The following is a 288,358-nucleotide window of genomic DNA, read 5'->3' as shown; positions in this document are numbered from 1 at the left end:
TCATTGCACCCGTATCCACTAGAAATTTCTGTTGAGACCCCATTAAGTCAGCTTCGACATAAGGTCCCCTCTGATCAACTTCCATAAGTACTGGTCCCATGCTCTGTCCTATGCTGTCCTAGTTGTGGGAGAACCCTGTCAAGTCGTCCACCGAGTAATCATCGTTGTAATACTGGCCCCCACTCCTCTGCGACTGTTGTCTATCTGCCCCGTTGTGGAAGTAATTGCCTCCCGGTCTCCCGCCTCCTTCTGATCGCGCAGCCTGTCTCCCAAAATCACCACTACCTCGTCCTCGTCCTCTTCCTGGACCGGTACCTGACTGGAGCAGTGGGCAATCTCGCCACCAATGCCCTTCCTGCTTACACTTGGCGCACTGGTTCGGTCCCAGCCTTTCCCTACTCTCACCTCTCCCAAAACCACCTCCACGACTCAGCGCCGCACCTCTCCCCCTGCCTCTTGCCACTTGCTGCAACAAAACCCTCGTCTTTAAATCCTTAGCCTTCTTTTCCTGCTTGTCCTTGTTCTCGTTTTCCCTGTGTTCGTAATATTGCGCCATACTTAGTATTCCCGAAGGAGAGGTCGTCGTCCACGTGCTCTCCGACGCTTGCAGTCTAGCTGATATTTCAGGTAATAAATTTGTGACAAACCTGTTAACAAAGAGCCGTAACCCTCCATCCTGTGACACATCCTGCCCACTAAAATCCATGAACGTTTCCTCAAACCTCGTAAAGAAATCTGAGACCGCTTCATCCTTTTTCTGCTTACAAGCCGTCAACTTGTCCCAATCTACCTTTTTCGGGGGGATAAGGGAGTGCATATACTTTATTATGCGCCCCGGTAAAGCTAATATTTCAGCCTTCGGCTTCTCCCCTGGCTTACGCTCCTTATCCCAGTCCTGTAACTCCTGCCATGTACCTCCCAGTTCCTCCCTATGATCCGTACCTTTCACCTGCCGCCACACATCAACCGGGACCAAAAGCCCGAAAAACAATTCAACATCGGCTAACGTCATCACCGTAGAAGACGCCGTTTCCGTAAGCTCTTTGTAATAGGCGGTCGGATTCTTTCTGGAATCCGGCAGCTGAGCCTTCAATGACAACACCTCACTTCTCTTCCATGGCGTATACACCCATTGCTCCTGAAAATGTGCATCAATTCTGTTCCTTGTAACAGCCCTCGTGACCGGGTCTAACAACTCGGGGACCTCGGGATGAAAAATAGGGTGCACCTCGCGCATTGGGTGGAGACCTGGGAAGTGGGGTGTACCAACAGAAGGTAATTCATTCCTGTATTGCAATAGCGCGCGCAGACTACTCATCACTTCCTTCACCCCCGTGTTCGTTCTGTACGCTCCAGCCTGTATATCTTGTAAAACCGCCGGAGCCACACCTCCATATCCCTGCTCCCATAGCGGTATCAATACATTAGACATGTGCCACAAAGCGTGCTGCTGCATCAAGGGCTCAAAATCTTTCATGGTGGACCAAATATCTTCGAACGAATAAATATTATTCCTGGCCCATTGACATGCCTGATTAGCCACCATACTTTTTTCATCTAAACCAACTGTAGAGCGTGTAAGCAGCTTCCGTACCTGTGAAAACAATCCGCTACCTGCGCCGCGACTCGGTGTTAGCATCTCCTGACTGGGGGTAGTACTAGCTGAAACAGTAGGGAGTGCTAAAGAAAATGGTGAGGGTGCAGGTGAAGTGGTCTGGAGTAGAGAAACGAGGGGTGTCGAGGGCAGGGATAGTTGGGGGGCACTCGCTGAAGGACCCGGAACGGCACTACTAGGGGCCGAAAGTGGCAAGGAGGGGTACAAGGGCTGTGGGGCATAAGGGGGAGGGGGTCGGGCATTCAAAATGTCCTCCATCTCATCTGGGTCGTCCTCTCGCACTACATAACTTTTATTTTCTTTCAACCTACAAAGTCTATCTGCGCGCTCCATACGTAGTGCATTCTCATTCCCCACCTGTTCCTTCGCTTTCTGCGCCATAGTCTGGGTGGACTTTTTATACTCCTCTTTCTCCTCTCGCATCTTGCGTTTCCTGGCCTCTTTCTGCCACACTCGCAAAGAGTCGAACATACTCTGACGGCTACGCCTAGCAAACAGTTTGTCTTGCAAATAATCCAACTTAGCTTCATCAAAAGAACCCGTCAAAGGCCATCGTAAATCCACATTATCAGCAGTGTACCGATGCCACAAAGTACCAAACAAAATCGGGACCAGTCCATGTTTAACATACATATCAAAACTCGGTGTCCCTTCAGGGGGTGCAGGTTGGCTCTCGGCTAGTCTAGTATCTGAGGGTCGACAACAGCATCCAAAACATCGTAACTTGCTAAAACACGGCATCTTTACTTTAATGTAAAAGTAGCACTTCTCCACTGACTACTTTTACCTTGAATCACAACTCGAGTTCATTCACACACAAACATATAGACGGACATCAGAGAACCACGTACACATATACAATATCTCCAAACACGTGTTACCAAATGGGACAAGGCCCGTCGACCAAGTCCTGGGGAACCTGGACTCTACCGCAGACCGAACAGTACGCTAACTGTTCTGAGGACGGGGAACAGATCCGCCACCCGTGCGGCACTATGGATCGCTGCGCACTTTACCGCGGGAAACCCGGATCACACCTCCACTGAATCACCACACTAGGAGTTCAGGGTAAGCGCACCAGAGTCTGCCCACAATGAGCCACGCCGTCACCACAGTACCATCCGGTCGGATCGCTACCAACAATTACACCTAAGTACGTCCCCCCACCTCGTCAAGTCTGTCAGAGCACCAACTCGTACTCTGAGTTCCCCGGAGCACAATAGTCCCAGGAGCACACCGGCTCCTCAAACCACTGAAGACACCCTAGTCTCCCGGAACACTCCTGTTCCTCAAACAATCACAGGTGGACCACTCACCTTCCGTAGGCGGCACCGACCTCTACCGTTCTCCACCTCCGGCTGCCAGGACCAACACGGTCATCTTCAAGTTCCGCCTTCTGGACCCCGGCGTAAGATCCGAACCGGGACCTCTCCCGATCAGCAGGGTGGGGCAGCGCTGCGAGAACCAAGCTCGGCATTAGATGGGATCCCGGGCCCACCGTGCCGACCAGCGGGTCCCCGGTCTTCTGCTACCCACTCACGGGTGAGAAAGATCCTTATCGCGGGGTCCCTATTCGGGCGCCATCTGATAAGCGTGGCTCAAATCCACCCGAGTGACTTACCGCACTCACCTATAGTTACCATATAGGAAGTCAGCCGGACAGTGGAGAAGAATAAACAAAAGTCTTTATTAGGCCAAACAACACTCATATGAGAGGGCCCTGTCCGACCTCACTCCTAGGAGTGCGAACGAGAGGACTGACTCTCTGCATCACAGCAATACATTATAATGCAATACAGTAACGAGGGGTACGCCCCTTGTGGAAAGTTACCGAGCCTCAGACCAGTGAACAATGCTCTCATACAGCAGGCATCTGCACCTGCAAGGGATACATTATTATCTCTGCTCAGGGCCATGGAGCTAGGCTTCGGCGTCTCTGGGCATGAGAACATTACTGATAACGAGACTTGTTAGTTTCGGCCACAGTAAGCCGAGAAACGAAAACTGCTGCCTTAGTATATTTCTGTATTCCTGCGGGAGGGACATGAGCGAGCAGAGCCCGCAGGCACAGAGAGTTACACAAAATGGTGGCACACAGGCTAAGCTAAGAAACTAATATGGTCACACATACATTTGAATATAAGCAATGAGTGAGAATATAAATTCAGCATAAGTGCATATACGAACTGCATTAGTTAGTCATATGATGCTAACTCGCACATCATCATAGGGTAATTAGGGCATCGAAAAGTGAATTCTATCACCCTTCTGTGCTGAAAGGCTCTCAGTGCCGTGTCTTGGACCTCAGCCCTGGAGCCCACATTCAGAGCACATGATCTTCCAATGAGATAGATGCATCCGGAGATGGCTTCTGCAAAGACATCAAATCAGAACAAGAGGAAATGAAGACCACACACTTCCTGATGCCAATCACACACGAACCTCCTGCAGCCTCAGCACATTCCGCCCAGTACCATCTGCACATCTCTGGCTGTGGTCACAGGGTGTAGGGAGGAGAACAGCAGCCCCTGAGGCTGGCACCAGGAGAGCCTTGAGTGAAGCCTCCCCTCGTGATCTATCACTCACTCCCTCTTTCATCCCTCCCTCCCTCCCTCCATCAGCACATTCCACCCAGTGCCATCTGCCCCCTCTGGCTGTGGGCACAGGGTGGAGGGAGGAGGACAGCAGCCCCTGAGGCTGGCACCAGGGGAGGTTTGAGTGAAGCCTCCCCTCGTGATCTATCACTCACTCCCTCCTTCATCCCTCACTCTCTCCCTCCATCAGCACATTCCGCCCAGTACCATCTGCCCATCTCTGACTGTGGTCACAGGGTGGAGGGAGGAGAACATCAGACCCTGAGGCTGGCACCAGGAGAGGCTTGAGTGAAGCCTCCCCTGGTGATCTGTCACTCATTCCCTCCCTCCTTCATCCCTCACTCCCTCCCTCCCTCTATCAGCACATCCCACCCAGTGCCATCTGCCCATCTCTGGCTGTGGCACAGGGTGGAGGGGGGAGAACATCAGACCCTGAGGCTGGCACCAGGAGAGGCTTGAGTGAAGCCTCCCCTGGTGATCTGTCACTCATTCCCTCCCTCCTTCACCCCTCACTCCCTCCCTCCCTCTATCAGCACATTCCGCCCAGTACCATCTGCACATCTCTGGCTGTGGCACAGGGTGGAGGGAGGAGAACAGCAGACCCTGAGGCTGGCAGCAGGAGAGGCTTGAGTGAAGCCTCCCCTGGTGATCTGTCACTCATTCCTTCCCTCCTTCATCCCTCACTCCCCCCCTCCCTCTATCAGCACATTCCGCCCAGTACCATCTGCACATCTCTGGCTGTGGCACAGGGTGGAGGGAGGAGAACAGCAGACCCTGAGGCTGGCACCAGGAGAGGTTTGAGTGAAGCCTGCCTTCTTGATCTGTCAGTCACACTTGAAGGTGAAGTCTTTACCTCTATTAAGGACCACCTCCCCCTCTAGAGGAAGGTCTGTAACTGTGCCAGTTCCCAGACCACGACAAGCACAGTCTGGGGTGCAGGTTGTACCTGCCTTTCTGACAAGCACCAGAGCCCCAGCTCTGCAAGATCCTTCCAAAGGCCTGTGTTGTGCTTCAGGGGCTCAAACTGGTGCCTGGCTCTCCTTCTCTCTCTTGACAGGGCCCTATAGTGCAAGGGATATGTGGGTGCACCAGAACACACACTGTGTCATGTGTATCCCAATGCTCACCTGTTATGGTGCACGGTTTCATCCGCAGGAACAAACCTCAGGGCTCGTCTGTACCATCTCTGGCAGAGCACAAGAGAAGTACAGACAATGAACAATGATGAACCAACCACCTGCTTTTCCATTTATAAAACTTAAAAAAAACAATAGGGCAACGATCAACTTCTAACCAAATATCACCAACAGTGAACAGGTAACATGCCACCTGCCTCTCCGTGTCAAAAATGAACAGGAACCGACCACCTTCCTCTCACCCGGTGTGAACAATAAACAGTGCAAAGGCCGCCTTCTTCTCACCCAGTGTGAACAATGAACAGTGCACAGGCCGCCTTCTTCTGACCCAGTGTGAACAATGAACAGCTCACAGCCGCCTTCTTCTCACCCAGTGTGAACAATGAACAGTGCACAGGCCGCCTTCTTCTGACCCAGTGTGAACAATGAACAGTGCACAGGCCGCCTTCTTCTCACCCAGTGTGAACAATGAACAGTGCAAAGGCCGCCTTCTTCTCACCCAGTGTGAACAATGAACAGTGCACAGGCCGCCTTCTTCTCACCCAGTGTGAACAATGAACAGTGCACAGGCCGCCTTCCTCTCACCCAGTGTGAACAATGAACAGTGCAAAGGCCGCCTTCTTCTCACCCAGTGTGAACAATGAACAGAGCACAGGCCGCCTTCTTCTCACCCAGTGTAAACAATGAACAGTGCACAGGCCGCCTTCTTCTCACCCAGTGTGAACAATGAACAGTGCACAGGCCGCCTTCTTCTGACCCAGTGTGAACAATGAACAGCTCACAGCCGCCTTCTTCTCACTCAGTGTGAACAATGAACAGAGCACAGGCCGCCTTCTTCTCACCCAGTGTGAACAATGAACAGTGCACAGGCCGCCTTCTTCTCACCCAGTGTGAACAATGAACAGTGCACAGGCCGCCTTCTCCTCACTCAGTGTGAACAATGAACAGAGCACAGGCCGCCTTCTTCTCACCCAGTGTGAACAATGAACGGTGCAAAGGCCGCCTTCTTCTCACTCAGTGTGAACAATGAACAGAGCACAGGCCGCCTTCTTCTCACCCAGTGTGAACAATGAACAGAGCACAGGCCGCCTTCTTCTCACCCAGTGTGAACAATGAACAGTGCACAGACCACCTTTTTCTCACCCAATGTGAACAATAAACAGTGCACGGGCCGCCTTCTTCTCACCCAGTGTGAACAATGAACAGTGCACAGACCGCCTTCTTCTCACCCAGTGTGAACAATGAACAGTGCACAGACCGCCTTCTTCTCATCCAGTGTGAACAATGAACAGTGCACAGGCCGCCTTCTTCTCACCCAGTGTGAACAATGAACAGTGCACAGGCCGCCTTCTCAGTCAGTGTGAGCAATGAACAGTGCACAGACCGCCTTCTTCTCATCCAGTGTGAACAATGAACAGTGCACAGGCCGCCTTCTTCTCACCCAGTGTGAACAATGAACGGTGCAAAGGCCGCCTTCTTCTCACTCAGTGTGAACAATGAACAGTGCACAAACCGCCTTCTTCTCATCCAGTGTGAACAATGAACAGTGCACAGGCCGCCTTCTTCTCACCCAGTGTGAACAATGAACGGTGCAAAGGCCGCCTTCTTCTCACCCAGTGTGAGCAATGAACAGTGCACAGGCCGCCTTCCTCTCACCCAGTGTGAACAATGAACAGTGCACAGGCCGCCTTCCTCTCACCCAGTGTGAACAATGAACAGTGCACAGGCCGCCTTCCTCTCACCCAGTGTGAACAATGAACAGTGCACACACCGCCTTCTTCTCACCCAGTGTGAACAATGAACAGCTCACAGCCGCCTTCTTCTCACCCAGTGTTAACAATGAACAGTGCACAGGCCGCCTTCTTCTCACCCTGTGTGAACAATGAACAGTGCACAGGCCGCCTTCTTCTTACCCAGTGTGAACAATGAACAGAGCACAGGCCGCCTTCTTCTCACTCAGTGTGAACAATGAACAGTGCACAGGCCGCCTTCTTCTGACCCAGTGTGAACAATGAACAGCTCACAGCCGCCTTCTTCTCACTCAGTGTGAACAATAAACAGTGCACAGGCCGCCTTCTTCTGACCCAGTGTGAACAATGAACAGTGCACAGGCCGCCTTCTTCTCACCCAGTGTGAACAATGAACAGAGCACAAGCCGCCTTCTTCTCACCCAGTGTGAACAATGAACAGTGCACAGGCCGCCTTCTTCTCACCCAGTGTTAACAATGAACAGTGCACAGGCCGCCTTCTTCTCATCCAGTGTGAACAATGAACAGTGCACAGGCCGCCTTCTTCTCACCCAGTGTGAACAATGAACAGTGCACAGACCGCCTTCTTCTCATCCAGTGTGAACAATGAACAGTGCACAGGCCGCCTTCTTCTCACCCAGTGTGAACAATGAACGGTGCAAAGGCCGCCTTCTTCTTACTCAGTGTGAACAATGAACAGTGCACAAACCGCCTTCTTCTCATCCAGTGTGAACAATGAACAGTGCACAGGCCGCCTTCTTCTCACCCAGTGTGAACAATGAACGGTGCAAAGGCCGCCTTCTTCTCACTCAGTGTGAACAATGAACAGTGCACAGGCAGCCTTCTCTCACCCAGTGTGAACAATGAACAGTGCACAGGCCGCCTTCTTCTCACCCATTGTGAACAATGAACAGTGCACAGGCCGCCTTCCTCTCACCCAGTGTGAACAAAGAACAGTGCACAGGCCGCCTTCCTCTCACCCAGTGTGAACAATGAACAGTGCACAGACCGCCTTTTTCTCATCCAGTCTGAACAATGAACAGTGCACAGGCCGCCTTCTTCTCACCCAGTGTGAACAATGAACGGTGCAAAGGCCGCCTTCTTCTCACTCAGTGTGAACAATGAACAGTGCACAAACCGCCTTCTTCTCATCCAGTGTGAACAATGAACAGTGCACAGGCCACCTTCTTCTCACCCATTGTGAACAATGAACAGTGCACAGGCGGCCTTCCTCTCACCCAGTGTGAACAAAGAACAGTGCACAGGCCGCCTTCCTCTCACCCAGTGTGAACAATGAACAGTGCACAGACCGCCTTTTTCTCATCCAGTGTGAACAATGAACAGTGCACAGGCCGCCTTCTTCTCACCCAGTGTGAACAATGAACGGTGCAAAGGCCGCCTTCTTCTCACTCAGTGTGAACAATGAACAGTGCACAAACCGCCTTCTTCTCATCCAGTGTGAACAATGAACAGTGCACAGGCCACCTTCTTCTCACCCAGTGTGAACAATGAAGGGTGCAAAGGCCGCCTTCTTCTCACTCAGTGTGAACAATGAACAGTGCACAGGCCGCCTTCTTCTCACTCAGTGTGAACAATGAACGGTGCACAGGCCGCCTTCTTCTCACTCAGTGTGAACAATGAACAGTGCACAGGCCGCCTTCTTCTCACCCAGTGTGAACAATGAACAATGCACAGGCCGCCTTCTTCTCACTCAGTGTGAACAATGAACAGTGCACAGGCCGCCTTCTTCTCACCCAGTGTGAACAATGAACAGTGCACAGGCCGCCTTCTTCTCACCCAGTGTGAACAATGAACAGAGCACAGGCCGCCTTCTTCTCACTCAGTGTGAACAATGAACAGTGCACAGGCCGCCTTCCTCTCACCCAGTGTGAACAATGAACAGTGCACAGGCCGCCTTCCTCCCACCCAGTGTGAACAATGAACAGTGCACAGGCCGCCTTCCTCTCACCCAGTGTGAACAATGAACAGTGCACACACCGCCTTCTTCTCACCCAGTGTGAACAATGAACAGCTCACAGCCGCCTTCTTCTCACCCAGTGTTAACAATGAACAGTGCACAGGCCGCCTTCTTCTCACCCAGTGTTAACAATGAACAGTGCACAGGCCGCCTTCTTCTCACCCTGTGTGAACAATGAACAGTGCACAGGCCGCCTTCTTCCTACCCAGTGTGAACAATGAACAGTGCACACACCGCCTTCTTCTCACCCAGTGTGAACAATGAACAGCTCACAGCCGCCTTCTTCTCACCCAGTGTTAACAATGAACAGTGCACAGGCCGCCTTCTTCTCACCCAGTGTTAACAATGAACAGTGCACAGGCCGCCTTCTTCTCACCCTGTGTGAACAATGAACAGTGCACAGGCCGCCTTCTTCCTACCCAGTGTGAACAATGAACAGCTCACAGTCGCCTTCTTCTCACCCTGTGTGTGGGTGTTTAATCATGTGTGTCATCGAGGCAGTGGCCAGCAACTCCAAAAGTGAACTTGTATATGTATCGTTAACATTTTCAAGATGGTAATTGAAGTCGCCTAAGATGGAAAACTCCTGATGGTCAACACTAGCCTCAATGATATCACTGATTATCTCTAGAAATTTGCTCTTGGTTCAGGTGGCCTGTAGAGTAGTACGCCATTAAATATATAGTTGTCACTAATAGTAATTGCAAATGAAAGAAGTTCGCACTCTGGAACTCTTCCTAAGGTCGAACTTTTTATTGTTAAATCATCCTTAACAATAATAGCTACGCCCCCTCCCTGTTTTTCCTCTCTCTCATTCCTAATTCATAAATATCCTTATGGATAGCTAATGAGAGGTCTATGTCAGATGTGTCATCTGCCCAAGTCTCTGTGACAAAAGCCATGTCTAAATCATGAGCCTCCAGCAGTCCCGCAAAAGCAGTGTTATGCTTGATCGAAGAGCGTGCGTTAAGAAGTAGTCCCGCAAACATTATTGTGCCACTATATGTGAATTAAAAATCTGTTGTACCCCAGGACTACATCTGTCTTCAGTAAAAAGGAGCTTTTTATTGCACAGCGGACAGGCCTCAGGCTCTTTCAAAAGATCCAATTGCGGACAAGGCTATTTTGGCTGAGCATTAAGATTTAAAAGAGTATCCCGTGAGTAAGTTATAATTGTTCCAGGACTGTATGATGAACGGGCAGGTGGGTGGCCCTGGGCTTGGTCCAGGCGCGGACGGGGGCAGACGGGCTTGCCTTTGGTGCGCCTTCGGTGCTCCCGCTGTGCGTCCGCCCCGACAAGCTGCTTAAATAACAGTGGGTCAGGCGTCCCGCGCTTCCCTCGGCTGATGCCCAACCCAGAAGTGGTAGAAAGTGTCTCCGGACCCTTAGCCCTCCGCAACAAATGGCACAAGCCGCGGGGAATGAGGCGGGGGGGAGTTCACAACACTAGAATGCAACAGTAAGTTTTTATTTTAGGAAAAAGGCAAAACAGTATAAAAACATCTCTAATGCTATCCAAGTGCAATAAATCAGGATATTTTTTAAAATAAAGCCAGATCACAGGGAGTTAAAGCCAAACTCCGGGTTGTGCAAAATACGGCAGCAAGGCTGGTTTTAAATGCCCCTTCAAGAACACCATCCAAACCACTCTTGGATAATTTACACTGGCTCCCTGTCCAGAAAAGGGTGATATTTAAGATCTGCTGCCTTATCCATAAGAGCTTATATGGATTAGGGCCAAGGGGCGTGGCTTGGATGCCGAGGAGGTAGGTAGCGTGAGCTCGGAGCTCCGTGCCCGATCCCGGAAAATATCCTGAATATCTGATCGGACCCCGATGTAACCAGTATCATCCGGTACTGGAAGGCACTGCGGAGGGCCCGGGGCCCACGGAAGACGACACCGAGCCATTCCACAGTGGTATTTCGGCTTTGAAAGTTGGACCCAGGCGAGGAGTCGCGGACCCCAAAATGGCGGCGAGGGCATGAGACTCTGAAGCGACGGAGACATCTGCCTGGAGACCTGCTAAGGACTGCTCCCTGGCGACACAGGGGTGTTGACGGCTGCATCGCGCCTCTCCCCCCAGGTGCCGAGTGGACCTTGGGCGCGCCCTCGGGCGGAGACTGGGGACCCCCCCCCTGGTAGGGGCGACGACAGTGCGATAGTGACCCAGCGACGAGAACCCCGGGCCCCTGGCACGACTGGCGCCGGCCGGGCTGCGGCCATTCAGTGTTTCCTGCTTTTTGGAGATAACTTCGGACCCGGGAGCCCTGCCGGAGGGCGGACCCCAACGGCAAACGGAGGACGACCAGGAAAGTACCCGGAGGCCACCGAACGAGCCGCCCCAGATGGGGAAGACGAAAGGGAAGGGAGATGGCGCGACCGATACTGAGGCCGCGGAGGGAGCGGAGCGAGACCAAGCGACATTGCAGCGGATGCAGGATCGTATCCTGGAGGCCATCGCCACCACAAAGGACGCCCTGCAGCAGGATATAGCTCAGGTGGCGACGGGTTTGGGCCTCCTGAAGGCCGACCATGACAAACTTAAGGACAGGGTGAAGTCCGTGGAGACCACGGTTAAAGAATTAGCCCCGGGCCAAGCCACAATGAAGGCCCAGATGGCGGACGTGATGGACCGTCTGAAGGTGCTAGAAAGGAGGGCCGAAGATGCGGAAAACCGAAACAGGCGCAACAACGTTCGCCTAGTGGGCCTGCCGGAAAAAATCGAAGGCAACGACATGGTGGGCTACCTTGATAATTGGTTGCGGACGGAGGTGGCACCGGAAGGATTGTGCCCCTTCTTCTCCCTGGAGCGGGCACATAGAGTTCCAGCGCGCCCGCCAGCCTTGGGCCTTCCTCCTCGCCCAGTGGTGTTTAAGTTGCTCCACTACCGGGACAGAGACTGGCTCCTACAGAGGGCGAGAGAAGCGGGGCCATTTCAAGTGGATAACAACAGAGTCACCATGTTCCCGGACTATACATTTGAGACGCAGCGACTCCGGGCAAACTTTCTGTCCCTCAAACGGGAGCTCCGCCAGGAAGGCATCAAGTACTCCCTGTTGTCCCCTGCCAAGCTAAGAGTGGTGGTGGATGAGAAAACATTATTCTTCACGACCTCCGCGGACGCTTGGGACTGGTGGGACACTTATAAAGCGGGTACGGATGGTGCTAAGGCCAGGGAGGAGGAGGCTAAGGTGGCGCAACCGGTCAGGCAATCCCAACGGATCAGGAGGAACCGCAAGAGGACCGAAAAACCATCTGTGTCGCAGACGGAGGCGGAGAGGCAGGCGGCACTGCAGGCGGTAGTGGACTTATCTAGGACCGCCAGGAGTCGGTCCGGGAAGGGCACGGAATCGGAAGACCCGGGCACGGGCTCAGAGACGGGACAGTCGGAATTTGGTGGAGCCCGGGGCCCTATTGTGACGCCGCAGACTTCGGGGGAGATACTGGAGGCGTGTTGAACTGAACTGGTGGAGTGAACTCGTTGGTTGGACACCGGGGCATTGGGCCCGCGGCAATGGAACGTTATTGATTGAGTTTTTGGGGAGCTGTAAGGTGGGGATTGTGGGATGGAGTGCACGGGGCTGATTTGTTTTGAGGTTACATTGCATTGAGCCACGCCTTACTGGCCCCTAAGGTCACCGCAGTGGGGACTGCGACTATTACCGCCTTTCCTTGAGGGGTGGTCGGGAGTGTTGGTTTGGATGGGGGTACTTCCAGTTGCGGGGGGGCCTGTCCTGGGGGGGCGGGAGAAGCGAGCAGTTGGGGTTGCTCAGGGGGTAGTTGTTGTTGGAGGGGTTCGGCTTCCTGTTTGGAGAGGGTGGGTGGGTGGACCCGTGGTCGCGGGACTTATGTGGACATTGTTCTTTGCTCTTTGGTCCGGTTGTGTAGGGGGGGATGGCTAGTACCGGGGCGCTGAAATGTGTGACCTGGAATGTGCGGGGTATGCAGTCCATGACGCGCAGACATAAAGTCCAGGCGTACCTCAAGCGTAGGGGGGTTCATATAGCGTTCCTGCAGGAGACGCATCTTAACAAGCGGGAGGGGGCTGCTCTGCAGAGGCGCTGGAGGGGGCAGTTATTTTACACGACATTTTCGGCTTTTGCAAGGGGGGCACTGATTTGGATACGAGCGGGGGTCCCCTTCCAGGTCTCGAAGTCAGTGGTGGACCCGGAGGGCAGATATGTGGCGGTGGAGGGAAGGCTGAGAGGCAGGGTGATATCTCTCTGTAATGTGTATGCTCCTAATGTAGACCTACCCGCCTTCCTGTCTACCATCTCGGGTAAATTGGCGGGTTATTTGGCAGGGCCGGTCCTCTTGGGGGGGGACTTCAACTCGGTTGAGGATGTGCTACTAGATAGATCCCATCCCCCGCTGCGCGCGTCCCCAGTGCATAGGGTCGCTAAGCGTAGGTTGGAATGGCAGGAAAGCTGGGCCCTCACGGATGCATGGAGGGCGTTGCACCCCACCACTAGGGACTATTCCTTTCACTCGCACCTACATGGCCTGCATGTGAGGCTGGATGCGTTTCTTTGTTCGGCGTGTGTGCTCCCCGCGGTGGGAGGGGCGGAATACTTGGCCAGGACGCTATCGGACCACAACCCTTTGTTGATGTCTCTGGAATGGATGGTGACTGTTAATTGCGTGCCAACATGGCGCCTGCAACCTGACACCCTGGATGACTTGTTGTTCAGGGAGGCCCTGGGTGAGCGCATTGAGAGATATTTTGAGGAGAACAGTGGCTCGGCCTCCACTAGGGCGGTCGAATGGGATGCGTTTAAGGTGGTGGTGCGGGGACACTGTATTGGACACACAGCAGGGGCTCGGAAAACACTGCTGGATGACTTAGATAAGGCCGAGACGCGGCTGAGGGACTTAGAGAAGAGGCGCCCGAATCACCCTGAGCTGCAGGAGGGGCTTAGCGGGGCACGGGAGGTGCTGGCGGTAGAGCTAGAGCGGCTGCGCAGTTTTGATCATAAGGCGTACATGGCAAGGGCGCATGCGGAAGGTGATAAGGCGGGGTCGATGCTGGCTTGGCTTGCTAACCCCGTCCGGAGGGGTGTGCCGATCATGGGTATCCAGGTGCCAGGGGAGGAGCCCTGCCACACTCAACCCGGGATCCTGAATAAGTTTCGTGCTTATTATGAGGGGCTCTATGAGAGTGGTGGAACGGGAGGGGCGGACGAGCTTGAAGAGTTCTTGGACGGGTTACAGTTGCCGCGAGTGGAGGACTCGGAGGCGGAAGAGCTAGGTCGGCCCATCTCTCTTGGGGAAATAGGTTGTGCTGTAAAGCAGATGGCTAGAAATAAGACCCCTGGACTCGACGGACTGCCAATCGAATTTTATGGTAAATACCTAAAGCACCTTGCCCCACGGCTGCGCGAGGTGTACAACGAGGCACAGGCGAAGGGCCGACTCCCGGGCTCCATGTGCGAGGCCCTCATGATCCCGCTCCTGAAACCGGGCAGAGAGGGTGCGGCTCTGTCCTCGTATCGTCCGTTGTCTATGTTGACGACGGACTACAAGATCCTCAGTAAAATTCTGGCCAACAGACTGCTGGTACACATGACGAGCCTGGTTCATGGTGACCAGTGTGGTTTCATACCGACACGCAACACCACTCATAACATTCGTAGGCTCACGAGACTGATGGGTGCGGACTGGCCTGACGCCGTCTCCCCATTTGTCCTCTCCATTGATATTGAGAAGGCATTTGACAGCCTTGAATGGGGATACTTGTATGAGGTGATGCGTCGCTTCGGGCTGGGGGATGGATATATAAAATGGACCAAGGTCCTGTACACCGAGGCGGTAGCGAGGGTTCGGGTGGGCGCACTGATCTCGGGACAATACCCGATTAAACGTGGCACTAGACAGGGTTGTTCCCTATCCCCGCTCCTATTCGCGTTGGCGATGGAACCCTTCGCGGCGGAAGCCAGACTGGGCCGCCACTACGCAGGCTTATCATTTAGGGGGAGACCGCAATTCATCTCCCTGTACGCAGATGACCTGCTGATGTTTTTGGCCGATGCGGGCCCCGAACTTCAGGGGGCGCGGCAGCTACTGGGGCAGTTCGGCCGGTTGTCGGGCCTGAGGGTCAACTGGCCTAAATCCTGTCTGTTCCCCCTGAGGCCGGGTGAACCGTGCCCACTCACTGCTCAGGAACTCCGGTGGGAGCCGCGCTGCCTGCATTATTTGGGGGTCTATGTTTACCACACCCCGTCCGACCTACTGGATGGCAATATTACTCGCTGCATCAACGCTTTGCGGGGGTCCATGGACTTCTGGGCAACTCTGCCGTTGTCCCTGGCGGGTAGAATCTCCCTGCTTAAGATGATAGCCCTGCCCAGGCTTTTGTACTATTTTAGGACGCTCCCGGTATGGGTCCCGAGCTCTGTTTTCAAACGCCTAAGGTCATTGGTCATAGCCTTTTTGTGGGGCACGGGAAGGAGGCGCATAGCGCTCGACACCCTATTGCGCCCCAAAGATGATGGAGGGATGGCGGTGCCGGATTTTGAAGGATATTACTTAGCCGCGCAGCTGCAGACCTTTACTCAGGAGGTGGCGAGGGTGTATAGAGGCCCCGAGGACGCGAGAGTGGAAGGTACCCCGCGACATGTTCTGGCGTATATTACGCTGCACCAGAAGCTCCGGGTGGGAGATCTGACGGTAGAGGAGCAGACGTTCCGGCTTTGCTGGGACCGGGCCCGTAAGCGGGCGGGTGTCCGCTTTATGTATGCCCCCGAAATTCCGCTGGGGATGGTCACCGCCCTCCCACATGGAGGCGACTGGTCGCGCTTACTAGGATGGGAGGAGGCGGGAATACAAATGCTGGGTGACCTTTACGAAGATGGGGTGTTGCTGCCTTTCCAGGGCCTGCAGGAGCGATTTGACCTTCCGAGGGGCGACTACTTGCTGCACGCAGCAGTCACAGGCGCCATGCAAGCTCACTGGGGGGAAGGGCTGCAGGAACCGGGCACCTCGATGGCATGCCAATACACCATGATGGCGGCGGGAACCTTTAAGGCTGTCACGTGCCTGTACGCCAGGATGCAGCGGGAGGCCTTGCAGCCTTTGGCAGCCCTGAAGGCCAAGTGGGAGCTGGACCTTCAGGTGGAGATACCAGACACTACCTGGGGCCAGCTGCTAAGGCGGGCATGGAAGAGCTCGAGAAATGCCAGGTTTCAATTGATTCATTTCTATATCATCCACAGGGCATACCTCACCCCCGGGAAAATCCAACAGTATTTTGGGGCGGCCGACGCTGCTTGCCCCAGATGTAATACAATTGGTGCGGATTTGTGCCATATGCTGTGGGATTGCCCCTCTCTGGGAGACTATTGGCAGGAAGTTGGGCGGGCCCTTAACGTCGCGACGGATAGGGATATCCAGTTTACCAAAGCGGTTGGTGTCCTTCATTGGTTCCCGCACACGCCTAGAAACAAGATGACTAGTAAATTTATAGACTTGGGGCTTATTCTGGCCAAGCGGGAGATCACAAGGAACTGGAAGTCCAAAGTGGGGCCCACGTATAAAAGATGGTATGGGGAATGCCTGAGATGGGCCGCGTGTGAAAGTACCTTACGGTACCAGATGGCCTGGAGGTTGAATGACGAGAAAGCTCTGGAAAGGGCGACTGCATGGGAAGTGATGGTGCAGGCGCTCCGGGATGTGGACGATGAGGGGCAGGATGGCGAGAGCGAACTGGACGGGGCGGACCCCATCACTATACAGGAGAACACACCTTAGTGAAAGATTACTTCCTCCTGCATCACACCGGACACTTTTACACTGTTAGTCCAGCGCAGAGCGACCACGGGGGAGGGTAGGTAGGAAGCTGTTTTGGAGGAATGTTGGGGTACCGAAATTTGGGGAGGGGGAGGGGTGAAAATCGCAAAAGTAACCCAGGGTTATTTGCCTAAGGAAGCGATCAGACTTTGTAAGGAGCTACAAGAAATGGGCAGGGATGAGGTCACCCGCGCCAAGGCTGAGGTGACCCCCCGGATGGAGATCGACTGGGTCGTACTGAGCCTGTACATGTTGTATTATAACTGATAATTGTATTGTCTGTACATTTATATTGGTGATGCAATAAAAATGATGTTAAAAAAAAAAAAAATGGATTAGGGCCAACATACTGGACAGACAAATTTTTACCTTACACTCCGATGCAATCTCTTAGGTCCAGTAACCAGCTGCTACTAACAGTGCCAGTTGCCAAGAAAGTAAGGGCTTTGTCCGTAGCCGGTCCTACCTTATGGAATGGATTACCCCTGCTACTCAGGAAATGCACAGAACATCTGAGTTTTAGGAAACAACTAAAGACCTTTCTGTTTCAGTCATAAATCATTTCCTATGGACTTGTTGAAAGCGCTCTCTAAGTCACGGGCGCAGAGATACTCCTCTGGGAGTTTATTCTAGCGCGATACAAAGCGACAAATAAATAAATAAATAAATAAATAAATAAATAAATAAATAATGCTATCCAAGTGCAGAAAATCAGGATATTTTTAAAAATATAGCCAGATCACAGGTTCAATGCAAATATTATTCGACCAACACGATATCAGCGCGTCCTCCCCAACATGCTGCTTAAATAGCAGTGGGTCGGGCATCCCACGCTTCCCTCAGCTACTGCCCAACCTGGAAGGAATAGAAAGTGTCTCCGGACCCTTAGCCCTCCGCAACAAACAGCACAAGCCGTGAAGGAATGAGGCGGGCGGAGTTCACAACACTAGAATGCAACAGTACGTTTTTATTTTAAGAAAAAGGCAAAACACTTAAAAGAAATATCAGATAAAAAGGTAGAACCCTACCGCTTTGGGCTCCTTACCTGAAAAATCAAAGAAGTCCCTTTACCCGAACTTGAATCCAGGATTCATGCGAATCTTCAACTCCAACCCTCATCATGGACGGCCGATGACCTCACTACTCATTTTAACTAAAAAATGAGAGAGGTTTTAGACCTAGTAGCTCCACTCAAACTCAAACAACTGAGGTGAACCAAATCTAAACCCTGGTTTAACATGGATCTGAATGATGATAGACGTCAACTGAGACAAACGGAAAGGTCTTGGAGACTAAACCCCTCGACCTTACACCCAGTGCAACTCAGATCTGCTCGGCGGGCAAACAAAAAACACATTTTCAGTGAAAAGGCGTCTTTTTTTCCGCAGCCACCTTGATCTGGTGAAAAACAGACCGAGAGAACTCTTCAACATTGTCAAAAGCCAAGTAAACTGCAGGCCCTCTCAAGAAATCAAAGCCATCAATGAGCGATGTGAAGAAATTGTCACCTTCTTCACCAATAAAGTCTCAAAAAATGATCAATCCTTCATACAAACCGCTTACCCTCCTTCCCTCTTAACCTGCCCCAGTCAACCACCCTTGACCATTCAGAAAGAGGTTTTACCAAGGACAATCAGGGGTGCCATGAGCTAAAAAACAATGCGCATTGGTCCGACTTTGAGCTAATGTCGGAAAACGAGGTCTTCAGTATAATTTCCAACCTAAAACCTTCCTCCCACACTATGGACCCCCTCCCTTCCACAATTATAAAAGAACTCAACCACACCATTTCCCCTTTCTGGACAAAAATCATCAACGCCGCTCTCACCAGACTCCCTTCAACTAGGACAAATCACACCCATCCTCAAGAAACCAGGGGCTGATCCTAATGATATTAACAACCTCAGACCTCTAACCTCCCATTCCTTAGAAAAACTATGGGTGAAATGTGTTCTCCACCAACTCAAGCAACATAATGATGAGTTCAACCTCCTCAACACCTTTCAATCAGGATACAGGAAAGGATGTAGCACGGAAACAGCTATGCTCAATGTCTCTGATGATATTCACAAGGTTTTAGATGAAGGTGATGCCTGCCAACTCATCATTATTGACCAATCTGTGGCATTCCACACAGTAAATCATCAAGCTCTTCTGGAGACCTTGTCGAAGCGCTCGGGCATCAATGGCACAGTACTAAAATGGTTCACCTCCTCCCTTCAATACCACTTGCAACAAATCAAAATCAACTCCTGTATCTCGAAAAAATGTAAACCTTTTCTTCCCCATGATGACCTCAAGACAGTAGTCCAAGCCCTAGTTCTCTCTAAAATTGACTACGAGAACGCCATCCTAACAGGGACTCCAAAAGCTCACCTAGACCCTCTAAGGGCAATGTTGAGCATGGCCGCTCGACTCGTATCTAGAGTAAAAAGATTAGAACACATCGCTCCCTCTATTGACTTCCCATGGAAGTGACGTGTATTTACAAGCATGACTTGACTTGACTTGATTTCATGGCGGGTGAGAACCCTGACATCACAGTGCTTACATCACATCTGAATTTAAAGGTAGGAAGAAACGTCACACTTGGCAAATGTGAAGTAACATAACAGAAAGCGGATGCTTAATGCTCTACTATAAGCAGATAATTGAGGCACAATCTAAAAATTGCACTGAAAACAGATACTCAAAATGTCTTTCCAATTTGGAAAAATGACTAAACATCTCCAAGAACCATGATCAGAAGTTTTTTTTATAACAATCATGCTATTGTTCTTAAAGCACGCATTATTATAAACCACACTAAACACACAAAGTACCAAGACAAATGAATGCCCACGAGACAAGAATGCCCAGGAGAGTTCTTTTATTGAAAGTGTGCAGTCTAAAAATAACACAGAACTTTAATATTTGTCAATCTGGACAGTGTGGTATCAAAATGCAACCAATTTCATAGCGCTTATGCTGCTCAAGCCCACTGTGCTATAATCAGGGGTGTTTCTTCTGCAAACATCACTAACGTGCAAATGCTGTCACACATTTCTGTGCAAACTGCAAACCAAGACTTTCAAAACACTAAGTTGGAAATGCAGTTGTGGACAGATATTTTTAATGCTAAGGGCATGTTTTCAACAGGTAAAATATGTTGCATTTTTCATACCCTGTGTTAAATTTATATTCTTTGGTTGTTGGGTATCCAGCAGTTTGATTCCTTTTATTTTTAGGTCGAGCCTAGAGTCAGCGCGCATGCGCTGCTCTGCGTCGCATGCTGTATTCCGTCTGTGAGGCATGGCCACACCCACCACTTTTAATTGGTTCCTTCCGGTGCTTTTCCAACTGCGTTTCTTTTGTGTGGTGAATTGGTACCATTTTCTCTCCTTTAGGTGTGTTTCGCCCTGTTTCATGGGACATTTTGCTTCAGGGCATTTCGTACTTGTGGCACACTTTTTTAACTTTCGGAAGAGCACTGTGGATGTAATGGATAAAGGCGGAGCCTGCAGGAAAGAAAACACCTACCAGCAGAACTACGAGCTCTTCGGTGGTTTCAGCACAAGTAATGTTTTTTTTGTATCTGGTGACAGTTTTTTACCCTTATTCATAGTCGTCGTAGGACAGTGTTAGTTTCAGAAATGTGTTATGCGTTTTCTGATGTGAACAGGTGGCACAAGTCGATGTCAAGCTCCTCCTCTCTTCCTGTACTCACCCTCTCTTTTAGCCCATACATTGCTGCTCCAAGGCCTCTAAACCCCCCTTTTCATCTCCCCCGAGTGCTGTGTCCCCCACCACTGCCGGCAGCTGCTTGCATTTAGCAATACTGTAAATGCTTAATGCCCCCCCAGGGCACTTTCAATCCGCACAACCCACCCCCTAGCTCCTTCTGATGGTAGCAACCCGTTTATGTTAAGTTTTTTTTGTGCCCGGGCCTATTTTTGATCTAAATCCAATCCTGCTCTGTGGGATCTAGACTGTCCATCCTGGTCTTTTACAAGGGCTTTAATTTATTCTAATAGTTTATGTGAGCTCCACATTAGTGGCGGTTTCATAACCTTTTAATTTTGTTCACTTTAATGACCCATTAGAATCTCTGCTTTTGTTTTAGTTTTTTAACTGAAGCTGATTTGTGTGAAGTGGCCAAGAAAGGTGAAATGCGTTAGTTATTTAGAGAACAACGGCCTCCCTCTAAACGTTGCAGAACACGTCTCTATGCTTAACGGCCCGCTTCATTTAAAAGTTCTTTGGATTTTTGGAAATTGAACAAGATTCTACAGCCTACCTTCCTAGATGGTCGACTGACCTGGGAAAGCTTTATCGAGGAATAAATGTCCTTTACGGTCCCCCCTTATTAGGGGTTTTTGTTCTCCACGCTCAAAATGTATATTTTGATATAAAACAGTCCCAGTTATCTGGTTTGTACACAAACCAGTGAATACTCTGGTTCCTAACAAACTCAGCAATAGCCATGGTTTTTAATGTGAAGATGGGCGTGGCAACACTGTCAAAATTACTTGGGATGCCAGAGAATGGATTTCCTTTTTCCCTGGGAAAAAGTAAAAAAAGAGTTTGCAAGTGTATATACTAATTTTATAGCTATTTAGACAAGTGTAGCTGTTCCCCACTTACTTTTCCATGTTTGTAAATACCTGCAAACGTGAATCCACTTGCAAAGCTATAATTGTCAGAAAACTTTAGCTCTCTTTGAGTGCACCCAGACTCAGCACAGCACCACCTCAGCATAGCACCATCTCAACATCAGCAAATCACACCCTCAACATCAGCACAGCACCACCTCAACATCAGCACAAACCCACCTCAACATCAACACATAACTGCCTCTGCATCGGTGTACCACCACCAGCGCAGCCCCACCTAAGCACCAGTGCAGCTCCACCTCACCAGCATCTCAGCAAAATACAGCACCACTTCAGCATCACCATAGCACCACCTCAAACAATCACCTCCTGAGCACCAGCTTAGCACCACCTAAGCACCAGGTCCGCATCAGCACAGCACCACCTCTACATCAGTGCACCACGACTAGCGCAGCCCACTTCGACACTAGGGCAACTCCACCTCTTCAGCAACTCAGTACAATGTAGCACCATTTCAGCATCAGTGCAGCACCACCAGAGCACCACCTCACCAGCACCACCTAAGGATCACTCTGCACCACCTCTACATCACCCTGTACCACCAGAGCACCACCTCAGCAACACCATCTCAGGATCACTCTGCACCACCTCTGTATCACTCGGTACCACCTGAGCACCACCTCACCAGCACCACCTAAGGATCACTCTGCACCACCTCACCATCACTAGGTAGAACCTGAGCACCAGCTCACCACCACCACCTTAGGAGAACTCTGCAACACCTCTGCATCACTCAATACCACCTGAGCACCACCTTACCAGCACCACCTCAGGGTCACTCTGCCCCATCTCTGCATCACTCAGTACCACCTGAGCACCACCTCACCAGCACAACCTCAGGGTCACTCTGCACCACATCTGCATCACTCGGTACCACCTGAGCACCACCTCACCAGCACCACCTCAGGATCACTCTGTATTACTCGGTACCACCTGAGCATCACCTCAGAATCACTATGCATCAGTTGGAACCCCCCGAGCACCACCTCACCAGCACCACCTCAGAGTCAATCTGCGCCACCTCTGCATCACTCTGTACCACCTGAGCACTACCTCACTTGCACCACCTCAGTATCACTCTACACCACCTCTGCATTGCTCGGCACCACCTGAGCACCACCTCACCAGTGCCACCTCAGGATAACTCTGCACCACCTCTGCATCACTCAGTACCACCTGAGCACCACCTCACCAGCACCACATCAGGATCACTTTGCACCACCTCTGCATCACTCAGTACCATCTGAGCACCAGCTCACCATCACCACCTCAGGATCACTCTGCAACACCTCTGCATCACTCGATGCCACCTGAGCACAACCGCACCAGCACCACCTCAGGATCACTCTGCACCACCTTTGCATCACTCGGTACCACATGAGCACCACCTCACCAGCACCACCTCAAGATCACTCTGCACCACTTCTACATCACTCGGTACCACATCACCAGCACCACCTCAGAGTCACTTTGCATCATCTCTGCATCACTCAGTACCACCTGAGCACCACCCCACCAGCACCACCTCAGTGTAACTCTGCACCATCTCTGCATCACTCGGTACCACCTGAGACCGACCTCAGGATCACTCTGCATCAGTCGGAACCACCTGAGCACCACCTCACCAGCACCACCTCAGGATCAATCTGCACCACCTCTGCATCACTCAGTACCACCTAAGCACTACCTCACCTGCTCCACCTCAATATCACTCTGCACCACCTCTGCATTGCTCGGCACCACCTGAGCACCACCTCACCAGCGCCACCTCAGGATCACTCTGCACCACCTCTCATCGCTCGGTATGACCTGAGCACCACCTCACCAGCACCACCTCAGGATCACTCTGCACCACCTCTACATCACTCGGTACCACCTGAGCACCACCTCACCAGCACCACCTCCGCATCACTCTGTATGACCTGAGCACCACCTCACCAGCTCCAGCTCAGTATGACTCTGCACCACCTCTGCATCACTCGGTACCACCTGAGCACCACCTCACCAGGACCACCTCTGCATCACTCTGTACGACCTGAGCACCACCTCACCAGCACCACCTCAGGATCACTCTGCACCACCTCTGCAACACTCGGTACCACTTGAGCACCAGCTCACCAGTACAACCTCTGCATCACTTTGCACCACCTCACCAGCACCACCTCAGGATCACTCTGCACCACCTCTGCATCACTCGGTACCACCTGAGCACCACCTCACGAGCACCACATCTGCATCACTCTGCACCACCCCATCAGCTCCACCTCAGGATCACTCTGCACCACCTCTGCATCACTCGGTACAACCTGAGCACGAACTCAGGATCACTCTATTTCACTCGGTACCACCTGAGCACCACCTCAGGATCACTCTGCATCACCTCACCAGCACCACCTCTGCATTACTCTACATCACCTCACAAGCACCACCTCTGCATCACTCTGCACCACCTTTGCCTCACTCGGTGCCATCTGAGCACCACCTCACCAGTGCCACCTCAGGATAACTCTGCACCACCTCTGCATCACTCAGTACCATCTGAGCACCAGCTCACCATCACCACCTCAGGATCACTCTGCAACACCTCTGCATCACTCGATACCACCTGAGCGCAACCTCACCAGCACCACCTCAGGATCACTCTGCACCACCTCTGCATCACTCGGTACCACATGAGCACCACCTCACCAGCACCACCTCAAGATCAATCTGCACCACTTCTACATCACTCGGTACCACATCACCAGCACCACCTCAGGGTCACTTTGCATCATCTCTGCATCACTCAGTACCACCTGAGCACCACCCCACCAGCACTACCTCAGTGTAACTCTGCACCATCTCTGCATCACTCGGTACCACCTGAGACCGACCGCAGGATCACTCTGCATCAGTTGGAACCACCTGAGCACCACCTCACCAGCACCACCTCAGGATCAATCTGCAACACCTCTGCATCACTCAGTACCACCTAAGCACTACCTCACCTGCTCCACCTCAATATCACTCTGCACCACCTCTGCATTGCTCGGCACCACCTCACCAGCGCCACCTCAGGATCACTCTGCACCACCTCTCATCGCTCGGTATGACCTGAGCACCACCTCACCAGCACCACCTCAGGATCACTCTGCACCATCTCTACATCACTCAGTACCACCTGAGCACCACCTCACCAGCACCACCTCTGCATCACTCTGTACGACCTGAGCACCACCTCACCAGCACCACCTCAGGATGACTCTGCACCACCTATGCATCACTCAGCACCACCTGAGCACCACCTCACCAGGACCACCTCTGCATCACTCTGTACGACCTGAGCACCACCTCACCAGCACCACCTCAGGATCACTCTGCACCACCTCTGCAACACTCGGTACCACTTGAGCACCAGCTCACCAGTACAACCTCTGCATCACTCTGCACCACCTCACCAGCACCACCTTAGGATCACTCTGCACCACCTCTGCATCACTCGGTACCACCTGAGCACCACCTCACGAGCACCACATCTGCATCACTCTGCACCACCCCATCAGCTCCACCTCAGGATCACTCTGCACCACCTCTGCATCACTCGGTACAACCTGAGCACAAACTCAGGATCACTCTATGTCACTCAGTACCACCTGAGCACCACCTCAGGATCACTCTGCATCACCTCACCAGCACCACCTCTGCATTACTCTACATCACCTCACAAGCACCACCTCTGCATCACTCTGCACCACCTTTGCCTCACTCGGTGCCATCTGAGCACCACCTCACCAGCACCACCTCAGGATCACTCTGCACCACTTCTACATCACTCGGTACCACCAGAGCACCATATCACCAACACCAACTCAGGATCACTCTGCACCACCTCTGCATGCCTCGGTACCACCTGAGCACCACCTGATCAGCTCCACCTCAGGATCACTCTGCACCACCTCTACATCACTCAGTACCACCTGAGCACCACCTCACCAGCACCACCTCAGGATCACTCTGCACCACCTTAGCATCACTCTGCATCTCTCTGCACCACCTCACCAATACCACCTCAGGATCACTCGGCACAACCTCGGCATCACTAGGTACAACCTGAGCACTACCTCACCAGCACCACCTTAGGAGAACTCTGCAACACCTCTACATCACTCAATACCACCTGAGCACCACTTCACCAGCACCACCTCAGGGTAACTCAGCCCCATCTCTGCATTACTCGGTACCACCTAACACCACCTCACCAGCACCACCTCAGGGTCACTCTGCACCATATCTGCATCACTCTGTACCACCTGAGCACCACCTCACCAGCACCACCTCAGGATCACTCTGTATTACTCGGTACCACCTGAGCATCACCTCAGGAACATTCTGCATCAGTCGGAACCACCTGAGCACCACCTCACCAGCAACACCTCAGGATCAATCTGCACCACCTCTGCATCACTCTACACTACCTCTGCATTGCTGGGCACCATCTGAGCACCACCTCACCAGCGCCACCTCAGGAACACTCTGCACTACCTCTGCATCACTCAGTACCACCTGAGCACCACCTCACCAGCACCACCTCAGGATCACTCTGCACCACCTCTTAACCACTCGGTACCACATGAGCACCACCTCACCAGCACCACCTCAAGATCACTCTGCACCACTGTCGTAATTGGCCCGTTCGGATTAGCGATTAGCTGAACCTACACGTTGTCCTCCTTAACTTGGCTATATACGATAACGCCATTTTGAATGTTGCAGCGGCCATCTTGGACCATGAGCGGCCTCGTGGCCGACGTGCCCTTTAGTCCTTTGTCCGTTCCACTGACCACTCTCATCTGCCCAGCAACAGGCTATTTTTAGTACTGGTCAAGCCACACATGCGCAGTTCTCACTGACCCGTAAACCTTCAGGAATGTGCCGCTAACTGACCAGTGGGTTTAAAACTCTCCAATGAGCTGCAGTATTCCAAAACATGACCATATATGTCCTTAAAACTGTGTCTTAACTTGTGCCGCCTATCTTTTATTGCCCCAAAATTGTATATAAACGGGGTCACACCGGTGTTCAGTGTGATACCTCTTGCATTACCGAAGGGTGCTGTTTGAGTGTACCACCACCCCATGGGGTTTTAATAAACTTGTTCTTTGCCTTTTACAGTTTCCGTGCCAACAGTTCTTGTGTGTAAGTGGGTAATCTCTGGAGCGTGTAGGCCTTGGGAACCCCGAAATACTTCAATTGGCGACCACGAAGGGACTCATCGGCGACTCGGATGCCCGAAGGAGAGGTCGTGACGAAGGCTTGGAAATCCGCCATGGGCGCGCGCTGCCACGAGTGACCCGAGTCTTGGCTGCCACTGTGTTTTTTCCTTTCCTTCCGATCTGACCTTCCAGGTGGCGCCGGTCTCCGACTGAGTCTTTGAAGTGTCTGCATCGCTGCGAAAGTGCCGTTTGGCTGATTTGGCTTACAAGACCTTGGCAGTTGGAACCTGGACATTTGAGTATTTGGTAAGCTTTGTGTTCGGTAAGGTAGTCTTCGGACGCTTACTGAAGTTCTACGATTTGTGTTCGGTAAGGTAGTCTTCGGACGCTTACTGAAGTTCTGCGATTTGTGTTCGGTAAGGTAGTCTTCGGACGCTTACTGAAAATCTGTGTTTTGTGATCGGTGAGGTAGTCTTCGGACGCTTGCCGAGTTCTGGGAACTTTGATTTGAGTTAGCTAACATTGTGAATTTGTGATCTTTGAACTTATATGTGTAGTGCACTTCACATAGGCAGGCATGTAGAGATGTTTCTCTAACTTTGTTTTTTTCCTTTGAGCGGCACAATCGTGAGAAGAACTGTAAGTGCCATTTTGTCCGGTGTCACGCTTTCGTGATACTTTTGAACATGCCTGTTTTCAGCACACTCCGAGGAATGTGTTGTTTTAAAGAAGGTACCTCAATTAGGTTAGCGGAATCACAGCCGGCTCCCCCAGAGGGAACACCAAATAGGGACATGTATATCAAATTCGGCCTTCCACCTATTATGTACAGTAAATTATGGCATAAGTACACCAAGGCCGATCCTGAATTGCAATGGCCCCTACACGGGTCGTACGATTTGAGTAAAATCCAATTTGTAGAGCAATGTATGTTTCAACGCAGGTCTAGACAAAACATGTTTGATTGCGTGCGAATGTGGGAGAAAGCGGCGCGTGAGCGAATGAAGCGTGAGGTTGCCTTGGCGGACAAAGAGCAGCGCAAGGCTGCTCGGGATAAGGCTTTACAGCTTGAGGAAAAGGAGGCTCAGGAGAAGAAAGAAAGGGAGGAAAGGGAACGTAATTTGCAAACGACTGGTCAGTTTCCTATTCGCCGACCACTTTATCCTGTCCTTAATAATGAAATCGATGATTTTTCTTTGTTAGATCGGTCACCGCCCCCGTACGTTTCGCCGACGGCTCCGGCTGCGGACCTCGAGGATGATGGACAGGATCAGTCGAGCCAGAAGGGGGTATCGGCTCTCAGGTTTACTGCGGATAGGTCCGCTCATTTACGCAGTTGGGCTCGTAAAGTGAATAAGCATTGTGTTACTCAGGAGCAGTTGTTAACGGAAAAGAAAGGGTGGTCGGATCTTGAATTAATGTATTTTCTGTCCAGTCTGGCGGATGAAGTTGTAAACGCATATCGTGAACTTTCTGATACGCTTGAGCCTAAAGTGTTGTCGGTGTATCGTGAGAATTTAGCTAAAGGTGATTTTGATCTTTCAGATGTTGATGACCTGTTCAAGCAATTGATCAAGCTGCGGGATGAGACAACCCAGTTGCGACAGGAACGGAAAAGGAGGCAAAAGGAGTCCGAATTGGAGAATAATGGGCAGGCTAAAGAGTGTTCTCTCCGTGGTTCAGATAAGAGTTCTGCGTTGCATGTTATGCCTATGCGTGAAGCTGCGCCTTTGTATGTTCCGCCGAGGGGGGAAGGTACGGATGATGATAAGTTGTCGAAGGATGCGAAAGGGTATTTTGTGTATAATTGGGTATATACGCCATGGAATAGAGCAGATGTCATGGCATTGAAAAATTCTTTACCTGATCTTCGGAAGAATCCAGCGGCATTTTATGAAGGGGTGGAGGGGGCTATATCGTCTTGTGTGATGACTCTTGTAGATATAGATTTGTTTTTTGGGCTAATTTTACCACCCGATATGTGGAGGCAAATTCGTAAAACTAATGACGAAACGATTTTGGGGGGGACATGGAAAGAAATAAATGCTGCAGATTTAGATAGGGAACCAGCATGTAAGCCTTGTCAGCTAATCCTAGATCTCCCGGCAGCTATCTTGCATAAATTAAAAACGCTTGTTCCCTCCAAAAAGATTGATTGGACCATGTTAACGTCGTGCAAGCAGAAACCCGATGAAACGGTCTCAGATTTCTTTACACGCTTCGAGGAGGCATTTCATGATTACAGTGGTCAATCTTTAACTGACGATACGGGTCGGCATTTGTTTGTAGATAAGTATGTGGCTAATCTCCTACCAGAGATTGCAAAGCGATTGAAGACGAGTGAGAGTTCCTGGGCCACGGCGACCCCTGCGTCCTTGTTAACTATGGCTCAGTATTATGAGCGGCAGGAAGTGGAGGCTAAAGAAAGTGTAGAGAAAAAGACGAAGGAATTGAAAACGAAGGTGATGTTGGCGCAGGTTCGGGGAACACAGGGTAGAGGGAATGATAGAGGTAGACGAGGTGGCGGAAACGCATCGTATGGTCGTACAGATATTGCGGAGGATCAGTGTGCCTATTGTAAGGAGTTTGGGCATTGGGCCGAAGATTGTCCGGTACTTCGTGAACAGCGTAGTCAGCGTGGTCGAGGCAGTGGAAGATCAAGAGGAGGTTATACTGGAATGAGAGGTGGCGGAGGTGATCGTAGACAGGTTGAGGAGAGGGGCCGTGGCCAGGACGAACGGAATACGTTTGATAGACGGAATCAATATCAGATTTTGGAAGGAGAGAATGTGGAGCATCAGGATTATGTGCATGCATAGGATTGCGTAGGATGGGGTAAGGAATCAGTTGAAGTGCCAGTAGATCAGCAAGGTCCATATGTAACAGCGGGTATTTTGGGTTCTACTGATCAATTTCTAGTCGACACAGGAGCTACTCGTAGCGCGCTGTCGAAAAACTTGGTTCCGAGGGCTCCCCTGTCTGGCGAAATGATTACGTGTGTAGGGTTTGATGGCACACCCTCCCCCAGCCCATTGTCCAAGCCCCTTGCACTATGCATTGACAAATACTTTAGTTTTGGCCAATTTTTGTTATCACCCCATACCCCAGACAATATTCTGGGCATTGATCTGCTTAAATATTTTCGAGCAACAATACGCTGCGCTCCAGAGGGAGTGCGGGTTATTCTGAACGACAACTACCCTGACCCTGATGATTGCCCTGACCCTGACAGATTTTATGCCATTCTAGACATCCCTGCTTTGGCCTCTTTGCCGCACACGTTGTGGGCGACCTCAGATACGGATGTGGGAGAGATGCGCATTCCACCAATACACATTACTGTAAAGGAGGGGGCCCCTCTACCACGAGTGCCACAGTATAAGATCTCGAAGGAAGGTGAAATTGCATTGACACATATTGTTCAGGATTTGATTTCTGCAGGGGTGGTGGAGGAGGTCCCTTATAATGTCTGTAACAGCCCTATTCTACCGATTCTTAAGAGAGACTCAGATGGCAAGATCTATCGGTTTATTATTGATTTGCGTGAAATAAATAAAATTGTCATTCCCCAATACCCAGTGGTGTCCGATATCACGACTTTGCTTACTTTGGTTCCACCGACGGCCACCACTTTTAGCGTTATTGACTTAAAGAATGCGTTCTTTTCCATCCCTGTTCACCCAGATAGTAGATATCTGTTTGGTTTTACGCTCAATAATAAATCGTATAGATTTTGTCGTGTTCCCCAAGGATATACTGAAAGCCCTAGCATCTACAGCCAGGCTTTGAAACGACAACTAGATTCCTTTAAATTGCAGTCTGGCGTTACGCTCATCCAGTACGTGGATGACCTTCTGCTTGCCGCCGACTCCTATGCACAATGTGAACAGAGTACGCTTGCGTTGCTTTCCTTTTTGGCACAAAACAATCACAAGGTTTCCAAGAAAAAGCTTCAATACTGTAGACCCCAGGTGACCTACCTCGGTCATCTGTTGTCTAAGGAGGGGCGGGCATTAACATCTGACCGAATTCAAGCAATTTTAGACACACCAGTCCCCCGCACGCAGAGAGATGTGCGTGCCTTCATAGGGTTGACGTCCTTTTGTAGGCAATGGATCATGGGTTTTTCACATATCATAAAACCTTTGCTAGCATTACTGTCCAAAGCCACACCGATGCCTCTTGAGTGGACAGATGAATGTCAGAGAGCTTTTGAACAGTTGAGGCAGGCCCTTTGTTCCGCACCCGTGTTAGGGACACCAGACTACACGAAACTTTTCACATTGTACGTACACGAGAATGATGGGTGTGCGTTGTCAGTGTTAGTGCAGTTACACGGGGATAAGCAGAGACCATGTGCATACTTCTCTGCCATTTTGGATCCTGTAGCACGAGGACTGCCTGGGTTTTTTCGAGCGGTAGCGGCAACAGCAGTAGCCATACGACAAAGTGAGGGCATAGTGTTATCACACAAATTGTTGGTGCTAGTCCCCCACGCGGTAGATGCCCTGTTAAACCAAACAAAGACCCAATACCTCACGAGTGCACGACTTACAGGATACGAGCTGACACTCTTAGCGCCACACATAACATTGAAAAGATGCGCTACTTTGAACCCTGCGACTTTATTGCCCTATCCGGCCGAGGAGGGTCAGGAAGAAAAACATCATGATTGTGTTTTCCTGACTGAGGAACAGACAAAGGGTCGTGTTGACTTACAGGATGTGCCACTTCCTGATGTGGATGGGGAATTGTGGGTTGATGGATCGTGTTTGAGGCTGCCAGATGGTACGACTTCTGCAGCATATGCGATCACGACTCTTAAGACGGTGGCAGAAACAGCTAGAATACCACAAAAATCGGCTCAAGCAGCAGAGCTGATAGCTTTAACAAGAGCCTGCGAATTGAGTGCCGGATTATGTGTGAACATATACACGGATAGCCGGTATGCCTTCGGAGTGGCCCATGACTTCGGGCTCCTCTGGAGGGAACGTGGGTTTCTGACATCACACGGGGAGCACATTATGCACGGAGAACTAGTGCGTGATCTCCTGAATGCGTTGCTCAGTCCTAAAAAAGTAGCGATAGTGAAGTGCAGTGCCCATAAGAAGATTACGGATAAAGTGGGTCAAGGAAATGCCTTTGCAGACAGTATAGCAAGGCAGACGGCTATGTCCCGAACTAGCTCCCCTATGTACGTGGTACAATCACAGGCTGAGAGATGGAGTGACGCTAGAGCAGAGATACGGGATATTCAAAAATCAGCTACAGAATCTGAACTTGCGGCTTGGGCAGCAGATGGGGTACTAGATGACGAAGGTTGTTGGAGAAGCAAAGACATGGAGAAGTGGAAATTGCCTGCGGCTTACTTACAGGCGATGGTCCAGATGACTCATGGACTGGCCCATGTTGGAGCTCTTGCAATCACTCGTCTTTTAACACGAGTTTGGGAACATCCTGAGATTGCAAATACTGCAAAGAGAGTAGTGCAGACCTGCCTGGTGTGTTTGCAACACAATCCTGGGAAGGGGACCCATACTCCGAAAGGAGGATTCGTTCCACCTTCTACACCGTTTGAAGTGCTTCAAATGGATTACATCCAACTCGAGCGCTGCAATAACCTGAAGTACGTCCTAGTGGTGGTGTGCGCTTTTAGCAAATGGGTTGAGGCCTACCCCACGAAAGACAATACGGCTTTGACAACAGCTAAGGTGTTGCTTAAGGAATTCTTTCCTCGCTTTGGAGTTTGCAAGTTTTTGTGGAGCGATAATGGGCCCCATTTTGTTGGAAAGATTGTGGAATATGTACTGAAGGGGTTAGGGATTCAGCAAAAGTTCCACGCTGTATTCCACCCTCAGTCAGCAGGTTTGGTCGAGCGGTACAATGCCACGTTGAAGCTTAAGCTGGCCAAAATTGTGGCGTCTACATTGTTGAAGTGGCCAGATGCGCTGCCGCTAGCACTACTATCTCTCAGATCAGTACCTCACTCACGAACCAGCCTTACGCCCTATGAGGTGGTGTTTGGCCGCCCTATGAATATCTGGGGGGTGCCCAAGCCGCGATTAATACATGATGTGCCTTGTGTTATGATGAATGATTATTTGGCACGATTAACAAATGATTTGCTCTCTATTCATCAACAGGTTCGAGAAGCGCTCCCTGATAACTCCACTGGAGAAGGCCACGATCTTCGTCCTGGGGACCATGTGATGGTCCGTTCGTTTGAAAGAGCAAGCAGTTTGGAGCCCAGGTGGAAAGGCCCCGAGCAGGTCCTCCTGGCAACCCGCACCGCAGTACGAGTGACGAACAGGAAGCCATGGGTGCATTCGACACATTGTCGCCGTGTCTCTCCGGATCTGGTGACTCCTGCTGTGTTGACTGATTATAAGGAGATCTTGGAGAAAGAAAAGAGCCCAGCTGTGACGTCGGCCGAAGTGGAGGGAGCCTTCCCGGACCAATCTGCTACCGGAAGAGAGCGCTACGATCTACGTCCACGATAAGAAGATTTTTGTTCCTTTTTTATGACTGGTTGGTTACCGCTCCAGGTTTGTGAAACGGAAACCGGGAATTCCAAGGGTGGGGGATCAGTTCTGCCAGAGTAGCGACACCCGTCTTGGCCCGGAGAAGAAAACAACGGCTACCTCGGAGTTCAGCACCGCATTTTTCTTTTTTATTTAGGTATACACGCACGTGTATCTGGGACAATTTGTGAACAATTTGTGCCACTTGAGACTTTGCACAAACTTTCTTGAACTATGGCATCAACGGCATCTCGTGATAAGAAAATATTGGGTGCCTTTTTCTTTGTTCTAACTATTGTGGTGATAGCTGTTATGGCCTGGGTAGTCGAACTTGTGGTGCCTGTACGTGAACATTTGTTGCCGACTACCCCGGCACCGGCTGAACATTTTCATTTTACATTGCCATTCCATGAAGAGCGCCATCGCCAAACGTATTTAAATAACAGCTTCATTCAGATTCTTCACCACACGCATAATATGACCAATACCTCTAACTGCTGGGTGTGTGGAATGTTGCCTGGGTACCAGAAGAGAGGGGGCACCCCACTTATTCCACTCCCGTTTTCGCACAATGGGTCATGCAATGCCTGGTACACCCTCCTCTTTACTCTGAGATGGCCAACAAAAGGGGGGGTGCTTTTCCGTTTGAATAAAGTATGTTCCCATGACAAGGATGGGTTTCCCCGGGCTGAGGGTACACGTTTCGAATGGGAAGAATACAGGCCTGATAATGTATCTGCTCCACGTATATATAGCAATCAGCGAAATGTGAATGTATCCAGTGCTCATGTCATAAATGTCATTGCCACAAAAGCCGATTTATGCATTAGAAACAAGGGCACGATTGCAGTGGGGAAAAGCGAATGTAATATTACTCTCACGTTTGATAGCCCGAATGGCATTTCATTTGTTGCATCTCGAAACACCTACTTTATCTGTGGAACGAAGGGGTACCATCAGCTTCCAGTGGGGTGGTTAGGCACGTGCTACGTATCGTTTGTGTTACCTCCGGTATTCATTGCCCCTCCAATGTACCACAACGATTATACATTGTACCACGACTTCGTTTTGAACAGAGCTAAACGAACTGTTGCCCTAGAGGACATTGATCAAACGGACACTACATTACAACAGTATGTGGATTTTAATCTGGGACTATTCTCCTTTGTGGGGGCTGCATTGAACAGCCGGAAAATAAGACGGCTGACACGCGTTGTTGAGGCTGTTGCGAATGACACTGCCGTTGCCCTGGGGAATATTACTGAGGAACTACAGATTTCTAGAATTGTTACCCTCCAAAATCGGATGGTTTTGGACGTTGTTTTGGCTGATCGTGGGGGGGCATGTAGAATTATCGGAAGCAGCTGTTGTGTTTACGTTCCTGACAATTCTCCATCTGTGTATGATGCTATTTCCAAGCTGCATAAAATAGCTGCCGAAATACACCCGGACAATGGAACTTGGACACTGTCAGGATGGTTCTGGTCCATGATTGCAACTTGGGGCTGGAAACTGTTGACAATTCTCTGTATACTTGTGGGGGTAATGTTCTTTATATGCTTGTGTATCCAATGTGGCCCTGCCTTATGTTCAATGTGTCTATCAGCTTGCTTTCCATCGAGGCGAGCTCTTGCCCATGACAAAATAATGCTACACAAAGAGGTGACACAAATTATGTTAATAGACATCGAGGACGAACATCCAGACTATGTTCATTATGAGGTAGATTCAGCTAAATGCTAAAAGGGTCGTCTGTCGTAATTGGCCCGTTCGGATTAGCGATTAGCTGAACCTACACGTTGTCCTCCTTAACTTGGCTATATACGATAACGCCATTTTGAATGTTGCAGCGGCCATCTTGGACCATGAGCGGCCTCGTGGCCGACGTGCCCTTTAGTCCTTTGTCCGTTCCACTGACCACTCTCATCTGCCCAGCAACAGGCTATTTTTAGTACTGGTCAAGCCACACATGCGCAGTTCTCACTGACCCGTAAACCTTCAGGAATGTGCCGCTAACTGACCAGTGGGTTTGAAACTCTCCAATGAGCTGGCAGTATTCCAAAACATGACCATATATGTCCTTAAAACTGTGTCTTAAATTGTGCCGCCTATCTTTTATTGCCCCAAAATTGTATATAAACGGGGTCACACCGGTGTTCAGTGTGATACCTCTTGCATTACCGAAGGGTGCTGTTTGAGTGTACCACCACCCCATGGGGTTTTAATAAACTTGTTCTTTGCCTTTTACAGTTTCCGTGCCAACAGTTCTTGTGTGTAAGTGGGTAATCTCTGGAGCGTGTAGGCCTTGGGAACCCCGAAATACTTCACCACCTCTACATTTCTTGGTACCACCTGAGCACCACCTCAACAGCACCTCCTCAGGATCACTCTGCGACACCTCTGCATCACTCGGTACCACCTGAGCACCACCTCGTCAGCTCCACCTCAGGATCACTCAGCACCACCTCTGCATCACTCGGTTCCCCCTGAGCACAAACTCAGGATCACTCTGTGTCACTTGGTACCATCTGAGTACCACCTCAGGTTCAATCTGCACCACCTCTACATCACTCGGTACCACCTGAGCACTACCTCACCTGCACCCCCTCAGTATCACTCTACACAACCTCTGCATTGCTCGGCACCACATGAGCACCACCTCACCAGCGCCACCTCAGGATCACTCTGCACCACCTCTGCATCACTCAGTACCACCTGAGCACCACCTCACCAGCACCACCTCAGGATCACTCTGCACCACCTCTGCATCACTCAGTACCATCTGAGCACCAGCTCACCATCACCACCTCAGGATCACTCTGCAACACCTCTGCATCACTCGATACCACCTGAGCACAACCTCACCAGCACCACCTCAGGATCACTCTGCACCACCTCTGCATCACTCGGTACCACATGAGCACCACCTCAACAGCACCACCTCAAGATCACTCTGCACCACTTCTATATCACTCGGTACCACATCACCAGCACCACCTCAGGGTCACTCTGCACCATCTCTGCATCACTCGGTACCACCTGAGCACGACCGCAGGATCACTCTTCATCAGTCGGAACCACCTGAGCACCACCTCACCAGCACCACCTCAGGATCAATCTGCACCACCTCTGCATCACTCAGTACCACCTAAGCACTACCTCACCTGCACCACCTCAATATCACTCTGCACCACCTCTGCATTGCTCGGCACCACCTGAGCACCACCTCACCAGCGCCACCTCAGGATCACTCTGCACCACCTCTGCATCACTCGGTATGACCTGAGCACCACCTCAACAGCACCACCTCAGGATCACTCTGCACCACCCCTACATCACTCGGTACCACCTGAGCACCACCTCACCAGCACCACCTCTGCATCACTCTGTACGACCTGAGCACCACCTCACCAGCTCCAGCTCAGGATGACTCTGCACCACCTCTGCATCACTCGGTACCACCTGAGCACCACCTCACCAGGACCATCTCAGGATCACTTTGCACCACCTCTGCAACACTCGGTACCACTTGAGCACCAGCTCACCAGTGCAATCTCTGCATCACTCTGCACCACCTCACCAGCACCACCTCAGGATCACTCTGCACCACCTCTGCAACACTCGGTTCCACCTGAGCATCACCTCACGAGCACCACATCTGCATCACTCTGCACCACCTCATCAGCTCCACCTCAGGATCACTCTGCACCACCTCTGCATCACTCGGTACCACCTGAGTACAAACTCAGGATCACTCTATGTTACTCGGTACCACCTTAGCACCACCTCAGGATCACTCTGCATCACCTCACCAGCACCACCTCTGCATCACTCTGCATCACCTCACAAGCACCACCTCTGCATCACTCTGCCACTCGGTGCCATCTGAGCACCACCTCACCAGCACCACCTCAGGATCACTCTGCACCACCTATGCATCCCTCGGTACCACCTGAGCACCACCTCACCAGCTCCTCCTGAGGATCGCTCTGTACCACCTCTGCATCACTCTGCACCACCTGAACACCACCTCAGGATCACTCTGCACCACCTCAGGTTCACTCTGCACCACCTCTGCTTTACTTGTTGTCACATGAGCATCACCTCAGGATCATTCTGCACCACTTGTACATCACTCGGTACCACCTGAGCACCACATCACCAACACCACCTCAGGATCACTCAGCACCACCTCTGCATGCCTCGGTATCACCTGAGCACCACCTCATCAGCTCTACCTCAGGATCACTCTGCACCACCTCTGCATCACTCAGTTCTAAGCATGGGCGAATTTTGCGAATCTCGCGTTCGCGAATTTTGCGGATTTGCGAACTCGCAATCCGCAAAATCCGCGAATTCTCGCGAATTTGCGGATTTTTTTTTTTTGTGTTTGCGCGGGTTTCTGCCAGTTCGCGAGGGTTTTTTACAATGTCGCAAATTGCGAACTTACCTGTCGGGTCGCAAGTTTCGCGAACTTGTTGTTTCTACGTGTCCAGCCTGTTTGGGACACTCTTCTTCATCACTGCCACTCTCTGCCACCACTGCCATTCTCTGACTACTCATGCCACCCTCTGGCCCACCCATGCCACCCTCTGTTTCATCACAGCACCCTCTGGTTGTCCAGTCAGTGTACATTATTGTGGCAACGCAAGCACACCTTCCCTGCCTCAAGTGACCTGAATTAATTTGGGGCTGATTAATGTGTCACAGAATTTTTTTTTAGCTGGCACCTGCTTCCTTAGTGCTTCCTGATTAGTGATCTTTTGCACTTGCTAAGTGCTTTCATTGTTGCAAAATTAGTTACAACACCTGCCCTGCCCCAACTGACAATAATGAATTAGGGGCTGATTAATGGATTTGAACTTCCAGCCTGGCTCCTGCTTGTCTCCCCTAGCTGTAATTCAGGACCTTTGTGGCATATGTGTAACTATTCTGAGGTTCAGAGCAGGGTCACATAATAGTTTCAACTGGCAACTGAACTCTGGAGGGGCCCCTCAGGAAGCACTACAGGAAATGGCTACTAATGATGAGCCTGAACTTTTGAACCTGGTAAGTAGTTACTTTCAGTTTTGCTAAGATCGTATTTCTGCAATTTTGCACTTATTCGCGGGGCGCGAACTCACGCGAACAGTGCGAACAGTGCGAGCAAAATCCGCTGCTCGCGGATTTGCGGATTTTGCGGGAGATTCGCAAATCTCGCGGATTGCGAATTTACTGAAAATCCGCAAAATCCGCGAGCGAAACGGATTTTCCGCCCATGCTTACTCAGTACCACCTGAGCACCACCTCACCAGCACCACCTCAGGATCACTCTGCACCACCTCAGCATCACTCTTCATCTCTCTGCACCACCTCACCAATACCACCTCAGGATCACTTGGCACCACCTCTGCATCACTAGGTACAACCTGAGCACTACCTCACCAGCACCACCTTAGGAGAATTCTGCAACACCTCTGCATCACTCAATACCACCTGAGCACCACCTCATCAGCACCACCTCAGGGTCACTCAGCCCCATCTCTGCATCACTTGGTACCACCTAACACCACCTCACCAGCACCACCTCAAGGTCACTCTGCACCATATCTGCATCACTCGGTACCACCTGAGCACCACCTCACCAGCACCACCTCAGGATCACTCTGTATTACTCATTACCAACTGAACATCACCTCAAGATCATTCTGCATCAGTCAGAACCACCTGAGCACCACCTCACCAGCACCACCTCAGGATCAATCTGCACCACCTCTGCATCACTCTACACTACCTCTGCATTGCTGGGCACCATCTGAGCACCTCCTCACCAGCGCCACCTCAGGATCACTCTGCACTACCTCTGCATCACTCATCACTCAGTACCACCTGAGCACCACCTCACCAGCACCACCTCAGGATCACTCTGCACCACCTCTGCATCATTTGGTACCACATGAGCACCACCTCACCAGCACCACCTCAAGATCACTCTGCACCACCTCTACATCAATTGGTACCACCTGAGCACCACCTCACCAGCACCACCTCAGGGTCACTCTGCACAATCTCTGCATCACTCAGTACCACCTGAGCATCACCTCACCAGCACCACCTCAGTGTAACTCTGCACCATCTCTGCATCACTCGGTACCACCTGAGCACGACCTCAGGATCACTGTGCATCAGTCTGAACCACCTGAGCACCACCCCACCAGCACTCCCTCAGGATCAATCTGCACCACCTCTGCATCACTCGGTACCACCTAAGCGCTACCTCACCTGCACCACCTCAATATCACTCTGCACCATCTCTGCATTGCTCGGCACCACCTGAGCACCACCTCACCAGCACCACCACTGGATCACTTTGCACCACTTCTGCATCACTCGGTACCACTTGAGCACCACCTCACTAGCACCACCTCTGCATCACTCTGCACCACATATGCATCACTCGGTACCACCTGAGCAACACCTCACCATCCAGCACCACCTCAGGATCACTCTGCATCAGTCGGTACCACCTGAGCAACACTTCCCCAGCCAGCACCACCTCAGGATCACTCTGCACCACCTCTGCCTTACTCAGTGCCACCTGAGCACCACCTCACCAGAACCACCTCGTGATCACTCTGCACTACCTCTGCACCACCTCTGCATCACTCAGAACCACCTGAACACCACCTCGGTATCACTATGCCCCACCTCTGCATCCCTCGGCACCACCTCACCAGCACCACCTCAGGATCACTCTGCACCGCCTCTGCATCCCGCGGTACCACCTGAGCACCACCTCATCAGCACCACCTCAGGATCACTGCAGCACCTCTGCATCACTCTGTAGCACCTGAACACCACATCAGGATCACTCTGCACCACTTGAGGATCACTCTGCACCACCTCTGCATCACTCTGCACCACCTGAGCACCACCTCACCAGCACCACCTCAGGATCACTCTGCACCACCTCTGCATCACTCTGCACCACCTGAGCACCATCTCACCAGCACCGGCTCGGGATCACTCTGCACCACCTCTGCATCACTCGGTACCACCTGAGCACCACCTCACCAGCACCACCTCAGGATCACTCTGCACCACCTCTGCATCACTCTGCACCACCTGAGCACCACCTCACCAGCACCGGCTCGGGATCACTCTGCACCGCCTCTGCATCACTCTGCACCACCTGAGCACCAACTGAGCACCACCTCAGGATCACTCTACACCACCTCTGCATCACTCAATACCACCTGAGCATCACCTCTCCTGCACCACCTTATGGTCCCTCCGCACCACCTCTGCAACACTCTGTACCACCTGAGCACCACCTCACCAGCACCAGGTCGGGATCACTCATTTCCGAAACTCCACACTCCCGTGTGTCTCCCCCCCACCCATAGAAAAAAAGTTATTACAAACCAGCATTACAACAGGCATCAAAATGTTGCGAGCATTTCAAGGACAAAAAAAGTAGATAATAGTTTTTATGTTAATTATTTTTTTTAAAGGGTCGGTCACTTGTCCATAATGTCTTCTTAGTTATATATAAGGTAACAAAATTGCTTTTAACACTTTTTTTATTATAACTTTTCAACATGCTGCTCAACAGTCACACAGCATAACAACATTGGCAAAGCCAGTAGCCCTGGCTAGACACTTATAAGGTGCCAAAGGTGAGACCAATTGGCTATGCCATTGCTTGTTACAAAATTCACAATTTGCTACGGTTTCAGCTCCAGCTTTGGAAGCCTGGCTAAGTGCCTAGAAGCCTCAATGAATGAGTTTGGCAGACGGGTGCATTTTACACTTTAAGAGTACGTGTGGTTTCTGCAGTCTTTTTTAGGTCTCACCTACACAGCGGACATGCGCTGCATAGGAGCCTTTAGCCATTGTTCTGCTCTTTTCCGAAGCACATACTCGTGCTTGTGGCGGCATCCACATTGCGGGAGCGAGCAGCAGCGCGCCACAAGCACAAGTATGTGCTTCACAAATAGAGCAGACTGCTCTCCCAAGCACGCGTGCTGCACAGCTTTTTTTTTCTTTTAGAGAGAGGCGCTCGCATGCTTGTTTGATTAGCTATCTGTCCCTCCCTGGTTTCACAGCACATGAGATTTACCCCATTCCGCTACAGTTGAGGCATGCCAATTGTTGGAATTAACCTGCTGAGACGGTTGTCTATTTACAGAAAGTAAAGGAACTGTTTTTTAAAATTAAATAAAATAAGGACTCGGAGTGCCCCACAGATTCCCCCATCTTGAACTTGGATTGAGGACATGGAGTGAGACTGCAGCCCTCAAATGTAGCCCTGTTCTGGTTGCCAAACAAACTTCCTTCACCCACCCTTGCTACAGCTCCAGCCCCTCCCTCCTTCTGAAACTCACGCTGCTCCTTAGGATTTACATCAGCCTCCCAAACCTACCCTTTAACTCAAACCCTGCTCTCCACTCAATTGCTCCTGTCCTTGGGGATCATTAGAAGTTCACCTTCCAACTGTAGCCTTCCTTTTTAAATTTTTTTTTTATTGCAACTCAGAAAGAAACAAGTACAAAAAGGCCATAAAATAAACAAAGATAGAACAGCGATACCAGAATGAAGGTTACAAAGATAACAATATCGAATTAATTCCAACACAATATACACAGTGAATATATATGGCGCGTGAAATTGCAGGTAAACAAAAGCAAAAAAAAAAAAAGCTCATTCCGGAAAACAGACAACCTTCAAAAGCTTAAAGATCCCCAGATCTTATCAAACCTCATTAATGATTTTGTACCCCTAAATCTAGCTAGCGAGGATTCTATACCGTGTATTTCGTTAAGCAAAGACCTCCATTCCATGATTAGCGGCGGATTTTGAGAAATCCAGGCGCGGGCAATTGTAAGTTTAGCGCAGGATAGCATAATAGTAATTATAGCCTTTTGGGAGGTGTTAATGGTGTTAATATCAAGTAGAACTGAAGAAGCTGTGAGCGGTAGAGTGCAAGTCAGTTTTTGTTTAATTATCTTGTCCACGGCTCTCCAGAATTCTGCTAACATAGGGCATGAGAACAGCATGTGTACCAAGTCTGCCGCTACTAGCGCACAATTGGGGCATTTAGTCCGGTCATTATATGAGGGGTTCACAGCCCACTTAGATACTCTTTCGGGAGTTTCATAAAGCATACATGTCGTTCTAAATTGTTTAAGTCTTAAACTAGGCGAAAAAACAGCATTATGGATGTTGCGCAGCGATGTGTTAATCATTGCCGGAGTAATATTACTATCCAACATTTTACTCCATTTTTCTGCAAGTTTATTGCAATCGCTAATTTTATAGGTACTGAAGCACTTATAGCCAGCACTAATTAACCCCTTGTTTTTATGTAAGTACACACAGTCCCAGATGTCCGAATCTGAAATAATAGAAAGTTTCATCTTTCGGATGAGGAAATCGTGTATCTGTATATATTTATATCTCATGGAGTCGGTTACTTTATATAGTGTTTTTAATGTGTCAAAACTCAAAAATCCTTGTGCCCCATAAAGGTCCCCTAGTGTCCTTATGCCGTGTACCAACCAAGTGTTTGTTGCGCCATTACTGAAAATTTCCAGGAGTCCCGGATTGCCCCACAATGATGATTTAGGGTGAAAGAAAGGGGTATGACAAAAATCCAAGATATTTCGCCATATTTTAACTAAATCCCAGGCGGTCTTAAACCTAACCCTTTTGAAATAATTGGGGTCGTTAACCCTCCACAGAAACATGTTAGAATCCGTATCTAACATAAAGGTAAAGAAATAAAATTGGTTGTCTGCAGTGATCGTATTAATTAGGCGTCATAGAGGTCCTATAAAAGTTGCCCAGAAATATAGCTTAAAGTCCGGAAAGTTTAGCCCCCCCACGTCCGGGGACCCTTTTAACAAGGCCATCGAGCTTTACGATACCCCCATATGAAGCTGCTAAATATGCCATCCAGTTTTCAAAAAAAGCAATTGTTAAGAGCCAGAGGCATAGAACTAAATAAATATAAAAATTTAGGCAGTATAATCATTTGGATCAAATTGATTCTGCCAATAATATTTAAGGGGATTTTGTGCCACTTTTTTAATAGTAAACCCATAGTTTTGACTAGGGCATCATAGTTTATTTTAATTATGTACTTCATTTTGGCAGAAATTTGGATCCCTAGGTAGGTGGTAGTCTGGAATAACCCTATGGTTGACAATGAGGGTTTATAATTCGTGATGATTTGAGTTTTATTTAAATTCAATTTATAACCGGCGATATCTCCAAATCGATTAGCCTCCTCTGTAATACCCTTCAGGGCTTTTGTAATGTCGGTCGCATACATAGCTATGTCGTCGGCATAAGGCGTGATTTTTAATGAATGGGGGCATAACTTAAAAGGAAGAATACAGGGTTGGGACTGCAAAGCATGAAGAAATGGTTCCATTGATAAGGCAAACAATAAGGGTGAAAGGGGGCATCCCTGACGGGTGCCCCGAGCTATGGAAAACGGTATTGGTGCCATGTCTGCGTAACTGATTTTAGCTGTAGGATTGTCATATAGCGATTGGGCCCATTTCAAAAATTTACCGCTAAAGCTAAAACTAGTCATCACCTGCCAAAGGTACTCCCACCCCACTCGTTTAAAGGCCTTTTCTGCATCAAGCAGGATCATACCGAGTGGGGTGGATTCCTTGTCTGCGAACTCGAAGGCAGTTATTGCCATATTGATATGTACCGTAGTATCCCTGCCCATTAGTTACAAAACCATGTTGATGCGGGCTGACTATTTTTGGTATATACGGGGCCAGACGAGTGGCCAACACTTTGGCGAATATTTTGGCATCGGCGTTAACCAACGAAATAGGGCGGTAAGAGCCACAGTTGTCCGGTGGTTTCCCTTTTTACAGAAAAAACACAAGTTTTACCCTATTCCATGAGCAAGGGGGTCTCCCATGGTCACCGATATAATTATTACCTTGTTGGAAAAGCAAAATCAATTCTTCCAGGCATATTTCATAGATCTCAACAGGTATTACGTCTTCCCCAGAAGCTTTTCCAGATGGTAAGGAAGAAATCACCTGTCTGATCTCCTGCTGACTGATATAATTAGACAGTTGTTCCAACTCAGGAAAATCGGGTGTTCTTATAAGTTGGTCCAAATACTTTTGAATGGCAGCCGAAGTGGGGTATGTTTCGGGAGTGTACAGTTTTTCATAAAACATTGTGTGTGAAATGCTCCAAAATTTTAGATGGTTAATCTTAAATCATGTTGTTAGGACCGCTTATAAATTTAATCAAGGTATTAGCTTTTTCATCCGCTATTTTGTAGGCTAACAGTTTCCCGACCTTGTCCCCACTCTCATACTGAGAGAGGTGTGATTTATGTAGATTTATACAGCTCTTTTCCCAGAAAATAGTTTTTAATCCAGCCATCAGGCACCCTAGTTGTAACCCCAGTGCCATCACATTTTTGGGGCGCAAGTAAAGAGCATCAGCTAATTGCAGTTCTACAGCCAAGATATCATTAACCAGTATTTTGTTTCTACTGCAGCTCTCAGCATTTTGATTGTAAAGAAATTGCTGCCTGAATACCCGAATGCTTGCCTTGCACGCTTCCCAAACCATAAGGCAGGTTGTGGAGTTAAGATTAAGTTCAATAAAATCTACAATGTGCAGTTTAAGCTGAGAGATAAATAGGGTGTTTGTGAGCAGGTGCCTAGGAAAAGAAAAGGCTCGGGTGTAGTGCATTTCTGTTTGGTGTCAAAATAAAATAAAATGGGATTGTGGTCGAATTTAATTCTTGGGCGAAGTTCTAAGGTACTGTCGCTCACCAGATTGTCAGGTGCCCAGACCATATCAATCCGTGAACAGAGCTTATGAGGAGTAGGCACATAGGGGAAGGCACTACGCCAACAGCCTTAATATTATGGATGCGGCCTAGCTCTAGTATGGCAGAACGGGTTCTACTCATGCGTTGAAAGGCATTGCGCCTGGTGGTGTCAATCTGGTAATTCATTACACAGTTGAAGTCACCCATAATAACTATTTCCCCTTCCCACTGTAACAGTTCCATATTTAATTGATCAAAAATAAATGTTTGACCCATAGACCACACACATTTTTTTTTTACATTTTTCAATTAATAATTGCACTATGGCCCATTTACCATTCTTGTCGCAAACAGTTCTTCAAATCTCTATCTTGAAGCGTTTGTGCTTAAGAATGGCGACCCCTCTTATTGAGGCGTTAAAAGTGGAGCAAACATTCACATCATAGCCCAATTGACCAAGTATCTTCCTGTCTTTATAAGCTATATGCGTCTCAGACAAAAAAAACAAAATTTGGATCATAGAGGGCTAATTCTTCCCGAACCAGCCTTCTCTTTCTTTTACTATTTAAACCTGCAACATTCCATGCTAAACATTTTAAACGCACCATTTAGAAAGAGAAATCAGACAAGTCTTATCATTCTGTAAGGCTGAAACGAAAAGTAAAATACTCTTGAAATAATACCGGAGCTCCACTTCCTGAGTTGCTTTTCCCACATGGTACCTCCCCCCGCCACCCCCCTCCCACCCCCCTCCCCTCCAACCCCCTCCCCCCTCTCGGGAAGGAGCCCCCCCCCGGAACACTTGCTGCCGCTGAGATGGCAGCTATCCTGAGGAGCAGCCAGTGGTTCCCCCCTGATCCCCACCCAAACTAAGAAAATCTAAGTGTATCTAATTAAAAAATACAAGATACGATGAGAAAGAAAAGAAAAAAAAAAAAAAGAGGAGAGCTAAGAAAAGAGAGAAGGGGGCGTTAAATGAGTAAATAATTAAATATAGGGTATGATATTAGGAATCAATTTCAGTTCTCTATAAGTTTAAGAGAATGGAGCTAGTAGGCTCTCGGCTTCCCTTACATCTGTAAGGAAGTGAGTATGCCCTCCCTTAATAAACTTTAGGGGAGCAGTTTCCTGTAGGAAAACTTGCCCACCAAGAGATTTAAACAGATCTATGATTTTACGTAATTGCCACCGTCTCTCCATGGTAGCCTTACTGAGATCCGATTTAATGAAAAAAGACAGATTTCCTACTGTAACTGGTAAGTTAGGCCTGGCTTTTAATGATACTGCCTGCCTTAACAGATAGTTTCCAAAATGGATAAGAAATGGACGTGGGAATTTATTTTGTTTGTTACTCTGAACAAGTGGTAGCCTGTGGACTCTCTGAAGTTGGGAATCCCAGTCCCAATCAGAGAGATCTGTAAAAGCTTTCTGAAGTAGGCCTACCGTGAATGCCCTCGGATCATCCCCTTCAACTCCCTCTGGGATACCAAAGAGCGTGAGATTGGATCGCCGTTGGCGATTCTCCAAATCTTCAACTTTCAGTTGTAGAGCTAGAAGTTGGGAATCATGTTGGCTAACCAGGGCATCAGTTCTAGCTGAACCCTCCTCTACCTGAACCACTCGCTGTTGCAAGTCCTCCATTTCCTGGGTCATTCCCCCCATCTTAGATGTAATCTCTTGTAGAGCACTCTGAAGCTTAGTATTTTCATCTCGCAACTGCAGGAAATGTTCTTGCGCTTCTTTCCTGTGACCAGTTGGAGTCTGCAAGATAATATCCAGTGACAAATCAAAAGATCCCAACTCTATAGTTCAGGTGCGGTTATTTGCACGTTGAGGAGCCACAGAAGCTGGTGGAGGGAGAATCGCTAGTGATTTTACCCTGATAGGAGAGCTATTAACATCGGTGATATTAACCATGGATGTGCCGTTAGGAGAAACTTCGTCAGTTAGGGTGACCCTTGTGGAGCCTCTATCTCCTGGAACCGAATCCTGGAGTCCCACCGTATTAGATCCAGCAGTTGATCCAGCAAGGGGAGGATGTGCTATGCCTACCGTGCTTACAGGATCCTCTGGGTACATTGCAGGGGGATCGGTGCCATCATGATCGGACGGGCTTGTACCGGAGAGCCTGAGTGTCATACTCTTCACCAACCCCTCGGCCTGGATCCATTTCCTGAGGGGGCTTTTCTCGATCAGAAGGTTTTTCCTTACCGGAGGGTTTGAGCTTACTACTAGTCCCAGTGCTTTCCCCTTCTTGCACTTAGCTCTAGATTTGATCTTAGCCTTATCCCTCCTATTCGACAAATATTTAGCGTTATCTGAAGGGGAATCCACCTCTGTTAAATCCTCAATTTCGGCGTTAGAGATTTCACCCTCAGCTGTGCCCTCTACCGCCGCCTCCCCTGTGTATAATCTTCCATTCGGAGAGCCAGTTACCTCTGTGCCTACGACAGCTAACTCTCCCGCCGGGGAGAGATCCTCACTAGAACAGTCAAGAGAGCGAATTGACGAGGTAGCTTCTGCTTCTGCTTCTTCTATAGAATCCCCACGCAGTGAGAACTCCGGAGTATCGTCAGTGAAGGCAGCTATGTTGGTTAAATTCGCCTCCAGCTCCGCCTCGCTCTTTCCTCCTTTCATGGATTTAGCATTGTTTGTGTCAGTTTTAGTAATACTGTTGTTCACAGAAACAGGAGCTGATGAGGGCAAAGGTACGAGCAGAACCGGAGGTCTCAGAACTTGCTTTCCAGATACAATGGAAGCTGTAGGAGGGGCAGTTGTGATAGTTCCCCCCCAGAAGATGAAACGGGTTCACCTGCCATAGTAGTTCTCGATGCGAGAGCCCCCTCTTTGCATTTTCCGAGGCTCACGGAACCTACTACTACATTTGTTGCAGTTGTGGCTGTAACCGCCAGTGCAACCTCAGTGTTGGGTTTGTTTGCCCTCGTAGCTCTGGGCAAGTTCTTTGGACCCAACTGAAATCCACCGTCCCGTGCAGGGTCTGCACTCAGCTGTAATCCAGGTCATATCCAAAGACCCGACCAGCCGAAAACCGGCCCTCCGATCAGCCGCGGGATAAGGTGACGGGCAAGCAGTAAGTACGAGCGTAGCAGCCTCTGCATCCGTCTACCGTTTAAAAATATGGTTTATGCTCCCTGCTATTTTTGAAAAATAAAATTTCCGCAAGTCTCTGGGTCCACCAGCGGGTTCACCGGCGGGTTCACCGGCCCGGATACGGCCTCAGTACATCTCACATGTCCCCCTCACAGCCGAGGTCTCTGCTCACTGCGGTCGCTTTCAAAGACCTCCTCGACTTCCTCCGCCTTTCGCTTGTCGTCTTCCTTTGCTAGCTCTCCGGCTGCAGTCGCTTTACAAAGATACAAAAGTAACTGCTAACTCCACCATCTACATGTAAAAAAAAATTCTTAATGGTCTCAAATGCTCTCGGAGACCCGGACTGGCTAGAGCACCATAGCGTATCTTGAAAGCCGAATCACGCCATTTCGGAAAGGATCGGGGAGCTCCCACTAGCCGCTACTACTCAGCGGCGTCCTCAGTCTGCCATCTTGCCAGGGGCTGAGTCACAATCATCATCTAAAGTGAGTCTGTCGTGGGTTGAGCTGTTCAAAGGTGATGAATCACACTGTAACATTCCGATCTTCATTTAAGTAAATGCCAGATCTTTTCCAAAGTTGAATGGCACCTTCCTTCCAGCCTTACATTCATCCTTCCAGTTCACTCTTTAGCACAACCTCTTGCAAACAAGCGGTGGTAAACGGTGGAACAGCATACGTTATTCAAGTAATGTATGAAAATCATCAACATCTTACTACTCATCTCACTGGCTTTCCTAGAATCATCCACATGCATTCCATTTACAACATCATTCTCCAATTACATATTACACATCAGCAAAGCCACTAGATGCATACCATAGTAGACTCACACCCTTTCAGACACTGAACACCCCCACCCCAAGAAGACATTTTCTCAAAACATATCCACATTATATCACAAAATGATCCAATGTCGCCCTTCCTCCAGCTGTAATACACTTCACTGCACTTATGGCAGCTGTTCACAAGCAGAAAAGGACCCTTCACGACATCGAGTACGCCAGACATTTAACTTAAAGCAGAACTTGTCTACAACTCGGACCTCTCCTCTCGTTTCCTTGTGCAAAGCACAACAACCCCCTCCCCCCCTAAACGTTTGAGGCCACTCCCGTGGTACTCACTCATGAGATTACAATACTTCCCACAATTAGTCTGCAAACAGTTTTCCTCAGTCCTCCTTTAAAGGGGCATTAAACTTCAGCTCTCCTTTCATTCTGTGTCCCAGCAAACATGCACTGAGGAAATCATCTACTACACACTCTTTCCGTGAAGACTTTGATTATTCCTCAGCCTCGCTTTGAGTCTGGATCCCCATCATGTGGCCCTCCACCCCCTGAATACTGGCACTCCCCTCTTCCTCAGCCCCACCGTTATTAATGATTAAGAAAAAAAGGCTTGTAGCCACCTTCAGTGTCCTCATCAAGTTGAATGAACTTGCACTTCTTACAGAATGGGAGGTACTGAGCTACAGTCGCACCTACGACCACTTCAAGTAGCAATGCCTGAACACCAGCGCCGGGTGTGTATTCTCCTTCTGTTAACGTTAAGTGCCCCTTTGTGCACTGTACAGAGTGGTAGACCGATGCCTGACAGAGAACCTCTCCAAGTATTTCCTGCTCTCTAAAAATAACACTTGAGATCTATTGTCGGGGACGATTGTTTCAGGGAAAAGACACTTCTGAGAAACATGGGGTTTAGAGTTCTCTTACTCTACCAGTACTGCCAGAATTATAAAATAGATACACATAGCTACTTTGAACGATAATCAGCGCTAACATTGCGCTTCGCTGGCTCATCCACCACACAGCATGTACTCCTAGAGCTTTGCACTCAATCACGTAACCGGAGCCACTGCCTTCACCAGGAGCTTGGGACCTGCCTGTATGTTGAGATCTGTACCACACACGTGATGCGGAAAATGCTTCACCTCAATGGGGCCGATCCACAGAACTAACATACGACAAACTTAAGACAAAATACTAACTTAAGTCTGTCTTAAATCTGTCTTAAATCTGTCTTAAGTCTGTCTTAAGTCTGTCTTAAGTCTGTCTAAAGTCAGTCTTAGTCAGTCTTAAGTCTGTCTTAAGTCTGTCTTAAGTCAGTCTTAAGTCAGTCTTAAGTCAGTCTTAAGTCTGTCTTAAGTCTGTCTTAAGTCTGTCTTAAGTCAAAGTCAATCAATCAATCAATAAATCATAACACTTTTATAGCGCGCTACTCACCCGGAAGGGTCTCAAGGCGTTTGGAGGAAGGGGGCCGCTACTGCTCGAACAGCCAGTTCTTGAGTTGTCTCCTGAAGGCGAGGTGGTCCTGGGTCAGCCGGAAGTGGATGGGGAGAGAGTTCCAAGTCTTGGCCGCCAGGTAGGAGAAGGATCTGCCTCTGGCGGTGGCTCTTCGGATGCGTGGTACGGCGGCGAGGGCGAGGCTAGCGGACCGTAGCTGGCGGGTGGGCGTGTGGAAGGTCAGGCGGTCATTGAGGTACTTGGTGCCAAGGTTGTGGAGAGACTTGTGTGCGTGGGTGAGGAGCCTGAACGTGATCCTCTTGTTGACGGGGAGCCAGTGCAGGTTCCTCAGGTGGCCGGAGATGTGGTTGCGTCGAGGGATGTCCAGGATGAGTCGGGCGGAGGCGTTCTGGATGCGTTGGAGTCTTTTCTGTAGCTTGGCTGTGGTTCCGGCGTAGAGGGTGTTTCCGTAGTCCAGACGGCTTGTGATGAGGGCCTGGGTGACCGTCTTCCTGGTTTCGATCGGGATCCATCTGAAGATCTTGCGGAGCATGCGGAGGGTGTGAAAGCATGAAGAGGAGACGGCGTTGACTTGTCTGGTCATCAAGAGGGAGGAGTCCAGGATGAAGCCCAGGTTGCATGAGTGGTCTGTTGGTTTGGGGGCGGTGCCCAGGGCTGGGGGCCACCAGGAGTCGTCCCAGGCGGAGGGTGATGGTCCTAGGATGAGGACTTCCGTCTTGTCTGAGTTCAGTTTCAGACGGCTGTTCATCATCCACTCGGCGACGTCTTTCATCCCTTCGTGGAGGCTGGTTCTGGCGGTGTCGGGGTCTCTGGTGAGGGAGAGGATCAGCTGTGTGTCGTCGGCGTAGGAGATGATGTTGAGGTTATGTTGGCGTGCGATGGCTGCGAGAGGTCTCATGTAGACGTTGAAGAGGGTGGGGCTGAGTAATGATCCTTGCGGGACGCCGCAGATGACTTCGGTAGCCTCGGAACGAAACGGATCCACTTCAATGCCTTCTCTTGGATGCCGGTGTTGCTGAGGCGTTGGACTAGGGTGCGGTGGCAGACAGTGTCGAACGTGGCGGAGAGGTCCAGGATGATGAGTGCCGCTGTTTCCCCGTTGTCGAGAAGGACTCGGATGTCATCGGTGGCTGCGATGAGGGTGGTCTCGGTGCTGTGGTTGGCTCTGAAACCAGACTGCAAGGGGTCGAGGGATCCATTCGTCTCGAGAAAGGCGGCAAGCTGTCTGTTGGCGATCTTCTCAATGACTTTGGCAGGAAAAGGGAGGAGCAAGATGGGGCGGAAGTTTTTGAGGTTGGTGGGGTCCGCTGTTGGTTTCTTCAGTAGGGCGCTGAGCTCGGCATGCTTCCAGCTCTCCGGGAAAGTGGCGGTGTCGAAGGAGGTGTTGATGACGTCTCGGAGTTGGGGTGCGATGGTGGAGTCGGCCTTGTTGAAGACGTGGTGGGGGCAGGGGTCAGTCGGAGATCCGGAGTGAATGGTGTTCATCGTGCGGGCTGTGTCTTCGGTGGTCACTGCGGTCCAGGTGCGGAGGGTGGCAGTGGGGTGCGTTGGTTCGACGGTTGGGTGTGAGGATGGTGCGCCAAAGCTGTTGTGGATGACGGCAATTTTGCGGTGGAAGAACGAGGCGAGGGAGTCGCAGAGATCTTGTGATGGGGTGATGTCGTTGTTGCCGGTGCTGGGGTTGGAGAACTCCTTGACGATGCTGAAGAGTTCCTTGCTGTCGCGGGCGTTGTTGTCCAGTCAATCCTTCAGTGATTTCTTCTTGGTGGCGCAGATGAGCTGGTGGTGCTTGCGGGTGGCGTGTTTGAGGGCGGTCATGTTGTCAGTGGTCTGGTCGAGGAGCCAGACTTTCTCGAGGGTGCTGCAGGTCTTCTTGGAGTCCTTGAGTTCGTCGGTGAACCAGGGGGCCTTCTTACTTCTGGGTTTGCTGGGAGGGTTCTTCAGTGGTGTGAGGTCATTGGCGCAGGCGGTCAGCCACTGCGTGAAGTTGCGAGCTGCTACTTTGGGGTCCGGTGTGCTGGCAGGTGGGTTCTGGCTGAGGGAGGTGGTGAGTTGGTCGGCGGTGATCTTGCTCCAGTTTCTGTGAGGAACCTGCTGCGGGTGGTGGTGGGTAGTGGTTTTTCTGAAGCTGAAGTGGACACAGCTGTGGTCGGTCCAGTGAAGTCCGGTGGAGTGGCTGAAGGCGATGTGCTTGCTGGAAGAGAAGACGGGATCCAGCGTGTGGCCAGCGTAGTGGATGGGGGTGTTAACCAGTTGCTTGAGTCCGTGGTTGGCGAGGTTGTCCAGCAGGGTGACGGTGTTGCGGTCCTTGTTGTTCTCCAGGTGGAAGTTGAGGTCCCCTAGTAGGACGTAGTCGGCGGAGGGGAGGGCGTGTGGGCTGATGAAGTCCGTGATGTCTTCGCTGAATTGTGTGCGTGGTCCCGGGGGTCTGTAGATGAGGGTGCCTCTGAGGGTCGTCTTTGGGTCGGTGTGAATCTGGAAGTGGAGGTGTTCGGCGGCGGTGTAGGTGTCGTCGGCGTCGGTCATGATGCGGATGGTGTTCCTGTGGACGATGGCGATGCCTCCCCCAGTCTGGTTGACGCGGTCCCTTCTGATGATCTTGTATCCATCCGGGATGGCGATGGCGATGTCGGGGGCTGAGGAGGCATTCATCCATGTTTCATTGAGGAACGCGACGTCTGGTGATGTTGTGTCGAGCAGGTTCCAGAGTTCGACGGCGTGTCTGTGGACGGAGCGGGTGTTGAGCAGGATGCACTTGAGGTCGCTGCTGGGGTTTGGCTTGGCGGGCACGGTGCATGTTCGGAGGCAGGTGAACTTGCAGGTTGTGCAGGTGAAGGGTCCGTGGAAGCGTTTTGGGGCGGCCCGGCAGCAGGTGGGGGTCTGGCCGGTATTGAGTGAGTTGAGGGCCACGGCGTCGTAGGTTTGTCGGGTCATCTTGCGTCGGTGGGGGTAAGTCAGTCTTAAGTCTGTCTTAAGTCTGTCTTAAGTCTGTCTTAAGTCTGTCTTAAGTCAGTCTTAGTCAGTCTTAAGTCTGTCTTAAGTCTGTCTTAAGTTTGTCTTAAGTAATACTTAAGACAAAATCCTAACTTTACTACTACTAAATGCCTTCTGTGAATACCACAAGTAGTAAGTTTAGGATTTTGTCTTGAGTTAGTTCTGTGAATCGGGCCCCTAGATCACATCAAGTCAAGTCAAGTCAAGTCAATAAATTTATATAGCGCGCTACATACCCAGAGGGTCTCAAGGCGCTTGAAGAAGGGTGGGGAATTACTTGTCAAATATCCACGTTTTAAGTTGCTTTCTGAATGCTAGGTGGTTCTGAGTAAGGCGAAGGTGAGTGGGAAGAGAGTTCCAGGTTTTAGCTGCCAGGTAGGAGAAGGATCTACCTCCCATGGTGGTTTTGTTGATGCGAGGTACAGTGGCAAGGGCTTGGTTGGAGGATCGTAGCTGGCGGGAGGGGGTGTAGAAGGACAGTCGTGTGTTGAGGCATTCGGGTCCCATTTCGTAGAGTGCTTTGTGTGCGTGGGTCAGGAGCCGGAAAGTAATCCTCTTATTGACGGGGAGCCAGTGGAGGTGTTTCAGGTGCCCAGAGATGTGTTCTTTACGCGGGATGTCTAATATGAGCCTGGCTGAGGCGTTCTGGATGCGTTGGAGTTTTTTCTGGAGTTTTGCGGTGGTACCGGCGTAGAGGGTGTTTCCGTAGTCCAGTCGGCTTGTGACCAGAGCGTGGGTGACCGTTTTTCTAGTTTCGGTGGGGATCCAACGAAATGTTTTTTTGAGCATGCGAAGGTTGTTGAAGCAAGATGAAGAAACGGCGTTGACTTGTCTGTTCATCGAGAGTGAGGAATCCAGGATGACGCCCAGGTTCCGTGCGTGGTCCGTCGGGATGGGTGCTTTTCCAAGGGCCTCTGGCCACCAAGAGTCATCCCAGGCGGAGGGGGAGGTGCCTAGGATAAGGACTTCTGTTTTGTCTGAGTTCAGTTTCAGACGGCTGTGCTTCATCCAGTCGGCTACTTCTTTCATTCCTTCATGCAGGTTGGTTTTGGCAGTGTTAGGGCCTCTGGTGAGAGATAGGATCAGTTGAGTGTCATCGGCGTAGGAGATGATGTTGAGGTTGTGTTGGCGTGCGATGACCGCGAGGGGGCTCATGTATACGTTGAAGAGGGTGGGGCTGAGTGAAGATCCTTGTGGTACGCCGCAGATGACTTCAGTGGCCTCTGACTTGAATGGTGGAAGGCGGACTCTCTGGGTTCTTCCGGTGAGGAACAAGGTGATCCATTCCAGTGCTTTTCCTTGGATTCCGACGTTTCTGAGGCATTGTAAAAGGGTGCTATGACAGACCGTGTCGAAGGCTGCGGAGAGGTCGAGGAGGATGAGGGCGACTGTGTCTCCATTGTCCAGTAGAGTTCGAATGTCGTCTGTTGCTGCGATGAGGGCGGTTTCAGTGCTGTGCTTGGCTCGGAAGCCGGATTGTGAGGAGTCGAGGGATTTGTTGGTTTCGAGGAATGCGGCGAGCTGGTTGTTGACCGCTTTCTCGATGACTTTGGCCAGGAATGGAAGGAGTGAGATAGGGCGGTAGTTTTTGAGTTTGGTGGGGTCAGCTGTGGGTTTCTTCAGGAGGGCGCTGAGTTCGGCATGTTTCCAGCTTTCCAGGAAGGTTGCGGAGTTGAGGGAGCAGTTGATGACGTCTCGGAGGTGCGGTGCTATAATGGAGTCTGCTTTGTTAAAGATGTGGTGAGGGCATGGGTCTGTGGGGGATCCTGAGTGGATAGAGTTCATCAGACGGATTGTGTCCTCAGTGGAGATTGGCTTCCAGTCATTGAGGATGTTCAAGGGGGGTGGGGGTCCTGCAGGGGGTTGGGTGGGTTGGTCTTCGGGTCGGTTGTCGAAGCTGTTGTGGATGTCTGCAATTTTGTTGTGGAAGAATGAGGCTAGGGAGTCGCAGAGGGCTTGAGAGGGGGTGATGTCGTTGGAGTTGGCTGAGGGGTTGGTAAATTCCTTGACGATGTTGAATAATTCCTTGCTGTTGTGGACGTTCTTATCTAGTCGGTCCTTGAAAGCGGCTTTCTTGGCATTCCGGATCAGTTGGTGGTGTATGCGGGTGGTGTTTTTGAAGGCGTCCTTGGTGCTGGTGGTTGGGTCTTTTTTCCAGGCCTTCTCAAGGGAGCGACAGAGTTTCTTGGATTTCTTAAGATCATCATTGAACCAGGAGGCCTTCTTGCTGCCTAGTTTGATTTGCCGTTTTTTCAGTGGTGCTAGGATGTCGGCGCTGTTGGATAACCATTGGGTGAGGTTGGTGGCTGCTTGGTCGGGGTTTGAGGAGTGGGCTGGGGGTTTAGAAGAAGCGATGAGGAGATCTGGTCGATGGTGATTTTGTTCCAGTTTCTTTGCAGAGTGGGTTGGGGGTGGTTGTTGGATGTGGGCTTGTTGTAGGTAAAGTGAACGCAGCTGTGGTTAGTCCAAAGGAGAGCTGTGGTGTGGCTGAAGGAGACATGTTTGCTGGAGGTGAAGATAGGGTCGAGTGTGTGACCTGCGATGTGGGTGGGGGTAGTGACAAGTTGTTTGAGTCCGAGGTTGGCGAGGTTGTCCAGAAGGGTGGTGGTGTTATGGTCGTTGTTCTTTTCAAGGTGAAAGTTGAGGTCTCCCAAAAGGATGTAATCCTCGGAGGGGAGCGCGTGTGGAGTGATGAAGTCCGTGATGTCTTCACTAAATTGTGCGCGGGGTCCTGGTGGCCTGTAAAGGAGGGTGCCTCTGAGTGTGGTCTTGGGGTCGATGTGGATCTGGAAGTGAAGGTGTTCAGTGTTGGCGAGATTGACGTCTGAGCTGGTTGAGATGCGGATGGATTTCTTATGGACGATAGCGATGCCTCCTCCTGTGTGGCCGGTACGGTCCTTACGAATGATCTTATAGCCTTCGGGGATGGCAATGGTGATGTCTGGGGCAGAAGAGGCGGTCATCCATGTTTCTGTTAGGAAGGCGACGTCCGGAGAGATGGTGTCTAGTAGATTCCAGAGGTCGATGGCGTGCCTGTGGACTGAGCGGGTGTTGATCAGGATGCATTGTAGGTGGTTGGGGTCGGATATCTGTTGTGTGTTCGTAGATGAGGAGTTGTTCTTGGTGCCGTCGAACTTGCAGGAGTTGCAGGAGAAGGGTCCATGGGTGTGTCCAGGAGCGGCTTGGACGCAGTTGGGGGAACGGCCGGGGTTAAGGGCTAGGAGGGTGGTGGCATCGTAAGTAATGCGAGAGGGGTGGGCATTACGAGGACCAGGGGGTCTGGCGCTGGGCGCGGTCCAGTTGCGGACGGGCGTAGACGGGCTTACCTTTGGCGCACCTTCGGCGCGGCCGCAGCGCGTGGACGCTGCGCGTTGGGACATCTGTCTAACATGGAAAGTGGGGGGGCGGAGCGTGGGAGGGGCAGCAGCTGGGAGGCGGTAGCGGGGAGGAGGGGCGTGCCAGGGAACAGCAACACAAACAAAATGGAGGGTCAAAGGGAAAGTGAGGTAGGGGCAGCAAATGGACCGAGCGCCTAGAAAACAGTCAAAGTGCTAGCAAGCAGGGAGCCGCAGCAAATGTCACGTTATAAAGCAGAGCGGAGCGAGCTGCGCTAGAGGTAAATGCAGGTCAGCTGAGAGCTCTTTAAAATCGAGCTGCGAGGCCAGTTAAATAATGTGCAAACACACAAGATACACAGCGATGAAAACGATAACCAAAGCGAACTGTAGCACTAACAGGGAGTGGGATTAATGCAGAGCGGAGCGAGCGGCGCTAGAGGTAAATGCAGGTCAGCTGAGAGCTCTTTAAAATCGAGCTGCGAGGCCAGTTAAATAATGTGCAAACACACAAGATACACAGCGATGAAAACGATAACCAAAGCGAATTGCAGCACTAACAGGGTGTGGGATTAATGCAGAGCGGAGCGAGCGGCGCTAGAGGTAAATGCAGGTCAGCTGAGAGCTCTTTAAAATCGAGCTGCGAGGCCAGTTAAATAATGTGCAAGCATACAAGATATACAGCGCTGATAACGATACCCGAAGCGAAGTGCAGCATCAACAGGGTGTGGGATCAGGGAGTGAGGGAGGGTGCGACCGTTCTGGAGCTTAAAAAGAATAGTTTCCCTTTGTGAAGCCAGCACCTTTGGTTATGTTCTTTTTATTTGTTGAGAGTCCATGTGCAAAAGCTAATTTGCATTGTGCATAACAGAGCAACTGGTAGTATGCAGAGAATAAACAAATAGCTGTGTATACCTGTTTTCTGAATGTGGGTAAACAGGTGTTGGACTGCTGAGCTGGAGGAGGGAACTCCATCAAGAAATTAAAAAAGATACATATAGCTACTTTGAACGATAGTCAGCGCTACCATTGCACTTCTCTGACTCATCCACCACACAGCATGTAGCATGTACTCCTAGAGCTTTGCACTCAATCACGTAACGGGAGCCATTACCTTCACCAGGAGCTTGGGACCTGTCTGTATGTTGAATTCTGTGGAGAAGTGTGGCTCAATGGTTAGAGTGGGCAGACCTCGATGCAGAGCTCTGGCCAGGGACCAGGGTTTGTTTCCTGCCCCGGCGGGTCTCGGGCTCATTAATTCCCCTGAGCGGATATTCGCGCCTCAGTGCCTATTCTGATCATGGGTCCCACGCTGCAACTCTGGGCAATAGCATGCTTAGTCTCCACAACGGCCCCCACAACACGAGGGATGCCTGGTCTGCACCATGGGTGTGCCCAGGAGTGGACACTTCACAGGGAAAGCCAGGAAGGGTTCCCTTGTGGTATTCGTACAAGCGCCGAGAAACCCACAGCGGGTAGCTGTGCGCTATACGAGTACAAAAACATTTACATTTACAATTCTGTACCACACACGGGATGCCGAAAATACTTTTCCTCAATGGGGCCGATTCACAGAACTACCTTAAGATAAACTTAAGACAAAATACTAACTTAAGTCTGTCTTAAGTCTGTCTTAAGTCTGTCTTAGGTCTGTCTTAAGTTTGTCTTAAGCCTGTCTTAAGTCTGTCTTAAGTTTGTCTTAAGTCTGTCTTAAGTCTGTCTTAAGTTTGTCTTCAGTCTGTCTTAAGTCTGTCTTAAGTCTGTCTTAAGTTTGTCTTAAGTAAAACTTAAGACAAAATCCTAACTTTAGTGAATACCTTCTGTAAATACCACAAGTAGGTTGTTTAGGATTTTGTCTTGAGTTAGTTCTGTGAATCGGGCCCCTAGATCACATCCAGCAGTTCACATTCTTAAAAAGAGTAGTTTCCCTTTGTGAAGCCAACACCTTTGGTTATGTTCTTTTTATTTGTTGAGAGTCCATGTGCAAAAGCTAATTTGCACGTTCATAACAGAGCCACTGATAGTATGCAGGGAATAAGCAAATAGCTGTTTATACCTGTTTTCTGAATGTGGGTTGTGGTACTGAACATTCTGGACCCATGTTATAAACATCGTCGTACCATGACGATTTTGGTATCAGCGGACCGGTAATGATTTGAGCATCTTACACAAGCATTTCCGTCACGATCGAGTGACGGAATCACCCTGAAATCAGCATTTCCGTTCCGAACCCTCGGGTTCCATTTTGTGAACGGCATCCATTTTGTGATTGCCCTTACATAGCCAAATGACTGAAAGCCAAAACCTGGCCCGAAGGACACGTACACCTTAACTGACTCCTCTGTGACCTGGGTAAGCTGACTCCACTGCCAGAAGCCAAACCTTTTCGGCCAGGTCCTTTTCCAGTGGCCAAGCGAGATTAGTATCAAGGCACAACATATCATAAAGCTTTCATCACACACAAACCATGCCTAATCTTACACACACCTGTCTCTGTTTCCTGCTTTATGACTCGCTTTACGAGGAGGAGGTGCCCGATTTTATTGGAGGTCTGTCGATATCTGATGAAAATACTGGGCCTTGCCGGGTAATCAATTACGGGCTGGATGACCTAAAATATGTGCTTGTCATCATGACTCTGCTTTTTCTTTGTAGTAAAAATATGTGTATGGTCAACTGTAAAATAAGGAATGTTTGCCTGAAGCTGATTTCTTCGCATAAAAGAAGAAGACTGGCTTTGTAACTTTGAGCAGTCTCCTGAGAACATACATGCTGTTGTACTTCTAGGATACCTGTTACTGGCTGCAGCCAATAAATTCGATCTTTGACTTCACCAAGAAGACTCTGTGTTTCTGTGGTCTGAAACAGGAAGGACTCAGAGTTTTCAGGTGTGTTCCCTGGCACCGCCGGGTCCATAAAAACCCGGTACTCCAGTTGGCGCCCAACGCGGTGGCGATTTCAGCGGTACCGGTCCAAGCCAGAGGTTCGTGAGGAGCTTCGTGTGAAAATTCTGGAGGACGGCCAGCCACTTCATCGACCCCTGTATGTCGCTGTGGTTCCGAAAGTCTTTGCTGCGAGGTTCCCCGCGTCCCGACAGCTATGAAGGACTGCTGCCCTGACTATCGCCCTGTTTTGGACCCTTGATGTTTGGTAGAGCGAAACGTTAGACGAGTCTTCTGGTGACGTTATCGATCATCGATACCTCAGTTAAGTATAAGTGGAGCGTCTCCCAGTCCTTAGTTTTTGTTTGGTGTCCCTTCGAGGATACACTTTGTTTGGAACTTGCAAGCACCAAAACCGAAGGACTCGTGTATTCACGAGACTATCGTATTCGATAATCCTTCGAAGTTTGAAGCTAGACTAGAGAGCGAAGATGCCTGGTCTTAGCAGACATTTGTTTTGTCTTGGTTGTAGTAAGGATTCCCGATTGGAGGACTCGTGTCCGGTTCCTCCGATTGGAACTCCGACTTATGAATTGTATGTAAAACATGGCGTAGGCCCCATCGCATATAACGAAGTATGGATCCGATACACCAGAAATGATGGTGTTCTAAAATGGCCTCAGTACAATAGTTTTGACACAGAGATTTTAGATAATCTAGAGGTAAAACTCTTTAAGAAGAAAGCCCGGCTGGCAATGTTTGACTCTTTTTGCCTATGGCGCAAAGAAGCCAAACAAAAAGAAATGAAATTAGCAAAGAAAAATAAAAGAAGTATGTCAATGGTACAAGCTGCTGTTGCATTTAGGGATAATGAGGAAGAGAAAGAGAGTGAACAAATGCTTAGAAGTAAGAAGTTAGCGGTAGATAAGTGCTACCCAGTTTTGCCGCATAAAGGACAGGATACAAAGAAAGACCTTGAAAAGGATCCTTTAATGTCCCACTTATTGAGTTCACCACCCCCTTATGCACAAAGTGCTACTTCACCTCTGCAACCTTTGGTCGGGCAACCCCCAATTGTTGGACCGCAGGTTCTACCACAACAACCAGCTCCTCTTCAGCTGGTTCCTACTCCTCCGGCGCAGCCCCCTCAAGGGCCGCCGCTTTTGCTACCTACTCCAGATGTGTTCCCTACGACCTCCCCTACTGCTCCGACTGTTTATCCTAATACTCCCTCTGCTACTGCCCCCGCCTCTGCTTTACATCACCCTATCTTTCCTCCTGTCTTTCCGTCAGCTTCTCCGTCTGTTCGACAGAGAATGGCGAACACTGTTACTGGTCTTTTGTCACCTTTCTTTGGGTCGCCTAATACGACCCCTACTACAGAACGAAGACAGTTGCGGAGTTAACTGCCCGACTATCGAGAGAGAGAATTACTGAATCGGTTAGCTCATAAATGGGTTGTCGATACTGTGAAATATGATGTACAGTCTATCATGGAAGTCTTCCATCAATGGGAAGCATCGAAGCAGAGATATGTTTTTGAGCAAATGTGTGTATTTCTTTGTGAAGATTTGGAGGGGAATGATCCGGAACACGACATGCATGAATTGTGGCGTATGCGGTTTGAGTTCGCAGAGGGCATGATCGTAGGTCCTGATGTTGAAAGAGCGATTGAGACCTTGTTGTCGTATCGGAGTAAAGGGGCAACTTCTCGATCACTATCTGAGCACGATGCTACAGGTAGGAAAAAGGCGCGATAGTATCCGATGCGCGAGGTCCCTCCAGTGTGGAAGGAAGCGGTTAAGGCTGATGTTAACTCTGGAATTTTACCTGTGCCAGCACACTTTCAGCGTGTCTGGGTACATGTCCCCTGGAAACGTGCTGAAGTTTTAGCCATCAAACAGTCTTTGCCTGATCCGCGCAAAGATCCAGCAGGGTACTATAAAGAGTTGACTCAGACTGTGGGTTCATGTATTATGAATTTGGAGGATATCGACATGTTGTTTGGCAATGTTATTCCCCAACCAATTTGGAGTAAGATTCGTCACGCAGATCATGTGGTCGAATTGGGTGATACATGGGTTAATCTTAGAAACGCTGATAATGGACAAATAGGCGGTGCCAAGCCCGATGATTTGATTACCGAGCTTCCTGGTAAGATTATTGCGTATATGAAGACTTTAATGCCCGAATTACGTGTTAATTGGGACAAGTTGTCTGCGTGTAAGCAGAAGAAAGATGAAATGGTGTCCGACTTTTTCACGTGGTTTGAGGAGACTTTTGTAGATCATAGTGGTCAGGATATGGCTACTGAGGGTGGACAGAGATTGTTTGTCGACAAATTCGTACATAATTTGCTTCCGGAATTGTGTGCTAAATTGAAGGATTCTGAGAGTGCTTGGGCTGTTTCGACGTCAGCACAGATTTTAGCTACTGCCCAGTACTATGAGAATAGGCGCAAAGACGAGTTAGAGAAAGTAGATAAAAAGGCTAAAGACTTAAAAACTAAAGTTCTTCTGCAGCAAGCCTATCCACCCCGTCCTAATGGTCAGCGGGATTATCAACAGCCTCAGCAGTATTCGGGGAACTCGCAAAGAAACGAGTTTTCTCAACAAGGTCTACCGTATGGTCCTAATCAGTGTGCTTATCGCAAAGAAGAGGGTCATTTTAAGAGTAGTTGTCCGGTTTTGTTACAGCGCACAAATGGGTTTGGTGCGAGAGGCCGTGGTACTCAACAAAGGTCTATAGGTAGGAGACGCGGTGCGTTCCCGCAAAACGCACGATCTTTTCCGCCACAGAATTCAATGAACAGTTTTGATCAACAGAATAACGCGTCTGGTAGGACGACTCAGTACTATGCTGACGAGTCCTATGCAGAACATGAGAATATGGAAGGTAATGATTGCTAGGACAGCCATGGACAAAGAGAGGGAGTTGTTTCAGTTCCAGTAGATGTAAATGTAAATGTATGTAAATGTAAATGTAAATGTATAGGCATTTATATAGCGCGCTACTTACCCGGAGGGTCCCAAGGCGCTTCGAACGCTGCGAAACCCTTCCTGGCTTCCCTGAGAGATGGTCCCTTAATGGGTATCTCCAGGGTGAGACCAGGCATCCCCGGTGGTCTGGTGGGGCCGTTAGTGAAGATGAGGCAAGCTAATGCCCAGAGTTGCCGAGTGTGATCGCTGATCAGAGTGGGCACCGAGGCGAGAGAATTATCGAGTCCGCTGACCCTGGTCCAGAAACCTGCCGCGCTGGGAATCGAACCCTGGTCCCGGGCCGTCCTCTGCTCTCGGGTCTGCCGCCTCTAACCAGTGAGCCACACTACTTCACTAGATCAGAATGGACCTTATGTCGAGGTGATTACATCAGGTGTGTCAGAGCCTTTTCTGTTGGATACTGGTGCTACAAAGAGTTCTATTATGCACTCAAAACTCCCTGGCGCACCTTTGTCTGGCGAAATGAATGTTTCAGTAGGTTTTTCTGGCGCCCCGGTTAGGAACCCGATTTGTAGTCCTATGTCTCTTTCCTGTTGGACCTTGTGAATTGGAAGCACCCCTTATTCTTACAACAGGTTGCGGTGAGAACTTGTTGGGATTGGATCTGTTGAAAAGATTGTATGCGACTTTGTACTGTTCTCCCTCGGGAGTACAACTTACACTGGGTAAGAAAGTGGTCTCCCCAATGTATTTGTCGAAGGATGCGCTTCCGACAGAATTGTCTTCCCTTCCAAGTATTCTTTTGGCTACTGGTCCTAACGACGTGGGTCTTTTGGAGATTCCGCCATATGTTGTGACATTGAAAACCAATGTTAGAATGCCGCGCATTCCCCAATACAAGATCTCTAGCGAAGGTGAAAAGGCGTTGTTAGCGATCATTTATGATCTGATCGAAAAAGATGTGATTGAAGAGACAAGAGGCAATATTTGTAACAGTCCTGTGCTGCCTGTTTTGAAGCGTACTGAACCTTCCAAGCCACCTGTTTACAGGTTTGTGATCGATCTTAGAGAAGTGAATAAAATTGTTGTGCCACAATTTCCGGTTGTCCCTGATATAACTGCCTTATTGACTATGATTCCAGCTTCCGCCACTTGGTTTTCGGTGATTGACTTGAAGAATGCTTTCTTCAGCATCCCGATTGCCGAGGAGAGCAGAGATATTTTCGGCTTCAGTTTAGGAGGGCGAAGCTTCCGCTTCAAGTGCGCTCCTCAAGGCTACTGTGAAAGTCCATCCATATACAGTCAAGCTTTAAAAACACAGCTTGACACGATCGTTTTACCCAATGGCACTATCCTTATCCAGTATGTCGACGATTTGCTAGTCGCTGCAGATACTGAGGAGATTTGTAAAGAAGCCACCTTGTCATTATTGCGTCATTTGTCTAAATTGCATCACAAAGTGTCTCTATCGAAACTACAATATTGTCGACAAGAAGTGACCTACTTAGGTCACCTCTTATCGAAGGAGGGAAGGAAACTGACCCCAGAGAGAATTCAGGCAATTGCAGAATTGAGTGTGCCTAGGACACAGAGAGAAGTGCGTGCTTTCTTGGGCATTACATCATACTGTAGGCAATGGATACCGAATTTTTCCCTGTTGGCCAAACCTTTGGTGGCATTAACCTGTAAGGATACACCGAATCCCATTCCGTGGTCTGAAGAGTGTCACAGAAGTTTTTCCGAGTTGCGTGATGCGTTGTGTTCGGCTCCTGTGTCGGGTACCCCCGACTACAGTAAGCCCTTTACACTATATGTCCATGAGAAGGAAGGTTGTGCATTATCAGTGTTGACGCAGTCTTTTGGGGACAAGCAACGTCCATGCGCGTATTTCTCGTCGACTTTAGATCCGGTAGCTAGGGCGTTGCCGAGTTGTCTGAGAGCCACAGCCGCAGCAGCTGTTTCAATTCGACAGTCTGCTGGGTTAGTGATGAATAATATGTTGATTGTAATGGTTCCACATGCGGTGGACACTTTGTTAAATAGAACCAATACACAGCACTTAACTAGTGCTCGATTGTCAGGTTATGAGCTCACCTTGTTAGCGAGTCATGTCCATATTAAAAGATGCAACGCATTAAACCCAGCCACATTGTTGCCGACTCCAGTTGAGACAGAGAACGCTGAAAAGCAGCACAACTGTTTCTTTAGGACAGAAGAAGAAACAAAAAGGGAGAGTAGACTTGAGCGACACTCCTCTTACTGAATGTGATGGTACTTTGTGGGTTGATGGTTCATGTTTCAAGTTGCCGAATGGTGATATGACTGCGGCATATGCTGTTACGACTTTGCACACTATTGTTGAAACTGCACGAATCCCACATAACTCAGCGCAAGCTGCAGAGTTGATTGCACTCACGAGAGCATGTGTGTTGGCGAAAGGAAAATGAGTGAATGTGTACACTGACAGTCAGTATGCGTTTAGTGTGGCTCATAGTTTTGGACGTTTGTGGCGTGAGCGTGGTTTCCTGACTACACATGGTACTAAGATCCAGCATGAACAGTTGGTGAATGAGCTCCTTGAGTCACTGACCTTGCCGTTACAAGTTGTGATTGTGAAATGCAGTGCACACAAAAAGATCACAGATGATGTCGGCCGCGGAAATGCGTTTGCGTATGAAGTCGCGAAAGAAACTGCAAGGAATGTAATGAGTTGAATGTATGTTGCGGGTCAAGCGAGATAGAGGAATGTGTGAAGATACGATTGAAAGTGTGAAATCCATTCAAGCCGAGCTACAGAGAAAGAGTTGAATGAATGGAGAGAAAGTAAGGGGAAATTGGATGCGAATGGTTGTTGGGTCGAATTGTCAGAACATCAGCGATGGTTGTTACCCGATGCGTATGTGCTTGCAGTGGTGACAATGGCCCATGGTATGGCCCATATCAGTGTGAAAGGGATCTGTAAGTTGTTGGCTTTGGTATGGCAAAATGCTGGAATTCCCAAGTGTGCAGAGAATGTGGTCAAGAATTGTATGGTGTGTCTGAAACACAATCCTGGTAGGGGAACCCCAACTCCAGCTGGTCATTTTGCACCTCCAACGTATCCGTTCGAGGTTTTGCAGCTAGATTTCATCCACATGGAAAGGTGCAACAATTTGAAATACGTACTCGTTGTTGTTTGTGCCTTTTCAAGATGGGTAGAGACATACCCCTTAAAGGACAATACTGCCTTGTCCACAGCTAAAGCCCTTGTCAAAGAATTCTTCCCTAGATTTGGAATGCCGAGAGTGGTCTTTAGTTATAACGGAAGTGAATTTGTGGGTCGAGTAATGAAGAGAGTATGTGAAGGGCTAGGCATACATCAGAAGTTTCACGCTGCAAATCACCCCCAATCAGCTGGATTAGTAGAGTGCTATAATGGCACATTAAAAATGAAATTGGCCAAGATTCAAGCAAGCTCTGGTCTTAAATGGCCTGACGCACTGCCTCTAGCACTTCTATAAACAAAAATGACTGCGCACTCGCAACTGGGACTTAGTCCGTACGAGATAGTGTTCGGCCGTCCGGCCAACATTAGGGGAGTGCCAAGGCCCACCAGGTTTAGCGAGGTAGAACACCCTGTACTGCTTGATTACCTGTACGAATTGACGGCTAAATTGCGTGTCTTACACCAACAGGTCCACAGCTCCTTACCGCCAGCTTCTGACGATCCAGGCCACGCAATTGAACCTGGCACCTGGGTCCTGGTGCGCAACTTTCTTTTTTTTCCCATTTTTTTTTTATGTTTTTATTAAAAAAAAAACATTCTACAACTTTTTTTCCCTTAACTCCTCCCCCCCCCCCCCCCCCGCACAGGACATGAAAAATAGCAAAAGAATACAATCAAGTTTCGTTTTTTTCCATGACATTACTATATCTCAAGTTACAATTTACAATAATTCAGACTGGCAAATTATACTGGGTAAGCTAGAGCATAAAAACAACTGGTAGAAACCCCTTAAAGGGCGAATAACCAAACATAACCCCATGTATACAGCTAGAATAATATTCCTGATTGCATTATACACCCGCCCTGAGGCCCTATGGAAGTTCTAAGTTTCCTGCCACCCTATTCTTCCAATCTGTTATTGGTTTCCAGATCTGCAGACCTAGGGATCTAGCTTTCTTCCCTTTTCTGGCGTATAGCGCTTTTTCCATGTTGTATATATGCAAAAGCCTAGCCAACCATTGCTGCATAGTGGGGGGGAGCTTGTCTCGCCATGCTGAAGCTATGCATAGACGAAATACTGCCATAGCTACGAACAGAAAGTTCTCCAACTGTAGTTGTTCTCCAGTCCCGTCCAATCCCATTAATATTACTTGGGGTGTCATTGTTAACTTACAATTCAGTGATCTATCTAAAAACCCTTCGATTTCTTTTATCAGAGGAACTAGGTTGGGGCATTCGCCAAACATGTGAGCTATGTCTGCCTCCTGGCTGTCGCATCTTGGGCATGTTATGCCTTGTGTGCCCCCCCACTGTGCAATTCTGGCTGGAGTGTAGTATAGCTTGTACAAGGTCTTATAGTGCTGGGTTTGCAATGAAGAAGAGCGGAGAACCTCCTGTCCCATCCGCAATGACTTCTCAAAGATCCCCTCCCGAATCCCTAGCGCATGCATCCATTTTGCTCCAAATTTACCCAAGTCATCTCCCCTGTGTGCTATAAGTTCGGCATAGAACCTTTTTATCATGCAGCTGTGTCCCGCTTCTATTATTTGTAATATTGTATTGTCCCCAAATCCTAGAGGTCCTCCTCTCTTTCCAGCCAATAAGCTTCTTGTCTGCAAATACTTAAAAAACGTCCTTGTACTGACCCCAAATTTTCTCTGTATCTCTGAGAATTGGCGCACTCCTAGCGGGCCTATCAAATCCCCCATTCTTTTCACTCCTAACCGTCCCCATTCCTTGAAAACAGTATCAGCAAAGATCTCTGGGGGTAATGTGGGATCATTCCCTAACCTAGTGTATGCATGGTATCTACCCAGTCCAAAGCTCTTTTTAAATGCCTTCCACACCTTATAGGCTGCCTCCAGGGTCTTGAATCTTGTTCTCTTGAAGTAACTCGGTTCAGTATATCTCAGGAACACATTCTGTGCCTCCTCGCCTAAAATCAAACCGAAGATCTCTAATGAGCCGGTATAGAATTCTTCTTCCATCTCGGCCCCGCCAATAAGGCCCGTTATTTGCTGCAACACTGCTGCCCAGTAATAGAGTCTCAGATCAGGTAGTGCCCACCCCCCCCTCTCTCTTGGTAATGCCATATATTTTAGTGCCCTTCTTGTTTTGCCCTGTGACCAAATAAACCGGTTTATTATGAGCTCTATTCTACCAAACAAAAGTGGGCTAAAAAATAGAGGTATAGTTCTAAATATATATAAAAATTTCGGGAGGAGATTCATTTTAATATAATTTACCCTGCCAACTAGAGACATGTGCAGATTATGTACCCTGTCCAAATCCTTCTTCGCTTTCGCGATGATAGGAGAAGTGTTTAAGTCCACTAGATTGCCCAGGTCAGCCGTGATTGTTATTCCTAGATAAACCCCCTCAGCCACCACCCGTGAATCCGTGCATGTTGCATATATGTTCTTTATGATTTGTGTCTTAGTTTTATTTAGTGCGTACCCCGCGACCCGCCCAAATTGCTCCGCCTCCTGTTCTATTTTACTGATGGCCTCTGATGGTGAGGGTGTGATAATCGCAATATCATCTGCGTATGCTAGTACCTTAATCAGCCCCATCTTAGTGTCTAGCGGCCTAATTCCATCATTTAGCTCCAATTTCTTAATTAATGGGTCTATGTAAAGTGCAAAAAGCAGGGGTGAGCACGGGCACCCCTGTCGTGTGCCCCGTGTAATTCTAAATGGGGTAGTGCGGCTTGCATTCACCCTTACACACGCCGTTGGTCCTACATATAATGATTGTATTGATTTTATGAATCCTTCTCCGATTCTCCCTTTCCTTAACACTGCCCACAGGAATTCCCACGCCACACGATCGAAGGCCTTTTCGGCATCTAGTAACATAGCTTCCATAGGTTTCTCCTCCGCCCCTTTTACATCAAATAGCGTGATCATTTTTCTAACATGGAGTGTAGTTCCTCTGTGTGGAATAAAGCCATGCTGATTAATACTTACTAGTTGCTCTATTACCCTAGCAAGTCTGTTCGCTAATGTTTTCGAGAAGATTTTTAGGTCAGCATTAATCAGTGTAATCGGGCGGTATGATCCGGGCTCTGCGGGGGGTTTCCCTTTTTTAAGGATTATAACAATATCTGCCCCTGCCCAGCTGGCTGGTATAGAATGCCCCACCTGTGCTTCCCTAAGTGTCCTGACTAGCTCTGAGATAATTGATGCAGAAAACACTTTGTAAAATTCCCCGGGTATCAAATCCGGCCCAGCAGCCTTACCGGAGGGTAGGCTGAGCATAGCCTCCTTAATCTCTTCTGCCTCTAAGCAGATCTCGAGAGAGTCCCTATCTATCTCCTGTAGGGTTTTAATTGGTACGTCTTGCAGGTACCTCTGAATATCGGCAGGATCCCTGTCCTGCTCCTCCTCATAAAGCTTGCTATAGAACTCCCTAAAGACCCCAAGGATGCCTTCCCTATCTGAAACCATATTGCCCCCGCTGTCTCTTATCTCTTTAATTTCACCTTTTGCCGTCCTCTGTCTCGTGCGTGTTGCAAGTGTTCGCCCTACCCTTTCACTGTATTCATAGCATTGCTCTCTCTTAGCATTGTAAATCTTAGCTGATTTTATTGCTATAGTCTCTTCTGCTTCCGCTTTAGCCATCATGGTCTCAATTAAATATTGTTCCAGCTCCCACCCCTCAGTAATAGCCTGTTCCAGTCTCTGCTCTGCTTTCAACAGATCACGGTTTACTTGATCTACCTTGGCTTTCTCCTTTTTCTGTTTGGCTAGGCTGAAACTCAGTGTTTCACCTCGCACCCCTGCTTTAAAGGTATCCCAGTCATTTCCTGGATTAGTACTCCCTCTGTTGATATCCCAGAAGCCCTTTATCCAAGCGTGCATGTGTGTAATATAATCTATATCCGTCAGGAGTTCCCTTTCAAATGTCCATGATTTAGCCTGTCTTTTAAGCCCGCTACCCGTTATTGTCAATATTAGGGGGTTATGATCAGACAGAATACGGGGTAGCCTCGCTATCGTGAGGATGTTTGAAGGTAATCCGGAGGTGAAGAAGTAATCCAGACGGACGCACTTCCTATGGGGGGCCGAGTAGTAAGTAAAGCCGTCCTCGCCCACTTTAAGCTCTTCCCATACATCCATAAAGGCATTGTTACTGGCCATACTTCGAATTGCTCTGCACACCCTCTTTTTCCTTCCTTGGTATAGGCCCCTATTATTCAGTCCCAAACCTGACGATCCGTCAATGTTGAAATCTCCTGCTAGGATCATTCTTGGTGCCCAGGTAGCCAGTTCTATATCTAGGAACTCGAATACTTCAGGGTCATCCTCCGTTGACCCATAGACGGACCCCAAAGTGATCCAGGCTTCTCCGATCAGACACTCAATCAGGGCCCACCTGCCCCACGGATCTTCTAGTTTCTTCCTAGTGTTAACATTAGGTAATTTAGTTAAAATGGCCACTCCCCTGACCTTTGCCCCATGTTTTGAATATGCCAGCACGTGCAGCCCCAATTGTTCCAACAAGAAAGACTTGTTACCTTCTATGTGTGTCTCTTGTAAACATATAAATTCTGCCTGGGTGTTTTTGATTAATAAAGCTACCTTTTGTCTTTTCAGCCTATCGTTCAGCCCACATACATTCATTGTTAACACCTTAACTTTTGAGCTCATCTTTACTCTTTATTATTCCTGAGCCTTTTAGACTGAAGAGATAACATTTCTTTTCTACCCTCATTACCACCCTTGCTACTAGTACCATTATCGTTGCCTTTAAGTTTTTGTCTAGTTTTTGCCAGATCCAGCTGTTTAGTATAACCAAGATTAATTCTTTAAACGTGAATACAGCTCTTGTTTCCCTTCCATGTAACTTGAGTTCCTTTTGTGTAATTTCCTTCTTTTGATATCTCCCAGTCCTTTTCCCTGTATTCTGTTCTGTGCCCCTTTCCCCTCCCCCCCCCCTTTGAGGCATCCTGGGTCCAGCCGGATCCAGGTGTGGGCGTCCGTTGAGCAGTACGCCTCAGTGCACTCCCCCCCTTAGCCCCACGTGATTATTATAATTAAATTGGGAGAAAGTCTATGACCAAACAAAAGTTCCACACCTAATATTGATATAAAGAATTGAAACTTATTATCCAATCCACATCTTAAGAGAAAATATAATTCTTAATCATTTTCTGGTATTGTCTTTTGCAGTCTCTGAAATCTCCTTAAGGTAATTTTCAGCCTGTATTTCGCTGATGAAACTGCGAGTTGCTCCCCTAAAAATTACTTTCAGTCGAGCAGGGTTCTGTAAAAACACTTTAGCGCCAATTTGCTCAAAAGGAGAAAATAGCTGTCTCAGCCTCCACCTCCTTTCAACGGTGGCGTGGGCAAAATCTGGTCTCACAAAAAATGTGGAGCCGTTGTATTCTCTCTTGCTTGTGGGGCGCGCTAAGTCGTAGATAGTATCACGAAGTAGAAAGTTTCCAAAAAACACCAGTATTGCCCTTGGAAATTTAGGTTGAATCTGTGGTTTCTTAGACTGAGTGAGGGGGAACCGATGGGCTCGTTGAACTTCTTTCTCTAAATCCCAGTTTTGAAGTTCAGGAAGGGCTGATTTCAGAAGTCTAATTACGTACCCCCTAGGGTCGTTTTCCTCGACGCCTGGTGCGCAACTTTCAGCGAACCAAGAACGAGCAGCCCCGCTGGACCGGACCCTTCCAAGTGTTGCTGGCTACCCGCTCCGCCGTACGCGTCCACGGCAAAAAGAATTGGGTACACGGGAATCATTGCAAACGAGTTCCGTTGCCCTTGCCATACGACCGGTGGGTCCAGGAGGGGAGTGCTGACTCTGAAACGGAGACTGTACCACGTTTTCTACCCTTCAGCAACGCACGTATAAAAGGAACGACTTCTGAACTGGAGAGTGATAATGTGTTGCAAGAAGCTGTGCCACCGTCAATTCGCTTGAACACTACAGAACCAGAGCTATTATTCAAAAATCAAGAACTTCCTGAAAGAAACTGTTATAATTTGAGACCGAGAGTCATGGACAAATAAAAATAAATAGAGTTTTTTGTGATTTTTGCAGGTAAACTCTTCACCGAGGATCTACTCATTTTTTTCTTTTCGAACCGCCATCCAGGTTCAGCTGCTAAGGCCGCGGTTGCTTAAAGTCTTCTTAGTGCAGCCTGAGACATAAAGTTGACGGTTCTGGTTGGTCTAAGGGAGTTGCCCTGGACTGACAGAAGCATTCTTTAGCAGAATCAATCTACCACCGCGGGCAGCAAATCAGAGAGGATGGATTGCCTTGAGTTGGAGAGACCTGCACGGACAATGACTTTCAGACAGAAACTATGTAAATCGATTACAACGAAACGCTTTTTATTATTATGCTTGTTTTTGCTATTGAGCTTAATGATGTTCTTAATTGGGTATGTGACATTCTCTTTTCAAGTGACATTTGCACCCACTACACAGCCCACACCTCCTTCTCCTATTTCCTCGCATTCTTTCCACCCTTTGCCTGAAAACGAGTCTGCTAGAAGGTTGGAGTTTGTTAATAACTAATTCGTTCAGCTTTTACACCAGCACCAGTTAGTAATGAACACAACTAATTGTTGGGTGTGTGGTCTTATTCCACATACGACCGATAAGGGTATCCCATATTTTGTCTTGCCATTCAGCTACTATGGTTCTTTGTGGGCGTTTCAGACGATGTTCCTATTTGCCATCGAACCATATCCCCCACGTTCCACGAGAAGTAACTCGAGCAACAAGGCGTTAGTGATGGGAGTAACAAATATGAGTAGAGATATTGACTCGTATAGAACTATTCCCCGAGATGAGTTGCAGGTTCACAGCAAATGGAACGCAATAGAGTACAGAGTTACCTTGAGTGAAAACAAGCGAGCGAAGAGTTCCTCCCCAATATGGATTGTACCCCATCAAGGTCACCTGTGCCTGCAAGGTAATGGTAAAAATCCGAGAGCTCAGTTAGGGAGAAGTGTCTGCACTGAGACATACGTTTTTGCATCTCAGACTTCCCCTTCATTCCTGGCAACTAAGGGCACCTATTTCATCTGCCATGATAGAGCCTATACATGGTTGCCCCCTGATTTCTCGGGCACATGTTTTGTTTCGTTCCTGTTGCCTCCCACCTACACGGAAGCAGCAGATTATCATAAGACTAGGATAGTTAGAGGTGTCATGAGTAAAGATGACACAGCCGGACAAGAATTTGGAGACTTTGTAAGAGGTTTTCTGCCGTTTTGGGGGCCTATGGTGAACAGCAGGAACATTCGCCAGTTGACAAGGGTGGTCGAGTCTATCATAACTGAGACTGCTGGTGCCCTTAGTAACTTGACTGCTGAGCTCCTGTTGTGTTCTAATCTAGGACCCCCGATCAATACTGTGACCTTATGCCCCTATTCGGCTATAACCCATTCCTACCCCTATAATGGCATAAAAGACCAGAGCCATATTTCAGCCATATTCTGAAACTCGCCTCTGCAGCTCATTACAGTGGATGGCACAGCAGAAGCCACTATCTTAGATTCCTAGATTACACTCCGAGTTCTTCAACAAGATAAAACTCAGCAACCTGGGAAAGCCCCTCTTGCTATGTTTTGATTAGTAATAGAACTCTAATGAGCACTGAAAGGACGATCACTTCCTAGTGACATCTTTATTGACGTCTTATGTCCAAAAACGTACGTCAAACAAGGCACCATTCAGGTATAAATATTACCAGCGTTGCCTTAAGCAAAGCGCGAACGATGGTGTGGTGAGCAGAACAGCTGTCCCTTGCAGAGCCCAGCAGATGCAAGCAGCCCACGGACGCTGCCCCTCCTCCTCCTCTTTGACGCGCTGAGAAAGACTCTGTCTTTTCTCCTGCCGAGAAAATCCAGCTCCGGCGTTTCCAGCCTACTCTTGCGAGTGACTGGGATATCGAGTCCTGAGAGGAGATACAAGACCTCCAACATTCTATTCCAGAGGTATGGTGCTGACTAAACCCTTAGAGAGAATTCTTGAAGCAAAACCTTGGCAAAACCAACTTAACTTAAACTACTTACTTACTCCCATCCACGTGTTAGCCTTAGGTCAGGTACACTGGGGTAGGCGTAGTTAGAAGCACCAGTTGAGTATGTTAGCCTAATATATATATGAATGTATATATTTTATTCATTTTAACCATTATATGGCTAAGAAACCATATCAATGCTTTTACAGTATTATTTTGCAATACTCATTTTACTGTACGCACTTTATATAATAACTAGTATTGCAATTGTGGCAATCCATTTCTCTTGCATGAGAAGAAAGACTGTTCAATAAATAATACCTTTTATTGAAAACGCCCGTCTCTCTATTCTCTGCATCTTGGTGAAAGTAATCTGCACAACTGACTGAGTAAAATAACTGTCTATTGTTTCACACGACTCTAGAGATTGACTCTTATTCTAAGGAGCAAAGTTGTCATGTTTATGCGGTTGTTGGAAAACTGAATCCCTTCTTGTCTGTACCAGGGAAGCTGATCACTTCCTATTCAGTCAAGAAAGTTTCCAGTGACCTCTGAGCTAGTTGGTACAAACCCAATTAAGTTTAGCATAGTCAGTAGAGACCTGGAAGACCGCACTTCTACGTCTACACTGCTGTTTATGTTATTCCAATGCGCAAGGCCTATAGGGAAAATAGGAACTACACTACATGGCACCCAACGTTTAGTAAGGCGATAAAACTAACGCAAGACGTTAGAGTAACTCAGTCGTGCATTTTTCACACAGACCCCTTTCTCCCATAAATACTCCAATAGACGTCTGGAGTGGGTGAAAGGCTAAAATCCGTCCGAACTTAGTAGGAAGAGATTCCTATGTAAAGCTCTGCTTTATTCAACGTTGAAGGATACAGTGTTCCAAAATATTGTGCACCTAATCTTTGTCTCCTTGGAGACCTGCTCTGCAAAATTTTCATTTATACAATGTCAGTAGAAAACAACTGAACCGTTGATGCCGCAGTAAATGCGACTCAGCAGAATCCCGATGGTATAGGGATCACTGAACCGGGTGCGATAATCATCCCGGTCAATATAAGAAAAACTATAACGTTAAAACTTATAGAAAATGGACTGACCACACAAGGTGGTATAGCCGTCTTCGTGATAGAGGCACACGAATATCGGCAGACAGAGGGATTCTATTCATGGATAAAATTTCCAGCGGCAAACGCTGCAACACACGAGTTCCACTACTACATAGTAGGGGATCCACCGGATGAGTACGCTCCTTTCGAGGAGATTGAAATCCCATTAAAATACCAAGAGCATCTGCTCTGGTTTAAAGGCGCCCTAAAACACAATGATCATATTGCTAGGCACGGTCCACTAGGTAGACCAGGAGCGACGTGTCCGGTTCTAGCCAGCTAAACACCACATCCGGACATTGCAAAAATGTCGAAAGATGAGCTGTTAGTACAGCTAAAAACACTTATTAAAATACATAGACAATTAGTCCAATATGTAATGCGGACTGCAACAGTCCAAACAACTGTTAATGTTCCACAGCTGATCCCTCATCAGGGGAACACAAATAAAATTACACCACAGAACATACAATCATGTCTTGGTAAAACACCCATAAAACGGGAACAAATTCCTTTCTGGTTAGCGCAGAAAATTACTCAAATAGAGGCAGTATTTCCGAATGCTACCCCTATAGAGAAACACAGAATTCTGACCATCTGCCTTCCAATGGGGGTCGCGCCACAGGTGGAGGACTGTGACACTTGGGGTACAGTCTTTGCTTCCATTTACACGAAAACACATGTTGTTCCGTCAATGGCGGTAATACCAGATGTGCTAAAACAGATTCAGAATGATTACGGTCCAGAACCTGCTTTAACTCTTGGTATGAAATTACTGAAAGACTTCAAGCAGGTCTCGGCTATATTACTAGCCAATATAAAAGGAGAAGCAGCATCTGTGGCGATCCGCCAGAAGTTGAAGGAAACAGATATAACAGATCAACCAATTGAGCTTGCCAGAATCATAGAAAAATGCTATGAAGAATTAGGTAGAGACAGCTTGGGTGGGAAACCAGTAAAACCCAAACTACTCGAAAATCCTGAAAAATTATTTATTAAAAATAATTCAAACACTCCTAAAAAGATATGGGATGGAAATAAACAATCCACTCCCAAGGAAAAAGTTTTCCAGTCCAGAGGAAGTTCTCCTCGACGGAGGGAAAGAACTCCGACTCGAGAACACCAGTCTCCCCAGAGGGAGCCCTCTGAGAAAAGATATAACCTTAGAAATAGGGATAACTTCAAGAAGCCTGATAGATATCAAAGTATTGATACACGTCCCTCTCGATCTTTTTCGCAGAAATCGGAAAGAAGAGGACGGTCAGACCCAGGAGAGCACATCAAGTCCAAAGACAAGGAACCTGCTCAAAGTAAAAAATTACAATTTCCAAGAAAGAAGGTAGCCAGTATTAGAGTAATCGAACATGCCGAGAATACTGAGGACACAGTTGAAAAACGGGGAGTGGGCACAGACAATGCTAGACAGTGCATCAGAAATCAGCACAGCTCGCAAGATCCTGATGAGTCATCTGGAGACAGTGGACACGAATGAATACATTCAGGTGGAAACTGCCGATACCAAAGTTAGCAAACCTCATAAGATATACGAAATAACACTGCGTATAGAGGGAGATAAGACTAGAAAAATAAGGGGTCTCTTTTGGGAAAACTTCTCAAAAGGCTATGACATCCTGTTAGCTGAAAAAGATTGGCCCCCAGAGTTTGTCAGGGAGTGCCCTCGTGGCGAAGAAATGATTATGCCTGCCTTCTCGAATCACATTCCGATTCACACTAAGTATATATATGCAAGGAAATGGGCAGTAGCCCAGGCACCAGCATTATATAAAAATCATGTAGGATGGGATGAGGACTCTCCTCCTCTCAAAATCCAGTTAAAAAATCAACCGACTGCATAAAGGCAGTATCCGATTAAGCAAGAAGCTAAAAAACAAGTCAGGGAGATTTTTAATCAACTTGAATACCAGGGGGTGATTGAAACATGCACCTCTAAAATGAACAATCCTTTGTTTCCTGTCTCCAAACCAGACAATTCATATCGTCTAGTCTTGGACTACAGACACCTTAACTCATGTTGCAAAACATTTGCAGTACAACATTCGCATAGTGCTGCACTAATGAATAATATAGTTCGCAAAAAATATAAAACGACATTAGACATATCTAATGGTTTCTTTTGTCAAAATATTGCACCAGAAAGCAGATACTTGACCGCTTTCTCAGTAATGGGGTCACAGAAAATTTCTGTAGGCTCCCACAGGGATTCAAGAACAGCCCAGGACTATTCTCAGCCAGAGTAACAGAGTTACTACAAATATATGATGATGAGGCATTATCTTATGTCGATGACATCTATCTCACAGACGACGACTTGGATACTCACTTGAAAAGAGTGAACACCATAATACTTGGGTTCGTTGCAGAGGGTTACAAACTTTAAAAAGTCTCGAATAGCCCATCTGACAGTATTATTTTTAGGATACGAATTATCAAGTGAAGGAAAAAGCGTAGCGGACAACTTCTTAGAGAAGTGCGCTGTACTCCAAGCACCGAAAACGCTGAAGAACTTACAATCGATTCTAGGCTTCCTGAATTTTGGAAGAACTTACATTCTAAATTATGCGGAGAGGGTTAAACCTCTCTACGAATTAATTAAACCTGATTTTAAACCAATCAACTGGACTCAAAAACACACAGAAATTTTGAGATCACTGCAAACAGACATGTTAGCAAAATCAAAATTAGAAACATGTGACAACACACGCAACCTTGTAATCCGAGTCATCCCAGGGAGATCCGGATTCACGTACCTGACCTCTAATTAGGTAGAAACGGTACCAATAGCTTACAAATCACATTTGTACACAAAAGCTGAAATAAAATTCAGTTCGACTGAAAAAATTCTAACTGCAGTTCAGACTGCTGTAGCAAAAGAAAGGGCCCTTGCACAAGGTAAACGAATGATAATCGTTACACCCATACCGGCTTTAGAAGCGGTAACTAAAGCAAGCATCCCAAATGCTAAAGCTTTGCATCTGAGATGGATCCAATGTATAAATTCTCTTGCTGCAACAGACGTAGTATACGAATTTGATCCTAACCTAAAGACACAGGAATTTTTACAATATGAATATGAATGTCCTCTGCCAATTGAAATCCTGCCTCTGGAAGAATACGGAAGTATCATATATACAGACGGATCAGCACAACCCGCAGTTGGGGGTAAACAAGCTTACAGTGCTGCATGCGCGATTATTAACACCTTGGCTGCTAGGTGTTTTCCCCTCCTATGCTGACTTATTGTCATTATCATTGTTTTATGACGAGCTCAGCTCGTCATCAGCACAGCTCAACCGTGCATCATGACGAGCTGAGCTCGTCATAAGCATCGAAAGGGTTAAAGGTCGCTGGCTGTGCGGTAAATTCAGACCGAAAATAACAAAAACTGAATCAGTAAGAAACTGTTCGGCTCAGAGAGCTGAAATCAGATCCTTAAAGATGGCGCTTGAAAATGCGGAACGTCATTCCCGACACTAATCATGTGCGATTCGTATTTTTGCGTCAACTCTTACAATAATGAGTTGCAGAGCTGGATTCAAAATGATTACAAAGATGACACAGGTACCACAATCAAGCATAAAATGCTTTGGAAGCAAATAGTTCTTTTACAGAAAGAACTACAAAAGACTCACGTGATACACTCTCTGAGGGATGTATGACGGTACAACGCGTACCGTCACAACGCATCCCTTTACCACGCATCCCTTACAACGCAAGTAGTTACCACGACTTGCGTTGGGGGTGCGGATTTCGAATAGTATAATTTACTATTCTAACACCAGTCCCCGTGGACCCTAGGGAAGGTGTTGGGATAGTAAATTTACTATTTGTAATCCTTTAGCGCCCTCCAGCGCAAGTTGTGGTAACGACTTGCGTTGTAAGGGATGCGTGCTAAAGGTACTGTGTTGTGAAAACTTCGTGGTAAACGATGTTTACCCACTCTGAGTCATCAACATGATGGCGTTCACGTTGCAGGGAATTCATTGGCTATTACAGCAACAGCGGAAGCAACTAAACTGGCTTCCATAGCCACAAAAAAGCGTTCAGATAAATACATTGACGGGGAAACCATGCTGGCAGTAAAAACGTCCGTAAAAGGCGACTGTGCAGCACTACCCGTGAACTATCCACTCAATTATGCATACGTAATTGATGCAAACTCCGTTCCTTTTGCTCGAATCCCTGGAGTGGGGGATAGGGTAATTCCAAACATGAACAGGAGGAGATTCCTATTACAGGAAGCACATATGGGGTTGGGTCTGAGACACCAAACAATCAGGGACTCGCTGAGAGAATTGCAATCAGAGTACTGGTGACATTGTGAAGACTGCAACAGAGATCGCAGTGGAGAACCGGCCAGCGTAGTGTCAGGAACCCTTATAGAAAGCATAAAGTGCTCTATACACATAATCAAAAAAGAGAAATGCGTCCCATTGTATATCATTTAAGACTATACTCACTTAAAAGATGTGGCCCCAGCGCTCGGCTGACGCCAGAACGGTTATAAAAGATCTGCGAGTCTTTATCGGCACATACGCAATTGCCATGTTCCATTCTGACCAGGGTCCTGCTTTCAGCTCTTGAGCTTATAGGGAGGCCATGGCCAGCATGGGCGTTGGGTTGCAGTATTCTTGTCCGTCACACCCCAAAGGGTTATAGTGTGGTAGAAAGAAAAAACCGGGACATAAAGCAATCTATAACAGCGAAGGTATTAGGTTCGGGAGATGGGTGGGTAAAACATTTAATAAGTGTCCAGCTTAGTCTAAAGAATTTGCCAAGAAATTCTCTAAAAGGTTTCAGCCCGTACGAACTATTGTTCGGAACTAGAATGCACGTTCAGGACTTAGATAGTCAGGTATCAGTGGTAAAAGATAAGAATAAAGACATTGACATCAAAGATCGTTTGGCTGTTTTACAGGACTTGAATGAAACAAGAAAATCCTTAAGCAACATAAAGTTAAAGCAACAGCCAACTACCACTGAAGAGGCACCACCAGCCCCAGCAAGGCCTGTCTGGATTCCAAAGATTGGGGATCTAGTCAGAGAAAAAATAGCGGTGAAGAAGGAATTTGGGCCTTCTTACAGAAAAGCAGTACCTGTCTTAGCAATCAACGGAAAAAGATCAGTAGTACTACCGCCCCTTGCTGGTAAAAAGGAGAACAGAGTTGTATCAATCGACCTGGTAAAACCACAATCATATGGTCTATAATCAACAGTAGGCCAAGTGGACTCCCAAGAAATAACCGAATAACCACATTTGCAACAATTCAAGAGGTTCAAACTGAAAGACTAATCACATTCGATAAGCCTGCAGTGCACGGAGAGGGACTATGCAATAAGGCCATGGAACTCGTGCCCCTTGAAACACAGATTGAAACAGTTCGTCAAGAAACACCAGTCTACAATGATGTGGCATCAGAATGTGCTACAGAAAGACAAATTGAGAAAACAATTCCAACAATTGACAGAACTGCATCTGGCTACTTCATCAACTTCGATAACTTTTCGGAAGATCAAAGCAACCCTGAAGTAACGCTAGAAACAAAGACTTTTAAAGAAAAAGCAAGAGAACTCTTTCATCAACTCAAAGAAATGTATCTTGTTTCACCATGGTTAGAGTTCTGGTTCGGACTAGGTGTATTCTTCTTCTTGCTCTGGCTCATCATGGTACTTTGTTTGGGAAAATTCATTGAGGGTAAATACAGTTCAATGGACACAGCAAGTCAGAATATCAACTTAGTACTGAAACCACACAAATCATCCCACGTGAAGAAAAGAGAACTGTCAACAGTAAATGTCACAGCCATTCCAATACCCAGCGGGGTAGTATAGGACAAAACTGACTATGAAGTATATGGCCCGGTTGAAATCTTGAAATATCCTCACCAGTTCAAGGTTTCCCTAAGTGACTTTGTAAAACCAAGTTCATTTTCTGATGATTGGGATTTTGAAAGTATAAATAATATGATGTCTGATTTAGTAATGTCAGCTAGATTCACAGAACATGATTATTTACAGGGTTCGTCTAATTATGAAGAGATGCACTGCTTCTCACACTACGGAGACCATTACTTGCATAAATCTGCACAACCTAGAAATGTTTTAAAATATAACCAATGGGAACATTGTGCTACTCCATCTAAAAGTAGTTCTAAAACATTCTATGAGAAATTCCAATACTTCTCAGGATTTAACACCAGTGATGCAGAAACGTTTTATTATAAACTGTTAGATAAAACAGGGTTGAAAACAATGCTGACAAATACTAAATTTATATATTCAGAAGCATTTTATGAAAAAATTATGACATTTGTTTTTGATTTTTGGAAAAACAACATTGAAACAAAAACCATCTGGGGTACAAAAGAGTGGCAGGTACAAGGCCTAGAAGCATTATTCAGAGCCTGCATGATCCCAGAACAAATGGTGTTTTTAAATGACACAATTCACCAAACAACCTGTCTTGGCCTAGCTAAGTTTAAAGAACTTAACAAACCGTCTATTCCAAAGCCAATACCTGATAATGCAACTACAGATATTGAAATAGACGTATCCAAAATTTTACATCTAAACAGAACACATCCTGATTGGAAAAAGTGGTTAATCTGGCCTACTGACACGAATAACTGTCAAGATAGATTCCTGAACAAAACACAGGGGTTAAAAATGACCAGACCAGACCCTAGATACTCCCAGAGACAACATCCAGGGATAGTAACAACATACAGTGTAGGGAAACTCTGCCTCGAATGGCTAGAATCATCCACACTGGCAGAAATTAAGCAACACTTATCTTTACTTAAAGATGGTGCTGATTTGCGCGATTTCATTCTGGGAACACGCAAGCAGCATCAAAAACGTTTCATAGCGACCAGTATATATGCGGCTTACAACAAGGCATGGAAAATTATGCAAATTAAAACAGCAGAAAAAATACGAGAAATGGATCTTATTAATTTGGAAAAATCACTTTCTGTAGTGGACAATGGGTTAATGACTCTGTCTTCCAGAATATATTCACTGGACAGTATTGTATCATCTGCCATAGATATAATAGACAAAGACTTGCTAATGTTACAGCATGGCCAGTCACAATTACGTTCTATTGTACAGTTAGGCTGGACAATGCAAAATCTTCGTTCAGGCTATGTGCCTAGGTGTTTAATCAACACAACGTCATTGTTTTCCATCTTTAACCTTACTGATAATCAAATGATCTGGGTACAGAAAGGAGTAGACTATACAATCCTGAGCATCGAAAAACTTGAGAGATTACCATTGACAATGTCAGAAAGTCCTGTCATTGAATAGATAATACACGGGATTATCACAATTCCGATAACAACTTTCCGATTTAAGAATTGCCTTGAATACATACCGACTGGCCAGTATGAACGTTTGGGTGAAGGATACATTAAGTCAGCATGGAAATTACCATATACACACACATGCAACAGTGACAGCAACAAAAATGTATTTCTTAGTGGTGAGAATTGCAAACATTCACTAAGCGGTATACTTTTGTGCCAGGGTATTAATTTACACGGAGCCTGTGAAGGAACTTCAAACAACCTTTCATGCCACCAACATGTCACACCAGCAACGCAGATAGAGCCTTTCTTTAGACAACTCGCAAATGGGAGTTACATTCTAATAACGGATCACAGCTGTTGTGGCCTTTTGCCAGGGAAAGCCTATCTCGTAAGCGTAACATCCATGGTCACTTGCTGTATGCAAGCATTGTTTCCAAACGGCCCTGGAGACTCAGAGACTCCCATATGGCCTCGTTTGAATGTCTCTTCTATACGAATTGATACTTTAAGCAGAATGAAGTCTGTGCTTTTGCAGACAACAGTGCCCATCACGTCATCAAAAGAGACGTATGATCTCCAAGTTGCAAGGACAGGTTCGGAGATACATGACCTTTTATCAACAAATTGCCCCGTGCATTTCACAGAAATGCTTATCGATATTCTAAACATGTCAGATGCCGTAGGTATCCCAGGCATATTTAAGACCATTTTTACGGGACTGTTAACACCATTCAAAGCAGTCTTGGGCTTAAATTCCAAATTTTGTCCATTCAGTCTTTGGCGGCATTCCCCTAATTCTGGGACTTGTAGCAGGAATTTTATTTTTGACCCTCCAGCTCCAATATGGCAAGCCAAAACACAGACATGACTCCGGCAGGGATGGAAGAAACGATCCTAGCACTACGCTACCGGGACCGAATAACTAGAGTCCTTGGATTGGCCAGGCTGAGAGATCTGAACATGACCTGGTTTCTTTCATTCAGACCTATATGGCAGACCTGCATCTTACTTGTGCTTCGATTTATGCTATGCGGAGAGGAATTTGGGTTAGACACCTGTCTTGCACTTCCATCAGCAGTACCAATGGATATCGATACTTTGCTAAGTCCTGTAACGGCTCACGCATCGTGTTGTCCCCAGCGGCTACCAATCCTGATGACGGCATTCGTTGAGACTCCTGTACTACGACTAGGTGGTGACAGTGGAGCGAGAAATAAAAGCAACATCACCCAGGTACGACCTTCTGTGAGCATTGCTGATCCACACTTTGATGATAGCAATCATTCTCACACCTGCCAAGTATCAGCGTTATCAAACTTGGTCGAACTGTCACATGATTTTGTAGACCAATTTTTTGAGAGCCTGTCTGATATGATGTTCTCCCCTGAACAGAAACAATAATTTTTGAAAAGCATTCCGACACACAGCGTTCGCATGAACTCTGAATTCGGCCTTCAGTTTTTATCAACAAAAACTAATGAAAAGCATTGGAACTCTATTCCCCCGTTCACAAGAATTTTTTTTTTAATTGAACTATTTTTCAAAATATTTAACTTTTTTCTGGCACGAATTCTTTGCTTAAAGTAGACCTATTCATAAAGAACAGAACTTCTATTTTTTAAGTAGATCTAGAGACAATATAACTTTCGATCAGCCTCTAGCACATTCTACAGCAATGCATTTATATGTGATGAAATTATCTCGCCCTTCTTTTCTGTATAAAGAGATATTTCATGTGTAAATTTTTTCGCAAAATCGTTCAACTGATTACATATGCTATAATTTTTGAATGATTTCTATGCTTAAAGACGTACAGTACCTTTATTTTCATGTATTTCAAATACACCATTTCAAATGCAGATATGTATTTTGGGGTGGGTAATGTTACACATGCATCTTATTGCTTTAGTTTTTAGTAATTTGATGGACATAAAATCGTGGAGTGGGTGTCGTGTTCTAATCTAGGACCCCCGATCAATACTGTGACCTTATGCCCCTATTCAGCTATAATCCATTCATACCCCTATAATGGCATAAACGACCAGAACCATATTTCAGCCATATTCTGAAACTTGCCTCTGCAGCTCATTACAGTGGATGGCACAGCAGAAGCCACTATCTTAGATTCCTAGATTACACTCCGAGTTCTTTAACAAGATAAAACTCAGCAACCTGGGAAAGCCCCGCTTGCTATGTTTTGATTAGTAATAGAACTCTAATGAGCACTTCCTAGTGACATCTTTATTGACGTCTTATGTCCAAAAACTTAGGTCAAACAAGGCACCTTTCAGGTATAAATATTACCAGCGTTGCCTTAAGCAAAGCGCGAACGATGGTGTGGTGAACACAGGAGCCGAACAGCTGTCCCTTGCAGAGCCCAGCAGATGCAAGCAGCCCACGGACGCTGCCCCTCCTCCTCCTCTTTGACACGCTGAGAAAGACGCTGTCTTTTCTCCTGCCGAGAAAATCCAGCTCCGGCGTTTCCAGCCTACTTTTGCGAGTGACTGGGATATCGAGTCCTGAGAGGAGATACAAGACCTCCAACATTCTATTCCAGAGTTATGGTGTTGACTAAACCCTTAGAGAGAATTCTTGAAGCAAAACCTTGGCAAAACCAACTTAACTTAAACTACTTACTTACTCCCATCCACGTGTTAGGCTTAGGTCAGGTACACTGGGGTAGGCGTAGTTAGAAGCACCAGTTGACTACGTTAGCCTAATGTATATATGAATGTATATATTTTATTCATTTTAACCATTATATGGCTAAGAAACCATATCAATGCTTTTACAGTATTATTTCGCAATACTCATTTTACTGTACGCACTTTATATAATAACTAGTATTGCAATTGTGGCAATCCATTTCTCTTGCATGAGAAGAAAGACTGTTCAATAAATCATACCTTTTATTGAAAATGCCCGTCTCTCTATTCTCTGCATCTTGGTGAAAGTAATCTGCACAACTGACCGAGTAAAATAACTGTCTATTGTTTCACACGACTCTAGAGATTGACTCTTTCAGTCATGTTTATGCGGTTGTTGGAAAACTGAATCCCTTCTTGTCTGTACCAGGGAAGCTGATCACATCCTATTCAGTCAAGAAAGTTTCCAGTGACCTCTGAGCTAGTTGGTACAAACCCAATTAAGTTTAGCATAGTCAGTAGAGACCTGGAAGACCGCACTTCTACGTCTACACTGCTGTTTATGTTATTCCAATGCGCAGGGCCTATAGGGAAAATAGGAACTACACTACACTCCAGTCGGATCGCCTTATGACTCTTCAAAACAGGGTTGCGTTAGACGTCATACTTGCAGACCGTGGTGGGGTATGTAAAGTGATCCAATCAAGTTGCTGCATTTTTATCCCAGATAACGCCCCAACAGTATACCAGGCCATTTCCAAACTGCACAAGATTTCTGATTCTATTCACGTGGATAAAGGAGATTGGTCACTGGTGGGGTGGTTCTGGGACCTGATATCCACCCGGGGATGGAAGATTCTGATAGTCATTAGAATGATCTTAGCCATTCTTTTCCTGTTCTGTCTGTGTGTACAGTGTGCTCCTGCAGTATGTAGCCTTTGTGCTACGTCGTGTGTAAGGAAACCTGTATCAAGGAACGAACTAAGTAATAGGATGATGCTACAGCAACATCTCAATGACTTCATGACTATAGACCTGGACTCAAATTAGCATGAGTATAGGTTAATTGCTTATGTAAGGGCAAAAGGAGGGCCTGTGGTACTGAACATTCTGGACCCATGTTATAAACATCGCCGTACCATGACGATTTTGGTATCAGCGGACCGGTAATGATTTGAGCATCTTACACAAGCATTTCCGTCACGATCAAGTGACGGAATCACGCTGAAATCAGCATTTCCGTTCCGAACCCTCGGGTTCCATTTTGTGAACGGCATCCATTTTGTGATTGCCCTCACATAGTCAAATGACTGAAAGCCAAAACCTGGTCCGAAGGACACGTACACCTTAACTGACTCCTCTGTGACCTGGGCAAGCTGACTCCACTGCCCGAAGCCAAAAGTGTTCGGCCAGGTCCTTTTCCAGTGGCCAAGCGAGATTAGTATCAAGGCACAACATATCATAAACCTTTCATCATACACAAACCATGCCTAATCATACACATACCTGTCTCTGTTTCCTGCTTTATGACTCGCTTTACGAGGAGGAGGTGCCCAATTTTATTGGGGGTCCGTCGATATCTGATGAAAATACTGGGCCTTGCCGGGTAATCAATTGCGGGCTGGATGAACTAAAATTTGTGCTTGTCATCATGACTCTGCTTTTTCTTTGTAGTAAAAATATGTGTATGGTCAACTGTAAAATAAGGAATGTTTGCCTGAAGCTTATTTCTTCGCATAAAAGAAGAAGACTGGCTTTGTAACTTTGAGCAGTCTCCTGAGAACATACATGCTGTTGTACTTCTAGAATACCTGTTACTGGCTGCAGCCAATAAATTCGATCTTTGACTTCACCAAGAAGACTCTGTGTTTCTGTGGTCTGAAACAGGAAGGACTCGGAGTTTTCAGGTGTGTTCCCTGGCACCGCCGGGTCCATAAAAACCCGGTACTCCAGGGTGACCAGGTTTTGGACGGCTGAGCTGGAGGAGGGAACTTCATCACTTGATAGCTATGACTTGTGCTTTCGCCTTAGGTTATGGTTTTAGATCGAGGCCCACAAAGCAGCACTCAGTGAGGTGAATGAATATCAGGTCCTGGATTATGCCACCTGAATTTGGGAGTGTGTTGGTAAGTTGTCCAGTGGGTGTTGAGCATAGCCTATACAATGAAAGCAGGCAGGCAAGGGGTGAAAAGGGTATGCCTGAAGGTCCAGTGATCAGACACTCCGCTGTCCCGCGCATCCGAAAATCCACCATGGGTGGCAGATCCTTCTCCTTCCTGGCTGCCAAGACCTGGAACTCACTCCCCATTCACCTCCGCCTTACTCAAAACAACATCTCCTACAGAAAAGAACTTAAAACCTGGCTATTCGACAAATAATGAACCCCTTCCCCAAGTGCCTTGAGACCCTCTGGGTAAGTAGTGCGCTATATAAATGCCCAAACTTGAAGTTGAACTTGCTGCGTTCCGCATCAATTGCATTAATTGTAAAACTTTGCCAGGAGCCACCATGTAGCTGTAATCCTCCTGAGCAGGGACATGCTTTGCAGTAAAGGCCGCCCCTCTCCTGTGGGCTTTAGGTGTAGAAGGCATAGACTATCTACCTTGCCTGAGAAGCCCATTGGAATCAACGTGGGTTTCCAGATTGGCACCTACCTCAACAGATGTGAGTGGTGCCCTGACCTGGTGCCAGGCGGTATCCACATGTAGTTTTAGAAAATTGTTTGATATCATTCGCACATGAAGGAAAGACACAGCAACACAGCGCTAAGAAGGTGAGGTGCAGCAACACAGCACTAGGAAGGTGAGGCACAGCAACACAGTACTATGAAAGGGAGGCGCTGCAACACAGTGCTATGAAGGTGAGGCACAGCAACACAGCGGTAAGAAGGTGAGGCGCAGCTACACAGCACTATGAAGGTGAGGTGCAGGAACACAGCACTATGAATGGGAGGCACAGCAACACAACGCTATGAAAGTGAGGAGCAGCAACACAGCGCTAAGAAGGTGAGGCGCAGCAACACAGCGCTATGAAGGGGAGGCGCAGCAACACAGCACTAAGAAGGTGAGGCACAGCAACACAGCGCTATGAAGGTGAGGCGCAGCAACACAGCGCTATTAAGGTGAGGTGCAGGAACACAGCACTATGAATGGGAGGCACAGCAACACGACGCTATGAAAGTGAGGAGCAGCAACACAGCGCTAAGAAGGTGAAGCGCAGCAACACAGCGCTAAGAAGGTGAGCCACAGCAACACAGCACTATGAAGGTGAGGCACAGCAACACAACGCTATGAAGGTGAGGCACAGCAACACAGCACTATGAAGGTGAGGCGCAGCAACACAGCGCTATGAAGGTGAGGCACAGCAACACAGCGCTATGAAGGTGAGGTGCAGGAACACAGCACTATGAATGATAGGCACAGCAACACAGCACTATGAAGGTGAGGTGCAGTAACACAGCACTATGAAGGTGAGGCACAGCAACACAGCACTATGAAGGTGAGGCGCAGGAACACAGCACTATGAATGAGAGGCACAGCAACACAGTGCTTAGAAGGTGAGGCGCTGCAATGCAGTGCTATGAAGGTGAGGCGCAGAAACACAGCGCTATGAAGGTGAGGCGCAGCAACACAGCACTAAGAAGATGAAGCACAGCAACACAGTGCTATGAAGGTGAGGCGCAGCAACACAGCAACATGAAGGTGAGGCACAGCAACACAGTGCTATGAAGGTGAGGCGCAGCAACACAGCGCTATGAAGGTGAGGCACAGAAACACAGCGCTATGAAGGTGAGGTGCAGGAACACAGCACTATGAAGGTGAGGTGCAGTAACACAACAATATGAAGGTGAGGAGCAGCAACACAGCGCTATGAAGGTGAGGCGCAGCAACACAGTGTTATGAAGGTGAGGCGCAGGAACACAGCACTATGAATGGGAGGCACAGCAACACAGCGCTTAGCAGGTGAGGTGCTGCAATGCAGTGCTATGAAGGTGAGGCGCAGGAACACAGCGCAATGAAGGTGAGGAGCAGCAACACAGTGCTAAGAAGGTGATGCGCGGCAAAACAGCGCTGTGAAGGTGAGGCACAGCAACACAGTGCTAAGAAGGTGAGGCACAGCCACACAGCACTAAGAAGGTGAGGTACAGCAACACAGTGGTAAGAAGGTGAGGTGCAGCAACACAGCACTATGAAGGTGAGTCGCAGAAACACAGCGCTATGATGGTGAGGTGCAGGGACACAGCACTATGACTGGGAGGCACAGCAACACAGTGTTATGAAGGTGAATTGCAGCAACACAGCGCTATGAAGGTGAGGCACAACAACACCGCGCTAAGAAGGTGAGCCACAGCAACACAGAGCTATGAAGGTGAGGCGCCACAACACAGTGCTAAGAAGGTGAGGCGCAGCAACACAGCGCTATGAAGGTGAGGCGCAGCAACACAGCCCTAAGAAGGTGAGGTGCAGCAAAACATCGCTATGAAGGTGAGGCGCTGCAACACAGTTCTATGAAGGTGAAGCACAGCAACACAGAGCTAGGATGGGGAGGCTCAGCAACACAGCGCTATAAAGGTGAGGCACAGCAACACAGAGCTAGGAAGGTGAGGCGCTGCAACACAGTAACAAGAAGGGGAGGTGCAGCGCTATGAAGGTAATGCGCAGCAACACAGCACTAAGAAGATGAGGCACAGCAACACAACGCTAAGAAAGTGAGGCACAGCAACACAGCACTATGAAGGTGAGGCACAACAACACAGCGCTCTGAAGGTGAGGCGCAGCAACACAGCGCTATGAAGGTGAGGTGCAGGAACACAGCACTATGAATGGGAGGCACAGCAACGCAGCGCTATGAAGGTGAGGTGCAGTAACACAGCACTATGAAGGTGAGGTGCAGCAACACAGCGCTATGAAGGTGAGGAGCAGCAACACAGCGCTATGAAGGTGAGGCGCAGCAACACAGCGCTATGAAGGTGAGGTGCAGGAACACAGCACTATGAATGGGAGGCACACCAACACAGCGCTATGAAGGTGAGGAGCAGCAACACAGTGCTAAGAAGGTGAGGCACGGCAACACATCGCTGTGAAGGTGAGGCACAGCAACACAGCGCTAAGAAGGTAAGGCGCAGCAACACAGCGCTATGAAGGTGAGGCACAACAACACAGCGCTATGAAGGTGAGGCACAGCAACACAGCGCTAAGAAGGTGGGGTGCTGCAACGCATTGCTATGAAGGTGAGGCACAGCAACACAGCGCTAAGAAGGTGAGGTACAGCAACACAGTGGTAAGAAAGTAGGGCGCAGCCACACAGAGCTATGAAGGTGAGGCGCAGCAACACAGCACTATGAAGGTGAAGTGCAGGAACACAGCACTATGAATGGGAGGCACAGCAACACAGCGCTATGAAGGTGAGGTGCAGCAACACAGCGCTATGAAGGTGAGGCACAACAACACAGCGCTAAGAAGGTGGGGCACAGCAACACAGAGCTGAGAAGGTGAGGCGCAGCAACACAGCGCTATGAAGGTGAGGCGCAGCAACACAGTGCTATGAAGGTGAGGCACAGCAACACAGCGCTTAGAAGGTGAGGCGCTGCAATGCAGTGCTATGAAGGTGAGGCGCAGCAACACAGCCCTAAGAAGGTGAGGTACAGCAACACAGTGGTAAGAAGGTGAGGCGCAGCAACATAGCGGTAAGAAGGTGAGGTACAGCAACACAGCGCTAAGAAGGTAAGGCACAGCAACACAGCGGTAAGAAGGTGAGGTACAGCAACACAGCGCTAAGAAGGTTAGGCACAGCAACACAGCGCTAAGAAGATGAGGCGCAGCAACACAGCGCTAAGGAGGTAAGGCACAGCAACACAGCGCTAAGAAGGTGAGGCACAGCAACACAGCGCTAAGACGGTGAGATATCTCAAGCTCCCCCTCCCTTGAGGAGATCTCCCGCTTGCCCTCCCTCAGAGACATCTCCCATTCCAACCCCCTCGGGGAGATCTCCTGCTTCCCCCTCCCTGGTGGGGGCCGGGGGAGGGGCTCTATTACACCAGGCGGAGGTCTGCTTCTGGCCATACCACGAAGAAGGGGTGCACCCCCCCGGTGAAGGGGCCATAGTTGGTGCAGAGATGCTTCCAGGTGTCTGCATTGTACAAGGACAGCCGCCCCCTCTCATAGTCCAGGTACACCCCCAGCTTCAGGGGCGAACGGGTAGCGTTGGGGGAGGGAAAGAAGGCAAGAGCCTGGTACCAAGCACCATCCATCCGCATCACAACCAGGACCACGCCCTCAATACACCCCATGGTCTCCCTTCCCAGACTCTCCCCTGCGACCCCCACATAACCCCACCCCCGCTCATACTGCATCTCCCAGTAATGTCTCCCTGTGGTGATCCCCTCCCGCCCCAGCACACAGGGACAGTTAGTGATTCTCTTGGGACTGTCCGGCAGGGGCTGAGGTCCGTCTGTCCATGTCGCACGTCTCCCGTCCTCTGACAGGATCAGCTCTTCACCAGCCGTGTCTGGATCCAGAGTCACCAGCGCTGCAGAGAGAGGAGAGAGTTATTGACACACTGTGTGACCTCAGACAAGTCACTGTCCCACCCGGAGACCCCAGCACTGCAGAGAGAGGAGAGAGAGTTAATGACATACTGTGTGACCTGAGACAAGTCACTGTCCCACCCAGAGACCCCAGCACTGCAGAGAGAGGAGAGAGAGTTAATGACACACTGTGTGACCTCAGAAAAGTCACTGTCCAACCCAGATACACCAGCACTACAGAGAGAGGAGGGAAAGTTAATGACACACTGTGTGACCTAAGACAAGTCACTGTCCCACCCAGAAACCCCAGCACTTTATTGAGAGGAGAGAAAGTTAATGACACACTGTGGGACCTCAGACAAGTCACTGTCTCACCCAGAGACCCCAGCACTGCAGAGAGAGAGTTAATGACACACTGTGTGACCTAAGACAAGTCACTGTCCCACTCAGAGACCCCAGCGCTGCAGAGAGAGAGTTAATGACACACTCTGTGACCTCAGACAAGTCACTGTCCCACCCAGAGACCCCAGCACTGCAGAGAGAGGAGAGAGTTAATGACACACTGTGAATGAAATGAAATGAAAATAGATTTCTTAAGCGCATGGCTGCCCAAGAGCGTCCCAGCGCTAGTACACACCACAAGCTTCCATGATCCTCAAACAGCGGACTCATACTCCTCGTGGAAAAAGGAATGTCTTTAGAGATTTCCGAAACTTCTGGAGGCAGGGTTCCAGGAGGAGGGCAGCAGGAAGATCATTCCAGGTCTTGGCAACATTCACAGAGAACCTCCGACCTCCTGAACGTGCTCTCCTCACTCTGGGGATGGTCAATAAATTGCTCCCGTCAGAGCGGAGGGCACGGGTGGATTTGTAGGGGCATATAAGGTCCCTGAGGATAGGGGGGCCCATTCCCTGGAGAGACTTAAAGGCGATGGAAAGGGCCTTGAAATTAATTCTCTCCCGGATGGGGAGCCAATGGAGTGCTCTGAGAGCGGGTTTGGCCGAAGTTCTTTTCGCCGTGCCGGTCAGTACTCTGGCCGCCGCATTTTGTACTCGCTTAAGGGAGTTAATGGCTGATTCAGGGGCACCGAGCAGCAAGGCGTTGCTATAGTCCAACCTAGACAGTATAAGCCCCTGGATCAAAAGTTTCCTAGAGCTAAAGGGAAGAAGAGGCAACACCTTCCGGACAGAGCGTAACAGACCATAGCAGATCCCTGCCACTTTCTTAGTTTGTACTCTGAACGTCAGGTCGGGCTCCAGCCATACCCCCAGGCTCTTAATCTCATTCTTGGGTTGGGGCGCCTCCACCAGACAGGGGGGCCACATGGTTTTGGGAAGGGAGGTGGAGAGGTTACCCAACATCATAAGTTCCGTTTTGGACCCATTGAGTTTCAACCGTGATGATTCTGTCATCCACGCCATGATACCTGTCAGACAGCACCCGAATCTTTCTGCCGCTTTTTCATGGTGGGATAGCGAGACAACAAGCTGGGTGTCGTCCGCATAGGTCACTATTTTCACCCCGAAAGGTGAAACCACATCCTCCAGTGGGGCCATATAGATTTTAAAAAGAGTCGAGCTCAACGAGGAGCCCTGCGGGACTCCACACTGGAGGGAGATCGACTTGGAGAGGTCCATGCCATCGCAGACCTGGTAGGACCGACCATTCAGAAAGGAAGTCATCCAGCTTAGAGCCTGGCCGGATATTCCCATCCTAGTAAGGCGCTGAATGAGGATACCATGGTTGACAGTATCAAATGTCACGCTGAGGTCAAGGAGGACCACAGCTGCAGAGCCTCCTGCATCCAGAATGCGTCTGGCTTCCTCTACTACTGCAATCAGGGCAGAGTCAGTGCCCTGCCCAGGGCGAAAGCCTGTTTGCGAGTTCTTGAGCAGGTTATGACCTTCTAGGAATGAGGACAACTGGCGATTGACAACCTTTTCTGCAATTTTGCTCAGGCCTGGCAGCAAAGAAATTGGGCGAAAATTCGCCAGATCGTCAAGGTCAAGTCCCGACTTTTTAGGTAGAGCCTTAACCATCGCCTTCCTCCAGCTGGGGGGAACTTCCCCACCGCCGAAGGAGGCGTTCAGAAGGTCCGTGGCCCGCGGGGAGATGGTATGTGCAATCCGCTTAAGAATATGGATGGGCATAGGGTCAGATGGGGAGCCACTTTTGAGATTAGCTAATTCTTTGCGGAAGTGTTCCTCAGTTATGGGAGTGATAACTTCCCACAGAGGGCTCACACCACTCACGACCTGCGTTAAGGACTCAGAGGGAGGAGCACTGAGAGGGATACTTTGTAGGATTTTTCTGACCTTATTGCCAAAGAAATGTGCAAGTTCATTGCACCGTGCTCTGCTCGAAGATTGTGGCAATGAAGGAGAGGGGGTGTTCAAGAGTTCCTTGACTATAGTAAATGTTTCTCTTGAAGAATTGGAGGCAGTCCTGATTCTCTCTTCATAAAAGGTCGCTTTCGTATGGTTACAGGCTAGCTTGTATGCCCTCATGGCTTCCTGATAAGGGACTTTTATTATTAGTAGACCAGTCTTTACGCCAGGCGCGTTCCAGACGTTTACAGACTTTTCTAAGGTCGCGAAGTTCAGTTGTGTACCGAGGGTTTTTAAACCCATTACTTTTCTTGGCACTACACTTCTTGGGAAGCACCAGATCCAGTGCTCCTAGTAGCCAGTTGTGGAAACTACGATCTGCTTCAAGGGGGTTCCAGAGGGGGGCAGGAATAGATTGCTCAAGGGCAGTGGTAAGACCATCAAGGGACAGTTTAGGCCAGGGTCTATGTGAGGATCGAATAGAGCCCTTACAGTCAGACCTAGATTCCGTCATGATTGTCAAATTAAAAGGAATAAGAAAGTGGTCTGACCAGGGGAGGGGGCATGGCGGTGAAGCCTTCAGAAGTGGAATGTTTGAAAATAGAGGTTCCAATAAATGGCCCTTCAGATGCGTGGGTTCATTATTGTGTAAGATCAAATTACATGCTTCAAGATCAGCCAGCAGATCAGTAGCCACCTTGTCTCCCAAGTCCTCCAAATGGAGATTAAGATCTCCTAGAAGAAGGAAATTGGGGACTGAGGCTGCCAGTGTCAGTGCTGTCTCCAGCAGGGAACTAATGAACTGCTTGACCCCACCCGGAGGTCGATAAATCAGCAGCCCTGACAGCGAGTAATTAGGAGAGAGTTGGATGGAGAACCTTATGCTCTCTGCGTCAGAGATCATGCCATTTTCTATACTGTGTGACCTCAGACAAGTCACTGTCCCACCCAGAGACCACAGCACTGCAGGAAGAAAGTTAATGACACACTGTGTGACCTCAGAAAAGTCACTCTCCCACCAAGAGACCCCAGCACTGCAGAGAGAGAGAGAGTTAATGACACACTGTGTGACCTCAGACAAGTCACTGTCCCACCCAGAGACCACAGCACTGTAGGGAGAGAGTTAATGACACACTGTGTGACCTCAGACAAGTCACTATCTCACCCAAAGACCACAGCACTGCAGGGAGAAAGTTAATGACACACTGTGTGACCTCAGACAAGTCACTGTCCCACCCAGAGACCCCCGCTCTGCAGAGAGAGGAGAGAGAAATATGACACACTGTGTGACCTCCGACAAGTACTGTCCCACCCAGAGACCCAGCACTGCAGAGAGAGGAGAGAGGTAATGAAGCACTGTGTTACCTCAGACAAGTCACTGTCCCACCCAGAGACCACAACACTGCATAGAGAGGAAAGAGAGAGTTAATGACACACTGTTTGACCTCAGACAAGTCACTGTCCCACCCAGGGACCCCTGAGCTGCAGAAAGAGAGAGAGAGAGAGAGAGAGAGTTAATGACACACTGTGCGACCTCAGACAAGTCACTATCCCACCCAGAGACCCCAGCACTGGAGAGAGAGGAGAGAGAGTTAATGACGCACTGTGTGACCTCAGACAAGTCACTGTCCCACCAGAGACCCCAACATTGCAGAGAGAGGAGAGAGAGTTAATGACACACTGTGTGACCTCTGACAATTCACTGTCCCGCCCAGCGCTGCAGAGAGAGGAGAGAGAGTTAATGATACACTGTGTGACCTCAGACAAGTCACTGTCCCACCCAGAGACCCCAGCACTGCAGAGAGAAGTGAGAGAGTTAATGACACACAGTGTGACCTCAGACAAGTCACTGTCACACCCAGAGACCCCCACACTGCAGAGAGAGGAGAGAGAGTTAATGACATACTGTGTGACCTCAGATAAGTCACTGTCACACCCAGAGACCCCCGCACTGCAGAGAGAAGAGAGAGAGTTAATGACATACTGTGTGACCTCAGACAAGTCACTGTCCCACCCAGAGACCCCAGCGCTGCAGAGAGAGGAGAGAGAGTTAATGACACACTGTGTGACCTCAGGCATGTCACTGTCCCACCCAGAGACCCCAGCACTGCAGAGAGAGGAGAGAGAGTTAATGACACACTGTGTGACCTCAAACAAGTCACTGTCCTACCCAGAGACCCCAGCACTGCAGAGAGAAGAGACAGAGTTAATGACACACTGTGTGACCTCAGACAAGTCACTGTCCTGTCCAGAGACACCAGTACTGCAGAGAGAGGAGAGAGTTAATGACACACTATATGACCTCAGACAAGTCACTGTCCCACCCAGAGACCTTAGCACTGCAGAGAGAGGAGAGAGAGTTACTGACACACTGTGTGACCTCAGACAAGTCACTGTCCCACCCAGAGACCCCAGCACTGCAAAGAGAGGAGAGAAAGTTAATGACACACTGTGTGACCTCAGACAGTCACTGTCCTGCACACATCACAGGTGCAAATGCTCTCTCCACCCCACGTGTTGGTGCTCACTCCACCCAAGGTGTTGATGCTCCCTCCACCCCAGATGCTGATGCTTCCTCCACCTAAAGCTCGGATGCTCCCTCCACCTAAGGTGCTGATACTCCCTCCACCCCTGGTGCTGATGCTCCCTCCACCTAAGGTGCTGATACTCCCTCCACCCCAGGTGCTGATGCTCCTTCCACCCCTGCTGCTGATGTTCCCTCCAACTAAGGTGCTGATGCTCCTTCCACCCCAGGTGCAGATGCTCCCTCCACCCCAGGTGCTGATGCTCCATTCACCCCAGTTGCTGATGCTCCCTCCACCACTGCTGCTGATGCTCACTCCACCTAAGGTGCTGATGCTCCCTTCACCCCAGATTCTGATGCTTCATCCACCCCAGGTGCTGATGCTCCATCCACCCCAGGTGATGATGCTCCCTCCACCCCAGGTGCTGATGCTCCCTCCACCCAAGGAGCTGATGCTCCCTCCATCCCAGATGCTGATGCTCCCTCCACCCCAGGTGCAGATGCTTCCTCCACCCCAGGAGCTGATGCTCCATCCACCCCAGGTGCTGATGCTCCATCTACCCCAGGTGCTGATGCTCCCTCCACCCCAGATGATGATGCTCCCTCCTCCCCAGGTAATGATGCTCCCTCCACACCAGGTGCTGATGCTCCCTCCATCCCAGATGCTGATTGTAGGAGAGTAGGGTCTGCTATCCTATGGTCACCCCAAATTTTTGCTTTTTGCTTTACTGGTTTATGACTTAATGTGGCTGTGGGCCTGCTAATCAGACCCACAATCTGCTGTTCTCTCTCTAAATTGATGCCAAGGCACACTAGGTGCATTACGAATTGGATACTGGTTCACCTTATAGGCCCCTGTAACAGTGTACCATAGGTACCCAGGGCATAGGTGCATCCAAGGCCTACCAGGGGCTGCAGCATGTATTGTGCCACCCCTGGCATGGCCTCCATATTTGACACAACTGGCTGATCACTCAGCTGGGGTAAGTTGGTGTAATCACCTCTTGCTTAGATATAGTATCCCTACATCTAACCTTAACTGGACACATGTTAACCTATAAGCCATTCCTATGGAAGGCCCCTGCAATCCTGGGGGCAGAGTGCGTGGTTTCATGTGAGATGGTGCTCTAGCAGGAGCTGAGCCTGTCTGCAGCTGTCGGGAACAACTCCCTTAGCTGTTCCGGTATATTGCCATACCATATACTCTTAAGTGCATTATAATCCTCGCGGTTATATGCTAACTTTGGTTTGGCTTTATCAAAACATGTCGAGTAAGGTGTCATACGATTTGGAATACTATCCCCTCGACAGTTCTGTCGACGGGGATAGCATTTCACCCTACTAGAGGGGCACGACATGTACATAGCCTTAACCCCGGTTAAAATTAACCAGAGCCTCAGCATCACAAAATGGATGCTGCCACCACAGACACAAGTCTGACCTCCTGCTGCTGGGAGTCCTTCCAGCGAGGGAGGCTTGGACAAAGGGTTTCCTGCCTTGGGAGGTGCGAGCTACACCCCAGACAGGATTTTGTGTATTGGGTAGGACAGGGCTAAATAGAATCAGACATGCCCGGGGCACACAAGGTGTCCCCGTGCATAAGCCAGTCCAAACCGGTCCTGGGACTCTCTAGACCCAAGCCTGGCGAGGAGCTGGACAAAGGAAAGGGGGTGTAACCGCCCCCCTTCCTGGTCCCACCCAGAGGAGGGACCTAGCAGGTGATCCACCCCTCAGATTGGGAATAAGAGTGGGAGCAGTGCAGTAGCACCTCAGATCATCCTGAAATCAACTTTAAACTAAGAAGACGCCGGACTTCGACATTCTGCTGCACAGAAGACTGAAGAGCATCTCCCTTGTGGCCAAGGAGTGGCCACCCTGTGAACACAGGCACCATCCAGCAACTCGACATCTGCTTTGCCGCCGCCTCCCGCCGGAGCCCGAGCCCAGAGCCTGGCGAGACCCAGACTCCCAGACTTCTCACCGCCTTATCCACAGTCCTTGCAAACAAGGGACCCGTGGAAGCATCGAGAGACGTGGGACCGGACATCTCAGAAGACCCCCGAAAAGCTGACTGCGCAGCATCCGAGGCACCCTCGACGCTGTGCTTTGGGGATTGAGAAGCCCCACCACCGAGCAGCCTTTACACCGAAGATCAGCCCCCCAGCATCTCCACGATCTGCGTGGGGCCCTTTTGCATCATGCCACTTGACGCGCCATCCCGGCCACTTGCCACGTGGTCAGCGGCCATCTTGGCAATGAAACCTACAATCTACACTGCGGATCTGGTTGCTCCAGACTTGCCCTCGCTCCTGTAAAAGGGAGCACCCGCTCTGACCTTGCTGGTCCGAGTGATAAGCCTTTTTCGGTTCCTGCGTGGCTTGCATTAGCCAAGGCCTGTTTGCTCCAATCAAGTTTCCGACAATGCCAACAGCGAGAAGCCTGCGTGGGACAGCTCGTGATTAACTCCTGGACGTCCTCGACCTCTTCGTGTCCACGTGGCTGCAGAGAGAAGCTACACCTCATCACCTGTTTGCACCTGACATCGCCTGGTTCCAATCTGGTTCCACGGTAGTAACTGGCTAGTGACTTTGAACATTGTCCCCTCTGCTTTCAGGTCTTCACCACTTCAGATCCACCCTTGGATCCACCGGAACTCTTCACATCGAGCCGCCTGCAGCATCTTCAGCTCCAAGCACCATCGACCTGCGTGACGAAACCCGACACTACTTCGCACCTGTGCACCCGCTTCCTGTGGGTGAGGTAACTCATCAACGCCGGTGTAGCCACACTGGTACACACCTCTAGGGCCTGTGTCTTAAGTTTCATCCTTATAGGTCACTCGGAAGGTTCCTAAAACACTAACTTTGTAACTTTTACGCGCCATAGACAATACATTGGTGAATGCGTGCACTTTAAACACTGCACCTGAGTCCCGCGGGCCTTTCCCGACTTAGTCACTGCTAGTCCCAATCAGCTCCAGCAATTCCCAAGTCCCTAGGCCTACTTCCTTTTCGATTGGTATCTCTTATACCACTTTCTTAGTATATGGTTTAGGTGGCCCCTAGGGCTCATCCATATTGTGCAACTTTTGTGTATTTTGAACTGTGTTTTGTTTTAACGCTTGTGCTTCTGTGCTCATAAGGAGTATAGGGGATATTTGTAGTTAATAAATATATATATATATTTTCAATATATATCTGTGTGGTGTCCTTTCATTTGGTATTCAAGGGGGTTGTATATGGTAAAACAGCTTGCTTCACATGCCTTTCAGAGTTTAGCCTAGGATAGCTGGTCTATAAGGTTGACTTACAACCAAATCATCATAAGGTGTGGTACTGAAAATTCTGGACCCGTGTCATAAAACATCGTCGCACCATGACGATTTTGGTACCAGCGAACCGGTAATGATTTAAGCAAAAGACATGAGCATTTCCATCACGATCGAGTGACGGGATCACCCTGAAACCAGCATTTCCGTTCCGAACCCTCGGGTTCCGTTTTGTGAACGGCATCCATTTTGTGATTGCCCTCACATAGTCAAAATGACTAGAAGCCAAAACCTGGTCCAAAGGACACGTACTGTCATATAGATACTTCATTACATATATTGTGTTAAGTTAGCATGAGCTTATTACATGTTTAAAAGCCATTTTTCCTTCGGCTTCAGTTTTGCACACAACACATACTTGTTGTTGTAGCTTTCAACCTAGAAGCGCGATGTGATTTATTTGAGAATAATATGTTATTACTCTGATATCAGTTTTGCTTGGTACACTGTCTGAACAGTGAGTGCTAAAACCTCTAAGAATAACTCGATACAAGGTTGCTGGGAGGTCTGATCTTCGCACCACATTAGACATAACATAAATACAGTTGCTGCCAATATTGGGCTCTACGCGGGTTTAAGATAGAGTTACAGGAAATGCAGAACACACTTGAAGATGCTTCGCATGCAGAGAGCTGTTAGCTGATGATGTGATCCTCTCATCCTGACATTTAGAGGTATGGGCCCGCCCTGCTAAAACCCAAAAGAGACCTTCATAATATAATATAATATGCTAAATAGGGAGATGAGAAATAGGTGTTGTTAATTCCTATTAGTTTCAGCATTATAACATGCTATCACCGTTCGCGTAGTATGGACTAGTAACTATGCTAATAACTTTGATACTTATAATCTGTTTGTTAGTATTGTATAAGATACTGCGTTTGAGAACATTGCATTGATTAATAAATATTTCAAATATGCACGTGTCCTCTTTACTCCACGTTCTGGTTTGAAATGATTATAGAGCGAAAGAGTGTTCATGTGTTCCACGATTCCTGAGGTAACATAAGTTCATGTTCTGGTTTGTCTAATTCATTGGGAATTCGTTATGACCAATGAGACACTGTAGCTAGCTCGGTAAGGGGATTTCTGATACTAAGGTGAGTTTTGGGTCATCCTAATTCACTACGGTTCTAGATCTCTATGCACAGTTCTGTGGGAGAACGGAAACCCTGCAACATGGCGCCCATACGTTGGTGGACTTATATCATGACACTCGAGTAGTATATCATTCAAACCTTAACCTCTTCATTGCCGTTTCCGGTAAACGGTGGTGTCGGAAAAACCTACCTATTTTTGAAATAGGTCTTTTCAAGCTTAAATCTATCTAAAACGGTTTCCTTGAATTACTACCCAGTTGTGCTCCAAAGGTTGCTTTGTTTTTTCAATTTCCTCGGCTGTCATGGCACAAGCAGTGGACATCCCGCAACATAGTCGCATTGCGGTGCGTGACCGTTTGCGGACTTTTGATGTTCCGTTGGCAGGCTTGGCTGTGGCTATGGTGGTGAGTGCGGAGCATGCTTACCCATACGAACTCTTTTATTCGTGGGTGACTTTTCCGGCAGTGGACGCTAAATCTGGAGTGTTCCACTCTTACACTCCCTCTGCTGTACCTGTTGCGTATGCTCCGTACAGGGGACTGGAGATTCCTATTGATGTTTGGCAGCATGGAGTTTGGTTTGGTGGCGCCCTACCCCATTCTTTAACCGCTCCGAGGTTGGGTCCTTTGTCCATTCCGGGCACAAATTGGCCCGCTTTGGCTGGATTTACTCCTCACCCTAATTGCGCAACTTGTAACATAGCTGACCTGCGGCGTCTTCATGAAGTCGCGGTTCAAGTGATTAGGGCGCTTGTTCATTACACAAGTCTTAATGTTCAAGGTGCGGCCCCTAGAGGTGCGCAGCTTCAAGCAGGGCAGGCTGGTTTGAAAATCAGTCCTGTCATGGTGAATTCCGTAATGGGCAAGAAGCCCCAGGATAAGGATGATTTTCCTTTCTGGCTTGCCGAGAAATTCGACCAGCTGGAGGCTGTGTTTCCAAATACGACTCCTGGTGAAAAACACCGGATTCTTACGCTAAGTTTGCCGAAAGATTTAGCCCCTGAAGTTGTTGACTGTGAGACCTGGGGTAAGAATTTGCAGCGGTCTATTCGAGATGCTTTGGCACCCCATCTATGTCCAACCTGTCTACGGTCCTTAAACGTGTTCAAGATGATCACGGACCGGAGTCTGCGGTTGAGTTGGGGATGCGCCTGTGTGGCACCTTTGATGTAGTTTGCGATCTGATCCTTGCGAATGTCAAGGGGGATGCAGTGAACTTTCAGGTGGCTAACGCTTTGGCAGTAATTCCCAATGCCGAGAAACCCCGACAGCTAGCAAGAATAATTGTGGCGGCTTATAAAATGGTTGGCCGAAATGCCAAGGGTAATAAGCCTTTTTCTGATAAAGAGAAAAAGCAGCCCCAGGGACAGTCTTCGGAAACGGGTGTTCAACCCAAGTCCAAGAAACAAAATTGGCCTAAAAAGCAGAATCAGGGTAAACAACAGCAACAACAACAACAAACACAGGTTTCTCGTCCTGCATCTCCGTTGCCTGCACAGTCGGATCGAGTATATGATTTGCGCGATCGCGCGATGATTAAATCACCTGAACGTTTTCAGGCTTCTGACCAACGCTCTCCTTGTTCCTTTCAGGACTCATCGGCTCCGAGAACCGGTGGAGGAGGGGGCGGCAGGGGCCGGGGTGAACAACAAGGTCGTGGTCTGCCCCGCCCGCAAAACGGTGGAGAGCAGCAGGAAGGCACTTCGCCCAAGAGACCACAGTTTGCCAAGAAGAAAGTCGCCGCCTTGACAGCGCATCGATATGCCCCAGATAGTGAGAACGCGGTTTCGGAATCTGACATGGGCTCTGACCTTGCTGGACAGCGCGGCGGAGATTACTAAAGTGAGAGAGGCCCTGCGTCCACTGTTGAAGGTGACAGCGACTGACACTTATGTTGTGATTGAAACGGCTGATACGCATGTTGCTCCCTCTGAAAGACTTTTTGAAATTGTCCTGTTAATTGAAGGTGACATGCAGCGAGTTGTAAAAGGGGTATTTTGGGAAAATCTTTCGTCTACGTATGACATTCTGCTTTCGGAGGCTGACTGGCCCCCACCTTTTGCAGCTCCGCGAGGGGAGGAGGTGATCCTCCCCAGTTTCGCGCACACTGTCTCGAGAGTGGAAGCGCTGCATTTTGCAGAAGAGTGGGCTCTGGCGCTTGCGCCGGCTGTGTACCGCAATCAATGTGGCTGGGATAAATGGTCTCCAAGCCACGAGATTCCTTTACGGTCTCAGCCGCAGCCTCAACCTCAATATCCCATAAGACGTGAAGCAAAAGCTTCGGTCGCGGCTATCCTTGAACAATTGGAATATCAAGGTGTAATTGAAACATGTGTGTCACCGATGAATAACCCCCTTTTTACTGTAAATAAGCCGGACGGCTCATATCGTTTGGTTTTGGATTATCGGCATTTAAACTCGCATTGCCGTAACTGCGCAGTACAGAATACTCACGGCTCTGCTTTGGTGAATAGTCTTGAGCGTAAACGGTTCAAAACCACGCTTGACATTTCCAATGGTTTTTATGCCCATAGATTAGATGGTCTGAGTTCTCAATGGACCAGCTTTACTTGCGGCGGTGTGCAAAAAATGTTTCGGCGTCTCCCGATGGGCTATAAGAACAGTCCTGGAGTTTTTTCCGCCCGCATAGTCTCTCTTTTGGAGAGAATCGACCCAGTTGCTTGTTCTTATGTGGATGACTCTTATCTCACAGACGACGAACTTTGGGAGCATCTGTGTCGAGTTAACAGCATAATTTGTGGTTTTGCAGACATGGGTTACAAATTTAACTTTGCAAAATCACACATTGCTGAGTACACAGTGTTGTTTCTGGGTTACGAGCTTAACAATGAAGGAAAGGGGTTAGCTCCTCATTTCCTGGAGAAATGCGCACAGTTGCGCTCTCCGACAACACTGAAAAAATTACAGTCTTTACTGGGCTTTTTGAATTTCGGAAGAACTTACATTCCGGAATATGCCCAGCGTATCAAGCCTTTGTATGCTTTGATACAACCATCTTTTTCCAAATCATGCTGGCTGCCAGAGCATTCAGCTATACTGCAGTCTTTGCAAGCTGATTTGCTCGCTTCTGAATACTTACAGACTGGTGATAACCAGACCAACCTAGTGTTGAGAATTATCCCTGGGACGGTGGGTTTCACGTACCTAACTTTTAATGAAGGAGATACTGTACCTATTGCTTACAAGTCACACTTGTACACTTCAGCTGAAATGCGATTTTCCACTGTGGAGAAAGTTTTAACGGCTGTGCAGATGGCAATTCTTAAAGAATGTGCCCTGTCACAGGGAAAACGCATGTTGGTTGTTACCCCGTGCCCTGCCTTGTAGGCAGTTACGAAAGCCAGTGTACCAAATGCCAAAGCTTTGCACCCTCGGTGGATTCAATGGGCTACATCCTTGACATCCCAGGATGTCACGTTTATATTTGACGCCACTTTACGATCGCAAGAGTATTTACAGTATGAATTTGTTCATCCTGCTCCTTTAGCAATACGGCCGTTGGAGGATTTCCATTGCATCATTTACCCTGATGGTTCGGCTCAGGTTGCCCATGGCTCTAAACACGAGTACGTTTCCGCTTGCGCCATTGTGGTCGGTGCAATGGTGAACGATGAGTTCAAATCCAGTGTTGTGCACACGCAAACACTTGGAGACTGCACTGCACAACTGGCAGAGCTTCGTGCTTTGCTGCTTGCGTTGGAGTACGCAGACCCTTCTGTGACGACTTTAATCGTAAGCGATTCTTACTACTGTGTCCAGTCTTACAATGAAAACTTGTTCTTTTGGATTCAGAATGATTTTCATGATTCCAAAGGTAGCACAATAAAACATAAAATGATCTGGGTCCGAGTGGCGGAACTTAAAGACAAGCTGCCACTCGTGTTTGTAATTCATACTCTCGGCCACCAGCGCGTGGGAGTTCACGCTGTCGGTAATTCGCTTGCTGATAAGGCGGCGAAGTCAGCAGTATCTAAATACTTAGTTGCAGCTGTTAGACGGTCCAAAAGTAAAATAGATGATGACATCTTGGCGGCTGTGGCTGCCACTGAGAAGGGAGGTAAATATCCTATGGGGTTCCCTTCGAAGTACACATACCACTTAAGTCCCGACAAGGTTCCTTATGTGAAAATTCCGATGTTGGTGAACGGTTAGTTCCCAACTCGGATCGCAGAGCTTCTCTGATTACAGCGGCTCATGAAGGTGTGGCGTCTGCGCATGCGGGCGTCTCAGCCACTGTAACTCAGTTACAACAGAGGTTCTGGTGGCGGGGACTGTACAAACAGACGCGTGATTATGTCCTTCAATGTGACATTTGCCAGCAGATCAAGCCTTCGACTGCTGCGCGTCCGCCACAGACACAGTTGTACATTTCTAATAAACCACTAGGATGTGTTTATTTAGATCACTGTGGTCCTTTTTCATCTGATACTGCGTATAATTATATCTTAGTAGCAGTTGATTCATGCACACGCTTTGTGTGGGTATGGCCCCATCGCAGCGCTGATTCGCGGACTGTCATAAGAGATTTGCGTGTCTTTGTAGGGATTTTTGCCTGTGGTACCTTCCATTTGGATCAGGGTCCGGCTTTCGCTTCTAAAGCGTATAAGGATGCTATGGTTTCGTTGGGGGTCCAAGTCAAGTTTTCGAGTCCGTACAGGCCTGAGGGCAACAGTGTAGTGGAACGAATGAACCGTGACTTAAAGCAATCTTTGACAGCTCGAGTTATAGGCACTGGCAGAAACTGGCTGGCCCACCTTAATGGCGTGCAGCGTGCTCTTAATAATCTCCCTAGAAGGTCTCTGGGTGGGCGGACCCCATACGAAATGCTCTTTGGTATCAAGATGTATGTTCCTGACCTTGACGGCCAAGACTGCAAAGCCCAGGCCGCGGCCTTTGACGTAGATGAACATTGCAATGTTTTACAGAATCTACAAAAGACCAGAGACAGTCTTGGTAAGGAACATTTGCCCTCCACATCGGATGATGCATTGCAGATCCCAGTAGTTGGCTGGCTACCCCGAGTTGGAGAACTGGTTCGAGAGAAGATCGATAACAAGAAAGAATTTGGTCCTTCATATCGTGCACCGGTACGTGTTCTTGGAGTGAAGGGCACAAGAACAGTCATATTACCACCACTTCCAGGTCGTAAGGAGAACAGATTTATCTCTATTGACAATGTCAAGATACACAGGGTGGCCGATTCTTCATAGCATGACACCAGCAGTATCCTGTCCTTCCATTGTGAGGCATTCTGTGTTGGCCATTACTTCGGGTGCTGAGCCAGCGGTGCAAATCGAGATGCCTGTTGTTTCCTCTCCTTTATTAACTACATTTGCTATTAATGACAATGATGACCTGAACTATACCTACCCTGCAGATTTGTCAATGCCCGATTTACAGACGCGTTTGGCCACAGAATCCAGATTTTCATTTGACTCTATATCAACACATTCGAAAAAACCATCACGTTTGGCCAAATATGTCACTTTATTTAAAAAACATTTTTTGATTCCCCCTTGGACATACATTTGGATGATTCTTTTTTCTGTTTATCTTTTTATGTCAATTGGATTTGTGTTTTATTTTTTCCGTCTGATTGATGGACACTATGTCAAAGAGAGAACAGGAATACGGCACCTTAATGTAACTTTGGCCCCACTTTCCTCTTCACATTCAGCACTCAGACAGAAAAGAGAACTGAATACAGTTAACATCACTGCTTGGCCGGTCCTTGATGGGATTGTGTCGGATGCGGTTAGGTTTCAAATTCATGGCCCCACTGAAGTGATTAATGTTCCTAATGTGCTTAGGGTGAATATGGGGGATGTAGTGAAACAAAACGTCCGTTCTGATGATTGGGATATTCAAGCAGTAGAAGCATTATTCTCAGATTTAAAATATTATGCTGCCTTTGATGCTGAGGATTTATACTTAGATTCTGTTAATTATGGTGATTTGTTTTGCTTTCAACATTATGGAAATCATTTCCTGCATAAAACAAGTTCCAGAAGGGTTACTGTAAATTACACGCAGTGGGAACATTGCCCAGCTCCAGTACCAGGAAGCTCCAGTCCATTTCTGGAAAAATACACTTATTTTACAGACTTTAATCAATCAAATCCTGAGTCGTTTTATTTTAAAATGACACAACAGTCCATGTCCAAGGTTAGACTTACCGATACTAAAATGCTGTATTCGAAGTCCTTTCTAGACAAATTAGCTATTGATGGCTACGAGCTATGGAAGGAGGTTATTGATCTTAAATCGGTTTGGAGTACCAAAAATTGGCAGGTACAAGGCACTGAGGCTTTGCTTCGTGCATGTCTCATCCCGAATCACAAATTGTTTCTAAATTCAACCATTTCTCAAACAACATGCTTTGGATTGGCTACTTCTAAAAAATTAAATACACCAACTATCCCAGAATTGGAAGAATATTCAGGTTGGGGTAATTACACAAAATTGTCCATTCGTGATTTACAAACACTATTGCACAATTCATCCTTTAATGTATCCAGTCTGGATCCAAAGGGTTGGCTGATGTGGCAGAGAAGCTCTCATTCATGCCAACGTCGTTTTCTGGGTTTGTCTGAAGGTTTTACACAAGTCAGGTCTGATCCCCGTTTTGAAACTGATCATACTGTCACAACTTACTCAGTAGGCAAATTGTGTCAAAATTGGCTACAACATTCCACATTAGCTGCAGTTAAACTACATCTGTCCCAATTGAGTGATAATGTGGATTTAAATGATTTTATAAAAGGCCCAGCTAAGGGGAGAACTAAACGCTGGCTTTATGCGGTTTACAATGAAATTTGGAAATTTTCACAAATTGAGGCTGCTAAACGCCTAAGAGCTATTGACCAAGCTAATTTGGAAAAAGTGGTTGCAGTGGTTGATAACAGTATTAACATGCTTTCTTCCAGGTTTTACACGTTGAATAATACTGTTTCTTCTGTTGTAAATATTGTCCATGATGAGGTGTCTGTATTATACCATGGTCAAAATCAATTGCGTTCCGTCATGCAGTTTGCATGGACCCTACAGACACTTAAGGCAGGTCGCATGCCCTGGTCCTACATGAACGTGTGATCCCTTTTTGCCCCATTTAATTTGACTGATAAACAGCGCGTGCTTTCAATGCGTGATGCGTCCCTTTCTATGCTACATATTGAAACTGCTGCAACGTGGCTTATTCATGGACTGATTACATTACCATTTGCTTTGTATAAATTCACAAATTGTACGCGATATATTGCAATTGGCAGATATGAACCACTAGGCAGCGCGTTCCTCCATGAGGCATGGTCTTTACCATATACATACTGATGTCTCAAGGATGGAAAGGAAGTGAATCTTAATGGTGAAGAGTGCACGCAGTCGCCTGACCGCTCATTAATATGCAGACACATCCAATTACACGGTTCTTGTAATCAGGACCGGCCTAATTTAGCTTGTGTTTTAAAAGGTACACCAGTTCCAGCGATTATTCCCACGTTTACATTATTGACAAATGGTAGTTATTTGCTCTTAAATAACGAGGAATGTTGTGGGTTAATAATCGGTATCGCTTATGTGGTAAATGTATCTGAACGGGTGGTGTGTTGCAAAAATGTTCTGTACCCACCCACGCATGGGAACTCAGATGTTTCCATCTGGCCGCGCATCCCAACCTTGAAAGCGGAGTTCAATGGATTTAGTAGAATAAGAGCCCTTTTGTCTCAAAAAGAAGTGACCTTGAGCTCAGCCCGTGAAAATTATGTCCTTCACATAGCTAACACACGCACTGAGGTGCAGGCACTTTTAAATACTGACTTGCCGTTTCATTTCTGTGAACTGGTACACCAAATCTTTAATGCCTCCTCCACATCTGGGCTTGCACATTTTTTTAAATTAATTAGCAGTGGCCTCGTGACTACCTTTGAAAAGATTTTTGGTGTCATCCCCGCTTTCATCCATTCTATATTTTCAAGTTTGTTTGGCGGATTCCCTGTTTTACTGGCTTTGGCTGCAGGCATTTTGATATTGTTTTGCTTTATAAAACATGGATGCCCATCCTGCGCAAGAAGCCGTTCAATGCCTCCTGACACTGTGCCGTAATCGGATGCTTGATTGCTATGGAACATTGCCGCTTGCAGCGTTAAGCACGGCTTATGGATTATCATTTCGATTCACCGCTTTCACATGTGTCCAACCTGTGTTTCATTGCCTGAGCTGCGATTTCGACTGGGCCATTGATTTGTGTCTCCTGACGTCAATTTTGATCACCTCATGAGCCCCGTAGTTGCTCACGAGTTGGTTTGTTCTGACGAAAGGGTTATGGCCTTGGCAGCGATACATGGACTACTGGGTCAGTGGGACATATCAGCAGCGGCGCATGACTTTCTGGCACACAGCGTTCTGGAGTACCCACCGAGTTGTCTTCTAATGTTACAAGAGGATCCGGTGCTGGAGTTGCACGTGTGTTCTTTCCCTTTACTGATTTGGATTGCTGAAATGTTTTCGGATGATGACAGTGATTTCATACTGGAGGCTGTTGCTGCTTATTTTGCATATACTGTCCAATCATGAGAAGCCTTGGAGATTTTCATTGCTATGGCACGTGACTTTCCCATTGCGGTATTGGATTGCTGAACTGTGTTCGAATAATGACAATCATGAGATGACTTGGAGATTTTCTTTGCTATGGTACGTGACTTTGTGTTTTTGGATAAGTGCCTCTTTTCTTACAGACATTTGGATTTATACGGCTTGGTCCTATATCTTTATACTTTTGAGGCCTTGCAAAAAAGAAAATAAATAAACAAATAAATAAAAAATAAAAAATGTTATCTCGACTTTTTGGCCACTATAGGCGTTCATACATATGCATTCATACATATTTTTTTTCAAATAATTTAGCTTACCTCAATATTATTGAACTCTGCTTTCATGTTATGCCTATATTTTAGTATTACCTTTCTTTTTTGACCGGGCTCGGATCATTGGGGGGGGTGTCATATAGATACTTCATTACATATATTGTGTTAAGTTAGCATGAGCTTATTACATGTTTAAAATCCATTTTTCCTTCGGCTTCAGTTTTGCACACGACACATACTTGTTGTTGTAGCTTTCAACCTAGAAGCGCGATGTAATTTATTTGAGAATAATATGTTATTACTCTGATATCAGTTTTGCTTGGTACACTGTCTGAACATTGAGTGCTAAAACCTCTAAGAATAACTTGATACAAGGTTGCTGGGAGGTCTGATCTTCGCACCACATTAGACATAACATAAATACAGTTGCTGCCAATATTGGGCTCTACGCAGGTTTAAGATAGAGTTACAGGAAATGCAGAACACACTTGAAGATGCTTCGCATGCAGAGAGCTGTTAGCTGATGATGTGATCCTCTCATCCTGACATTTAGAGGTATGGGCCCGCCCTGCTAAAACCCAAAAGAGACCTTCCTAATATAATATAATATGCTAAATAGGGAGGTGAGAAATAGGTGTTGTTAATTCCTATTAGTTTCAGCATTATAACATGCTATCACCGTTCGCGTAGTATGGACTAGTAACTATGCTAATAACTTTGATACTTATAATCTGTTTGTTAGTATTGTATAAGATACTGCGTTTGAGAACATTGCATTGATTAATAAATATTTCAAATATACACGTGTCCTCTTTACTCCACGTTCTGGTTTGAAATGATTATAGAGCGAAAGAGTGTTCATGTGTTCCACGATTCCTGAGGTAACATAAGTTCATGTTCTGGTTTGTCTAAGTCATTGGGAATTCGTTATGACCAATGAGACACTGTAGGTAGCTCGGTAAGGGGATTTCTGATACTAAGGTGAGTTTTGGGTCATCCTAATTCACTAAGGTTCTAGATCTCTATGCACAGTTCTGTGGGAGAACGGAAACCCTGCTACAGTACACTTTAGCTGACTCCTCTGTGACCTGGGCAAACGGACTCCTCTGCCCGAAGCCAAACCTGTTCGGCCAGGTCCTTCCCCAGTGGCCGAGCAAGATGAGTATCAAGGTACAACATATCATAAACCTTTCATCGCACACAAACCATGCCTAATCTTACACACACCTGTCCCTGTTTCTTGCTTTATGACCCGCTTTACGAGGAGGAGGTGCCCGATTTTATTGGGGTCCGTCGATATCTGATGAAGATACTTGGTCTTGCCGGGTAATCAATTACGGGCTGGACAAACTTAAATATGTGCTTGTCATCATGACTCTGCTTTTTCTTTGTAGTAAAAATATTTGTATGGTCCTACTGTAAAATAAGGAATTTATGCCCGAAGCTCATTATCTTGTATGAAATACGGAGGCTGGCTTTGTATTTCGAGCAGTCTCCTGAGAACATACATGCCGATGTACTTCTAGGATATCTGTTACTGGTTGCAGCCAATAAATACGATCTTTGACTTCACCTAGACGGCTACGAAGGACTGCTGCCCTGACTATCGCCCTGTTTTGGACCCTTGATGATTGGTAGAGTGAAACGATAGACGAGTCTTCTGGTGACGTCATCGATACCTCAGTTAAGTATAAGCGGAGCGTCTCCCAGTCCTTAGTTTGATTCTTAGTTCTCGGTATCCTTCGGGATTATTTTGTATTGGAACTTGCAAATGCCAAAACCGAAGGACTCGTGTATTCACAAGGCTATCGTATTCGATCATCCTTCGAAGTTTGAAGCTAGACTAGAGAGCGAAGATGCCTAGTTTTAGCTGACTTGGAAATTTGTTTTGTCTTGGTTGTAATAAGGATTCCCGATTGGAGGACTCGTGTCCGGTTCCTCCGATTGGAACTCCAACATATGAACTCTATGTGAAGCACGGCATAGGCCCCATCACATATAATGAAGTATGGATCCGATACACCAGAAAGGATGGTGTTCTAAAATGGCCTCAATATGGTAGTTTTGACACAGAGATTTTGGATAATCTAGAGGTTAAACTTTTTAAGAAGAAAGCCCGGCCGGCAATGTTTGACTCTTTTCGCATATGGCGCAAAGAAGCCAAACAGAAAGAAATAAAATTAGCAAAGAAAAATAAACGAGGTATGTCAATGTACAAGCTGCTGTTGCGTTTAGAGGTAATGAGGAAGAGCAGGAGAGTGAACAAACGCTAAGAAGTAGGAAGTTAGCGGTAGACAAGTGCTTCCCAGTTTTGCCACGTAAAGGACAAGAATTAAAAGAAAAAGTTGATCAAGACCCTTTAATGTCTCATCTACTAAGTTCACCACCTCCTAATGTGCAGAGTGCTACTGCACCTCAGCAACCTTTGGTTGTGCAACACCCCATTGTATGACCACAGGTTCTACCACAACCGCCAGCTCCTCTTCAGCTGGTCCCGACTAACCCGGTGCAGCCCCCTCAAGGGCCGCCGCTTTTGCTACCTACTCCATCTGTGTTCCCTACAACTTTGCCTACTGCTCCAACTGTTTATCCTGATACTCCTTCCGTGTCTGTCTCCACTTATCCTGATACTCCTTCCGTGTCTGTCTCCAATTCTGCATTGCCTCAATCTGTCCTTCCTCCTGTCTTTCCGCCAGCTTCTCCTTCTATTCGACAGAGAATGTCCAACACTGTTACTGGCCTCTTCTCACCTTTCTTTGGGTCGCCTAACACGACCCCTAGCACAGAACGAAGGTAGTTGCGGAGTCAGCTGCCATACTATCGGGAGAGAGAATTACTAGATAGGTTAGCGCGTAAATGAGTTGTTGACACTGCAAGATATGATGAAGAGTCTATCATAGAAGTCTTCCGTCAATGGGAAGCATCAAAGCAGAGATATGTTTTTGAACAGATGTGTGTACTTCTCCGGGAAGATCTGGTAGGAAATGATCCAGAACATGATCTGTCTGAATTTTGCCGTGTACGGTTCAAGTTCGCGGAGGGTATGATTGTAGGCGCCGATGTTGAGAGAGCGGTTTTGACCTTGTTGTCGTATCAGGGTAGAGGGGGCACTTCTCGATCACTGTCTGGATGTGACGCACCTGGTAAGAAAAAGGTGCAACAGTACCCCATGAGAGAGGTTCCTCCGGTTTGGAGGGAAGGGGACGCAAATGCTAATCCAGCCATTCCACCGCATTTTCAGCGCGTTTGGGTACATGTTCCTTGGAAGAGATCTGAAGTCTTGGCTCTCAAACAGACATTACCTGATCCTCGTAAGAATCCGGCAGGGTATTATAAGGAATTGTCACAAACTGCAAGCTCGTGCATTATGAACTTAGCCGATATAAAGATGCTGTTTGGGAACGTGGTTCCACAGCCTTTATGGGGAAAGATTCGCCACACTGATCACGATCAGGAGTTAGGTGATACATGGGCTAATATTGCTGCTGTAGATAACAGACAAGTCGGTGGCGCTAAACCCGAGCCTTTAATTGCCGAACTCCCTAGTAGAATAATTACTTATATGAAGACCCTAATGCCTGAATTACGTGTCAATTGGGATAACTTGTCTGCATGTAAGCAGAAGAAAGACGAAGCGGTGTCTGATTTCGTCACGCGGTTTGAAGAAACTTTTGTAGATCATAGCGGTCAGGATATGGCTACTGAAGGTGGCCAGAGATTGTTTGTCGACAAATTTGTGCATAATCTACTGCCGGAGTTGTGTGCTAAGTTGAAGGATTCCGAGAGTGCTTGGGCCGTCTCAACGTCAGCGCAGATTTTAGCTACAGCCCAGTACTATGAAAATAGACGGATGGATGAGTTAGAGAAAGCGGATAAAAAGACTAAAGAATTAAAAACTAAAGTTCTGCTGCAGCAAGCGTATCCACCCCGCACCAATAAGCAGTGCAATTATCAGCAGCCTCAACAATATTCGAGAAACTCGTAAAGGAACGAGTCTTCTCAACAGCGTTTACCGTATGGTCCCAATCAGTGTGCGTATTGTAAAGAGGAAGGTCATTTTAAGAATAGTTGCCCGGTTTTGTTACAACGTACGAATGGCGCCACAGGTGTGCGAGGTCGCGGTGTTCAACAGGTGCCTAGAGGTAGGGGACGCGGTGCGTTCCCACAAAGCTCACGTCCGTTCCCACGGCAGAATTCAATAAACAGTTTTGATCAACAGAATAACGCGCCTGGCAGGACGGATCAGTATTATGCTGATGATTACTATGCGGAAAATGAAAATATGGTAGGCAATGATTGCTAGGACAGCCATGGACAAAGAGAGGGAGTTGTTTCAGTTCCAGTAGATCAGAACGGACCTTATGTGGAGGTGATTACATCAGGTGTGTCAGAACCTTTCCTGTTGGATACTGGTGCTACAAAGAGTTCTATTATGCACTCAAAACTAAGCATGGGCGAATTTTGCGAATTCGCGATCCGCGAATTTGCGGATTTGCGAATTCGCGATCCACAAAATTCGTGAATTTGTGCGAATTTGCGGATTTTTGTCTTTTTGCGCGTTCGCGGGGTTTTTTGCGTGTTCGGTGGGTTTTTTGCGTGTTCGCAGGGATTTTTGCGTCTTCGCGAGCCGCTTGCATAGTGAAGTTACCCATGCAGTCGTTTATGGGAGAGGGAGAGAGAGATAGATAGATAGATAGATAGATAGATAGATAGATAGATAGATAGAAAGAGAGAGAGAGAAAGAGAGGGAAAGAGAGAGGGAGAGAGAGAACGAGAGAAAGAAAGAGTGGCCGGATCTCTGAAGGGCCAGATTCCTGAGTTGCCGCTATAGAACATACAGCTTTTTATTTTTAGCAAAATGCATATGAAAATTGTGCTGTAAAGGTCTCTTTTAGTTTAACCCCTCCTGACAACTCAAAATGGGTGTATTTGCCATCCTCTCCCTTCTTCCTGTTTTTTATATCTGTAAGTGCTTCCTGATGAGGTTTAATTCCTTGGACAGGTGCCTCGTTGCCTACTTGTAACTATTCTCTGACCCTGCTTTAAGGGTCAGAGCAGGGTCAGAGAATGTTGCAAGTAGGCAACGAGGCGCCAGGAAGCAATTAGCAGCAGGTGTCCAAGTTGAAGTTAATTTGTTTGTAACCCTTTTGTAAAAGGTTACAAAGAAATTAGGTTCAACTTTTGCACCTGCTGCTGTAACCCTTGCTTGGCTTAAAATTCATCCCCGCTGATTTGCGGATAATACCGCGATTTCGCGAGATTCGCGGATCGCGAAATCACGGAAAATCCGCAAATTCGCCCGCAAAACGGATTTTACGCCCACCCTTACTCAAAACTCCCTGGAGCACCTTTGTCTGGCGAAATGAATATTTCAGTAGGTTTTTCTGGCGCCCCGGTTAGGAACCCAATTTCTAGTTCTATGTCTCTTTCTGTTGGACCTTGTGAATTCGAAGCACCCCTTATTCTTAAAACAGGTTGCGGCGAGAATTTGTTGGGATTGGATCTGTTGAAAAGATTATATGTGACTCTGTATTGTTCTCCTTCAGGAGTACAACTAACACTAGGTAAACGATCTATCTATGTAAGGATAAACTCCAAACAGAATTGTCTTCCCTTCCGGATACTCTTTGGGCTACTGGTCCTAATGATGTAGGTCTTTTGAAAATATCACCATACGGCGTGACATTGAAAGCCAACGTTAGAATGCCGCGCATTCCCCAGTACAAAATATCTAGCGAAGGTGAAGAAGCGTTGTTGGCGATCATCTATGACCTGATAGATAAGGATGTGATCGAAGAGATGATAGGCAACATTAGTAATAGTCCGGTTCTGCCTGTTTTGAAGCGTACTGATCCTTCCCAACCACCTGTTTATAGGTTCGTGATTGACCTTAGGAAGGTGAATAAAATAGTTGTGCCACAGTTTCCAGTTGTCCCTGACATCACTACCCTATTGACAATGATTCCAGCTTTAGCCACTTGGTTCTCGGTGATTGACTTGAAGAATGCTTTCTTCAGGATCCCGACTGCCGAGGAGAGCAGAGATATTTTTGGTTTCAGTTTAGGAGGCCGAAGTTTCCGCTTCAAACGCGCTCCTCAAGGCTATTGCGAAAGTCCATCAATATATAGCCAGGCTCTGAAAACACAGCTTGACACGATTGTTTTACCTGATGGCGCTATGCTTTTTCAGTACGTCGACGATTTGCTTTTAGCTGCAGATACGGAGGAGATTTGTAAAGAGGCTACGGTGTCATTGTTGCGTCATTTGTCTGATTTTCATCACAAAGTGTCCCTCTCAAAGTTACAATATTGTCAACAAGAAGTAACCTACTTAGGCCACCTCTTATCGAAGGAGGGAAGGAAACTGACCCCAGAAAGAATTCAGGCAATTGCGAATCTGAGTGTACCAAGGACACAGATAGAAGTGCGTGCTTTCTTGGGCATTACATCATATTTTAGGCAATGGATACTGAATTTCTCATTGTTGGCCAAACCTTTGGTGGCATTAACTTGTAAAGATACACCAAATCCCATTCCGTGGTCTGAAGAGTGTCAGAAAAGTTTTTCCGAACTGTGCAATGCATTGTGTTTGGCTCCTGTGTTGGGTAACCCCGACTACAGTAAGCCCTTTACATTATATGTCCATGAGAATGAAGATAGTGCATTATCAGTAAGCATGGGCGAATTTTGCGAATCTGGCGTTCGCGAATTTTGCGAATTTGCGAACTCGCAATCCGCAAAATCCGCGAATTCTCGCAAATGTGCGGATTTTTTTTGTGTTCGCAAGGATTTCTGCCAGTTTGCAAGGATTTCTGACAGTTCGCGAGGGTTTTGTAACAGTTCGTAATTGCGAACTTACATGTCGGCTCGCAACGGTCACGATTATGTTGTTTCTATGTCTGGTTCATCATCATAGGTTCCCAGCACCCTCTGTTTCACCCCTGCCACCCTCTGTTTTACCCATGCCACCCTCTGGTACATCAATGCCTTATGCCACCCTCTGGTTCATCATCACTGTAGATTATGGGGGGAAAAAGTAAGCACACCTGCCTGCTTCAACTGACATGAATTAATTTGGGGTTGATTTATTAATGTGTCACTGTTTTAAAATTCCAGTCTGGCACCTGCTTCCTTATCTGTAATTTGCTTTCTGTTGCAGTGCAATTTTTTTTTCCAGGACCTTTGTGGCCTACTTGTATCTATTCTATGAGCCTGCTGTGAGGGTCAGAGCAGGGTCATACAATTGTTGCAACTAGCAACTGAACTGGGAATTTGCAGATTTTTTTTTTTGGTGTTCGCAAGGATTTCTGCCAGTTCGCAAGGATTTCTGACAATTCACGAGGGTTTTGTAACAGTTCGCAATTGCGAACTTACATGTCGGCTCGCAACGGTCATGATTATGTTGTTTCTACGTCTGGTTCATCATCACAGGTTCCCAGCACCCTCTGTTTCACCCCTGCCTCCTCTGTTTCACCCATGCCACCCTCTGGTACATCAATGCCTTATGCCACCCTCTGGTTCATCATCACTGTAGATTTTGGGGGGGGAAAGCAAGCACACCTGCCTGCTTCAACTGACATGAATTAATTTGGGGTTGATTTATTAATGTGTCACTGTTTTAAAATTCCAGTCTGGCACCTACTTCCTTATCTGTAATTTGCTTTCTGTTGCAGTGCAATTTTTTTTCCAGGACCTTTGTGGCCTACTTGTAGCTATTCTATGAGCCTGCTGTGAGGGTCAGAGCAGGGTCATTCAATTGTTGCAACTAGCAACTGAACTCTGGAGGGGCCCTTGTCAGGAAGCACTACAGGGAACGGTTACTAATGATGAGTTTGAACTTTTGAACCTGCTTTCACTTTTGCAAAACTCGTTTTTCTGCAGAGCAGCATTACAGCAACTTTAATGCCCCACCAAGCTTATATGAGAAAGTTGATTTCTAATCCAAAAGTTATCCAAAGAAAATCAAAAGGCCTTAAATCTAAAAAAGTGCAGGCAAATGTCAACCTGAGGAGTTATTCTGATAAAAATAATCATTTTCAGAAGGTCTATGCTGCTTGCTAGTAGATTTCTTGTGCAGAATTGCAATTTTTGTAATTTCGCGAGTGCGAGATTGTTGCTGCCCGCCGCACCTACATGTTCGCAATTGCGAACTTACACCGCAAAGAAAAAAAATCCGCTGCGTGCGAATTTGCGGATTTTGCAGGAAATTCGCGAATCTCGCGGATTGCGAATTTACCGAAAATCCGCAAAATCCGCGAGCGTAACGGATTTTCCGCCCATGCTTAATTATCAGTATTGACACAGTCTTTTGGGGACAAGCAGCGTCCATGCGCGTATTTCTCGTCGATTTTGGATCCGGTAGCTAGGGCGTTGCCAAGTTGTTTAAGAGCCGCAGCAGCTGTTTCTATTCGACAGTCTACTGGGTTGGTGATGGACAACATGCTTATCGTGATGGTTCCGCATACGGTAGACACTTTGTTAAATAGAACCAAGACACAGCACTTAACTAGTGCTCGATTGTCAGGTTATGAGCTCACCTTGTTAGCAAGTCATGTCCATATTAAAAGATGTAATACATTGAACCCAGCCACGCTGTTGCCAGTTCCAGTTGATACGGAAGATGCTGAAAAGCAGCACGACTGTCTCTTTAGGACAGAAGAAGAAACGAAAGGGAGAATAGACCTTAGGGACACTCCTCTTACTGAGTGCGATGGTACTTTGTAGGTTGATGGTTCATGTTTCAAGTTGCCGAAGGGTGATACGCCTGCGGCATGTGCTGTTACGACTTTGCACACTATTGTTGAAACCGCACGTATCCCACATAATTCAGCGCAAGCTGCAGAGTTGATTGCGCTTACAAGAGCATGTGTGTTGCCAAAAGGGAAACGAGTAAATGTGTACACTGACAGTCAGTATGCCTTTGGTGTTGCCCATAGTTTTGGACGTTTGTGGTGTGAACATGGTTTTCTGACTTCACATGGTGCTAAGATCCAGCATGGTCAGTTGGTGAATGAGCTTCTTGAATCACTGACCTTGCCGTTACAAGTTGCGATCATGAAATGCAGTGCACACAAAAAGGTGACAGACGATGCTGGTCGCGGAAATGCGTTTGCGGATGAAGTCGCGAAAGAAACTGCAAGGAATGTGATGAGTCGAATGTATGTTGCGGGTCCGGCGAGGTGGGTACCGGATAAAGGCATGTGTGAAGACACGATTGGAAGTGTGAAATCCATCCAAGCTGAAGCGACAGAGAAAGAACTGAAGGTGTGGAGAGAAAGGACGGGTAAACTGGATGCGAATGGTTGTTGGGTTGAATTGTCAGAACATCAGCGATGGTTGTTACCCGATGCGTACGTGCCTGCAGTGGTTACAATGGCACATGGAATGGCGCACATCAGTGTGAAAGGGATTTGCAAGTTGTTGGCTCCAGTATGGCAGAACACTAGAATTCCTAAGCATGCAGAGAACATAGTCAAGAACTGTATGGTGTGTCTGAAGTACAATCCTGGTAGGGGAACCCCAACTCCAGCTGGTCATTTTGCTCCTCCTACGTACACGTTCGAGGTTTTTCAGCTAGATTTCGTCCACATGGAGAGGTGAAACAATCTGAAATACGTACTCGTTGTTGTGTGCGCCTTTTCAAGATGGATAGAAGTATACCCATTGAAAGACAATACTGCCATGTCCACAGCTAAAGCCCTTGTCAAAGAATTCTTCCCTAGGTTTGGAATGCCGAGAAGGGTCTGGAGTGATAATGGGAGTGAATTTGTGGGACGAGTGATGAAGAGAGTATGTGAAGGGCTAGGCATTGATCAAAAATTCCACGCTGCAAATCACCCCCAATCAGATGGATTAGTAGAATGCTATAACGGCACCCTAAAATTAAAACTGGCCAAAATCCAAGCGAGCACTGGTCTTAAATGGCCCGACGCTCTACCCTTGGCACTCCTATCAACAAGAATGACTGTACACTCGAGAGTGGGACTTAGCCCCTACGAGATAGTGTTCGGCCGTCCGGCCAACATTTGGGGAGTGCCGAGGCCCACAAAATTCAGTGAATTAGAGCACCCTGTACTGCTTGATTATCTGTACGAATTGACGGCTAAATTGCGTGTTTTACACCAACAGGTACATGATACGCTACCTCAAGCTACTGAAGCTCCAGGACACCCTATCGATCCTGGATCGTATGTACTCGTGAAAAACTTCCAGCGGACAAAGAATGATGAGCCCCGCTGGACTGGTCCTCACCTAGTGCTTCTGTCCACGAAATCAGCAGTTCGAGTGGAAGGAAAGAAACATTGGATCCACAGGACCCATTGCAAGAGGGTCCCGTTACCTCTGCCTTACGACCAGTGGGTCTAGGAGGGGATTGCTGACTCTGAGACTGAAACTTTGCCTCGTTTCTTACTCTTTAGTGATGCACAGGTGAAAGGAACAAACTCTGTACACGAAAGTGACAACATTCTGCAAGGATCTGTGTCACCGTCAATGCGATTAAACACCACGGAGCCTAAACTTTTGTTCAAGGACCAAACAACACCTGGAAGAACAAATTGCAATTTGAGGTTGAGAACTAGGACTATGGACAAATAAAATTGTTTTCATTTTTGAAAGTGCAGCTCTCTCTCCTCTCAGAGAAACTTGCTTATTTTTGTTTTTTCGAGCCGCCATCCGGGTTCAGCTGCTAGGGTCGCGGCTGCCCAAAGTCTTTGGAGCGCAGCCGAAGACGTTAGGTCGACGGTTCTGGTTGGTCTAAGGGAGTTGCCCTGGACTGACAGAAGCACTCCTTAGCAGAATCACCCTACCGCCGCGGGCAGCAATTCAAGAGGATGGAGTCTTTCAAGACGGAGAGACCTGCCAAACCAATGAACTTTGAAACCAGAATATGCACAATGATGGCAAAAACACGATTTTTAATAATATGCATTTTTATGTTGTGTAGCATAATGATGTTTTTAATAGGTTATGCTTTATTCACTTTTCGAGTGACATTTGCACACACTGCACAGCCCACACCTCCTTCTCTTGCTTCCCCGCATTCTTTTCACCCTCTACCTGAACACGAATCTGCCAGAAGATTGGAGTTTGTAAATAATTCCTTTGTTCAACTCTTACACCAGCACCAGTCGATAATGAACACGACAAATTGTTGGGTGTGTGGACTCATGCCACACACAACAGATAAAGGTATCCCATATTTTGTCTTGCCATTTAGTTACTATGGTTCTTTATGGGCATTTCAAACGAGGTTCCTGTTTGCCATCGAACCATATTCTCCACGTTCCACGAAAAGTAACTCAAGCAACAAGGCATTAGTGGTGAGAATCACAAATATGAGCAGAGATATTGACATATATAGAACGATTCCCAGAGATGAGCTGAAGGCTTACAGTAGATGGAACACAACAGGGGATGGAAACTTCTGATAGTCATTGGGATGGCCTTAGCCATTCTTTTCCTGTTCTGCCTAAGCGTACAGTGTGCTCCTGCAATATGTGGCCTCTGCGCTACATCATGTGTAAGGAAACCTGTATCAAGGGACGAGCTAAGTAATAGGATGATGCTACAGCAACATCTCAATGACTTCATGGACATAGACCTAGACTCAGATTAGCATGGGTATTGGTTGCGTTGCCTATGTAAGGGCAAAAGGAGGGACTGTGGTACTGAAAATTCTGGACCCGTGTCTTAAAACATCGTCGCACCATGACGATTTGGGTATCAGCGAACCGGTAATGATTTAAGCAACAGACATGAGCATTTCCGTCACGAACGAGTGACGGGATCACCCTGAAACCAGCATTTCCGTTCCTAACCCTCGGGTTCCATTTTGTGAACGGCATCCATTTTGTGATTGCCCTCACATAGTCAAAATGACTAGAAGCCAAAACCTGGTCCAAAGGACACGTACACCTTAGCTGACTCCTCTGTGACCTGGGCAAGCTGACTCCACTGCCCGAAGCCAAACCTGTTCGGCCAGGTCCTTCCCCAGTGGCCGAGCAAGATGAGTATCAAGGTACAACATATCATAAACCTTTCATCGCACACAAACCATGCCTAATCTTACACACACCTGTCCCTGTTTCTTGCTTTATGACCCGCTTTACGAAGAGGAGGTGCCCGATTTTATTGGGGTCTGTCGATATCTGATGAAAATACTTGGTCTTTCCGGGTAATCAATTACGGGCTCGACAAACTAAAATATGTGCTTGTCATCATGACTCTGCTTTTTCTTTGTAGTAAAAATATTTGTATGGTCCTACTGTAAAATAAGGAATTTATGCCTGAAGCTTATTATCTTGTATAAAATACGAAGGCTGGCTTTGTATTTCGAGCAGTCTCCTGAGAACATACATGCCGATGTACTTCTAGGATATCTGTTACTGGTTACAGCCAATAAATACGATCTTTGACTTCACCTAGAAGACTCTGTGTTTCTGTGGTCTGAAACAGGAAGGACTCGGAGTTTTCAGGTGTTCTCCCTGGCACCGCCGGGTCCATAAAAACCCGGTACTCCAAAGGGTTGCTTGGCATGGTACAAGGTGATCACTAGAACTAGTGAGCATCATATACCAGGCCAACTTCTCACATTGGTGAGCAGCGGATTGGGATCTGAGCTTGCTGTTTGTTTTACCATTACAATCTTTGAGAGTATCATTTGAAAGATCATACAGGTACCTGCTAGGTACATATAAAACAAGACTAGTATACTTAAGTTCTACTGAACTTAGTTTTTGTAGAGGATAGGGAGTAGCACACCCTGACTACTACTACTACTAGATAGGTTTAGTAGGTAAACACCAGTGTAGGTAGATTGCAACATATCCACCCACACTAGAGCAATGTCTGGAGCGGAGGGTTCCACTGGGAATGTCTCTGTTGAGAGTGACCCTCCAAAGGCTCCATCCAAATTTGCTATATTCTCCTTTAAAGAACTAAGGCAGCTTTGTGCCTTAAGAGGTTTTAGGACAGGGACAAGCCCTACTACAGACCACCTTAGAGAGCTCTTAGACCAGTCTGAGGCTCTAAAGACCTCTAAAGCAGACCACACAGGGAATGCTGATGGAGGCTCTCCCACTGAAGATAACAATACTGACACCCCTGTCCCTGTAGTCCAGTTAGATGAGGATACCCCAGACACTAGAGTTACTCAGCCTGATGAGGAGGAGGAAGAAGAGGAGACAGAAGGGGGAGCAGTGATTCTGATGATGGCAGGAATAGTCAGGTGCCAGTCAGCAGGCTTAACCAGGCTAACTTAAGTGTATTTGGGACTGAAGCAAGGATGACCTTGCCCAGACACCCAGGTGGACTTAACCAGGATTGTAGGAGGAGGAGGAATCACTCAGGTGAATCCAATACCTCCCAGGTTTCTAAAGGTTCTCATGGTCACTCCAGAAGGGAGATGACTAGCCCTCAGAGAAGGGAGCATGAGGCCAAAATGAGAGAGGCTGAGCTTAGAATCCAGAGACAAGAATTAGAAGTTGCCCTGGCCCAAGAGAAACTTGCTAGAGCAAGACAGCCTAGAGAGAGCGGGGTAATAGAACCCACTGGTGGCAGCATTATCCACAAGGATAAAGACAGGTCTTTTGATAACAGAAACCTGAGTAAGATTGTGCCCCCCTACAAAGCTGGGGATGATATCCACAAATGGATGACTGCACTTGAGAGAGCCTGCAAAGTACAGCAGATCCCTCAGGAGCAGTGGGCAGCAATCTTGTGGCTCTCCTTTGAAGGTAGAGGCCGAGACAGACTCCTCACAGTTAGTGATGGGGATTCTAGAAACTAACTGGTCCTGAAGAGTGCTCTGATTGATGGGTTAGGCTTAACCACTGAACAGTACAGGTTAATGTTCAGAGACACCCAGAAGACACAGACTCAGGACTGGTCTGAATTTGTTGAGTGTGCCACTAAGGCTCTGGAGGGATGGTTGCTGAGAAGCAAGGTTACAGACTATGAAGGAATGTACAATTTGCTTATGAGAGAACAAATTTTAAATAATTGTCAGAACCAGCAGTTGCATCAACATTTGGTTGACTCAGATTTGACCTCTCCCCAAGAATTGGGAAAGAGGGCAGATAAATGGGTTAGAACCAGAGTTAAACAAAAGAACCAGAACCAGAACCAGGGTGGCGACCAAAAGAAAACAGACCAGAAGGGTGAGGAGCAGAAAGCTAAAGACCAGAAGTCTTCAACAGGGCCCCAAACTAATACAGAGGGTGGGTCCCAAACTTCCAAGAAGAAGAAGAAAGAAGGTCAAAGAAAACCCTGGTGTAGTACATGTAAAAACACCTCTCACTGGACAAGTGAGTGTAAAAAGGGTGGAGCCCCCAACACTGCAGCCCCTAAGGCACCTGCACCCACTAGTACAGCTAGCGGTGTTGGACCACAAACTAAGGGGGTAGTGGGTATCACCTTGGGAACTGAAGTAGATTCTGACCTAGTCAGAACCCTTACACAGGCTGTTCTGATTTGCGAGGGGGACATAGATTTGGTCCCTGCCATAAGTCCCAGTAATCTGGGCAAATACAGACAGACACCTTTAATTAATGACAAAGTGGCTCAAGCATATAGGGACACATGTGCCAGTGTCACTATGGTGACACCTAGCTTTGTGGACCCTGGACAATACATGCCAGGTGATAATTACCTGGTGACCAATGCCAGCAAGGTTACCACTACCCATAATGTGGCAATTGTTAACTTTTCCTGGGGAGGGGTAACTGGCCTAAAAAGAGTTGTAGTTAGTGCTGATCTCCCAGTTGAATGTTTGTTGGGCAATGACCTGGAGAGCTCTCTATGGTCAGAAGTTGAGTACAGGACTCATGCAGAGATGTTAGGGATATCATCACATGTCCTTGCTGTGACCAGGTCACAGGCCAAAAAGTGCGTCTCTGAACCTCAGGTCTTGGATCCTGGAACAATGGACCAAGCACCTTCCAAGAAGAAGAACAGGAGGGTAAAGGCTGTGCCTTCCCAACTGCCTACAAGTGAGGATCAGCCTTCACAGGAAGCTGGTCTTGAGACCCCTGAAGTAACTGTCTCTGAAGAACTTGAACCTGATCCGGTTGAGTTTCGGGGAACAGGGGGACCATCTAGGGCAGACTTGGGGCAGGCTCAGTTAACCTGTCCTTCTCTTGAACCCCTCAGACAGCAGGCTGCTGCTGAGGCTGCTGGGAATGCTCAAGGTGGCCATAAAGTATATTGGGATGATGGACTCCTTTATTCAGAGGGTAGAGACCCCAAGCCTGGTGCAACCACGAGGTTGGTTATACCTCTGCAATTTAGGGGCTTCCTTTTTGCCTTGGCTCATGATATTCCTTTAGCAGGACAACTAGGCCAGAATAAGACTTGGGACAGGCTTGCCACTCACTTTCACTGGCCTCACATGTCTGAAGACACCAAGGAGTTTTGTCGCTCCTGTGTAACCTGCCAAGCCAGTGGTAAAGCAGGTGGCACCACAAAGGCCCCCCTGATACCACTACCTGTGGTGGGGGTTCCCTTTGAAAGAGTGGGGATTGATATTGTAGGTCCAATGGATCCCCCTACAGCATCTGGGCACAGATTCATACTGGTGGTGGTGGACCATGCCACCAGGTACCCAGAGGAAATTCCACTTAGGACCACAACAGCTCCTGTTGTGGCCAGGGCCTTACTTGGAGTTTTCTCCAGAGTGGGGTTTCCTAAGGAGGTAGTATCTGACAGAGATGCCAACTTCATGTCAGGATACTTGGCAGCTATGTGGAAGGAATGTGGTGTCAACTACAAGTTCACCACTCTTTATCATCCACAATGTAATGGGCTTGTTGAAAGGTTTAACAAGACCCTCAAGGGTATGATCAAAGGATTACCAGAAAAGCTCAGGCGGAGATGGGACATCCTTCTACCCTGCCTTTTGTTTACTTACAGAGAGGTCCCTCAAAAGGAGGTTGGCTTCAGCCCCTTTGAATTGTTGTTTGGCCACCCTGTAAGAGGACCCCTATGTCTGGTGAAGGAAGGATGGGAGGTACCTCTCAAAAAGCCTAAACAGGACATAGTGGACTATGTACTTGGTCTCCGCTCCAGGATGGCTGAGTATATGGAAAAGGCAGCCAAAAACCTTGAGGCTAGCCAAGAATTACAGAAAGCTTGGCATGACCAAAAGGCTGTCTTGATTGAGTATCATCCAGGACAGAAAGTATGGGTGTTGGAGCCAGTGGCCCCAGCAGCACTCCAAGACAAATAGTCTGGACCCCATATAATTGTTGAGAAGAAGGGAGAGGTTACCTACTTGGTGGACCTAGGAACTCCCAGGAGCCCCCTCAGGGTTTTCCATGTCAACAGACTTAAGGCATATGTTAACAGGGCAGACATGGGCTTGTTCATGGCTACAGATGAGGGACAGGAGGAAGGGAGTGACCCTCTTCCAGGCCTGCTCACTCAAAACCCTGAGGATGGCTCAGTTGATGGTGTGGCCTTAGATGGCAGCCTCACTGAACATCAGCAACATGACTGTAGACACGTTCTGCAGGCATACAGGCATATGTTCTCCTTGACACCCAGTCAGACTAACTGGTGTACCCATGTGGTGGACACTGATGACAGTCTTCCTGTAAAAAGCAAGATTACAGGCAACCTGACCACGTCAGGGACTGTATAAAGACTGAGGTGCAAAAGATGCTGGAATTAGGTGTTATTGAGCTTTCAGAGAGCCCCTGGGCTAGCCCAGTGGTTCTGGTCCCGAAACCTCACACCAAAGATGGCAAGAGAGAGATGAGGTTCTGTGTGGATTACAGAGGACTCAATGCTGTCACCAGGACAGATGCACACCCTATTCCGAGGGCAGATGAGCTCATTGACAAGTTGGCTTCTGCCAAATATTTGAGCACATTTGACTTGACAGCTGGCTACTGGCAAATCAGGTTAGCTGAGGAGTCTAAAGCCAAAACTGCATTTTCTACCCCAGGTGGGCATTATCAATTTGTGGTGATGCCATTTGGTTTGAAAAATGCACCTGCCACCTTCCAAAGGTTGGTGAATCAAGTCCTTACTGGGTTGGATGACTTTTGCGCAGCATATCTGGATGATATTGCTGTCTTCAGCTCCACCTGGGAGGATCACCTGGTCCACCGGAAGGAAGTGCTGGAGGCTCTGCAAAAGGATGGCCTCACTATCAAGGCAACAAAGTGCCAGATAGGGCAGAGTAAAGTTGTATACTTGGGCCACCTTGTAGGTGGAGGCCAAGTTCAACCACTGGAGAGGAAGATCCAGACCATCAAGGACTGGTCCCCTCCAACTACCCAGACTCACGTCAGACTAACTGGTGTACCCATGTGGTGGAGACTGGTGACAGTCTTCCTGTAAAAAGCAAGATTTACAGGCAACCTGACCACGTCAGGGACTGTATAAAGACTGAGGTGCAAAAGATGCTGGAATGAGGTGTTATTGAGCTTTCAGAGAGCCCCTGGGCTAGCCCAGTGGTTCTGGTCCCGAAACCTCACACCAAAGATGGCAAGAGAGAGATGAGGTTCTGTGTGGATCACAGAGGACTCAATGCTGTCACCAGGACAGATGCACACCCTATTCCGAGGGCAGATGAGCTCATTGACAAGTTGGCTTCTGCCAAATATTTGAGCACATTTGACTTGACAGCTGGCTACTGGCAAATCAGGTTAGCTGAGGAGTCTAAAGTCAAAACTGCATTTTCTACCCCAGGTGGGCATTATCAATTTGTGGTGATGCCCTTTGGTTTGAAAAATGCACCTGCCACCTTCCAAAGGTTGGCGAATCAAGTCCTTACTGGGTTGGATGACTTTTGCGCAGCATATCTGGATGATATTGCTGTCTTCAGCTCCACCTGGGAGGATAACCTGGTCCACCTGAAGGAAGTGCTGGAGGCTCTGCAAAAGGATGGCCTGACTATCAAGGCAACAAAGTGCCAGATAGGGCAGAGTAAAGTTGTATACTTGGGCCACCTTGTAGGTGGAGGCCAAGTTCAACCACTGGCGAGTAAGATCCAGACCATCAAGGACTGGTCCCCTCCAACTACCCAGACTCAGGTCAGAGCTTTCTTGGGCCTGACTGGGTACTACAGGAAGTTTGTTAAGAACTATGGGTCCATTGTGACTCCTCTTAATGATCTGACATCCAAGAAGATGCAAAAAAGGTTCAGTGGACAGTAAACTTTCAAAAGGCATTTGATGACCTGAAGAAGGCCATGTGCTCTGCACCTATCCTGAAGAGTCCTGACTACTCAGGAGAGTTCATTGTCCAAACAGATGCTTCTGAGTTGGGAGTGGGAGCAGTGCTTTCACAGCTTAATATAGATGGTCAAGACCAGCCCATTGCTTTTATTAGCAGAAGGCTGACCCCTAGAGAGAAACGTTGGTCAGCCATTGAGAGGGAGGCCTTTGCTGTGGTGTGGGCCCTGAAGAAGTTGAGACCATAATTGTTTGGCACTCACTTCAAGATTCAGACCGACCATAAGCCCTTCTGATGGCTTAATCAGATGAAGGGTGAAAACCCCAAACTACTCAGGTGGTCCATTTCCCTACAGGGGATGGACTTTACAGTGGAGCACCGCCCAGGGACTGACCATGGCAACGAAGATGGTCTCTCCAGGTACTTCCACTTAGAACATGAAGACACAACTGGTCAAGGTTAGTCTAATGTCCCTGCGTTTTGGGGGGGGGTTGTGTAGGAGAGTAGGGTCTGCTATCCTATGGTCACCCCAAAATGTTGCTTTTTGCTTCACTGGTTTATGACTTAATGTGGCTGTGGGCCTGCTAATCAGACCCACAGCCTGCTGTTCTCTCTCTAAATTGATGCCAATGCACTCTAGGTGCATTACGAATTGGATACTGGTTCACCTTATAGGCCCCTGTAACAGTGTACCATAGGTACCCAGGGCATAGGTGCATCCAAGGCCTACCAGGGGCTGCAGCATGTATTGTGCCACCCCTGGCCTGGCCTCCATATTTGACACAACTGGCTGATCACTCAGCTGGGGTAAGTTGGTGTAATTACCTCTTGCTTAGATATAGTATCCCTATATCTAACCTTAACTGGACACATGTTAACCTATAAGCCATTCCTATGGAAGGCCCCTGCAATCCTGGGGGCAGAGTGCGTGGTTTCATGTGAGGTGGTGCTCTAGCAGGAGCTGAGCCTGTCTGCAGCTGTCGGGAACAACTCCCTTAGCTGTTCCGGGATATTGCCATACCATATACTCTTAAGTGCATTATAATCCTCGCGGTTATATGCTAACTTTGGTTTGGCTTTATCAAAACATGTCGAGTAAGGTGTCATACGATTTGGAATACTATCCCCTCGACAGTTCTGTCGACGTGGATAGCATTCCACCCTTCTAGAGGGACACGATATGTACATAGCCTTAACCCCGGTTAAAATTAACCAGATCCTCAGCATCACAAAATGGATGCTGCCACCACAGACACAAGTCTGACCTCCTGCTGCTGGGGGTCCTTCCAGCGAGGGAGGCTTGGACAAAGGGTTTCCTGCCTTGGGAGGTGCGAGCACCACCCCAGCCAGGATTTTGTGTATTGGGTAGGACAGGGCTGAATAGAATCAGACATGCCTGGGGCACACAAGGTGTCCCCGTGCATAAGCCAGTCCAAACCAGTCCTGGGACTCTCCAGACCCAAGCCTGGCGAGGAGCTGGACAAAGGAAAGGGGGTGTAACCGCCCCCCTTCCTGGTCCCATCCAGAGGAGGGACCTAGCAGGTGATCCACCCCTCAGATTGGGAATAAGAGTGGGAGCAGTGCAGTAGCACCTCAGATCATCCTGAAATCAACTTTAAACTAAGAAGACGCCGGACTTCGACATTCTGCTGCACAGAAGACTGAAGAGCATCTCCCTTGTGGCCAAGGAGTGGCCACCCTGTGAACACAGGCACCATCCAGCAACTCAACATCTGCTTTGCCGCCACCTACCGCCGGAGCCCGAGCCCAGAGCGTGACAAGACCCAGGCTTTGCACCGCCCGATCCACAGTCCTTGCAAAGAAGGGACCCGTGGAGGCATCGAGAGACGTGGGACCGGACATCTTGAAAGACCCCCGAAAAGCTGACTGCGCAGCATCTGAGGCACCCTCGACGCTGTGCTTTGGGGATTGAGAAGCCCCACAATAGAGCAGACTTTGCACCGAAGATCAGCCTCCCAGCATCTCCACGATCTGCGTGGGGCCCTTTTGCATCGTGCCACTTGACGCACCATCCCGGCCACTTGCCACGTGGTCAGCGGCCATCTTGGTGACAAAACTTACAATCTGTACTGCGGGTCTGGTTGCTCCAGACTTGCCCTCGCTCCTGTAAAAGGGAGCATCCGCTCTGACCTTGCTGGTCTGAGTGATAAGCCTTTTTTGATTCCTGCGTGGCTTGCCTTAGCCAAGGCCTGTTTGCTTCAATCAAGTTACCGACACCGCCAACAGCGAGAAGCCTTTGTGGGACAGCTCCTGATTGACTCCTGGACATCCTCGACCTCTTTGTGTCCACGTGGCTGCAGAGAGAAGCTACACCTCATCACCTGTTTGCACCCGACATCGCCTGGTTCCAATCTGGTTCCACGGTAGTCACTGGCTAGTGACTTTGAACATTGTCCCCTCTGCTTTCAGGTCTTCACCACTTCAGATCCACCCTTGGATCCACCGGAACTCTTCACATCGAGCCGCCTGCAGCATCTTCAGCTCCAAGCACCATCGACCTGCGTGACGAAACCCGACACTACTTCGCACCTGTGCACCCGCTTCCTGTGGGTGAGGTAACTCATCAACGCCGGTGTTCTCACACTGGTACACACCTCTAGTGCCTGTGTCTTAAGTTTCATCCTTATAGGTCACTCGGAAGGTTCCTAAAACACTAACTTTGTAACTTTTACGCACCATAGACAATGCATTGGTGAATGCGTGCACTTTAAACACTGCACCTGAGTCCCGCGGGCCTTTCCCGACTTAGTCACTGCTAGTCCCGATCAGCTCCAGCGATTCCCAAGGCCCTAGGCCTACTTCCTTTTTTCGATTGGTATCTCTTATACCACTTTCTTAGTATATGGTTTAGGTGGCCCCTAGGGCTCATCCATATTGTGCAACTTTTGTGTATTTTAAACTGTGTTTTGTTTTAACGCTTGTGCTTCTGTGCTCATAAAGAGTATAGGGGATATTTCCAGTTAATAAATATATATATATTTTCAATATATATCTGTGTGGTGTCCTTTCATTTGGTATTCAAGGGGGTTGTATATAGTAAAACAGCTTGCTTCACATGCATTTCAGAGTTTAGCCTAAGACTGCTTTGTCCACGCTACCACTAGGATAGCTGGTCTATAAGGTTGACTTACAACCAATCATCTTAAGGGTTGCTTGGCATGGTACAAGGTGATCACTAGAACTAGTGAGCCTCATATACCAGGCCAACTTCTCACACTGATGCTCCCTCCACCCCTGGTGCTGATGCTCCCTCTACCCCAGAGGCAGATCCTCCCTCCACCTAGGGTGCTGATGCTCCCTCCACCTAAGGTGCTGATGCTCCCTCCACCGCAGGTGCCGATGCTCCCTCCACCTACGGTGGTGACACTCCCTCCACCAAGGTGCTGATGCTCCCTCTACCTAAGGTGCTGATGCACCCTCCACCTAAGGTGCTGATGCTCTCTCCACCCCAGGTGCTGATACTCCCTCCACCCCTGGTGCAGATGCTCCCTCCACCCCAGATGCTGATACTCCCTCCACCAAAGGTGCTGATGATCCCTCCACCTCAGATTCTGATGCTTCCTCCACCCCAGGTGCTGATGCTCCATCCACCCCAGGTGCTGATGCTCCATCCACCCCAGGTGCTGATGCTCCCTCTACCCCAGCTGATGATGCTCCCTCCTCCCCAGGTGCTGATGCTCCCTCCTCCCCAGGTGCTGATGCTCCCTCCACACCAGGTGCTGATGCTCCATCCATCCCAGATGCTGATGCTCCCTCCACCCCTGGTGCTGATGCTTCCTCCATCCCAGAGGCTGATCCTCCCTCCACCTAGGGTGCTGATGCTCCCTCCACCTAAGGTGCTGATGCTCCCTCGACCTATGGTGGTGATACTCCCTCCACCAAGGTGCTGATGCTCCCTCCACCTGAGGTGCTGATGCTCCCTCCACCTAAGGGGCTGATGTTCTCTCCACCCAGGTGCTGATACTCCCTCCACCCCTGGTGCTGATGTTCCCTCCACCCCAGATGCTGATGCTCCCTCCACCTCAGGTGCTGATGCTCCCTCAACCCAAGGTGCTGATGCTCCCTCCACCCCAGGTGCTGATGCTCCCTCCACCTAAGGTGCAGATGCTCCCTCCACCCCAGATGCTGATGCTCCTTCCACCCCAGGTGCTGATGCTCCTTACACCTAAGGTGCTGATGCTCCCTCCACATGAGGTGCTGATGCTCTCTCCACCTCAGGTGCTGATGCTCCCTCCACCTGGGGTGCTGATGCTCTCTCCACCCCAGGTGCTGATGCTCCCTCCACCCCAGGTGCTGATGCTCCCTCCACCCCAGGTGCTGATGCTCCTTTCACCCCAGGTGCTGATGCTCCCTACACCTAAGGTGCTGATGCTCCCTCCACCCCAGGTGCTGATGTTCCCTCCACCCCAGGTGCTGATGCTCCCTCCAACCCCAGGTGCTGATGCTCCCTCCACCGCAGGTGCTTATGCTCCGTCCACCCCAGGTGTGATTCTCCCTCCATCGAAGGTGCTGATAATCCCTCCACCTGAGGTGCTGATGCTCCCTCCACCTGAGGTGCTGATGCTCCCTCCACCCCAGGTGCTGATGCTCTCTCCACCCCAGGTGCTGATGCTCCCTCCACCCCAGGTGCTGATGCTCCCTCCACCCCAGGTGCTGATTCTCCCTCCACCAAAGGTGCTGATGCTCCCTCCACCTGAGGTGCTGATGCACCCTCCACCTGAGGTGCTGATGCTCCCTCCACCTAAGGTGCTGATGCTCTCTCCACCCCTGATGCTGATGCTCCCTCCACCCCTGGTGCTGATGCTCCCTCCATCCCAGATGCTGATGCTCCCTCCAACCCAGGTGCTGATGCTCCCTCAACCCAAGGTGCTGATGCTCCCTCCATCCCAGATGCTGATGCTCCCTCCACCCCAGGCGCTGATGCTCCCTTCACCTAAGGTGCAGATGCTCCCTCCACCCCAGATGCTGATGCTCCTTCCACCCCAGCTGCTGATGCTCCTTCCACCCCAGGTGCTGATGCTCCCTCGACCTATGGTGGTGATACTCCCTCCACTTGAGGTGCTGATGCTCCCTCCACCCCAGGTGCTGATGCTCTCTCCACCCCAGGTGCTGATTCTCCCTCCACCAAAGGTGCTGATGCTCCCTCCACCTGAGGTGCTGATGCACCCTCCACCTGAGGTGCTGATTCTGCCTCCACCTAAGGTGCTGATGCTCCCTCCACCTGAGGTACTGTTGCTCCCTCCACCCCAGGTGCAGATGCTCCCTCCACCTAAGGTGCTGATGCTCTCTCCACCCCTGATGCTGATTCTCCCTCTACCCCTGGTGCTGATGCTCCATCCACCTGAGGTGCTGATGCTCCCTCCACCCCCGGTGCTGATGCTCCCTCCACCTAAGGTGCTGATGTTCCTTCCATCACAGGTGTCAATGCTCTCTTCATCACAGGTGCTGATGCTCTCTCCACCTAAGGTGGCAAGCTATTAGAAGATGGCCGCCAGGTTAAGTCTATTTTCAGGCAACATTATTGGATTCCACTTGCTGCCTGCGGATAGACAATTACTGGAACAGTTTACTGTCCGTGGTCCGACGTACTTGGAGAACAGTACTTGCCTATCCATGTCAGGAAATGGGTGAGATATAGGTAGGGAGGAAGGGGTGGTCCTGTTTGAATTGCTTTTTCATACAAACGTTGTGGATATAATTTTCATGACTAACAAATTGGTTTTGGCCACATGTTACACATGGGGAGTGCGCATCCTTTATTGGTTTACACATCACACATTAGATGCAGACTACTGTCGTAATTTGACAATGGTCGGGTTAGCACTTAGCTTTGCTACACGTTATTTCCCTTAAATTGGCCTTACTCGAAAACGCCATTTTGTATGTTACGGCGGCCATTTTGGGGAATGAGCGGCCTCGTGGTCAGCATGCCCTTTAGTCTTTTGTCCGTGCCACTGACTACTCGAGTTTGCCCAGCAACAGGCTATTTTTAGTAACGGTCAAGCCTGTGCATGCGCAGTCCCAACTGACCAGTCACCCCTCAGGAATGTTCCGCCAAACTGACCAGTGGAATTGTAACCCCTCCCATGAGTTGGCTGTGCTCCAAAAATGACCATATATGTACATAAACTCTGTAACCTTGTACCTCCTATCTTTTTATTACCTGTAAAAATGTATAAAAGAAGGATTCGCACCAGTGTTCGGTGTGATACTTCTTGCATTGCCGAAGGGTGCTGTAGGAATGTACCACCACCCCATGGGGTCTTAATAAACTTGTCTTTTGTACTTTTCAGTTTCCGTGCCAACAGTTCTTTGGTGTAAGTGGGTATTTCTGCGGAGCATGTAGGCCTTGGGAACCCAATACCACAAATTGGCGACCACTACAGTTGGTTCAAAACCAAGCTGCCCGGCTGGTTTTTGGTCTCCCACACTTTCACCACTCCACACCCCTCCTCAGGGAGCTTCACTGGCTACCTGTTAAGGAACGTTCTCTGTTCAAAACCGCCTGTATGGTTTTCCAGGCCCGTCAAGGCACCGCCCCTGCCTTCATTTCTTCACTCATAAAAGAATACGTTCCCCCAAGAGAACTTCGATCCTCCACCAAGTCCCTTCTTCAAATCCCACGCTTCAGGCGTAAAAAGTGGGGTGGGTCCAATTTTTCCACCTTGGCCCCCACTTTCTGGAACTCCCTCCCTGACCACCTTCGTGCTTCCACCCATTATGTATCCTTCCGCAAGGAATTGAAAACGTTTCTTTTTAAACAGGCTTTCCCTGCGTAACCCTCTCTCTTTCCGGCTCTATTACCGGTTCTCACTTTTGTCTCTGTAGTCAATACCCTCCACTAGCGCCAAGAAACCGACAGGTGTACGCCGCGCTTTACAAATGTTTTAAATTAGAAATTAGAAATTAGAAATTAGAAGGGACTCATCGGCGACTCGGATGCCCGAAGAAGAGGTCGTGACGAAGGATTGGAAACTCGCCATGGACGCGTACGCTGCCACTGAGTGACCCGAGTCTTGGCACCCCCGGTGTTTTCTTCCTTCCTTTCCTTCTGATCTGACCTTCCAGGTGGCGCCGGTCTCCGACTGAGAACCTGATCGTCTGCGTTGCTGTACAGTGCCCGTTTGGCTGATTCGATTAAAGACCTTGGCAGTTGAAATCTGGATATTTGAGATTCGGGTAAGATTTGTGATCGGTAAGGTAGTCTACGGACGCTTACTGAAGTTCTATGATTGTGACTATGATTTGAGTTAGCTAACATTTTGACTTTGTGAACTTTGAATATATATGTGTAGTGCACTTCACATAGGCAGGCATGTAGAGATGTTTCTCTAATTTCGTTTGTATTCTGAGCGGCACATTTGTGTGAAGTACTGTAAGTGCCATTTTTTACGGTATCACGCTTTCGTGGTACTTTTTGAACATGCCTGTTTTAAGCACACTCCGAGGGATGTGCTGTTTTGGAAATGGTACCACAATTAGGTTAGCGGAATCACAGCCGGCTCCCCCAGAGGGAACTCCAAACCGTGAGATGTATGTCAAATTCGTCCTTCCCCCTATACTATACAGTAAATTATGGCATAAATACACTAGAACTGATCCCGAGTTGCAATGGCCACTACATGGGTCGTTTGATTTGCGAAAGGTTCAGTTTGTGGAGCAATGTTTGTTTCAGCGCAGGTCTAGACAGGATATGTTTGATTGTGTGCGAATGTGGGAGAAAGCGGTGCGTGAACGTATGAAGCGTGAAGTTGCCTTGGCGGACAAAGAGCAGCGCAAGGCTGCTCGAGATAAAGCTTTACAGCTTGAGGAAAAGGAGGTGCAGGAAAAGAAAGAGAGGGAGGCACGGGAACGTAATTTGCAAACGACCGGTCAATTTCCTATTCGACGACCGCTTTATCCTGTCCTTAATAATGAAATTGATGACTTTTCGTTATTAGATCGATCCCCGCCTCCGTACGTTCCTCCTACGGCTCCGACTGAAGATTCTGGTGATGAAGAACAGGATAAGTTGGAAAAAGGGGATAAGTCAAGTGTCAGGTTATCTGCGGAGAGATCCGCAGAACTGCGTAGTTGTGCTCGGAAATTGAATTTAAATCATATAACTGTGTCAGACGTTGTTGCCGAAAGGGGTAAATGGACAGAACGAGAATTGATGTGTTTTTTTAATACTTTTGCAGATGAAGTTGTTACTCGATTTCGTAAACATTCAGAGACTTTAGAACCTAAGGCTGTGTCGGTTCATCGTGAGAATTTGGATAAAGGTGTATTTGTTCTTGCAGATGTCGATACCTTTTTCAAACAACTGATCCAGCTACGGGATGAGACGTCCAGGTTGCTGGAAGAAAAGAAAAAGAATAAGGAGTCCGTGCCGGGGTCAACAGAGCAGTCTAAGGAGTGTTCTCTCCGGGGTTCAGATAAGAATTCTAAAGTGCATGTTATGCCTATGCGTGAAGCTGCACCTTTGTATGTTCCCTTCTAAGGGGGATGGTACAGATGACGATAAAACATCGAAGGATGCAAAGGGGTACTTTGTATATAATTGGGTGTATACGCCTTGGAATAGAGCAGATGTTATGGCGTTAAAAAATGCTTTACCCGATCTTCGTAAAAATCCAGCCGCATTCTATGAAGGGGTGGAGGGGGCCATTTCTTCTTGTGTCATGACTCTTGTTGATATAGATCTATTTTTTGGGTTAATTCTTCCGCCCAATATGTGGAGATCGATTCGTAAAACTAATGATCAAGCAGCGTTTGGGGCAACTTGGAAAGAACTAAACCAGGCTGACTTAGACAGGGAACCTGCATGTAAACCATGTGATATGATTTTAGAACTCCCAGCGGCTATTTTAACTAAATTAAAAACACTTGTCCCTCCTAAAAAGATAGATTGGACTATGTTAGCTTCATGCAAACAAAAGTTAGATGAATCGGTATCAGATTTCTTTACACGTTTCGAAGAGGCGTTTCACGATTACAATGGTCAATCGTTAACAGACGATACGGGTAGGCATCTGTTTGTAGATAAGTATGTGGCTAATCTCCTACCGGAGATTGCAAAACGATTAAAGACGAGTGAAAGTTCCTGGGCCACGGCAAGCCCTGCGTCTTTGTTAACTATGGCTCAGTATTATGAGCGGCAGGAATTAGAGGCTAAAGAAAGTGCAGATAAGAAAACGAAGGAATTGAAAACGAAGGTGATGTTGGCACAGGTTCGCGGAACGCAATCTAGAGGGAATGATAGAGGTAGGCGAGGAGGGAGTAATGCGTCGTACGGTCGTACTGACATAGCGGAGGACCAATGTGCCTATTGTAAGGAGTTTGGGCATTGGGCTGAAGATTGTCCGGTACTTCGTGAACAGCGTAGTCAGCGTGGTCGAGGAGGTGGAAGGTCGAGAAATAATTATTCAGGAGCGAGAGGTGACGGAAGTGATCGTGATAGGTTTGAAGCAAGGGGCCGTGGTCAGGATGAACGAAATACTTTTGATAGACGGAATCAATATCAGATCTCGGAGGGTGAGAATGTGGAGCATCAGGATTATGTGCATGCATAGGATTCCGTAGGATGGGGTACGGAATCAGTTGAAGTGCCAGTAGATCAAAGAGGTCCATATGTATCAGCGGGCATTTTTGGTTCTACTGATCAGTTTTTAGTTGACACAGGAGCTACTCGTAGTGCTTTGTCCAAAAACTTGGTTCCAAGGGCTCCCCTGTCTGGCGAAACGATAACATGTATAGGGTTTGATGGCACACCCTCTCCTAGCCCATTATCACAACCTCTTGCACTTTGCATTGACAAATTTTTCAGTTTTGGTCCATTTTTGTTGTCACCTCACACCCCAGATAACATTATGGGCATTGATTTGCTCAAATACTTTCAAGCAACGATACGCTGCGCTCCCGAGGGAGTGCGAGTTATTTTGAATGACAATTACCCAGATTCAGACAGATTCTGTACCATACAGGAAATTGAAGCATAAGCCTCTCTCCCTCATACGTTGTGGGCGACTTCAGATACGAATGTGGGACAGATGCTTATTCCACCTATTCGGATTACTGTCAAGGAGGGAGTACTTTTGCCACGTGTACCACAGTATAAGATTTCTAGGGAAGGTGAAATTGCCCTGACGCACATAGTTCAGGATTTGATTGTTGCAAGAGTAGTGGAGGAAGTTCCTTACAATGTCTGTAATAGCCCTATTCTCCCGATTCTTAAGAAAGACACCGACGACAAAGTCTATCGATTTATTATTGATTTGAGAGAAATAAACAAAATTGTCATCCCCTAATATCCCGTGGTGTCTGATATCACGACCTTGCTTACTTACATTGGTCCCTCCAACAGCGACCATATTTACTGTCATTGATCTCAAAAATGCATTCTTTTCCATCCCCATCCATCCCGATAGCAGATATTTATTTGGCTTTACGTTAAATAATAAATCGTATAGATTTTGTCGTGTTCCTCAAGGTTACACAGAGAGTCCTAGCATCTACAGCCAGGCTTTAAAAAGACAGCTTGATTCTTTTGAATTGCAATCTGGAGTAGCCCTTATACAGTATGTTGACGACCTCCTGTTGGCTGCAGACACTTATGCACAATGTGAGGAGAGTACACTTGCTTTGCTTTCCTTTTTGGCTCAGAACAACCATAAAGTTTCTAAGAAAAAGCTTCAATACTGTAGACCCAAGGTGACCTACCTCGGTCATCTTTTGTCTAAGGAGGGGCGTGCATTAACATCAGATCAAATCCAGGCGATTTTAGATACACCAGTCCCCCGTACTCAGAGAGATGTACGCGCCTTCATAGGATTAACGTCCTTTTGTAGACAGTGGATAATGGGGTTTTCGCACATTATAAAACCTTTGTTAGCGTTACTGTCCAAAACTACACCAATGCCCCTTGAATGGACAGATGAATGTCAGAATGCGTTTGAACAATTGAGACAGGCCCTTTGCTCTGCACCCGTGTTAGGTACACCAGATTACACAAAGATTTTCACATTGTACGTGCACGAGAAAGATGGGTGCGCGTTATCAGTGCTAGTGCGAGCGCACGGGGATAAGCAGAGGCCATGCGCGTACTTTTCAGCCATTCTTGATCCTGTAGCACGAGGGTTACCTGGGGGTTTTCGAGCAGTTGCAGCAACAGCAGTAGCTATACGGCAGAGTGAGGGAATAGTTTTATCGCACAAATTGTTGGTGTTAGTTCCCCACGCAGTAGATGCCCTGTTGAATCAAACGAAAACACAGTATCTCACGAGCGCACGTTTGACAGGATATGAGCTCACACTTCTGGCGCCACATATCACATTGAAAAGATACGCTACCCTGAATCCTGCCACTTTATTGCCTTTTCCGGTCGAAGAGGGTCAGGAGGAAAAACATCATGATTGTGTTTTCCTGGCCGAGGAACAAACAAAGGGTCGTGTCGACTTACAGGATATGCCACTTCCAGATGTGGACGGGGAACTGTGGGTTGATGGATCGTGTTTGAGGCTGCCAGATGGCACGACTTCTGCAGCATATGCGATCACGACAGTTAAGACAGTGGTAGAAACAGCACGAATACCACAGAAATCGGCTCAAGCAGCAGAGCTGATAGCCTTGACAAGAGCCTGCGAGCTAAGTGCTGGCCTATGTGTGAACATCTACACAGACAGTCGGTACGCCTTCAGAGTAGCGCATGACTTTGGCTTACTCTGGAGAGAGCGTGGGTTTCTGACCTCTCATGGAGTACACATTATGCACTGAGAACTAGTGCGTGATCTCCTAAACGCGTTGCTTTGCCCAAAGAAAGTAGAGATAATTAAATGCAGTGCACATAAAAAGGTCACTGACAAAGTGGGACAGGGCAATGCCTTTGCAGACAATATAGCACGACAAACAGCTATGTCTCATAATGACTCCCCCATGTATGTAGCGAAGTCACAGGCCGAGCGATGGCATGATGCTAGAGCCGAGATACTAGACATCCAAAAATCAGCGACTGAAGCAGAACTTGTCACATGGGCAGCGGAAGGGGTACTGGATGATGAGGGTTGTTGGAGGAGTAAGGACATGGAGAGATGGAAATTGCCTGCAGCTTACTTGCAGGCGATGGTCCAGATGACACACGGGTTAGCACATATGGGAGCTCTTGCAATTACTCGATTGTTAACACGAGTTTGGGAGCATCCTGAGATTGCCAATACTGCTAAGAGAGTAGTGCAGACCTGTTTGATATGTTTACAGCACAATCCTGCAAAAGGGACACATACTCCGAAAGGAGGGTTCGTTCCACCTTCTGCACCATTCAAGGTACTTCAAATGGATTACATCCAGCTTGAGCGCTGCAATAACCTTAAGTATGTCTTAGTGGTGGTGTGTGCTTTTAGCAAATGGGTCGAGGCTTTCCCCACAAAAGATAATACAGCTTTGACAACAGCTAAGGTTTTGCTCAAGGAGTACTTCCCTCGATTCGGAGTTTGCAAATTTTTGTGGAGCGATAATGGTCCTCATTTTGTTGGGAAAATTGTGGCGTATGTGCTAAAGGGACTGGGGATCCAGCAGAAGTTCCATGCTGTGTTCTGTTGCGTGCTTATCTAGGTTCCTGATCGATACTGTGACCTTATGCCCCTATTCGGCTATAAATCCATTTATTCCCTATATTGGCATAACCGTTCAAGTGCGATTTTCTGAAAAGTCATCTCTGGCCTCACACGAACAGAGCCACATTCCAGCATGACTCTCTGCTACTTCCTTTGCGACCAATTAGTGCAATGACAGAGCAGCAGTCACTATCTGATATTCCTAGATAACACTCCGAGTTCTTCAACAAGATAAAAACTTAGCAAACCTGGAAATCCCCGCTTGCTATGTTTTGATTAGTAATGGAACTCTAATGAGCAACTGATAACTGTCACTTCCTAGTGACATCTTTAATTGACGTCTTATGTCCAGCAAACTTGCGTCAAACCCGGCACCTGTCAGGTATAAATATTACCAACGTTGCCTTAAGCAATGAGCGAACCTGTTGCTGATGCCAGCTGCCTGCATGACCCTGTGTTGGTAAAAACTAGCACTCTGTCGCTGCAGCCTGCTATCCTGTGGTGGTGAAGCTGCTGATTACCATTATCGCTGCTACAGCGCGAACTATGGTGCAGTACGCTTAAGGAGCTGAAACAGCCGTCCTCTGCGAAGACATCCAGCCCAGCTGCCCGCGGACGCTGTCACCCCTCCTTCCTCGACGCGCTGAAGAGAGAAGCCGCTGCATTTCTCGTGCAGAGAAATCCAGTCCCGGCGCTTCCGGTTTACCCTCGCGGGTGACTGGGATATCGAGAGAGACCCCTGAAGGAGATACCAATCCTCCATCATTCTATTCAGAGGTATGGTGTTGACTAAACCCTTAGACGAGAATTCTTGAAACAAACCTTGGCAAAACCAACTTAACTTAAGCTACTTACTTGCTCCCCTTCTCACGTGTTAGGCTTAGGTCAGGCACACTGGGGTAGGCTTAGTTAGAAGCACCAGTTGAGTATGTTAGCCTAATGTATATATGACTGTATATATGTTTTATTACTTTTAAACCATTGTATGGCTAAGAAACCATATCAATGCTTTTACAGTTCTATTTCGCAATACTTATCTTACTGTACGTACTTTTTATAATAACAGTTATTGCAATTGTGACAATACATTTCTCTTGTACGAGAAGAAAGACTGTTCAATAAATGTTAACCTTTATTGATACACGCCCGTCTCTCTATTCTCTACATCTTGTGAAAGTAAACTGCACTAGACTGACTGAGTGAAATCTATGTCTATTGTTTCACACGACCCTAGAGATCGACTCTTGATCTGAGGAGCAAAGTTGTCATGTTGCACGGTTGTTGGAAAACTGAATCCCTTCTTGTCTGTGCCAAGGAAGCTGATCACTTCCTATGCAGAGAAGAAAGTTTCCAGTGACCTCTGAGCTAGTTGGTAACACAACCCAATTAAGTTTAGCATAGTCAGTGGAGGACTGGAATATAAGCAGTTCCACGTCGATACTACTGTTTATGTTATTCCAATGCGCAGGGCCTAGTGGGAAACTAGGAACTACACTACAGTTCCACCCTCAGTCAGCAGGTCTTGTCGAGCGGTACAATGCCACGTTGAAGTTGAAACTGGCTAAGATTGTGGCGTCCACCTCATTGAAGTGGCCGGATGCCTTGCCGCTAGCATTGCTCTCTCTTAGATCAGTGCCCCACTCTCGAACTGGCCTCACACCGTATGAAGTGGTGTTTGGAATGCCTATGAATATATGGGGAGTTCCTAAGCCGCGTTTGTTACACGATGTGCCTTGCATAATGATGAACGATTATTTGGCACGATTAACAAATGATTTGCTTTCTATTCATCAACAGGTTCGAGAAGCGCTCCCTTATAATTCCATTGGAGAAGCCCATAGTCTCCGTCCCGGGGACTATGTGATGGTGAAATCTTTTGAGAGGGCGAACAGCTTGGAACCGAGGTGGCGTGGCCCCGAGCAGGTCCTCTTGGCGACTCGAACGGCTGTGCGAGTGACCAACAGAAGGCGGTGGGTGCATTCAACTCACTGCTGTCGCGTCTCTCCGGACCTGGTGCATCCTACTGTGCTGTCCGACTACAAAGAGATCTTGGACAAAGAAAAGAGCCCAGCTGTGACGTCGGCCGAATCTGAGGGAGCCTTCCCGGACCATACTGTTTCTGGACGACAACGCTACGATCTGCGGCCAAGATAGGAAGAACATTTTTTTTTTTGAACGAGACTGGTTGGTTACCGCTCTGGGGTTTGTGAAACGGAAGCCGGGAATCTCAAGGGGGGGATCAGTTCTGCCAAGAGTAACGACACCCGTCTTGACCCCGGAGAAGAAAACAACAGCTACCTCGGAGCTCAGCACCACTGTTTTTTTTAAATTTTTGTAGTTCTATATTTGAGACATTGCGAACTTTTGAACTATGGCGTCTTCAGCATCACGAGACAAGAGAATTCTTGGTGCCATTTTGTTTGTGTTGACAATTGTGGTGATAGCAGTAATAGCCTGGGTAGTAGAACTTGTGGTGCCTGTACGAGAACATTTGCTGCCGACTACCCCGGCTCCATCTGAACATTTTCACTTCACCTTACCCTACCATGAAGAACGGCACCGACAGACTTACCTGAACAATAGCTTCATTCAGATTTTGCATCATACTCATAATATGACGAACACTTCTAACTGTTGGGTGTGTGGGATGTTGCCTGGTCATCAGAAGAAAGGGGGCACCCCGCTCATCCCACTCCTGTTTTCCCACAATGGATCCTGTAACGCCTGGTATACTCTCCTATTCACCTTACGATGGCCAACGAAAGGGGAGTGCTTTTCCGTTTGAACAAGATATGTTATCATGACCGGGATGGTTATCCACGAGCTGAGGGTACTCGATTTGAATGGGAAGAGTACCGCCCCGATAATGTGTCTGCACCCCGAATTTACAGCAATCAAAGGAACATTAATATGTCTAGCTCACATGTCATTAATGTTATAAATACCAAGGCTGATCTCTGTATACTTAATAAAGGTACAATCCCGGTTGGAAAAAGTGAATGTAACACCACACTTACATTTGACAGTCCGAATGGCATATCATTTGTGGCATCCCGAAATACATACTTTATCTGCGGTAATAAAGGCTATCATCAGCTCCCTTTAGGATGGTTAGGCACATGTTATGTATCTTTTGTATTGCCCTCTGTATTCATTGCCCCACCAATGTATCACAATGACTACGTGCTCTATCACGACTTTGTGTTAAATTGAGTTAAACGTACTGTGGTCTTGGATGATATTGACCAGACCGATACTGCCTTACAACAATATGTAGACTTTAATTTGGGATTGTTTTCCTTTGTGGGGGCTGCTTTGAACAGTCGGAAAATACGACGACTGACTCGTGTTGTTGAGGCTGTAGCTAATGATACTGCTATTGCACTAACGAATATAACGGAGGAGCTTCATATTTCTAGAATTGTTACGCTCCAGAATGGCATGGTTCTTGATGTGGTTCTAGCTGATCGAGGGGGGGCATGTAGAATCATCGGAAGTAGCTGCTGTGTTTACGTGCCAGATAATTCGCCATCTGTTTATGATGCGATTTCCAAACTTCACAAAATCGCTGCTGAAATACACCCGGACAATGGTACATGGACTCTTTCGGGGTGGTTCTGGTCAATGCTTAGCACTTGGGGCTGGAAGCTGCTGACGATTTTATGTATCATAGTTGGGATACTATTCTTTGTATGTTTATGTATACAATGTGGCCCTGCCTTATGTTCTGTGTGTTTATCAGCATGTATTCCATCTAGACGAGCTCTTGCTCAAAAAGAATTGATGCTTCATAAAGAAGTAGCTCAGATAATGTCAATAGATATCGAAGACGAGTATCCCGACTACGTCCACTATGAGGTAGCTTCAGCTAAACGCTAAAAGGGTCGTCTGTCGTAATTTGACAATGGCCGGGTTAGCGCTTAGCTTTGCTACACGTTATTTCCCTTAAATTGGCCTTACTCGAAAAAGCCATTTTGTATGTTACGGCGGCCATTTTGGGGAATGAGCGGCCTCGTGGTCAGCATGCCCTTTAGTCCTTTGTCCGTGCCGCTGACCACTCGAGTTTGCCCAGCAACAGGCTATTTTTAGTAACGGTCAAGCCTGTGCATGCGCAGTCCCAACTGACCAGTCACCCCTCAGGAATGTTCCGCCAAACTGACCAGTGGAATTGTAACCCCTCCCATGAGTTGGCTGTGCTCCAAAAATGACCATATATGTACATAAACTCTGTAACCTTGTACCTCCTATCTTTTTATTACCTGTAAAAATGTATAAAAGAAGGATTCGCACCAGTGTTCGGTGTGATACTTCTTGCATTGCCGAAGGGTGCTGTAGGAATGTACCACCACCCCATGGGGTTCTAATAAACTTGTCTTTTGTACTTTTCAGTTTCCGTGCCAACAGTTCTTTGGTGTAAGTGGGTATTTCTGCGGAGCATGTAGGCCTTGGGAATCCAATACCACACTACCTCCTTAGACACTTTAAGATGGCCGCGCTTTCTCTAACTGAAGTCATGTGATCTATTTGGCTGAAACTCTCTCATAGTTTCTTTCAGCTTTTTGGATATTCAGCGTAACTTTGTTGCTGCATTTACTTTACCGTGATGGTCCATCATGACCGCATTCCTTTTTTTCAATTTCTGACATTAGTCTTTTACGTATTTCTTGAACGGCCTCAGTCTACACTGATACTCCAAGATGGCCGCCACTTTTTCTGACGGAGTCCCGTGACCTACGGATTCCACTCTCTTTCCCCCGCGCGCTATTTAAGCTCTGGTCCTCTCACTGCTTATCTCTGCTGCTGGACGGACCCCAGTACCTTTGGCGTCCGTGGTGCCCGCGTTCTTGGCCGTGACCATTATATTACGGTAAGCGATGCCAATGGTAGTTATTCCCTTCATAGACTGGGAGCTTTGGGCGTCGTAGCCATTCCCCTTGCATCTATCGACGACTTTATAATTATTATGATTGTGGGAAAATATTTTGTGTACTAGGGTTGGAAGGATTGGGCTAGTCAAAATGCGAAGGGAGGTGGACTTACTTGTTTTAATTGCATCTTGGCATTACATCTTTTCTTCCTCCCATGATGGCTGTATTTTGGTTAGAAATCTGATATGCGTACCTGGGATAACTTCCCCACCCAGTCCTGTATACTGATGTCAGGCTTCTTTTACCTCCTTATGCCTAACAGAGCCTGGTGGTTATGCCTGATGGGGCATTTCCTTCTGCAAATTAGGTGATTCAAGGACATTATTTTTAGGTAAGATGCAGCTTGCTAAGTAGTGTACAGATCTCTTTACAACTATAACTGTTCCTCTGGGTGTAATTGATTATAGGCCCTGTGACTAGAGAATGAACCAGGTGTCTCACTCTCATGTCGTACTTAATAGACTTATGATTAGGGTAATATCATGAGTTCAGTGTAGATGACGTGATGTTCTTCTTACATTAGAATTATTATTGTTTTTTCCTTTGAATTAGAGACATTATATGTGGTCCCCACCTCCCCACACTCTTGGGGTTCTGGTGATACAATCACTGGATCGACCTACTAGTTCATTTTCACTTGCCCATTGATTCTTCGTTTGGCATTGTAAGTAAAGATCGTGGGGTGACCTTTTGCCTTTATAGCTTACGTTCAAAATTGGCATATATTATCATACACACGCATGGTTGTAATATTTCTTATAGATTGGGACCTATTTACCTACAAATCCCATGTGAAGCAACACTGGAACAATTATCTTTAAAGGACTTATCTATCGACGAGTTCCATTCATCACTTTTCCTCATTTTGAGAACACTGGACCTTTTCTTCATATGTAAGGATATATCATTGGGAGCATGGACTATAGCACTATTAGCCTTCTTTGACTTATCACACATAGCTCTGACTTGGGTATCTGTCCTTCCGTCTCCATAGATCCACATGGAGGACTCCAGATCGGGGTATAGCGTGCTTCGATTACAGTCTCTGCCATCTATAGAGACATGATGTACTACTTCTAAATCGGTAGGTATATTTCAGATGGTCCATGGTGGTTGTCCAAATAGGTGCTGTGACTGGCTGTCCTCCATATTTCATCTTTAATGTTTATTGGGCTAATGAGAATTAGTTTAGCATCTTTTGAGGAATCCATCCCCAAACTACTACTACATCTGACTAACGTCACGTTTTTTGTCTACAGTTTTCCTTTGGGGAAATATAGATCAGCCTCAGATCCTTTGGCTATTGCTTATATATAAACCATTTTCCCCTTTTTCTTCCCTATTGTTTCCTTCTCAATCTATTGCCTATCCTTTTCAGTGCATATACTTTGCTCTTAATTAACTTAAAAAACTTAACTGTGAGATAAAAATGTCATCTTAACAGTCTCATCTTGATGAATTCATAGAATGTTATATAAATTAGATCATTTGGCCCTTGACTTTTACAGTATATAGCTCCTGAATGTGCTTTTGGATGAACTATATCAATTGGGTATGAATATTACCTAAGGAAATCCTAAAGCAAATTTTATAGAAGTATAAATAGATTTGTCACTTGTGTTTTTATCTGTATGTTTGTCAAAATGCTTTGTACTATGGTGGACATTCTTTTAAATGTATGTATATATGTTTGTATTCAAACAGCCCTGAAGAAGTCCCAAGTTGGGACGAAACGCGTCGACTGTACTGTTTTTTTCCTACTACACAATGGAATAAAGAAATCAAAACTGTGAAGCCTTTTTCATGTTATCATTTGGATTTGACCTTATTTTATTGTTTGTATTCTGTGGTGCACCTGTGCTTTTGTTTATAACTTCTGATATTTGTTCAGAACGCTCAGGAGGTTGTGCGTCCAAACAAAATCTGACTGTGGTGGGAACCTGAATCGCCGTTCTCCACAACCGCTCTAGTTGGGTTTGTGAAAAATCTGCTAGTACAAGGCCCAGAAAATCAATTTTTACTTCCCCACCGACTGAAAATGAAATAGAAGTATTGCACTTAAAAATCAAAATGAATGCACTGAGTGGAATACAGCTCCTAACTTACCCAAGCAAATGATACTGCAGCTTCCACTGTGACTTCACTTAAGCAACTAATGTGATGTAACCAACTCTTGTGGTGTAAACAAAGTGTGTTGCGGTGACATCACAGCATATACTGATGCCATCAGCTCACATTGTAAGCTTTTCAGCTGCTCACAGTTTGATGTCATTGTAGCAAGATTTTTTGTCACCAAAGCCTACTGTATAGCACTTATCTGTGGCTATTCTGGCCTTATACGATGTAAACAAAACCTATTGTGATGCAAATAAGGTCATCTGTGGTATCATATCACGTGTGAATGTCTAAAAACCCTATTGAGATGTCAAGGAAGTGCATTGCGATACACTGGGCACATTACATATCCGCCAAGTCAATCACATTTGGCGCATGTTACCCTCTTTTTAGTACCATCCACTCACCGAACAAACAAAAAGCCTCCATAGACTTTAATAGGGTCACCTCCATTAGAAACCTTCAACACACTTCCCAACAAGTTTTTGCTCTATTGACCTTTACAGTGTCACCCTCCTCAAGACTTCAGATGACCCTCACATTTAAATGAAGAGGTTAACAGAAATGCATTTGCCAATGATAAGACACCTTCTGCCAGGCCCTATGGACAGCCCTCCATTATTTGTAAAATACACTGCACACATTCCTGAGATGAGAACAGTGGCAAAGAACCTCAGAGCCATGTTTATAACCCTGGTGTGAGTTAAACCACCTCTAAGTGGGTCATCCCTACATTCTACATTATTCAACAATCTGCAATGCCTGAAAATTCTTCAGTAAAGTTCTGGAAATCAGTAGTCACACCCTATATACATCCTCATTACATAGAATTTGTCTATAGCACTGTATTACAACTATTTAAGACAGGCACAAGCCCAGACATCCACTGGTGGCTCATCTAGTGTCCACTGAAGCTTTGGCTTTTCTCAATTGTGATTTAAAGCTGCAAAGTATAATGCATTAATGCAAACAGAGGAAGCGGCATGGTATCCCCCTTGGAAGCTGGAGAGGTCTTTAGAAATGCTAAGCCCAAGGTATAACTGATGTTTTTGCGACACTAATGTGAACTCTTGCCCTCTTAGGCCTGCACTGAGCCTCTCGTGTGATAATAAAGGGTGGCATGTTTGCAGTGAATGATTTATTTATCTCTGAGCATTTAATAGCACCGTGTGCGGTCACGAGGCCACCTAAGCATTTTTTGCAGACTTTGCATATCAGGCGACTTGCAGCTCCCATTGTGCCCATTGGGTTATATGTAGGAAGCCTAATTGCGCTCGCAAATGCTGAAATTCGTAGAATTTCAGCATTTGCAATCGCAATCAGGGCAGAGTGCTATGTAGCACATAAAAAACCACATGCAAAATAAGGAATCGCAAAATGTGTGAATCCTTATTTTGCTATTGCATTTAAAGAATCATAAATTGCGATTCCTTAAATGCAAAGTAGGAAGCACCCAAGTTCTGCAAATTTTGGCTTAAGGAATCGCAAAATACCACCAACTTCAGGTTGGTGGTATTTTGCGATTTCTTTGAAAATTGCACTTTTTGGCATTTTTCAAAGTGCCATGTGGGTCACATACATGCCCTAAGGGCATGTATGTAGGCCACATGTGCACACATGTTACTTTCAGGGGTGCAAAAGGGTGTCCTATTGACACCCTGACAACCCTGAAATTGCATTCTCAATTTGCGATTCTCTAATTGAGAATCACAAATTGAGAATGTCTTCCCATTCATTCCTATGGGTCTTCTAGTCCATAGGACTGAATGAGAAGGTATTCTTTATTTGCGAATCTCAATTTGCAATTCACAAATAAGGAATAAGAGTGATTTGTAAAAACAATTTCTAATCCTACCTACATTGCATTTTGCGATCCTCTAATTGCGATTCCCAAAGAATCGCAATTTGAGAATCGCAAAACACAAACTACCTACATATGGCCCATTATCCCTTCCAGGATAACGAGTGAAGAAATGATGGGGCACACTCCCTTTCTATGGAGGATGCTACGAAGAGTTTGTGGTCCCTTCCCTAATAAGATCATTGGTGCATTTAAAATACATGTGTCAATTGTTGCTGCACATCGGCGTCACCACCTTCAACGCTGTGGTTCCCCCGGCGTCGCGTGGTTGGTAATCCCCACGTGGGGTTCACCACATTCAGTGTATTTTTATTAGTATTTTTTTAAGAGAGAGAAAAGAGAAGTTTTGTTCATCCAACTGACTGGCACTCATTTTACAAATAACTGTGCGAAGAACTGAGTGAGGCCTGCAGTTACACACAGACCTGTGCTGTGGACACTCTTGTGTTGCGGGGTCGAGGGGCAGTGGGAGAGATTCCATGGTGTTTCATTGGCCACACATGCATGTCAGAGTATCTTTACAGGAATACCCCGCGGTGGCGCTTTCAAACAACAATTGGCATAGCCTATGGGTCTCCCCTTTGATACCTTATAAGTGTTTAGCCATGCAACACTTGATGTTGTTGCATCAAGGATATTGTGCTGGATAACTAAACACTTAAAAGGTCCCAAAGGCCAGACTTAATGGCTAAGCCAATGCTTGTTTTTTTCACTAATGAGAACACTGTTCTTATTAGTGCATACCTTTCTTACTAGATAGAAGCCCTCTGCCCCTTCTCTGGTGGCGGGCCCAGGATGGAACAACCTTGGAATAAGTTAGTTTGTTTAAGATACGAGAGTTGAAATCTTTTTTTTGTATTTCACTGTTCAACTGTAGCTACCTGGAAAATTCCACTGTGGACGTGTGTTTGCCCGGTTATGAAGTGTACATAATGTATCTGTTGGACTTGGCCCTTTTTGCAGGGTCATCCCTGAACGTTTTGCCTTCCTCCTATGTTTTTTCTGACCTGTTGGCTATTTTATGACTCTGGGCACTTTTACCACTACTGACCAGTGCTGAAGTGCATATGCTCTCCCTATTGTAAATAAATATATTAATTGTTGATTCCATGATTGACTATTTGGTTTACTTGTCAGACTGTAGTACAGTGCACTGAGTGTGCCCAGGGCGTGTAATTCCAAATGCTGCTAGTGGGCTTGCAGCACTGGTTTTGCCACCCATAAAAGCAGCCTTGTAAAACGTGTCTAATGTCATGTCATTGCAGAGCCTGCGTGCAGTCTGGAACCGTCATGCTGACTGGGCAAGTGCACCCACTTCCCAGTCCCTAAACCTTCCCTTTTCTTCATATTAGTCACCCCTATGGTAGGCCCATGGGCAGGGTGCATTGTAAGTATAAGGTAGGATAAGCCCTGATGTGTTTGGCATGTCTTAATAGTGAATTACAGCTATTTTCGTTTTTTAACAATTGCAATGCTACCTGTTCTCCATAGGCCAGAATGGGCTGCCAGATTGTTACATGTTTATAATCCTAGCAGACTCAGAGCACATGGTAGAAAATCGAGTTTATTATGCCTGGACTCAGAATAATAAAATACATCTTTTAGTGAAGTTTATTTTATTATTCTGTGTTTGCAAATACCACTTTTAGAAAGTAGGTATTTGCTTGCCTAACCATTTGAGCCTGCCTCTGCGAGGTTGTGTATTCCTTTGTCTGGTTTTGTGAGTGACAGGGCTGGGGGATTCCAAGAGACAGGCTGGGGCAGCCCGGTGGTGAATAGGGAGATCTGCATCTAGATGGGAGGGAGGAGTTGCACCTGGGACCTGAATAGGTCTGGGCCTTCCTTCTACAATGCTGGTTCCACCCCCTATGGTGCGTTTGATGTCTCTGCCCAGCACACTGAAAGAAGGAGTCCTGTAAACAAAGTGCTCCAGGACTGTCCTTGCCTTCCACAATGCTTGCTCCACCTCCTGTGGGGCGTCTGATGCGCCTGCCCTGCGCTGTGAAAGGAAAGGAGAAGTCTGGTAAACAGAGTGCTTCCGAACTGGCTTGAACTGGGAACAGGCCCTCTCCCCTCAGAGAACAAAGGATTTTGGGGTATAAATATTGGGACCCTGATCCCATGAAATTAGATCACTTCTTGACTTACAAGACAAAACCTCTGCTGAGGAGAAGAAACCTGAAGAAACTTAGTCAAGACTATTCCCAAGCTGAAGTGCTGCTTGGGGGATTGGCCTGCAGTGGTTACCTGACTGCCAAAGAGAGGAGAAAGAACTTTGTGGACTTTTCTTTCAACTTGTGCAAAGATCTCCAAGGGCTTGGAAGAGAGCTTGTCCCCTGACCGAAGTCCCAGGACCAGTGGACTTCACCAGCCTTTGTGAATTGATGCTGGAAACAAGTGGCTACAGAGGCAGGGAGCTGTGATTGACTCACAACTGGCCCGGTGCCCTCTAGGCACCGCATCAAGCAACGTCCGCCTCGAACAACGCAAGCTCTGCGCTCATCAACTCCGTCCTGATGCTGTCACCGAGCCGTAGCCTGCACCGCGACTGGTGGACACCGCGACGTGCAACGCCTCGCTACAACAAATCGTACTGGTCTGACCAACGTGGTCACTGCTGCTTACTTCGAGTTCTGTGACCGCATCAAAGTCGGGCACTTCCTCGCACGCTTTGTGACGCACCGGCTGACTCGCACTGCTGTTTGGACTTATCGACACCAGCTCTCGAACTCCGGCTCTGTCACCGCACAGTAAGCTGCAAGCACCCCATCGAAGCCCCGTCTCGCCCTGCAACGCAAGCCTTGGATACACCGACTCTGTCAACGGCCGCTGCCTGCACCGCATCGAGGGACAATGTGTCCTGCAACGCTTCCTTTCTGCACGGCGACGGTCACTGAAACCGGCGCGCACATCTGTGACGGCCACCTCAAGTAAAAGGAACTGTGACTGAGTCTGTTGACATTTGAGTGGGCCCGTACCGACGCAGTCCGCTGGATTTGCTAGACTCTGTGTTATTTTCAACAACGCTGTAGCTGCCCGGGCTACTGACTCGCACAGAACCTTGATTTATGCCTTTTAACCAGAACTCTTGAAATCTGGGAGGGGAACATGGCAGCGGGCTGACGCAGGTCGCGGGAGCTCCGAGGATCAGCGAGGCTTAAGATAGAGATATACGGCTTTTCAGCTAGCTGAAAACATAATGGCCGGTAAGAACATGGCTTTCTCTTTAGTGATTATGGGGAAATACTGACTAAGTTAATCCCGGGCCCCTTTGTTTCTTTCTGCTGGGAAAATCGGAGGAAGGAGTCTCCATTTATTTTGTCTCTTCTCCACAGCACTGGAGGACCGTATGGGGCTGGAGGCGGAGGCGGAGTTACCAGCGCACCACTGCTACGCAGTATGTCGCTCCAGGCTCTGGTTTCGGGCTGATACAGAGAGGGTTTGTTATCGAGGCACTGAGGCAGCTTGTGTTGGGACACCGCGACGTGCAGCAGTGGTGGGGCACGACACAGCACAGCATTGCTCCGTCCCACACCGCAATTTGGTAAGATGGGTGCTGGGGGGCAGTGAGTGTTGGCGTATGGATCCAGACCTCGCCCTGCCCCAGATTTGTTAAACAATCCTGGTATAAGTGGATGTGGGGCAGTAGCTCTGCAGTTTGTAAAGAGTAAGGCTGATCCTCTGGGAAACCTGCAAGCAGGGGGGGCACCCGTATTAAAACTATCTCATGGTAAAAATCGTTACCAATTGCGCTCCAAATCTGAACTTAAGTCTAAAGGGGGTCAGGACCTTGCAGAGAATAGTGTGGCCCCTTTAACACCACGTAAAAAGAAAGTTGAAAAATCAGGGGAAGTTAAGAAGTTAAGGGGGTCCAAAACAATACGCCCTCCATTAAAGACAACACCCTCTCTAAAATGTTATTTCAGGATAATGGAGCAGGCAGTGATATCAAGGGAGCCAACTTCCTCCCTGCAGAGCTCAATTCCAATTCGTGTTGAAAACCGCTTCTCTCCTTTTGCGGGTATTTCGGGAGATGGTGGCGTTAAACAACTCGCCCTTGTATCTGGTGATACTCCTCCGGTAGTAGCTGTTATTTTCTCTTCCACGGATGCTGCTGCTTTAGCTGTCTACTCTTCTCCGGTTGTATCTCCTCCATCAGCTTTATCAGCTTCCTTGCTTCCGGTACCTGCATCTACCGTAGCTACTGTGGCTAGAGATGATAATTTAGTAGCAGTACCTAAGGAAACAGACGAGGTGTTTATCCCTCAGGCCCCAGGGGGGGAGAGATCAGATATATCAGATTGCGGTCAGTCACAGTTGGAGTCTTTGTTTCAGTCCCTTAGGGGCGATTTGCTCTCCAAGTTTGAGATATCGGATGCTAACCAGATAGGTATTCGTGAGAAATGTGAAGCGATGGAGACAAAACTTGATGATATCTGTGCACGGACTGGGTCTCTCGAACTTGAAGTTAAATCCCTCGCCGAAACGGTGCAAGGCAATACGAAAGATATAGAATCCTTTTCAATTCAGAACAGATCCCTACAGGCAGATATGGAGAGGCTGGAAATGCAAGCACGGAAAAATAATCTAAGAATTCTTAAAATACCAGAAGGATCTGATAAAGAAGACAAGGGATTTGTGTGTAAATTATTAAGAGATAGAATTTTTAAGGACATAGAGGATATTGATTTGGAATTTGAGACCCAGAAGGTGCACAGAGATCCTTTTAAGTTGCACTCGGACAGGAAAACGCCAAGGAAAATATTAGTTAATTTTCAGATGTATACGGTCAAGGAATTGATTCTGGGGAGAGCCTTGTCCCAGAAGGCTCTATATTTTGATTCTGGGCTGTACCAAATACGTCCTGACATCGGGAAGAGAACTGTGCAAAGGCAGTGGGAGCTTGGCTCCAGAATGCCAGACTTAAGGAGCCTGGGGGCTCAAGTACAAATGAAATTCCCTGCATTCCTTAAAGTAATGTGAAAGAACAAAATGCACAATTTTAGTTCCCCTGAAGATGTAGATTCTTTTTTGGCCAAGATGAAGGATTAGTCATGATTATATAGGATTTTGAGAAGCTTCCATTGGAACCTGGGTAGAATTGGATGGAAAATAACTAAAAGTATATACAGAGAGAAAAATTTGTAATGTAACTACTTGCAGAAAAAAAGGGAAAAGAGGAGAAGAAAAAGAAAAAAGTGTAAGAGATGACAAAAAAAGAGAGAAAAAGGAGAAAGTAAACAAGAATATAAAGAGAAGAGGGGAAAGGAAGGGAAAAAAGGGTAGAGGGGAAAGGTGAAGAAAAAGAAAAACAAAAAAAGAGAGAAAGGGAGAAAGAAAAAAGAGGAAAATGAAGGAAGAAGAAAAAGAGAGTTTGAAAGTACAGAGTTTTTGGGGCCTAGGGTTTATATGGTTACTACTGGGTGTTATTGGCCTTTTTTTGTTTTCTTTTTTTTAACTTATGTAATAGCCCTTGCTGATCCGAAGGGAGGTTCGTATCGCCAAGGGATTTCAGGGGGTTCCTCATGGGGGGGCAAGAGGGGGGAGCACTGGGTGTGGGAGGTTCGGGTGAAAAAATGGTAAAAATGTCCTCATACAAGTCATGATGGAATGTTTTAGTTTAAGTTGGGAAGTTCTCCGCTTTAAAAATGAGTAAGCTGAATAAAATCAAATTCCTTACCTGGAATGTGAATTGTTTGAGCAATGGGTTTGCGAGTTTTCAAAGGATAGTGAAGCTCATATTTGCCTGTTAGAGGAAACCCACTTAGAGGCTCCGGAATGTAAATCGGGGTTTAGTAAATTAAGCTGGGTGCAGGACGTATTATCTTCTAAACAAACAGGTTGCACGAGGGGGGTGGCACTAATTGTAGGAGGAAACGCAGGGATTAAGGTGGAAAAACCAGATACAGATCAGTCAAGGAGATGGTTGGTGGCCAGCTTGACCATTTGTAGTTCCCCATTAGTCTGCGCAGTTTATTATGGGCCGAATGAAGACAACTCAGGGGCTCTTGTGAATTTAGAGGGTAGTTTGTTAAATACCTCGGGCCCGGTTATAATGGGAGGTGACTTCAACGTCCTATTTGATAAACTGTTGGACCGGACATCGAGAGTTAGATATGTTAGTCCACCCAGAACATTTTCTGTCCTTAAAAATATTATTAGGGCTTTAATTTGTTAGATATCTGGAGGGTAAAAAACGGCAATTGAAGGGAGTTTTCATTTTATAGTAAGAAATATAAGAATCACTCCGGAATCGATTATTTTTTGGTGGATCGGATACTATTCTCAGAGCTTGAGTACATAGCTTACAATCCAGCTATTCTATCTGATCACTCTGCTGTTGAATTGGTTTTGAACTTCAGGCATAAAGAGCGTCAGAGGAGGTGGACTCTAAATAGGGCATTGCTATTAAATGAGGAGGTGAGGCTTGAGCTAGAAGGGAAAACAGAAGAATTCTTTAGGTTCGACATAGACACAGCCAAAGATCAAATAGTTTGGGAGGCCTTTAAAGCTTATTTAAGGGGGCTGTTAAGCTCTATTATGATCAATAAAAGAAGATCCTTGAGAGAGGTGGATGCTGACAAGATAAAGAGAATTAAGGAAAATGAGATTGAGTTACAACAGTTGCCCGGAATCTTGTGCCACAGCTGGAGAGAGAGTTGGTAGTTCTGCAGGCTGACTTTCAAGCGAATCTTGCTAAGACCTTGAAAGATCGATGGGATGCCAGCAAACGGCAGCATTTCGCATATGGCGAAAAATGCGGCTCCCTTCTGGCTTGGAAGTCTAGGGTGTATAGGGTCAGGAATCATATAAAGTGCCTGGTTCAAAGTGGGTTAGGGGCCATATTGCATGATGATGACTAAATTAGAGAGGAGGTAAGGTCATTCATGCATGGCCTGGATAGGGAAGATATTGATTCTAGTCCAGAGGAAGTCAGGGAATGGCTAAATTCAACTGGCCTCCCCAGCTGTCTGAAGATGATAGGCGGCTTTTGCTTACTAGCATAACTGAGGGAGAAATCAGAGCACAATTAAAGAAAATGAGCCGGGGCAAGGCAGCTGATCCGGATGGACTTCCGGTAGAGGTTTATCATGGGCTACTTGATAGGGTGGTGCCGGTTTTAAAAACTCTCTTTAATAGAATCTATATACAGGGAGAGTGCACCCCCTATCATAGTCAGAAGCAACAGTATCCTTAATTCTTAAGCCGAATAAGGACCGACAAAAAGTTGACGCGTATGGACCTATCTCGCTTTTAATTGCTGACCATAAAATCTTTGCTGGGATACTGGCCACGAGGGTAGCGAAAGTCATCAAGTCTGTTGTACATCCAGACCAGAGAGGGTTTATACCTGGCAGGCAGCTCAAAGAGTTAACTTTTCAAGTAATATGGGCAATAGATGTTGCAATGGACAAAACGCTGCCACTCAAAATAGGTGCTATAGATGCCGCTAAGGCATTTGACCAGGTCAACTGGTTCTATCTTTGGGAGACCTTGCTTAAATTTGGTTTCCCGGCAAAAATTGTACAGGCTGTTAAATCACTTTCTTTCAACCCTCAAGCAAAAGGTTTAGTTAATGGCGCTCTTACGGAGTGGTTTAGTATTTCTAGAGGCACCAGGCAGGGCTGTCCTCTGTCACCATTATTATTTAATCTTTATATTGAACCCTTCATGTGTGCTCTTAGGGCAGACCCCCTTATTAGGTATTTTAAAATCATGGATCTAGAGTTTAAGTTTGCCTTATATGCAGATGACCTTCTCATGTATACCTCGAATCCTACAGAATCTATCTCCAGGTTGTTTGATCTGGCTGAGATATTTGGCAAGGTATTGGGGTATAAAATCAATAAGGAGAAGACGGATATAATGCAATGGAACTGTTTGAATATACTACAGGGGCGAGGTGTCAAATGAGATATCTAGGGATTCATCTATCTCAGACTTTGACAGACACAGTAAAGACCAGTTGGAATAAGGTGTCTACAGAGGTTGGCAGTTTACTGTTACGTTGGGTAAATCTTCCATTGAATATTTACGGGAGAGTCAGACTTGTTAAAATGGTAATTTTGCCCAAATTAACTTTTTTCTTTAATTCCATTCCATTACCTTTCAGTGCTAAGGATATTGCTACACTTCAGGGTAACATTGTGTCTTTTATATGGGTCACAAAAACTCTGAGAATTGCTTGGAAGAAGCTCAGGAGAGGGTTAAGATTGGGTGGTCTTACTTTACCTGATTTACTCCTGTATTGCCATGCATTCCGTTTTAAGAATTTTAGAATCCTGGCTACTGAAGTGGATTCTTCATCTCTAGGCTTATCATTTCAGGCTTTGTTAAACGATGTACTGCAGGGACAGTAGTTCTTTTTATACAAATTTGGTGATCCCAAATGTTTTAAGAAAGTTCGACTAAAGATCTTGCGAGCAGCACTTAATAACTGGTTTATGTCAGAAGGGCCCTGAAAATTCCATACTGTGCTGTACAGGCCCCAATCTGGGGTTCCCCTGGCACTCCGGAATGCCTTCAGGACCAACTATGCCAGCCACTTAGATTAGCAGGTCTCAGAGTCTGGGGAGATCTTCAGAAGGACTCGCAGTTGATTAGGGAGGCACTCTCCGGCTTGACAGGTGGAACTCTGACAAGGTTTAAGTTCTACCAGCTATACTCATGGTGGGAAACACAGTCATGGGGGGTGATTAATGTAAGTTCTAATTCCGATTCAGTGTCCAGAACAGACATGTGGAAACGTGAACTTTCATTCTGGTATGGGGCCTTACTGGAAGCTGGGGAGTGTCCGGAATTGGAAGTTTGGAAACTCTGGGACAGTGTTTTTGGGGGAGAAGTGGAGACAATATGGAAACTCTGGTGAGACTCCTTTATTATGTTACAGGCAGTGATAAAACCAGCTACACTCAAGAGGAACCACCTTTACACTACATACAGAGTTTATTGGACCCCTAAGAAACTATCAAAAGTAACTGGGGGGATCTACTGCTGCCCCAGATGTAAGTTCTCTGAAGCAGACGATTTCCATATGTTTTTGGATTGTCCAAGAATTCAGCTCTTCTGGACTGAGGTATGTGGGTTCCTGGAGGATGTGCTGCTCCAGCCGATTGAGGTTAGCCCAAGTTTAATTTTTTGGGGTCTAATAATCATTGCCAGAAGGGAAATATGTAGGGCTTGGAAATCTGAAACCCCTCCTGCCTGTGCGAACTGTTTGAAGTACATCATTTGGATTAGTCAATCGGACATGGCCTGTGATGAAAAGAGTACACGTACGATCTGGGCAGCTCTAGTGGCCTGAGGGGAGAAATAAGTGCGTCCAATGATTATGTCAGGGTGCTGTTCGCCCGGTTCTCCCTAGCAACACACGGTTTCCCGTGTGCTCTGATCGGGAGTGGGACTGGGAAACAGCTTTACCTTGAGGGATAATTTCGCTCCTATCCCACTGGCATTACACAAGGGTGGCACCGACCGTGTCTGTTGGGAAGGTGTGGAGAAATGCCATTCAGTGTGTACCCGCAGGCATGTATGAGGACTTAAAAAAATATATATATTTTTTAAAAGAACTCTGGAAATCTAATAGTACTGTGGATTCTTTTTGTCGTTTATTGGTCTTGGGGTTACCCTATACTTATTTTTTATATAAAACCTTGTGTGGTTTCCATTTGTAGTGTTGTCACTGGGTTACTGTATGTGGTTACGAATGCTTAACTTACAACGCCTCTGAAATGAAGCCTTGCTGCTCATGCCAAGCTACCAAGGGGGTGATCAGGTGTTATTTTAGGAGCCTCAAGAGGCTTGAGGCCATGAGTGTTTCGGCCCAGCAACAAGGAATGTGTGTAGCTCAGAGATTGAGCTTTGCTGAGTTGGAGGTGGAGTCCAGCTCAGATGGTGGCAGCAACATTGAATTTTCTAGTGCTGAGGGATTAGGACACACACCCAGAGATGAGGCACCTGACTTGGAGGGGGTTAGCATACACCAGGAGGTTCAAGCACACGAGGTAGCTCCAGTAGTGCACAGTGTCTGAGGGGAATAGGGTAAAAGGCGTAGGGGTTCATGGTCCTAGTATTGGGAGAGACACTCTACCGACTCCAGATGAGAGGTACAGGGAGCGGGGTTCCCCCAAAGTTGAAGTCCCGGTCTGTGAGTATGGAGACCACCCAGAAGAGTGGGGGTTGCATAACAGAGACAGTCAATCAATCAATCAATCAATCAGTAAATTTGTATAGCGCGCTACTCACCCGGAGGGTCTCAAGGCGCTTGGGGGAGAGGGGACCGCTACTGCTCGAACAGCCAGGTCTTGAGTTGCTTCCTGAAGGAGAGGTGGTCTTGGGTCAGACGGAGGTGGATGGGGAGGGAGTTCCAAGTCTTGGCTGCCAGGTAGGAGAAGGATCTTCCTCCCGTGGTGGTTCTTCGGATGCGTGGGATGGCGGCGAGGGAGTGGCTGGTCGAGTGCAGCTGTTGGGTGGGAGTGCAGAAGGTTAGACGGTTGTTGAGCTACTTTGGGTCCAGGTCGTGGAGGGCCTTGTGTGCGTGGGTGAGGAGACGGAACGTGATTCTCTTGCTGACGGGGAGCCAGTGCAGGTCTCTCAGGTGTCCGGAGATGTGGTTGTGACGGGGGATGTCCAGGATGAGTCATGCGGAGGCGTTCTGTATGCGCTGGAGTCTTTTCTGTAGTTTGGCGGTGGTTCCCGCGTAGAGGGTGTTCCCGTAGTCCAGTCGGCTGTTGACGAGTGCCTGGGTGACCGTTTTCCTGGTATCGGTGGGGATCCATCGGAAGATCTTACGGAGCATGCGTAGGATGTTGAAACACGATGATGAGACGGCGTTGACTTGTCTGGTCATTGAGAGGGAGGAGTCCAGGATGAAACCCAGGTTGCGTGCGTGGTCCATTGGTTTGGGTGCGCTGCCCAGGGCAGGGGGCCACCAGGAGTCGTCCCAGGCAGAGGGTGAAGATCCGAGGATGAGGACTTCCGTCTTGTCTGAGTTCAGTTTCAGGCGGCTGTTCTTCATCCATTCGGCTACTTCTTTCATCCCTTCGTGTAGGTTGGTTCTGGCGGGATCGTTCGTAAGGGAGAGGATCAGCTGGTTATCGTCGGCGTAGGAGATGATGTTGAGGTTGTGTTGGTGTGTGATGGTTGCGAGGTGGCTCATGTAGACGTGGGAGAGGGTGGGGCTGAGTAATGATCCTTGTGGTTGCCGCAGAAGACTTCAGTGGCCTCGGATCTGAACGGGGGGAGGCGGACTCTCTGGGTTCTTCCGGTGAGGAACGAGATGATCCACTCCAGTGCCTTCTCTTGGATTCCGACGTTGCTGGTGGCAGACAGTATCGAACGCTGAGGAGAAGTCCAGGAGGATGAGGGCCGCTGTTTCCCCGTTGTCGAGCAGGGTTCGGATGTCGTCAGTGGCTTCGCTGAGGGCGGTCTCGGAGCTGTGGTTGGCTCGGAAGCCGGACTGTGAGTCTCGAGGGATCCGTTCGCCTCAAGGAAGGCGGCAAGCTGTCTGTTGACGGTCTTCTCGATGACTTTGGCCGGAAATGGGAGGAGTGAAATGGGTCGGTAGTTCTTGAGTTCGGTGGGGTCTGCTGAAGGTTTCTTCAAGAGGGCGCTGAGTTTGGCATGCTTCCAGCTCTCTGGGTAGGTGGCGGTGTTGAAGGAGCAGTTGATGATGTCCTGGAGTTGGGGTGCGATGACGGAGTCAGCCTTGTTGAAGATGTGATGAGGGCATGGGTCGGTTGGCGATCCGGAGTGGATGGTGTTCATCGTGTGGATGGTGTCCTCTGTGCTGACTGTGGACCAGGAGCGAAGGGTGGTGGTGGGGGGCATTGGTTCTGTGGTAGGGTGCGTGGTCTGTTTGCCGAAGCTGTTGTGTATGTCTGCGATCTTGCTGTGGAAGAATGAGGCGAGTGAGTCGCAGAGGTCCTGTGAGGGGGTGATGTCATTGTTTCCGGCGCTGGGGTTGGATAGCTCTTTGACGATGCTGAAGAGTTCCTTGCTGTTGTGTGCGTTGTCGTCTAGTCGATCCTTGAATGCTGACTTCTTGGGGGTGTGGATCAGCTGGTGGTGTTTGCGGGTGGCGTCCTTGAGAGCGGTCATGTTGTCTGTGGTTCGGTTTTTTCGCCAGGCTTTCTCGAGGGTACTGCAGTTTTTCTTGGAGTTCATGAGGTCGTCGTTGAACCAGGAGGCTTTCTTGCTTCCGGGCCTGCTGGGATGGTTTTTCAGGGGTGCGAGGTCGTTAGCGCAGTTGGTGATCCACTGTGTGAGGTTGTTGGCTTCTTGGTTGGGGTTCATTGATCTGGCGGGAGGGTTCTGGTTCAGAGATGTGGTGAGCTGGTCGGTGGTGATCTTGTTCCAGCTCCTCCGGGGGGTCTGTTGCGGGAGGTGGTGAGTCGTGGTCTTTCTGAAGCTGAAGTGGACGCAGCTGTGGTCTGTCCAGTGGAATCCTGTGGAGTGGCTGAAGGAGATGTACTTGCTGGAAGAGATGATTGGATCAAGCGTGTGTCCGGCGTAGTGGGTGGGGGTGTTCACCAGTTGCTTGAGTCCGAGGTTGGCGAGGTTGTCCAGCAGGGTGGTGGTGTTGTTGTCGTTGTTTTTCTCCAGGTGGAAGTTGAGGTCCCCTAGGAGGATGTAGTCAGCGGAGGCGAGGGCATGTGGGCTGATGAAGTCTGCGATGTCTTCGCTGAATTGTGTGCCGAGTCCTGGGGGTCTGTAGATGAGGGTGCCTCTGAGTGTGGTCTTGGGGTCGGTGTGTATCTGGAAGTGGAGATGTTCGGCGGCTGTGAGGGTGTCGTCAGAGTCGGTCGTGATGCGGATGGTGTTCTTGTGGACGATGGCGATGCCTCCTCCTGTCTGGTTCACGCGGTCCCTTCGAATGATCTTGTATCCGTCCGGGATGGCTATGGCGATGTCGGGCGCTGAGGAGACGTTCATCCAGGTTTCCGTGAGGAAGGCGACGTCCGGAGATGTGGTGTCGAGTAGGTTCCATAGTTCCACGGCGTGTCTGTGGACGGAGCGGGTGTTGAGCAGGATGCACTTCAGGTGGTTGCTGTTGGTGTTCGGTGTGGCGGGTGCGGGTGCGGCGCCGGTTTGGATGCAGGAGAGCTTGCAAGATTGGCAGGTGAAGGGTCCGTGGGTGCGTCCTGGGGTGGCTTGGTGGCAGCCGTAGGTCCGGACGGTGTTGAGTGCGCTGAGGGTGGCGGCATCGTATGTCCGGCGGGTGGGGTGGCATCTGCGGGGGCCAGGGGTTCTGGGGCTGGGCGCTGGGCGCGGTCCAGGTGCGGACGGGCGCAGACGGGCTTGCCTTTGGCGGGGGCGGAGCGAGGGAGGAGCAGTACTAAGGCAACAGAACAAAACAGTACAATTATGGCAGTACTACGGCGATACTACCAACCACAGAGGGGGCACAATCAGGGCAGCGGTACAGCGATTCGAGCAGCGGCGGCAGTAGGGGACCGGGTGACTTCCTGGAGGGGCCACGCGGCGGGTAGAGCAACCGGCACTGACGAGGTCAGGCGGGTCACAGCTCCCCGTCGCACGGCTCCGGCGCTAAGTGCTCAGTGGGAGGGAGGAGCAGCTGGGAGGTGGGAGCGGGGTGGTGAATGGGAGAGGGTCGACAGAAAACCAGCAGGAGTGGGGGTGGGGCCACGGGGGAGCAGCGGCAGGGAGTGGGGTGGACCAGCGGGGACAGAAGCGCTAGGGCACACGGCGGCAACAGGGGGCAAGGCACAAAAGGGCAACAGATCAAAACAGTACAATTAGGGCAGTACTATGGCAACAGAACAAACAGTACTATCGGGGCAATACTGTGGCAAGCACAAGTGGAAAACAGGACAAACAGTACAAATAGGGACGTGGGCACCACAAGTTTCGAGCAAAGCAGCAGCAGTAGAGAGATCAGCGGCTGCTATCCTGGGTTTTGCAAAACGACTGGGTGGCAAACCGGCCGAGGCTATATTGTCCATCTATAGAGCCAAAACCCTGGCCATTGCCAGGTACGGGGCCTCGATATGGGGTTTTAAAAACATGGCCCATATACAAAGAGAGGAGAATATATTCTTGCAATCCCTTATGGGTCTTCCCCAATCTACTCCAGCGTTCGCAACCCATATGGAATTGGGGATGGGGTATATTGAAGACACGCTGTCCATGGCCCCACTTTTGTCATGGATTAAAACATGGCTTAATCCCGATTTAACTTTAAATCAAAAGATTATTAGGGATTGTATGGGGCGGGACAATGTGGCTGCGATCGGGTGGCTAACACATATTAAAGCAACAGCAGGATATCTGGGCCGCCCTGATCTATATACAAAACCTGAAGGTCTAATAAGCAAAGACATTAGATGGGCTAAGACCCACTTTATAAAGAAAAGGGAAGCAGAAAGAGAATCAAGAGAAATAATGAAGCCAACTGTAAGGTCTCACTATATGATGATTACATCGTTATCTATTCAACCATACCTGACGATAGTTAATAAACCATATCATCGGTGGCTCCTTACAAAATTTCGCTTTAATCAAGCTCACTTTCTGCTGGGTGAATATGATAAGTGGTCTAAGCCCCAAGAAAATGCTCACTGCAAATGTGATGATTTTTCTGACCAGGACTTATTGCATTTTGTGTTCTTTTGTCCCTTCTTTAAGAGTGGCAGGGAGAAGTTTATCAAGCCAATACTGAGAGATCAAGAGTTTATGCAAGTTAAACCGGCATTATTGTTCCTGCAACTTATGGAATCTCCATTAGTAATGTATGGGGTAGCCAATTTCCTGACAATGTCAATTCGGTCCAGGCAAAATAGACTTCGGCCATCTTCTGCTCTATACAATGGGAATTGATGATTGACCGAAATATTTCTAGGCTACTAGTCCCGTAACACCTGACCCTTAGCAAAAACTATTCTATGAATCTCTCAAGGTTTGCACACTTTCCCTGGTTGTAAATGGATGTAAAGTGATTGTAAATAGAACTGTAAATAGAACTGTAGTAATTTCAATGTATACATTTTGTATAATTTGGAAAGATTGTCACAATTCGCAGTGGTCCCAAAAATCATGTATTTGTAAATTATTTCCTTGTATAGTTACCTTGATCCCCACCGAAGATGTGTATAGATTGAATCCCTGTTTTTAATAACCTTTATGATCAATTTTTTAAAATTTGTGTTTGATATGATCAAAAGTGAATGTATAGCATACTTTTATGATTTTAAAATAATCGAATAAAGTGCATTTGACTCTGACTCTACTAGGCAACAGAACAAAACAGTACAATTATGGCAGTACTACGGCGATACTACCAACCACAGTGGGGGTACAATCAGGGCAGCGGTACAGCACTTCGAGCGGCGGCGGCAGCAGGGGACCGGGTGACTTCCTGGAGGGGCCACGCGGCGGGTAGAGCGACCGGCACTGAGTCAGATACTGTCTTGCCAATCTCAGGAGAATGGTGTGAAGTACATGTGTGAGGCACTGGATGGTGAGGTGAAGGATAGTTTGGTAAACCCCTGTAGGGGGCTGTGTGATCCAATTGTGGGAGAGCATATTGTAAGTCCCTGTTTTCCAGAGCTATGCCATCACCTGTTGGAGAGTGAGTTCTCTGACCCCAGGGAACTCACATTGGAAGCAGACCATTTGGTGGATTCCAGAGGGTCTAGAGAGGCATGGGGGAGTGACCCTGTAGGAGGTGGCTCAGGTATCTTCCAACCAAGAGTGGTTGAAGTGGTTCAGAGTAGCCCAGCTAGGTTCTGTTGTAGTGGGAGAGGTGTAGGGACTCACGGCCTATCTCAGTGGAGAAGGAGTGAGTGTGGGGCTGCATGTCCCCAGGTGCCCAAACCCAGCCTCAGGGTGTGGAAGGTTCTTTAAGCAAACACCAGGTGGGGAGCCTAGGCTGTCCTGATGGGCCACCCATTGAGGAGGATCCCCTAGTGTCTGGTGAATTGGGAATGTCTGTAAGCAGGCATCTGTCAGTTCTGGTGTCTGGCAGTGCAGCTCCTAAATGGAGGGTGCAGAAGTCCAGAGTGAGGGGTGAGAGGGTAAAAGAGTCCCCAGTGGAAGAACCAGTGGGTCAAGGGCCAGCTAGATGGGCTGCATCACCAGCGCATGACCATGGTGACACCACTTCTGTCCTGAGGGATCTTCATGCACTGTCAGATGGACAGGGGTTGGGAGATCTGCGCCAGGCAGACTGTCACACAACACATGAGTTATGTGTTACCCTCAGGGGGGTCATGCATGCTCCCTGGGAAATCCTAGTTTGCCAGGCAAGTGTTCAACTGCGAGATTTTGTCCCTGGGTTGGGAAGTCATGTTCAGGTGTTTTCTGACCTGGAGGCAGGGGCAACTGTAATCAGTGTCCTGACCGAGGTAGCTTCTAGGGGGACCACTCCAGTTGGGAGGGTGCAGTGCTCTGGAAGGGGGTGCAGAGGGAGGGAGTCCTCACCTCAGACTCCAGTGCAGCCTGAGGGTTTAGACCCCATGTTGGAGGGCCAGGTTCAGGGTGTCCCCCCCTGACCTGGTAGCCCAGTTGCAGGATAGAACCCTGAACTGGTGGGCGAATTGTGCAGGTCACCTGCTACAGGCACCCTGATAATTCTGGAAGGGAGTACCGCTCCAGTTGGGAGGGTACAAAGCCCCAAGGAGGAGGAGCGGGTGTGGTAGAGCCCACCCCAGTCTCTGGTACAGCCGCCGGGTACAGGCCTGGGGCTTGTGGGTCAGTGCCAGGATGTTGTACCTGGCCTGACAAGAGGGAGAGTGAACAAAGGGTGCCAAGCACCTGGGGCTACTGCCCCCTGCTCTTGGATGCCAAATAGGTTTAAGAGCCCTGAGAGGCATACGGCCTGGGTCTCCTCCCTGACTACTGTCAGTGGCCACTGTGACTTGCTGTCTGTCTGTTGGGACACACCTGTGAGCAACTTAAGGTTAGATGCTGCACAGGTGGTGTCCACAGGTGAAGAGAAGGGTTCCTCATGGATTATCTTGGTGGACCCTGAAAGTATGGCCAGAGGAATTGTAATGGGGTCAGATTGGCGTAGAACTGGAATGTGTCCCTACTGTTGTGGGCCAGGCCCATGTTTTATCGCCCAAAGCAGAGAAGCCCATCAAGGTAGTGATTGGTCTACCCTGCGTTTTGGCTGAAAGGGGGTTGTGTTGAACTTGGCCCTTTTTGCAGGGTCATCCCTGAACTTTTTGCCTTCCTCCTATGTTTTTTACTGACCTGTTGGCTATTTTATGACTCTGGGCACTTTTACCACTGCTGACCAGTGCTAAAGTGCATATGCTCTCCCTATTGTAAATAAATATATTAATTGGCGATTTCCTGATTGACTATTTGGTTTACTTGTCAGACTCTAGTACAGTGCACTGAGTGTGCCCAGGGCGTGTAATTCCAAATGCTGCTAGTGGGATTGCTTTAACAAAACAAACGCCAGTGCTGAGAGCTTCAATTGAAAGCTGACAAACTGAAATAAATAGTTGTTTTGAATATAGCAAAAACAACTTGCTTAAAGAATTGCAACATATGAGTTTTTAATATTTCTTTTTAACTTATCTGACAGGACCCTGACACCAGCAGAAACAGCTATTTTGACTAAAGGCCTCAATTTTGTGCCATCCAGACTGACAGACTTTGTCAAAATGAAGCTAGAGACACTAGAGTTTTGTCGCAAGATTCGGTTAAAAACATTCTTCCAAGAAGCAAATGAAGAACAACACGAGGAGGTTACTGGCCTTAAGAGAAAATCGACCTTCTGTCCCAAAGGATCCAAAATCCCTAAGGAAGTATTGACTTTTGAGCGCACTGTGCTATCTGGAATATCCTCAATTGAAAAAAAGAATTGCTTTGTCAAGTATAATTTACCAAAAGCCGAAAAGGATGCCTTACTGACTATAAAAAATGACAAAACAGTGGTCGTTAAGCAGGCCGACAAGGGCGGAGCGATCGTGAATTGGGATATTGCTAAATACAAAACGGAAGTCCAACGGCAATTAAATGACAACAATTGCTATACACGCATTGGAAAGGACCCTACCATGGAAATCAAGAACTAACTTTTTGATGTTATTCAAAAAGGATTTGAACAGGGCTTTGTCGGGCCTAAAGAACTAGCATTTTTACAAAACAAAAATCCTAGAACTCCAGTGTTTTATGCACAAAGACGAACTCAACCCACCAGGCCGCCCTATAGTTTCTGGCTGCGAGTCGTTCATGGAACCAGTAGCAAAATATATTGACTTCTTTCTGAAACCATTCATAGAAACCATTCCAGCTCATCTTAAAGACACCACGGCCTGTCTCAATAGAATAGCTACCATCCAGTTTGACAGTAATAGACAGCTTCTAGTCACACTAGACGTGGTTTCACTTTACACCCAAATCCCGCAAGAACAGGCCCTTGAGACATTGACGGTCTTCTTGGACAACAGGGAGAGACCAGTGAGGGTCCCAACGGATTTTATCCTGGAGTTGGCCCGCTTTGCTTTACAGAAAAACTTCTTCACTTTTGACTCTGAGTTTTTTTACCAAATAAAGGGGGTAGCGATGGGATGCCCCTTCGCCCCAGAGTTAGCAGTGATGTTCATGGGACTATTTGAAGATACATTTATTTACAACAACAACCCCTACAGCAATTGCATATCCAGTTATATGCGATACATAGATGACGTGTTCCTTGTCTGGACAGGAGGATATGAAGAACTCAATGAATTCGTTGGCTGGCTCGATTCAAGGATTAATGACATCAAGTTCACTTGTACAGCATCTAACAAATCCATCACATTTCTGGATGTGAAAATGGAACCACACGAAGGGAGCTTAAGTACCACCTTATTCCGTAAACCAACAGACAGGAACAAAGCATTACACTTTACCAGCAACCACCCACGCAGTTTGAGACAGAACCTCCAGTTCGGACAATTTCTCAGGATCCGCCGAAATTGTTCAGGGAAAGAGGAGTATTTTGAACACGCTGGCCATTTAAAGGATCATCTCATCCAAAGAGGATACCCAAAAAAACTGCAAAAAAATTCCCTCAAAAGAGCATGGTGGACACCACGAGAGACATTGCTTGAAAAGAAAACTAAACCAGATTCCAAAAGATTGGTTTGTGTTACCACCTTTTGTCCAGCAGCAAACCAACATAAAAAATTAATAATGTCTAATTGGCACTTATTGAAAGATCTACATGAAGATTTCACAGCGCCTCCATTGTTTGCCTACAAAAAAAAAAAAGCGTGGCTAACCATATTGTGAGGGCTGCCCTCCCGATTGCAAAAGCTCCAACACTGAGAAGCCTGTTCGGATTACTGCCAACTAAAGGACACCATAAGTGCGGCACCTGCAGTTGCTGTGATGAGACTATAGAAGACTCGGTTTTCACTTTTGATAACATTTATTGGAAACACAATACTTTTACTAACTGCAAGACCAAAAACGTGGTCTATGCCATTGTCTGTCCATGCCCTATGGTATATATAGGTAAAACTACGCAGGAAGTAAGACACCGAATTACGCAACACAAATCTAGAATTCGGAGAGGAATTGAAAATGCCCCATTGGGTAACCACTGGACGAGCAAAAAACATGAGCAAACCGACCTGAAATGGACAGTCCTTTCTAAACTAGAAAGTGACCCACGTGGCGGGGACTTGCACACAATGCTATGCCAGCGTGAAGCACTGCTGATTATGAAATTCAATACGGCGCTGAGGGGCCTTAATGAAATTTCAGAAATATATAAACCTAGCAGTTAATTTCCTCCTATTCCCCTTAACCAGTGACATATTGCGAGGAGGCCACAGTGAATCACGCTGAATATCTTCAGACCGTCTCTATGGGGCCCCATAACATTCACTCATTTTTAATTTGAGCTATTATACCGAATTTAGCAAGCTGACGATCCTCCGTGCCAGTTCCATTCGTTGTTTAACCAAAATGTTCCATTCCACCCGCTAAGCTGAACTACATTTCCCAGAACCTCACAGGAGTTCATCTAACTAGGAAGTAACCGCCGAGCCTATCGCAACATTGGAGCGAGTGAAGGTGAAGCATCCAGCCCGCTCGTTTGAAGTGACGAAATCCTCCCCAACTGGTATGTCACCGAAGGCTCCTAAAGCGTGATAACAGGGCAAGGGTCTAATATGTTTACTCAGCGGGTGTATCTGACATAGAACCTCCGTTTTCTTTTAGCGGTAGAACTAGAGCCAGCACCTTTCCCCAAGCAACGAGGTTGAATAGGGAATTAACGGAGAGCCAGACGCCTTCACATAAGTGGGTAAGCCTCACCACAGGAATGGGCGAAGTTTGTTTGACCGATATGTGGGTGACTGTTTTGACTAAATGCAGCGCGTTTTTCTTTCACTCCTTCATAGCCCCCGCGCGCACTTCTATTGGAGATGCAACCCTCATGAATTTGGATTGTTGATCAAGCTACTAAGGTAGGATAAGGTTGTTGTTGTTTGACATAGGGGCCAAGTCTCTTTATATAGGTTACAACCCTAAAGTAGTGTCTTTTTATTGTTGCAGCGTCTATTTTGGTCCTGAGGAGAACCCCGCTACCTATAGGGGTTTGAAACGCGTCGACCAACTTGGTCTCGTATCTTGTTTAAAACTTGGTTTCACAACGGATGTTAGTGAACAGTAAAAGATGTGGACACTCTTTTGATTTGCTTACCGCAAAGACTTTGATATTTGAAAAACACAAAAAGGATTACCTCCCCGAGTTCACAACTAAAGTTCTACTGATACTGAGACCAATTACTGTTTGTCTATTGTAGTTGTTTGCTTGTTTGTGTGAATGGTTTTTGGATGAATGAACGGCCAAGAATGCCTGAAGTGTGTAAATGCCATTTTCTATTGTGTTAATAGCTGTTGTATATATTTTGTACATTTAAAAAAAACTGTTTGTATTTCCATGCATGAAAAAATTGTGTTTAAAAAGTGGAGAAACCAAAAAAGAAATATTAAAAACTCATATGTTGCAATTCTTTAAGCAAGTTGTTTTTGCTATATTCAAAACAACTATTTATTTCAGTTTGTCAGCTTTCAATTGAAGCTCTCAGCACTGGCGTTTGTTTTGTTAAATCTTTCTAGTTTGGCTCAGCCTTGCTGAGTTGTGAGTCAAGGCCCTTGTGTGTTTTTTGGCTAGTGGGATTGCAGCACTGGTTGTGCCACCCACAGAAGCGGCCTTATAAAACGTGTCTAAGGTCTGCCATTGCAGAGCCTGCGTGCAGTCTGGAACTGTCATGCTGACTGGGTAAGTGCACCCACTTGCCAGTCCCTGAACCTTCCCTTTTCTTCATATTAGTCAACCCTATGGTAGGCCTACGGGCAGGGTGAATTGTAAATATAAGGTAGGACAAGCCCTGATGTGTATTGCATTTCCTAATAGTGAATTACATAAATTTTCGTTTTTCACTATTGCAAGGCTACCTGTTCTCCATAGGCCAGAATGGGCTGCTAGATTATTACATGTTTATAATCCTAGCAGACTCAGAGACCATGGAAGAAATTCCATTTTAGTATGCCTGGACTCAGAGTAATAAAATACATATTTTAGTGAAGTTTATTTTAATATTCTGTGTTTGCAAATACCACTTTTCGAAAGTAGGTATTTGCTCGCCTAACCATTTGAGCCTGCCTCTGCGAGGTTGTGAATTCCTTTGTCTGGTTTTGTGAGTGACAGGCCTGGGGGATTCCAAGAGACAGGCTGGGGCAGCCCGGTGGTGAAAAGGGAGATCTGTATCTAGATGGAAGCGAGGAGTTGCACCTGGGACCTGAATAGGGCTGGGCCTTTCCTCTACAATGATGGCTCCACCCCCTGTGGTGCGTCTGATGTCTCTTCCCTGCACACTAAAAGGCGAGAATGTAGACTGTCAACAAAGTGCTCTAGGACTGTACTTGCCTTCCACAATGCTGGCTCTACCTCCTGTGGGCATCAGATGTGCCTGCCCTGCACTGTGAAAGGAAAGGAGAAGTCTGGTAAACAGAGTGCTTCAGAACTGGCTTGAACTGGGCACAGGCCCCTCTCCCCTCAGAGAACAAAGGATTTTGGGGTATAAGTATTGGGACCCTGATCCCATGAAATTAGATCACTTCTGGATTTACAAGACAAAACCTCTGCTGAGGAGAAGGAACCTGAAGAAGACTAAGAGACTTTTCCCAAGCTGAAGTGCTGCTTGGGGAATTGACCGAAAGTGGTCACCTACTGTTGAAGGAGGGTAGGAAGTTGGGGCATCAGTACTATTGTTAAAATGCCCATACCACAAACTCAGAAGGTTACTAATAAAACCTTTACTTGCATTGACAATGAAGGCAGTGCATGAGCCTTTGCTTTGGATGCCTGAATGCCAGCAGTCTTTTGAGCAATAAAAAACTGCGCTCTGTTCGGCTCCGGTGCTTGGCACACCGAATCATAAGAAACCATTTGTGCTCTATCTTCATGAAATGGCTGGTTGCACACTTTCTGTCTTAACACAAAAGTTTTGGGACATACAGAGGCCTTGTGCATACTTTTCGTCTGTGCCTGAACCTGTCGCAAGAGCCCTCCTGAGCTGTCTGAGAGCAGTCGCGGCTGTGGCCAATTCAATCAGACAATCGGCTGGACTCGTACTTGATACAGACCTCAGAGTTATGGTAACCCGTGCTGTGGCTATACTTTTGAATAAGACAAAGACACAGCACCTTACCAGTGCACATCTTACTGGCTATGCATTCATAATGTTTGCTAAACACATTACAATCAAAAGAAGTGCCACTCTGAATCCAGCCACGTTACTACCCCTCCCTTCTGAGAACGATGCAGTTGACAAACATGACTGTATTTTCCAGACGGAAGAAGAGACAAAAGGATATGTAGACCTAACTGATGTTCTCTTATCTGACCCTCAAGGGGAACTATATGTCGATGGCTCCTGATTTAAATTAACAGATGGCACCACTACTGCAGCTTATGCTATCACTACGTTGCATACTGTGGTAGAGACATCACAGGTCCCTTATCAGTCGGCTCAAGCTGCAAAGCTTGCTGTCCTTATTTGAGCTTGTGAATTGAGTGAAGGGTGGGTTGTCAATATTTAAACTGACAGACAGTATGTATTCGGGATCGCTCATAATTTTGGGCAACTCTGGCCAGAGAGGGTTTCTTACTTCTCACGGTACCAAGATTCTACATATACTGTGGCTTTTGTCTGCTTTATTGATCTCCAAGAAATTGGCAATAATCAAGTGCAGCGCCCATAGAAATGTTACTGATGATGCGGGCAGGGGCACTGCTTTTGCAGATCAGGTAGCTAAGGAAAAGGCCAAAGTAAAATGAAACACGTTTGTTGCAGGTCCAGCTAGGTGGGTTCCTGAGGTTGTTATGTTTGAAAATACCCTTGAGAGTGTAAAGGAGATACAAAGTGAAGCCATGATAGGGGAATTAGAGAACGAGGAAGGGTGTTGGATTGATAAATCTGGAGAACAGAAATGGATGTTGTCAGATGCATATCAATCAATCAATCAAAACACTTGTAAAGCGCGCTTCTTACCTGTGTGGGTCTCAAGGCACTGGGGGGGAGTGCTGCTACTGCCTGAAAAGCCAGGTCTTGAGGAGTCTTCTGAAGGTCAGCAGGTCACAATGGTTATAATTTTACGTTCGGCACAAAGCTGACACTCCAATGGTAAAAACAGGCATGTACTTAATGTCCTGAAGATTGTCCCATTTATCCTAGCACAGGGATCGAAATGCAGTCGACACCATATACACTATATGTTCATGACTGTATTATTATGAAACTGGCACAATAGTGTATTCAAGTTCCAATGGTCTGCATGATCAGATTATACGCAGACCTTGCTCTTGCCTTGCCTGATACTTTCCAGTATGTCATAATTGTCTGTATGCGGTAGTTGGACACAGGCTGTGTTCCACTTGGATTTATATGGATAACTGACTATCTGGAACACGATATATCAAATTCTCTCTGGCTGGACAAAGAACATAGAAACAATTTTGATCTATATTTATTTTCTCTTTCCTCTTTATGTTGTCTAGTTCCACTGTCCACAAAATACTAAAATACCCAAGATCCTTGACCTATTGCTACAATTGGGTTCCCTTGTACTTGGAAACAATATGGTAACAGAGTACAGCACATTTGAACGCGAACGAGGCAGGGTGTTGGATTGATACATCTGGAGAACAGAAATGGATGTTGCCAGGTGCATATGTTCTTCCGGTGGTTACTATTACACATGGTTCATCTCATTAGTGTGAAAGGCATTTTTAAATTGTTAGCCCCTGTAGGGCATAATGATAACATCTCCAAGACAGCTGCGCATTTGGTAAAATATTGCACCACCTATTTTTCCTTTTGAGGTCATCCAAATGGACTATATTGAATTAGAGATATGCAATAATCTTAAGTGTGTGTTAGTGGTCATATGTGTGTTTAGTAAATGGGTTCAGGCTTACCCCACTAGAGATAATACAGCCATTACAACTGTGAACGTGCTCCTTAAAGAGTAATTTCCTCGTTTCGGCTTGCCCCGAATTATCTGGAGTGACAATGTAAGTCTTTTTAATGGGAAAGTGATTAAATTGATTTGTGAAGGTTTGCATGCAAAACAGAAATTCCATGCTGCCAATCATCCATTGTTCAGATGTACAATGGTACTCTCAAACTGAAATTGGAAAAAATTCAGGAGACAACAGGGTTGAAATGGCCGAATGCTCTACCGTTAGCTCTTCTGTCTAGAACAGGATTGTCACCTTATGAGGTTGTGTTTGGATGCCCGGCAAATGTATGGGGTGTCCCACGTCCTCGTAAATACTCTGATATTGAATATCCTGTATTGCTTGATTTTCTTGGCCAGTAAACAGAACGTTTACATTCTATTCACCAAAAGGTGTGGAAGTCCCTACCTTCTACACCAGAGGAGCCCGACCACGGCATTCTGCCTGGAGATTTTGTTCTCGTAAGGAACTATCAGCGGAAGTAAAGCGAGGAGCCACACAGGAAAGGTCCTGAGCAGGTTCTGTTGGTGACACAGATGCTGTAAAGGTTGCTAGTCTAAAGAACTGGGTGCATACCACCCACTGCCGGAGTATTCCTTTGCCATTGCCATACGACCAGTGGGTCAAAGAGGGCGTCGGCGCCACCGAATGTGAGCCAGTGCCCACGTTTGTTCCTTTTAGTGACGCCAAGTTGATCTACACACAAACAGATGAGGAGAAAGACGATGTTTCGAACAAGGCTGTCCTATCAGAAATACGAGCTATCCAGGAGTCTTTGTTCACTGATCCCACAGTGCCTTGGAATGCCAGGTACAATTTGCACCCTCGGCTGGGGGAAGTCCAAGGAGGAGAAAGATTAGGGATGAGCTGTGCAAGATAGGTAGTGCTGGGTAAGAGTACCAACAGAATTAATTGAAATTAGTGGATAATGTTGCGCTTACTTTGCCTTTGTTGTTTGAATATTATTTAGGGAGAGCAGAAGTATCCTTTGGGGGTACACCACCTTTATCAACATGAGATGGATTAAAAGAGCTTAGGCCAGAGCAAGCTGTAACGCTGGTGCTCAAGAGTGCCAACTGATTGATGGCCGATAGGAGCCTCTACCAGTGAGGCTCTGACAGACACTGGGAATTTGTATATTTTCTTGCGTTTTTGTCTCTTTTAATTAATTATGCATCCCTTTGGTATAAAGGTTGCAGAACAGGAGCAGTTAATGGTTCTTATTGCACAGCATAATATGATGTGGACACGGAAAAGTAAAATAGTATGTATTGTTCTTTTGATTCTGCTGATAATAATACTGTGTGGGGTGTCATGGGTTTTGGAAAATGGTCAAAGTGTTCTTTTACACTGCAAGGGTAAGGTTATCTCCCTGAAATGAAATAAAAAAACAGCCCTGAGTAATGTATTTATGGAAACGCATAAGACGTTCTTCGGAGAGGGGACCACTTGTTACCCCACTGGGATGCTATTTTATAAGTTGTTTTTTTATCTGCTGCTTTTAGAAGCGACCTTTATTTTTTATTAATTGTATTTATCGATATGTGGTTTCACTTAAGTGAAGGTTACCTTGTTTTAGAAGAAATCTCACACTAATAATTTTATTGCTTTACTTTTATTTGCGACCGATGGGTGGAGTTCAGTGAAAACTATTTTCTAATGTCTTTTAAGATTGATTTTTATATGTGTATTGTAATGATTTAATTCATCAAACAATAAAGTGTATATATAATGGGATGTATTCCAATGTCCATAATGGTACAGATGATGTAGCTCTTGGAATGGTATTGCCTTTGGGTTTGCCATGTACATAAGGCAGTTTAAGAAACAAGGGTACCCCATAAAGTGAACCTGGGGTTGTAACTTATTGTGGGAGAACAATGGTTCGGGGTGGTCTAAAAGGTCCTAAACAACAAACTTTAATCTAGTAGTGAGTCAATCTTTGGAGCAAAACATGTAGGGTAACATGTGAAAGAATATTTATTTCATATTTTTACATGTAAAGATACGTTCAGGTGCTCACATGAGTGACAGGTTGAATAATGTGACTTGAGTGCACAAAGTGAAAATATACGAAATGTCACATGAAAACAACAAGGTGTAATCCACAGAGATATATACACTGAGGTGGGAGAATTTCCTTGGGTGGGTCAATGACGTTTCGATCTTTAATGATTTAAGATCATCATCAGGACAGAGTGAGCCTCCTGAAATTGGCGGTCAGTGTCATCTATTTCCGTGGTGCCTTTACTGGTTTCTTCTCTTGGCGCCACGATCAAGAAGGCACACAGGGGTCCCACTGGGAGTTAATCACCACGGTCCGCGGCTGTATTTGGGTTTCTGCCTGCCTCGCTGCTCGTGCGTCTTCCGAGAGTAAATATGGCAAGCCTAACATATGATGGGTTAAAAGGACCCTGATTAAAGAATTCTGTGAGTGAGCGACCAATATAGAGGTCAATAATTATAGTAATGGGATCACTTTTGGATACATCCTTTCTTCTATTATTACATTGGGTGGTACGTCCATGGGCTGAGGTGAAAAGGTTAGAGAATACTTTGGATGCAAGCTGCAAATTTGATCTAATACTACAGAAGCAGCTTTGCGCAACATCACCACTCAGTTGGATAGTAGGCGAATATTTTTGGAACAGACTAGATATGTAGTGGTCTTTATTCTAGCTAAGAATGGTGGTGTATGCGCGGTAGTTGGCAATCAGTGTGTGGTCGTGATCAAGAATATGGAAAAGAATATTACTAAACACATTTTAAATATCCTCAAAAATGTCAAAGGAATGGAAAGTGGGAATTGGAGTTGGTTCCTTTTCGGCAGCCGGGGTTAGATTCTCTAAAAAGCGATTTATCATTTGGTGTTAGTACTTTGCGGAGCAGTGAGGGTTCCCCGAAAGCGGCGGGTTCGCAAATTGAGTCCTGTGTGCGGCTAGAGCGGCGAGGATTTCCCGAACGCGGCAGGGATGACGAACTGAGTCCTGTATGCAGGCGGAGCTGCGAGAATTTCCCGAACGCTGCGGGGGCCGCAAGTAGAGTCCTGTGTGCGGCAGAGCTGTGGGTGGTCTCCTTAATGCGGTGGGCACCGCAAATAGAGTTCTGTGCAATAGATGCAGAGAGTTTTTTGATGGAACTATGCTTACAGCGCCGCATCTGATTCACTGGAGGATCTGAGTGAACTGATTCACTTGCGTGAATTGGAAGCAGGAAGAGGGGGCCGCTAATTGAGTCCTGTGTGCAGACGGAGCCACAAGGGTTTTCCAAAATGCGGTCGAGGCTGCGAATAGAGTCCTGTGTACGGTCGGAGCCGCTGGTGGTCTCCTGAACGCGGCGGGAGCCGCGAGTGGAGTCCTGTGTGCGGCCTAAGCTACGACTCCTTCCCGAACGCGGTGGGCCGTGAGTGGAGTCCTTTGTGCAGCTTGATTTGGGAAGTTACAGACGTTGCTGTCTAAGAGACTTCAAGAAACTTCAAGTTCTGAGGGGTCCTGAGGATTCGCCTGTACCTGAGCACAATCACTGCCTGCCTGGCTGCCTATTCATTTAGTGCCTCACAAAAGCGCGGGCCACGGGCAGTCTCGTTTGAGCCTGTTCGAGGTTGTTTGAGGCTTGGCTGGGTCTCATCTCTTAAACTTCAAAACTTGAAGGTCAGTGTTTACCGTCTGTTGTGGCTATTGCTAGTCTGGAATTATAGGACGCTACGATGCTATTGTGTACAAACAAGGATGAATATCCGGGAGGGGCGGGGGAGGAATGCGCTCACGGGCGGAAGTGTGGTAGGGACACTTGATCAATTTCTAATAAGAGCTAGCTCTGTTTTGGCCCATGAAATTGCCCTGACCGAGCGTCGTCTATCCCTTGATCCACTGCAAACAAAACACTTGTCACTGGGGGGTTTGATGTCTGTACGCTCGCCTGAGCGATGTTTGGCAATGGGTCTAGTTTCCCACAATTTGGAAGGTCCCATAAGTCATTCTCCCCCTTCTCTGTTGGATATTCTTGCAATGAATGAGCTACTAGCTAGCCTTGATCTTCCTGTATTCGCACATGAGGGTTCAGTGAGCACTTCAAACCAACGTGTCACTACAAGATCTGTGCCTAAATCCTAGTCACAAGTTTTGGAAATATTACCAGAGCCAGCAGTAAAGAGGAAACGAGGAGGGGGCCCTCAAGGACAAAAGAATGCTAAGATGCCTAAAACGAATAAGAATGGAGGGCCGGCGAACCTTATTCCACAAATGTCTGCTCAGCCTCAGCCTATTACTCCTGCTTCTGGAGCTCAAAATACGGACCAAGTTGGTGTGTCTGTGCATGACTTTGAACAAGGATTATAGGCTAAAATGGGGGACCTTATTTCGGTTTCTTTACCTTTTTTATCTGAGAGACTGACTCTAATAGAAGAGAAACTAATGAATCTAGAACTTCTTGCTGTGACTAATTATGGTTCCATTATGACCTCTTTGGAGGAAATTATTTGGCCATCTGAAACGGTACCTAGAGTGTCTTCTAACCCCATAGTTGCTAGTTGTCCATCAGTTATTCCTTTAATATCTGACACATTGCCTTTGTTATATAACAACAATGGAGGAGTGCCCCCTTGGAAAGAAAAATACAAAGAAGGATTTCTTCTGTATCTAGAGCTTAAGGCTCGGGTTTGCACTAAGTGCCCTAACCCTATACCGGACAGCGTTAGTCCTTGTAGAAGACCCCTCACTCACCAACCTGGTTGGTGACATGCTTCATCATTGGGGTCCCACCCCATAGGCCGAATGCCCAAAGGGTGTGCTACGACACCTAGTTACAGTGGAGCGGGTTTTATTATATGTGCAGAAAAAATATTGTGACTACTCACTCCAAGACTTTATTCTTGAGTGCTTGGACCCTATTAAAAACAATGTGGCACCTGTGCTAAGGCCCGTCCAATCCGCGTTCAATATAAAGACCACAAATTGTGTTCTTGTGTAAAAGGGTGTTTGATCCTGGTTCAGGAAAAAACACTAAAAGCAGTAACTATCGCTTCATGGGCATCCGGTAATCCAAGACGGCAAGTATCCGTCACTTGCGGCTTCTGCTCGTCTTGAGTACAAACCTACTTGGTTGCTACTCACGAATGCCCCGTGGAGCCGCAAGTGACGGATACTTGCCGTCTTGGATTACCGGATTGGACGCGCCTTAGCGTGTGCGGACCACCCCGCTCAAAAACAAGGTCCTGACGAAAACCGAACAATTTTTAAAATGGTTGAAACATGTAGAACTAATTTTAATTAACTCACATAGCACACTTCGCTATTTTTAATTCTCTCTCACTTCTCTAGACACCAAAGCCTTCCTAAATAGGCACAGGTGCCACATTGTTTTTAATAGGGTCCAAGCACTCAAGAATAAAGTCTTGGAGTGAGTAGTCTTGGCCCTTTTTAATACACATATCACAATATTTTTTCTGCACATATAATAAAACCCGCTCCACTGTAACCAGGTGTCGTAGCACACCCTATGGGCATTCGGCCTATGGGGTGGGACCCCAATGATGAAGCATGTCACCAACCAGGTTGGTGAGTGAGGGGTCTTCTACAAGGACTAACGCTGTCTGGTATAGGGTTGGGGCACTTAGTGCAAACCCGAGCCTTAAGCTCTAGATACAAAAGAAATCCTTCTTTGTATTTTTCTTTCCAAGGGGGCACTCCTCCATTGTTGTTATATCCTTTAACGGGGACCAGGAGTTCCCACCACACATAACCTGTGCAATTTCCCTGACTCTCTCCATTGTTATACACATTGCCTTTGTTACCTTGTAGGAATAGAAGGGTGGTTGTCAACTTGGGAATTGGTGAATTTGTTCAGAGTGGTAGTGTGTGCGAGGTGGGAAATACCTTGAGTGCTTTATGTAAGTTAGCGTTTGCTGCACTATTTGCTTTCCAGGTGCCATTTCAGGCTGTTTGAACCTGATCTCGTCCAATTCCGAGAAATGCACACCTCGGGAGTTTCATTTGTATAACAATAGGTTTAATTTCAGTAATGAGTACACTGGTCTTATTAGTGCATACCTTTCTTACTAGATAGAGGTCCTCTACCAATTGTCTGGTGGTGGACCCAGGATGGAACAACCTTGGACTATGTTAGTTTGTGTAAGATACAAGAGTTGAAATCTTTTTTTTGTATTTCACCGTTAAGCTGCAACTTCCTGGAAATTTCCACTGTGGGCGTATTTTTGCCCAGTTATGAAACATACATAATGTATCTTTATGCTTGTCAATTTCAGTCCTCTCTGTAGCACTCTTATCGACTGTACAGATGGGGCTCCACTATGAGTGCACATAAATAAACATTATTGGTTTGTATTCCCTACTTTCTGACCGACTCTTTGTTTGGTACGGAAGGCCGAGAGGTGATCATAATGATCGGGGCAGCCCCAAGTGGGTCACTTCATTTAACACCAGGTGTTGATGCTCTCTCCACCCCGGGCGCTGATGCTCCCTCCATCAGAGGTGCTGATGCTCCCTCCACCCCAGGTGCTGCTGCTCCCTCCACCTGAGGTGCTGATGCTCCCTCCACCCCAGGTGCTGATGCTCCCTCCACCCCAGGTGCTGATGCTCCCTCCACCCCAGGTGCTGATGCTCCCTACACCCCAGGTGCTGATGCTCCCTCCACCTGAGGTGCTGATGCTCCCTCCACCTGAGGGGCTGATGCTCCCTCCACCCCAGGTGCTGATGCCCCCTCCACCCCAGGTGCTGATGCTCCCTCCACCCCAGGTGTTGATGCTCCCTACACCCCAGGTGCTGATGCTCCCTCCACCTGAGGTGCTGATGCTCCCTCCACCCCAGGTGCTGATGCGCCCTCCAGCCCAGGTGCTGATGCTCCCTCCACCTCTGGTACTGATGCTACCTCCACCCCAGGTGCTGATGCCCCCTCCACCTGAGGTGCTGATGCCCCCTCCACCTGAGGTGCTGATGCCCCCTCCACCTGAGGTGCTGATGCTCCCTCCACCCCAGGTGCTAATGCTCCCTCCACCCCAGGTGCTGATGCTCCCTCCTCCCTTGGTGCTGATGCTCCCTCCATCCCATGTGCCAATGCTACCTCCACCCCAGATGCTGATGCTCCCTCCATCCCATGTGCTGATGCTCCCTCCACCCCAGATGCTGATGCTCCCTTCACCCCTGGTGCTGATGCTCCCTACACCCTAGGTGCTGATACTCCCTTCACCCCAGGTGCTGATGCCCCCTCCAACCTAGGTGCTGATGCTCCCTCCACCTGAGGTGCTGATGCTCCCTCCACCCCAGGTGCTGATGCGCCCTCCACCCCAGGTGCTGATGCTCCCTCCACCCCATGTGCTGATGCTCCCTCCTCCCTTGGTGCTGATGCTCCCTCCATCCCATGTGCCAATGCTACCTCAACCCTAGATACTGATGCTCCCTCCATCCCATGTGCTGATGCTCCCTCCACCCCAGGTGCTGATGCTCCCTTCACCCCTGGTGCTGATGCTCCCTACACCCTAGGTGCTGATGCTCCCTTCACCCCAGGTGATGATGCCCCCTCCAACCCAGGTGCTGATGCTCCCTCCACCCCAGGTGCTGATGCTCCCTCCACCCCAGGTGCTGATGCTCCCTACACCTCAGGTGCTGATGCTCCCTCCACCTGAGGTGCTGATGCTCCCTCTATCCCAGGTGCTGATGCTCCCTCCACCCCAGGTGCTGATGCTCCCTCCCCTCCAGGTGCTGATGCTCCCTCTACCTAATGTGTTGATGCTCCCTCCACCTAAGGTGCTGATGCTCTCTCCACCAGGGACGGACTGGTCATGCAGGGCACCGGGCAATCCCCCGGTAGGCTGGATGGGGTGGGGGCCGGATTTGTGACCGGAGGCCGGTTCTGTTGTTGGGGCCTAATTGGACGGTCGTCCAAATCGGCCCCAACAACAGAACACAGACATTAAGCATGATCAGGTCGCTGGCCTGTCTGAGAGGGAGCACGATTCCTGAACAAAATGAACTAATTTATTTGAAATCGGCGCAGCAGTGCCAGCATGAACCCCTTCATTTCTGCTTTTTATGACTCCTGCCTCTTGAAAGCCTGGAGTACAGTGTGAGAATGAGTAAATGATGTCATTATTAATGACATCACTGTTATTATTTACAAGTAATCAGTGGTGTCAACAATGATGCCATTAAACATGTCATGAGTGATATAATATGTAAGCTCATATGCGGGTAAACTATACCTGGCACTGTGTTGTGGGTTTGGGCCATCAATCAAAGTAAGTATTAGGTTTCTACATATTTGAAAAAGCATTCATGGTGTAAAGCAATACTACCTTGGAAGTACCCCAGTACCAAAAATGTATTAATATATGTATATATATATGTTACATTGCAAATACACTGTAATACACTAATACACTTACACTTACTATTACACTTTATTTCACAAATATAGTGAACTACATTGTATTTACAATTTTAAAAATAAACCCTACAGTACTGCAGGAGGAGCTAAAAATTGCTGTCCAACTTTTTAAAAAATTACCAAAAAAGGGAAAAATTTTACGCTATCCCATTATACACCACTCTACTCTATGCAGCTCCAGTATATGATATTCCACTCTACGCCTCTTCATTGTACATCACTTCTCTCGACACCAATACACTCAATGCTAATTCACGCTACGCAACTCCACTCTAATCTGCTACACTTTGTACGATAATCCACTGTACGCTACTCCACTGTACGCCACTCCACTGTATGCCGCCACTCCACTGTATGCCGCCACTCCACTGTAAGCCACTCCACTGTCAGCCACTCCGCTGTACGCCGCTCCATTGTGCTACATTTCTCTGTACACCACTCCACTGTACGGCACTCCACTGTACACCACTCCACTGTATGACACTCCACTGCACACCACTCCACTGTACACCACTCCACTGTACACCACTCCACTGTACGGCACTCCACTGTACGGCACTCCACTGTACGCCACTCCACTGTACGCCACTCCACTGTACGCCACTCCACTGTACGGCACTCCACTGTACGGCACTCCACTGTATGCCACTCCAGTGTACACCACTCCACTGTACTCCACTTCTCTAAGGCATTCCAAAGCATGCAACTCTTCTCTATGTCGCTAGATTATACGCTATCCCATTGGATGTCTTTCAACTGTATGTCACTCAATTGTATGGTAATCCACTCTACCATACTCCACTGTGTGCCACTCCAGTCTACGCCACTCCATTGTACCCCACTTCACTCTATGCTAATACATTCTATGCTATTCCACTTTACTCCACTCCTCTCTACTCCACTTTACAGTATGCCACTGTACACCAGTACACTCTCCACACTCCAGTCTACCCTATTAGGCTGTATGCAACTCAACTCTACACCACTCTACTGTACAGTATTCCACTCTACCACACTCCACTTTCCCCCAACAGTCTTTGTGTCTCCACTATACACCACCCCACTGTAAGCTACTTCTTGGCACACTATTCCACTCTACTCCCCACCACTGTATGCCACAACACTGTATGCTATTCCACTGCAGAACACTCCACTGTACCATACTCCACTCTACACTACTCTAGTGTATGCCAGTCCATTATACACTATTGCATTATACACCACTCCACTATCTATTCTACTCTACTCCACTCCACTGTATGCCACCCCAGTCCACGCCACTGCACTGTACGCTATAACACTCTACGCTATTCCACTCTATGACACTGAATAATACGCCACTCCACTCTAACCTATTACACTCCAATGTATACCACTTCACTGTACCACACTGCACTATATGACACTCCAGTCTACGGCACTCCACTGTGCACTATTCCACTGCACTCCACTCCACTCTATGCCACTCCACTCTACCCTATTACACTCCAATGTACACCACTTCACTGTACCACACTGCACTATATGACACTCCAGTCTACGGCACTCCACTGTGCACTATTCCACTGCACTCCACTCCACTCTACGCTGTACGCTATGGCACTGTACACAAATCCACTGTATGGTACTCCACTTTACGCTATTTCACTCCACAACACTCCGCTGTACTCCACAGTACACTATTACCCTGTACAAGACTCCACTGTACACCACTCCACTGTATGCCACTGCACTCAACCCCTCTTCACTGTATGACACTAGGCGGTACACCAATCTTTGCATGCCACTCCACTGTACCGTACTACACTGTAAGCTATTCCGCTCTATGCCACTTCACTGTACTCCGTTCTATGCTATTCCACTCTATGCCATTGTAGTCTCTATGCCATTCAACTCTATACTATCACACTGTATGCAGCTACAATCTACGCCACTCTACTATATGGTATTCTACTCGACTGCACTCCACTGCATGCCTCTCCACTCTATTTCACTACACTGTATGCCACTCTACTGTGGCTACCCTAGTTTACGGTATTCCACTCTATGCCACTCCAGTGTACACCCCTGCACTGAAATGTATTCCACTGTATGCTACAACACTGTACGACACTCCACAGTAATCTATTACATTGGTTTCCACTAAACTGTGAGCTACTCCACTCTGAGCCATTTCAATGTACACCACTCTACTCTACAATACTCCATTCTATGCTATTCCATTGGACGCCACAAATACTCTGTCACTCAACTGTATGCTATTTCACTCAACCCACTCAAAACTGTGCCACTCCATTGTACGTCACTCCAATGTAGCGTATTGAACTCAATGTTATTTCACTGTATCCCACTCCTGTGTACTCCATTCTATGCTATTCCAGTCTATGCCACTCCACTTCACCCAACTCCACTCCACACTACTCAAATCTACTCCACTCTACCACACTCTATGACACTCAACAATAGTCTATGCCCCTCCACTGTACCAAACAGTAATCCACTCTATAGCCCTCCACTCTACACCACTTTACTCTACTCTATGTATGTGGACATCACTCTAGTTTACTTTATGCTGCTAAACAACAATTTACTATACTCCATCACACTCTACACAACTCTCTCTGTGTCACTCCTCCTCACTTTACTCATCATAAATATATCACATACTTCTCCACACCATTCTGTCATGGAGATGGGCTTTGTCTTTATACTGTGTTAAGTTGACACAAGCTTATTAGAAGTTTAAACACCATTTTTCATTTCTGCTGCCTTTTGCACACAGCACACAATATTATAAATGTTTAGAGTGTTTTGCTTCACACGAGAATAATATGTTTTTCCTATAGTATCAGCTTTGCTTGGTAAGCTATGTCTGAACAGTGAGTGCCGAGGCCTTCAAGGTTATTTCAACACAGTGGTTGTGGTTCGGACTGATCAGCGCACGTTCTAGACATAACATATATGCAGCTGTGGACACCCCTGATTTTGGTGCGTTTAATAATGCACTGCGTAGGCATGATCATACACTTGGAGAACATTAGCATGCAGAGAGCTGGTGCAGAAACTGATGTGATCAATTTCTGCTCAGACCAGAGGCATGGGGCCGCCCTTGTAATCCTAAGAGACCTTCTGTAGATATAAAATAACCTACTAGCAAGGGAAGGTGACATATAGGTTTATTCTAACCCGTTTCCATTTAGCATTATAAGATGCTTTCTCCCTTTGTATTTTATGGAATAGTAACTATGCTGATAATCTTGCTGCTTATAATATGTCAGCTTGTATTAGCTAAGATACTGCGCATGAGAACACGGCATTGGAAATAAATATTTCAAACTTGCACGTGTCTTCTTTCACTCCCTGTTTTGGACTGTGTTGGACTTGGCCCTTCTGGCAGGGTCACCGCTGAACTTTTTGCTTTTAATTGTGACCTGGTGTTAGTAATTTCCGGTTTCTGCGCACTTTACCACTGTGTCCCAGGGTAAAGTGCGTGCGTGTGGTAAGGTTGGCCTGTCCTCCCATAGGAATGCATTGGGAATGTATGTGTCCATGTCAGTTCCTGATGTGTGGGGAGTGCAGGCTTGAGTTTGGTATGTGCAGACTTGTGTGAATAACTGCTGCGCGATGATGTGTGCGGCGTGAATGTGTCTAGTGTGGAAGTGCCACGTCTAGAAATTGGCCTGTCTGTGTATGAAAGGTAAATTGGCTGTCTGGCTTGTGATTGGCTGGGACTGGCGGGTGTGCCTTCCTCCATGAGTCAGGATGGGTCTGCCCTGGTGGTGAATGGGAGATCTGCATGAGTGATGTGAGGGAGGAGTGCACCTGGGACTTGAATAGGGCTGGGCTTTCTCCACACAATGCTGGCTCCGCCCCCTGTTGTGCGACTGATGACCCTACCCATCCTGTGAATAGGCAGAGGAGCTGAGCAAAACAAAGTGCTCAGGAACCAGTTGTATCTGGTTCGCCCCTTGCCGGCACCCATGTAGACAAAGGATTTCTTGGTATAAGAAGGGGCTGTGTCCCCTTACAAAATGTTCTCTGTTCCTGATCCTAATCTGAGGGGGCCTGTTCATGCTGGGTGCCAGGAGGACCACCACTGGGACTGCCTTCCTGCCTGGAGGGCCCTGTGAGCTGGCCCCTGGGCCCAGCCTTTGCCCCCCCTGCCTTTTTCTTCCTAAAGGCCTTGTAGCTGAACTTTGGACCTGGGACCTTGCTTCTAAAGCGCCTCGGAGCGCTTTCGTTTTTATTTATTTCAAGTGCTTTGTTGCCCCCAGAGGAGCGCTGTTTGATGGGCCACTTGCCCTTTAAAAAAAAAAGCAGGTGCCCACCCTGCATTTTGCCCGCCTTAGGAGCGGATTTCGGCGCGGGTGCCACCCCTCGCATTTATACTTTCTTTTAACCCCTGACGGGTGCCCACCCCGCCAGGGATCGCCTTGTTAAACCGGGAGCCTACCCCGGATTGCCGCCGTGATCTGCCCCCCACGGGCCGCCGCGCTGCCTGCGATGACCCGGAAGTCCTTAAACGGGGAGAGGAGGTGGCCGGAAGTCCCGCCCCGCTGCCACGGAGCAAGAAGAAGCCTACAGCAGCCGTCTTGTCCTCGGCGAGGCTCTTACGAGTGAGAGCCCCACCCGCTGCCCGTGAGAAAACCCGGCGCCCAAGAGCGGGACCGGGTGAGAGGGAGACCGGAGCAGGAGGAGAGCGCTGTGTCCGCCCCAGAGACCGGTGAGTGGGGCTCCTAGGGTCCTGGTTGTGAGAGGGGCGTCGGGACACATTGCGGGGTGTCCGCCCCCTCCCCTCCTGCGGGTGCTTATTTGTTTGGGCCACATCTTCCATGTCCGAGTCCCCAGAGCGGGACTCCCAATGACCGGGGGCATTCTTTCTTCAAGCCTGAGAGGCTTCAACATCAAAGGGGCATTTTGGTTATTCCCTGAGTCCCACGAGGGGGACTCCAACGACGGGGGCATTTGATTTCATGCCTGAGAGAGGCACAGTAGTATTTTGAGGCTCCACCTACATTCTGGGGGCTTTTTGGGAGGTAGATCGGCCCCGGTTGGCAGCGGGCTGCTTTCCCCAGTGTGGTGGCATTTATTTCTTGAGCCTACAAGAGGCTCCCAGGGGCATTTCTGTTTTAAAGCCCACAAGGCTCCACCGGGCATTTTGTTTCTCGAGCCCAGGAGGCTCCAACGACCCCGGGGGCATTTCTGGTGGTAGAGCGGCCCCAGCTGGCAGCGGGCCGCTCCCCCAGAGGTTGCAGCATTGTTCTTTTGAGCCTCCATGGCTCCACCGTCGTGAGGGGCATTTTGGTCATTTAGGAGCCCAGAGGAGGCTCAGAAGGCACGCTGGTGCCCATACGCGATTCCACAGCTGCCCAGCACTTAGTGGGCAGCTGCTTCGTTTAGGCCCCTTGCGAATTTTCTTTGGCTCCCTGAGCAGCCTGCCCTGACTTTGCAGGCCACAGGGCGTTTCAGCCCCTGAGAGGCCAGGTTGGCCTGGGGGCAGTTCCATGTGTTGTGTCCTTGCGTGGGGTACGTGTTTATGCCCTAGGTGATCTTGTGCGCAATTGTGATTTACCTGCCTAAATGAGATTTCTGCATCATGTGTAATGCTTTATACCTCTGAATGTATGCGATGCTTAGGAGGTTGTTTTTCCTAACATAGGTCCTACTAGTGAGTTCCTGATTCTCTGCGTAATATATTCCTAAGGCAGTTAGGATTGCGTAGGTGGTACTTACCTCTTGCCAGTGGTTACTGGTTGTGTGCTACATTGGTTATTTGGTGCTACAATTATATGTTCTATGTGCAAATTGTTATTCCTACAAAGTGCTGATTCTACCAAGTGCTAGTTCTAAAAGTGCTTATTCCTGACAGTGGTGGGTCTTGGGTGTTGTTGCTGGGTGTGTGCGCAAATACTTAACTCACATTGTCTCCAGGATAAGCCTTTCTGCTCGCGTCACGTTGCCTAGAGGGTGAGCAGGTGTTATCTTTGGCGTGTAACTCCCTTGCCCTGACTAGAGTGGTGGTTTCTGCCTGGCTTTGGCGCAAGCCTTAGCCAACCGGAAATCCCATTTCTAACAGACTGGTATGAGAGTATAACGAAAGAGTGTTCATGTGTTCCACATTGCCTGAGGTAATCTAAGTTCCATGTTCTGGGTTGTCTAATCATTGATGTTATAGAAGAAGCAATGAGACACTGATTGCTAGTCTGGTAGGGGATATTGGCACACCCTAATTCACTGAGGTTCCAAGTCTCTATGCACAGTTCTGTGTAGGAGCAGAATCCCTGCTACAATTCCACAGTATTCCACCGCTCCGCTCTACACCGCTCCACTCTAGAAAACTCTTTGACAATCAATTCTATCACACTTGATGCCATTCCCCTCTACCACACTGCAGCACACATTACTCATCTCCACTCCACAACACTCTAATACACTCTGTGCCTCTACACTATACTCCACTGTATGACACTTTCCAACAGTGTAACAAAAGAGAGTTCACTCCTCCATATGCCTTTTTTTAAAAAAATATTTTTTTATTGAGATGGTTCCGGGTATCAAAACACATAAAACAACAGGATAAGATCAGACATTGAAATTGATACATACATCTTACATTTGCAATAATAAAAAAAAAACAGGTTTTTAAAAGACACAGAGGTCACACAATACTACATATAAGGGGTTAGATTACATCACACAAATAGATCTACTCAATCTTATTTATCTGACTTCTCTCCATTTTCTAAGGGGAGCCCATATCTTTTTACCAAATTCCCTCGACCTCTTTCCTTTAAAATCAAACAGACATTCCTCTATATTATGAGTTCCCAGGAGCCTCGTTATCCACATCTGAAAAGTGGGAGCCACAGAGTCTTTCCATCCAGCCGAAATTAAAAATCCGAAAAACTGCCATGGATAGAAAAATAAATGCTTCGGCATCTTGCTCTATTTTTAAGTTCTCATCCCTGCCAATCAAAACAGTCGTAGGGGATAGAGTAATCTGTTACTCTAGCAGCCCCATTAAAAACCTTTCAATTTCTTTGAGAACTGGAGTAAGACTCTGACAATGATAAAACATATGGGATAAATCTGCAGGACCTTGATCACACCTAGGACACCTGTCGTTTTCTCTCTTACCCCACATGAACAGCTTGGCAGGCGTGTAGTACAAATTAAAAATAGTCGTATAGTGCTGAGCCTTCAAATTTGACGCTCTTAATATTTTCTTATTCAATACTAACGCATAATCGATGTCTACATCTGGATCCCCAATTCTTTGGGCCCAAGCCGATTCAATTTTTTCAATGTCATCTCCCAGACCCTGCAAGAGATAACTATACCCAATTTTAATCTTCTTCCCACCATTCCTTACATAGTCCACAATTGGATTAGGCTCCTGGATGAAGATCCTGGGTCTGATTGACTTAACTGAACGTTCCAATTGTCTATATAATAGCCATTGGCTAGCAGGTATACCAAACTTTAACTTTTGAAGATACCGAAAATCAATAGCACATTAGATCTGTGGAGGTCGAACCCATTTGTTCATCTTGGCCAGAATAGCAATAGTAGGTTATGGAAGGAGCTGGGTATTAGCTGCTTGGTGGATGTCATGGTTGAGGAGGAATTAATGGGGTTTGATATACTTCAGCAAAGGTTTGGTATACCTGCTAGACAATGGCTATCACTCCTCCATATGCCATACCACCCACTCTCTGACACATTACTACATGCTGTGCTACGACAGCCACTCTTCTCCACACTACAACATAACACTACACTCTGACACTTTAATCCAGTCTATCCTACACAACTCCAATTGACTACACTTCTCTTCAATCTATGTACTCTACACCACTGTTCAATGCTCCTCTCTACATTGCTCAGCTCTACCGCTCTCTCCTTCACTCTTTTCATCTGTAATCTACAAACCTCTACTACGCTGTATGCCACCCTACGATGCTGTACTCCAATTCAACCACATAAAGTTCACTTTGCAACTCTATACTCAACTCTATCCAACAACACTTCACTGCACAACACTCTACGAGACTTTCCAACACTTCAAGCCACACTAGTCCACTTTACTGTATGACAAGCCACTAAAATGTATGACAGTTTACTCAACTGTACGCTACGCCACTGAACTGGTATATACGAGCCACTCAACTGTACGAGGCACCACTCCACTCTACCATACTTTAATTCATTGTACGCTATCCCACTCTACTCTACTGTATTACAGTCTACAACACTCCACTCTATGACATTACATTGTGTGACACAGTCCTTCTCTGTATGATACAACCCTTTACGTAACACCACTCCTCTCGATGAGATTGGACTCTATGATTTGAAACACATTTTATTAAAAATGTTAAAATATCATTGAAATTTAAAGAAAAAAAACAAATGTTAAAGCTTAGTTTTAGTTAGGGAATCTTTATATTTCCTATAAAAAAATAATCAAACTGCACAATTAGAAATTACAAAGGTATAGATATACCGTTCAATTAAAAATAATCAAACTCTTTCAAAATATTGTAAGTGGCACACCTCCAAACACACTCCTTGTAGCTCGCTTGCCAGCCAACCCTAACTATAGTGTGATAGTACGGTGTATAGTTTACATAGTAAAAGTCCAATTGGTCGCACACTGCTTGTCCTATCAGCGTGTTGCCCCAAAGCATCGTGGTCCATGTAGTCAGCATCAGCGGGTGCGCCTCAGCCAGGGTCTTGAGCAAAAATTCAAAGTCGCGTTGGCCATCCCTGGACACGTGTTTCGAGGTTGTTACCTCTCGTCAGCAGGGAATAGGCATGTATGTAGGGGTGCTGCATAGGCTGCCACAAAATATCCTCAGGTCCGGTACCACTCGTGGCACGCAGGTGCGTAACCCGGCTCGTCAGCCCCACCAGCTCCAAGGAGCTTGAATATAAGTAAAAGTCCAATTGGTCGCACACTGCTTGTCCTATCAGCGTGTTGCCCCAAAGCATCGTGGTCCATGTAGTCAGCATCAGCGGGTGCGCCTCAGCCAGGGTCTTGAGCAAAAAATCAAAGTCGCGTTGGCCATCCCTGGACACGTGTTTCGAGGTTGTTACATCTCGTCAGCAGGGAATAGGCATGTATGTAGGGGTGCTGCATAGGCTGCCAAAAAATATCCTCAGGTCCGGTACCACTCGTGGCACGCAGGTGCGTAACCCGGCTCGTCAGCCCCACCAGCTCCAAGGAGCTTGAATATAAGTAAAAGTCCAATTGGTCGCACACTGCTTGTCCTATCAGCGTGCTGCCCCAAAGCATCGTGGTCCATGTAGTCAGCATCAGCGGGTGCGCCTCAGCCAGGGTCTTGAGCAAAAAATCAAAGTCGCGTTGGCCATCCCTGGACACGTGTTTCGAGATTGTTACCTCTCGTCAGCAGGGAATAGGCATGTATGTAGGGGTGCTGCATAGGCTGCCAAAAAATATCCTCAGGTCCGGTACCACTCGTGGCACGCAGGTGCGTAACCCGGCTCGTCAGCCCCACCAGCTCCAAGGAGCTTGAATATAAGTAAAAGTCCAATTGGTCGCACACTGCTTGTCCTATCAGCGTGTTGCCCCAAAGCATCGTGGTCCATGTAGTCAGCATCAGCGGGTGCGCCTCAGCCAGGGTCTTGAGCAAAAAATCAAAGTTGCGTTGGCCATCCCTGGACACGTGTTTCGAGGTTGTTACCTCTCGTCAGCAGAGAATAGGCATGTATGTAGGGGTGCTGCATAGGCTGCCAAAAAATATCCTCAGGTCCGATACCACTCGTGGCACGCAGGTGCGTAACCCGGCTCGTCAGCCCCACCAGCTCCAAGGAGCTTGAATATAAGTAAAAGTCCAATTGGTCGCACACTGCTTGTCCTATCAGCGTGTTGCCCCAAAGGATCGTGGTCCATGTAGTCAGCATCAGCGGGTGCGTCTCAGCCAGGGTCTTGAGCAAAAAATCAGTCGCGTTGGCCATCCCTGGACACGTGTTTCGAGGTTGTTACCTCTCGTCAGCAGGGAATAGGCATGTATGTAGGGGTGCTGCATAGGCTGCCAAAAAATATCCTCAGGTCCGGTACCACTCGTGGCACGCAGGTGCGTAACCCGGCTCGTCAGCCCCACCAGCTCCAAGGAGCTTGAATATAAGTAAAAGTCCAATTGGTCGCACACTGCTTGTCCTATCAGCATGCTGCCCCAAAGCATCGTGGTCCATGTAGTCAGCATCAGCGGGTGCGCCTCAGCCAGGGTCTTGAGCAAAAAATCAAAGTCACGTTGGCCATCCCTGGACACGTGTTTCGAGATTGTTACCTCTCGTCAGCAGGGAATAGGCATGTATGTAGGGGTGCTGCATAGGCTGCCAAAAAATATCCTCAGGTCCGGTACCACTCGTGGCACGCAGGTGCGTAACCCGGCTCGTCAGCCCCACCAGCTCCAAGGAGCTTGAATATAAGTAAAAGTCCAATTGGTCGCACACTGCTTGTCCTATCAGCGTGCTGCCCCAAAGCATCGTGGTCCATGTAGTCAGCATCAGCGGGTGCGCCTCAGCCAGGCTCTTGAGCAAAAAATTAAAGTCGCGTTGGCCATCCCTGGACACGTGTTTCGAGATTGTTACCTCTCGTCAGCAGGGAATAGGCATGTATGTAGGGGTGCTGCATAGGCTGCCAAAAAATATCCTCAGGTCCGGTACCACTCGTGGCACGCAGGTGCGTAACCCGGCTCGTCAGCCCCACCAGCTCCAAGGAGCTTGAATATAAGTAAAAGTCCAATTGGTCGCACACTGCTTGTCCTATCAGCGTGTTGCCCCAAAGCATCGTGGTCCATGTAGTCAGCATCAGCGGGTGCGCCTCAGCCAGGGTCTTGAGCAAAAAATCAAAGTCGTGTTGGCCATCCCTGGACACGTGTTTCGAGGTTGTTACCTCTCGTCAGCAGAGAATAGGCATGTATGTAGGGGTGCTGCATAGGCTGCCAAAAAATATCCTCAGGTCCGATACCACTCGTGGCACGCAGGTGCGTAACCCGGCTCGTCAGCCCCACCAGCTCCAAGGAGCTTGAATATAAGTAAAAGTCCAATTGGTCGCACACTGCTTGGCCTATCAGCGTGTTGCCCCAAAGGATCGTGGTCCATGTAGTCAGCATCAGCGGGTGCGTCTCAGCCAGGGTCTTGAGCAAAAAATCAGTCGCGTTGGCCATCCCTGGACACGTGTTTCGAGGTTGTTACCTCTCGTCAGCAGGGAATAGGCATGTATGTAGGGGTGCTGCATAGGCTGCCAAAAAATATCCTCAGGTCCGGATTGTTTGCAGCCTCTTAACCACCCCGGATTTATCTCTACTGATGACGGATACTATCCAGAAACGCGAACCATGTCTCGCGTCTAGAGACATCAGATGCTAGCACCTGCTTGCACCAACTTGGTGTTATACCCACCAATTTTATCCTGAGGTGTATGAACTGCATTGGCCATAATGCGAAGGGGCGACCCGGTTAAGAGGTCAGGAGTGTGCTCCCTCCCTGTTTCCTGTTTCTGGGGCTTCTTCAAGCCTCCTTAGCTGATGAGCTATAGGCGATGCACCTCCGCGCCTGAGAGGCAACGAAGCCTGGATTGTTTGCAGCCTCTTAACCACCCCGGATTTATCTCTACTGATGACGGATACTATCCAGAAACGCGAGCCATGTCTCGCGTCTAGAGTCATCAGATACTAGCACCTGCTTGCACCAACTTGGTGTTATACCCACAACTTTTATCCTGAGGTGTATGAACTGCATTGACCATAATGCGAAGGGGCGACCCGGTTAAGAGGTCAGGAGTGTTCTCCCTCCCTGTTTCCTGTTTCTGGGGCTTCCTCAAGCCTCCTTAGCTGACGAGCTATAGGCGATGCACCTCCGCGCCCGAGAGGCAATGAAGCCTGGATTGTTTGCAGCCTCTTAACCACCCCGGATTTATTTCTACTGATGACGAATACTATCCAGAAACGCAAGCCATGTCTCGCGTCTAGAGACATCAGATACTAGCACCTGCTTGCATCAACTTGGTGTTATACCCACAAATTTTATCCTGAGGTGTATGAACTGCATTAACCATAATGCGAATGGGCGACCCGGTTAAGAGGTCAGGAGTGTGCTCCCTCCCTGTTTCCTGTTTCTGGGGCTTCCTGAAGCCTCCTTAGCTGACGAGCTATAGGCGATGCACCTCCGCGCCCGAGAGGCAACGAAGCCTGGATTGTTTGCAGCCTCTTAACCACCCCGGATTTATCTCTACTGTTAGAACCGGGACCCTGGCCGGCCAAGACTCGCGTCGAGGTCAGTCAGGGATCGCCAGTTCTAGGTGTCAGGGCAAGGGAGTCACACACCAAGGCAACCCCCACTCGCCCTCTAGGTAACGTGGCGCGAGCAGTCAAGGCTAAACTTGGAGGCGATGTAAGTTAAGTATTTGCGCATGCACCCCAGCAACAACACCCAAGGCCCACCACAAAGAAAACACTCCACACAAGGTTATAGAAAAATAGCCTTTGTATTATAATAAATATACATCAGATAAAACACACATCTTATTACACTGTGCCAACAGGCACGGGCGGAATTTACAAGGGATATTTGTACAGGACAGGACCACTTGGATCACTGTCACGGGTAATAGCACTTTGTAAGCAACACTTTCAGCACTTTAGCAATACCTTCAGTAATAGCACTTTAGCACACAATATAAAGGTAAAACATACAACCAGTAACCACTGGTCACAGGACCTCTCTAGCACCACCTGTACTAGGGAGAAAACAACCACCTATACGTCACACTACCTGTAGGGGTGCAAAAGCAACACACATGATGTCGTAACATTCAGAGGTGTAAAAGGACAAAGAGAACACATGATGAATAATCTACCCATTCAGAGGTGTAAGCAAAACACATGATGCCGTAACATTCAGAGGTGTAAAGGCACATGACGCATAATCAATACATTCAGAGGTGCAGAATCAATAACAATTTCCCCAAACTCACCAGTCACCACCTGTGACTGTCCCGGTGTCCCAATGTCAGGGCCTAAACGTGGCAGTTGCCCACAAAGTGCTGGGCAACTGGAGCAGGGAAAGTTAGCACAAAGTTGGAGCCTCACTGGACTCCTAGACCAGAAATGACCCCCTCAGAGCCTCTCTCAGGCTCTCAGACAAGGGGGCACTCGAGCCTCTCAGGGCTCGCAAAGCAAAAGGCAGGCTGGAGCCTCTCTGGACTCCCAGCCAATGGTGCAGCCTCGCTGGGCTGTGGGGTCCCTCTCTCTGGGGACCCGGGGTACGGACAAATGCTCCTCAAGAGCCTCTCAGGCTCACGGACGAAATGCCCCTCAGAGCCTCTCTGGGCTTTCAGTAGATGTGCTCACGAGCCTCTCTGGTTCGCCAAACAAGGAGTGTGCGGGACGTTGGAGCCTCTCCGGGCTCTTCAATACACAATGCCCCCGAGCCCTCAGGCTCAAAACACACAGGCGCGAGGTCGCGCTACCGAGAGGGGGCGGGGCGGACACCGGCAATGTGTCCCGACGCTCCCCCCTCCTCTGCAGGCACCTACCGGGTTCGCGCTGGTCTCTCCAGCGGAGGCGGGTCTCTCCCGCTGGTCCCGGGGCTTTCCTGGGCGGCGGAGCCTTGCCGGCACCGTACCTCCGTTCTCCTCACTGCTGGGCTCTTCTTTCTCCCGGCGGCGAGGCGGGACTTCCGGTTGCTTCTCCCGGGGCCGCGCTCTGATTGGCCGGCCGGCCGGAACACTTCCGGGTCGTCGCGGGCAGCGCGGCGGCCCGTTTTAGGCAGGCAGGCGGGCTCCCAGATGATCCGAGGAGTGGGCTCCCTCGTAGATCAATAAATCGGGCAAAGTAAAGCGGCAATGAGCGGGGTGGCACCCGCGCCGCCAAACCACCACACGGGGCGAGCGGAGGCCGGGTGGGCACCGGCCTTCGCAGACCACAGCGCTCCCAAGCGCTGCAGGCACCAATAAGCGCTCGTAAGCGCAAAACAGCAACAAAAGCGCTCCCAGGCGCTAGGGGTAAAATCCAGCGCTCTCCAAGCGCTAGGCAGGCGATCTCCACGCTCCCAGCGCTGAAGGGCAGAGAGCAGCGCTCTCAGGCTGCAGGCAAGAAGTCCTCAGTGCTCCCCAGCACTGGAGGACAGGACAGGGCTCCAGCAGGGCTGGAGGCAGGCAGGGGGGGCAAGGCTGGGCCAGAGCCAGCACACTGGGTCTCCATGCAGGGAGACTCCCCAAGTGGCGGTCCTTCTGGCCCCAGCAGCGGCAAAAGCCCCCTCTGGCAGGATTCCAAAGTAGAACATTTTCCAAGGGGACACAGCCCCTTTTTATACAGTAAATCCTTTGTTACAATGTGCAGGGTGGGGGGAAAACCAGTCGCAGCTGGTTCTGGAGTACTCTTGATGGCCCAACCACCCATTTCATTCACTGGGGAGGCTAGGGTCGTTAGACACACCACAGGGGGGCGGAGCCAGCATTGTGTGGGGAAAACCCAGCCCATCCAGGACCCAGGTACACTCCTCCCACACATCACTCATGCTAATCTCCCACTCACCACCGGGCAGACCCATCCAGACTTCCTGGAGCCTGGCATGCCAGCCAGCTCCAGCCAATCACGCTCCAGCACCCTTACTGCACACATATCTCAATGTCCAGAAGTAGCACTTCCCAACTAGACACATACATGCCGCAGACACCATCTTGCAGCATTCGCTCTCACGAGTTCAGGCATACCAAACTCGAGCCTGCACTCCCCACGCATCAGGAACTACCAGGGATACACACATTCCCCATGCATTCCTATGGGAGGGCAGGCCAGCCATACTACACGCACGCACTTTCACTCTGGGACTCAGGGTAAAGTGCGCAGAGACCCAAAAATCACTAACACAGGGTCACAAATAAGGCAAAAAGTCTAGGGGTGAACCTGCCCTGCGGGCCAAGTCCAACATCTACTGATGACGGATACTATCCAGAAACGCGAGCCATGTCTCGCGTCTAGAGACATCAGATACTAGCACCTGCTTGCACCAACTTGGTGTTATACCCACGAATTTTATCCTGAGGTGTATGAACTGCATTGACCATAATGCGAAGGGGCGACCCGGTTAAGAGGTCAGGAGTGTGCTACCTCCCTGTTTCCTATAGTTTACATAGTGACAGATAATTACCATATCACTTCTATACCTAATTTTGTTTATCCTGTGTCCATCTAATGGATGTGAGTGTTTACAAAAAGGGCAAGCAATGGTAAACCTGAAGTATATGCAGAATGTGTGTTCAGGGCTGTCCAAGAGCACAGGTGGTTTCAATGTATGAAAGGCAGTGACCTGAAAAAAGTACATTCAAAACAAATAGTGTTCTGTTCCAGTCTTGTATTTAACATGTAAATATCCAGAACAACATGTATATTTATTCAAAAACAAATGTGTGTGTAGAAAGTCAAAAGGTAAATTTCTCTCACCTCTGTGGAGACACAGAGTCTGTCTCAGATGAGGCTGCAAATCTCTCCATGGAGAGGAATCTTCTGTTCCAGGCTCATTCCTCACCCTGGGGCAGCTCTGTCCAGGGAGACGTCCTTGTCTGTCATGAAGGTTGTACTGGGAAACTGGTACAGAGGAGGGAGAGACAGGTACAGAGAAACAGAGAGACAGAGAGAGGGGCAGGGAGAGAGAGACAGGTGCAGGGAGATGGAGGGAGGGAGGGAGAGAGAGAGAGGGACAGAGAGATAGTGAGAGGAGAGGATAGACAGGTACAGAGAGATATAGGGAGGGAGAGACAGGTACAGCGAGATATAGGGAGGGAGAGACAGGTACAAAGAGACAGAGTGAGAGATGGAAGAAGAGACAGGTCCGAGAGGAACCAGGGAGGAGGGATAGACAGGTACAAAGAGACAGAGTGAGAGATAGAGGGAGGGAGGGAGGGAGAGAGAGAGACAGAGAGACAACGAGAGGAGAGGATAGACAGGTACAGAGAGATATAGGGAGGGAGAGACAGGTACAGAGAGATGGAGAGAGAGACAGGTACAGAGAGATGGAGGGGGAGGGAGAGAGCGAGACAGGTCAGTGAGATGCCATGGAGGAGGGATAGACAGGTACAGAGAGACAGAGGGAGGGGGAGGCAGGTACATAGAGAAGGAGTGAGAAAGGGAGAGGCAGGTACAGAGAGACAGAGGGAGGGAAAGACCGGTATAGAGATATAGAGGGTGGAAAGAGGGAGAAACAGGTACAGAGAGATTGGGGAAGAGAGAGAGAGAGATCAGAGAGTAGCCACGGAGGAGGGATAGACAGGTACAGAGAGATGGAGGGAAGGAAAGATGGAGAGAGAGACAGGTAAGAGAGGTTCCAGGGAGGAGGGATAGACAGGTACAGAGAGATGGAGGGAGGCAGGAAGAGAGAGACAGGTACAGAGGAGGGAGAGACAGTTACAGACAGATAGAGGGAGAGAGAGACAGGTACAGAGAGATGGAGGGAGGGAGAGACAGGTACAGGGAAATAGAGGGGGAGACAGGTAGAGAGACAGAGAGAGGGAGAGAGATACAGGTACAGAGAAACAGGGGTCGGGGGAGACAGGCACAGTGGGGCGGTGAGTGGGAGAGACAGGGGCAATGATATAGAGGAAAAGAGGAGGGAGAGACAGGTGCAGAGAGGTAGAGGAAGAAGGGACAGAGGTACAGAGGTAGAGGGAGAGACAGGTACAAAGAGATAGAGGAAGGGAGGAAGAGGGAGACAGACAGGCACAGAGAGATAGAGGAAGGGAGTAGGGTGTGACGGGTACAGAGAGATAGAGGGAGGGAGAGACAGGTACAGCGAGATGGAGATAGAGAGAGACAGGTACAGAGAGATAGAGGGGGAGGTAGAGAGAGAGACAGGTCAGTGAGGTGCCATGGAGGAGGGTTAGACGGGTACAGAGAGATAGAGGGAGGGAGAGGCAGGTACAGAGAGATAGAGGGAGAGACAGGTACAGAGACACAGAGGGAGGCAGGGAGAGGCAGGTACAGAGAGGCAGAGGGAGGGAGATACCGGTATAGAGATATAGAGGGTAGAAAGAGGGAGAGACAGGTACAGAGAGATTGAGAGATTGAGAGATTGAGAGATTGAGAGAGAGAGAGAGAGAGAGAGAGAGAGAGAGAGAGAGAGAGAGAGAGAGAGAGAGAGAGAGAGAGAGAGAGAGAGAGAGAGAGAGAGAGAACTCATAGAGTAGCCAGGGAGGAGATATAGACAGGTACAGAGAGATGGAGGGAGACAGGAAGAGAGAGACAGGTACAGAGGAGGGAGAGACAGTTACTGACAGATAGAGGGAGAGAGAGACAGGTACAGAGAGATGGAGGGAGGGAGAGACAGGTACAGAGAGACAGAGAGAGGGAGGGACAGACAGGTACAGAGAAATGGAGGGAGATACAGGTACAGAGAAACAGAGGGGTCGGAGGAGACAAGTACAGTGAGAGGGAGAGAGGGAGAGACAGGGGCAACGATATAGAGGAAAGGAGGAGGGAGAGACCGGTACAAAGGTATAGAGAAAGGGAGGAAGAGGGAGACAGACAGGCACAGAGAGATAGAGGAAGGGAGTAGGGCGTGACAGGTACAGAGAGATAGAGGGAGGGAGGTGGGAGTGACAGGTACAGAGGGAGGGTTGAGGGGGAGAGACAGGTATAGAGAGATGGAAGGAGAGCGGAGACAGGGACAGGTATAGAGAGATGGAGGGAGGGAGAGACGGGTACAGAGAAATACAGGGTGGCAGGAAGAGAGAGACAGGTACAGAGGAGGGAGAGACAGGTACAGACAGATAGAAAGGAACAGAGGAGGGAGAGACAGGTACAGAGAGATAGAGAGGAACAGATGAGGGAGAGACAGGTACAGAGAGATAGAGGGAGGGAAAAGCAGAGAAAGAAAAAAGAAAGGAAGCAAAACAGTTATAGAGAGAGAGAGAGAAAGAGAGTGAAATGGATAAAGGAAAAAAGAAGAGGGAGAGAGTTGGGAGAGAGACAGTGGAAGCGAGAGAGAATGTGTGTCAGAGGAAGAGAAAGAGATAACGAGAGGAGTCCAGATCAACCTGATGAAGTGGTTCATGCAACAAAGTGTTGAAATGTTGGTTGTGATCTGAGAGTGACTCCTATTTGTGGGTCTGGCAGCAGAATATTGTGGAATAAATATTGTCTGACAAAGATATTGTGCCTTAAAAACACACATAAGAGTCAGAAAATCTACACTCAAAGAGATTCACTTTTTGTAAATGATATTTTAGACACTATATTAAAAGTCTGACATTATTTCTGTCAATGACACTGACACACAACCCTCTGTGTGTTTGTGTGTCTTTGCACAGCTGTAGATAGAAGTGCTGTCCACAGTAACACAAGAGCATAAGGTGGAGGTACCACAGACCAGGGATGAAGGACTGTGAGGGATGTGAACAGTCTAGTACATACAACATGACATGTTAGGAACATATTTACACAGAGTGGGAGGTGGGAGGGTGGGAGACAGGGGCGTACCTACCAAGCGCTGCAGCAGGTGCAGTGGCACCGGGCCCAGGGCTGTGAGGGATCTGAGCTTGTACAGTCTACTACATACAACATGACATGCTAAGAAAATATTTACATGTAAATGTGTGAGGTGGAAGGGTGTGAGGCAGGGGCGTACCTACCAAGCGTGCAGCAGGTGCAGTGGCACTGGGCCCCAGGGCTGTGAGTGTCCCCAAGGCTGTGAGGGGCCATGGGCTGTGAGGGGCCCCGTGGATGTGTGGGGCTCAAGGGCTGTGAAAGGGCCCCATGGCTGTGAGGGGCCCATTGCTATGAGGGGGCCAGGGCTGTCAGAGGCCCCAGGGCAGTGAGGGACCCAGGGCTGTGAGGGGCCCCGCGGCTGTGAGGGGTCCCAGATCTGTGAGGGGCCCCAGATCTGTGAGGGGCCCCAGGGCTGTGAGGGGCCCCAGGGCTGTGAGGGGCCCTGGGCTGTGGGGGGCCCTCTGCACTGCAACTGTAGCTGCTTCAGATCTCTTGGCACCATTGCTACACCACTAGTGTGAGGCAGAGATGTCCCTCGAGCTGCCCTCTGTAGTAGCATGAAGCCTACATTTACCACTCCTACCCCAGACTGCGTCATCCCTGCGTCATCAACCCCGCCCTCACTTTCAGCATCTCCTGCCCCAGAATGACGCTCACAAACATGGCTGAACCCTAACACACATGAAAATGTCATGTACCACAACATGCAGAAACAAGAGGCGAAAAGGTGGTTACCTGGACGGAGGCACAGAGAGGTTTTCAGAAGAGAGCGTGGAGGATTCTGGGAAGACCCTGGACAATCTCCAGCCTCATCTGGGAGCCCAGCACAGCTCTGCACCCTGGGGCTGTAGAAGACTGCTCTCTCCACTGTAGGGGGGGCGGGAGAGAGGGGGGAGAGAGAGAGAGGGGGAGAGGGAGAGAGAGGGAGAGAGAGAGAGAGGGAGAGAGAGGGAGAGAGAGAGAGGAGGGAGAGGAGGGAGAGAGAGGGAGAGGGAGAGAGAGAGAGAGAGAATGAGAGAGAGCGAAAGAGAGAGGGAGAGACAAAGAGGGAGAGGGGTTGGAGAGAGAGAGAGGCGGGAGAGGATGGAGTGAGAGGGAGAGAGGGAGAGGGAGAGAGAGAGAGAGAGAGAGGGAAAGAGAGAGAGAGAGGGAGAGAGAGGGAAAGAGAGAGGGAGAGACAGAGAGAGGTGAGACAAGGAGAGGGAGAGGGGAGAGAGAGAGGAGGGGCAGGGAGAGAGGAGAGGGAGTGGGGAGAGAGAGCGAGAGAGGGAGAGAGGGAGAGAGAGAGAGGGAGAGAGAGAGAGGAGGAAGAGAGGGAGAGGGAGGTGGGAAGAGAGAGAGAGGGAGAGGAAGAGAGGGGGAGAGGGAGAGAAGAGAGAGGGAGTGAGAGACAGTAAAATGGGAGAGCAAGAGAGGGGGGAGAGAGAGGGAGAACGAGAGAGGGAGAAGGGAGAGGGAGAGAGAGCGAGAGAGAGAGCGAGAGAGAGAAGGAGAGGTAGAGAAAAAACAAAGAGGAGAGATTAAGTGATGTAGGAATGCACCGTACTGCACTGTCTGACAGGGAAAGGTTGGGAATGCACTTGATGGAGCATATTCCATCTGGAGTCAGGCATTGTTTATTTATATGCTTCACACAGACTGCATTTAAATTGCCACACACATTTTGGTGCAAGGTTAAACACATGAATAAAAATATGAAAGTGAGGCCTAGTCTGTTTGAAATGCTTGTGCTGAATTAACATGTGTTTTTGCAGTTAGGAGAAAAGCGGTCTTTTTTAGCTTTTGAAGATTAATAGAATGTGTTTCTCGCTTTCCAGTTCATCCTTGTAATCTAAATTCACTATTTCTGTCTTAAGAGACTTTGACTTGGGGCATATTTGAAAAATATATATATATATACTTCAGTTTATAACACCTCTTTTTATAATGTGTGTGAATTAACAAATGCACCAAACACTACACATGGGGCTCAATGCTTTATGCATGAAAAGCTATCTAAAACATTAACGCATGTTACTGTGTGCGCTGTATTAACTGTGTGCACTGTATTAACTGTGTGCGCTTTTAAGATTTACACTAAATCATAATAACGCTATGTTGCACATTGCACATTTTCTTTGCATGTTGTATACAAATAATAGAAAAAGCTGCTTTAACCTGTTTACTGCGGCTGTTATTTCGGTGCAGTGCGGGTGTTCGACAGAGTGGGCGAGGCGGCGTCGGCCATTGAACGTTTGCAGCACCAGTCAGGTAGTGCTCCGAACGTTCAACGGCCGACGGCAGCATCAATGGGGTTAAACTAATAGCTTGGCTAGGTAAACATTTATAAGGGGTATTGGTATAAGGGAGGAAAACATAATGGGCTGATTTACATGAAATTAATACTCTTTGTGTTTGTTTGTTTTGGGGCCTTACAAATATGGCTGCTTGCGAATCCATCAAGGCTGTGACTCCCATTAAAGAGAAGAGAGAATGCGCACACTTTGTCAGTTTGCCTCAAAAACCATGAAGGAGTCAAGCCCACTTTGAACTGTCCATTCTTGTGATTGTGCCAATGTACCAGTGTTAGTTAAAATATCCGTCCTGCTGCGATGTGACAGGAAGGAGGAATTAGAATGAAACATTTTTCCTAGCAAATGTTGCAAACCTATAAAATGTATTTACTCATTTATGCTTCTTTTGTTAAAACTGGGGTAGTCGGGATTTTAGAATGAGTCAGGATAGTGCGACCTCATGCCATCATGGCTGACCAATCATGTGCAAGTTTTCCTGAAGATGCAACATTTTTGTGTAGTCTGCCAAGAATAAGAGTATAAATAATGACCTCTTTGGAGGCATGGTAGCGTTCTAGGATCATTAGGCTTTAGGGGGGCGTGTGAGCTCTTGAGAGAAGGAACAGATTAGACCAGACATTCTATGGGTTAGGTACAAGAAACGTCGTGGTAGGAAATTGCTGCAGCCTGGGTGAGATTGTGTCCGAGGAGAGGGAAGGGGTTTCCCTTGCTCATTTTTTTTTCAGAAACTCCTGGCACATCATATTTGGCACGGCAGGCCACATTCCCTTAAGGTCTTGTGGAGGAGGGGGTGCTTTCAGGGAGCAGCTCCTCTCAGAGTGGCAGAGATGCAGAGAACAGCAACAGATAGAAAGGCTTTTTAGATTTAGATGCTAACATTCTAAGTTCATGCTTTTACTAATTAGTTAGGTCTGAAAAGATTTATTTGTCTTATGCATTTATTTCTCTTTATGGGAGATTTTTGCAAACTATTTGATTATTAATTAGCTTTGCAAGTCTCTTTTTCTTAGAAACTCTTTTGACTGATATTTTGCGCCACATTTTCTTTTCTATATGCTCTGTATTAATGCTAGTTTTCCTGTTTTCCAAATTCTGTAACCTGATTGATATTTTACTAATGAATAAAGGGTCAGAGAAAAAAAACGTGACTTTTGACTAGAAAATTAAACCCTTTAAAGTACTCCACAACTCTCTTCATTGGCTTAAATAATGATTGCATTTTTGACTGTTCATGATCATTTAAAGTCTCCTGAAGGGAATACATGATGTCAAGGGCCCAACACCTTTTCAGCAGTAAATAGAGGTAGCATGAGGGTTTTGCATTGAGAAATTACTAGAAACACACTGCGTGACAGGGAAAGGGCAGGAATGCACCGTACTGCGCTGCGTGGCAAGGAAAGGGCAGGAATGCACTGTACTGCGCTGCGTGACGGGGAAAGGGCAGGAATGAACCGTACTGCGCTGCGTGACAGGGAAAGGGCAGGAATGCACCGTACTGCACTGCGTGACAGGGAAAGGGCGGGAATGCACCGTACTGCACTGCGTGACAGGGAAAGGGCAGGAATGCACTGTACTGCGCTGCATGACACAGAAAGGGAGGAATGCACCGTACTGCGCTGCGTGACAGGGAAAGGCCAGGAATGCACCGTTCTGTGGTGCGTGATAGGGCAAGGATAGGAATGCACCGTACTGCGCTGCGTGATGGGGAAAGGGCAGGAATGCACCGTACTGTGCTGCGTGATAGGGCAAGGATAGGAATGCACCGTACTGCGCTGCGTGATGGGGAAAGGGCAGGAATGCACCGTACTGTGCTGCGTGATAGGGCAAGGATAGGAATGCACTGTACTGCGCTGCATGACGGGGTAAGGGCAGGAATGCACCGTACTGCGCTGCGTGACAGGGAAAGGGCGGGAATGCACTGTACTGTGCTGCGTGATAGGGCAAGGATAGGAATGCACCGTACTGCGCTGCATGACGGGGAAAGGGCAGGAATGCACCGTACTGTGCTGCGTGATGGGGAAAGGGCAGGAATGCACCGTACTGTGCTGCGTGATAGGGCAAGGATAGGAATGCACCGTACTGCGCTGCGTGATGGGGAAAGGGCAGGAATGCACCGTACTGTGCTGCGTGATAGGGCAAGGATAGGAATGCACCGTACTGCGCTGCATGATGGGGAAAGGGCAGGAATGCACCGTACTGCGCTGCGTGACAGGGAAAGGGCGGGAATGCACTGTACTGTGCTGCGTGATAGGGCAAGGATAGGAATGCACCGTACTGCGCTGCGTGATGGGGAAAGGGCAGGAATGCACCATACTGTGCTGCGTGATAGGGCAAGGATAGGAATGCACCGTACTGCGCTGCGTGATGGGGAAAGGGCAGGAATGCACCGTACTGTGCTGCGTGATAGGGCAAGGATAGGAATGCACCGTACTGCGCTGCATGACGGGGAAAGGGCAGGAATGCACCGTACTGCGCTGCGTGACAGGGAAAGGGCGGGAATGCACTGTACTGTGCTGCGTGATAGGGCAAGGATAGGAATGCACCGTACTGCGCTGCATGACGGGGAAAGGGCAGGAATGCACCGTACTGCGCTGCGTGACAGGGCAAGGATAGGAATGCACCGCACTGTGCTGCGTGACAAGGCAAGGATAGGAATGCACACGTACTGCGCTGCATGACAGGGAAAGGGCGGGAATGCACCGTATTGCGCTGTGTGACGGGGAAAGGGCAGGAAAGCACCGAACTGCGCTGCATGACGGGGTAAGGGAGGGAATGCACCGTACTACGCTGCATGACGGGGAAAGGGCAGGAATGCTTCGTACTGCGCCTCATGACACGGAAAGGGCGGGAATGCACCGTACTGCGCTGCGTGACAGGGAAAGGGCGCGATTGCACTGTACTGCGCTGCATGACGGGGAAAGGCCAGGAATGCACCGTACTGTGCTGCGTGATAGGGCAAGGATAGGAATGCACCGTACTGCGCTGCATGACGGGGAAAGGGCAGGAATGCACCGTACTGCGCTGCGTGACAGGGAAAGGGCGGGAATGCACTGTACTGTGCTGCGTGATAGGGCAAGGATAGGAATGCACCGTACTGCGCTGCATGACGGGGAAAGGGCAGGAATGCACCGTACTGCGCTGCGTGACAGGGCAAGGATAGGAATGCACCGCACTGTGCTGCATGACAGGGCAAGGATAGGAATGCACACGTACTGCGCTGCATGACAGGGAAAGGGCGGGAATGCACCGTATTGCGCTGTGTGACGGGGAAAGGGCAGGAAAGCACCGAACTGCGCTGCGTGACGGGGTAAGGGAGGGAATGCACCGTACTACGCTGCATGACGGGGAAAGGCCAGGAATGCACCGTACTGTGCTGCGTGACAGGGAAAGGGAGGGAATGCACCGTACTGCGCTGCGTGACAGGGAAAGGGAGGAAATGCACCGTACTACGCTGCATGACGGGGAAAGGGCAGGAATGCATCGTACTGCGCCTCATGACACGGAAAGGGCGGAATGCACCGTACTGCTCTGCATGACAGGGAAAGGGCCGGAATGCACCGTACTACGCTGCATGACAGGAAAAGGGCAGGAATGCACCGTACTGTGCTGCATGAGAGGGAAAGGGCAGGAATGCACCGTACTGCTCTGCATGACAGGGAAAGGGCCGGAATGCACCGTACTGCGCTGCATGACAGGAAAAGGGCAGGAATGCACCGTACTGTGCTGCATGAGAGGGAAAGGGCAGGAATGCACCGTACTGCGCTGCATGACAGGAAAAGGGCAGGAATGCACCGTACTGTGCTGCATGAGAGGGAAAGGGCAGGAATGCACAGTACTGCGCTGCATGACAGGAAAAGGCGGGAATGCACCGTACTGCGCTGCATGACAGGGAAAGGGCAGGAATGCTTCATACTGCGCTGCATGGCACGGAAAGGGCGGGAATGCACCGTACTACGCTGCGTGACGGGGAAAGTGCAGGAATGCTTCGTACTGAGCCTCATGACACGGAAAGGGCGGGAATGCACCGTACTGCGCTGCGTGACAGGGAAAGGGCGGGAATGCACTGTACTGCGCTGCATGACGGGGAAAGGCCAGGAATGCACCGTACTGTGCTGCATGAGAGGGAAAGGGCAGGAATGCACCGTACTGTGCCGCATGAGAGGGAAAGGGCAGGAATTCACCGTACTGCGCTGCATGACAGGAAAAGGGCAGAAATGCACTGTACTGCGCTGCATGAGAGGGAAAGGGCGGGAATGCACAGTACTGCGCTGCGTGACAGGAAAAGGGCAGGAATGCACCGTACTGCGCTGCGTGACAGGATAAGGGAAGGAATGCACCGTACTGCGCTGCATGAGAGGGAAAGGGCAGGAGTGCACAGTACTGGGCTGCGTGACAGGGAAAGGGCAGGAATGCACCGTAATGCGCTGCATGACAGGGAAAGGACAGGAATGCTCTGTATTTACAATAATAATAATGTTTTTTCAAAGTTTTCCTGGGATTGGTGAACCCCAAATCTCCTAGTGTGGGTGAGGCTTGTTTGACACACAACAAAGGTGTTGTCCAACTTCATGAGTGGCACTTCAGAACCATGGTCTGTTTAGCAAACTTTTTTTTAAAATAATTTTTAAAACCTTTCTTGTAATAAAGCACACAGCTATTCAGCCTAACATCCCGGAGGCAAGGCAGCAAGGTCTCAGAATGGTTATAGTGCAAAGCGATTCATATCAGGACAGTGCAGGTTGTTTTTTATTTTATATACAAACAGAAACGTGAACAGAGGCGCCCAAGGGCGCAGAAAAGGCAATGGGAGGAAGAAATGGCTATAAGTCAGTAGGAGGCGTCAGAGGCTAGAGAAGATTTAGAAAAGAACTTAAGTAGGATGTAGGAAAGGGGGGGGGAAGGAAGATCAGGAGAATCAGAACATGAGTGGCATAGCTGATGTCAACGTCTACGGGTGATAGGTGTTCATCGCGGGGCATCGGCTCAGGTGGCAGACACAAATCACCTCTGTAAGCGTTCCAAGCCCCCCATACCTTATTCCATGTCTGAGGCCGCCCCCTGGCAGTATACACAGTCTTTTCAAGCAACATACACCAATCCATGTTGGCCTTCCATTGTACCACCAGGGGGGCCACGTTGGATCCCCATTTCTGCGCTATGTCCCGCTTAGCGACCATGTTGCCCAGTGTAGCCCATCGGGTCTGTGCCGCGTTATAATCATTCGGCTCCCAGACATTGAGGAGGCACCTACGCGCCTCCGCAGCCAACTCCACTCCAGTCACCTCCCTCATCACTCGATGTACCCTCTCCCAGTAAGGGGCAATAACGGGGCACTCCCATAGTATATGCATATAAGTAGCAAGGGCTCCGCAGCCACGACGACAAAGGCCATCTGGCGAGAAGCCCATACGCACAAGCCGGGGGCCGGTGACGTACACCCGGTGGAGGATTTTGAACTGGACCAGCCGCAGACGCGAGGAGATGGCGACCTCCTTAGGGGAGGACACAGCACTCTGCCAGTCCTCATCGTCCAGTTCCAGACCATCGGCCACCCACTGCTCCCGCAAGCGCTGGAGGAGGTCGACTTGAACATTAATCAGCTTCTTGTAGGACAGAGAGATGGCGCTATCCGGCATATGCCCGTCCAGTACTCTGTCCTCCAAGGGAGAACTCTCGGGGATGTCACCCTCCTCCGGTCTGGCGGCGGCTATTGCGTGCTTAAGTTGGGCATAACGGAAGAACTCGGTTCCACTCAGTTGGTATTCCGCCTGTAGCTGCGGGAAAGTCTTAACTACCCCCCTGGCCAGCATGTCTTCAACCCTCGAAATACCTATGAGGTCCCACTTGTCGAAGCCCTTGGTGTGCCAGAGCTTGCCTAAAATGTCGGAATCAAATAGAGGGGTGAATTTCATCAGTCTACCCTGCCAACCCTGTATCTTATTGACCGTTCGCCACGTGTGGACCGCCGCCTTGGTCGGACCCGTGAGGCTGTTTAGCAAACTTAGTTGAACAAATATGTTCTTAGACAAATCATTTCATGAACGACTGTGCACCTATTTCAGTCACTTGGAGTCAGTGCAGGTATTTACAGCACAATAAATCAGCAAAGGCTCTTCACAGTAACACTTCCTAACGCATTATCATCCATCGCTGACCGGGGTGCCCCCTTCAGGAGCCTTACGTCACTCTCAACACTCAGAACACTTAACAATAATAATAATAACCATCATCATAATCACCATCAACATCCTCTCCATCTTCAGCATCATCATCAGCATAATCACCATCATTATCATCTCCCTCATCAGCATCAGCATCATCATCATTATCACCATCAATATCATCTCCCTCATCAGCATCATCATTATCATCATCACAATCACCATCAATATCATCTCCCTCATCAGCATCATCATTATCATCATCATCATCAATATCAATATCATCTCCCTCATCAGCATCATCAGCGTCATAATCACTATCAATATCATCATTGGTTTTACTAATCAGGTCTGAGGTAGAGAGGGCCGTATCACGGGTGGTCTTAGGGTGTCTGAAAGTTAACTCCACACTTCTTACCCAGACGGTAGAGCACGATGTTTATGAATACATTGACTGCAATCATCACTCCCAGGGTTATCGCCTGCCTCCGTAGACGAGGGATCTCCTGGCCACCTAGAGAGGAAATCACAGAATCCAGTGTTCAACTTTACATGTGGGAATGGATTACCTGCCTGTAGCTGGAGCACAATATCACAGAACAGACTGTAATATCCTCAGTTAATGTGTGCCAAGTCACGCCAATGACTATCAGTGTGTGCCAAGACTGGTCACGGAGTCTCAGTGTGTACCAAGACTGGTCACTGAGTCTCAGTGTGTAACTAGACTGGTCACTGAGTCTCAGTGTGTGACAAACACTAGTCACTGAGTTTCCGTGTGTGCCAAGACTGGTCACTGAGACTCTGTGTGTGCCGAGACTGGTCAACGAGTCTCATTGTGTGCCAAGACTGGTCACTGAGTATCAGTGTGTGACAATACTAGTCACTGAGTCTAAATGTCTGCCACGACTGGTAACTGAGTCTCAATGTCTGCCAAGACTGGTCACCGAGTCTCAAAGTGTGACAAGAATGGTCACTGAGTCTCCGTGTGTGCCAAGATTGGTCACTGAATCTCAGTTTTGCCAAGTCTGGTCACTGAGTCTTGGTGTGTGACAAGATTGGTCACTAAGTCTCAGTGTGTGCCTAGACAGGTCACTAAAGGCCTGATTCACAAAGGGCAACCACACTTGTGGCGGGGTCCCAACAGTCATGCAGGAGTCTTCACACTCAGGGCAGAATCTCTGCAATGAGAATTCTCATTACAGAGATTCCGACCCAAGTGTGGAGACTCCCTCATGACTGCAGGGCCTCCACCACAAGCGCTTGAGGCCCTTTATGAATCAGGCCTCACATCTCAGTGAGTACGAAGGCTGCTCATTGAGTCTCTGTGTGTGCAAAGACTGCTCACTGAATCTCAGTGTGTGCCAAGACTAAAAGTACCTCTCCTTATTTGCTGAGATTGACCAGCGGCTCTCAGTTTGCCAAGATTGAACAATGAATCTTACTGAGCACCCAGGAAGATCAGTGTGTATTGGTGTGTATTGGTGAATGAACCTCAGTGTTTACCAGGCCTGGAAGATGGTTTCAGTTTGATGCACGATAGGTCAGTGACTCAGTGTTTCTACAGAGACTGGCTACGGACCCTCAGTGTGTGCAGCGACTTAACTGAAACTTCTTGACTAGCACGTACTGCATGTACCAATTTAGCATTTTCCCTCACTGTGTGTGCTGCTTATGGACCGCCACTTAATGAATATATAAGACTGGACTGTGGGTCAATGTGCGTACCATTTATGGACTGTGGCTCACTGTGTGTGCCAAAGCTCTGCCAAAGCTTGACTCTGCCTATAAATAGGTTCAAAGTTTTAACACTGAATCTCAGTTGGTGCAGAGGCTGACCAAAGACTTTGGTAGTTTTCAAAGTTGGAAAATGTCTGTTTGTTTGTATGTGTGTGTCAATGCTGACCATAGCCTCTGTGTGTGTCAGAGCTGACCATAGCCTCTCAGTGTGTGTCAGAGCTGACCATAGCCTCTCAGTGTGTGTCAATGCTGACCATAGCCTCTCAGTGTGTGTCAGAGCTGACCCACACCGTCCCATGGATTCGCAGAGCCACCACCGGAGGAAGATCATTCTCCTATCTGTCAGCCAAGACATGGAACTCCCTCCCCTCAAACCTACGACTGACCCAGGACCATCTCACCTTCAGGAGACACCGCAAGACCTGGTTATTCGAGCAGTAGCGGCCCTCCTCCCCTCAGTGCCTTGATACCCTCGCGGGTGAGTAGCACGCTCTACAAATGTATTGATTAATTGATTGATCAATGCTGACCATAGCCTCTCAGTGTGTGTCAATGCTGACCATAGCCTCTCAGTGTGTGTCAGAGCTGACCATAGCCTCTCTGTGTGTGTCAATGCTGACCATAGCCTCTCAGTGTGTGTCAGTGCTGACCATAGCCTTGAAGTGTGTGTCAGTGCCTCTAGGGGTGGCGGAATTTGCGCAATCGCGTTATACAAACTTCCTCGAAATGGTAAAAAATCTCCGCGAACACGCGGAATTGCTTGTTCGCGATGCTGTTTTACTGTTTGCAATCGCTGTTTGTGTGCACGGGGGAAATATTTTGCAAACACGCATTTGAGAACGCGAACAAGCAAAACATTTCACGAAGTTGCGGAACGCAGAATTTTGGGTAATTTTGCATTCTCTGCAGAACGCGAAATTACCCAAATTCCGCAAATTCGGAACCGAATTTACCACCCAGGCATAATGCTGACCAGAGCCTCTCGGTGTGTGTCAGTGCTGACCATAGCCTCTCAGTGTGTGTCAGAGCTGACCATAACCTTTCAGTGTGTGTCAATACTAACCATAGCATCTCAGTCGGTGTCAATGCTGACCATAGCCTCTCAGTGTGTGTCAATGCTAACCATAGCCTCTCAGTGTGTGTCAATGCTGACCATAGCCTCTCAGTGTGTGTCAGTGCTGACCGTAGCCTCTCCGTGTGTGTCAGTGCTGACCATAGCCTCTTGGTGTGTGTTAGTGCTGACCATAGCCTTTGATTGAGTGTCAGTGCTGACCATAGCCTCTGGGTGTGTGTCAATGCTGACCATAGCCTCTCAGTGTGTGTCAGTGATGACCATAGCCTTGGAGTGTGTGTCACTCCATCTAGGGGTGGCGGAATTTGCGTATTCGCATTATGCAAATTTCCTCAAAATTATGAAAAATCTCCTCGAACGCGCGGAATTTCTTGTTCGTGATGCTGTTTTACTGTTTGCAATCGCTGTTTGTGTGCTCGGGGGGAAATATTTGAGAACGCGAACAAGCAAAAAATGTCATGAATTTGTGGAACACAGAATTCTGGGTAACTTTGCATTCTCTGCAGAACGCGAAATTACCCAAATTCCGCAAATTCTCCAAGCGGAGCGGAATTTACCGCCCAGGCCTACTGCTGACCATAGCCTCTTGGTGTGTGTCAGTGCTGACTATAGCCTCTCGGTGTGTGTCCTTGCTGACCAAACCCTTTCGGTGTGTGTCCGTACTGACCATAGCCTCTTGGTGTGTGTCCATGCTGACCATAGCCTCTCGGTGTGTGTCCTTGCTGACCAAACCCTTTCGGTGTGAGTCTGTGCTGACCATAGCCTCTCGGTGTGTGTCAGTTTTGACCATAGCCTCTCGGTGTGTGTCAGTTTTGACCATAGCCTCTTGTGTGTGTCAGTTTTGACCATAGCCTCTCGGTGTGTGTTAATGCTGACTATTGCCTCTCAGTGCATGTCATTGCTGGAGGTCCGCAGGAGGCAGTTTGAAAAGCACTGCAATGTTCCTTGTCTGAATAGCAGTTTTTCAGCAACAATAAAAATGTCAAAATAAAGGCAGTGAACAATGCACCTGCTGGAGAGATGCGAGATTTGTCCAGTGGCAGCTTTGAGTTTCCTAATGTAGCACAGAGGGTTAATATGCCTACTGCAAAGAACATGACACTTGCAGTATTTTATGTGCATAGATCCGTGGTTACTGCTTTTGTCATAGAGATTCTTTTGTTACTGTGCAGTTCATACGTGACAACCGTAATCTATCACAATGACCTATAAACTGTCATCAAAGAGCTGCTTGCAAACCCCATGGTACAAGTTAGTAACTTATGTTTTTCCCCAGTCCTTCATTATCCTGATGCTGCTAAAAAGGTTTATTTTGGGCGGAAATACATTTTTAATGTTAAAGTCAATGCTAACCACTGGGTGGTGTTCTGAATCTCAAGTTTGTGCTTCTCCAGACCAAGCACTGATTAAAAATGCCTACCAGTATTAATGACATGTGAATCCTACACCTTGTAGTACCCTTTGCCTTATGTAACATTTTCTATACACGGACTCACACGTATGATTCATTGCCTCTATATGTGTGTTATGTAAAGTGCTCTGACATCCTACAATGGTATGAGAGATGCTATAAAACAAATTAAATACATGTAACGGAGAGGATATGGAGAGATGAGAGGCACTGTTGAAGGGTGATAATAAGGAATCAGAACCGCAAAAAAGATTGTCGTATCCTAGGGCATAGTAACGTCTTAATTTACTATTCCTTAAAAGCTAATGCAATTTAATATATAATGATAAATGTGTTTTTGAATGCACCACTGTTTCCTAAATTTCTTGGGGGGGGGAGAGCCTCCCAAGGCCTCCTTTGTAGTGGTCAGGCTCACTCACTGCACTTGGTGCGCATCGTATGGTGACTGGTTTGAAAACATTTGCCAGGGCTGCTTTGGGTTTCCAGTCTGGCCCTGGCGGGAGCAGGAGCCTTTTACTGCGAAATAAAACCAACCAATTAAAAGTTAGTGGCAGAGTGGCAGCACCCATTATTTTTTTTTTTTTGTGCAAACTCTTTGAATAAGTGGCGGAGCATGTCGTTAGCCTCCTTGGCCTAACAATAGGCTCCACCACTTCAGAAACTCAGGGCTTCACCACATTTACAAGAATATGGTGCAGCCCTGCATTTCCCCCAGTGCTGGTGCTACATTTAGTAGTGTAGCACCAACGCAGGCACCCTTGCACCATAGTGCAAGGGTGTGTGCATGCAGGTGAAGATTCTTTATGTACAGAAAGGTCCCCCTTCCTGCAGATAAACAATCTTGAAATGCTGTTTTGTCACTTCAATGTGTGTTGCTCAATGCAGCACACATCGAAGCTACAAAATTGCATTTTTTAAAAAAGATTGTTTATGTGCAGGAAGGGACACCTTTCTGAATATAAACAATCCAAGGCGTTTTGCTTTTTCCATGTGTGCTGTACAAGGCAAGCCACATGGAAAAAGCAAAAATGAGGTGACATTAATGATTTCTCCTCGTTTTGCCAAGTTAAGACCTGGCTTTCCTTGGTCTTAATTTGGTGCAGTCTCCTATTTATGCTGCCCTTGTAAATAGGGGGCAGTGCCAAAATCAATGGGTGTTGCGGTGGAAGGCCCACTACAACACCCACTGCCCACCCCTTTCACGCTAAGCATTGCGTGACAGGGGGCCTTATTTAAAAGGCAACATTAAGCCATGTTATGTGGCTTTACGCTGCCTTGTAAAGAAGGCAAAGCTTCTATCGCCACAGTAACGTTGCAAAAAGTGTGCACATGTGTATTTTTGGGGAATTACTGTTTTAATGTTTGAAATTTAAATCATACAAATTGCTTGGGGGATCCCGGCTTCCAGTGGTGACTCAATGGGGGTGCTCTGGTGTCAAAAGCTTGGGAAACACTGCCATAACATATTGGTACATGTCAGTACTGACCATAGCCTCTTGGTCAAGTCAAGTCAAGTCAGAACATTTATATAGCGCACTACATACCCAGAGGGTTTCAAGGCGCTTAGGAAGGGGAGGTGGATTATTTGTCAAATATCCACGTTTTAAGCTGCTTTCTGAACGCTAGGTGATTCTGGGTGAGGCGAAGGTGAGCGGGGAGTGAGTTCCATGTTTTGGCAGCCAGGTATGAGAAGGATCTGCCTCCCATGGTGGTCTTGTTGATGTGAGGTACAGTGGCGAAGGCTTGGCTGGAAGAGCGGAGATGGCGGGAGGGGGTGTAGAAGGACAGTCGAGAGTTGAGGCAATCTGGTCCGATGTCGTAGAGTGATTTGTGTGCGTGGGTAAGCAGTCGGAAAGTGATCCTCTTATTGACGGGTAGCCAGTGGAGGTCTTTAAGGTGATCGGAGATGTGTTCGTTGCGTGGGATGTCTAATATGAGCCTGGCTGAGGCGTTTTGGATTCGTTGAAGTTTCTTCTGGAGTTTCGCGGTGGTACCTGCGTAGAGGGTGTTTCCGTAGTCCAGTCGGCTCGTGACTAGAGCGTGGGTGACTGTTTTCCTTGTTTCGGGGGGGATCCAGCGAAATGTTTTTCTGAGCATGCGAAGAATGTTAAAGCAGGAAGAGGATACGGCGTTGACTTGTCTGTTCATTGAGAGTGAAGAGTCCAGGATGACGCCAAGGTTCCGTGCGTGGTCTGTCGGGATGGGTGCATTTCCGAGGGCTTCCGGCCACCAGGAGTCGTCCCATGCAGAGGGGGATTTACCTAAGATGAGGACTTCTGTTTTGTCTGAGTTCAGTTTCAGACGGCTTTGTTTCATCCATTCGGCGACTTCTTTCATTCCTTCGTGTAGGTTAGTTTTAGCGGTGCTGGGGTCCTTGGTGAGAGATAGGATCAGTTGAGTGTCATCTGCGTAAGAGATGATGTTGAGGTTGTGTTGGCGGGCGATGGCCGCGAGGGGGCTCATGTATACGTTGAAGAGGGTGGGACTGAGTGAGGATCCTTGTGGTACGCCGCAGATGATTTCGGAGGCCTCGGACTTGAATGGTGGGAGGCGGACTCTCTGGGTTCTTCCGGTGAGGAACGAGGTGATCCATTCCAGTGCCTTACCTTGGATTCCGATGTTTCTGAGGCGTTGTAAAAGGGTGCTGTGGCAGACTGTGTCGAAGGCTGCAGAGAGGTCGAGGAGGATGAGGGCGACTGTGTCTCCATTGTCCAGTAGAGTTCGAATGTCGTCTGTAGCTGCGATGAGGGCGGTCTCAGTGCTGTGTTTGGCTCGGAAGCCAGATTGTGAGGGGTCGAGTGATTTGTTGTCTTCGAGGAAGGCGGCGAGCTGGTTGTTGACAGCTTTCTCGATGACTTTGGCCGGGAATGGAAGAAGCGAGATGGGGCGGTAGTTTTTGTGTTCGGTGGGGTCTGCTGTTGGTTTTTTCAGAAGGGCGGTGAGTTCAGCGTGTTTCCAATCTTCTGGGAAAGTAGCGGAATTGAAGGAGCAGTTGATGACGTCTCGGAGGTGCGGAGCTATGACGGAGTCTGCTTTGTTGAAGATGTGGTGGGGGCAAGGGTCTGTGGGGGATCCTGAGTGGATGGAGTTCATCAGGCGGATGGTGTCCTCAGTGGAGATTGGGTTCCAGGCGTTAAGGGTGTTAACGGGGGGAATATGGTCAGTTGTGTATGTCAGTGCTGACCATAGCCTCTCGGTGTGTCTCAGTGCAGACCATAGCCTCTCGGTTGTCAGTGCTGACCATAACCTCTGGGTGTGTGGCATTTCTGACCAGAGCCTCTCAGCATGTGTCAGTGCAGACCATAACCTCTGGGTGTGTGGCATTTCTGACCAGAGCCTCTCAGCATGTGTCAATGCTGACCATAGCCTCTCGGTGTGTGTCAGTGCTGACCATAGCCTCTTGGTGTGTGTCAGTGCTGACCATATCCTCTCGATGTGTCTCAATGCTGACCATAGCCTCTCAGTGCTGACCATAGCCTCTCAGTGTGTGTCAGTGCTGACCATATCCTCTCGATGTGTCTCAATGCTGACCATAGCCTCTCAGTGTGTGTCAGTGCTGACCATAGACTCTGGGTGTGTGTCAGTGCTGACCATATCCTCTCGATGTGTCTCAATGCTGACCACAGCCTCTCGGTGTATATCAGCACTGACCATAGCCTCTCGGTGTGTGTCAGTGCAGACCATAGCCTCTCGGTGTGTGTCAGTGCAGACCATAGCCTATCAGTGTGTGTCAGTGCTGACTATAGCCTCTTGGTGTGGGTCAGTAATGACCGTAGCCTCTCGTGAGTGCTAAGACTTGTCATTGAATCCCAATGTGCATCAAGAATGGACCTCTGTCTCATTGAGTGTCAAGTATAGTCACTGATAAGCTACCACCTTATAGTCACTGATAAGCTACCACCTTATCATCAATGTGAGCATACATAAAGAAGTATGGGCTGTATGTATCAAGCAAAATTGCATTTGCAATGATATGTATTAAGGAAAAATAAGGAATCGCAATATTTCTTAAATGCAATGTAAGAAGCACAAAAAAAGTGCAATTTGGGCTTAAGGAATCGCAAATTACCACCATCTTCAAGTTGGTGGTAATTTGCGATTACTTTGAAAAATCACTTTTTTGCATTTTTCAAAGTGCAATGTGAAGCACGTACATGCCCTTAGGGCATGCATGTGCCCCACATGTGCACCAATGCTTATTTCAGGGGTTCAACAGGGTCTCCTTTTGATACCCCTGCACCCTTGAAATGATTCTCAATTTGCAATTCTCAAATTGAACTTAGCGCAGCGTTCGACACTGTAGCACATATCACCTTGCTACAGTGTCTGAAAAGAGGAGGTGTGACTGATAGAGCACTCGGTTGGCTTAAATCGTTTCTGACAGGCAGAAGCTTTCAGGTTCAACGGGGCTCATTTCAGTCTGATGAGTGGGCACTGGAACAGGGAGTGCCACAAGGCTCGGCTCTAAGTCTGACCCTTTTTAACTTATATATGGCACCCCTGGCTGAGTTAGTTCAATCGTTCGGCATAGAGATTGTATCCTACGCCGACGATACACAGCTCTTACTCACCCTCACCCAAACACCAGCTGCTGAAGCAAATAACTTCAGAGCCTGTATGCAAGCACTGGCCACTTGGATGGATACGCACTGCCTTAAATTGAACGGTTCCAAGACGGAAGTCTTGGTGGTTGGTGGTGATCAACGACTTTGGACATGTGACTGGTGGCCAAACTGTTTAGGCGATATGCCAATACCATGTACCGATGCCAAAAACTTAGGGATATGGATGGATCCCTCACTCTCCTATGAGACACACATCAACCGTCTAGTAGGCAAGTGCTTTGGAGTCCTTAAGACTCTCAACAAAACCCTAGATCTCCTTCCTTTGGAGGCCCGGCGCACTATGATCCAGGCACTAAGTACATCACGCCTCGATTATGGAAATGTCCTTTTTCTGGGAGCTTCGAGCAAAAGCATAGGACGACTCCAGATACTGCAAAATGCTGCAGCCCGCCTAGTGCTTAGACTCCCACGAAGAGCCAACTCTAAAGCCACCCTGGATGCCCTCCACTGGCTCCCAGTGAAAAAAGAATCAAGTACAAAGCACTCCTAATATGTCATCAGATCATATGGCATAAAGCCCCCAGCTATCTGACAGGTCTGGTTACCAGGTACGAACCACGCAGATCACTGAGATCGAGCGGCATGGGCACGCTTGTGACCCACCGCTACAGGAGAGAAAAAATGGGAGGTCGGTCCTTCAGAGTGGCGGCGGCCACAGCATGGAATAAACTTCCCATCAATCTCCGCCTGGAGCCTTCAGAAACTATTTTCCGACGGAAACTTAAAACTCATCTGTTCTCCTTATAGCTTACTTATTGCCCTTTTACCTTGCACTGTCCTCTTCCCCCCTTAATGAGCTTTTCTCCTCCCTCTTTAGCGCGGGGACACGCCGGGATGGCGTACTTTATCCATGCGCTCTACAAATGTCTTTATTATTATTATTAGAATAACTTCCCATTCATTCCTATGCGCCTCCTTGCCCATAGAAATGAATGGGAAAGTATTCCTTAATTGCGATTCACAATTTGCTAATCGCAATTAACACCATCGATGCTAGTGTTATTTTCCTCCTGTGCTGATTTCTTGAGTTTCCCATTCTTCATGACGAGCTCAGCTCGTCATGAGTGTATGGAGGTGTACACCATGACGAGCTGAGCTCGTCATGAGCGTCCAAGGGGTTAAGGAATATTAAGAAATCGCAAAAAAATTGCTATTTGTTTACACACATCCCTATTTATGATTCTCAAATACCGATCTCTAAAAAATCGCTATTTGAGAATCGTAAATGAGGATGTTGATACATAATGCCCTAAATATTTACTGTTCCAAACCCACATCTGCTTATCGTGTCAATAGTTTGTTAGACAATATTGTGAAGTCGATATTTGTGCGGATCACCACTAAAAACCATGGAGCACATTTACTATTTGTTCACGCAACACAACTATGATTGCCTGAAAGGGAGAGGACAGAAATGCTCCATATTTACACGGATACGGCGCATTTCTACTCTCTTTGTACACTGGTGCACTGTGTGCTTCTCAGCTCCAATGGAGAAACACTTGCTCTATGGTGCAAAGGTGCCTGCATTACTGGTAGGATTGTTCTTGTGCAGGATGGGACACCTTCCCGAACAAAAATAATCCTTAGAGGCATATTCATGTTTCTATGTGTGCTGCAGGAAGCTTCACACTTAGAAAGAGGAAATAAGGAGAAATAAAGCTATTTGTAGCAGTTTTGCCTCTGTCAAGCAGGCGTACCCTTTTGGCGTGAACCCTGGTTTACAAGTTTTTGTAAACCTGGATTTGCAACAAAATACATGGATGGATGAATGGGAACGACCATTCTCCCCCCAGATAATTCCTACACAAAGCAAAGTAACACCAGGCAGCACAATGCACTGCCTTGTGCAATTTTGTATTTAATAAACCACACAGAGCCACGCTAAGTCCAACCATGCAAAGCCTTTTCTCACGGCCAAAAGCTCTTTATGTTGCTTTGCACCAAGTGGGTGTTCTTGGGTTTGTACTTGACTTGGGCAGATCAACACAAATGCCCACAAGTTTTTTTATTTGTGTATAAACTAATCCCTCTTTGAAGCAGGCATTAACAAGGGGAACATTTGTATTTGTACATAAAATCTACAGATTGCATGTGTGTTGCAGGGCACAGAACAAGTCCAAATGCAGGCCATCCTTTTGAGTTGGTGTAGGTGCAGGAATGTGTACTGGAAAGGTCTGCTTCCAGTACATATCCTACACTATACAACACAAACTCACTCTGCACCATGGTACTAGGCTGTGTGTGTCATAAGGCATCCTAATTAGTGCACCAGCACAGCTGACGACAGCAGCAGGACAATCGTAGCTGATATGGCCCTACAAACACTGACTTTCGCCCTATGCTTCGCAGTGCAGCAAATCTATCTGCTGCGTTGCGTGTGCTGCTATTCGGTGTGTTTCCAACAGCTGCCCTGCAATGGCCGCTTAGAGATTATAATTTGTTTACTCTGGCCAGACTGGTTGTGTCACACTTCTAGATAAGAGAGGGGGTCTCCAGCTCTCCTGCCCAGACTTCATATCACTAACCATTGCATTTATCAGATTCACTCACCTCTGTCCTGAGAGTGCATCATACCTGTAGATGTAGTCGGATTCATTCTGTGATCCGTCCTCAGTGCCTTGAAGCCTCCACTAGTGCTCAGGATACTCAGAGGTGCAGGAAGCAGTGAGAGGTATTCGGATCTGAGCCGCATCAGATGAGCAGCCCTGGGAGGGAACTATAAAACAGGTACAGATACAGGAAACTGCACTCAGAAAGAGCTGATGGTGGCATTGTGCAATCTGTGGGGGGGGGGGGGGGATGATGAGTGAGCAGAAAACAGCTCAGAATAACCTCCATATCTAACTTATGAAGCATGTGTGCATGAGCTGAAACTCCAGACAACACCCCCGACATAAGCCATGTGTCACCGTGGACAGTGTGTGTGTGAGTATGTGTGTGCGTGTGTTAGACAGAGAGAGAGTAAGAGACAAGAAGATCAGGCTGAGGATAAATGGTATGCTTCCTATTCCATGTGTTACCATGGACTGTGTGTGTGTGTGTGTGTGGGTGAGCGTATGTGTCTGTGAGTGGGACAGAGAGAGGGAAAGAGAGGGGTAGATAATATGTCTTTATTGTCATGTGTCACTGTGGACTGTGTGTGTGTGTGTGTGTTTGTGTGTGTGTGAGTGTGTGTTGCAGAGAGAGGAAACGAGAGAAGAAGATGATCAGACTGAGGATAAATGGTATGCTTCCTATTTCATGTGTCACCATGGACTGTGTGTATGTGTGTGTGAGAGAGAGAGTGTTTGTGTGTGTGAGTCTGTGTGTGACACAGAGAGAGAAAGAGAGGACGAGATAATAAACTGAGGATAACTGATATGCCCCATTTCCATGTGTCACCGTGGGCTTTGTGTGTGTGTGTGTGCGTGCGTGCGTTTGTGTTTGTGTGTGTTTGTGTGAGAGAGATAGAGAGAAAGAGTGGAGAAGATGATCAGACTGAGGATAAATGATATGCTTCCTATTCCATGTGTCACCGTGGACTGTGTGTGTGTGTTGGACTTGGCCCTTCTGGCAGGTTCACCCCTAATCTTTTTGCTTTTAATCTGTGATCTATGTTGATGATTTTTTGGTCTCTGCCCACTTTTCCCTGTGTCCAAGAGTAAAGTGTGTGCATGTAGTTAGGCCGGCCTGCTCGCCCATAGGAATGCATGGGGAATGTCTGTGTCCCTGGTAGTTCCTGATGCATGGGGAGTGCAGACTCGAATTTGGTATGTGCGAACTCGTGAGAATGAATGCTTCGCAATGATGTATGTGGCATGACTGTGTCTTGTGTGCAAGTGCCACATCTAGGAGTTGGCATATTAGTGTAAAATATGCCTGGCGTGAGATTGGCTGGAGCTGGCTGGTGAGCCTGGCTCCAGGAAGGCTGGATGGGTCTGCCGGTGGTGAGTGTGAGATTAGCATGCTGATGGCTGGGGAGGAGTGCACCTGGTTCCTGATGGGGCTGGGCTTTCCCACACAATGCTGGCTCCGCCCCCTGTGGTGCAACTGATGACCCTAGCCCTGCTAGTGAATGAAAGGGGTGGTTGAGCCATCAAGGGTGCTCCAAAACCAACTGCGACTGGTTTCTCCCCCACCCTGCACCTACAGACAAAGGATTTAGTGGTATAAGAAGGGGCTGTGTCCCCATACAAGTTGTTCTGCTTTTGGATCCTAGCTGAGGGGGCTGCTGCTGTTGCTGCGGCCAGGAGGACCGCCACTTGGATTGTCTCCCTGCCCGGAGACCCAGTGAGCTGGCTCTGGCCCAGCCTTGCTCCCTGCCTGCCTCCAGACCCTTGCTGGAGCAATACTTTGCTTATAGCGCCTGGAAGCGCTTTTGTTGCTGTGCCAGCGCTTGGGAGCTCTTTCTTGCCTACTAGCGCTCAGAGCGCTTTATGTTTACTCCAGCGGCTGCCCACGCCGCAATTGCCCCGCATCCTGGCCGCCGGTGTTACTATATTTAACGAGGGAGCCTACCCCTCGGTGGAGTTACCCCCCCCCCCCCGCCTGCAGTTCCAGAGAAGGGCCGCCGCACTGCCCGCGATGACCCGGAAACAGAAGAAAGGAACCGGAAGCTAATGGGAGCCCACCCCGCGCTCCAGTGACCAAGAGGTGAGCCGGCGCCGTTCTCTGCTTCCCCCAGGTGGGAGGAAGCTGTCTCCCGACTTGCTGCTAGCCCTACCCGGCTCCGATCCCAGGAGAGGACCGGGCAAGAGGCTAGCGCCCAGCGAGGGTTCTCCTGTGTTGAGAAGAGCCCCGAACCGGCAAGTGGAGCACCAAAGCCACGAAACCAGATGAGATCCCGGTGAGTGCGGGACCGTTTCTCTTTGTTTTCTGAGCGGCCCCAGTTGGCAGAGGGCCGCTCCAACGTCGCCCCGTAGGGGCAAGAAGCCCACTGCCCCCATCATTGCTTAGGGCCCCGAGAGGCTCCCCGCATTTGTATTTACGAGCCAGAGAGGCTCAAGACAGCGCCACAGTTGTTTGTAGAGCTCCGAGGCTCCAGCCCATATTTGTTGGCGAGCCCATAGAGGCTCGAGGGGCATTGGTTATTGCAGAGCCCAGGGAGGCTCATAGCCCATTCTTTTAAGTTAGAGCCCTGCGTGGCTCCCACGTTGTGTTCCGCCCCACCATTGTTCTTGAGCCCACAAGGCTCTAACATTTGCCCAGCATTATTTACAACTGTCCAGCACTTAGTGGACAGTTGCTACATTTAGGCTTGTGTTCCTGGCTGCCTGCGCAGCCCCCCTGACATTTAGACTCAGGGCATTTCAGCCCTTGCGAGGCCAGTTGGGCTGAGGGACAGTTCTAGTGTTGTGCTATGTGCACCCTGCGCATTGTGATTTACTTGCTTATGTGATTCCTGTGCAAATGTTCTACCTGCACCTCTGAATGTGTTTTAATGCCTCATGTGCAATGTGCTTATGTTTTATCCCCTTTGCTAAAAGTGACCTGCTTAGAGGATTGTCGATGTCTTATTACCTTTGCTAAAAGTGACCTCCTTAGAGGATTGTTTATTGTTTATTACCTTTGCTAAATGTGACCTGCTTAGGTGATTGTTTAGGTTTCCTTCCCTTTGCTAAAAGTGAGCTGCTAAGGTGATGGTTTTCCTTCTATAGGTCCTGATATTACGGTCCTAGTTCCCTGCGTGATTTTCCTACAGTGTTTAGGGTTGCGTAGGAGGTATTTACCCTTACCAGTGATTACTGGCTGTGTGCTACATTTACTATTTTGGCGCTACAGTCATTATATGTTTATGTGCTAAGTGTTATACCTACAAGTATTATTTCTAAAAAGTGACTACCCCTGACAGTGGTCCATGTGGCCCTGTCCTGTACATAATCCCTTGTAAATTCTGCCCGTGCCTGTTGGCACATTGTAAAGTGTGTGGTGTAATTTCTTCTAGTTATGACAACTCTTTGAAAGCAATATACCGTTACATCCGCTGGACTTTCCTGGCTGTGGGGATATATAGGACTTGTATGTTCACCAAGAACCCGACGAACCCAGAGTCAAAAACTGAGCAACAACTTGCAATGGCTTTTTATCATGTACCGGGTATATAGCAATTATTGTGGAAAAATGTATACATGGAAAAATCGGTATGAAAGACACCTATGTATTTCTGAAATAGGAACAAATTATAGAGTTTAGAAACAGTACATATTTGCACATTTTCGAAACTGGTAATACTCATACTAGCATGAGAATTATCAGTCATTTTTTCAAAATGACTTCTTTTTTACACAATGTCTTTCATTCGGAAGGCAAAAATGCATCAAAAATCAATAGGTAATAACAGTTGCTTTCCAAATCTCAATTACCCTAAGTCTCTCGATAAAAATGGTACCTCACTTGTGTTCGTAGGCATAGTGCCCACGACAGGAAATGGCTCAAAACCCAACGCAAAGTGTCTAACCGTAGTTTTTGAACACTAGCTCTGCTGGCACCTAGGGAACCCTAGAAAACCTATATATTTTTGAAAACAAGACACCCAAGGGAATCAAGGATGGGGTTATTTGACTGCCTCCCACCAGGTTTTGTTACCCAGAATCTCTTGCAAACCTCACTAAATTGTCAAAAAAGCATAATTTTCCCCATATTTCTGTTGTGAGAAGTTCTGGAATCCACCCACCCCGAGTTCCCCAAATTCTTACAAGAAAAATTGTACCTCACTTGTGTGGTCAGCCTAGTGCCCGCAACAGGAAACGGTGCAAACTGCAATGTGGTCACACCTCAATTTCACAGTGAAAAAAGACCCTTTGTTGGCAAAGTGCCCAGCTGTAGTTTTCGAACCCTAGCTCTGCCGGAACCTAGGGAAACCCGGAAAACCTATACATTTTTGAAAACTAGACACCCAGTCGAATCCAGGATGGGGCGACTTGACTACCACCTACCAGGTTCTGTTACCCTGAATCCTTAGCAAACCTAAAGATTTGTAAAAAGAAACCAAATTTTCTCCACATTGCTGTGGTGAGATGTTCTGGATCTGTGTGGATCCACAAATTTCCATGCACCCCTCATTTCCCAAAGTCTTAAAAGAAAAATGGTACCTCACTTGTGTGGGTCGGCCTAGTGCCCGCAACCGGAAACGGCGCAAAACGCAATGTGGTCACACCTCAATTTCTAAGTGAAAAATGACCCATTTTTGGCAAAGTGCCTAGCTGTAGTTTTTTAACCCAAGCTCTGCGGGTGCCTAGAGCAACTTAGCAAACCTATATATTTTTGACAACTAGACAACCAGGGGAATCCATGATGGGGTGACATGACTGACTCCCATCAGGTTCTGTTATCGAGAATCCCTTGCAAGCCTAAAAAATTGTCAAAAAAACACATTTTCCCCACATTTCTGCGGTGGAAAGTTCTGAAATCTGCGTGGATCCACAAATGTTCATGCACCCCGTGTTCCCCAAAGTCTTATAGTACCTCACTTGTGTGGGTCGGCAGACAGGAAATGGCACACAATGCAACATGGTCACACCTCAATTTCTCAGTGAGAAATTACCCTAGCTGAGTTTTGTGAATCCTAGCTCTGCTGGCACCAAGGGAAACCTACCAAACTCACACATTTTTGAAAAGTAGACACCCGGGTGCTTCCAGGGAGGTATGGCTTGTGTGGATCTCCCAATCTTTCCTTACCTAGAATCCCTTGCAAACCTGATTGTTAGCTGAAAAAAAATCCCTTTTTTTCACACACTTTTGGAGTTTTTTGGGCACATTTTAATTAGGGTGGGAACTGCCCAAAACAGGCATGCTCATGCCATCACCCCAATTAAAATTTGGCCAAAAAAAACCCTGCCGTCTAGTGGGCTTTTTCCACCCCGGAGGTCAGATTGGGGGCTAAAGCCCCATCTGCCCTCCAGGGGGGCAGGAAGGCTAATATTTTTGTGGGGGTGGTGGTATGAGCATGCCCGTTTTGGGAACCCCATCCTCATTCAAATTTGCCCCCAAAAAATTCCTGGCATCTAGTGGGTTTTTTGCCCCCCGCGGAGTGGCAGATTGGGAGCTAAGGCCCCCCTCTGCCCTGCAGGGGGGGGGGGAAAGTCCACTAGGGAGTTAAATCAGCAAATTTTACTTAGCGTGGGGGCTGCCCAAAACAAGCATGCTAATGCCCCACCCTAATTAACGTTTGCCCCAAAAATTCCTGGTATCTAGTGGGCTTTTTGCACTCCCTGGGGGGAATACTTGAGGCTACTGCCCTATCTGCCCCCCAGGGGAGTGGGAAGGCTGTTAATTTTGTGGGGGAGGGGGTGGGGGCATGGGCATGCCCGTTTTGGATGCCCCACCCTAATTCAAATTTGGCTCAAAAAATCCCTGCCGTCTAGTGGGCTTTTTGCCCCTCAGCGGGGCAGATTGGGGCTAATGCCCCCATTTGCCTCCCACGGGGGCAGAAAGTTTTTTGGGCAAATTTTATTTAGGGAGGGGACTGCCCAAAACAGCGTTGCCAATGCCCCCACCCTAATTAAAATGTGCCCAAAAAAATCCCTGACGTCTATTGGGCTTTCTGCCCCCCTGGGGAGGGCAGATTGGGGGCTACTGCTCCATCTGCCCCAGGGGGAGCAGGAAGGCTGTTATTTTTTGTGGGGGTAGGGTGGGGACATGGGCATGCCCATTTTGGGAGCCCCTACCCTAAATCACAGTTGCCCCCAAAAAACCCTGGCATCTAGTGGGCTGTTTGCCACAGCGGCTGGGGAAATTGGGGGCTAATGTCCCTATCTGCTCCCCAGGGGGCCAGAAAGTCCACTAGATGCCAGGGAGTTTTTTGGGCAAATTTTAATGAGGGTGGGGGCTGCACCCACCCTAATTAAAATATGCCCATGAAATCCCTGGCATCTACTGGGCTTTTTGCCCCCGGGGGCATATAGAAAGTCTGTCATTTTTGTGGGGCGTGGGTGGTGGCATGGGCATGCCCATATTGGGGAGCTGCCACCACAAATTCGAATTAAAAAACAGAATCCCCGACATATAGTGGGCTTCTTGCCCCCCTAGGGGGCAGATTGGGGGCTACTGCCCCCAACTGCCTACCAGGGGGGCCAGAAAGGCTGTAAATCTTGTGGGGTGGGGGCATGAACATGCCCTTTATGGGCAACACCCACCCTACTAAATGATGCAGCAAAAACATATATCCCTGGGGTCTAGTGGGCTTTTTGCCCCCCCCTGGGGGCAAGATTGGGGCTACTGCCCCCATCTGCCCCTTCCCACTTGAGCAAAAAGACTTAATCACACCAAGAAAATATGGGGGGAGCAAAATCCCTTGCCCAAGGGGCCACTCTCCCCTCCCTGGTGTCTAGTGGGTGGATCCCTGCTTGGGGATCGCCCTCCTGGGATGATGCCCGACCAGGGATCCACTGGGGAGGGGTAGTCCCCTCAGCATATAGAAAGTGAAAGTGAAATCAGCCTAAAGGCTCATTTTAGTTTTGGTTTCTGTGCAATGAGGTCAGCGCGACGTGCACGCAGATCCTCATTGCACACAAACCAGGGCGGGCCTTGGGAGCTGGGGAAGCTCTTCCCCAGCTCCTGAGGTCAAAGGGGTGAAATAGAAATCCCTCCGCTGTCTGCAGCAGAGGGATTTCGTGCCCTGTCCTCATGACTGAAGGGTTCCGTCATGAGCACAGGGACACCAATGCTAATGACGGAACTATTCCGTCATGAGCACTGAAGGGGCTAAAGTACTACAAAATGCTATTCACAAACCCATTACTTTTCATAAACTGCACTTCTTACTACAACCAAAAAAGGACCCAAAATAGCAGTAAATTTCTCCAACTCGGAGCAAGAGTAAGTCTAGCACCCCCCATGGCCAATCACTATCACTCAAATGATGCGATACCCCTAATGAGTGGGGAACGTCTCCAACCCACACTCTGGTTCAAATAATTTTAATAATTCAAAAAAAGGAATCCAATATGATTCAATGAATTTTCCTTTTATTTCATTTCAAATGTTCCCATTCATCTCTGAACATTTTCTTTTCGTTCTTTTATTATTTGTGATTTTTTAATTCAAAGTGCCCAATACATTTCGGGCTGTGCCCTTCATCAGGGGCTCATTCCTATAAACATAAAAGAAACTTTAACTCAGTAAGAATCCATTTGAACTTTCCACAAATAAATGACTCTCAATGGAATCTATGCAATTCGATGAATTTTCTTGAAGCACTTACCAGCTAGTTCTTTGCTTTATTAACATGCATCATTAACGCCTATCATTTTGCCATGTCTACTGATGAAACACCTTGTGTGGTTAGTAAACCCAATGCAATGTGATTAAATAAACATTCACTGTAATTGCATATTAAAACAAGGTGCACGATGAATATATTCTAGATGACAATCTCACAATTAGATAAACTGTTGGGCAGCCTTTCATTCATCATGCCAGAATTTGAATTAAATAAACCCTTAAGCTTTGCAAGTACGGTGTGTGCATGCTGTTAAACTGGTGCTTGTGTCGTGTAAAATACCACTTTCTAGACGTGCCTCTTCAGTGTCAACATTCGTGCGTTGTTACCCGTGTATTAGATATCGTAAACCATGAACGACTAAGAATACGTGGTCCTGTGAGTATCATAAACATATCAAATCACATGCTGTTAACTAGAAATTAGTGTCATAAAAGATAGATTAACCTGAGACCATGCCTCCTCTGAATCAGAATGTTGTCATTCAGACGATTTCATTTAATAATGATACTCTGTGAATTAACCACATGGGGTCAAACTAATTTGGAAAATAGTATTATGTTAAAATTCTGCGATATAATGTGGTCCTTTAATGTGCTTACCGATTTGTGGTTCGCGATTGGTTTACACCTTAACCCGGCATGGTGGACAGAATAGCGGTCAGCAAACTGTGCTCGCATGTACCGCATTCCTAAATAGCGATGTGATCGGAAGTACTCCGTTATCTTCAAGTTTCAAGTTTCAAGTTTCAATACTTTATTCAACAGCAATGTCATAAAAGCATGTTTCCCTATGCTAAGCAAAATAAATACTACGCTAAAGTTAAGATCGACATAAAATACACATTAAATACCATCAAGTTACAAAATGCTGGCGAATACTTCAATTAAAAAGTTCATACATTATAAAAATCAGAGTCACAGTGCCTAGTTCATGATAATTGAGATTATCCTTATAATTACATTTTCCATCTTACATAATTAATTACAGTTTAAAGTGCGCATGCGTATTATCCAGGCCCATCCCAAGTATTTGGCTATGGCGATAGCAAGAATGGGGGCACAATTTGTTCTTAATATTCTTAGTGCCTCTAGATATTTCCTTATCCCCAAATTCCTACAAACCGGCTTTAGCCATCTACTTCTCGGAGCAGCATATAATGGGCAGGCAAACAAGAAATGTGGGATGTCCTCGACGTGTACCTTGCAATAACAACATGTGTTTACATTGTCTGGGGACCATTTGACAGTAAAAGCATTTAGGGGTAGGGAGCCAATTCTAAACTGGAAATACAACTTCCTATCTAGAGGTTTAGTGATCAAGTCCCAGTACTGTTCACATTTAGGAGTTATTTTAGACTCCAAGAACTGGGCTGCCAACATGGAAGGTTGATTGGAAATCAAAACAGTATTATATATCATGTCCCAATACATTTTTTTCAATGAAGCCTTAGATAAAAAGGCAATTGGGTCTACTGTAGTCGATAGGTGGTCTAGATGCAATTTTTGGAGCAAGTTCCTAATTTCTTTGAGCCAGGCTATTTTATGAAACTGATCAGAGCTAATGATGTCCATGAGAGCAGATGCATAATGGCCCAATTCAGGAGTAGTCTTTATGCGCCTCCAATATAAAAGAGGACGCAATCTAGCCATGTCCTCGATCTTTTTCCTCCCAAGATCATATAGGAGCGGGATCGAGGGAGTGCTCTGCGGGACACCAACCAACCGGCGAAGGAATTTATTTTCTGCAGTAACCAATGCGCTCAAGTTGGTGAAACCCCATAGCTCTGATCCATAAAGACATACTGTAAATCTCCATTGTTGGCTGAATAGGTTTTGTAAATGAGGATTTATGTTTTTGTGCTATGGCCCCGGCCAGTTGATTGAACTTTAGCACCACAGAGTCCATATGAGATTCCAGTTCATGTTGGCCTGTAAAGAAATACCTAGGTAGGTGAAAGCGTTCACTTCTTCCAAAAATGACCCATTAAAGTGCATTTTTCCCTTGAATTGCTTGGCGGGATTCAAATTCATAAACTTAGTCTTTGTCGTATTAAGTTCCAAGCCCCGAATCCGACAGAAATCTCCAAAAGCATTGATTGTCTTTTGTAAACCACTAGGGGTCCGTGAGACCAGTAAAGTGTCATCAGCAAACATTAATACTGGGACCCGCTCCCCATCTAGTATCAGGGCATATGTCGGGGATTTCTTTAGAAAATCTACTATGCCGTTGATATAAAGAGAAAATAAGTGGGAGCCAGGATGCATCCCTGCCTTACCCCACGTTCCACGGGGAAGGAATCCGTGACGTCCCCTTGTGCTCCCCACCTTATCCTGGCGTAGTTATTTTCGTGCATACGCACGAGCAAAGTCAGCAGTTCGGGGCTTATTCCGAGATCGCGCAAAACAATCCAAAGTTTTTGCCGGGGTACTAGATCAAACGCTGACTTCAAGTCAACGAAAACAGCATATAATCATTATAATGGTCCATTTGTCAAGGTTGCGTTTTTCCAGAACAGGGTTAAAAAATTGAATACCTGGTCAACAGAGCTAGTTAGTGGTCGGAAGCCAGCTTGATACGGGGAAAGGATATCCTTATCATCTATCCAGGCTTGTATTTTATTTTGTATCATCCTACCCATCAGCTTTTGTGCCGAGTCGATAAGGCTAATGGGCCTGTAGTTACTTGGTAAAGCCTTATCCCCTTTTTTAAAGACTGGTATAATCTCCGCACCCTTCCATGTTGCTGGTATCATTGCTCCTTGTGCGATAGAGTTCGCAAGCCATACAAAATATTTGCACCAGTTGGCCCTGTCAGATAAAAATACATCCGCCGGTATTCCATCAATTCCTGGCGCCCTGCCTCTAGTTACCCCGTCCATTGCTTCGTTTACATCTTTCGGTGAGAATATTTCATGGCAATAAAATACCCTTCCTGGGGGCGAATCAGATGGTGGGGGCAGATTGTCAGCGTATTGTGGTTTAAAGAAGTCCACCCATGCTTCCTTTGCTACATGATTTTTTGGACAGTCTGCTATTCCCCCACTGCCCCATTTTAAAATGGCCCAGAACTCTTTCTGCTGTTTGGCTACACATGCCTTCTTAAGGTCCAACCATTGATTTTCATCCCACTGTCTTGGGCTTTCCTGTAATCATCCCTGGCCTTTAATACTCCTTCTTTAGTCCTCAGTGCTAGGCTGAGGTTCTGTCGCGCCTTTCTGCAAGAGTGGTCATACCACCCTCTTTTTCTCTGGGGACCAGCACCCTTCCCCTGCTTTGTTTTTTTTAGGAAAAACCTCTGTATATTAGCAAAAAACATTTGATGTGACTCTTCAATTCATTTGTTAAAATTTAGTTCATTACAGTGGACCTGCAATCTGCTGATCTCTTTGCTAACGACCTCCATTAAGTCCTGCATATCCCCAGGCTTATCCACCAAAGTTGCCCATTTAATGTGACGGAGGTTGTTTGTTGGGACAACGTCTAATGTCATAGCACCCCTTTCCTGGTTAGATGAGCTTTCACCTTGATCCAGATTAAAGAACAAGCACAGCGGATTGTGATCACTCTCCAATCTCGGTGTCACTTTCATATCTACTACTTTGTGCCAGTCTCTAACGTCTATGAGGATGTAGTCTATCCGGCTACTTGACCTCGCATTATCAAAGGTGTGCATACCCTGTAGATCTGAGGGGGTGGCCATTTACTGCACTCATCCCCCTAGCCAAGCACAAACTCTTCACCTGTATTGACACTTCTGTCCATTTCTTTACCACCGGTAGATCCAGTTGGGGAACTCCCCATTTGGTATCTTCCTCTAGGGCCAATTCGTTATCCTCAAGTCCTAGATATTCAAATGTTGTATTCATTTCTCCCCCCACTAGGGTAGTGTAATGTATAGGAAGAGTCTCTAAATCATTATCCAATACACCTACAAGGTCCGAGGCTTTACCCCCTTGTGTTCCCCTGGCATAGATGTTATATAAAACCATGTTTTGGCCATTGGCCCAAGTAATCACAATTGGGAGTAAGTCACAATTGCTAACATGCCTCTGTTTAATGGTACATTGTAGGGATTGACGTACCCACGTGGTTAAACCCCCTGAGGGTCGCCCCTTAGTATTCTTTTTCGCAGGGACAAAAAAATTTAAGAAGCCCTGCCGAAAAACAGGTGCCACTGCCCAGGTTTCCTGTAGCATAATAACATCATGGCAATAAATGAATTCACACCATTCAGGGGTCTCTAGTTTATGGTGAATTCCCGCCAGGTTCCAGGAAATAAGTTTAAGACTAGCTTTCATCTGGGTAGTTCTATCTTGTAGAGGTGCAACCTGCAAGGGGTGGGTCAGGGGGAATGAGGGGCTACTTTCCCCATTACATACAGTGGTGCGGGGAGTCGGTGGCAAATACTCTGCTATACTAGGAGAATCTTCACTGAAGCTAGATGTCTTACCATCGCTAGAATTTGTTTCTAAAGGCTTCACCACGACATCTGTTCCACTCTCTTGAAACTCTACAACAATATCATTTTCTCTGCTCATCCGCCCTTTCAGTCAATCACATTCATTAAGACCAGAAAGGGCCGAGAACCTATTCTCCATAGGGATGCCCCAGTTTTTCCTTATATCAAGGATTTTGGCATTTTTTAGTACGGGGTTCCATTTAGTTTTCAGCATTGTTGGGTTTAGAGTATTCCCCACTTTTTTTGTATAAAAGAAATCCAGTGTTAGCGGTACTATTTCAGTGGATCTACGCTGGGGGGGTATATATTTGCTAGAATGTTTGGTAACACTTCAGGATCAGAAAGGTGTAGCACCACACAATCCCCCTTAAATTTTTTAGTGCCACCCCCGATCCATTCAACTCTTCTAGCTTTAACTACTTCTTGCGCCAACTGGTCCCTACCTCCCGGGGTAAAGGCCATATTCCTTGATAACCAATGGAGTGATTTATTTAGCAGGGAAGGGATGTTCTCTACTTGCCCTGGTTCCAAATGGGGGACATTTGCCAAAACCAATATTAGGGGAGATGCCTCTACAATTAATTCTACAGGCCCTTTCTCTAGATTAGAATCTACCATTCTGTCCCTTTGACTCAGCCCTTCAGAATCACCAATGTTGATATCTGAATCCCTAGGGCCCCCCTCCCTAGATCAGTAGTCACCATAGGGATCAGAGGAGTGCTTTCAAGTAATTCTAACCTGGGGCAGTTTGGGTATTTTTCGATTCAACTATAAGTGTTTTCGGCATTGGAGTGTTCACTTTTTCTTCTATTGATTTTTGCAGAAGACCCCCCAGCCTATTCACCTCTTCCGTGAGCTGATCTATTTTACTTAGGAGAGGCTTAGTTATAGTTTTAATCTTGTTATCTAGGGCATTTAGCAACTTCTTGAATTGGTCTTCATCCAAGTGTACCTTCCCTCCAGAAGTACCCCTTGCGTCTTCACCAATATTTTCTAGGGGGGATGCATCGGGACATTTTTTACTTGAGCGGAGTCCGCCCCGTTTTGATGTGCTCTTCTCCCCTCCCTTTACTACTCTTGGTGCTGGGACCGGTGCTGGGGGCTCCTCTTCTAGCAGTATTATTTCTTCGTCAGGTGTGCTCTCAGGAACTGAGTCAACAATAGCTACTAGAAGCTGAGTCAATGAGCTGTTCTCCGGAGTCTGAAACACCTCATTACTAATGTCAAAAGCAGGAGTAGGTAAAGGCGTATTGTCAAATGGCAATTCAGGTGAAAGGCTCAACCCCAGTGATGATCTCCTGTCGTTGTTAATTTTTGCAACTTTCTGAACCATATAATTATCTATGGTATTAAGAGGGACATTCAATTTTACTTTACACGTATTGAAGGGCAGCTTTTTCGAATAACACCTAGATAAATCCGTATTATGTAAGTCTCAAGGAGGTGTCTCGGCCACTGCAGCTATATTTGGAGATGATGAATTACTTGGAGATTTTGGTCAGAGTTCAGGGCCCTGTCCCTGTCTCTACCTGCCGATGAGGGCCGTAGAGGGCCCACCCTTTGCCCGGGCTTAGCCCTGGGCGTCCCGCTCGCCTCCCGCGAAGCTGGGTGCAGCGCTGCTTATGTGCGCCTCCTGGCTCTCTCGCGGTGTCACAGAGCGTGCCGCCGCGTAGGCTGCCGGGAATTGTAGTCCCGGAGCGGCGGCGCGAGCTGTCAGCTGTAGAATGACTCCTGGCGGTGGCGGCGTGCTCCAGAGTGACTGGCAGCCCCTGTATGACTCCTGGCGGTGGAGGCATCTCTCAGGTAAGTGGCGGCTTGCTTTCGTTCGTCTCCCCGACTCTGCGGGTGCAGCGCTGCTTATGTGCGCCTCCTGGCGCTCTCGCGGTGTCACAGAGTGCGCCGCCGCGTAGGCTGCCGGGAATTGTAGTCCCGGAGCGGCGGCGCAAGTTGTCAGCTGTAGAATGACTCCTGGCGGTGGCGGCGTGCTCCCGAGTGACTGGCAGCCCCTGTATGACTCCTGGCGGTGGCGGCGTCTCTCAGGTAAGTGGCGGCTTGCTTTCGTTCGTCTCCCCCACTCCGCCGGGTGCAGCGCTGCTTATGTGCGCCTCCTGGTGCTCTCGCGGTGTCACAGAGCGCGCCGCCGCGTAGGCTGCCGGGAATTGTAGTCCCGGAGTGGCGGCGCGAGTTGTCAGCTGTAGAATGACTCCTGGCGGTGGCGGCGTGCTCCCGAGTGACTGGCAGCCCCGGTATGACTCCTGGCGGTGGCGGCGTCTCTCAAGTAAGTGGCGGCTTGCTTTCGTTCGTCTCCCCAGAAGTGAAGATTCTCCTGTGTCAAAGTTTACAATGGTACAAACAAAAATGCTATGAATGTGTCAACAACTGGTAAAATGTCGCTATGACTCCTGGTAAATTAATGATATGCATGTCTAAAATATACCCCAATTATAATATTCATTGAGGATGTAACTATGACCTTCCTTTTACCAGTGGTTGTAATAAAAAAAAGATGTGTTTTTCAAAAAGGGATCAAATGGTGTTTCCGGTAAAGACATTCATGTGAGTGTTTTATATTAAACTGTTTGTAAATAATGTAAATAAGTTCCTTCACTTCAACTGCTAAAAAAACATTGTACTGAAATTGTCCAAGTCTATTTGCACATAACAATGGATATATCTCCAGTTTAAAATATTGTAAGTGAGCTGTCCAAAAACCCCATGCCAAAAACGAAATCCCTGTTTATGAGTTACATGTAAATGTGATTACATTTAGCTAGTACTACAGCTAAATGTAAGGGGACCGTCCTGAGATCCTCGAAGGCGGTCGCTCCCCACGCTGTTCCCAGCCCTGACCTGGTATCATAGCGCTGCTCGCACTGCTACTGCTGTACTCGTTTGGATTAAGCTGCTCTGCTCTGTGACCTGGAAGCATCGTCCTCGCACTGCCATTGCCTAATTCGATTTCATAGTCCCGCTGTGCCACTAGACTACGCATTGTTTATTTATTAATTGTACATTACTGCCTCCGCCTTTCGATTTCATAGTCCAGCTGTGCCGCTAGACTGCGCATTGTTTATTTATTAATTGTACATTGCTGCCTCTGCCTCTCGATTTCGGCTGCTTGCCGATTTGTGCCTGATTGTGCCGATTTCACTGGTGTTTTGACCGCCATTAGCTTTACCTGTGCCCCAATCTCGTCCTGGTCGCATTTTGGCTTGCAGCCATTTTGTTGTTGTTCTTGTGCCCCCCAGCCCGGCTCTCCGCCCCGCCTCCCAGCTGATCCTCTCTCGCCCCTCCCCTCTCCACATTTCACTTATGACAGATGCTTTTTCGCGCAGCGTTCACGCACAGCGGTTGCGCCCCATGCGCGCCGAAGGTGCGCCAAAGGTAAGTCCGTCTACGCCCGTCCGCGCCTGGACCGCACCCAGTGCCAGACCCCCTGGCCCCCGCTTTACCCATTCTATCCGCATTACTTATGACGCCGCAACCCTCTCTGCACTTAACCCTGGCCAACTCACAAACTGCTACCAAGCCGCCCCACGACACACTCATGGACCCTTCACCTGTCACTCCTGCAAGTTCGACTGTATCCGGACCCTCACCAAATCCACTAACTCAAAACAGAGCTCCGACAACAACCACCTAAAGTGCATCCTGCTCAACAGCCGCTCGGTCCACAGACACTCCATCAAACTCTGGAACCTACTCGACACTACATCGTCGGACGTCGCCTTCCTTACAGAAACATGGATGAACGCCTCATCAGCCCCCGACATCGCCATAGCCATCCCTGACGGCTACAAGATCATTCGAAAGGACCGCATCAACCAAACGGGAGGAGGCATAGCCATTGTCCATAGGAACACCATCCGCATCACGACCAGTCTCGACGATAATCTTGCTACTGCCGAACACCTTCACCTCCAGATCCACACCGACCCCAAGACCACACTCAGAGGCACCCTCATCTACAGACCTCCAGGACCCCGCACACAATTCAGCGAAGACATCACTGACTTCATCAGCCCACACGCCCACCCCTCCGAGGACAACATCCTACTGGGAGACCTCAACTTCCACCTGGAAAAGAATAACGACAACAACCCCACCACCCTTCTGGACAACCTGGCCAATCTCGGACTCAAACAACTTGTTGACACCCCCACCCACCTTGCCGGACACACGCTTGACCCAATCTTCACCTCCAGCAAACACATCTCCTTCGACCACACCACAGCTCTCCACTGGACGGACCACAGCTGCGTTCACTTCAACTACAAAAAGACCTCGACCCACAACCTATCCCCCGAAGAAATTGGAACAAAATCACCCCTGCCCAGCTCTCTTCTTTGCTTCATCTAAACCCTCCCGCCAAATCATCGGACCCAAACCAAGCAGCAACCAACCTCACACAATGGATCACCCTCAGCGCAGACAAACTAGCACCCCTAAAAAACCATCAAATCAAGCAAGGTAGCAAAAAAGCCCACTAGTTGAACGATGACCTCAAGAAATCCAAGAAGCTCTGCCGCACCCTCGAGAAAGCCTGGAGAAAAAACCCATCCACTGACAACTTGGCCATCTTCAAGAACGCCACCCGCAAACACCACCAACTGATCCGATCCACCAAGAAATCAGCACTCAAAGATCGACTTGACAACAACGCCCAAAACAGCAAGGAACTATTCAACATCGTAAAAGACTTTTCCAACCCCACCGCCGGCACCAATGACATCACTCCCTCCCAAGACCTCTGCGACTCATTATCCTCATTCTTCCACAAAAAAATCGCCGACATACATAACAGCTTTGAAAATCAATCAGAAGACCAGTCAACTCCACCCACCCCCGAACCTAAACAGAACTCTAACAACCTTTGCGCATGGAACTCAATCACTACTGAAGACACCATCCGCCTGATGAACTCCATCCACTCAGGATCGCCAACCGACCCATGCCCCCACCACATCTTCAACAAAGCAGACTCCATCATCGCACCCCATCTCCGTGATGTCATCAACTGTTCCTTCAACTCCGCTACCTTCCCGGAAATCTGGAAACACGCCGAACTCAGCGCCCTTCTGAAGAAACCCACAGCGGACCCCTCTGAACTTAAGAACTACCGCCCCATCTCGCTCCTCCCATTCCCTGCCAAAGTCATCGAGAAAGCCGTCAACAATCAGCTCGCCGCCTTCCTTGAATGCAACAAATCCCTTGACCCCTTACAGTCCGGCTTCCGAGCCAAACACAGCACCGAAACCGCCCTCATTGCAGCTACAGACGACATCCGAACGCTTCTGGACAACGGAGAAACAGCCGCCCTCATCCTACTTGACCTCTCCGCCGGCTTCAACACTGTCTGTCATAACACCCTTATACAATGCCTCAGCAACGCCGGAATACAAGAAAAAGCCTTGGACTGGATCATCTCATTCCTCGCCGGAAGAACCCAGAGAGTCCGCATCCCCCCATTCAAATCAAAGGCCACCGAAGTCATCTGCGGCGTACCACAAGGATCATCACTCAGTCCCACCCTCTTCAACGTATACATGAGTCCCCTCGCATCCATCGCACGACAACAAAACCTTAACATCATCTCCTACGCAGACGATACTCAGCTGATCCTCTCCCTCACCAATGACCCAAACACCGCCAAAAACAATCTACATGAAGGAATGAAAGAAGTAGCCGAATGGATGAAGAACAGCCGTTTAAAACTGAACTCGGACAAAACGGAAGTCCTCATCCTAGGATCATCCCCCTCTGCCTGGGACGACTCATGGTGGCCACCGGCCCTGGGTACAGCACCCATACCTTCAGATCACGCACGTAACCTGGGCTTCATCCTGGACTCCTCGATCTCGATGACCAGACAAGTCAACGCCGTCTCATCATCATGCTTCAACATCCTACGCATGTTCAAAGAAATCTTCTGTTGGATCCCCACCGAAACAAGAAAGACGGTCACTCACGCACTGGTCAAAAGCCGACTGGATTACGGAAATACCCTCTACGCCGGAACCACAGCCAAACTACAGAAAAAACTCCAACGCATCCAAAACGCCTCAGCCAGACTCATACTAGACATCCCCCGTCAAGTTCACATTTCCGGTCACCTGAAAGACCTCCACTGGCTCCCCGTCAACAAGAGAATAACGTTCCGTCTCCTCACCCACGCACACAAGGCCCTCTACGACCTAGGACCCGAATGCCTCAACACACGACTATCCTTCTACACCCCCACCCGCCTATTACGTTCATCCAATCAAGCCCTCGCTGCAATACCGCGCATCCACAGATCCACCAAGGGGGGAAGATCCTTCTTCTACTTAGCAGCCAGAACCTGGAATTCTCTCCCCACCCACCTCCGGCTTACACAGAACCACCTCTCCTTCAGAAAGCAGCTAAAAACCTGGTTATTCGATAAGTAAAGCACCCACCCCCCCTCAAGCGCCTTGAGACCCTCTGGGTGAGTAGTGTGCTATACAAATTTCTGAACTTAACAGGTCATTTTATAATAAATCAATTAACAAGGCAGATCAGAAAATGTTGGATGTTGGACAATGGTGCTGCGAAATTCAATAAATTACAGAAAGCAACGGAAGTCCTTTCTTTCATTCTAACCCTTTAGATTGACTGTATCCAATCTGTTGATCTGATAAATTTTCTTTTGCAAGTAAAAAATTGCTGTTATCTCGACCACTCTTAATTTGGATTTGTTCAAGAATTAAAAACTTGAGTTGACTGATGTTGTGTTGGTGAGAATTAAAGTGTACAGCTACTGTATATTTTTGATTATTTGTTTGTAAATTGCTTTTATGTTCCGTCAAACATACTTTTATTTTTCTCTCTGTCTTTCCCACGTATGCAAGTCCACATGGGCATTTCAACATATAGACAACCTTACAGGAGTCACAAGTTTCTGTTTCTTTTAATGTGATACTTCTACCCCTAGAAGGGTGTGACAATATTTTTCCTTTTATGATGGAGTTACAATTACCACAGCTCATGCATGGCAAAGTTCCTCGACGATTGGGATATTTTTTATCGCAATCCCAATTTAAAAGTTGTTTTAAGTTTGTGGTTCGACTATAAGCAAATCTAGGCTGTTTGTCAAATAGCCCTTTGAAATCTTTCTCTGTTCTTAACATAGGTCAGTATTTCCATATATTGTTCTAAATACTGTAGCTCTTGGTTGAAAATTTGGATGTAAAGGCCATTCTGTTTTCTTCATTGTCTTTCCTTTTTTTGCTTCTCAACAAACCTTCCTGTGTATTCGTTTTTACTTTTTTTATGGCTTCTTATAGAATTTGATTCGGGTAACCTCTTTGTTTGACTCTTTCCACCATAATTGTAAGACTATTATTAAATCACCGATCATTGGATGAAAAAGATTTCAGTCTTAGCATTTGTGAATATGGAAAGTGCTTTTTGAGTGATGACCGATAAAAGCTTGAGTATTGTAACAAATGATTGCGATCCATTGGTTGGGTGAAGATTCTGGTTATTAACTGGTTGTTTGGCTTGGTAATTTGAACATCCAGAAATGTAATGGTATGCGTACTGATTGTTGAAATAAATCCAATCCTGTCATCCACTGCGTTTAACCTTTCAATAGCTCACAATAAATCTTCCTCAGATACTTTCTACAATAAAAAAGATCATCTATGCACCCTTTGTACATTATTAGTGGTCAATCCATTCTTGATTACTCAAAATGTTATCCAGTTTGAATATGAACATAAACACATTAGCATATGATGGGCAGCACAATTTCCCATGGATGTTCCTGAGAGTTGAATATAATACTCATCTTGCCATTTGAAGTAACTATGGTAAAGGGTAAAATGTAATAGTTCCATAAGGAACACTTTCGGGTCTTGAGTTTTCTCTGAATTTACCAGAAACTATACCACTGCTTGCAAACCGAGATTGTGGGGGATTTATGTGTATAATGATTTGACGTCTTTAGTGTATAAGATCACTTTTTCAAATGATTCCAATTTTGTGTTTGCTATGACGTTCTATGACTGGGTCAAGGGACACTGCCGAACTGCAAACAAATCGCAGAGCTCTTTAAGGATAAGACTAATAATACTGAAACTGAATTACGCTCTGCCCTTGATCACCTGTTGATCAGTCCATTGAACACCCTCCTTCCCCCATGATGGATAGCATTGACCCTTCGCAGTCCTACCTCCCCACCAACAATGCATCCTGGACTATTTTCCAAACCTTGGATGAATACACTATACGCAAAATGCTGTTGACTCTGAAACATTCCAATCACCACAACACCCCCCTGCCATCAAACCTTTTCCCAGAAGTTAGACCCTCCTTACTAACACTTTGGACTACAATCGTCAATGCATCACTTCGGCAAGGTGCTATTCCGGATTGACTAAAATCTGGTCAAGTTTCCCCGATCTAAAGAAACCATCTGCTGATCCCTCAGAGCTTCATAACTTTTACCCAATCCCTAACATCCCCGCCTTGGCAAAGCTCATGGAGAAATGTGTGCTCGCCCACCTCTGTAACCACATCGATCATTTTACCAACTCCTGCATCAATGCCAATCTCGTTACTGCCCGGGCCATAGTACAGAATCTGCGTTAACTCACATTGTCGATGATGCGCTAAGAATGTTGGACCATAATGAGTCATGCCTACTGATCCTTCCTGACCTTTCATCAGCATTTGATATGTGTGTTTGTATTTTATTTATAGGGCTGTCTGGGCATGTACTTAACTGGTTCTCATCATCCCTTCATAACAGATCCCAAAGCTTCAAGGTGAACCAGTCCCTTTCTCATCCTTCTCAGGTCATGCTGGGGGTCCACAGGGTTCAGCGCTCTCACTCACGCTCTTCAACCTGTTCGGGGAGCCTCTGACAAATTCTAAAATCATCCAGTACTCACTTTCACCTGTACGCAGATGATACCTAATTATACCTGAAGATCGCCTCCCCGGAGGACATCTGGTCCCTCAACTAAGTCCTACTGAAAACACAAAGCTGGTTGACAGGTAACCACTTGAAGCTAAATGCTTTCAAAATGGAATTCCTCCTAATCGCACCACACAAGCAATCTCCGCTCTTAATTGTAGGCCGCACCTCGTTGATGTCGCAACCTGTCTGGGAATATGCTAGACAAAAGTCTGAACATGCAGAAGCACATCAGTTCCCTCACCAAAGGAGCAAACCTTCAACTCTGCATCTTAAGGAAACTTATGCCTTTTTTCCCTGCTCATGACCTAAAGGTTGCTGTGCAAGCCTTAGTGATCTCAAAGCTGGACTATGGCAGCCCAATCTTTTGTGTCTTTCCTAGTGCGAAGACGACTCCCCTTAGGGTTGCCCTCAACTCTGCTGCTAAGCTCTTTACAGGCACTAAAAATACAACCACATATCTCCAGACCTGTTATCCCTGACCTGGCTTCCATATGAAGCTTGGATACAGTTAAAAATTGCATGCATGGCACACAAAGCCATTCACTTCAAAACCCTGCTATACCTCCCTCAAAAACTGGAACTCTCATGTGGTTCGAGAGCCACCAGAAGCGCCAGAACCCTATTGCTCAAACCACAAAAATTCAAAGAAAGGAAAACCTACAATCGAGCCTTCTCAGGTATGTACCGAGGTCTAGGAACTCCCTACCCCCAAAGTCAGGGTGAATCCTTCCACTGTCCTCTTCAAAAAGAAAGTCAAAGTGTTCTTGATGAAAAAACCTGCCTCAGAATGACTATTCCTTTGGATATTGTATTGAGGTCATACTCTCAGGTTTGTGGCCCAGCTGCCAGGGCTCCTGAGAATGCCTGGCTTTACATGACTGAGAATCTTTTGCTTCGTTGGTTCTGTTTTGACTGCCTGTATCACAAAGAGAATTGGGAGTGGCCCAAGGATGTTGGTATAACCAGGGGTGCCAGTGCAGAATTCATAGTCGAGTGTACATCTTTAGTCTTGAAAGAAAACTTAAGGAGGACTTATATTTACAACGCAAGGGGACCAGCATGGGTGCTACTTGCGCCCCAAGTCTAGCTTGTGCCTATGTGGGGTTCTTTGAGTCCAGACACATATTTAATGAATCAGCACCATTCTATGGAAATGTGTCTAATTGGCATAGGTTCATCGATGACATCTGGTTCATATGGACTGGATCAGAAGAATTATTAGCAGAATTTCTAACTTGGCTCAACCTTGGTGATGCCAACTTGAAGTTTACAGAACATCATAGAAATAACATGGTTAGCTTTCTGGATTTAAATATCAAACACGTAGAGGAGAAATCGATGGTGGAACTTTATTCTAGACCCACCGATAAGAATACAGCGCTACATTATCCAAGTTACCACCCAAGGTCACAAAAGGACAACATACCGTTTGACAGTTTCTTCGTCTTCAACGAAAATGTTCCTCTCTTGATGACTTTTACAAACAGGCTGACATCTTAAAACAAAAATTAAAAGACAGGGGCTATCCTAAGAGGTTCGCAAACCACTCTTTCAAGAGAGCCAGATTCTACAACAGGGAGAGTATGTTGGAGAATTCTGAAGTTAAGCATAATAAGAACAACAACATCTCGAATAAAATTGTTTTTGTCAGTCAATTTTTTAGCATTAGTAATAGAATTAAAAAATATAATCAATTCTAATTGGGGACTCCTAAATGATAATGAATTCACCCCCATGGAACTCCCCATCTGTGGTTTTAAATGCAATGATAACCTGCGAAAACATTTGTCCATACATATCAGAACCAGGAGGATGCAAACAGCAAAATTTAGAGGGTAAACATGCCATAATCAACTATAAATGTGGATTTAGCAGTTGTTGTGAACAATGCATTGCAACGAAAAGTTTGACGCTTAATAAACAAACGATTTTAGCCAAAGAACTGAATAACTGTAGGAGCAAAAATTTGGTGTATCTTCTGATATGTCCATGCGGACTGGGTTATGTTGGTGAGACGGGCCGTGAATTCAGGACCCGCCTCACGGAGCATAAATCAGCTATTAAGAACAAGAAACTCAATGCCCCCCTTGTGGACCACTTCGTGTCATTGAATCACACACATGATGACATCAAGTGGTTTATACTTGAAAGGATTTCGTGTAGCAAACGAGGTGGGGATATGATGACTAAACGGAAACATAGGGAACAATGGTTTATATCTATTCTCAATACTGTAAGGAGAGGTTTGAATACTAAAGAGGATTGGGAACGGCTTATTAGTTAGTTGTTTCGAGCAGAATAATAATAGAATAATATGTGTAGCCTCAGTTATGGGATCTAGTATTTTTGGCTAGGTCCATCTATATTTTTGTGTACCCTGGGTGATTGACATTGAAGGGGTGGTCATCCGGCCGACCTTGGGAGGAAGGGGCGATAGGGGAGTGAGCAGACCAGTATATGTGTGTGAAAAAGGCCGCTTTTATTGAAACAGGAATATTTACAACAAGGGGTGGTGAGGGACAGAGTCTCTGAATTAAGCAGAAAGCTCTCACCCAGTCAAGAGATCAGGGCTAGATCCAACACCGTTTTTTAGCTCACTGCACCATCCCAGTTTCAGAACCTGGCTGTATGCAAATTAGTCTGTTCCTGTCCCAGTGCATGATGGGAACAGGGCAAACCAAACTACAAAAGCCAATTCTTACACTGGGAAGGAAACAAGCTCCCGGGGACCGGTTTCTGGCATTACAGCCGTCTTCGGCCCGGTTTGCTTGAATCCTGATGGTGCAATGAGCAAGGGTCTCACATCTGAGAATACCCTTCCACGCTTAGGGTGGACAAAAATATTTACAACAAGGGGTGGTGAGGGACAGAGTCTCTGAATTAAGCAGAAAGCTCTCACCCAGTCAAGAGATCAGGGCTAGATCCAACACCGTTTTTTAGCTCACTGCACCATCCCAGTTTCAGATCCTGGCTGTATGCAAATTAGTCTGTTCCTGTCCCAGTGCATGATGGGAACAGGGCAAACCAAACTACAAAAGCCAATTCTTACACTGGGAAGGAAACAAGCTCCCGGGGACCGGTTTCTGGCATTACAGCCGTCTTCGGCCCGGTTTGCTTGAATCCTGATGGTGCAATGAGCAAGGGTCTCACATCTGAGAATACCCTTCCACGCTTAGGGTGGACAAAAATATTTACAACAAGGGGTGGTGAGGGACAGAGTCTCTGAATTAAGCAGAAAGCTCTCACCCAGTCAAGAGATCAGGGCTAGATCCAACACCGTTTTGTAGCTCACTGCACCATCCCAGTCTCAGAACCTGGCTGTATGCAAATTAGTCTGTTCCTGTCCCAGTGCATGATGGGAACAGGGCAAACCAAACTACAAAAGCCAATTCTTACACTGGGAAGGAAACAAGCTCCCGGGGACCGGTTTCTGGCATTACAGCCGTCTTCGGCCCGGTTTGCTTGAATCCTGATGGTGCAATGAGCAAGGGTCTCACATCTGAGAATACCCTTCCACGCTTAGGGTGGACAAAAATATTTACAAGGGGTGGTGAGGGACAGAGTCTCTGAATTAAGCAGAAAGCTCTCACCCAGTCAAGAGATCAGGGCTAGATCCAACACCGTTTTTTAGCTCACTGCACCATCCCAGTTTCAGAACCTGGCTGTATGCAAATTAGTCTGTTCCTGTCCCAGTGCATGATGGGAACAGGGCAAACCAAACTACAAAAGCCAATTCTTACACTGGGAAGGAAACAAGCTCCCGGGGACCGGTTTCTGGCATTACAGCCGTCTTCGGCCCGGTTTGCTTGAATCCTGATGGTGCAATGAGCAAGGGTCTCACATCTGAGAATACCCTTCCACGCTTAGGGTGGACAAAAATATTTACAACAAGGGGTGGTGAGGGACAGAGTCTCTGAATTAAGCAGAAAGCTCTCACCCAGTCAAGAGATCAGGGCTAGATCCAACACCATTTTTTAGCTCACTGCACCATCCCAGTTTCAGAACCTGGCTGTATGCAAATTAGTCTGTTCCTGTCCCAGTGCATGATGGGAACAGGGCAAACCAAACTACAAAAGCCAATTCTTACACTGGGAAGGAAACAAGCTCCCGGGGACCGGTTTCTGGCATTACAGCCGTCTTCGGCCCGGTTTGCTTGAATCCTGATGGTGCAATGAGCAAGGGTCTCACATCTGAGAATACCCTTCCACGCTTAGGGTGGACAAAAATATTTACAACAAGGGGTGGTGAGGGACAGAGTCTCTGAATTAAGCAGAAAGCTCTCACCCAGTCAAGAGATCAGGGCTAGATCCAACACCGTTTTTTAGCTCACTGCACCATCCCAGTTTCAGAACCTGGCTGTATGCAAATTAGTCTGTTCCTGTCCCAGTGCATGATGGGAACAGGGCAAACCAAACTACAAAAGCCAATTCTTACACTGGGAAGGAAACAAGCTCCCGGGGACCGGTTTCTGGCATTACAGCCGTCTTCGGCCCGGTTTGCTTGAATCCTGATGGTGCAATGAGCAAGGGTCTCACATCTGAGAATACCCTTCCACGCTTAGGGTGGACAAAAATATTTACAACAAGGGGTGGTGAGGGACAGAGTCTCTGAATTAAGCAGAAAGCTCTCACCCAGTCAAGAGATCAGGGCTAGATCCAACACCGTTTTTTAGCTCACTGCACCATCCCAGTTTTAGAACCTGGCTGTATGCAAATTAGTCTGTTCCTGTCCCAGTGCATGATGGGAACAGGGCAAACCAAACTACAAAAGCCAATTCTTACACTGGGAAGGAAACAAGCTCCCGGGGACCGGTTTCTGGCATTACAGCCGTCTTCGGCCCGGTTTGCTTGAATCCTGATGGTGCAATGAGCAAGGGTCTCACATCTGAGAATACCCTTCCACGCTTAGGGTGGACAAAAATATTTACAACAAGGGGTGGTGAGGGACAGAGTCTCTGAATTAAGCAGAAAGCTCTCACCCAGTCAAGAGATCAGGGCTAGATCCAACACCGTTTTTTAGCTCACTGCACCATCCCAGTTTCAGAACCTGGCTGTATGCAAATTAGTCTGTTCCTGTCCCAGTGCATGATGGGAACAGGGCAAACCAAACTACAAAAGCCAATTCTTACACTGGGAAGGAAACAAGCTCCCGGGGACCGGTTTCTGGCATTACAGCCGTCTTCGGCCCGGTTTGCTTGAATCCTGATGGTGCAATGAGCAAGGGTCTCACATCTGAGAATACCCTTCCACGCTTACGGTGGACAAAAATATTTACAACAAGGGGTGGTGAGGGACAGAGTCTCTGAATTAAGCAGAAAGCTCTCACCCAGTCAAGAGATCAGGGCTAGATCCAACACCGTTTTTTAGCTCACTGCACCATCCCAGTTTCAGAACCTGGCTGTATGCAAATTAGTCTGTTCCTGTCCCAGTGCATGATGGGAACAGGGCAAACCAAACTACAAAAGCCAATTCTTACACTGGGAAGGAAACAAGCTCCCGGGGACCGGTTTCTGGCATTACAGCCGTCTTCGGCCCGGTTTGCTTGAATCCTGATGGTGCAATGAGCAAGGGTCTCACATCTGAGAATACCCTTCCACGCTTAGGGTGGACAAAAATATTTACAACAAGGGGTGGTGAGGGACAGAGTCTCTGAATTAAGCAGAAAGCTCTCACCCAGTCAAGAGATCAGGGCTAGATCCAACACCGTTTTGTAGCTCACTGCACCATCCCAGTTTCAGAACCTGGCTGTATGCAAATTAGTCTGTTCCTGTCCCAGTGCATGATGGGAACAGGGCAAACCAAACTACAAAAGCCAATTCTTACACTGGGAAGGAAACAAGCTCCCGGGGACCGGTTTCTGGCATTACAGCCGTCTTCGGCCCGGTTTGCTTGAATCCTGATGGTGCAATGAGCAAGGGTCTCACATCTGAGAATACCCTTCCACGCTTAGGGTGGACAAAAATATTTACAACAAGGGGTGGTGAGGGACAGAGTCTCTGAATTAAGCAGAAAGCTCTCACCCAGTCAAGAGATCAGGGCTAGATCCAACACCGTTTTTTAGCTCACTGCACCATCCCAGTTTCAGAACCTGGCTGTATGCAAATTAGTCTGTTCCTGTCCCAGTGCATGATGGGAACAGGGCAAACCAAACTACAAAAGCCAATTCTTACACTGGGAAGGAAACAAGCTCCCGGGGACCGGTTTCTGGCATTACAGCCGTCTTCGGCCCGGTTTGCTTGAATCCTGATGGTGCAATGAGCAAGGGTCAGATGCCAGAAACCGGTCCCCGGTAGCTTGTCTCCTTTCTGGTGAAGAATTGGCTTGGTAGTTTAGTCTGCCCTGTTCCCATGATGCACTGGGCCAGGGACAGACTGATTTGCATATAGCCAGGTTCTGAGCTGGGATGGGGCAGTGAGATAAATAACGGTGATGGATCAAGCCCTGATCTTTGGACTGGGTAAGAGTGGTCTGCTTAATTCAGACACTCTGTTCATCACCACCCCCTTTTCTAAAACGTTTATTGAAACAGGTGCACATTAACAAATTAAAACCTCGGCCAATGCCTTACAAAACTAAACCTCACTAAATATTAACTTCCTTAATTTCCCCCAGCCCGCCCCCACCCCTAACACGTCATTGACCCCGCTTCCACCCGAACATTACATCATTACAAATCCAACAATGCAAAAACCCAGCATAAACATTTCAACTTTACAAACTGTACAAAGCATAAAACAAACTCCACTGTTTGCCCTCAAACCCCTCTTGGTCCCCCAACCTATACAACCATCCCAAACAGTTGTCATTCCCAATTCCCCCTGCCGATGTGCCAACCAAGTAAAAACCAACCACAAACTTACCAAGCCTGACAAAAAACAACTAAACCCCGCCACCCAGAAAGTGGGGGGGGGGGGGGAGAAATACACCCCCCTTTCTGCCCCCCAAAAACCTTGCCGATAAACTAGAAAACGAAAAAAGGCGAGATTACCCAGAAAACTCCTGAATCTTCAGACAGCGAGACAGAACTTCACACAACTCCAATAGATAAAGGTCCATACCTAACAGAGAAAGGTGTACACCATCATCCCAAAAGAATTCCACTGCATCATACCGTATGTCACCATGGGACACACAACCAAAACCCAGGTCCCTGCAAAACTTAGCAACCTCTGAGTTAATCTTTTTCCGAGCCTTATCAATCGCCTTGGGTTTGTGAGCACCTCTCCAGGATCTCCTCGGAACCAATTCCGTCCAAAAAACATGGCAACCCGCCCACTGCTGCTTCAATAGAGAAAGGTCCTTCTTTATTGCACGTAACAGGACCACACCCTTCACCTTGCATAAATCGTTTTCACCCACATGACTAACTAAAACATCAGGACAGGGTCCCTACCCAACCAAGAATTAAGAGCAGGCACCAATTCCTTCCAACACATGCCCCCTCTCCCTCTCCAAACAACATTGAAAAAACGTTCATTGAAGCGCTTGAATCTGTGCCCGCTTCACGAATGAATGGCCCACAATCCAAATAGTCAGGGCCGTTGACCGGGGACCAGCCACCGAACCTGGAATGAAAAAGGCAGCATCAAATTTTAAGACAAAGATGAAGACACAAGCGCATTGCCCACAGCAGGTCGTACATAGCGCTGAAAACACCTGGAGGACCTACGCCCTAAGCGCATAATATCTTGCCCAGACTAACCCCGATTATGAGCCTCAGTTGCAGCCCCAATTTGAAAAGAATGAGTGCCATACTTCTTATCATCCAAACCACTTCTCCTTGCAAAGAACCATTCGCAACTGATAATCGGTGGCCCTGGCGCCATCTGCATGCTGAAAAACGCCAGCCTCCAAAACCCCACCAGAAACAGAACACCATCTCCTGGCCCACCGCAAAGGACACGTAATACAAGGGGAAGAAGCCTCCAACTAAACACCCTTACCCTTACCTCTCTGATCTGTTTTTGAACGATGTAGCCAAACATGAACCCCTTTCTCAGACCAATGAACATCCCCCCAACCCACACCCTGATGGAACTTAGAGCCCAACAACTCCGAAACCCTAAATGCTCCAAAAAACATCCACACCATAAGGGTGGAAAACAAGCAAACCTCAAAATCATCTGTACAGACAGAGGGTAGTGCTTCCACCACCCGGGCCAAGTTCTGCCAAGACAAAGGGTTACGAACTGACTGCTTCATACTGCTTTCTTGAGCCCAGCCCTCCAACAATCTCCTCCCCACTTCACCGGCCGAAGGAGCATATCCCCAAAAGAGTTTACCCATGAAGGATGTGCCCGCTAACTTCCCAGCAATAGTAACCCTGGATAACCCTTTATCTATCATGGACAGAATAAATTGAACCACATCATCCAGACGCCTCCAACCAGGTTCTCGCCTGCATGCTCCAGATGCCAAAAGTCCCTCCAAGCCAGCTCATATGCGGCTCGAGTAGAAGATGACAACAAACCTACCACCAACTGTAGGACCCTGTGTTGCCAACCTTCCAAAGGTGCCCCGCATGCGTGTCGGTATCCTGTCCGCCTCCGAGGCAAGCCCATGGAACCTTTCTCACTGCGAACGAGACAAAGCATCCGCAATGTCATTGTCCACACCAGGAATGTGCAGCGCCCTAAATCTGATGTCATATCTAAGGCACCCCAACACAAACACTCGCAGCAATTTAAGAATCTGGGGATCCCTGGCAGTCTGTTTATTGATAATGTCCACAACAGCCCGATTATCAATGCGGAACAAAACTTTTTTATGGGCCAATTCCTGCCCCCACAGTGTCAAAGCTACCAACACTGGAAACAGTTCCAGGAAAGCAATACTTCTACCCCCATTCGACCACAATTCCGGCCAATTTTCCACACACCACCTGCCTTGCCAATATAAACAAAAACCATCACTGCCTGCTGCATGTGAGAAAATTTGAACCTCCCAAAACCAGTCCTCCTCTCGGGCCAAAGGCACCCCATTAAAGGAATGCAAAAAGGTGGACCACATCCGCAAATCCACTTTCACTCCAGCTGTCAAACGCACACGGTGATGAGGCAAATGATGACCAGACAAAGCCCTGCCAAGACGCCTGTAGAAAGTTCTGCCCGCCCTCACCACCCTGCAAGCAAATTTCAAATGACCCAACAGGACCTGTATCTCTTTCACTGTAACTTTTGATTTTGCCAACATTGTTTGTAAGAGGTCCAGCATTTTCACTTTCTTATCCTGAGGCAAACGAGCCTGCATAGATCATGAATCAAGCTCCATTCCCAAAAAGGACATGGTCGCGCAAGGACCAATTGTCTTTTCAGGTGCTAATGGCACTCCCAAAAAAGTCATAAGGTGTTGAAATGTCTCCAATGCTACCTGACACTCAGAGGATCCCTGGGGCCCCACAAAAAAGAAATCGTCTAGATAGTGAGTGACCAGCTCATGACCAGATCTGTGAGTGAAAAAGCACTGTAAAAAAGTGCTAAAAGTTTCGAAAAGAGCACAGGACATCGAGCAACCCATTGGCAGTGCTTTGTCCATGTACCACGTCCCCTGGAAATGGATACCCAGAAGACACCAGTCCTCAGGATGGACTGGAAGCAATCTAAATGCAGATTTGATATCACATTTTGCCATTTCAGCTAAAGGGCCCGCTGCCACCACCAAGGACATGGCCACACCCACAGATGAATAGGACACTGAAGCTGACTCTTCATCAATTAAATCATTCACTGAGGCACCCTCTGGCCATGATAAATGTTGGATTAACCGAAACTGTCCAGGCTCCTTTTTGGGAACCACTCCTATAAGGGAGATGATCAAGTCCTCCAAAGGCCAATCAAAAAAAGGACCTGCCATCCGTCCTTCCAGCACTTCTTTATCTAGTTTCTCTTGTACCACCACTGGAAACTCATCAGCTGATTTCAAATTCCTGGACGATATAGAGGGGCCAGCGAGGTCGCACCAGACCTGCATCTGCTGACCGCGCCGAGATCCCCCGCCGGTACAGAATGTGCCGCGCTGGGCTCCACCCTCCCTTCTCCTTGGTGAAAATGGGCTGGACTCCGCCCTACCGAGTCCGCAGTCCCAAAGCGGTCCCGACCTGAAAAGAAAAAGGTTGGACTGATGTGCCGGGCCCCTGACTACTAACCACACCAGGACCAACGGGCCCCCTCAACCAATCTACCTGCATAAAACTCTTATCCTGCAGCACCACTTTACCTGAAGGAAAACCAACCCTACGAGGAGGAGGGGAGGGCTCCGCCACTTCCTCACCACTGCTCCACTCCAGCATAGATTGTAACACAGCAGACGCAGGACCTAAAGATTGGCCAACAGGCGTCACCTGCTTCTGAGCCCCTATATCACTGGCTTCCTGAAGACCGAAATTCACTCCACTCCCGCCTTTACCATCCCCACGAACACCCTCAGCCCAAGAAGGAAAAACATCCAGTCCCTCCCAAGACCCAGCTCCCACACCATGAGTCCTTCGACCGACTCCTTTAGAGGGAAAAGAACCAGAAGGCAATACATTCAAAGGAACCACCTTACTGGTCCCTAATATAGGAACAGGAGAGGTCAACATGCGAGTTTCCTGGCCCTTGGCCCCAAAAGACATATCCACCCAACCACCCGACTGCGCCCACTCCCCTTCGCCTACTGACCCACTATGGACAGAAACCACGTCACCCCTATTAGAAAGAGAAGGGGAAAACAATAAGGGGCTGAATTGTCCCATAGCACCCTGACTGAAAAAAGGCTCTGCCACTTGAACTTAAAGCTTCTGTTGCCGTACATTAACCTCCTGCCTCTGAAAAGAAAGAACAGGAGACAGAGGGCCTGCAACTCCCCCCAACACACTCAAATTCGGCATAGAATCACTTGTGGAAACATCCGCCAAGGTATGACCATCCCCCTCGAAAGTAAAGGTATTCAATTGGGGGAGCGACGGTGAGAAAGTAACGCGCACCTGCTCCTCACCCCCTCCCCGGGTAGCAGATGCTGAAACCAACACGGAGGCCGAAGCAGTACGCTTCTGCCCGCCACGCGGAGCACCTCTCCTCCCTCGCTGTGCGGACACCGAGCCCGCCCGCACCGAAACCGTCGGGGCCTGAAACAGCTCCAGCGGACCCCCAGGAGTCAAAACCTCTACCTGAGCAGGTCTTACCGTAACCAAAGACTCGCCACCTCATCCATCTTCCGTGCCTGAACATTCTGGGTCAATTTTTTAACACGAGAGCGGCCACGCTAGCTCAACGCCCCCGAGCGGGAACGCTTGGGGGTGACACAGGCCGCCACCACAGCGGCGACACCGTCAGAAGCTTGACGGTGAGGCCGCGATGGGCCCTCAGTATTACCGATAACTAAATCCAACCTCCCAGCCTCACTGAGAAGTCGAATACCCTCTAGAACTTTAAAGTCCTCAGCAGCCATAATTCCAGAATATGACGACAAAAAGACTAAGCAACAAGACACTAACACTAAATACCTCAAGACAAAAGAATTTCTCACAGACAAACTCCCGGCCACCAGCTTCCCGAACCTAAAATGTTGTCCGAGAGGCGGAGTCACCAGAATTTATACTTGGGCTATAACTAGTAGGGAAAACCAGCCCAAACTCAAAAAATGCCCGGGAGACTGCAAGACCTCCCCCCCCCGCCTGCCCTCCCAAACTGCCCGGGGGCAGGACCTCCCCGGGGTTGGCTGCCCCCCCCCCAAGCCCCCCTTGCCCTTGATGGCGTCTTCCCAGTATATCAAGTCTTGTTTTATTTAGACGGTTTATGACTTTATTAACTTCATAATATTATAGGTAGGATAAGCAACAGTTAGATATATCCTTTCTCTAATTTCCACAATACATATTTACATAATTCTGGTTTGATGAACACGAGTTGAGTAATGGTTGAATATAATGTTTACAATGTCCCAAGTAATCTCTGTGGAAGATTACATTTAGTTCATTTTATATACTGTACACCTAAGTGTCTTGGTTTATATATTCAGTAGATTTCTTAAGTGCTCATTTGTATACAGACAGGATAATGACTATACATGGTACATACACCCTGGTGGTTATTATCAGCGACCTAAGATATTACGGGGGTTTGCTATTGGTCGATCTTGGGTATTTTAAAGCCATCCCCCGGGTACATTGACGAGAGTGCTGCAAGACCTCGGGCGGCCATGTAAGATAAAGGATCATGCCAGGTGTTGCTAATTCTAAACACAGGCAATGAATATAAAATCTGTTGCGGTCAGGGGCATTCCGTTATATCTGCCCGGTCGAGGACTACGTATTACCAGAGAACACGGCCCGCACAATCCCCAGGTACGTGCATATTGGGCGAGACCCTCGTAGACCAATAGGGATAGTTCGAGTAAGGTAAATACTGACCTCGTATATTCATTTAGCTTCTCTGTATCTGGGTTCCTGGGAAAGAAAGACTCTACCGCACTACACTTTGGCTTAACACAGACCCGTTTGATAACCGTTTTTAATCTGATGGGACCGGCCCACGTTTATGGTGAAAATCCCATGTCGTTTCAGGTGCACCATATATACAGATCAATGCTAATTCAATAGATTGAACATGCCAAAAGTCATTGAATATTAGACTATTCTGTCTTCTAGAGGATATTTTAAAAAATAATCCCAACTTAAAACTCACGGGGGGACGTTGGATACTTCCCCACCCATGTTATCTGAAAATTTGCCTGAAGATTTGAAACTGCATTTATGGATATGCTTTAACAACATACTACAGGTACTTATCAGCTTAAAATTAGGCATGTTTTATAGAAAATAAGAGAACACTTTTTTTGTCTCAATTAGGAATCGTAATAAGGATCTTATTACTACAGATGACCTTACATTACAGATATCAACATTGGGACTGTTTTTAGAAAAATCAGACTTACAAATTTTACCCCTTAGGACCCCCTATGGGAGGTTTGTAGATTGTTATCAATATTCTTGGGGAAGCTAGAAGGTTGTTTATATTACGGCCTTCTTTATATTCTGATTCGTTCCTAGTTTTCTGGGCAACATGATGTTTTGGAACACATGAGTGCAATATATGGCCTTTGTACATTAGGAAGAATGTTAATGCTTTGGATGTATGAGCACCAAATGTCAGAATCTCATTTAGGATGTTCTATGCAATGTCATGTAAATAGGTGCTGTATATGTTTAAATATGAGTTATATCTTAAAGAGGGTTACTTTGAATGTTTAGCATTTTTTCCAATTATTGTGGTTTAACAAAATGTATTGCATATGCTGATAATCAGACAAAATTGTTGGGGTTAGATAAAATGGGCTAGATTGGTCTAGTACAGATTTATGTAACTCTTGAGGATGTGGCATTGATATTTGTTTTTTGTTGTTTTCCTTAGTGGGTTTTAACTTGGATAAAAGAGACAAATGATCATTTCTGTCTTGAGAAAGGTGGAGCATATCAAGCCATTACACCGAAACGCATCGACGCAAATAGATAAAAATGTAATTCGAGGAACTATGAGGGTGTCATTATTGATACGAGCCTGACACATTGCACAGATTCTAATCGGATTAATTACTTAGGATGTATATCTTTGTCTCTTTTTTTAAATGGTTTTATTTATGATCTTTTAGCCTTTGATGTATGTTGAGAAAATATTTTTATCATTTTGTGCTTTCATTGCTTATGTGAATGATTAATAAATTATATTAGCCTTTTTGAATGTTGTTTTTTGATAATCCTCTCTATGGTGTCAGATACAGGGGGTGTGGCGCTAGGCACGGGTCCAGCGCGGACGGGCGCAGACGGGCTTGCCTTTGGCGCGCCCGCTGCGCGGAAGAGATGACCATCCCCTTATATCCAGAGCTAAGGAGGGTGGGAGGCGGCCAGCTACTGGGACGCCACCCTTCCTTCCTCCATATGGCGCCTGCTCAGCCTGTCTCCCGGCGTCAGCAAGTAGTCTGCTGCGCTAGGACAGCGTGTGAAGCGGCGATAGAGCCAGGTGAGCTCAGTTTTAAAAATTGCACATAAGTTTTAACTAAAGGAGCAAAAACGAAACAAAATGCACACTTTTAAAATTAATACCAATAAACCCCCAGCTTTCTGCCTCAGGGGAGAGACCTCCAGTCAAGTCAGCGCATTCGCGCTAATTCGGCCGTTTTATCACCTAGAAGGGGGGGAGGCGGCCAGCTACTGGGACGCCACCCTTCCTACCTCCAATATGGCGCCTGTCTCCCGGCGTCAGTTCAAAAGGTTGTTCTGCTATATCTGTTTCTTTTAATTTCTGGTGGATCACCACAGATGCTGCTTCTCCTTTTATGTTGGCTAGTAGTATAGCCGAGACTTGCTCAAAGTATTTTAGTAATTTCATACCTAGATTTAAAGCAGGTTCTGGACCGTATTCATTTTGAATCTGTGTTAGTACGTCTGATATAACCGCCTGACGTAAATAATTAATTTACTCTCTTAATTTCTATGCAGGTAAGTACTTAATCAATAATAACTCAGATTGGATGAAAAAAGACAGAGTCCGTGGTGTTAGAGTTTCTAAGGGTTTTATTCCTCATAAAGGAATGGTCGTGACCAAGATATCGGATTCTGAACACCACAGGGGTGTCAGAAGGGATAGATGAGCGCGCTAACATTTTATTGACAATACATAGCTTATATACTTAATTCACATCATAAGTAATGGTGCAAGAGGCGTAACAGCTGAGAGAAGACAAGATAACAGTATACACGTGGTACTAGTACGTAATCAAGAGGCGTGAACTAGGCGTGAACTGGAGGTGTGTACTAGAAACGTCACTGATAGGTGACGCAAGTGGGTGGCACCAAGGGGCGGTGCTAACAGAATTGTTGCAATGTCAGCAGAAATCGGAAGCTTGGATGCGCGCGCAGCTGCATGACGTGTGATTGACGGGGTGCAGGGGACTTGACATTATACACTGACGGAAAGAGACAGAAGTCTGGCATGTCAGATCAACTTGTACTTTTATCGTATCTGATATCTGATGTTTAGGAACCATACTATCTGGGTGGAAAGGTCTCTAGGGCAGAAGCTATTCTATGCTAACTGTGGATGCGTGTATAAGCGCCTAAGTGTCTGCATGAGAAGCGTAGGGGGCACGAGGCCTTCCATGGAAGCATGGTAACAGAGGCTATGAATTACTTCCACTGAGACAGGTCGGCCCTTTGGCTCTGCAGCTGGAGAGGATGTTTACTGGAGCTAGTAGGCAGGAATGCATTCTCGAGGAGCGGAACAGATAACTCGAAGGTTATAGTCAGTCTTGGCAGAAAGCAGGCTGAGCTGAGCGCGAGGGGCCGCGCTGGAAGTAAGTCAGAGTTCACGGGTACAGAGGTAGCCTGGGCAGAGGCTGTCAGAGTCAGGAGCCAAAAAGAGGCTCGATGGCAGAAATTCAGGGCCTACTCTGCCAGAGCAGGAAAAACATGTAAAGTGTACTACAAAAAGACGGTGGCATAGCATACTTAGGAATGGACTATATAATCCATTCAGAGTGGATCTGAAAGAGGACAAGTTAACGTTGGACGCAAATGTATTTGCGTCTTCATAGCTGGCACAGGAGGGAAGTTACATGCACTTTAAGCTGGTACATGGAGTCGGTGGGGTACGCGCTAGGGAACATAATATGACCAAAAATGTATATTTCCTCATTCCCTCCTTGTTCCCTACGGACCCTTCATGATATATCAATCCTCATAAATCGATCAGATTGTTCTTGTAACATCATTTGTTCTTCTTTCTTTCGTTTACGTTTTGAGAGAAAACTGGAATGTTCAATGCAAGAAGTGGCACATAGTCCACAAATCGCTGGCCCACACTGTAGGCACAGGCAGCAACTAAATACTAGGACTAGGCCAATGCCTAGGAAGGATAGGATCTTCCATCCCCAAGCTGTTAACGTTGTCCAGAACCAACCGGACCAAGTCCAGGTGCCTGCATTCTGATGTATCTGATTTGCAATTTTATGGAGACGGGTGATAGCTTGATATACAGATGGTGCGTTTTGTGGTATGAAAACACAACAACTTGACCCGATGACCTTACAGGCTCCACCTCTATCTGCCAAGATGACGTCAATAACAAGACGGTTCTGAAGGACAACAACCCGCATGGCGGACTGCTCTTCTGTTAAGTTACCTAAGGCGGAGGCAGTTTCATTTACTACTGCTTCAAGTGTTCTAGTTAATCTGCGTATTAATTTACTATTCTGAACAGGTCCTAAAAAGAAAAAGAATCCTTTATTAAAATCGGTGTACTGTTCCCATGCCGTTTCTGTGTAGTCAACAAATGGGATATCTCTTCTGGGTCTATTCTTTACTAGATTGGTATTTCTATGGTAATCAGGGGGAGCTAGGAAAACAGGTGGCAGAAGGAATGCAATGTAACAGGTACCATCCCAATCTGGAGGTAAGCGTATGTATGCGGTATGACCACAAACAAAGTAAGAATGACTAATAGCTTTGAAGGACGATTTTCCATGATCACTGAATTCGACCACGGTAGTGCATTTACTATGGCCTAAGTGTACTGAACCTTTCTTCCTGATACATAATTCACCGGTGACTGGCAGTACTGACATAATGGGTAGAACTGGCGTAGCTTCGGACTCAACAGTAAGAATCATAAGGCTAATTGTATAATTACCTAATCCATATACTTCATTTTCTAGATCAGTTCCTATTCTAGTGGGGAGTCCCTCCTTATCAGGGAAACAGACGTCAAGCAGGACTAAGTTCAGGTTTCCCCAAACCCAACCCCCATCGAAAACAGCAATATCAGGATCTAAGGAATTAATTATTTTAAACCATGCTCCACAGGAGCCATTGTGAGTGAACGGGTACGGAAAGAGGGGCAGAGCTCCCTTGTAATTCTGGTAGGGAGGGAGTCGGCCACATATCCAGCAATTTGTAGCATTGTTAGTTTGATGAGAATGGTGTAGCATACTAATGAATGTGTTGTTGCGCAGCGCAAGTCTGTAGGAAAGTTCATGTGGAGGTAACTCACTAAAAGTGTGCTCAGCAGATACATTATAGACAGATTGTTCACGCTTGAAAATAGGGTAATAGATAGGCAAAACGATGCTGACAACAATAATTAGAATACTTAGAATAAACATGATTAATAGGGTCACTATACAGTGACTACGAAGTGATTTACAATATGTACGTTTCTTGGCTTCTCTCTCTCTCTCTCTATCTCGATCTAGGGGATACATGTCAGAAACTATTTAACCGATTCACCTAGGGGAGGACTTAAACAATTAAACTGTCTGACTTGCTAGATCGGAGTTTCATGCGATAATTTTCTTGAGGAGTTTTTTCTCGTTCAGATTCTGTAAAGTCTTTTGGCTCAACACAGTCTTTGGTGGGGGTGGACGAGTCTCGATCAGGTTTCAGTCCAAAAAATTTCTTCACATGACTCGTGTGAACCCACCCCTTTCTTCCTTCGATTTTCACGGCCGTCCTCGTGGTGAGAAGAACGGTCTTCGGGGACTTCCAGCGGGGCTCCAGCGGACTCTTTCTGTCGAAGTTGCGAACTAGCACAATGTCGCCAGGACGGACGTCGTGTGGCTTTACATCAGTGTTGTCAGGGAAGGCTGCGGCAACCTGTGAACGACATGATTGGAGTGCAGACATCAAGGAGGCAAGGTAATCTGTCAACATATTACAATCAACATCAGTAATCTTTTTCGGAATGGGCGTCCCCCACATATTCGGTGGTCTGCCAAAGACCACCTCGTACGGGGATAGCCCTGATCTCGAATGGGCGACCATTCTCATGTAGAATAGTGCCACTGGCAGAGCGACTATCCAGTCGACCCCTTTCTCCTGACATATTTTGGCAAGGCGGATCTTTAGTGTCTGGTTATGCCTTTCTACAAGGCCTGCTGCTTCGGGATGTCGGACACAATGGAACTTCCACTGGTATCCCAATAATAAAGAAACTTCTTTCATTAATGCAGATGAGAATGGCTGACCGTTATCTGAGTACACGACACGAGGCAAGCCGTATCGTGGGAAGAATTCACGAACCAGCTGCTTGGCAGTGGTCGGAGCAGTGTAATCTGGGACTGGGTATGCTTCGGTCCAGCGGGACAGAGCACAAACAACTACGAGAACATATTTAAATCCTCGACAACGGTCCATCTGGATATAATCCATCTGGAGGACTTCAAAAGGGTGATCGGGAGGATGAAATCCACCTTGCTCTACAGGGACGCTTTTACCTGGATTGAACTGACAACAGATCATGCAAGTACGCACTTTCTGTTTTGCGGCTGCTCGTAAGTGTTTATTGTTCCAGAGATTTTGTAAACTGTCTAACATCGCTTTCTCTCCTAGGTGTGCTGGGCTATGTGCTGTATTTATCATGACTTGAACCATAGAGTCAGGGAGAAACCATGTAGATTTTCCCTTCGTCATCCAACCTTGATCTGTCTGGATCCCTCCTTGTTCAATCCATTTCTTTATTTCTTCTGGAGTAGCATGTGTCTGAATGTCGATAACATCTAGTGTGGGATCCCTGACTGTCATACAGTTTGTCGGTTCTGTTGTCTTTGTCGTATCAGTTGTCTGAGTGTGAGTCAGTGCTGTATGTTTTGCTGTCTGGTCTGCCAGGTCGTTACCCTGGGAAACAGAATCTGTGACTTTAGTATGTGCTTTACACTTCATGACGGATATGGCTGAAGGCAGATGTATTGCTTCTAACAGTGCTTGAATGAGGGGACCATGTTGAATCTTGGCACCATGAGAGGTCAGAAAACCTCGTTCTTGCCATAGCATGCCGAAGTCGTGTACAACTCCGAACGCATAACGGGAATCAGTGTATATGTTAACATTTCTGTTCTTGGCTAGTATACAGGCTCGGGTCAGAGCGATGAGCTCTGCCGCTTGAGCAGACAGTGTATCAATACGATGTGTGTCTTTAACTTCAGTTTCAGTGGTCACGGCATATGCGGCCACTAATTCTCCTGTACTTGTTCTCATACATGAACCGTCCACATAAAGTGTCAGGTCTGGATTTGTCAATGGAACATCTGTTAAATCTCGTCGGGGCTTTGTTACTGCATTAATGATCTCGATGCAATCATGCGGAACTGGATCTGTCATAACTGTAGGTAACAGTGTTGCTGGGTTCAAGATACTGCAGCGTCTAATTTCTATGTGTGGCTGGAATAGTGTCAATTCGTAACCTGTCAGTCGTGCTATAGTCAAGTGTTGAGTCTGGGTTCTGTTTAAAAGAACCTCTACAGAATGTGGGACTTGTACTGTTAACTGATGGCCTAAAACAATTGAATCGCTCTGTCTTATTGCTAACGCTGTTGCTGCTACTGACTTTAAGCACGCAGGGAGTGCCTGGGCTACTGAATCCAATGTACTTGAGAAATAAGCACAAGGCTTATGTGAACCTGCTTGGTCTTGAGTGAGGACAGACAATGCTGTGCCGTCACGTTCTGTAACAAAAAGTGTGAACGGTTTGCTGTAACATGGTGTCGCTAAAACTGGTGCTTGGCATAATGCTTTCTTTAATTCCTCAAAGGCTTGTGTGTGTTCCTGAGTCCAAGGGAGGGCAATCGAAGTTGCTGCCTCCTGCGTCGTTAACTGAATGAGTGGTTTAGCTAGAAATGCATATTGAGGAATCCATTGTCTGCAGTACGAGGTGAGGCCTATAAAGGCCCGCACTTCCTTTTGTGTCTGTGGTCGTGGCATATTTACAATTAACTGAATGCGATCGGGAGTGAGCTGTCTCCCCACTTTGGACAGCAAGTGACCCAAGTACACAACTTGCTGAACACAGAATTGTAGCTTCGAAGGAGACACCTTGTGTCCCTTGTCGGCCAGGAAATGTAAAACTGTCAATGATGCTTGTTCACATTCGGGCTCACTTCGTGCGGTGATCAGTAGATCATCGACGTATTGCAGTAAAGCGGTGTTAACTGGCATTTGAATACAATCTAGTTGTCTTTTCAGTGCTTGACTATAGATGCTGGGGCTTTCTGTGAATCCTTGAGGTGCGCGGGAAAATTTGAAACTTCGTCCATTTAAACTGAATCCGAAGAGATATTGGCTCTCCGGATCAATAGGTACACTGAAGAAAGCGTTCTTGAGGTCAATTACGGTAAAGAACGTTGCTTCTGAATCAATGGCAGTCAATAGGGAAGAGATATCGGGGACCACAGGGTACTGCGGTACAATGCATTTGTTCAGCTCTCGAAGATCAATCACCAGCCGATATACTGGCGGTGCATTGGGGTCGGTACGTTTAAGAATTGGAATGATGGGTGAATTACAGACATTGGAGTCGGTCTCTACGACCACTCCCTGGGCAATGAGCTCTTCAATGATTTTCAGTAAAGCCACTACAGCATCGGGTGGTAACTTGTATTGTCTGATTCTGGGTAGAACAACTCCTGTCTTGAGTGTAACACGGTATGGAGTGATATGCATACAACCTACGTCAGCTGGGCCTTTTGCCCATAGGTGATCTGGTACATTTTTCAATCTGACATCAAAATCTCGTAAAACATAATGACCCTTGAAATCCCGTAGAAAGAGTCTAACTCCCTCCGGGGAACAGCATATTATAGCTCCTAGAGCCTTCAGTGTTTTAATTCCTAACAGATTTTCTGGGCATGATTTCGTAAGTAACAAATCTGTAACTCGTGATAATGGACCCACAGCCAACGGTACTGGTTCCGATACTTCATTTACAATAGGCTGTCCTGAAAAACCAAGGGAAACATTCTGTGAGCCTGAGAGGGGTGCCCCTGGGACTTCATTGTGACTTATTGTAGTGCGGCTTGCCCCTGTGTCAATTAAAAACTTTCTGTCTTTTCCCAATACGTGACTGTGTACATAAGGACCTTCTTGATCTACAGGAATTTCAATAAGAGGCAAACCACCTTCCCTCTCTAGGCTGTTTCATGTATATCGGGGGTAATCTGGATATGCAGATTGGGCATACTGGTACATCTGTTGTGAAACTTGCTGAGTCGCGGCAATGGGCTGTGGCTGTGGTACTGCTACTGTCTGTGCTGTATGGGGTGGAGCATGCATAGGCTGTGTATTCTGCATTGGCTGTACATTTTGTGAGATCTGTTGCTGGACCTGATCTTGTCTAGGCGGATGCGGTCTTTCTTTAGTTTTACCTATTGAGATGTTATGTTTCAGGACTGGGCATTCATGTACGTAATGACCTGGCTGTTTACAGTAATTACATGTCCCCTTAACGGGAGCTGTAGTATGACTTGTCTGGGTCCCACCTTTTCTCTGACCGTCGGCTGGGACCGTCTGAGCTACTAACATTTTCATCTTTGTGTCTTTCATACGTTTCTGTTCCTGATCTTGTTCTTCTCTAATTCTGTTCTGATGATATTGTAACATTTGTAACATCTGGGATGGCGTATTCGCCTGCCAAGTACTTTCAACTTTGTACACTCTATTTTTAACTAATGGTAGGGAATTCTCGACTAATTTTGATACGAAAAGGTGTGGATATGACTCGCTGCTTGGTTGTAGGCCACTATTTATAATGAAACATTTCTCGAATCTTGAATAGAAGTCACTAGTATCTTCATCTTGTTTCTGTTTACAGGACGAGATTGCGTCCCAATCTTCCTTTCTAGTTGTCAATAATCTTGGCAAAACCTGTACTATTAATCCGGGTAATGCTTTAGTCCTGTCCCCAAGGCCTAACCCTGGGATTCGTTTGCTTTCTTCGTCTTCTATTTCTGCCCATGCTATCTTTGTGTCCCCCACCTCCCAATCTTTTTCCTTTAATTTCTCGTAAATGCCCGTTGGCAACAGTACTTTTAACATTTTCATAATATCATCATACGTGTAATCCCCCATGAGTAACATGTCTTTAAGCTCTCTGTGAAAACCTGCAGGGTCTTTATCGTGACACGGAACTAATTTCTTCATTTCTAACAGTTCTAACTTAGTCAGTGGTGTGTGAACATACACACGCTTCAAGACGTGATCCGTACCCATAACTGGGTGTACTTCTCGTAAGGGATTCTGACTTTCAATGCTACTCAGGCATTGCATGTGATACGTTTTCCTTTCTGGGGGCGGAGCGGGAACATATTCAGAACTTATGAAGGTGTTATATTTATGTCGTTGTTCTAGAATTATTTGTATTAACTTGGTACTGAAACCTCTCCATCTATCCATGAGTAGTGCTTCTAATGTTTCATGTAAGGGACCTGGATCGGAATGGTGGTTTCTATACTTGATGAGGAGGTGCTGAATCATGTATACACCTGCTAATTTCTGCTCGTCTGGGGAAAGGTTCAAGAATGTCTGTGCTAATGTATCATCATGATATATGTCTGGGTTTTCGGCCCATAACACGGCTGACCGGGCTAGTTCCTGTTCATCCATAGAATTGAGTACATGGTACCCCATTCGGTCTCGAAGCTTTTTATCAGTTTCCTGGAACTGATGTTCAGAAGAATTCGGGTTTGTTAAAGCAGAGAGAAAAACTCTCTTGTTTTCCGGACGGATGCCCTTCCTAAGGTAGTTTCCCTTACCTACATACGCTATAGTATCTGTAGACCTTCCTGGTTCTGCAAATTCTTCTTCCTCCTCGGAGGAAGCTTTGTCATTCCCTTTCTGGTGTGCCGTTATCACTGCCCTTCTAATTTTCTGGTACATACTGGCTATGCAAGCCCCCCTGTCATGTTTTCCTTCGGCTATATTTTGACCCCACTTTGTTAGTGCATCTAATTCACTTTGATCTGTCTCAGGCCTGTCTCGTTCTCTTATTAGACAATTTATGAAAAATCGTAATATCTGTGCTTGAATATCAACCTTCTGTTTATCCATTGCATCCTTGATACTGTCAGGGTCTTTCCCTGTCTGAACAAACTCATATATTCTATCTAGCCGTTCCTTCATTCCTACATAGCATAGCAAGATATCAGTGGCAGATCTTAACCGTAGTGATGCCAATATCATTAGATCGTTTTTTCCGGGTACTGGATCGTATCTGCAAACTGACATGTTTTCCTTTAATGCGTCAAAGCGGGGGGACTGGAACGTAGGGAGACTCTGCGTGTCCCTGAAATTGAATCTGCGTGTTAATGGCGGGGTCCGAAGACCCGCAGTCGCACCTCCTGAAACGGATGCTTGGGCATTATCTCCCTGCGGAGTCTGGATCTGAACTTGAATTTGTCGTTTAGTAGGATCAGGTAGGACTTGTTTCGGTAGGTCAATCTTGGGTGCGGGAAGTGGCGGAGCTGGCGGAACAGGGGAGGTCTGTCGCGGTACTGGCGGAACATGATCTGGGGGCGTAGTGCCACCCCCGTCCCTGTCAGTGGGCAGGGCACGAACAGGCAGATTGGCGTAAGCTGGTGCTACATCCTCTAGATATGAATTTAGGAATATGTCTTTAGTAGTTTTATGCATTACTTTAGTTGGAACTAATGGTGGCGGTAAGTTTTTCGGTATTTCTGATAGGGCCTCAGGTGTACCTTCGGCCGCGAGATACATTCCGTTTACAAGATTGTTTCGGGCACGGTCTATTTGTTCTGTTTTTACTCGGATTCCTTCAATAACTAATTCATTTTCTTGGGCTTTTTCTGATTCTTTAAGTCTGTCCTCTCTACGGAGTGCTTTCTCAGCACGCTTATGTGATTCCTTACGCCAGAATTCTATGGCGTCTTTCTGGGATTGTCTAGCTTTCTTTTTCCATAATGCTTCTTCTACCTTCATGATGCACTCGGCATCCCATGTTCCGGTAACAGGCCATCTGTGTCTTTCGTCTAGGTGCTTGGTGTAATCGGCCCATAAATCTAGATATAATATGGCGTCTATGCCATGTTTGTGGTACATAAAGTTACCTGGAGTGTCCCTAGGGGGAATAGGAATTTCTTCCTCCAGTATCCCTTTCCTAGTTCCTATCTGCTTTAACTTGTTGAAAAACGGCATTTTGCTTACTTATTACTGAATACTCAATCCTTACTACTTAATACTGGTTACAGCTAGTTTATACAAGAAACACAAAAATGCACATTAAACGGTCACATTCATACCACGACATTAATCACATAAGAAGATATTTAAGACATAGATGACTACCCCCCTATACTGGATGTACTGCTCAACAGTACAGATACACTGGTGTAACAGTGCAGAAATTCGGAATACTAGATATACTGCTAAACAGTACAGATACACTGCCTAAAAACAGTGCAGACCGGACTTGTGTACCCAAACCCGTCTAGATACGACCCAGCAATGGTACTCAACGGGAAGCACGGAAACAGAAGGCCTCGGAAAACTCGACTGGACTCGACTCGGTACTTCGGAAAACTTCGGAAAACTTCGGAAACCTGGTGGGCCTCTTGACACCTCGGACCTTGCTTCTTTCGGCTAGGCTCTGGTCGGGATCCTCCGCACTCCTCACCGCCTCGTCTGGGCACTGATCGCAGTCTTCGTCACCTCCTTGGGTCAGAGGGAGATGCAGGAAATCCTGCCGGTACGCGTAGGTTCCGTCTAACTGACGGCAGGGGACAGAGCTTGCAATGCGCCAACCGGCGCGTGAGGTGGGGGAGGGGTCCCTATTCGGGCGCCAAAATGACGTAAATAATTAATTTACTCTCTTAATTTCTATGCAGGTAAGTACTTAATCAATAATAACTCAGATTGGATGAAAAAAGACAGAGTCCGTGGTGTTAGAGTTTCTAAGGGTTTTATTCCTCATAAAGGAATGGTCGTGACCAAGATATCGGATTCTGATATCGGATTCTGTCAGAAGGGATAGATGAGCGCGCTAACATTTTATTGACAATACATAGCTTATATACTTAATTCACATCATAAGTAATGGTGCAAGAGGCGTAACAGCTGAGAGAAGACAAGATAACAGTATACACGTGGTACTAGTACGTAATCAAGAGGCGTGAACTAGGCGTGAACTGGAGGTGTGTACTAGAAACGTCACTGATAGGTGACGCAAGTGGGTGGCACCAAGGGGCGGTGCTAACAGAATTGTTGCAATGTCAGCAGAAATCGGAAGCTTGGATGCGCGCGCAGCTGCATGACGTGTGATTGACGGGGTGCAGGGGACTTGACATTATACACTGACGGAAAGAGACAGAAGTCTGGCATGTCAGATCAACTTGTACTTTTATCGTATCTGATATCTGATGTTTAGGAACCATACTATCTGGGTGGAAAGGTCTCTAGGGCAGAAGCTATTCTATGCTAACTGTGGATGCGTGTATAAGCGCCTAAGTGTCTGCATGAGAAGCGTAGGGGACACGAGGCCTTCCATGGAAGCATGGTAACAGAGGCTATGAATTACTTGCACTGAGACAGGTCGGCCCTTTGGCTCTGCAGCTGGAGAGGATGTTTACTGGAGCTAGTAGGCAGGAATGCATTCTCGAGGAGCGGAACAGATAACTCGAAGGTTATAGTCAGTCTTGGCAGAAAGCAGGCTGAGCTGAGCGCGAGGGGCCGCGCTGGAAGTAAGTCAGAGTTCACGGGTACAGAGGTAGCCTGGGCAGAGGCTGTCAGAGTCAGGAGCCAAAAAGAGGCTCGATGGCAGAAATTCAGGGCCTACTCTGCCAGAGCAGGAAAAACATGTAAAGTGTACTACAAAAAGACGGTGGCATAGCATACTTAGGAATGGACTATATAATCCATTCAGAGTGGATCTGAAAGAGGACAAGTTAACGTTGGACGCAAATGTATTTGCGTCTTCATAGCTGGCACAGGAGGGAAGTTACATGCACTTTAAGCTGGTACATGGAGTCGGTGGGGTACGCGCTAGGGAACATAATATGACCAAAAATTTATATTTCCTCAGCCAAAGACGGAACACCATGTGTTTTTGTGTATATGAGGCAAAGACTGTTCCCCAAGTGTTGCAGTCCTCCACATGTGGTGCAATCCCCATTGGTAGACAGATTGTCAGAATTCTGTGTTTTTCATGAAGTGTACTATCAGGGAATACAGCCTCTATTTGAGTAATTTTCTGTGCTAACCAAAACGGAATTTGTTCCGGTTTTGCAGGTAATTTGCCAATGACTGATTGTATAGTCTGTGGTGTAATTTTATTTGTGTTCCCCTGGTGAGGGGTGTGCTGTAGAATTTTTATTGCTAGTTGGACTGTTAAAGTCCGCGTGACATATTGGACCAAATGTCTATGTATTTTATTTAATTGTTTTAGCTGAACTAAAAGTTCTTGGTCTGACATTTCTTCAATGTCAGGATATGGTGTATAGCTGGCTAGTACCTGCCATGTGGCTCCTGGTCTACCTAGTGGACCGAGCCTGGTAATGTGATTTTTATGTTTTAGGGCACCATTAAACCAGAGCTCATGCTCCTGGTAAGTTAATGGAATTTCAACGTCCTCAAAAGGAGTGTATTCCGTTGGAGGTTCCTCTGCTTTGTAGTAGTGGAACTCGTGTGTCACAGCATTTGCTGCTGGAAGATTTATCCATGAATAGAATACCTCTGTCTGCCGATATTCATGTGCCTCGACAACAAATATGACCGTACCACCTCTTGGTTATACTCCATTTTCAATAAGTTTTATAGTTATGGTTTTCCTTAAATTTGTTGGGATGATTATAGCATCCGGGTCATTTTGTAGGGCTGTGTCATCTAAGACTACTTGAGCTGCTATTCTAGCTCTCTCCCTCTCGTTGTCACTCATTTTTTATGAAAGTTTGCAGAGCAAATTTCAAGGAAATAAAGATTAGGTGCACAATATTTTGGAACACTGTATCCTTCAACGTTGACTAAACCAAAAACTAATACAAGGGATTTTCCTCCTAATAAGTTTTGGCGGATTTAATTTTTCATCCACTCCAGACGTCTATTGGAGTTTTTACGGGAAAAATGGGTCTGTGTGAAAAGCACGACTGAGTTACTCTAGTATCTAGCGTTAAGTAATCGCCTTACCAAACGTTGGGCGCCATGTAGTGTAGTTACTATATTCCCAAAAGGCTCTGCGCATTGGAATAACATAAACGATAGTTTAGACGTAGGACTGAGGTCGACTAGGTCTCTATTGAATATGTTAGACTTAATTATGAATGCCAGCTAGCTCAGAGGTCACTAGAAGCTTTCTCGAATTCACAAGAAGGGATTAGTTTCTGACAACCACATAAACATGACAACCTTGCTCCCCCAAGAATAAGGAGTATATCTCCAGAGTCGTGGAAACAATAGATAGCTATTTCACTCAGTCAATCGAGCATGCTTAGTTTCACCAGGAGTGCAGAGAAATAGAGAGACGGACGTTTTCAATAAAAGTGGTTATTTATTGAGAAGTCTTCTTTCTCATGCAAGAGAAGTGAATTGCCACAATTGCAATACTTGTCATAAAGTAAAGTGCGTACAGTAAAAGGAGTATTATGAAATAATACTGTAAAAGCATTTATATCGTTTCTAAGCCATAAGGTACTTAAAACGGATAAAATACATACAATGATAAAAGTTGACTAAACGTACTCAACTGGTGCTTCTAAGATACGCCTACCCCGGTGTACCTAACCTAAGCCTAGTACATGGGACGGAGAAAATAAATTGTATTTTTAGTTAAGATAGTTTCTGCCAAGAATCTGAATCAAGAATTCTCTAAGGGTCTAATCAGCTCCATACCTTGGTTATAGAATGAAGGAGGTCTTGTATCTCTCTCTCAGGACTCGATCTCCCAGCAACCCGCGAGGGTGACAGGGACACATTAGAGCTGGATTTCTCGGCAGGAGAAAAGACAGCGTCTCTCTCAGTGCGTCAATGGGAGGGTCGGCTTCCTTCGGCACTCGTTTCAGCAGGGCGTCGGGCAAGTAGATAGCCGATCTGCTCCAAACCACTGCGTGTTTTGCTAGGGCAGATGCTGGTATATTTATACCTGGAAGGTGCCGAGTTTGATGTAAGGTTGGACATAAGACGTCACTAAGAACTCGCAGTTCTTTCAGGACTCCAGGAGTTCTAGGACCAATCAATACAGAAGCAGGGGGGATTCCCGGGCTGCTGGAGGCTTGGTTTGTTTAAGAACGCACTATGCTTTCTAGGAGTCTATGGGAGTAGCCTTGCCGTATTTGGACTGCATTGGCTATGACTAAATATGGGTATGATTGTTTTGCCTTAATAAGAATATGATTTGATATAACCACATAAGGGCATAAATCGAAATATTTAAATAGAGTCCTAGATTCATTTACAACACATCTAGCAACCAACTGGACTTTAAAAGACTGTCCAAACTTGACTTAGCATGCCCAATCTCACCTTCATGTAAAGAAATTTGTCCCATGTGCCAAATGTTCCCATCACTCAACACCACTGAGGTGCATAAAGCGTTTTCAACTTGCAAAGTTTGGAAACCTTCCTCCTGATTTCCCACCCGATCTCCAATGCGAACACTAACATCCTTACACTTGTTCTTTTTATCATAATACAATTTACTTTTGCTTTTGGCTTTAAGCAACTGTTCTTTGATGGCTAAAGGAATCTACTCACTCTTCTTAGTACACTTCATCCAACTCACATTATCCTAAGTATAAGGAGTTCTACCCTCATAATCTCAAATGGGCTGAATCCTGCCACACATGGTGTATTCCTCTATGACCACACTGTTTTCCAAATCTCCTTTATCCAGCAAGCTTTAGCCTCTTTTGTTAATTGTATTGCGTTCTTGAGCACTCTATTAAAGAGCTCAACAGCGCCGTTACCGGCTGGATGGTAAATAGACGTAGTCATGTGCATGACTCCATTTCTTCTCAAAAATTCCCTGAATGTCTTTGAACAGAACTGAGGACCATTGTCAGTTAACACTGTCCTTGGTAAACCTTCCCTTAACAATTACTTGTCGTGGTGTGGCCTGGAGGGGAATGGAGTAGGACGCGCTTTGCTTGCTCTCCAGTGCCCTGAGGTCTATTGGATATCATCAAACACTTGACAAAGCGGACAAGCAATAGTGGGGGTGCCTGGCGGAATGACCTTGCCAAGTGGGTGTCTTCGGTGGGCTGGGAGCCACCTTCTCGCTGACTGCCCGGGGCTTGGCGCTTGGCCTGGGAGTCCGGCCACCATCTTGAGCTGAGGTCTTTGTCCCTGCTGCTGAAGACGGTGAAGAGAGGGTCTGTCGCTGTAGCCAAGTGACTGCCCACCGAGACCTACAGCGCAGACCTCAAACCCTGCTGAGAGGCCCCGGGGCCTGGTGCTGCTACCGGTGGATCGGAGATCCCATGGCTCACCTGGTTCTGGATTTCAGTGGGATAGGCCCACTACGCCTCCTGGCTTGAGGGGGTGAGATACCCCACGAGAAGCTGAGGTTGGTGGTGCAGACCTGAATTGCGAGGGCTAGGGCTGGCCCTGCCCGCCTTTGGTCTGGTGGACTCGCAGCGCGGCCAGACTTTGCAACAGCAGTCTCCGGAGGTGCGGCCCTGCAGAGACCCCCTGGACCGGCGATCAGGGCAGGACTGGAAACCATAACCAGCACTGGCAAAGTGCTGGACCAGCCCCCCTCCCCACTCAGGGGGACGGGGGGGAGGGGTTGGAGGTGCCGCGAGCTCTTTGCTGAACCGGTTTTCGGCCTATTTTGGTACAGGGACGATTATGCTGCAAAAACGGCCCTGTATCAAAAACGGCCCCCACCCATGCAGCGCACCGGGGGATTACCTGGTACCTGCTATGGCCAGTCCACCCCTGCTGGCGATCGGTCCACCGGAGGGGGCTCCCATCTGTTGCAATCGCATGTTTCCTGGAAACTCCCTGGCCCTCCAAGCAACTAACAGGAAACAGGTACGGGCTGGGGGGCACCTCTCGCCCCACCGCTTCCTGCACCACAGGTGAATTTGGTGGTTGTGATCAGCTGCAGGGAGGCTGAGTTGTGTGGGAATGCAATAGTGCTGCTGGGCCCAGGGGTGAGCTGCATCTGGTCTGCAGGCCTAGGCAGCTTTGAAGAGCCCAAGCCCCCCTCTGCTCCATGGCCAGACTGGGAACCACAACCGACCCTGGCAAAGTGCTCAGTGGGCTCCCCCTTCCCCACTCGGGGGAGGTTGGAGGTGCCACCAAGCTCTTTGCCGGGGCTGGTTTTCGGCCGATTTTGGTACAGGGCCGATTTTGCATCTATGCTGCAAAAACGGCCCTGTATCAAAAACCGTTCCCGAGGGCCAAAACCCGGCACCCACCCATGCGGTGCACCATTGGATTGCCCGGTGCCCGCTATGGCCAGTCCAGCCCTGCTTTGCTCTACCTGCTGCAACAGACTCTGCCGTCTTAGCTTGCCTGGATCACCCCGCGGGTGGAATAGTGGGGGCTTTTGTAACAAGTGCCTAGTAGGAGGAGTACCTCACTGGCTCATCCACCTTCTCCCTCACACCGCCCCTGGGACTATATTCTTGGAGGCCTGCAGCTACAATTTTTTAACGCCGAGGGCAACTGCCCCACTAGACCTCTGCCCTGGGGCTCTCGGAACGCAGAGTCTTCAGTTCCACGACACTTGATGAAGTTTCCCTTCGGAAGAGGGGGTCCAGTTGGAGAATGAGCCGGCAAGACAAGAGCTGGTACGGGATGCATAATGCCCAGTACAACAGTACCACTTGAAGAGCATTGCTTTTGCGCAGCGGAGGGTGCTTTAGAGAAGATTACCCCCTGGGTCTCGGTCTTTGGACTGGCTGAATCCCCCTTGACACTGCATACCGGTGGGCCCTGAACTCCATGGATATGGTGGACCTGAGCTGGGGAGGACCTCGTGGCTACCTCTTCTTCTCCGTGAGAACTGAGACAGCAAGAACTCTGGGACAGTAAACCTTGGGCAACAGGCTCTGGCCTGCCCTCTCTCTCACTATCTCTGCTAGAGGTTCTACTCTTAAGGGCTCTGCACAATACCCGCGGGCACACACCCATGATGCTACCATAAAAATCTTCAAAACAAAATCCAATGACATCCGTCTGGTCTAAAGTATCTGCTACATATCCTGGAGAGGTCAGAGCCCCCCCTGGGTGACAACAATGGAACCCTCAACCACAGCACCAATCACTCAAGGCTACATGGACCTCTTCATACACAAAATCCACTCAGATATTTGTTTCCTCAAAGAAGAGTTCAAAGCTGGTCTGAAGGATATACGCAAAGATGTCTCTTAGATCAGAGAGTGGGTAGACTATCTCGAACGCACCGTGGATGGCAGATCGGAAGACCAGGAAGCTGTGGTGCCGGGTTACAGGCCTTGAAGACCAGAACATTAAAATCCAAACCTAGCAGAAAGGCATGGAAAACAGGAGCCGGTGTTACAACCTTTCGCGTTCGGGGGTCTCCAGGGGTACAGAGGGTACTGATATCCTCTCATACATGGCGGATCTCCTCCATGCGATTCAAGGAGACGAGGATGCTCCCCCCCGACTCTGGGTGAGGCCCACCATGGGCTGCGGCACCGGGTAAGAAAAACTCAGTGCCTGACATCCTGACTAGAGTGCACTTCTTCTCTGATAAACAAGCTATAATGCAGGCTGCTAGGAGCAAACCTAGCGTAACCTTTCAAGGTCACCCGGTACAACTCTATCAGGATTTATCCCCCATTACACTGATGAAAAGAGAAAAGACTTTAAGCCGATAACTGACAAGCAGCGTGAATCGGGCATTTAATATCAGTGGAGCATCCTTTTGCCCTCCTCTTCCTGTGGAAGGGTAACTGCAGGTCAGTGAGATCTCTGTCGGAGGAGCACTGCCTGTTGGGCCTCCGTGTTCACTCAGACAGCCGAGCTGGTTCCCCGATCCCTGCTCCGGCTGGAGCGGACCACCACCCAGCCTGGACCTCAGTCAAGCCTAAACACCTGATAAATGGCAAACAGAAACATCCACACAAAAACAAAACAGGACATTATACGCCACCTCTGCAGCCTTGGGGGCGGATCATACCCCGTACGGTTGATGATGAGCTCACCTTGAACTTATCGCTTTCATCATTTGGTCAGCTGCCACTCACCATCACCATCACCACCATCCAATGACTCACTGCTGTGTCTTCAAACTTGCTGGGCCACGGGGCCTGGAGGGCTTTCCCCCATAGAATCTTAAGAGACCCCCTGCCTCCCATTGGATGGCCACCTCCCGACAACCGCCTCTCCAGGAGGATGACCCCATTGCAAAGCTTGAAGTAAACGTGCTGACTCCTATGATGAGTGGAGGTCACTGTTGGGCCCTGTTGGCCACCTAGACTTTTATTGTGTTTTTTATCCCTTTCAGGTCAAGTTGAGGTTGGGTGGGGTGGGGTCTGTCACGCTGTTGCTCCCCGCCCTGCCCACACTTGCCGGGTGGTCTGCGGGCCATGAGGTGGCACTGGATATACAGGGACTTTACCCTTTTCTGGGGATGGGAGGGGTGTTCTCACCAGAACTCGAGTCGGGGGTCCATGGGGGTGGACGGCGTCCCCCCCACTCTTTTCACAGGGTGGACGCCGTCCCCCCTGCCAAGAAGCTGGGGCCCACAGAAATATGCTGAACATGTCCCGGTGTAATTTTCAGACACCGGGACACTTTCCGCACGTGACGTCATGAGGTCATTTGCATATTGTCCGTCCCCCCCCACTTCTTTTTATAGGACTTGTGCCCTGGGTTTCACCATTTCCTATCTTAGGGCACTGGAATATCTACTGAAGTGGGCCCATTCTTGGAGTTATTACCCACTCAAAGCTTTGCCCGCACAGGCATTAATGGTGGGTTGGAATTAAATTGTTATCTCTGAATGTGCAGGACCTAAACCCCCCAAATAAGCGCAAAAAAATATGGCTCTATATACTGCACCATGACCCCAATGTACTACTGCAGGATACCTACCTGTTGAGGGAAGACTCATGGCACACCCGAAGTATTCTAAATGCCACTGGGCGTTCACTACTATGAAAACTCTTAGGATGGGCATGGTGAGTAAGGCAATAACCCCAAGAATGGGCCCACTTCAGTAGATATTCCAGTGCCCTAAGATAGGAAATGGTGAGACCCAGGGCACAAGTCCTATAAAAAGAAGTTTAGCACTTAACATAAGGCAACATTGTGTTACAGATTACAAAAATAATCACATTAGTTAGAGAGAGGTTACAAATTCAATACAGGAGTTATTAGCGATCATGAGAAACAAGATCCACAGAAAAAAGAGGGGAAAAAAGAAAAAGGTCAAGGAGAGGAGTAAGTCCACGAGAGGGAGTCAGCAGCGGAGAAAGATACGAGACATAAGTGAGGTCCGGCTGGGTAGGTGACGGCCATAGCAGTGTGCCAGAGCCTGTCTCCCCTACAGCTGTGTGGGCAGCTTCACCGGGAATCGGGCATACATTCCGGACTCCGCCAGATAAAAATGAGAATCAGGAAGGGGCCAAGAGTTAGCAGCGGAGAAAGAGACGAGACATAAGTCCAAGGTCCGGCTGGGTAGGTGACGGTCATAGCGGTGTGCCAGAGCCTGTCTCCCCTATTGCTGTCGGGGCAGCTCCAACGGAAATCGGTCATACATTTCGGACCCCGCCGGATAGAAATGAGAATTGTTAGAAACGGGACCCTGGCTGGCCAAGACTCGCGTCGAGGTCAGTCAGGGATCACCATTCCCAAGGTCAGAGCAAGGGAGTTACACGCCAAGATAACCCCTACTCGCCCTCTAGGTAACGTGGCGCGAGCAGCAAGGCTAAACTTGGAGGCGATATGAGTTAAGTATTTGCGCACGCACCCCAGCAACAACACCCAAGGCCCACCACAAAGGAAACTCCACACAAGGGTATATATAAAAATAGCCTTTGTATTCCAATAAACATACATTAGATAAAACACACACTTTACATTGTGCCATGGGCACGGGCAGGATTTACAAGGGATATTTACAAGACAGGGCCACCTGGACCACTGTCAGGAATCAGCACTTTTAGAACACAATACTTGTAGGCCTAGAACTTAAACATAGAGCCTAACGGACAGTACCTCCCGACCTGGTTGCAGGGATAATGCGAGTGACCTCCTTAGTAAACTTGAGCGGGCGGCCCAGCGAAGCGGCACGACTCAGGGGAGAGTGGTGCTGCTCGAGGCTTGAGCGGGCCACCGGCAAGGTACAAGCGTTTCTCTGGGGCGACCAATGTGTGCGGCTCAGAAGAGGAGGGGAAGGCAGGCTGCAGGCGACCCAGCGAAGCGGCGCGGCTCAGGGGAGAGCGGTGCTGCTCGAGGCTTGGACGGGCTGCCGTGCACGAGCTGCCGAGGGGAATGAGCGAGGCACATTTCAGCGAGGCCCCAGGGGCCCAAGGGAGATCAGACAAGTCCCAGCAATTTGTCAGGGCAGGCACAATAGAGTCCACTGGTCCTGGGACTCTGGTCAGGGGGCGAGCTCAGTACCACGCCCTTGGAATAGCACTTAGAATATAACAGAAAATCACTGTAGCTCAATACAAGTAACTACTGGTAATCAGGTAAGTACTCCCTACGCAATCCTAACCACCCTAGGAACAGGTCACGCAGGGAACCAGGACCTCACTAGCACCACCTGCACTAGCAAGAACAACCAACTAAATATCAACATACATTTAGGGGTATAGACCTGGGGACAAAACACATGATGTATCAACAACACATTCAGCGGTGTAAGGAACACATGACGCATCAACACACGTTCAGCGGTGTAAGGAACAAGGCACATGATGCATCAACAACACATTCAGAGGTGCAGAACACAGGGTGCGCAAAACATACTACACATTGTACATTTCCTAGCACCCAAAAGCAATAGGACATAGATCATAACAACATCTAAACCTCAGTTAGCGCATAAATCACCTTTAGCACAGAACTCACAAAGTCCAGGTTGCGCCACTTGCGCCAGAACCTAAACGTAGCAATAGCAAAATCCACATTAGTCACCAACTGTGACTTTCCCTAGGCCAACTGGCCTTGTTGGGGCTAGGACGCCCTGTGTCTCAGAGTCAGGGTCCTAAACGTGGCAGTTGCCCACAAAGTGCTGAGCAACTGGTGCAAGCAAGATGGGCCAATCGTGGGAGCCTCTCTAGGCTCATGAACAAATATGCTTGTCCCCTTTTTGGAGCCTCGCTGGGCTCTGAGTAAAGAAATGGGCCCACAAGCCTCTCTGGGCTCTAAACAATTGTGGCACCAACGTTGGAGTCGCCCCTCTGGGGACTCGAAATGAATAAATGCCCCCTTGAGCCTCTCAGGCTCAACCACAAACTGCGGCCGTCTCTGGAGCCTCTCCGGGCTCTGAAGCAAATGTGGGGCAATCGGTGGAGTCCCCCTCCTGGGGACTCGAGGAATAAATATGCCCCAGAGCCTTCCAGGCTCAACCATACAATGCGGCAGTTTTTGGAGCCTCTCAGGCTCTTGGAAATGCCCAGGACTTTGTGCTACTGAGAGGGTGGGGGGCGGACACCGGCAATGTGTCCCGACGCCCCCCTCCTCCCCTTTGCAAGCACCCTCACTCACCGGATCTGCTGTGGCGGGGACTCCTCTCGCTGGCTGCGGCGCTGCTGGCGGCCCCGGGGCTCTCCATAATTCACTGGAGCCCCGGGCCACGAGACGACATCTCTCGGCCGGCTGTTTGTTTCCTTTTTCCCCCGTGGCAGCGAGCAGCCAATCGGTGCGCGGCGGCAGGCGGGACTTCCCTCCAAAACCGGAAGTCCCGCCCCGCGTCAGGCACCGTAGTGCCTGGCTTCCTGTTTTGCGGCGCTCGGGCCGCGGCGGTGATTCTCGGGGGCATTTAAGAGGGGTGAGCACCCTCGAAGTGAAAGGATAACGGGGACAAGCTCCCCAATCTCTGGCAACGCCGGGTGGGCACCGGCTGTGGATTGCGGAAGTCGGCAAAAACAGCGGAGTGGGCTCCCGCGCCGATCCTCACGCAAAATGCGTGCAAACAAACGCCGGGTGGGCACCGGCCTCGGAAAACAAAGCGCTCTCAGCGCTAGCGGGACACAAAGCGCTCCAATGCGCCAGGGACAGCACACAAGCGCTTTCAGGCGCCAGAAGCCACCAGTCAAGCGCTCCCAGAGCCACCAGCAGGACAAAGGGCCTCCAGGCGCCTCAGGGGAACACAAGTCCAGCAAAAGTCCAAGCACAGCGCTAGAGGGGAATAAACAGCGCTCCCAAGTCCAGCAAAGTCCAGCAAAGCTCTCCAGGAGTCCAGGGGCTGGGGAGGGCCCAGGGGAGGCAAGCCTTCCCCCTGGGCCCAAGCAGCAGCACGCCCCTGGCAGATTCAAGTTGCAGAACAAGAAAATCTTCATGGGGTCACAGCCCCTCTTTTATACACCTTTTCCCTTTTGTCTGTAGGTGCAGGGTGGGGGCAGAACCAGTCGCAGCTGGTCTGTGAGCACTGTTGATGGCTCAACCACCCCTTTCATTCATCAGGCAGGCTAGGGTCATCAGTCGCACCACAGGTGGCGGAGCCAGCATTGTGTGGGGAAAACCCAGCCCCATTCAGGACACAGGCGCAGCCCCTCCCTCACATCAGCATGCTAATCTCTCCATTCACCACCGGGGCAGACCCACACAGACTTCTGGAGCCTGGCATCCCAGCCAGCTCCAGCCAATCACACGCCAGCACCTTCACAGCACATACACAGCCATGTCTAGAAGTGCTGCTTCCGCACAAGACACATACACACCGCACATACCATTGCGCAGCATTCACTCTCACGAGTTCGCACATACCAAGCTTGAGCATGCACGCCTCACGCATCAGGAACTACCAGGGACACAGACATTCCCCATGCATTCCTATGGGAGAGCAGGCCAATCTCACACACGCACTCAGGGAGAGGACGCACTTTACACTGCGCCACAGTGTCAAAGTGCACAAAGACCAGAAATCACTAGGCAAAAAGTTCAGGGGTGAACCTGCCAGAAGGGCCAAGTCCAACAAGAATCAGGAAGGGACCAAGAGTTAGCAGTGGAGAAAGAGACGAGACATAAGTCCAAGGTCAGGCTGGGTAGGTGACGGTCATAGCGGTGTGCCAGAGCCTGTCTCCCCTAAAGCTGTCAGGGCATCTCCACGGGGAATGGATCATACATTTCTCCCCCAAGACGCCTGCAGCACTGCTGTGCGGGAAGCATGAAACATTTTAGTCAAATAGTTGTAACAAACACAGCTTTACAGCATTGAAGCAAGTAAATTCTAGGCGCATCAGGTACCGTACAAATGGTTGCCATATGTGTTGAAACTGCTTCTCCATCTTTGTTAGATTATGGGACACCTGTTCTATAGCTAAGATACACCGGGCGCGGGTGAACCATAGTGCTGGTGAAGGGGGTCTGCCTCTTTCCACTTGAAGGCTGTAAGCTGACACCCCTCTAAAAGGGAATGGCGAATAATTTTCCACTCTGCGTGGGTAATGGCTTGTCAATCTGGAAGTCTAATGCATATGAAAGCTGTGAGATATAAGGATGGGACAGGGTATCCCACCCCCTCTGTAATGTGACCCAGGATTTCTTTCCAGAAGAGCGTGATCACCTTGCAGGACCACCAGGTGTGGTGAAAGTCTCCCACTTCCTCACCGCATCTCCAGCAGTTGGGAGTAAATCTCGGATAAATGGTTGAGAGTCATGCTGACGTATGGTATTATTGAAACATCAGCTTTAAGCCGTCTCACTCAACGCTATGCTTCAATATGTTTTAGGGATATCTTGCCATAGAGTCTCCCATTGTTTAGATGATAATTCTACCTGGGCGGTGTTCTGCCATGATATCTGATAAGAAATGGGCGTGTAGTGGGGAGGAGTGTTGTAGCACTCGATATGCATTGGATATGAGACCCTTGGACCCTGCAAAGGTACGGACATGCGTTTCAAGAGGGGGGGTTGAGGGCAAGTGGCTGTAAGGAACACTGACGGTTGTATGGCCCAATGCCGGAGTTGGCAATATTGAAGCCATGCTGCATCAGGAAGCTGAAATTTCATCTTGCACTGGTCGAAAGATTTCAGATTTAATGCCGTGAATAAATCATTAAGTGTCCCGCATTCCCCATCACTCCAACGCCAGAACACTAGAGGAGTGAGGATCTGGGGAAATCCAGCATTGCATGCTATTGGAGTGTTTGGGGAGGGGAAGGTAGTAAAGCCCTTTTATGAGGCCACCTTGTCCCAATTATCAAGAACTGTTCGGGTAGGTGTTGGGATGTATGCCCTTTGGGGACGGGTGTGCTTGGGCAACCACACTTGATCCACTGAGAGCATCACGCCACTGCTCTATACATGTGGAACCAGTGCTTTTCGCTCTCCTGCACCACCCTTTCTGAGATATAGCATTATTTTCCCAAAAATTGGGATATGCTAGGCCTCCCCTGTCCCGCGATAGCATCAACAGAGAAACGGTGTTGGTACCGTTTAAAATTGATAAAGAACGAATATTCATTTTTACAACATTTACCTGCCCCATCCGAGAAATATAGAAAGATTTCCATCTCTGCAAGTCTATCTTGATGACCCGGCATAGCTGAGACCAGTTTGGGGAGACCATAAAGAAAGTGTGGGGTGATGCACAGACAAATGTATTTAGTGGCATCCCGGGACCATTGGAATGGTGCTAGTTGTTGTAGGGCCGGAAGATTCTGGGCCGGAATGTTTAAATTAAGCACCGAAGACTTAGACAGATTTTTTCTAAAGCGAAATACTACTTTGCAGGCCTGTAGACAGTGGAGAACCCCTGGGAATGATGTCTCCAGCTGTGTGAGGGTAAGGAGTAACTCCTCTGCAAAGAGACTGATTTTATGTGGTCGCCCCTCAAAAGAAATGCACTGTACCTCTGCCGTGTTGCGAATCATGATGGCCAGTGGCTCCACCACTAGTGCAAAGAGCAAAGGTGACAACGGGCACCCTTGTCACATTCCATGCAGAATGGTGATGGGTTCTGTGAGCTTGGATCAGCAAAAAAGAGGGGTTGCTGGACTGTTCCTTAAATTGGAAAGTGTGTGACACTGGCGGGGCCAAGGGTGAAAGTATAACACCTTTGGGCATCCATTTCGTTGGAAATATTTGCCTCACACACCCATATGGGTGTCATGCTTCATCATCGGCGTTGCTCCTCGTCGGGGAGGCGGCGCAATCCCCGACGGGCTCACCTCAGAGAGGGGCTCTTTGGCGGAGATCTTTTAAATCCAACTGCCTTATGGTGAAGTGCGGGTGTGTGGGTAGTTAGGAATGTAGCCTAGGTAGTGATTAAAATGGAGTAGAGGGTACCGGAGACTACTTTATTCAGGGGGTCCCCTACTGCAGTTAAAAACGTGAATCTAATGGTCTAGGTGCCAACAAGTTAGGTGTAGTGGCCCTAGATTAGATTTGCAACGGACTGGTGAACATGTTTCTCGCATGGGGGAAGTACCCGCGATTCATCAGGACCTCAAGTGGATAAAGGTAAGGTCTACAAACTATAAACAACATGCAATATGTCATGTGCCTAATGTCGCAATTGTGCAGTGCTCAAAGTTACCTCTGTAATTTTTGTCCTAAACCTGGATGGAAAAAATACAAATACATAGTTAGTAGCATGGATGATCGCCAGAAGAAGTATGTGGTGATAGCCAATGTAACACACAGTGTCATGCTAGTGGAAGTGTACTAGCGTAAATTCGGCGTGCCTGCATTGTGACAAGGTGGAATTATACTGTTACACCATATTTATAAAAGTGAAAGGTATAAAAATTTTAAAAACAGCAGCAGTCTATCAGGAGCAACACCCTCCTAATTAGACGGTCGTTTAATTCGTGGTGAAGTTGTGTGCCCTTAAGGAGCTTAGTGTAATACTCGTCACGAAGTGGGCAACCCACTCACCTAGTAATCAGGGACTAGAGGCCACATCAATGCTCAGCGGGTCAGTACTGCAGGAAAGGGCCCTTAAGGTTTGACTGGGGGTATAGAAGAATACGTGTACATGATCAGAACATGTCTTTGAGAGAAAGTTAACAACAGAAGCAGGCAAGTTAGCCATGTAGGGGTTCCAGGAAGTTAGCCCCTGGATTGATTAAGTTAGCAGGGATTAGCCCCACGGGTCCAAACGGCATCGGGAATATGCCCTCCTTACCTCACAATCACTGCGTACCGGTCGCGTCACCTACCCATCGCCGCCGAGCTCGGATAGATACCGGAGCTCAGCGGCGATCGCCATTTAATGCCGGGTAGTGTCAATGCTTGGTACGTGACTCCGCACCCACACCCACGCGCCCGTCACTGTTAGGGATGTCACGTGATGTGGGTGTTGAATGTGGCGGCCATTATTGAGTGGGGGTGAGAGTCAGGAAGGGCTCATGAGTGTGGTTAGAGGCTAGGTTTTAATAGGTAATAGTAACCATAATACCCTAAAAAATATACAAAAAAATATACTAAAAAATATATGCGGGCACCAATTGATAACAGCATCTGGAACGGTTGTGCCTAATGTTGGTAAATGCGCGACCAGATCAAGGAGTTACACTTAAGTGAGCTCACTGGCTAAGGGACTCGAATATTTGCCAGGGTGATGGATGGACTCCAGTATGATATCGTATATAACTGCAGTTATCAAGTCCTTTATTAGATATGTGGCTCAGCCCTCCCACCCACATAAGCGAGCACCAGTCACCGGCAAGGTGTGAGCGTGGCGGCCATTGCTGAGTGGAGGTGAGAGTCGAAGGGAATTAATCAGTATGGATTGAGGCTCAGATACAAGGGGGAAGAGTAGCCCTTGTCCCGCATAAGGTATGAGGAATAATGTGTACAGATTAATATGCAGTGTCAGTCCCTTATAGAAACCCAATTGTATGCATATGTATAATGGTTGTGGCTGTTAATTGAAAAGGCATAGACCGGTCAGACTGCTGTAAATAAATGAGCGCGCCGTTGGTCAGCCTAAGTTTGTTGCCAAGGTGCCAGGATGCCAAGTGCACTGCAAAATGGTATTGTGTTATCTGCAGTAGTTTGGGTCAGAATGAAACAGGTATCTATTACAAGGCCCAGTTGGACGCTCAAAGCGTGATGTTAATGGGTGAACAAAAAGGGGGTTCAAAATCCCCTATTAACGTGACCAAGTCAAGATATTTGCAGCAATGCATTATTATAATGCATGCCACGGGATGTCCTCATTCAAACCCCGACTATCTGATGATAAGCGATGGACCCATCTTTGTTCCTTGCGAAACAGGGCTTGCTTGGGGCAATACGGGCTAGATTTAAGTACAAGCCATTTAAGGGAGTCAGGAGTGTGGTTCGCCTCCGCATAATGTTTGCACATCTTTGTGTGTTAGTTCTTTTACAGCGAAAATTGCTGTGGTGTTCGGTGATGCGAGTTTTGATAGGGCGTGTCGTCATTCCTATGTATTGTAGCTCGCATGGACACGTCAGCATATAGATGCAATGTGAGGTACTGCAATTGGTGTGGCCCCTCAATTCCCACGTGAAGGTGTCAGTCAATTGTATTGTTTTGTGTATAGCTGTGAAGGCACAGGCTGTGCAGGACCCACACGGATAATGCCCTTTCACTGGGGGCAATTGCCATAATGTTTGTTGTGACCCCTTCTTTTTGACTTTAGGTCTTGTACTGATCAAAATGTCTTTAATATTCTGCAATCGTTTGAACGCGAATCTTGGTTGCTCAAAAATAAGGTCACCTGTGTTTAATATGGCCCAATGTCGTTTAATCAGACTCTTGACTTTAGTAGACGCTGGGGTAAATGTGGTGACACAAGTAATGGGTTGGTTTTCTACAGGTGCCTGCTCCTGTGGTTCAAGGAGGGCCTCACGATGGTTATTTCTAGCTCGTTTTTGCGCTATAGAGACATCTCTAGTAGGATATCCTCTATCTAGCAGATTCCTCGAGAGGATTGCTGATTCTTTTTTGCACTCAGATGAGTTACTACAGTTACGCCTGATTCGCAAAAATTGCCCAAAGAGAAGGTTAGTACGTAGTGCTTTGAGGTGGTGGCTAGTGTAATGGAGCAGGCTATTTCGGTCGGTGGGTTTCCTATACATTGTGGTACTGAGAGCCCCATCTGTAAGCTTTATTGTTAGATTGAGAAAGGCAATCTCGGTAGGTGACACAGACATCGTGAACCTTAGATATGAGTTGAGTGTTCACCCATTCAAAAAAGGCCTCATGTGAGGTCGAGGATCCAGTCCACAAGATCAAGATGCCGTCAATGAATTGTTTCCACATCAAGATGTTGAGGAGGAAAGGGTTCGCCTGTTGTTGTATGTGTCTGTCTTCAAAATCAGCCATATAGAGGCATGCCACCGATGGGGCGAAGGTACTGCCCATCGAGGTCCCTTGTGTTTGGTGATAGTAGTTACCCTTGAATTCAAAGAAATTTTCGGTCAGTGCTAAAGTAGCACACTCCATGATGAATGAAGGTGGGGTGGATGAGTTCCAAATTTCCAACTCAAGCCTCTCCTCGATTACTCCTAGTGTGGCCCTCAGTGGAATGTTTGTGTAGAGGGCCTCCACATCAAGAGTAATCAGGAGATTGATTTGGCTGCTATTTTGGACCGTGTTCAACATGCGTAAGACATCAGAGGTATCTTGGATGAACGAGGGAATGCATCTCACTAAGGGTTGTGGAAAATGATCACAAAATTGTGAAAGTGGTTCAAGGACGGAATCAATCCCAGAGAATATCGGTCGTCCAGGGACCGGTCTCGTGTCTTTGTGGATTTTAGGAAGAATGTAAAAGTACGGAACCCTGGGATCTTTTTTCATCAGGAAGTCCGCCTCTTTATTACTGATCCACTGTTCACATTCTGCACTTTCAACCAAGCCTGTTATTGTTTGTAGGCGTGGTGTCGGATCACATGGAATAGGAGTATAGTAGCGTGTGTCGCTCAATTGTCTAATACATTCCAGTTCATAGTCCACAGTGTTCATAAGGACTGTAGCACCACCCTTATCCGCCTGTTTGATAGTGATTTGGGTGTTTTCAGCAAGTGACTTAAGTATATCCATCTCTTTTCTTGAGATGTGTTAAGAACTCTGTTGGTCTATGGCCTTCATATCTTTCAGCACAGCCTGCTCAAAAGTTAGGACTTCATTCGGAATCATTCCATTATGGGGAGTGAAGGTGGAGGGGTTGTGGAGACCAGAATCCGTTATGGGTTCACTGGGTCTCCCCTCAAAGAAGGCTTTAAGTCTGATTTTGCGGAAAAAGGAATGTATTTCCCGGGTTTGTTGAAAGAGGTCAGTTCTTGGGGTGGGTACAAAGCCCAAACCCTTTTGTAGGACTTTCTCCTCACTCTCTCTCAGTGGTAGATCTGATAAATTAACGACCAGACTCATTTTGGTCCTGATCTGTTCGTGTTCCTCGTGTCCATCCCTTGAGGGCGTGTGTCCTCCCACTGTACTCTTTTCTCTGGAGCGTTGGCTCGCTTTCGCCCTCGCCCTCTGCCCCAGCCTCTGTCTAAAAAAGGGGGTCGCATAGGGCCCTGTGGGGCATAGTAAGGTGGGAATTGGGGGGCATAAGGTGGTTGAAATTGGGGAAATTGTGGATAAGACCATGGAGAGGGTCCTTGAGGTGGCCCATGAGGTGTAAAGTTTTGGTAAACTTGTTGGCCTCGTCCTCTTCCCCTTCTACCTCTTTGTGGTGTGTACGAGAATCCGTCACCCCCGCTACTATCGGACCCACTGTTGGATCCCCTTCTAGAGGAAGTAGCACTTGAATCTGAGTTGTAATTTGTTCCAGGGGGGACATAGTCTTCCTTGAGGTAGGGGTATACCTTTTCCTTGGAAAACCTTTTAATATCTTTCTGTAATTTGGCCACTTTCTGATTCATGAGATAATCCTTATGCTCTGAAATTTCCTTATTGAGTTCCGCCAGTTTGGTTTTGAAACCCGGATTTGGAACGGCTGTCTTGAGTGCACTTTCAGCTGCTTGGATGCGGACCAGTAAATCATCCGCAAGGCGTTTGGCAGTATTAACGATCAAAATGAGAAGATCGTGGGTGCACTTCCATGAGATCTGGGACCATTCTACCTTGAACTGTCAATCCTCCCAAAAAATTCTCGGGAAGTTCTTTATAATCAGACCGTTGGGTGCAATTTTTGCTTTAAACTATTCAGCCATCATTGCCCCGTGGAGAGTTATCCTGATCCATTCTCGCTTTAGATCAGACAGAGATTGCCAATCTGCAGTGTTGCTGCATGTGGCTGGTTCTATATCAATGCCAAGGAGTGAAGGTGTTCTCAGAATGGCTGCTGCCTCTTCTTCTCCGAAACTAAGCCCCTGTCCTTCCATCGTGTGAAAGTGCAAGGGATTGTGTTCAGCAAGAAGGGCGCCCTATCAAGAGGGACAAGAGAGATGGAAGAAGTAAAAAGTAAAAGCTGCCCAATGTGGGAAGCAAGAGTGGCTCCCTGTGGAGTGAGGAAGGCACAAGTGGGGGATAGAATAGGTCTTACCCACCTATATAGATTGCCACGGGTTGGACCGTGCAGAAGTAGTTTATCAAGAGTAGGGAGAGTGATCGGTCAATCAAGAGGGCACTGATTACCACTAAGAGAAGTGGAAGGTCCAGTCACAGCTTGTGCCCGCAAGCATGGATCAGCAAAAAAGAGGGGTTGCTGGACTGTTCCTTAAATTGGAAAGTGTGTGACACTGGCGGGGCAAAGGGTGAAAGTATAACACCTTTGGGCATCCATTTCGTTGGAAATATTTGCCTCACACACCCATATGGGTGTCATGCTTCATCATCGGCGTTGCTCCTCGTCGGGGAGGCGGTGCAATCCCCGACAGGCTCACCTCAGAGAGGGGCTCTTTGGCGGAGATCTTTTAAATCCAACTGCCTTATGGTGAAGTGCGGGTGTGTGGGTAGGTAGGAATGTAGCCTAGGTAGTGATTAAAATGGAGTAGAGGGTACCGGAGACTACTTTATTCAGGGGGTCCCCTACTGCAGTTAAAAGCGTGAATCTTATGGTGTAGGTGCCAACAAGTTAGGTGTAGTGGCCCTAGATTAGATTTGCAACGGACTGGTCAACATGTTTCTCGCATGGGGGAAGTACCCTCGATTCATCAGGACCTCAAGTGGATAAAGGTAAGGTCTACAAACTATAAACAACATGCAATATGTCATGTGCCTAATGTCGCAATTGTGCAGTGCTCAAAGTTACCTCTGTAATTTTTGTCCTAAACCTGGATGGAAAAAATACAAATACATAGTTAGTAGCATGGATGATCGCCAGAAGAAGTATATGGTGATAGCCAATGTAACACACAGTGTCATGCTAGTGGAAGTGTACTAGCGTAAATTCGGCGTGCCTGCATTGTGACAAGGTGGAATAATACTGTTACACCATATTTATAAAAGTGAAAGGTTTAAAAACTTTAAAAACAGCAGGATGGACAGTTCATGGTAGAATGGTTTAAAAACTTTAAAAACAGCAGGATGGACAGTTCAAGGTAGAATGGTCCTAGATCTCATGGAAGTGCACCCACGATCTTCTCATTTTGATCGTTAATACTGCCAAACGCCTTGCGGATGATTTACTGGTCCGCATCCAAGCAGCTGAAAGTGCACTCAAGACAGCCGTTCCAAATCCGGGTTTCAAAACCAAACTGGCGGAACTCAATAAGGAAATTTCAGAGCATAAGGATTATCTCATGAATCAGAAAGTGGCCAAATTACAGAAAGATATTAAAAGGTTTTCCAAGGAAAGGTATACCCCTACCTCAAGGAAGACTATGTCCCCCCTGGAACAAATTTCAACTCAGATTCAAGTGCTACTTCCTCTAGAAGGAGATCCAACAGTGGGTCCGATAGTAGCGGGGGTGACGGATTCTCGTACACCCCACAAAGAGGTAGAAGGGGAAGAGGACGAGGCCAACAAGTTTACCAAAACTTTACACCTCATGGGCCACCTCAAGGACCCTCTCCATGGTCTTATCCACAATTTCCCCAATTTCAACCACCTTATGCCCCCCAATTCCCACCTTACTATGCCCCACAGGGCCCTATGCTACCCCCTTTTTTAGACAGAGGCTGGGGCAGAGGGCGAGGGCGAAAGCGAGGCAACGCTCCAGAGAAAAGAGTACAGTGGGAAGACACACGCCCTCAAGGGATGGACACGAGGAACACGAACAGATCAGGACCAAAATGCGTCTGGTCGTTAATTTATCAGATCTACCACTGACAGAGAGTGAGGAGAAAGTCCTACAAAAGGGTTTGGGCTTTGTACCCACCCCAAGAACTGACCTCTTTCAACAAACCCGGGAAATACATTTCTTTTTCCGCAAAATCAGACTTAAAGCCTTCTTTGAGGGGAGACCCAGTGAACCCATAACGGATTCTAGTCTCCACAACCCCTCCACCTTCACTCCCCATAATGGAATGATTCCGAATGAAGTCCTAACTTTTGAGCAGGCTGTGCTGAAAGATATGAAGGCCATAGACCAACAGAGTTCTTACCACATCTCAAGAAAAGAGATGGATATACTTAAGTCACTTGCTGAAAACCCCCAAATCACTATCAAACAGGCGGATAAGGGTAGTGCTACAGTCCTTATGAACACTGTGGACTATGAACTGGAATGTATTAGACAATTGAGCGACACACGCTACTATACTCCCATTCCATGTGATCCGACACCACGCCTACAAACAATAACAGGCTTGGTTGAAAGTGCAGAATGTGAACAGTGGATCAGTAAGAAAGAGGTGGACTTCCTGATGAAAAAAGATCCCAGGGTTCCGTACTTTTACATTCTTCCTAAAATCCACAAAGACACGAGACCGGTCCCTGGACGACCGATATTCTCTGGGATTGATTCCGTCCTTGAACCACTTTCACAATTTTGTGATCATTTTCCACAACCCTTAGTGAGACGCATTCCCTCGTTCATCCAAGATACCTCTGATGTCTTACGCATGTTGAACACGGTCCAAAATAGCAGCCAAATCAATCT

The 288,358-nt window shown here is 47.7% G+C and overlaps 1 protein-coding gene across 1 annotated transcript; it reads right to left on the bottom strand.

Annotated features, from left to right (window-relative positions):
* Positions 1 to 90,841: 90,841 nt before the first annotated feature.
* LOC147700528 (uncharacterized) lies at positions 90,842 to 283,970 on the bottom strand. The gene is made up of 6 exons (XM_086929118.1): positions 283,763 to 283,970; positions 233,296 to 233,898; positions 209,469 to 209,564; positions 201,331 to 201,462; positions 197,557 to 197,700; positions 90,842 to 91,338 (listed from the first exon to the last, which is right to left on the bottom strand). Exons 1-6 carry the CDS (start codon positions 283,968 to 283,970, stop codon positions 90,842 to 90,844), a joined length of 1,680 nt encoding a protein of 559 aa, XP_086785244.1.
* Between the last annotated feature and the right edge of the window lie 4,388 nt (positions 283,971 to 288,358).

Source organism: Lissotriton vulgaris, chromosome 7 (genome assembly GCF_964263255.1).
Source record: "Lissotriton vulgaris chromosome 7, aLisVul1.2, whole genome shotgun sequence".
Lineage (NCBI taxonomy): Eukaryota > Metazoa > Chordata > Amphibia > Caudata > Salamandridae > Lissotriton > Lissotriton vulgaris.
This window is presented reverse-complemented; position numbering and strand designations above follow the sequence as displayed.

Coding starts and splice junctions, on each gene's coding strand:
- LOC147700528 (XM_086929118.1), bottom strand. CDS start 283,970: ATGTTGAACACGGTCCAAAATAGCAGCCAAATCAATCTCCTGATTACT. Junction 209,565..233,295: donor AAATACCCAAACTGCCCCAG/GTTAGAATTACT, acceptor TTTCCTCTCTAG/GTGGCCAGGAGATCCCTCGT. Junction 201,463..209,468: donor CATCGTGCTCTACCGTCTGG/GTAAGAAGTGTG, acceptor CCCCCCCTACAG/TGGAGAGAGCAGTCTTCTAC.